Source organism: Poeciliopsis prolifica, unplaced genomic scaffold (assembly GCF_027474105.1).
Source record: "Poeciliopsis prolifica strain line A6 unplaced genomic scaffold, Auburn_PproV2 SCAFFOLD015, whole genome shotgun sequence".
NCBI classification, from domain to species: Eukaryota; Metazoa; Chordata; class Actinopteri; order Cyprinodontiformes; family Poeciliidae; genus Poeciliopsis; species Poeciliopsis prolifica.
Genome location: NW_026562390.1, coordinates 6606972 through 6889796, shown reverse-complemented (window position 1 = coordinate 6889796; position 282825 = coordinate 6606972). Strand labels below are relative to the sequence as shown.

At 37.4% G+C, this 282825-nt stretch overlaps 9 protein-coding genes and 1 long non-coding RNA gene across 25 annotated transcripts; 6 read left to right on the top strand and 4 right to left on the bottom strand.

Moving 5' to 3' along the window:
• Positions 1–9185: 9185 nt before the first annotated feature.
• On the bottom strand, positions 9186–17616 carry LOC129366505 (programmed cell death 1 ligand 1-like). Of its 3 annotated transcripts, none has more exons than XM_055040407.1 (9): positions 17491–17616; positions 16001–16070; positions 15562–15818; positions 15025–15121; positions 14270–14536; positions 13339–13449; positions 11169–11234; positions 10888–10938; positions 9186–9769 (listed from the first exon to the last, which is right to left on the bottom strand). In XM_055040407.1, the coding sequence occupies exons 1-9, from the start codon at positions 17491–17493 to the stop codon at positions 9723–9725; spliced, it is 969 nt and encodes a 322-aa protein (XP_054896382.1). In that variant the 5' UTR covers positions 17494–17616; the 3' UTR covers positions 9186–9722. The 3 variants fall into 3 exon arrangements, with proteins under 3 accessions (XP_054896382.1, XP_054896381.1, XP_054896383.1); XM_055040406.1 differs by lacking the exon at positions 17491–17616 and adding an exon at positions 17136–17183; XM_055040408.1 differs by lacking the exon at positions 17491–17616 and adding an exon at positions 17136–17183 and having other exon boundaries at positions 13339–13392.
• Positions 17617–20195: 2579 nt separating this feature from the next.
• plgrkt (plasminogen receptor, C-terminal lysine transmembrane protein) lies at positions 20196–31076 on the top strand. The gene is made up of 5 exons (XM_055040355.1): positions 20196–20305; positions 20691–20779; positions 29193–29323; positions 29438–29547; positions 30339–31076. The coding sequence occupies exons 2-5, from the start codon at positions 20699–20701 to the stop codon at positions 30464–30466; spliced, it is 450 nt and encodes a 149-aa protein (XP_054896330.1). The 5' UTR covers positions 20196–20305; positions 20691–20698; the 3' UTR covers positions 30467–31076.
• Positions 31077–31327: 251 nt separating this feature from the next.
• On the top strand, positions 31328–32485 carry rln1 (relaxin 1). The gene is made up of 2 exons (XM_055040208.1): positions 31328–31784; positions 32037–32485. The coding sequence occupies exons 1-2, from the start codon at positions 31589–31591 to the stop codon at positions 32372–32374; spliced, it is 534 nt and encodes a 177-aa protein (XP_054896183.1). The 5' UTR covers positions 31328–31588; the 3' UTR covers positions 32375–32485.
• Positions 32486–32601: 116 nt separating this feature from the next.
• On the bottom strand, positions 32602–60143 carry jak2a (Janus kinase 2a). The gene is made up of 24 exons (XM_055040207.1): positions 59830–60143; positions 51108–51360; positions 46140–46263; positions 45903–46023; positions 45136–45281; positions 44287–44581; positions 44064–44183; positions 43366–43523; positions 43147–43258; positions 42263–42449; positions 41476–41597; positions 40165–40299; positions 39996–40083; positions 38519–38646; positions 38269–38407; positions 37923–38074; positions 37530–37680; positions 37198–37331; positions 36749–36938; positions 36417–36541; positions 36156–36328; positions 35462–35579; positions 35178–35291; positions 32602–35103 (listed from the first exon to the last, which is right to left on the bottom strand). The coding sequence occupies exons 2-24, from the start codon at positions 51340–51342 to the stop codon at positions 34996–34998; spliced, it is 3375 nt and encodes a 1124-aa protein (XP_054896182.1). The 5' UTR covers positions 51343–51360; positions 59830–60143; the 3' UTR covers positions 32602–34995.
• A 4124-nt stretch (positions 60144–64267) lies between these two features.
• Positions 64268–66449, top strand: LOC129366549 (zinc finger and BTB domain-containing protein 26-like). The gene is made up of 2 exons (XM_055040495.1): positions 64268–64578; positions 65119–66449. Exons 1-2 carry the CDS (start codon positions 64270–64272, stop codon positions 66157–66159), a joined length of 1350 nt encoding a protein of 449 aa, XP_054896470.1. The 5' UTR covers positions 64268–64269; the 3' UTR covers positions 66160–66449.
• A 3784-nt stretch (positions 66450–70233) lies between these two features.
• rc3h2 (ring finger and CCCH-type domains 2) lies at positions 70234–93982 on the top strand. Of its 5 annotated transcripts, none has more exons than XM_055040298.1 (20): positions 70234–70802; positions 77087–77416; positions 77512–77629; positions 78368–78601; positions 79146–79321; positions 80238–80438; positions 80735–80867; positions 81433–81551; positions 82614–82726; positions 82822–83046; positions 83145–83347; positions 83444–83739; positions 85253–85399; positions 86196–86333; positions 87345–87515; positions 87625–87868; positions 88080–88164; positions 88268–88478; positions 89121–89284; positions 89418–93982. In XM_055040298.1, the coding sequence occupies exons 2-20, from the start codon at positions 77186–77188 to the stop codon at positions 89557–89559; spliced, it is 3351 nt and encodes a 1116-aa protein (XP_054896273.1). In that variant the 5' UTR covers positions 70234–70802; positions 77087–77185; the 3' UTR covers positions 89560–93982. The 5 variants fall into 5 exon arrangements, with proteins under 5 accessions (XP_054896273.1, XP_054896270.1, XP_054896274.1 ...); XM_055040295.1 differs by having other exon boundaries at positions 83441–83739; XM_055040299.1 differs by having other exon boundaries at positions 83441–83739; positions 89212–89284; positions 89418–89505.
• Positions 93983–95500: 1518 nt separating this feature from the next.
• LOC129366452 (rab GTPase-activating protein 1) lies at positions 95501–158706 on the top strand. 3 transcript variants are annotated; one of them, XM_055040302.1, is made up of 27 exons: positions 95501–95604; positions 103737–103969; positions 105620–105649; positions 106384–106639; positions 107592–107802; positions 107920–108094; positions 112453–112613; positions 113901–114011; positions 115278–115344; positions 115453–115555; positions 115735–115904; positions 117003–117171; positions 117882–117975; positions 119735–119885; positions 135145–135258; positions 137190–137264; positions 138294–138419; positions 138597–138740; positions 139447–139488; positions 139745–139873; positions 143447–143539; positions 144153–144263; positions 144519–144623; positions 145471–145554; positions 150843–150914; positions 153268–153468; positions 155476–158706. In XM_055040302.1, exons 2-27 carry the CDS (start codon positions 103817–103819, stop codon positions 155596–155598), a joined length of 3270 nt encoding a protein of 1089 aa, XP_054896277.1. In that variant the 5' UTR covers positions 95501–95604; positions 103737–103816; the 3' UTR covers positions 155599–158706. The 3 variants fall into 3 exon arrangements, with proteins under 3 accessions (XP_054896277.1, XP_054896276.1, XP_054896278.1); XM_055040301.1 differs by having other exon boundaries at positions 107589–107802; XM_055040303.1 differs by lacking the exon at positions 105620–105649 and having other exon boundaries at positions 107589–107802.
• On the top strand, positions 124257–129757 carry LOC129366454 (probable G-protein coupled receptor 21). The gene has a single exon (XM_055040314.1). It carries the CDS (start codon positions 125131–125133, stop codon positions 126358–126360), a length of 1230 nt encoding a protein of 409 aa, XP_054896289.1. The 5' UTR covers positions 124257–125130; the 3' UTR covers positions 126361–129757.
• Positions 144569–164473, bottom strand: LOC129366455 (uncharacterized). Its single transcript, XR_008606621.1, has 3 exons — positions 164248–164473; positions 160444–160590; positions 144569–144675 (listed from the first exon to the last, which is right to left on the bottom strand). It is a non-coding gene; the product is annotated as an uncharacterized LOC129366455 (long non-coding RNA).
• Positions 164474–165838: 1365 nt separating this feature from the next.
• Positions 165839–247436, bottom strand: strbp (spermatid perinuclear RNA binding protein). 8 transcript variants are annotated; one of them, XM_055040306.1, is made up of 19 exons: positions 247337–247436; positions 223838–223937; positions 206164–206334; positions 196466–196731; positions 195574–195745; positions 193458–193740; positions 188230–188339; positions 187458–187553; positions 186142–186253; positions 184644–184741; positions 183092–183197; positions 181457–181540; positions 180762–180970; positions 179449–179601; positions 179031–179165; positions 178402–178542; positions 177700–177829; positions 177226–177279; positions 165839–172050 (listed from the first exon to the last, which is right to left on the bottom strand). In XM_055040306.1, the coding sequence occupies exons 3-19, from the start codon at positions 206164–206166 to the stop codon at positions 171956–171958; spliced, it is 2247 nt and encodes a 748-aa protein (XP_054896281.1). In that variant the 5' UTR covers positions 206167–206334; positions 223838–223937; positions 247337–247436; the 3' UTR covers positions 165839–171955. The 8 variants fall into 8 exon arrangements, with proteins under 8 accessions (XP_054896281.1, XP_054896279.1, XP_054896285.1 ...); XM_055040304.1 differs by lacking the exon at positions 247337–247436 and adding an exon at positions 244790–244960; XM_055040310.1 differs by lacking the exon at positions 247337–247436 and adding an exon at positions 244790–244960 and having other exon boundaries at positions 195574–195742.
• Positions 247437–282825: the final 35389 nt, after the last annotated feature.

Below are 282825 nucleotides of genomic sequence, written 5' to 3'. Positions count from 1 at the left end.
GCAAAATAATGCAGTGAATGCAACGCAACACCATCAGCACCTGTTTCTGGTTCACACTGACGACATTAGGTTAATGCTGGCATTATGAAAAACATTTTTCACTGAGCTTGTCTTTTGAGAAGATTCTCACTTCGTCTTTTAGGCTGTCAGTGTTTAGTGGCTTAATAACCACTGATACAGTGGTAATTCTCTGGTTCTTTTTATTTAATTTCCATTCATTAAATGGGGGCACAAAATTATGAGACTATGAAAACCAAAATAAGAGAAAAGACTGAAAAATAATTATAATTGTGTTATACAATAGTAGGATTGATGATTAGTTAATCTTTAAAATAGCAGTGTGCATGCTATTAATTTAAAATAACAAAAATGCAGTTAAACATCATAAACTGAAAACAGAATAACAGATTATTGCAAATAAATAAAAATTAAAACTCATACCAAAACTACCAAAATTACGATATAGAATCAATATATTGTAATTTTGGTAGTCGTAGATTAGATATAGAATCAACACCTCGCAATTTTATAATTAGGTTATGTAATATATAAAATTTTAAACATATATATATTTTAATTAGTTATTAAATATATATAAATGTCAGTGTGTTACCACCAACAAGTTGCTCTCAAAATGCTGTTTGATAAAACCAGATGAAGTCTGATGCATTTCTCTGGTTCTGCATAAGGAGCAAAACCTCATGACTGCAATAGGAATGATTCCTTGGACGAAATTAAAGCCTGTTTAAAACTTTTGCACACATCGCAATGTCTTTCCAAGTAGATTCAGAGCCATTCATCATTTTTGACTTCCCTTTTGGAATATTCCCACTTTGAAGTTGCATTTTTCATCCAGTCCAAGAGAATCTTGGCATCCACCAGTCAGATGTTCGTTTTACTGTACAGGATTCACCGACGAAGAGGAAGACATGCTGCCGTCGTGCTTTTGTCTCGGTCATGTCGCTCCAGCAGCAGATAGAGGACGGTTGGACAACGACGGCGTTGACCACTTCAGGACAGACAGGGTGGGTTTGACTCCACATACTTACCTCTCATCCCCCCCTCCTCCTCCTTCCTCTCTCTCGCCTCTCATCACCTCTGGAGAGTGAAGGAGCATCGCAGCGCGAGAAGCCACCCTGAAGATCTCATCAAGGATCCAATCAGCGCTTGAAAATGAAATGCACTCTCCTCTCTGGTTGTGATGATGGGTAAAAAGACATATTGAGAGGGCCTGTTTGGAAGTAAAATCTCTGCATATGCAAATAGGGCCTAAAAATTGAAATGAATTTAGGAGTGTCTCTGATCATGTGAGGGCCACAGAGGGGAGAAAAATCTGCGCAGATTAGCCTATTAATATTTATAGATGTTTTTTACATATACATGTGCACATAGATATATCTGACATCAGGTTTGGTTGTGTCTGCTAATCCAGGTGGGTGCTCTCGGTTCCTCTAACGGGGAAATGAATGAGTATTTTAGGAGGAAGCTGGATATCCTAATAATCAGGTAAGCAAATAGCAGGCAATGAGAGAGTTTCCTTCCGTCAGTCATTCCCAGAATTGCTCCTGTCTGGTCTGTGAGTCATTTTAATTGAATGGAGCGTGTGCTATGCTCCCCCACAGCATTTAGAGAGACCACACTGGACCCCAGGAAGGTCTCCACACCCACTAGGACGCTCCCCAACCTCCACAGGGACCCAGCAGACAGTCCACCCTGGTTCTCAAATGGGAACAAAGCGTTCCCCAGTCCAAAGTGGTTAAACTGTCATTCCGAATTGTCTGGACATTGTGATTACCGGCATGGGAGGAATTATATATTTAGCTTTATGTCCATCGCCATTTCCTCCCCCCGCCCTGATCTGAAGTGACTGGCCCAGTAGTGCTTTCGATATTACTATCTCTGAGGGGTTTAAACCTTCTCCCAGGAGACAGGAGTAATCAAGGACTGCCAGCAGGAGAGCAGCAGCAGCAGGAGGAGGAGGAGGAGGAGAGGTGTGGGGCGGCTGCTGATGGGACGGCGAACAAAATGACAATGGACCTGATTTTACAGATATAATTGTTTCCCTGACGCTAACAGAAAGGAAAATTGTCTAAAATGAGTAACTGGGATCAAGAAAGTTTTTTTTTTTTTTTTAACAGAATTGTTTTTGGAAAATCGAGAAGAAAATATGTTTTTGATAGAGAAATGTTCTTAATTTTATTTTTCCTACTTCTTGATATTAGGAGTAAAACTTTTTGACTGAGTTCCTCCAGCATGTCAATATTTCTTACTTTTCAAGAATGGCAAAAAACACAATTGTGTTGCCATAACCTGAGTGCTGTTTAGTAAACTTTTTACCCGTTTTTAAAAAATGTTTTAATTTAAGCAAACCAAATTAGGGTTTTGTCATTTATTTGAATGTTTTATGATCATTTCTTATTTTTGCTCTTTTATCTGCCTTTATATTTCTAAAAACAATGTAAACATTTTAGAAACAATTTATGTTTGAATGTTTTCTTTTTTACAAATTCTAATTTCTTGTAGTTCTTTTTGTTTGTTTATTTTTTATGTGTTAATATGTAATTAATTTGTTGGTTGAAATTCTTTGGTACATTTAAACATACTTTATTTATATTTATAAAAATGCATATATGTACTTCATATATATGTTATATCTTGCAGATTTATTTAGTTTCATTTATTTACAAAATACTGTCTTGGTATTTTATTTGTTGAGCATAATTCATTAATTTAAATTAGATGACAGATGGACAGATAGACAAATAAAATGAACATGTACAGCTATAAATAGTTCAGCATTGATATTCTTCATTAGGTTCTGGGTCACATGAGTACTGATCAGTGAATACTTTGATTTTTTTTTTTTTTGTTCTATCATTTATCTGTACTCCCCCCCTTTGTAAACCTCTTCACCTCAGCCTCTCATCCATCCTAATAGGAATCATTTATCCTCAGTAAAGTCACTGTGTGGTTATAAACAAAAGTGACCGTCAGAAAAGCAGATGAACTCAGCCAATGAACAGGACAGGAAGCCTCTTAATCTGCAACCCAATCCAGCCGTAGTTTAGTGAAACCTGGCTCAGCTTCGCCGGTCGAGGCTTGCGAGGAAGGAAGTGAAGGGCTCAGGAAGCAGCGCTCAGAGCTTTCACCAGTCATATCCATCACAGCACACAGTGATGGAAGCATGTGTGTGCATGTGTGTATGTGTCCCTGTTTCACCAGTCGTATCCATCACAGGACTCTGTCTCCAGGCCCGGGCGGGGGGCAGGGGGGGGCTTGGAGGGTCATTAGAGGGGCTGGGCTGCAGGCTGCAGTGCTGCACTTTAACTAAACATCTTTTCCATAAAATAAATGCTTCCAGGTTAGAGCAGGTCTTGGAGAAGCCTGGTCGCCTCGCTTTTGCTGCCACTCATCTGATCCCAATTACCAGACACTTGGGGTCAATGCCAGCCAAGAGTTTATGGCTATAAACTGGAGCCGTTGGACTCCAAAATGAACCCTACCACCGAAATGTTGCATCTTTAGGGGCTGCTTGTCACTCAGCTGTGATACATCATTTAATGTAGCCGCTATATTTACAATAGCTTTGTCTGTAGGTAAAGTGTTTAGTTCAGTGGTTAAAACTGTTGGGATATCAGACCAGAGACTTCCTCCGTTTTTATTTACCTTCATTCAAATCTTTTCAGCAAGTACAGAGAATAAATATTTTTGATTTCATAAAATATGCTTACAATATTTTGCAAAAGAATTCATTCCTTTTTTTAAATAATTTTCTGACTGTCTGAAAAGTGACGTGTGCATTTGTATTCAGCCCCCTCTTAGTGTGATGCCCCTAAATAATGTGATGCTGTTGGTCCTGTGCCACCAACAGCCTTCAGACGTCACCTAATTAGTAAATGCATTTTAAAAAAACACCTGCTTGTAAACTGCCAGTATAAATGCAGCTGCTCTGTGACTCTCAGAGGTTTGTTAGAGAACACAAGTGAACAAACAGCATCTCTAAGATCGAGGAGCACAGCTGACAGACCAGGGAGAACGTTGCAAAGAGGTTTAAAGCATGGTTGGTAGAAAAAAAATAAAAGTCTTTCAAAGCTTGGAGCATCACTGTGTTAAATCATCTTTAAAAAGGAACCAGTATGGCACACGTACCAACAGCTGCTCTGTGACTCTCAGAGCAGCTGTTGAATTAAGAATTAAATTCTTAATTCTCTGTTAATCAGAGAAGCAGCCATGAGGTCCATCAGAAGTTTGTAACTTCTGGTTAAAAAAGAAACTCTTGCCCAAAATGCAAAAATATTGTGTGGGGTGGAACATTAACTGCACACCATCCTGAATACATAATCCCACATGAGAAACATGAGATGTGATATACATACACATAGTATAAAATGCTGTTATATATTGAATATTGTGGTTTTACCTTGTCAGCTGTTATAACAGGTCAAAGTCTTGTTATTGAATATGTATTGTACATATTCCACTTTTCCAATTTAGTTTTTTTTTTAATTTTATGTATATTTTTGTTTCTGCAACCCTTCTCTCAGGTAACGATACTTCAAGCTTGATGTTGCACTGAGCAGTCTGCGAACACCAGCGACGGACACCATAGGATTTGTAACAATGAAAAAAATGATGCTAAAATGTGATTTGTGTAAATTATTTAAACTACCATGTTTGTGTGTAGTTGCATCAAATGCATGTAACCTGATCTCTGAGGAGAGGAAGAGTCGATCATGGTGATGTATATGTGCTTGTGTACGTGTGTTTGTGTGGACTGAGTGTGCATTTACATCCATACATTATTGAGTAATTGCTTCCCGATGCTCTCCTCTTTTCCCTCGAATATTAATTACCGATTGATGAAACTTTGTTGGTCAGAGGGGTTTGACGTTGAAAGAGGAAATGGGGGTGGGGGGGTAAAGGTGGGGATCAAGCTGTTGGAATGGAGGGGAAACTTATTCAGTGTGTTGTGTGTGTGTGTGTGTGTGTGTGTGTGTGTGTGTGTGTGTGTGTGTGTGTGGTGTGTGTGTGTGTGTGTGTGTGTGTGTGTGTGTGTTGTGTGTGTGTGTGGTTTGTGGCTGTGTTGGGAGGCAGGATGGGGTTGATGGGTGACGGAGTAAAGCATTAACAGGGTTTAGTTTCAGGGAAAATCATCTTTCTTGGTTTAAATGATCAAATTTTAAAAGTGGCACCATAACAACTGACATTTATCCCCTTTTGAAGGAAAAATACGCTTAAGAAAGACTTTTTTGAGGAGATTTCTAGCTTAAGTTCAGCTGTAATACTCAGTATACAGTTTCTGGAGTTTTTTCAGTGGCCCCTTATTGCACACTTTAAGCTGAACCACAAAATGATAATCCAACACACCAACAACAGCTAAAGTGAAAATGTACTCAGATGCTTTCGTTTCTTTATATTGTTGTATTTATTTATTTATTTATTTTTCTTCTGCATAACTATTTAATTTTAGGGAAGCAAACAGACTTAAATGAAACTATATGGTTTTATTATCACAGAACGCAAAAAACCCAGAGCTGAATGGAAAAGAAGATGGCACCATCTAGTGGACGTCTGAAGTAAGGTAAGAAAAATAAATAAAAAAAAAAAATAAATAAATAATAATAATATATATAATGGGATTGCATAAACAAAAAGCTGTACATCAAAAGTTCAGAAAACCAGTAAAATGGTTGCCTTTTCACATTGACATTCAATTTTTTTAATTTATAATTTCTTGATTGTAAATATTTTCAAGATATCTTGAATACTCCTTTAAAAGAGCAAAAAATTCTACTGAAAGAAATTTGATCAGGTTATGATTAAAACAAGTTCATATTTATAATAGAAGACAGGTATATATATATATATGTATCTCTCTGCAAGCTTTAGTGCTGCGTTTGTATTGTCTAATGTGCATTCACATCAAGTGATAAGGTAATTTTTCCTCCTTTTTGTAATCAGAGGCCAGACAGTAACGAACAGTCATGAAATTATAGATTTTTATATTCTTTAGTGATGGCATCATTTCTCCATACTGAAACACTGGGGAACTCAAAAAGTGGATAAACACTTCTCAAATGATCAGGAGCATTGGTTGCAATCGAAACTCGCATTCAGTAGATCTGAGGTTTTTATGATGGGAAACAAAGTTTAAAAAATAGAGGAAGCCTTTCTTGCACAATCCAGAATTTTTAAGATTGCACAAAACTTTTGGTGCTTTACATTATTAAGATTTTCTTGACTGTGACAAAAATGAAACTATGCTATGATAGAATATGCAATATCACTGTAAACTACATGAGCCGTGTTGCTAGTAAAATGCTTGGGCACATAAGGAAAAATAATATTTTATATCATCTGCTGATTTTGTAAGTCTGTCATTTTATAGCAGGTTCATTTTAAAGCCGTGAGACTGAATGTTGACCAAAACTGTAGAAAAACAAACGGATCACAAATGTGTTTAGGGGGCCTGTGTCTCACTGTGTGCCAAACTTTCAGCGCAGTCATGATAGCATTGCACTTGTTTGATTCTATAGATTATGTCTAGTTCTATCTGCCTTTTGTTAGTGATCTCATTGTGATGTATACATGCAGATTTCCTCAAAAATACCAGTACTTGAAAGGGCCTAAAGTACCAACTGTAATGGGAGTTTCCAAATGATGCATTGCTTCCTGAACCCAGATTTCTTAATAAGAATGACACATATAGCAAATCCCACAGAGGTCTATCAATGAATTATGTTTTTTGTTTGTTTTTTTTTTACAAGGTTGCTGAGACAAAGTACAGCATATCGCTGTAAATTACCGCAGTTCCCATATTGGCTTCTGAAGTTTATGATTTGATAACAATCTGGTGATTCCTTTGTGAACGTCAGAGGAAATCGTGTTTCCACTTCACATGGAGCTGAGTAACAAGTCTTTCGAGGGAAGAAATCCGATTTAAAAAATTTAAAAAAAAGCCGGGGACACATAGTGAGGGGCATTACTTGTATTGCATGTGGTTGGATAAGGTATTCACCTATATATCCAGGCAGACAGAATAAAATCCAAACAGGGCACAAGGAGGAAGTGTTTTCCAACTGACGGGCTAAAAAGACAAACACAACAATAAAACTGACAGATTGTACAACCTATTGTCTTTCAAGCAACTGATCCAGTTTCTTTTTTGCCATAGACATGTTGACTTTCCAAATAGTGACATAAATAATTCTGTCGCAAAGGGGGTAAAGTTATGGGAAGAAACTTCCCTCTTGATGAGGAACAGGTTTGTCAAACCGCCAACCTCATCAACTGTCATTTTTCTCACAGAGGGGAAAATGACACAAAACTCTTGGGTTTTTGTTGAATTTGTATTCAGTATGAACTCAGAGAGCTCACAGCAACACATAACCCCCCTAATGTCTATCCAGTTTACTCAGGTTTGTCCAGATGAACTGCAACCCAGTTTCAGTCTGATCCAAGGGTAAATAAGATCATCTGACCTTAAACACTCGTAATTTCTAGTGTTCCAGGAACAGGAAATGTGTTTAAGTTGTGGTTTTAGCAATAAAGCCTAACGACAAATGTATAAAAAAGACCAAAGGTTGTGAATTTTTTTTTTGCAGATTCAGTATTTGCTGCCATGCATGAAGAATTTGTCACAATTTCCAAAACTCTGGAAGTTGAAGTGGAAGCTTTAAACTTTACAATGAGCTTTTACATATGGAACAAAAGACAAAACTTTAATAACCATTGCATTCTTTCATATTAGGTTTGACATCCAATCATGTTTGTCATTAACTTTCACTGCTCCTGCAGCTGTGCATTTTTATCTGATGCTTTAATAATTTCTTATGAAAATCCAAAAACATGTGCAAATTTATGTCACTGTTACATGTCAACCACAGGAAGTTCAAGTTCGCTATCTATGGTTGGTATTTCACTTCTCCATTTATGCTTCATGAAGAAAACAGCATGATATTTGCTGGTCACACCAGTTTAAGGTGTGTCCACACTTTAAAATACTAAAACTTAGATTCACCCATTTAGTGAATCTAAGAGTTAATGAAAGAAGCAATGCCCTCACTAGCATTTTTTAAAATACTCCACAACTCTAGTTTTAATATAAACTAGAGTAAATTTAATACATTTTATTAGGATTTTATGTAATGTGGGGGGGAAGTGGTTATGCAAAAGTTTTACTCATAAAAACTTGAAGCGTCTCCACAAAAGAGTGGCAAGAAGAAAACAACTGTAGAAAGAAGGCCAACTTTTTGGCCTAAATGCAAAATGGTAAATGAGATGGGAGAATAACATGACACATGTCCCTGAACACATCATTGCAATGGTGAAACATGGTGATGGCAGTATCATGCAGAGGGGATACTTGTCTTTAGCAGGGAAAGGAAAGATGTAGATGATGACAGGTCAATCCTAAAAGAACAGGCTGCAAAAGACCTGAGGCTTTAGTGGAAGACATAAGAGCTTGAGCTAAAAAAAAAAAAAACGGTCAAAACTTTCAGCTTTAATATGTGCAAAGCTGGTAGCAATGTAGCACAAAACACTTGCAGCTGCAGTCGTACTTAAAGGAGACTGCAGACTTTAGTAGATGAATACAATACATAATTTTCAGGTTTGAGCCAGTAAATCACCTAAAGTCCCAATAAAACATTGAACTATGTGATTGAAATGTGACAAAATATGTAACAGCAGAAGAGGAACGAACTTTTTTACAGCAATGAAAACCAGACGTTTCTTGGCCAATACCCTGAATGTAATCATATTTTCCTGAAAAGTTAATGGACTTTTTTCTGAGATGATGAATAAGATCTATTTTAAACTAAATATTACTGTAACAAGTCATGCCTCTTGCCAGTAAAGTCATGGCACTTCCTCATCTTCAGTTAATATTAGAGAAGCTGTTGCTGCTTCGCTTGCAATCCAGCAACTGATCTAAATCAAGAGCTTTCTTTTTCTCATGCTCAAAGAACCGAAACCTACACAAAGTCTCAAAGTATGCTTGAGTTATCAATTTTTCTTGAAAATGAAAGCGTCTGAGACCAATATTGCATGTCTTCATTATTGCACAAAGCAACAGAGCTCAAATTTCCCCTGGAAGCATTTCGAGAAATGTTAAGAAGCCGTCTCTTGAAATAAATCAACGTGTGAAATGTAATCTCTTTAATTAAGTAGACAACAAAGACCAGTTATAAAAAATACAAAAATCTTTATTTATTGCACATACATTTTAAAATGTGTTTGAGCTTTAAAAAACTATACATAGTATCATTTCATAAAAAAAGTAACATGTTTTTCGTTCATCAACTCTGTGTCCTCAGTACTTTGCAGGTCATACTTGACATGTCAGTGCACTGCTTGTCTTCAGATCTTGCTCAAGAACAGGACAGTCACATACAAAGATCCTCTTTCACTTAGATCCTCTTTCACTTAGAAACCTCCTCAAAGTCTCATGAAAAAGTGGCTCCCTTCTTTATCCAGTCGCAGCATAGTTTTGTTGGACTGGGTCAGAACAGTCCTAACCTTCTCCGCTGATATCTTTTTACCAAGAAAGAGCCGCATTCTTGCTTCCTGGAACAAGTCCCCTTCCAGGTGCTGCAGTTGACATACATAAGAAGATCCAAAAAAGCCGGCATCAAGGAAATTAGAAGCAGCATTAGTCCAAGATGAGAGCAGGACGGTTGTTTTCCCACTTCCAGAAAGTCTCTCCCTCAGGTAACAAGACTTCACTGGCATGCAGAGTAGATCCTGGAGTCGGACTGACATCCCTTCCCTGAAAATAAAAAGAAGTTCTATAACTCTGAACTATGTAACATTGCCAGCTGAAGGCATCAAACTCTTAGTTTCATAACACTAATATAAATACTGCCAGTTTTTAAAAAAAATGTCCTAACAGTGAGCCATGTGGGACACCTCAGATTTCTCAAAAGCAACACATGTTGCAAGGGAAAACATATGTTGTTTCTGTGGTTACATGCTTTGAAGTTCTGGGACTGTGTGAGTAAAATATAAATAAAATCTATTTCTGGACAGTTTAATTTACTAATAAATGGGGGTTTTAATTGGGTGTGGGTCATTTCATTCGTTCTCCATGTGGGTCAAGTAGCTAACATGGGGATCAGAAAAAGAAATGAATGGATAAAAGAGGTAATACAACTTTTTTTATGTACATTAATATTAAATTAGGTTGAAATTTGAGCATCTGCATAATTTGCAAAAATACCTAACAGAAAAAATATTGGTTTGAGTTAACAAGTATGAAATTGTTTGTCTATGGGTAAGAAATTAGTGCAGTTGCGTAGCTACAATGTCTGTGTTGAAAGAATCAGTTGACCTTGGAATCACTTTAGTTTCACGCAGTCGAGTTGTTGGACTTTCGGTAAATGAGATTAAAAAGGAAGAGGAGTGTGCTATTTTTTCAGAGGGATTGGAAAACTGTCTCTGACTCACTTGTTTTGCAGCCTGTAAGGCAGAGAAACTACCACAGAGGAGTCTCGTTTTTTTTTTGTAGTGAGATAGAATTCAGAGAAACGAACTTTCAGATGCGATCTCTGATTTTCCTCTGTGGGACGTGCAGCAAAAACAAACTCGTTGAAAGAGAATGTCAAGAGAAACAATGTTCTTCTTTTACTTGCTTCTTGAACATATAATTTTATATTATTGTGTCTAAAATGGGTGAATTTGCCTAGTAACTTACTTATGTAGTTTCTTTTATTTTATGCATTTAGTGCAGTATTTCAACTTCATTCCTTTTTTTAGATAGTTTTCTATTCTAAAGGCTTTTACTGGAACCTAAAAGCAGTGATGATAGTAGAGGACCATATCACTGTGGACAACAAGAGACAGATATCAAACAATACAACAGTATCGTAACTCGGAGTCACGTCTTACCTTCAGTAATAACTATTTCCTCAACTTCGTTTCCTTTGTCTTTCTGTAGGCCTGAGGGGAAATGAACATTATCAGGAAAACAGGGGATTTATTTAACCGCTCAGCTAATCAGTTCCAGAATTAATAATTACCAACTAATTTAATCATTACTAGTGTAAACATATGAGGCCTAATATATTAATGACTTGACTTCAATGGACTTTTTTGTAGCTGTTAAATGGTGCTTTCAAAGATAGTAAAGTTGTTGTTCGGTGCAGAACAAAGAAGCTGTTCAGGCTTACAGGCAGCTGCAGACATGGACTCCTCATCACCAGCCAGGCAGTTATGGGTCCTGGGAGTTCTGGTACCTATAAAACAAGGGGACCTTTGAGTTAATGTGTTGATATACAATGTTAATGATAATGTTAGATAAATAGTGGATGGTGTGTCTGCCTCTAAAAGCATAACACAGCACATTTACATATGAAATTAAATTAATGAAATTAATGCTTTACAGAACGCTTTCAATTAATTTCTCTTACAAAAAATTTGGGATTTGAAGTTTAGGAAAAAAATTCAGCACTTTCCAAACCAATTTATGCTAACCTTAGAAAAGATGATTAATTGAACTTTTGTTGCATTATAATAATCTCACAATGAAAACTTAGGAAAAAATCCAAACATTAAGTAACTAATAAAATTATTGGTTTCCACACTTATTCTGAATATTAACAATTTAATTAAATGTAGCTGAATAATTTTTTACTGTAACCATTTCCTTTGTAATGTGGATCAGAGTATTTAGGAACTATAACATGACCTCCTTTTACTTTGAGGTACAAATATGTGACAAAGGGGCCAATTTCTCTTAGCTACTAAGCAAAGAGGGAAACACAAGTACTTGTACTTATGTTGAGCAAAAATTAAGAAATGGCTGCAAGAAAAAAGCCTTTGTGTCTTCAAAAAATAATTATTTTTTCATTTTGAATTTTATTTCTTCCAACTCAAAGGAAAAAAAGTAAAAGTTTGGATTCTTCTACTATTTCTGTTTGTGCGTGTATTCAACTGTAAATTTTTTTTATTATTTTAAGAATTTTTACACTTTTATAGTGACGGCAACAAATGTGGAAGATGGTGAATGATGATGTTAAGGCGTTAGTTAGTACAAGAGCATTATGACTTCATTTTTCTTTCCGTCTCTTATTTACATAGTTAACTCTCAGTCTTTGTGTGAAAACAATATTCTTGTAAGCATCCCTCAGAATGCTGACATTTCCTGAATACAGTCACCCAGATATTTCTATATCCGTGACTCAAATAGGATTTCTTGTCAAATTAGCCCGTTCATTTATCTGAGTGTATGCGTAATAAGTTTACAAGTGAACAGGGTGTTGGTTTGGATCAAAAGGCGAACAAGCGCAGGGCCAAAAAAGCACCTACGCATCCACAAATAGCTGTGAATTTCCCTTTTAGCAAAACCAAGCTGGGTGATTCCAGGCACATTGATGAAGTCCTTCAACTTCAACAAAAAAAAGCAAAGTCATGCTCACGTGACTAGCATAAACAGAAAATGTCACATGCTGATGAAATTCCACTAAATTAAAATGACAAAAGGTTCGGAACTAAAATCGTCAAAGATTTTGAGAAAGACTTTCTCTTTCAAATGGAAATTGCATTGTCATTGCCATACTTTTAAAACAAACAAAAACAAAAATGTGATTTATATTTCTAAGTGAAATAATGTTTTATTGTTGTTGATTTTACCACAAAGCCTTCTTTTTTGAAATCTCTTTAGCAGCAGAACTAAAGTCAGATGACAGGAACAGGAAGAACATAAAAAAAATGCTGTGAACTGCACCGACAGTAACGTCAGAGTAATGTCAGACTGTTTGAGCTTTTAGGTCAGACACTAAAAACACGATAGAGACACTCCAGAATTTTCTAGCAATGCAGCAAGGTACAAAGCCAAATGAAGAATCAAAGTGAAAGTCAGACTCCAGTGATGCTTCCCTTTCCCACTCGTCTGTTATGCATCACTTCTAGACCTATGTTTCTATCACTTTTTGTTTTACTTTCTTTGACAACTTATCTATGTTTGTAAAGTCATTTAAAATTTCCAAATGTGGAAAATTCTTAGCTATTTTTTCAGATTTGGCTTGTTGCACACGCTGACGCTTCCTTTAAAAAGAGTAGATGTTACTCAACAGGACAATATTCAGATTTTCTCAAATACTTCATTCAGTAAGTGTATAGTAATCTGAAACTTAAAAGTGGTCAGACTCAGTGTCAACAAATGCCTTTCCTAAAAGACTTGGGTTGGTATCAAGGACTAAAAACCTTAACTGGGACATCCCGGACTTTATCTTTCATTACAAATTTAAAACAATTTTTGGACAGTGTAACGTTGCCAAAAATCCTAATACATGACATGAAGTTTTGGTTCTTTGTTTAGTAGAATAAGCATGCAGTTACCTTTTTGGCGTCTGTAAATGATCACTCCAAGAACAATGGCAGTCAGTATTAATCCTACACACAAAACAACGATGAGGATGTCATTTTCTCCTTGATGGAGTGGTATATCATCTGTATTAAGAGAGAAAATATAGAGAAACCTCTTTAATATTGTACATAAAATTAATCTCAGACAAACATTTTGTGTATGTCCACAGATGTCTTTTTTTTTAACCACTTTGGAAAGAACCAAATTTACCAAAGACAAATTGCAGCAGACTTCCCTATAATGGGCAAAAGCAAAACTAATAGTCGCTGTGAAGGAGAAATAGTTTTTGCCTTATGCTACAGTATTTGTGCTGAGCATCAAAATATCTTTCCAAATTACTTTTGCTGTTTTTGTTGGTGGTTTTCATCGTTTCCTAAAGAATACTGGATCCTCTCTACTTTAAGCTGATTAAGTTCTGTCTCTTAAAGACTAAAATTAACCTCCGATCTTTCAGAATATACTTTCCAGTGAAACTACAAAGTAGACCACACAGCCAAAGAAAAAACTAAAAAACAAATCTTTACCATGCAAAGAGTTTTTTTTCTCAGCAGCCCTACATGTTAAATTGTTTCAAAACACCTACAGTTGCAGTTAAAAGAAGGCGTAATTCTTGCATCTCTTTGCCACTGTAGGCAGGTGAAAAGATAACTTTGCTTTCATATCGACTTGAGGGAGCCTGAAAGTTCATTTAAGACGTGAATAAAGTATGAACAAAACAGGAAGCTGAAATAGCAGCTTCTCAGGAGGATATCCTGAGAAAATATCATTTCTTGCTGCCAGAGTCAGTAAATTTTCTACGACATTTAAACTTTGAATTGATTCCTTTGTCATTTAGTACCTTTCTGAAACAAGCTCTTTGAGCACTATATCAAAGAAAAACCTCCACTAATGTTAAGAATTTACCTGGAATGTGAAATGTTGCAGACGAATGGTCTTTTGTAAAGTTACATGTGTAGTTTGTTTTCTCTGAAGAGCTGACTTCAATCTGACTGATGACTTTGATGAGACCGCCTGGCGTTGTCGTCGCTGTGGTGTTGGAACTGTAACTCTGCAGACGCCCATCCTGCCACACAACAGGAGACTGAGGGTATCCCTCAGACTGGCAGGTTAACACCACTTTATCCCCCTCTGCTGTCCTCTCGATCTGCTTTGAGACCGAATGATATGGTGCTGGAAAAGAATAAAAAATCAAGATTAGCAACATTTTATTAGATAAATAATGAAAATAGGAATTCAAATGCTGTGTTTTGGTTCAGAGATAATGTTTTGGCTTAAATTAAAGTCCATTTATGTTTTGGAGGCACTTGATCTAAGTGGATGTCAAACTTTGCACATTTTTGTTTGTTAAAATAAAAGTCTCTGCATGCCTACTTTTGCACTTTTTTTGTCTCAAAAGATCAAACAAAATCCCAATAAAGTCTAAGAATGCTTTAGGTGTATGAAATCCTCTGCAAGAAACTGCATCTGAAAAGGTCTCAAGATTTTTCTCTATCAAACTGAACAGTGATGGGTTTAGTTTCATTTTCAAAATGAGTTTTACTTTTAACTGCCCAGAAATGACCATGTGCAACAGTCATTGAGCAAGACCATTCCTGAAACAAAAGTTCTGGGAAAATGAGCAAAAAATGCACACTGTAACGGATCCAGAGTGATCTCACCTCCAACTGACAAAGCTATAGTTTTATAATCGGTCCCTTCTGCCGTTTGAACCAAACACTGATACGTCCCAGAGTCAGTGATCCTGAGATCTGATATCTGTGAAGTGAGATGGAAGGACAAAAAAAGATTATGCACCATAAGACAAACTACTTCAAATGAACTTGAATCATAACTGCATTTCTACTTCTGTCTCTAAGCATTTAATGAAATACAACAAAACAAGATCACAAAATTGTGTGGCATATTTTTAATGCACATATTGCCCTAACAAGATTAATAAAGGACAAACTTCAATGTCAGTTATTCTTGGCAGCATAAAATATGTTGGCAAGTTCAAACATGTCTCATGAAGAAGTTACACAAATGTCTCATCAGTCATCTGACAATTGTTATGTAAACTCTGGTTAACGAAAACTGATTCGGTACCAGAAACATTTTATTTTTATTTTTATACAGAGAAAAGCTTCCTGTGGCCAGAAACACCAGTGTGTTTGTATTGTTCATATGAAGTAAATACATAAAAAGAAAAGAAATACCTGTATCTTTGCCCAGCTATTTTTCAGTTCATCAGTGAGAATCTTCACACGACCCTTGAACTTTGAAGATGCAGAGCTCTCAAAGTTGTCCACTAGCCGTATCACTTCCTGATCTGGACTGCCGTCCAAGCGGTGCCAGATAACCTTGAGGTCATTTTGAGGATTTGCTGGCTTGGAAGAAAACCTGCAGCCCATCACAACATTTCCTCCATACTCGGAACTATATGAAGTGTGCTCTGCCTCCACTGTAAACAAGGCTGCAAGACAATAATGTGTAGTAGATGTTTTAGGATAAACTTGCACAAATTACAAAGCATACACACATTAAACCTCAGGCTCATTTAAGCAACAAACTTGCTTTGCAGATTTAAGTTAGCTTGCATGTCAAATTGAAAAAGAAAGCTTTCCTCATGTTTCAAAGTATATAGTTACAACCCACCTGCAAGAGATGGCTGCAGGGACACTTGCAGAACGACAAGAGCTACAACAATGACCAAGTCCATTGAAATCTGAAAAGGAATAAAAGTGTAAACAAAATATTTAAAACTTTTGGTCACAGATGATCACAAGTCACTTTGCAGACCCAAGTCAGCTAAAAATGTTGCAGTGCATGACACCGAGATGATCAACAACACATGATGCTAAGTCATACTTTTTTTTTTTATCACCGACCTAAGTATGACTAAGTTCTTACTGTTACAAATAAACCTCGTGTCTGGCTATTTCTTTTAGATAACATCAGGAAACCACAAAAAATGCAAAAGTGTGTGTTCAGCTGTGTTCATCATATTTCTTTGGCAGAATGAGTCATAACTAAGAACTCCATGGCAAAATCAAAATATTTTCACACAGTGAGCTGTCATGTCTTTTTTTTTGCCATGAATCTGTTTTACGAAATATTTTACAAAATAGTAATAATGAAAATGATGTTTTTAGTGCTTACCCCCTATGACTTCCACAAATGACTTAACAACATATGCTGAAATTGGCTTTGGGTCTCAGCTAACTTTCTGACTTACCAAATAAGGACCAGACTATCAGACAGTTAACGCAGATTTTTTTTTAAAAGCACAGCTGGTAAAAGTTGGAACCTGCATTACATTAGCAAGTAGTATCATTGCTTTTTATTATTATTATTTTATTGAAAACTCAAAATGCTGTAAGAGTAAAATCAAGTTGCGATGTAAATTTAAATTCTCTACTTGTCCAGACTTATCAAGACAGCATGAAAACTTAAATAAATTATGATGGAGTGATTTACAAACACATGCCATGCTTGCAGTTTCCATTAAAAGAGATTTGAAAAGAAAAAAAAAGTGTTTGTAGTACTAACAAAACAAATAACTTTTTTTTAACATGGGGCAAAACATTCATATTAAATTAACCCTGCAGTTAACCTATTAAAATAGAAGGTTTCAAAAGAAACTTTCTAAAATATAGCTTTAAACATTCCCCTGGCATTAGTTCAGCATGACTAGATGAATAATAAAAATAGGTACCTGCAACTATTAACTATTAATCATGACTAAGTAAAGCAAAAATTTGAAAGCTACAAACTAAAAGTGCTGTCCTACCTGCAGATTGATACACTCAGCCATTTGTGTTTTCATGTGCTGCTTCCTTCTTCTTTCACGTCTAAATGATACTGTCTTTTATTCGAGCGCTTTTATTAAGAGAAGGATCTTCCCCTGACGTAACGAACCCGAACCACGTGGTTACTAAACTCAGTCACAAGAATAAAGCTGAGGATCATCAGCGACTTCACAGAAACTATCATCATTATTTACTATGTGTTCTCTGTGTTTTGTTGTTGTTGTTTTTTTAAAGGTAAAACCAAGTAAACGCTGTAAAGAAGTATTTAAACTTGTTTCTTTTTTAAAACATACAGACATAAAGACCAAATGAGACCTTTTACTGCGGAGGACCTACCATAGACAACGAGTAGAGGAAGCTCAGTTTGCAGCTTGAACTGGCAGCAGTCACTAAATCAGTTAAAATGCGACGTCTGTAGTTTAGAACAGCAGCGTAAAATAAAATAAAAAGCGTCCAGGAGCCGCGAAGGCGTGAAGAAATGAATCCCAGATGACTCGGTGTGCGTTTTATACTCTGTCTGTTTTTTCCCCATGTTGTCGTGTGATGTCTCGGGATTGTCCAGGTTAAGTCAGTCACTATTACTGTAAAAGGCACAGCGCGTTTTTTTTTTTTTTTTTTTGTTTTTGTTTTGTTCTGATTTAACAAGACCTTCATCATAATTTCTCACCAACATGAGCGACCAGGAACTTCTTTAATACACTAAAGTAACAATAAAAATTCAGTAAGGTAGAAGAACAAAAACATTATTATTATACTAATGACTACTCACTCAAAACTGAAACTATTCGATTTGCCTTATGACTAGGTGAATATACTACAGTAACTCCGGGAACATTAACAGGGTGACTTTACAAGGTCCTGCTTGAAGAATATTACTTACTCATAGAAAATACCACATGGGTGGATGGTGCACTTATAGTTTTTCTCACCATGACTCTGTTTTTATGCCATTTATGTTTTTAAATAGCTGACTTGTCTTTCTTATACGTAAGGCTCAGCCAGCTGATTGGCAGTGAGCAGCAGGATGTGGAGGAGGGACAGTATGAAAAGTAAGTTGCCATCTTGCTGCCAGTGACTGACTCATGTTTATTTAAAAAGTTGAATCAACGTATATCTACTGTCTCCATCAAATCTTCCACTGCACAGCTGTATTTTGTTCCCTGAAAGTAACTGATTGCAGAAACATTGAATAAGAAAACATCAGAACTGCTAAAATAGGTAAATGGCCAAAGCGACCAATAAATGAATTAAACAAACAAAATCTCTGGTTTAAAGAGATAAGGGGAAAACATGTTGCTTACTTTTCGAATAAACATTTTGTTGATTTATATCTTTCTTTTGTTTCTTTTTTGTATCTTGTGTCATATAGCTAACAATTTGTGGTTTTTCAAGCACTGCATGCAAATGCCGTTCTAAAAGTACAATCCAGAACAACAATGTTTCCAACACAATACAGATACATTCACAAGATGTAATCTCTGAAAAAAACGGAAACTTAAATATCCCTGAGTTTCCATCCCCAGCCTTGCTGCCAGCCAAGTGGAATTCCCACCTGTCCTGTAAGAAAGATATGTAATAATTTAACTATTTATCTCTGGCACATATCACAATGATATGTTTACACTGGGAAACTTTTGTGGGTTTGCCAGTGATTTTCTTTTCTTTCCAGTCTGATAGTAAGTCTGTGTCTGATTTGATCAGTTCTAATGTTATCTCAGTTTAAAATCCTTTACCGTTTTTCAATGTATCTCCTAGAAAGCTGTTGTTGCTAATGCTACCTCTCCTGTGACTCAAGGCAAAATGATAGCTGTCATAATGCCAAAGGTTGTGTGGAAACAGCTTCTCCTCTGCTAAATGCAGATGTTAGTGTGAGAGTCCTGGTAAGTTTTTTTTGTTAATGTTTTTCCTTTTTTCTTTTTCTTTTTCTTTTTCTTTTTCTTTTTACAGTCCCAATAAAAGGTAAGTCAATCTTAATGTTTCTGGGTTATCCTCCAAAAAAATAGGTCAGTCTGAAGAAAATATTTGAATTAAAATTTAATGCACTGGTGAAACACAACATATATTTCTGTGCCTTTGTGTATTAAACAAAAGGCTTCTGGGCAAAGATTTGTGGGAAGATGTTCCCACAGGATGTAAATGGGAAGGTAACAGCTTAACTTAACAGAATACCAAGGTGGAAAGACATCATCAGTTTATTTAGAGAAATATCTGTTTCTATCCATCAATCTAGGAAGGCTTATATCTAGGAAGGCTTATTTTTTTGATAAGCAATCAAAAAAATAATCATTCTACAGAGAAAAACGTCATTCAGAAGGAGCTTATTGCTCAAGTTTGTGTGCACAAATAAGACATTTGAAGTGCTCACAGCACAGAATAAATATATTCACAAGTAAAGAAAAAAAGCAAGACAGCAGGACTTCCTAATGGTTTTACCTCAAGAGCCAAATGAGCAGCTATGAGTGAAATAAAAAAGATAAGTGCTTTAGTCCATGTCATCTCTCTGTCTCACCTTAACATGGTGAAGGTTAAAGTTCATAAAAGGACAGAGAAAACAAGAAATTTGGCTTTGCTTTGTCTATAAGAGTTGACAGAGAAACAAAATATTCTGCTTAAGTTGGATGAATCTCTAGGACATACAAGCTAAATCTTTTTTTAATAAATGTTGAAATTATGGAAGTATCTGTGTGTTTTCACTCTTGATGTCGGTAGAGAACAAATTGATTTTTAACTTTAAAATATAATTATTATAATGATTAAAACTTCTGGGTTTTTTTTTCTATAATCTTTAAAACCTTGTGTTTCAACAGAGGGAGCCATTTCTTTGTCTTCTCTCTGCAGCAGTGTAAAGACACTGCTGCACACAAAATAATAACAGCAGCTGGCAGACAGATTCAATCCACCTTTAACTCCAATTTCTGTAGAAACTAAGAAATAGTTTTTGTTTTTTATAAAAACCGACATCTCTAAATTAAGAACCAACGAATACAAACAATAATATGTAACTTATTTTGAAGGTCTGCCCGGAAGTATGGCATCAATTATCTTCCGTTTCAAGGACTGCAGCTCACATTGCCTTTGTTTTCATAAACATCCTTGAACGTTTCTTTTTGTAATATAGTTCCTCTTACGTTTACATTTGATAGCATTATAGGTATGTAAGACTTTTATTTATAGTTAGCCAAAACTTAAAAGTAATGGGTTAAAAGGAAGTCGTTTAAGCAGGAACAGAATAAGCTATTTAATTAGGTTAGCCTTATTAGCTCCTCTCACTTGTTTTACCGAGTTAACTTAAACAAACATGCATGAAACTGTCTCAAGCTTTTTAGCGATGCAGGATGCAGATTATTCGGTTTTAAATATAAGCGAATGTGCTTCTATTTGCTTATTTGGTTAACTATAACATGTTAACCCCATGCTAAACAGGGATTTATTTGCTCTGTAGCCTTGCGAGGTCACTATAATATGAAAAAAAACAACAATGCTTTTGTTTCATTTGCAGAATAAATTTTTGAATTTCTCTATGTTTTACTTCTCAGTTTCAAACATGGGCTTTCTCATGTCTAAATCCATGGATGCAAACTTGCAAAAGCAGCAGGAGTTCATGCTTCACAATTCACGGTTGCAGGTAAGTCAAGGTGACTCCAACACCATTAAAAGCTGATACTGTGTTTTAAATGCTTGTTACATTTTTAATCGGGTGCATCAGTTCATTGATTAAAATCATTTAGGACTGCTTCAGGTTGGTGGTCAGGAGTTAAACTGATTAGCTGTAAAATACTCCCATTGCATTTTAAATTTTTAATAGAGTAAGTGTTTTTCAATATTGAGAAACAACAAAGTGAATCTTATAAATGAGCCACATGTGCAGCGTTTGACTAAAAAGACAGATGAGAAGCCTGAGTTCCAGCAGAATTGCTACTGAACGGTACACAGAAAAGTGCATCTTAAGTTGACATGAATGGCAGATTTTCAACTGTACCATTTTCATGAGCAGGGCCTTGTTCTTTTCAATTGTGCTTTTTGTGAATTAACTTTTTTGTTTTAAAGGTTTTCATTTACAGCTGTGTTCTTTGGTTTTAATCATTCTGTTATTGCACTATTGTTTCTAAAATAAGAAACATAAGTGAAGGAGTTTATTCGTTGCTCTAGATTTTATTTAGGTATTGCAGACTGAAAGGAGATGAATGCAAATGCCTTCCAGGATAGGATGGATTCCTGGATTCATTAAATAATGTACTCAAAACATGACAGCATGGATTCTTGGGTAGACGTTACATCCATACATCAGAATGAAACACTAGCTTGTCATGTCCGTCGGGCGTTTCTGTTTTGCTTATGACACAAATCCACCGTCTCAAAACTTTCCTCGTATTTTCACCTGGAGAAAACAGGATTTTATTGCTCTCATTAGTTTTTTTTGTTGTTCCATGTTTTTTTCAGTTCAAACAAAATATTATTCCCCTCCCCACCCGTGTTCTCCATTAGAGATAATTTAGCTTGATTCATTCATGCCTGCAAGCCGCCGAGCAGCAGGTGGGATTCGTGAGTGTCATAATGTCAACGAAATTATAAAATTTGGACCCAAAAGGGTCTCTCTGTGGTGTGCACCTGAAATCTTCTCAGTTTTTTCAGCTTTAAACGAGGAAGATGATGACTAATACAATGCAATACAGTGATGCCAAAGGTTTGGCAATTGAATTTCACAGCACCCTCATCTGAGTCCTGAAGATGATTCATTGAGGGATATTAGATGCATATTTATGCATTACTGAAGTGGCTCTGCATTGTTTCATAGCCTCAACTGTTTAGCTGCTTTCAGTTTTTATAGTTCACACTCAGAATCACCTTGTATGCAGTTTAATTAGACACTTTAAGTAACATTAAAAAAAAATGAATAAATAAAAATGTGGAGTAGATGAAACATGTCAGTAAAAATGTCCCTGGTCACTGAGGGTGAGAGCTCTTACTGGTCTATTATATGAAATTATTTAACTACTTTATTTTTTTGCATTTGAAATTTAATTTGCCTAATTGAATAAGCCAGAGTGACCCTTGTCATTTTAAAATGTCTACACAAAGCTACGTTGTTGCCTCCCCCTGCATTAAGATGTCAGAAATGTCTTTCTGTCACGGCTAATTGATCCCTGTCGTGCTGTTGCCTTAAGTCAAAGCTACGCAGTCATTGTGTTTGAATAATGGCCTCCAGAGGTCCACCATAACATTTACTGGATATTGGTCTGATTTTTCTGACGCATGCCTTCAAAGCTAATGCAAGCCATGAAATGACGTAGGCATCGTCTTTTTTCTGAAAAATGTTTGGCTGCTAGTTCTTCTCTACCATATTTTGTGTTAATGTGAGCGTGGAGGTGATCCAAGGTTTTGCCTTGCATTCTACATTTACTAATTTGAAAATGGAAAAAAAAAAAAGCCTTGAAGTGGTGTAAAGAATACTGGATATTAGATCTCAGCTTGATTCATTTTGAAAAGCTGCCCATGTTTTTCTCCACTTTTTTTTATTTCAAAATGATGCATCTTTTCAGAGAGATGCCAGAACATCAGCCTTGCAACTTTTTAATTTTACTATTATATAAAAATTCCCTTCTCACCCACCGCGGGTGGTTCTTATCCTCTGAGCTCGGGTCCTCTACCAGAGGCCTGGGAGTTTGAGGGTTCTGCGCAGTATCTTGGCTGTGCCAAGGACTGCACATTTCTGGACTGAGATGTCTGATGTTGTTCCTGGGATCTGTTGTAGCCACTGCTCCAGTTTGGGGGTTACTGCCCCGAGGGCCCCGATGACCACAGGCACCACTGTGGTCTTCACCTTCCAGGCCCTCTCCAGTTCCTCCCTGAGGCCCTGGTATTTCTCCAGTTTCTCGTGCTCCTTTTTCCTGATGTTGCAATCACTTGGTATTGCTACATCTACCACAACGGCTTTCCTCTGATGTTTATCCACTACGACAATGTCTGGTTGGTTCGCCATTACCATTTTGTCTGTCTGGATCTGGAAGTCCCACAGGATCTTAGCTCTGGCGTTCTCCACCACCTTTGGGGGTGTTTCCCACTTTGATCTCGGGTTTCCAGTCCATATTCTGCACAGATGTTTCTGTACACTATGCCTGCCACTTGGTTATGTCGCTCCATGTACGCTTTCCCTGCCAGTATCTTGCACCCTGCTGTGATGTGCTGGACTGTCTCAGGGGCCTCCTTGCACAACCTACACCTTGGGTCTTGTAGTCTTCACACCCTCATGAAACAGTTTCATGAGGGTGAAACTGTTTTGTATTATTCTTAATAATTTTGCCAAAGAGGAAGAATGCGTCAGCATTGGGTTGTGACAGCATGTAATGCCAGTAGAGAAGTTACAAATAGAGCATTTGGGAACTGAGTTGCACAATTGCAGAGAGTAAACATCTGCTCACATCTTAATGAGAATCCTCCCTGAAATTCTCTCCAGGAATTTTATTGAGTTGGTTCTGTATTCTTTGAGCACATGATAGGCTGTGACAGGGGGTGGCATGATGGTGCACTGGTCAAGTGTAAAAGGTTGTTAGTTGGAATCTCCTTGAGGGTGAAGTTTTGTGTATTTTCTTTGTGTTTATCGTTCAAAATTAAAAGTGTTTTTGGGTGTGATCTTCATGATTAGGTATGTGATTATCATATCCACTCCTACAATTCTTGTCTTGTGCATTTGCAGTTGACAGGTTCGGTTAGATCAAGATCATTTCTGGTTCAGTTTGCATGACTAACTTTAAATGTCCTAATATGAGTGTTAGTTCAAACCAGAATAACTCCAATATGTGTTGGTATATTTTGTTGCCATATATACAAATAAATCTCAATTCTCCTAACATGTTTTCTTACACGTCCACTTTAGTCCTTAATTATTCATACCACTCACAGAATTAGGTTTGAACTAATAAATTCATTTCACCAGCATGCTCCTTATAACTGGAAGCAATATTAATATTTTAAAGTGGTTCAGCCAGAGTCCTAAAGTGAATCTGTGGAGGAAGCTAATGATTAGGGTGATGGCAAGGAGGTCTTGTTGTGCTCTTAGTTGTTATAAAGTGAATAAAAGATTTTTCCATTGATTGTTGTCAATGAAAAATTAAGTTTTAGACTTGTTTATTTTCAGATAAAGATTAAATAAGTGGTAAGTAAAGGGTACTCATTTTACAATGTTTTATTATTAATTATCCTTTCTAAGACATTCAACTCCTGTTAAAGTTCAGAGGTGATCAAAACTTGATCAATAGATACAACCTGTTGATTGTATCTCTTGATATAATCAATAGATACTCATTATATCTATTGTCACATAACCATATGTTCTTGCAGTACACTATAAATATGATTATGGAATATTATTCATTGGGAAGTGTGTCATCAGGGGCGTATGTATTTATGTAAATCTTTCTTCTATTTTGTATTATTTGGAGAGAAAAAGCCTTAAAAGAAACTAATCTCCGATCTAGGAGATATACTGATTAAAACTTTGTATTGAAACTTAGTTATTCCAGGTTACTATATAAGGTTACTGAGTTTATCAGTGTGGCATGAAAAGCATTCATGCCACACTTGTGCTACTTGTCTTGAGTGTGTGTTTGACTTATATGCTTCTGCTTCCCCTTTCAACAGCTGCTACAGTGAAGTGTGAATGTCTTGGCTGATTTGTGATGATTTCTGCACATTTTTCTTCTCGAGCTTTTCCCCGAATTTGATTCAGGCTGAAGCCCTTATAAATGTCACTGAGTTCCTGGTTTGGATTTAGCTTCATTTTCTTCTCACTTTGTCACCTTCAGACTTGGTTCATGTCTCATTTCTTCTTTGCACTTTTTCGTCCCTGCTGTTTCCTGCCACTGTCTCGGCTTGTCCGGCCTTTCTCAAAACCGCCTTGTCATGCTCTGTGAAAAACTCAGTTTTCAGCGCAACTAAGTTGTCATCAAGTCACACCGCTCCATATTTACTGGCACTGTCGGTAAAGAGTTCAGAAGGAAACCCAACTTTTGTTGCATCATGATTCGTTGAAAGTTTTAGGAAACTCCAACGTTTATCTTGAGAAAATCCTTTGAGTGTTATAAGATAACGATTTGGCTGTACTCCTGCTGTGAACAAGCCGCTTCAGATCGGTTCTGACATGACTTTTATGTTTGCCTCTCTTCAGCTCACCCCTCAGGTTTCTTATTGAACTTAGGTCATGGGAGAATGCTTTAAACTTTGTATCTAAAGAAGCAATCAAGATCTAATAATGAGCTAAGTTTGGGGTTTTTTTGTGAAGCAACCACTTATTTAAAATGCTCTAATATATATATATATATATGTATATATATATATACATATATATATATAAACGGTCATTAAGCCACGGAGTTGAACAATGTTCCAAGTCTATTTCGATGGGAACAGGCCCACAGCATCACAGTTCCTCCTCTATACGTGCTTAGGACGCTTTTCCACATTGTCATCTGATGTTTTACAGAAGCAGTTTTTTTTTCCTGCACAGCCTTTTATTTTATGTAAATCACTTTGAACTGATTTGCTTCTGAAATGTGCTGTCGAGATAAACTTGACTTTAACTGGAGTTAGCCATTAATACACACAAAGTCGAAGTTGGGGCATCTTGACGAAAAAGTTCTACCTGGATCTCATCCCAGGTAGAACTCCTTATTGACTTTTACCAAGCAGTTACTTGAGCAGTGACTGAATTTGTTTACCTAAATTAGTCTTTGGAGTCTGTTTCAGATTCAACAAAAAAAAATCAGTAAGAACCTTTCTCTCTACAGTTAAGTGTACTGTATATACCTGGGTCATTTCATGGTTTTAGTTCTCATCAATGTGCACCATCATCACTTTCTAGAACCATCAACTTGTATTAGTTTCTGCCAAAGCGGGTTTCTGCTTTGAAACATTACTTCGGTAATGAGAGAAGCTCTCTTGGGTCTAACAGTGTAAGTTCCCACTTCCTGAAATGAGTCATCGGTGAGGTCAGCACGTGTCGCTGGTGCTGTCAGTGGATTCCAAGGGTTGGTTTCGGATTTAATACAGGTGTGAAACTTTCTGCTGAAACTCCTAAGACTGAAAACAAAGTTAAAACCTCCGGTCATTCCCAGATCACAGTCATGGTAGTGAGCCGTTCACTCTGAATGGCCATGTTTCCCTCTAGGGATCTCTTGCAGTAAGTGTAACTGTGACTAATGCTTTTATTCGATGTAAGCTGTTTAGCTCATTCAACGTTTGAAACATTGGCAAAGTATACTTTTTGTAACTCCAGTCTGGAGAAGTATGGACAATGACAATATGGGTGTATAAAGCTATTTATATTTCCAGATTTTGTTCATTTCCCACAGACTTGATGTTTCCTAAGATTTGTCCTCCTTTGTGTCTTTCCTGTCATCCTTGTAAAAGGTCTTGTTAGCCTTCCTTTATTTATTCTGTTCTTTGTTTCTTCCATCCTCAATTTCATCCTCATGTTATTCCTGACGGTAACTTCTTTATTTCCTCGTTTGTGTCCTGCTGTCTTTACTCCCCTGTGCCATCGCTTCTTTTCTGTTTTTGTTTTGTTTTGTCCTCCCTTTGGCTTTTTTCATTGTCGTCCTTCCTGTCAAATTTCCGCTCTTTGTGTGTCCTCCTTCCCTCTGTGTTGTCTTTCCTTTTATCACATTGTCTTCTGCCTCCCTTCTTTGTGTCCTCCTAACTATTCTTCCTTCTATCCATTATCTATTTACTCCAAAACTCCGAATTTGAACACTTTCCATTGTAGTAATGTCTGCCATAAATACATGGAAACTTGGAAAGTGAAATTCTTATATGGATATTTTGATTATATTGATTATATTATATTTTTCAGCTAAGAAAAACGTAGAATTTCTCTTCGCTGAAGTCTTTGCATAATATTAGACTGACTCCATGACGTTTCTGTTGCTCTGCAACATTGAGAGCGTATTAAAGTATTACTTTTGAAAAAGAATGCCTAAACAAATGTTGTCTTTCTTCCTGCATGTTGTAATAAAAAGATTGAACCACTCACACTGAGTCCTGGTGATGCATCCCTATGTTTATTGCCTTTACAAACTCTCAAGACTTCCTGAAGCTCCTTGCGTAGGTATTTTGCAACGTTTGACCATTGCTGGTTAAAGTGATATAAAACTCAAAGCGGCCGATCATACTCTTAGCATTCAGTCCAACTGTATATTTAAGGAAAATACAATTAATTCAGTTTAAGAGTTGATTGCGCTTTGTAAGTGCAAGTAGTTTAGACTGTAATTTTACCCTCAGGTGATGCTTTGGCCTCATGATTACAAGTTGACTTTGCTGAGTAGTTTCTCTGTTTGCCAAAGCTAACTAGCATTAGTTCACGTAAGTCTGTAATTAACCCACCTGGTCTCCTTCATGTCTTTACCAGCAGGCACTTTTTTTTGTTATTTTTTGTTTTCTCATATGAAAAAAGTCGGAGTTCAGGTACAAAAGGAGCTAGAACACCTGACGAAATATGGTTAATGTTGGAGAATATAAACCAACATGTAGGCCATATAAACCAACAGAAATAAGGCCACATTATACAAAGGATCTGTATTTTTGGTTTGATACCCTTTGAAAATTTTTAACATTTCATGTGAGAACCAACAAACTTCCCTGGATGCAGTGGACCGATACAAAGTGCTGCATTATTGTTAAACGGAAGGAAAGTCGTAGTTTTCATGGCCTGTACAAATGGAAGATCTGATAAGTGTGGTGTGCATTTTAATCAACATTAAAATTAGAATATTGGACTGCAGATTGTTTGAATGTAGCACAAAATCCATGTATTAAAGTCTTTTGAAGATAAATTAGCTAAATTAAGACTATTTAGATAGAAATTCAAACATTCAGTTTATGCAAAGTGTTTACAATAAGATTGTTGATATAAGGAATTAGAGTTAAAGGGGTGGAATATTAATGGACACCAAAAAAGAAGAAATTCAAAGTGTATGGATGTTTTTGCAAGACTCTGAATGTGTTGAATTCACTAAGCACCATAGTTTGAGCGAAGTGACCGATGTGGCTGATGACGGGTTGCCAGGCTATTTATCATGCTGAGGAAGCCACTGAGTGGCCTTGCCTGGCGTTTGACAAGTTAAAGACATTTCATGCTGGGAGTGAATCAAAGTGTAGCCAACTCCCTCATAAAGTCTTATTAAATTGCTTCTGACTCATTCGAACAAACGCCCCTGTTTTGCTCAGTTTCCTAAGAATTCAATTTATTTCATTTGCTCCATCTCTTCCCCCCTGCACCCTCCTTATTTTCTTCACCCAAAATTAGATGCAGTTCCTTATGGCTTGAAAATCTCTTTGTGTTAATTGTGCAATTTTATTTCTTGCGCCTAACATTGACACAATGCACCTGTCAGTGTAAATTTATCCAATCAACAGTTTGCGGAAAATGGTCCAATTTACTATTTTCGCATACATTGTGAGCTCGGCTGAATGCTAGCTTTGAATAATCATCAGGTCAGAGTCGCTTTCCTGGTGGCTGAACAAAAACTCATCTTTGACACTTTCACTTTTGGAAAATAAAAGGCTTTTTAACCGAGAATGTCACTCAGTCGGGTTCTGCAGGATGCATGTATTTGTCTAAATGGACGCAGGATGGTGTGTGTGTGTCGAACAGGAAACTAAAAACAAAGCTTTGACCCTCCTGAGGTTAATCAGCATGGATGGAGCATTCCTGACCCTGGACTGACTGACTGACTGGTTCCACCTTAATTTAACCCCAGCAGCGTCTGACATGGCAGACTCACTGCCTCCTTCTGTAGTTTCAAGTTTAGAATGTGGGAAATATGTAAGAATATAGAGAAACTCGTCCTGTACCCCTTTTACATGATACTTCTGGCTTGGGCAATGAACTAATTTGATCAAGTAATATATATTTTTTTTTGTTTTTGAAGATTTCATTTTTGGAAAATCTGGATTTATTTTTTTAATAATGGGTTTGTGTAGTTGTGTAGATGTCGTCCTCTTTCCTCATGTGCGTCTGTTTATGCTTGTGTGTTTCTGCATAGATGGAGCGTCAGATCCTGATGCAGAACCAGATGAGAGAGAGACAGATGGCCATGCAGATTGCCTGGTCCAGAGAGTTTCTCAAATACTTTGGCTCCTTCTTTGCAGTGGCCACATTGGGACTAACAGTAGGGTGAGAGGTGGAACACTGTTTACACTCTGAAAGGAAGTTATTGGGTGATGGCGAATATAAAATGCGTCGCCAGAAATGTGAACACATTTGGTCTTTCTGTCTGTTCATCCTCAGAGCCATTAAAAGAAAAAAAGCCGGCATGCTGGCTCCGATTGTTCCTCTCGGTTTCATATTTGCCTATCAGATGGACAGCGCCTACGGGACACTCATTTATCGGATGAGAGGTGAGGCTATTCGGATGTAGATGTAGAAACATGTTCTTTGGGGTTTTTCTGTTGAGATATGTCATTTTGATTTTGAGTTTTAAAATCATTCAGGCTCTTATTTGTCAATGGTGGAAGGATGGTACGAGAACTTTAAGTGTTTTTTTTAGAGAGGGTAGTCGTAATGTCATTTGATTAAAACATACCTGGAGTGTTGCTTTGATTCGTTCATAGATGTTTAGTAAATCCTCGAGTCAACCGTTCAGGGTGCCTAAACTCTTGCTTTCACAAAGTTCCTGTCTGCTGAGCTCAACATACCAACTACTTTTCAGTCCAGCTGTCCTAAGAATGGTTGTAAACTGCATAATGGAGAAACATTGTGATGATGTAGAGAGGGTGGAATGTCAGTAAGAGTAAAAGCTTCTTACACAGACAGAAGCTAATTTTCGAGGCATGGAATTGCGGAGTAAAATTTCTTTTAAGTCATGTTTGATATATACACCATTTTTATGAAAACTAAAAATGACAGTTACTTGATTATGCTATAAAATGTCACTGTGCCTGGAAAATTAATGAAACTGCCACTTCAAAATTCATAATTAAAAGGTCCAAGCTGATCATTCCTTCATATGAATTTACTTAAATGTCTGATGAAGATTTGATTGCAGTCCAGCTCAAACATACTGAGGCAGAACTACTGGTTCACAAAATGTTTCTGGGTTAAAGAAGGAAAAGTGACTGTCGTATGTTTGGGTAGAAGACGACGTCCGTATGCCACATTCCATTTATGTTTGGTTTCGTTGGACCTTTAGGTGAGGCTGAGAATATCATGGCGTCTGAGCACGATCGTTTGGACCTGCCTCTGGGGACGCCAACGTACGAGAGCATAGAGAAGGCCCGCCGGACCAAAACCGGCCTCATCTCTTTTTTGGAGAAGTGATTCATCAGTTGTGACACGAGTCAAGATCCAAACCGTCCGACCGGTGCGTTCACCTGTGCTATTTCTGTTTTATCATAGAGAACAGCTGTCAGGTCCAATTTGGGTACCTTGAATGTGTTGGAGTCTGCGGTTTGCACCCAGTCTACATCATGAACCTTGAAATAAATCTGTAGCTGTTTTGATTTTGTATAGCGGTCTCGTTGTTGAAAGCTGATTGGCTGATCAAGATTACTGATTTAGATGAGTTAAATGTATACATTTACTGTGCTGTTGTGGTATAAAATACAAATTATAGTAATAAACAGACACCGTCAATGACGCATTATTTGCTCCTGACAAATTACCATAGGTGATGATTTCCGACCACTAGGTGGCAGAATGTACATCATTACGTATTTATTGGTACATCTCATTAGTCTAGTAATCGTTTTTTTGTCTGCTGTTATCATAGTATTTAATGCCATATTTTTATTCAGTTTCTGATTCACTAGTCAATAATTGGGGTCATCGTACCAAAGCTTTTTATTTGTACATTTATATTTTCTTGCATAATTTGCATCTGACATATTGAAAGTATTTGTAAAGAGAATAAAAAAAAATCTTTCAATAACATTGTCTAAGATATTCATTTTATTTATCTTTGTTTCATCATCTGTATTCTAATTTTTTTTAAAAATTTTATGTACGTGCATAGACGGTCTGTGCAATTATATTACTGCAACAAAGGAATAACTCAAAGTACGTCAGTGCCATCAATCCAAGTGACGTGTGTGTGTGTGTGTGTGTGTGTGTGTGTGTGTGTGTGTGTGTGTGTGTGTGTGTGTGTGTGTGTGTGTGTGTGTGTGTGTGTGTGTGTGTTGCGAGGAGGGCGGGCGGGCAGCAGAAACACACAAGTCTAGGATTGAACTACTGACTACAGTATATAAGGTTGTGGCCACTGGCTCAGAGAGAACCAGAGGAGCGAGACGCAGGAAAAAGACGGGAGCATTTGCTGCTGTTTCAATGGGCTTTAATTGAACTCTGCAGGTGAAAAAGTCAGGAGCAGAATCCTCAACTCTGACAAAAAAAAACAACAAAAAAACGTTTCAGCTTCCCAGTTTAGAGTTTCAGCCTTTAGTAAAGATGCTGTGGAGGGTGACCGTTGCCTTGGCCGTGATGTTCGTCGGAGGCGCATGCAACAGCGTGGAAGCCGATGTGATGAGCAGACTGATCGTGCCCAGGGACTATAGGGTGAAACTGTGCGGGAGAGAGTTCATCAGAGCTGTCATTTTCACCTGCGGGGGCTCTCGGTGGAAACGGTCCACAGAGGGGGAATCGGGTGAGTCAAACTGTTTACTCTGTTATTGAGCTCTCGATCTCACAGTGAGATTTTATTAATGTAGGAAAATTAAAATCTGCATTTGTCTGTGAAACAGTTGAGATTTCAACAAAATTGGAAACAAAATGTGAAAAAAAAAAAAAAAGTTGGAAGAAAGCTTATTATGAAATAGTTTTGAAAGTCATTTCTTCTTAAATCATCTCCGGAGAAGAGCATTTAATAAATTTAAGACAATTTTTTTTCTTCCTCCAGAGCCGTCCCACTGGACTTACCTGGAATATGTTGCACCCGAAGCCGACCGGAGGACCTGGCAGCATGAGACAAATCTCAGAGACGATAACTCTCCTCTCCCCTTTGACGCCTCCAACTCGCTCGCTGACCTCTTGACCCTCACAAACGAGAGACCACAATCGTCTCCAGGCTTCCCAGGCTTGCCGAGGGAGTCCACAGCTTTAGGTGAGCAGGAGGAGAATGAAGACCCCGCTAACCGACTTGTAGCGACCAAGAAGAAGAGAAACTTTTCTCTGGGCGTGGCGGGGTTGTGCTGTACCCACGGCTGCACCAAGTACGATATCGGACGGTTGTGCTGAGACAGAAAGGAGAAAAGGCTGGTGTGATAATAAAGATTAGGCACTGTACAATAATTTGGTTTGAGCAAAAAGAAGGGAAACATTTGGTTTATGTTTGTTTAATAGCAGCCATTAACTGTAACTTCTTGAACTTATTTTAATAAAAGTCATGTTCTCTATGTCGACTGTTGCCTTCCTTGAAACATGAATAAATTTTAAGTACTGTGTTAATGAGTCATCCTGCAGTGTCATGCTGAAACGACAGTGACTTTTTATTGACATATTGAAGTATCACTTTTATTTGTATCTTGGACAACAAAAAGGTAAAGATCTGCATTTTATTTGCCATCGAAAACAAACATCCAGACTTCAGAAAAAAATACCATCTCCTAACTTTATGATCCAAATCAATGAATCTTTGTGAATTAAATGAGTAAACACGTTTTTTTGTCTTTACACCAAACATTTGTGATCGTTTACATTCACAGTCAAAACTCAATCCAACTCCAAAATAAATGTGGAAAACAGTCGAGCAGTATAAATGTTTCTTTTCAGAAAAATCTTTGGTCATGAAATAAACTCACACTTTACAAATTAACATATTTGACCATAAACAACACAAATTCATCATTAGTAAAAGTTGCACAACTGAAACAAAGATGCCCTTTTTCACAGCTTTAAACAAAGTAAGCATAATCCACCACAAAATATTGAATTTGTTCTTTTCAGTTCCAATTTTACAATTGATGAATTTTTGCAGTTTGTGATATAACATTTTTAACAAAGTAAAGGCACTGAATTAAATAAAAACAATATGAACAAGGATCTGTCGTTTATGGCAGAAAAAGTTGAACATTAGAAAGTATTTCACAAACTGCATATTTTCTTTAAAGCCTTCAGTCATAAATATCCATTATTCTTAGTCTAAAGGAGACCTATTATGTTTTCTTGAACAAGTTAAGGTACGACTGCAACTGAATAATTGGGAGGTTCATGAAATGGCTCGTTTCCCTGAAACCAAAAAATATGAACTTATTTCCAAAAAAATAGTCTTTTCTGGCTGTTTTTTGCTTTAAATCATTTGAACTGTTTAAAAGCAGCTGAGACTCATACTGAAGTACAAAAGCATGTAAAAAGTGAACTTTGCATAATAGGTCCCCTTTAAGTATTCCCTAAATAGTGACATGAATTAAAAAAAAAAATACAAAGCAGCCCTTCTTACCACTCATTTATGGTCGGTAATGTAATGCAAACTGACCAGAAATCACAAAACTCTTTAAATAAACTGATAGCTGGCACAAAATATAGGCATCCACTTATTTTGAAGCTTTCCCATAGGCTGATAATGAAGCCTTGTATCATTCAGAATGTGTGATGCATTTAAAAAAAGCAATAAAAAGAAGTAAATTAAAATAAAGACCTCCAGAGGCATTACAGTGTAACTTGATGATCGCTCACACAATGCAGGCTCCGCAAAGCATTTAGTTTAACATCTCTGGTTGTTAAACTAAATTTTAGAACTCACTTCATTGCTAATTCAATCCGCCTGTGAATCATTTAAACTGTATTAATGCAGCTGTTGGTGAAGCGTTCACACGTTTGTTAAACTTCTCAGGGTGTAAAAACTTTTGCAAGTCGCATTATCTATGTAACAGAGAAGGTCCAAACAAATCTCTGGGTCTCCGTTGAACCTTTTCCACCAAACTGTTCCCAGAGCTTCACCAAGACAAAATCTCAGCCGGGCTCGGAATCCCATGCTAATCCAGGTCGCAGTCGGACCAAAGGAAAGAACTTCTTTTAATAAGGGCCACGTTTAAAACTCCAGAATTTAGTTTCAGGTTTTATTAAAAATGTAAAATCTGTGCTTCAACAATAGCAATTTGTCAGATTGGCATAAGGACATCAGGGGATGACCGTCTCTTTTCGCAGTTTATTTTGAAATGATCTATCTCAGAGTTTAAGTAAGCCGGTTTGTGGCTGTGGTCAGGGCTGATTATTCTCCTTTCTGAATCAGTTCTTCAACACAAGTGGTGTTAATAAATCTTTCTTTAAAAGCTGTGTTAGATCATGTATCCAAAAGCCCAGTTTTTTAGAAGTGTTAATAAATCAAGTTGGTTACCAGTATCCATGTATTACTGTGTGCAGTAATACATGGATAAATCCTATTTGTTTGGTTGAATTGACTCCATTCTCAGAGTATGGGGGGGTCCAAACAATAATTAAATATGTTTAGAATGATGCAATGACAGTGGTGGAAAAGCAAGGCAGAACCACTGAAAGCGTGACTCTAGCACCACCTCTGGTGAAGAACTGGAACCTCTTGGTTTCGTCGTGATTTCAAGCGCAGCCACATGGCTGAAAGTCTGTTCGGAATGCAGTTTGGATTGTAAATACAAAAAACAAACAAACAAACAAAAACAAAAAAAAACGTAGAATTGTATTAGAAAACAACAGAGAAAATCTTCTAATTAGCTGTAGTGTACTCGGTATTTCAGTCTTTTCTTCATGAAGCGGTCGAGCTGCCACGAGTGTGAATACAGCCACCACCTAAACTCCATTGGTAACTCTAGTCGTTGTGTGACGACTGACTAGCGCACGTCAACACCAGCAGGTCAACAGTTCAGGAATTCGCTGCGTTCATCTCATCCGTCCTTGCTCTCTCGCACAGTCTCCACCCGCTGGATTAGGACTTTGAATGTGGGCCGCAGTTTCGGGTCACTGCTCCAGCACTCCGTCATGATCTTGTGAATCTGAAGGAGCAAAAGGAAGAAGTTGAAGCCACATTGTGGTGACAATAAACACCAAACTTGCTGTTGCTGCAGACCTCCTTCAGGCAGTTTTCAGGAGCAGGGAGTCTGTATCCTTGTTTCAGCAGGTCGATCAAATGGTAGACGATCATCTGGCCCTGCTTTTCATTTCCCATTTTCTCCATGAAAACCTACAACACAGAGGAGTTTGCTCTCAATAATTGTCCCCCCCCCCAAAAAAGAGTCCTGATCACATAAGTGAGGCAGTAAAACTGATGGTTGTTTTCAAACTCAACTGAATGAAGATATTTAATTTAAGTGTGAAGTGGGTAGTTAAAGTAAGAACAAAGAGGCGCCGTACCGCTGGGGGACTGCAGTTCTTGTCACTGTAGGTAAAGAGCTCATATAGAACGACGCCGAAGCTCCAAACGTCAGAAGCTACGGAGAACTTGCTCTCTGTCAGCGACTCAGGAGCATACCTGCAACAAACAACAAGACATTATTACAATTATTATAATAATCCAATGATCGGATAAAAAAATTCTACAGATTTTTTAATGTATACATTGAGATGTAAATAAAAAAAAATTATCCACTTTGCTCTTTACCGTTTAAAAATAAGGGAATATAATTATTCACATCAATTTTCAGGCAGAAGATTAAATCCTTAAGCATTTAGAAACCACATAATGTAGTCCTGTGGATGGATGAAGCATGAATACAAAAGATGAAATTATCACACCAGAAAAAAAGATCCTGTCTTCCCGTGTCACACATAGGGGGCTTATTACATTTTACTTTTCCAGAGTCATCGTCAAAATCTCAGAAAACTTCAACTCTTCATACAGAATGGAGTATCTTTCTATTGAAATTATATTTGATGCATGTGAGACAAACAGCACTCTGAACAAATCTATTTTTGATCTGCCTCACCGTTTAAAAACCACAACAACTTCATTAATCTGTTTGCATCTTCTTGACAGCCAGTCGCTCTTTCTCCATCGTCTTTTGACAAAAACATAAACCTAAACAAAAGCAGCAGTTACAATCCTCACCAGAAGATGGGGCTCTCCCCAGGCTCCCTGACAGTGTAGTACTCCTTGTCCTGCGGCAGCACTTTGGTTAGGCCAAAATCGCCGATCTTCACCCTCATGTCGCTCTCCACCAGAATGTTCCTGGTGGCCAGGTCTCTGTGAATGTACCGTTTACCACCAAGATAGTCCATGCCCTGGAACAAGTTCGTGCTTTAATCAGCATCAGGTTCACGCTCATCAGAATGTACTTCAGTTTATCTGAAAGTTTTTTAATTGTCTTACCTTGCATATCTGCGATGCGTAGTGCAGCAGTTTCATGGAATCGATGTGGTCCTTGTGTTTGATGAGATAATCTCTCAAGCTGCCAAAGGGGAGGTACTCCATGATGAGACGAAGGTTTCTTCTACCTACAGGAAGGAGATGGTTGAATACTAATGGGATTTCTATGTTTTTTAATGGTAGAAAATCAATTGAAAACAAAGGTAGTGTGAACATGTCATTGATAAAAACTTGCTGTCACACAAGAAACAAAATAGCAGCACTGTAGAGAGGAAGCAGTAAGTTTGAAAAAAAAAAAAACATTTTCAGGTAGATGATGAGGCATTTTTCCACACCTGCACTGTAGCACACGCCTTTGTATTTGACAATGTTCTCATGGTGAAGCGATTTGAGGATTTCAATTTCCCGCTCAAAGTCCCGAAGGTGCTCAGCTGTACTGTGCTGCAGCTTCTTCACAGCCACCACCTCCCCGGTGCTGTCCTGCAGCGGGTCGTACCGGCACATCTCAACGCTGCCAAAGTTGCCCTGCGGCATTCAGGTAGAATGAGAACACATAGATGAATGTAAATGGCTACATAAAGTAACATATATGGTATATGTGCAACAGATACCGAAATATTTCTCTTCCTCTGGTTTATAGATTTGTGCTAGTGGCTTAAATTAAAACATTATTTCTCCAAAATTGTATAAAGATGGACACTTTACACAAACAATTAGCAAATGGACTACAAGTGCTTGTACTCATGACAGCTGTTTCTGTGCATTCATAGAGAGTTTGCCTTACTTTGCCCAGCTGCTTGAGGAAGATCAAGTGTCTCTCCTCAAACTGCGCTGGCTCCTGGCTCACTGAGGCCCACGGGAAGCCAAACCCTCGGGTTCTGTTGGGAACCATGTCGCTCTCCACCAGCAATTCATAATCTGCAAAATCATGTTTCAAAAATGTCCTTTTCATTACCTGTGGCAAAAGATGTGGCGAGGTGGTGCATCACAGATAAATGTTTAACTGTAGTCAGTGGACAAACATGTTGGATGTTACAGCTGTACTAATACAGCTGTAACAAGATAAACTCTAATTATAGACTCAAACATGTTTTCTACTTCTACTTGTTGTCCCACCTGGAGTAAAAAGACTGTTGAGGTCTCTGATGATTATCCTGAAGGAGGGTCGGTATAAAGGCTCATAGTCCATGCAGCTGTTTATCAGGTTGGCCAACTCAGTCCACTTTGGAGCTGGCAACTGGTGTCTGTCCTCATAGAACAAGTTCTTCTGCAGATGCATACAGTAAGGTTGAGAAGTTTCACATGAAAAAATGATCTGAAGTAGGTAACGCAGACATGAAGTTTACAGAATTCATTGGGTACGTGTTTTATATGAGACTGGAGAAGTGTTTGCATTTTTGTTCAAATGCAGCAGAAATGTATTAAAATCAAATTTAACCATCACTGAATTCATTCTTAATACTAAAACAAAGTCAATATTTAGCAAGCATATATTTGTAGCTTTGGAACCTTTGAGGAGTCCAGGGTGTTGAGTGGTTTTTCTCCCCCGCTGCAGATCTCCCAAAGCGTCGTCCCGAAGCCCCATTTGTCTGTTGCTAAGCTCAGATTCTGGGGGTTTTCGATGCACTCAGGTGGCACCCAGGGGATACGCTCCACCAGAACTAGGAAGCAGATGTGTAAAAAAAAAAAAGAGAGAGAGAGACAAAACAGGAGTTATGGGAATAGAAAGTGGAGGTGATCAGTGTCTGTACAGGTTGCATAAGATCACACCAAACAGATCTGGTGCTTTTTATTTTCACATGGCCTCACACAGGAATGACGTATGGGCCTTCAGGCGTTACGTGAAGTTTCTCACCTTCTCTGGGCAGAACGGTGATGCTGATACCAGGATCACTGAGCTTGATGAAAGGGAGGCTGCCCGTCTTCCGGTCCTCCTCTCTGATTAGCAGGATGTTTTTGGCACAAACATTCCCATGAACTATGCTTTTATCCTCCTGTAGAAAATAAATTGGAACCAGACTTCTGAATCGCTGAAGGCCTCAAAAATTAAAATGACAAACAGTTAATTCAGAACAAGAAAGACTGGATTTCTTGTAAAGTCTTACCAGGTAATGCATAGCCCAGGCTAACTGTTTAGCCACTTCTAGCTTCCAGGTGATGTTGACACAGTTTTTCTTCTTTTTCAGATAAATATCCAGAGAGCCAAACTTTCCATATTCCTGCACCATCATGTCTGAAATAAAGACAAAAAGCAAGAAAATATATTACTCTGGTCCCTACAATTTAAGTGAAGTAGAACAGCTCCACCAATAATTTGACAGTTTTTGTTGGAGAAATTGATATTATTAACCAAATATTTGTTATTCTCATTCATCTTTATAATGTATCTTTTCTTTTATGCTTTTATTGTTTAATCTCATTATAGAATTAAGAATGTTTCTGTATTGTTGATTTACTCAGAAGGCCTCACTGACAGAAAGCAGAGACAACAGTCTTCCTGCAGGGTTATCTCTTGGTGAAGAAATAGAGCTCTGCTTCGTTGAGTTGCTGGATTGCAACTCAACGAAGATTCACTACATATTCTGTTAAACTTTGTGCCTGGAACGAGATTATCTAGTGCAGGATAATTTGTGTGTTAGTTAGTGAATAACATTTAGCGCTGTAGCTATGTGATGAGTTGTTTTCCCCTCCCTTTAGAGCGACAGCGTCCTTGTGATTAGGGATCCTGAAAACAATAAAAAGAGAGGAGCAGGCAAATGTGTTTTCAGAGCGGTAGGAGAAAGCACATCTCTATCTGTTCTCCTCGCGAGTAAGAAAGAATCTAACTCTCTTGTCTTTCCTGTGTTTGTTTAATCTGTGTTTAATAGGTGTTAAACCTGACAGTTTTATTTTTGATGTCTTTAATGCTTTATCTAAGTTTCTGACATCTTTCCAAAAGATTTCAGGAATTTAGGCTCAATTCTTCAAAAACAAAATTACACCAAAATTCAATAAGCATCTCTTGCTCTGTGATGTGTTCAGCTTCTGTCACCTTTTGCAACTTTCACAGGTGATTGAGAGTGTAAAAGACAAAAAATAGTGCAGAAAGGCTACAAATATTGTCTCCAGACCTGTAAAAACGAGACTATCAAAACTGGAGGAAGAATCAAATTGAACTACATTTCTTTTAGCATCAGGAACTAATAAAATGCATTTTCTGTGGTTTGCGGGTCTGGAGCATTCAGGTGTGTGTTAACTTCATGCCAATGAACTCTTCTACATAAATGGAGGCCATCTGTTTAACAACCACATCTTGACCTAAATTGAGTCAAGACGACGATTCCAAACAGAGCAGCCAAGTCAGAGCAGAACAGCTGAATAAGGAAATGTTCAGACCTCAGTCTGATGGGAAAGCCGCCTTTGGACCATAAACATCAATGAATATGAAGAGTTGTTGTTGAGAATTGTGGGTCCAAAACAATGGCAGAGGGTTCCAGAATGTAAAACAGACCAACTCATTGTGAATATATAAAAAAAAAAAAAACACCAATCTGCCATAAATGTGTGAAAGCATGCGTTTTAGTTTTGGTGTATGTTACTTACTTTCGTCGCCGCAAACACACACACCATAAATGAGGAGTAAGTGCTTGTGGGACAGCTGGCTCATCATGCTGGCGGCCTCAAAGAAGGACTGAGGAAGAAAACAAGGACATAATTATTCCAATCTAAACCCTTGAAATGATCATTACTTAACTTATTCAACATGACCGACCTCTGAAAAACTACGATGAGCCTTGTCTAGAATCTTGACCGCCATGTCCATCTGGTGAACCTCCCCGTAATCGCCCAGTTCCTTCCTCACACCACGAAAGAGCTTTGTAAACGTTCCTTGGCCCAGACTTTCATTCTGAAACAGTTTAATTGCCATTAAGCCACTCTCAAAAAGTATGACATTCCTTATTTGACTCAGACAACCAAATAACTGTCTCCAAATGAAGAAGCCTCAAACAAACTCCAAATTATTTTAAAAAATGTTTTCAATATATTTGAGGAAAGGAAAATTTAAAGTTTTTTCTGTTTCTGATCTATGTCAGAGTACTGTGTTTTGGCAAAAAAAAAAAAAACTTAATTGAGAAATTAAAAAATACGGTAAGCTAAAGGTCACAAGAAAAGAAACTCCAACATGTCCTGCAGGACTGCAGCTGATGCATCAAATACTGTTTATAATCAAAAGTTATTGCACACTTAGGTCTGCATTCTTTCCGTTTATTTTGTTTCTACATTTGGCATTATTATATTATTATACATGTACAGTTCACGTCCAGATTTAAACTGAGATATTTTCATAACATACTGAAAATATCAAAAAGAAAAAGCTGTAACAAAGAGTAAAACCCAGAATGCAGAGGGCCTTGTCCAATGATTTCCATAGCTGGAAAAGATGCGTAAAAATCTTTAAAATAGATTGTTTCTATGGAAATCCCACACACACAAGTTACACACATGTGTACTGGCTGCATAAATTTGGGTTCTCATCCGCCCTTTGTTTTTTAATTATTACTCTTTCAGTACATATGGACACATTTCGAAGAGTAGTTATTCTCTTTTGCCATTTCCTACAAAGTTTCTGAAAATAAAATCATTTTCTAGATTTTTACATTTGTTTAAAATAGAGATGTGTACAAAATGTTCCTGATACTGCACAGTACTTTCTGTAAATCTTTATCTTTAAATAACAGATTATGATCAATAAAACCTCATTCTACAAATTGAAAAAAAATAAAATAAAATTGGTCAACCTTTGTATTTAAATTGAACCCAAGTGAAAGTAGTTTTGAGGCAAAACGCTGTTCATAAGTAGTGTTTTTAATCAGTAAATAGATCAACCAATGGAAAGTTCATAAATTGGAAAAAGGAAATAAAAAAGTTTCTGAATTTTATGTAATTTTTAAATAAGAAATAAAAATTAAACCTTTTTAATAGTCATTCAACAAAAAGTTGATTTTCCCGTAATTGTACGTCACAAGAACAGAGGAGTAGATATGGCCGTTACTGATAATGGTGACATTAAACATCAACTTACAAAGATAAGGTCTTCTTTGCGGATTTTGTGGAAAACCATCTGGCTGATGTGTTTGTGAAGTGATGGAGACGGAGGGACGTCTGTACTTTGGTTATTTCTGCAAACCAGCAGGTTGGATTTGTCTGTGGAAGCATAAAGATAAAGAGGACTTGGAAAAAAATCTAAGACTTTGACATTTGATGCCCATAATTTCAGCAAGACCACAACCCTTAGGACATTTATTTTAAATAGAAACAAGTTTCATAAAGGATGGAAAATTATTTCAAAGACTGAATGACTTTGAAATAAGACATTCAGTCTTATTTCTTAATGATTTACGGAAATCAGTAAGAATTTTGTGAAATGTCCAGGCATCTAAAGTAGTATTGGTCCACTGCAATATTCCAACTTTAAATTATTCAAGTGTTTCCACTCACTGTCAATGAAAAAAATATATGTAACTGAGAGAAATAAAGGCTTAAAAACATCAGTCTATAACATCAGTGTTTAATTTATATATTCTGTTTCACTTGGTGAATTGACTTACTGAAATAAATTGACTTTTCAATAATGTTACAATTGATGTATATGAATATGACCCCAATTTAGCGCTGACTGTCTTGGGCTGTATTGTTTTCAGTATTTCTTCTTGGATAATGGTTTCATGTTCTTTTATGTGTGGGAAAACAAAGATACCAAAAGTACAATCGAGTAAACTGTTAAGACTAAAGTACAGAGATCACAAATAAAAAAGAAAACAACAATACTTTCAGCATTGTTATGTTATTACTTTAATTTGAATTCTGACCTTTCTGGCTGGGTGGACAGCACCTGATGAGCTGGAAAGTGTACCCATCAGTGCGGAGCGCCTCCTTTTGGTAGCAATGCATGAGTTCTTTCAGAGAACCAAAGCTTCTTTTGGCACCGCTCAGGATGAACTCTCCAGACTCCGTCTTCACAATCTGACAGTGCTTATAATCCACCATGGTTTCATACTGAAAAATAAAAACCAGTTTCCCTTCATGTTTAATTATTATTCTTAGTAAATAAAATTTATAATTACTAAAAGCAGTGGTACTGAAGGCATAAATAAAAATGAAAGAGCAAACTATTGCAAAGGTATACAATTGCTCCCTCTAGTGGTTTAACATGTATAAAAACCTGCATTTTTCCATTATCTGATTTATAGCAGAAAATCAAAAACTGAATTACAAACAGCAAGAAAAGAGGTAAGGAAGAATGGAAGACACAAATGAAGGAAGAATACAAAAAAGAAAGTACAACAACAAGGAAATGGTGAAGGGAAGAAGAGAGGCAGAAAAAACAGGGAATAAAGAAAATAACTGAAGACAACACAAGGAAAGTTGGATTTTCTCAAGGAAATAAGAGCACAGAGAAGGATGGACACCAGGAAGAATGACACAATGAAGGACAAGGAAAGTGAGCAAAGAAAAGAATAAATGTGTGGAGGAAAAGACAGTTGAAATAAATGAACGAAAAACATTGGATCAGGAAGATTTTCCAGGTATGCTTCCAAATTCTGCAGTAATCCTGCATAGAATTTCATACTTAACTTAAGCATTTAGTGCAGTTACAAACAAAAGGTTGTCCTCCTTTAATAATAGCTGTTACATAATCCTGGAACCTACTGGTTCAAATGAAACACAGGGGAACAAATTCAAAACAACTTACCCCAACAACAAAGGACATGAAGAATTTGTCATACTCTCGGGGGCTGCAGCGTAGGATGTAGAGGCCTTGATAGTTACCCAAACGACGCAGCTTACTAATTGTAAACTCCATCCTGTGATCAAAGAGGCAAAATGTGCCCTTTGCGTTAAAAGGTTTGTGGTTGTGAGGGCATGACGACACCCTTTATGTGCTGGTTTAGTAAACAACAGAGGAACTCACGATACAGGGCCATGGCAGTAACTCTGAATGCACTCGAGAAGTCTTGGTGGGGCAACTTCTTTACACAAGTAGTGATGGGCGTCGGCGACTAGTCGGTAATATCCATCAACCAAAGAAACAAAAGACAGGGCCTCAGAGAGCAACTGGAACTCCAGCTCCTTTGAGGTGCAAAATAAGCAATTCAATGGAACAGTCATTCTGCACTAGATGAATTGAAATTGATGTTAATTTTGTGCTACATAAATTAATATTTTTGGTTTTTCAAATAAAACTGTGAATACATGTAATTACAAAACTTTAGCTTTACTGGTAAATCGTTTTTTGCATCCTTGAAAATGTCATTTAAAAGTTCATCCTTCTTACATATTAGAAGTAAAGTTTATGCCATGTGAGTAATTTTGCACAGTATTGCATGAGTTGCAAAGAATATGACATTTGGAAGCTAATATCTCATCTCAGGCTCCTTCTCAACTGTTTTGATTACATCTGTCAATAATTTTGCAAATATTTTTCTTAGGGAGCAGATTGCTCTAATTAAAGCCTTAATCTTGCTGCCCTTGTCAGAGAAAAGACATGACTTGCATTCAAAGTTACATGTCATGCATGTGCAGTAAATTAGCTCTAGCTAAGATTCCTTGCATCTGAAAGGTATTACAGTTATTAGTAACAGCTGTGCGGAAGGGGAAAAAGCACTGTACCAAGATCTGATTGTCCTGTCTGGTGAGGGAAACAATGCGACTTTCTGCTGAGCCTTCCTTGCTGCCCTGTTTGATGCTGATGTCGATCACCTCTGGGAAATCACAATATATCTCCAGCTCCTAGTCACACGAAAGGTAAGCACAGGATTTTTTTTTTTTACTTGTCCGCTATGACTTGACACATCAACATCCTCCGTTTTTTTTATTAAAGCATCGACTTTACCTCCTCTGCTCCCTCCTCTCCTTTTCCTTTAGACCAAAGGATGCCCTTGTTGCCCATCACCACGATGGTAACCTCTCGTGAGGACAGGTCAGTCACATGGAAGCGCTCAGAGTACATAGAGGGCAGCAGCATCTCCAGGTTCATTAGGTATTTGAGCTTCAGGTTGCATACAGTGGCTTTGCACTCACTGAACTGCTGGATGAACCGTCGGAAACGGTAGCGGATCCTCTTCCGGGTCAACAGGTTGTACTCTTGGATGCGTTTCCTCATGCATCTGGGGAGGAAGGACTTGTAGCTAAAGCAGGGTGGAGGTCAGAAACGTTTTAGATGGAGATTAAGGTGAAAAAAAAATTAAAGACATTTCATTCAGTGAACAAGTGAACACTTAGCATTCTGACCTCTTTAGAAGAAAAGAAAGTAATGGAAAAACAAATACCATTTTAAACTTTATTTTAGAAAAAAACAGCACATTTCTTACATATTTGTTAAAACTGTCACCATGTTGTGACCGACAATCTATGGAAAGACTCCTCCAAGTTCTACTGTTGCCATCTGCAGAAATACACCGGAGTACCCAGAGAGAACCCACGCATCCACAGAGAAAGCTAACTATCTCCACACAGAAAGGTGCTACCAACTGCGCCACTGTGCAGCCCCACAGCTAAATTTATAAATTAATTAACAGTTTCCAAATTTGTCGGCACTGCAGCTCTACGTTTCATCAACATTTTTCATTTTCACTCAGCAAAAGAATATGTCAGAATGGGTCAATGACTGACTTTAGTGTGAAGCATTCCTCTGAATAGTACAAGCCATTTTTAACATATTAAATGAGGAAGCATCCGATACCTGGTATCATTGTAGATATCCACCGGTGACAGATCGCTCTCTTTAGCGAGCCTCATCATGTCGAGAACAGCCATACCCAGGCACTCCTCCTGAGCTTCATGGCTGACCGGAATATGAACCCAGCCATTTAAAAAGTCACTGCGCCACTGCAACAAGTGAAGGATTTCAAAAGTATTAATGTTAAAAATAAATGAAGCAGTGAAAGGAGCAGGTCAAACATATTACGTTAGCAGTTCACTATGTATCAGGAGATAAAATACCTTGAACCTTTAATCAACTATTGTGCATGTATACATACAACAAAAACTTTGGAGCTGCTCGTGGAGACAATGTGACCCCAGAGATAAACAGTCAAACCAAAGCGGTGTGGTGTGTGTGCGTGCAAGGTTTGCACAAGTGTGAGGACAAAAAAAGCAGAAATTATTTTGAAACTCAGGCATATACACAAAACCACAGGCCTGTATGCAGAGACTCATGCAAACACAAGGAATCCTAAAACGAGTCTTGTTCCTCATTTGCGCTTCTTGAAAACTCTTACTACTTCACTTCCTGTTTTCATAGCTAAACAAAACAAAGGGCTGACACAGAGGACATGCAGACTGCCAGTCAAAGAGAAGGAAATAAGAAGCTATCTCCACCCAGCAGCTCTTCTTATCATCTCATAAAGGGTAAATGAGAGAAAAAAAAGAAGTGTTGGAGCTTCAGTAGAGAATATTAGCCCTTAACCCACATTTTCTGCTTTGAATGCATAAGACACTAAGACAAACCTGAGCAAACAGGTAGGCCATGACACTGTCATCCATTACTGGGCTTTCCATCTCTTTGGACAAGCCATAACGATGGGCGTAGAAGGAGTTACTGCTGTTATACCAGCCTGGAAAATAGTATCTAGACAAAAAGCATATAAAAAAAGACAAGAAAAATCAGCAAAATTAGAAAAAAATGTTCACCACTGAAGCAAGTTTTTTTTTTAAGTAAAGAAAAAAAAACCAAAAGTTTCCTACCTGATTCTGAAGTGCAGGTTTTCACTACCTGAGTTGTGCAGTTTGAAGATGTGATTAGGAGGAAAATATATTCGGTCATTTTCCCTCATCAGGCAAAACAAGCTGCAGTACACTGGGCTAATTCCTGAAAGAGAAAACAAATATCTTTAGAATAAACATTTTTAGTTTAGCTCCAATATAAATGCCATAATGAAAACTAAAATGTGTACTTATAGGAAAGTATGAAATTCACCCACCTTTTTGGTACTTAATAACAAAATAAGGCACCTTTTTCAGCTCTCCATATTGGAACACTCAACCAAATAAAAGAAAAATCTTAATTATTATATATGGAGACCCAAATGCAATAGCTCAGGTGCTTAACAGGAAAAACATTTTGCTAAAATTTCAGATTTTAAATTTTACTTTGTGACTTTGTGGTTTACTGCAATCAACCCTTTTTGTCTCAGATCTACAGAAACACCACTGAACACTGTGAGAATTCCCCAGAGAAACACCAACCACCTCGCAAATGTAACCTCAGCAGATGGGGTGAGCATTTCTTTATTCACCCAAGGATTTGTAGTATATTTTAACAGACTTAGCATTGTCTGATGAAAAATTCCTCTGTTTTCTGTCGGTTGCAAAAATCTTTAGTTTTACAATAAACGCTAAAGATTCAACAACGACAACAATCAGCGTGAACTGAATGTGTTTCATCCTGTGATTGAATCCTAAAAGTGACAAACTACTAAGAATTAAGTCCAATTGTCTTTGCATTATTGTGTCTTATGCTCCCACCGTTTTTCAGTCTGCACCAGAACAAAGTTAGCAGTTTTACCAATCTTGCCAACTGGAACTGGCAGTCTGAAAATGTCATTGTACCACAGGAAGCAGTCAAGTGTGAGGCAAGTGCAAGAGAAGTCCTGCTTAAAAGGAAGTACGCCGAACCACAACAGGGGAAGTAATGTCAAAGTTTGAACAAGTCAAGTCCCATGTTCATTAAGATATGAAATGTCTGCATATAAAAAAACAAGTGAATTGGGTGTGTTTAATATAAAATGAAGGAAAAGTAGTAAACAGTTAGCAAAAACTTATAAATATCTTTAAGATTTAGAGTACATTTATATCTGACGTCTTTCACTTTGACACCTCTAAATCAAACACAGAGTAAAGACTTTGCTCCAGACATCCAAGCAAACTTAGCATGCAGTTTAAAGCAGTGATGGTTTGCAAAAAAATGCCCTAACCTTCAGACAACTCACAGAACACTGTTCAATCATCTGGAAATGGAAAACGCATCTTCATAACTGCAGATACAGCATGGCAAAACTTTCAGTTCTTAGATGTAAATCTGGGAGAGACGGAAGATTAGAAGCTTATATTTGCATTATATGGTGGTTCTGCGCAGAGGGGCGAAACACAAGTGCCCACAACTCTGCTTAGTTTTTTATGTGTAAGAAAATGTGTAAATCACACCTCCCTAGTCTTCCCCTTCACAAAAAAGCTCTATATTCTATTGGTCTATCATATGCAATCCCAGAAAATGCATTGAGGTTTTGTGGTTGTAATGTGAGAAAATGTGCAAAAGTTGAAAGGGTATGAATTCTTTTGCAAGTCAAATTGAATGTATTGTGTGATTTTTAGAAGTTATGTGATATGATGTTTTGCAATAAAATGTTTTGCAATGTAGCATACATTTTTCAGACATCACTACGTAGGAATGCAGTGAGATAAATCAATTAATTGCATGATAACGTAAAACAAGCTCAATATTTTCCATTTGCATTATTTACTGTTTTTCTCTTCGCTTTAAAAAAACTAGCCCTTTTTTGAAGGACAATTTTGTTTACAGAGATTTTAACTTATTTTATGTGCTGTTTGGTTTATTTATTTGGATAGTTAAAATGTCTTCCAGTTCCAGAGTTAGTGTTCATTAGAATTTAAAGTATAATGATCTTTGCAAATGTGTTCTTGCCTTATTAACCTACATGATGGTGCCATTGTATGCTACAAGCCATCACCATGTTATTGTCACATGTTGTTACTGTTTTGTTACAGGCCTATTCAGAACCACCAGGAAGCAAAGATGTTTGTCTGTAGTTATGCCCAACCACTGAAAACAATGTCACATGTGTGATACAAATGTGGTTCAACCATGAAAGAGACAAAAAGACAGAGAGACAGCAGGAAAGACAGATGTGGAAATAAATAACAGACTGAGCTGGAGAGGAATTCAAGATTAGAGGATAAACATGAGGAACAGCAAGAGGCATAACTTGTTTAACATGTCAAAGAAAATGGTGCAAGAGATTGTGGAAGAAGAAACACGGACAAGAAGCAGGTCAAAAAAGAAACACTTCCACATACGAGTTATCTAAAAAAATACAAAACATAATTTTTGTTTTCTATGAAAAACAAATTAGCTTTTTTCATTAAATTACAAAGAGAAAATTGTCTTAATGCTTAAAGCACCATCAGGATTTTTCAGCAATACAAGATGCAGTTGGCTGCAGGGAAATGTTAATAAAGAACTTCTACTTTCTACCAACCCAAGAGTAAAACAGAATAGCATTAAAGCAGAGCAAAAGAGTTGTATTTGTATGTGTCTTTAACGGACCAACCGCTGAAACAGCAGCATCTTCATAACTGACTCCCATAGATTTGCATGCAATACCTCCCTTGTTTCTAACTGTCTAGCAAACTTCGTCTGTACATGATTGTGAGAAAAAGTTGCAAAAAAAATACCTTTTTATTAGTGTAGTAAAACAAAGAGACTTGTCATTGTGATACATTTTCTTTTAAGAACCAGAAATACCCTGAAATCAGACCAAAAGCTCCACCTGTTTTGGTTTTATACCATAATTTTACTGCAGAAATTATACATTAGTATCCAGTATCTGTCCATTACCACAAGGGTGCAGCGCATGTGTGTCATTCTTTATTTATGTAGTCTTTAGTTACTGGCATTTATGCTCAAATTTGTGCTCACTTTTAGCCAACACTAAAAGTGAAAATGCCAGTCATATTTATAGACTGGATGACAGACTTAAATGCTTCTGAACTGTACAAACAGAGGCTCAGATGTTAACGACCATGTTAATATATGAAGGTTGTTATTCAGATTTCTTTATTAAATGTATGGTACTTTAGTCCACCCTTATAGCAATATCAAGTAACCATTACCTTCAGTTGTTACAACTGTGATATCAAATTTAACTTAAAAGAAATTAGACTTCAAAATTTGATGCCTTGAAATTGGGCTTTTGTCTCTTTAAGACGATAATAATTCTGACACTTCACCTTCAGTATCTCATCACAACAATGTTTCTCATTATGCCTTTTACAACACTTCTTAGGCGCATTGGACTGAGAAGTAGGTCATATGATAAGCTCAGCCGATGCACAGTTCCACCAGGTGTTCACTAATTGCTGCTGCTATTCTGAAGGAACAGAGATGGAAAGGCACGAGGGAAAAGTTCTCTGTTAGGTAGAAGCTCGGCTGCTTCAGAATGTTTCCAAAGTTTTCTTTTGGATTTTGATACTTGCTTTTCTTATCCAATTAAGCATCCTCTTAATTGGATGCTTAATTGCACATACTACAAAGAGACAGTTAATATCAGTGGAAGACAAGTGTAACAAGTAAAACTATAAGTAGCAGATGAAGAGGCAAGAATAAAGAAATTCAGCAAGGAGCTGGCACAAAACCTAAGAAATGCATCATCCTACAGCTCTTTAGGAGTCATCTTCAATGAGCTTGTTTCTCATTAGCTGAAAACTCATTTTTATTAGCCAGCTTGCTCACAACGTAAACAAGCAATGGAGCAACAGAAAATGAATGCAGAATTTAAATTTCTCCTTGGAGTTCATACCTAATGGCTTCATCGCAAGAAGCTGCCCAATAATAGGAGCAGGCAAGCAGCCAGCTTTCCAACATGTTTCACCACTTTTTAGTTCGCAGCACAGTTCGTTTGCATTCCCACCACCAAACCATACCAAAGTTAACGTTCAAGAAAACAGACACTCAGGCTTTCAGGTGAACCAGAGTTTGCAAGTTTGATCTGCCCCAAAGTTTGGATGTCTCACAGCTCCCCAAACAAAGTGGATTTTTCAAGGAAACAAACTCTTGTTCGTTGAAAGAGCAACATACAGCTCTGGTGTGAGAAAGCCCAAAGGACTCAATTTAAAACTGGTTTATCTCCAAATTGTTATGTGTCGAAACAAAATAGATTCATAGTTCAGATCTGGGTGGCTGACACCACATAAAAACACCCATAAATGTGAAATTATTGGCTGTTAGTTGTAAAAAAGAACAGTCAGGGTTCAAGGAAGCACTTTGAACAAAAGTCTGGATGATTAATACCTCCAACTAATTTAATCATTACAACACATTCTAGCTCAAGCTCAGTGTTTAACATATTGTCAATGCTCGCTTGTGTTAGGGCTGAAAAACATGTCATTATATAAGCGTTTCCTATTTGCAATCTCAATAATTGTCTATACTGATATTTATTGATTCGTTGTTTGTTTTAAATAACAGAAACCCTGGTGGAATGACCATACTTGTTTTTTCCCCAATTTTCTCTACACATATTTGTTTATTGCTTAAAACAAAACACTTTCCAATAAGATCAAAATGTTATGCTGTATTTAGATTAGGTGTGGTTCCTCAGCAAGGCACACAAACACCGTCAAAAGCAGAACCAAACGATGTTACAGGACCAATAAGATGTGATGTTAAAAATGAAAACACAATGTAAACACTTAAAAAGTTGTCAATGCAGAACTAGAAACATGTAAACAGAGCACAGCAACTTCCTATAAACCCAAGACAATTGTTCGAGGGTGAAACGGATTGGAATTTTTTTTGCAAAAACCATTAAAAGATTTGCTAAGTAAATCAGACCTAAATTAGCTAAACAACAAATAGATATCAAAATTACAATAGCATAGGCTAAATCTGAGAACTGAAATGCTAATGTAACTCACCACAAGCTTTGGCAGCAGTGATGCACAGTTCCTCTGCGACATACTCTCCCGATGGAAATGTGAGGGTGTCGTCTGAGCAGCTGCCCCTTCCTTCAGTCTTTCCCAGGTGGTAAAGGTGAAGAGTTAAAGTAACTGCCTTTACTTCCTGCTTGGGGTCAGGGTCAGTGGATAAGCCATCAAGTGTTGTCGGGTTGGAAGAAAGAGGGTCCATGTCTGTCAGCAGAATAAAGGCCATGTGCTCCTTACTGAAAAACTGCAACAAAAGGAGAAATAAGTCAAAAATAAGTGAGTGAACGCAGCAGTTTCTGAAGATGTATCTATTCATGCAGTCGAGTCAGCTTCTGGCTCACTGCTGTTCAATTTAGTTAAAAATATTACAGAACTCCTTTGCAGCAAAATCACAATCTCAATTTTATCCTGATTTCTCAAAAATAAAAATGTAGATCTTAAAAATAATACATCATAGCAAATAATCCAAAGAACATATTGAACATAAGTGACTGAGCTTTAGCTATTTTCCAGGGACAAAATGGGGAAAATCTGCTGTGTAAAGCTGATAGACAAAATCCAGAAAGAATTGCTGGACTACAGCAATTGGTGGTTCTATGATATTATCTGAATGACATTAATGCCTCACTTTTTGTATTTTTAATATGCAAAACAGTTTTGAAAACCATATGTTGTTTTTCTTCAATTACACTCTACAATAAGTTGGTTTATCAGATCTATTCCTATGAAATAGGTCCAAGTTTACGGCTGTAATATGACAAAATGTTAAAGAGTCTGAAAGCTTCGTAAGGGACAGTAGTGCTAAATATTTGTAAATCCTCTATTTTACGTGACACTGACATTGCATGGTTGGAAGCTCAAAACAAGTCTAAACAAGAGAAACAATAAAATACAAAAACAAGAGAAGAATTAAAAAAGGACAGTTCACTCATTTTTCTTGCTGTTTACACACCCAAAACGTTTATCACCAAGCCTGCAGGCAGGGAGTCAGATGTGTGTTATCAGTCATGCTTGTTTGGGTTATGGATATCAGTTCAGCCACATTTTACTGCTTATCACCACTCTGGTCCACTGGCAGCTACAAGTGCCTCCTATTCAACTGACATGAACTCGGAAATTCAATCAAAAACATCTTGAGCTTCCTTCAAAGTTGCATCACTGTTCCTTGGAGAGCCACGATAACTTTGACAAAATTTCAATCTGTATCCCTTAATTCTGATGGAGTACTGCAATGCAAATTATGTGCATCAGTGCTGAATTAAGTAAAAGCTAGATGATGACACAACATCATTTGACTATTTTATTAGGTTTTCAGCAGTATTCCATTGTTAGTATGGTTAGAAGTACATAGGCAATAAATTCTACCAAACAGGAAAACATTTAAAATAAAATAAAAAAAATTAACAATATGTTCTGAACAAATGACTCAACAGCGGTTTCAAAATGGGTCAGGTTAAAACAAGACAGAAAACAAAAGCGCAGTATAGCCACTGACAGAGGAACACAGCTCCAGCTTTAGCAGCGCTGGGTTAATGCATGGTCCCCAAAATGGGTCATGCAGGCAAACGTCATGACAAAGTTGCTCATTTCAAATTAAATTTGAAGATTTTTTTTCAAAAACAAGTGTTGAAAGTGAAAAAAAATGAATAAGACCACTACAAACAGAAAAAACTATACATTTCTTACTAGCTCTAATCTACCTAAAATTTCATTGTGCAGGAACATCATCATGATGTAGAAATTGAAATACTTTACAGTGCTCTGCACACTCAGTCAGGCAGATTTTGTAAGGTATAAAACTTTTCAGCTCACATTCCTCCAATAAACATTATTTAATATGCAGAAAAAGACTTATACGTTTTGTGTGCTGCTGAGCACTCCAAAGATTTCAAAGGAGTCTTTTTTTTTTTTACTTTAAAATTTGTGGAAACCCATTGGGCAAAATGCCAGCAATGAATCAGTTGACCTAATTGATTTATGATTTAATTCCTAAATGACCTAAATGATTTAATTTTATGATGTAATTTGCAAAGACTGCATAAAAAAACACATGCTAGATAGAGGTTTGGCAAAGTAGAAAACAGGAGCACCTCAGAAAAATGAGGCATGGTCCTGACAGGGAAGTACCTTTGTGCTTTTCTGAGAAAAACTCGCAAGGTTCTGGGGTCCTTAAGGGAAAAGCTGGCAAAGGCAATTCACACTGACTCACAGCTGAAAAGGCCCGAAAAATTCTCAAGTGACAAAGAAAACTCCAACAGCAACAGTTGTCAACAGCAGCAACCCAAGCAAACTATGTAAAATAATGACAGGGATTCAAATAATCCGTTTTCATCTTCTCATTAAACCTCCAGTCAGTTTAAAACATCAACACCTTTGAACTCAGCCTATGTCTCTTCAAAAGGGAAATCCCCTTCAAAGACTAATACAAAAACAGAAGGAGGAGTCAGCAGTAGGGGAGTCTGACGGTACTTTGTACACATCTGTATGCTACAGAGAAGCTGTGAAAACAACCTGTCTCAAAACTGCTCACAGTCCTCACCTCAAACCAGCTGTGCTATCAGCTGTGCTATCTAGCCAGAAGTCTTATTTGTTGTAGAAGATCAACGAGTACAAACTTCAAGATGTCAAATCATACCAAATGTAGCTCACCTTAAAACAAAATAAGCAATTTTGATTTGTATAGACCGGATGGCTGTTTTAGGATGAAATATTCAATCTAAAAGTGAAACTTATCCCACTATGTGGTGAGGAAATGGTTCTGGTTTTCATAAAAATATCTTAAAATATAGCAAAATGAAGCTATTGGCATGCAAGATCAATCTGGATGTCTGACCCTTAAAGTACCTAAATAAAACTTCCCATTTTCTCAGTCATGTTATTGTCGATGTCATAGCAAGTCACATTCTGGTCACTAACTGCAGACACATAACATAAACATACTCATCGCAGTGTGTTATCAGTTGAATCTTTCTACCGTTATGCCACCAAATGATAGATCACTTAAGATAAAGAAAACAGAAGTAGAATTTGGTCACTTGCAGAAATGTTGTCTAAAGTTCATATTGTCTTCTCCCTGTGTGGCTCACCTTCTTTGCTTATGCAACGTTGTATTTGTTTTGGAAAGTTTACAAGTTCCCAAGCATTTCTGGTGTGTAGTTAGCCTGCACATATTTTAAGTGGTTTGGTTGTAATTGACGCTGTGGATGAACACAATGACACACACTGTGACCAAAAGTAATTAAGCAGTCAGCGCTTAGTGGGACATTTTATCCAACATAAATTGAGGTAGAGTCAAATATTTGCAAAGGGCAGTATGAAGGACATTGTTGCTCATATAAACTTAGTTATTAATGCATCATAGACTCATTTATCCCAAATGCCTATGGGTTAATTGAGGAAAAAAATGAAAAACTCACACATTAAAACTGTGCTCATAATACAAAAGAAGTATGTAGAAGATGAAGTGATTTTCAAACAAGTGCTGCAGCAATCATTTGCCAAACATTCAGTCATGTCTGGTTGTAAATAACAGTCTTTATAACACTTATACTGAATCTGATCAACTGACACAAGCATGAACTGCAGCTGCAACTAAATCTGAATTTATCGTAGACTTTCTTATTTTTCATAAATAATATATGAATATATAAATAATGTATAAAAAATATAAAATTTCAATATTAAATGTTATATTGATTTGTTACTGAATTGACAACTGAATATCCGCCTTCTCTACAATTCAGGTTTTTCTTATGCCTCGAATGTCCATTTGGCAACAGCAAAGTGTTGGCCTCCTCCTGTCATATTTCAGAAGATTGGAGCAAACATAAATTATTACATTCTCACACAATTGTCTCTTTTTTGGTCATTTTTTTCTACTTTGTTAGTGTAGAAACTTTTTGTTGCCCTTCAGAGGCGAAAACAGGATATGGGTTACTTTTTTTTTTTTTCAAAAAATATGCTTGCGTAAAAGTCACAGGACATTTGCGGTGCTATATGCTTTGAAACTAAAATGAAGGCAAAGGATGTAGGTAATAAAAGACAAACGCTTCGTGACACACCAAACACGTTCATTCTAAGACTATTTTTTTCTGTCCGCATCTTATTCACAAGCCCCCACAACAGTCCTATTTATTATCTATGTCCATCTGCTGGTAGTCCACATTAAACACTCCAATAGGCCAAAAAGTGTAATATAATTTTAAAATGCTTTAGTTACACTTTATTACAATACAATCAAAACAGAGCTGCACAAAAAGTATTCAGATGTGAGGATGAAAATCACACTGCAGCTGTTAGGAATCCTTATAAACAACTAAAAGCTTGTTCTACTTGAAGTGTTAAGAATGAAAAGATTTGTAGAGATGCTGATTTTATTATAAACAAATTTTAAAATAAAATAATTATTTCTTTTCTTATTTATTTTCATATCTTGCCTTTTCCAGTACTGTATAAAAATTTTTTTTCAGCATATACACACCTTCAACAAAGGTGCTGGGGATATTTGCAACAAAAAAATTGGCATACCTCAACAACTTTGGCAAAACCTTTCACATTACATCATCAATGAAAAACGTACAGAACAAACCACAGAATGAAGCCATGAAAGTAAGACGGGTGTGCAGGAGTTTCCTTTTCCTGCACGTGTTCATACTTGTTTTCACACACTGCTTACTATGGTTTTATATCAAAGTAAAAGCATTGCTCTGTTAAAAGTTAAAACAAACGTTTTGGAAAATCAGCTTTTTGAAATACTTTGATCAAAAATCAATTAGGTTAATTCTGAAATTACTTGATATAGATTTTCCACTCACTCCTGGCGGTGTTGGACAAGCTGTTCTACATTACCAAACAGGAGTTTTAATCACCCAGGCTTATATGACAATAACTGAACATCTTTCAGGCAAAACTTTGTAATTTCTTCTTGTTCCATTTTAAACCTGCCAACCCCTTTTTTGTAATTACACCAGCTGACAGAGCAGTTCGCTGTTCTGACCTGAATAAAACTGAGACGTGATTTTAGATGTACCAAGAATGTACTTTCCCCTCAATCATGTTTGTCACCAATTGTTTTCTTCCAGTAAAACCCAAAATGCAAACTGAATCAAATGAATCAACCCTGCCTACATACAAGTGAAACACTACATCAGAAGAAGAAAAGCACATATGTGCTGAAGAAACAATAACTCTAGCGCAGTTTGATGTGGCGAATGTATACTTACTGTATCCTCCAAGAGATTCCTCTAACAGATTATAGAGTCAGAATAAGAGTCTATATTACTGTTATTTGTCGAGTCTGATTCAAATGTTGTTAACTTTACAGTTTTAACACAAAAAACCAGAATAAAGAGACATCCTGAGGACATCTGAACTGGAAACAATTTCTTCTGAAGAGAAATAGATGAGCCAACTTCTGAAATTGATCATCTATATAAACCATCACTCCAATCAAATAAGAATATTGTTTAACAACATGACTCAGGTTTTCACTTCAAATGCCTAGAATAGCAAATTATTTTATTAGAAAAGGAAAATCTTTTTTGAAAACCTCTTCAAGACTTTAGAAAAAAGCAAGATTCTTTGAAAATAAAATATTAAATCATAAGATGCATGTCTTTTGCACAAATTTAGTTCACATAGAAAAAGAGCATTTCTATAAGGTCTTCATCTGCAAATGGATAATTCCTACCCAGATGAAAACATGTGAATTCGCTGTGATCCTTCAGGGATACATTTCCCTCTTTTTGACATTTTTGCAATGGTTTCTTGAAGGTCTCCCAAGCCATTATACAGCTTGAATGAGAATATCTCCAGGCATGGGGTAATTAGTAGCAAAGGCTCAACATGAATGACCTCAGAAATCCCGAGAATGTAAACAGAACGGCATAAAACTGACAAATAACATGCTGAGACGAAAAATTTAAAAAAAAAAGCTGGTATGTTGGATATTTCTTGTCCAAAGAAAATTGAAGAAATATAATGATTAAAATTTCAATGACTTTCAGCATGAGTACAAGTAGAACTTTTAGGACAAACGCTAAGTGTGTACCATAAGGCAAATTATTTACGAGTCAGCCGATGGAAGACCCGAAAAGGAAAGATGATGAAATGGAGAAGTTTTCTGTTAAATGGAGATTAAATAGGTTTTGCCTGTGTTGCAACAAATTTTATAATGCTTTTAATAGCTAAAAACATTAAACAGACAAAAACAAAACTCCAGAGATCTCCTTCCTAATAAACCACCATATTCATCTAATTTACAGACTTTGCTAATCATTTAGCACAATAAGCTTTCATTGGCACCCAAACAACTCTATTAAGTCAGCCACTTTGATGCATTCATCATTTTTCATTTTGCAGTTTTGATCATTTCGAGGCATTTCATCCCGTTGCATCGTTGGTACAGACATCTGATTTCTTCAGAATGTTTTGTACTGACTATGCATCCACTCACACCTGCCAACATTCAGGACAATGACCTGAATGTTTTAGGTCATTGTCCATATGAAACGCCATAACATATCAATCTGTTTGACTGCATTTAACTCCATTTGACCACCTCAGAACTCGATCAACTGTTTCTGTACTATAACCATTACCACCAAACATTAGGTTCTCAGCGCCACTGACAGCCATAAACACCCAAGCCATATTTTACAAATGGTTGTAGTATGCTTTTTATCAGGAGCTGCTCTTTGCCTTCTTCCTACTTTTTTCGTGCCATCATTTTGGTGGAGGTTGAGCTTGGTTTTATCCGTCAAAAGATTGTTCTTCCAGAGATGGGCTAACTTTTTTAGATGTTTTCGGCAAAATGCAATCAAGCTTATTTTATTCTTGAGGCTGACAAGTGACTGGCACCGTGATCTGAACCCTCTTTGTGCCTTCATGCAGTCTTCTTTCTATAGCAGACTTGGATATTGGTATGCATTCCTCCTGAAGAGTGTTACTCATCTGGTTGGCTGTTGTGATGGAGGTTTCTGGAAATGACTCTGCAATCATCCATGTTGTAACATTCCAAGTCATTCAGTGTTTTCTTACTTTACCAGGATGTAGCAGACGTTTAATTTTTCCACTTCTAATGTTGCAGCAATCTCTCAAATATGTTTTTTTTTGTTGTTTTTGCAGCTTAGCCAACAGTTTGTTTCACCTGCATGTAGAGCTCTTTTATCAGCATGTTGTCTGTTTACAGCAAAATCTTCCAAATGCAAATACTACACCTCAAATCAACTCCAGGCCTTTAATCAGCTTAATTGATAATGGCGCGACAAAGGAACTATCCACACCTACTCATTGAAAAGCCTTTGAGTCAATTGTTCAATTACATTTGGAGCTTCAAAAAGGCAATAGCACATGTAAAGGAGCTGAAACTCTTAAAACTTTCATCCAATTTTGAATGAGAATACCAGGAGAGTCTGAGCATTAACCACAGGTCCATTACATAAGTATGATTGAAATGTTTAGTTAAACAGAAATCTGGTAAACCTGTCAGTGTCCAAATATATAAACCTTACAATTTATAACACATATAACAAAAACCAACATAAGAACCAATGAGACATCACACAGGAGGAAGAGGTTATGAAGTCAACCGCTGAAATCCAAAAAGCAAGTGAAACAACATGGACAGGTGATTTTAAAGGTCATAAAATATGTATGACTAATGCATAGTGGAGATGATCTCATATAAAAATACATATGATCTAATTCCACATCAAAACTTAAAATAAGTGCATTTTTCTGATTTAGTTTTCTTCTACCAATTTAACACATCTCATTTGGGACTTTCCAACAACATATACAGGGCATAAAATGAGATAAGTGATGAATGCACATTAAACTTGATTTAAATTGGAAAATGAACAAATATAACGATAGAAAACAACTGAGCTGTTTGCTGCAGAGAGTTTATAAGCTGCTAATCAAACAGACTCATTTCCTTGCTTTCAGACTTATGATGTCAGAACATATTACCACAACAGTTTTTGACCAGACAGTTATATGCATTAAATATTATACCAAATGTTTAGTAGCAAAGCATCAGTTGTGCATGTCAACACAACTGATGTCAATGCGTACATATTGCTCTGTCAGTTTTTCAACTTGAAAGTACAATATTTGACAGTAAAAAACATGAACTTTGTATTACTTGACTGTTCCAACCATTAAAAAAAAAACAGATAAACGTTCAACAAATTTCCTGCACGTTTCATGACAATATCTCAAAAAAATGCATCAGCATTTTTTAGTAATTTTAGTAATTTGGGAGGTTACAACATTTCTCAGCTTTCAATGTAAATTCAGGGACATAACTAATAATTAGTTCGGTTTATAAAACGCTGTAGCTGTCCAGATCGATCAGTCAATCGTTTGTTTTGACATGCTTGTTTAGACATTTTGCAAACGTGCAACTTGTGCAAATTATAACGCAACTTCATGAACTCAGTTATATCTGAGTAAGTATTATGGATTAGTTTTCACCCTGAAGGATGATCATATCACGATCGTGGGACCTTGAACAATACGGTCCACCAGAAAATTAAAGTGTTTTGCAGTTCCCTGTTCAGTTGTTGAGGCGTATCTGATATTTTTGCCAACATTTTCACCCGCAAAATGGACAGTCAAGTCACAGGAACAACAACAAAACGGCGTTTACATGAGAAGCCAATAAGAAAAAACCGTGAAGAAGGACGCATCACAACGAGCAAACTCTCACCCAGCTTGCTGCAATGTGTTGCTGCTCCGAGTTTCCCCAACTGAACTCAGGTCGGCGTGAAGTCCAGCTCTCGGCTCCCCATTAGCTAGCTATGCTACAGCGCCCAGTCCTCGGCAGCCGCTCCGTTCATTCGTCCCCCGGCAGCCATTCTGTCGCTGCCCGCATCTCTTCCCCCACCTTGTTCGCTCGGCGGAAGGTGTTTTTTATTACGACTTGCTGCGTTCTTTGAAGTAAGAAACAACCTCTGACTGACAGTCACTCCTTTCTACTGACTCCTTCCGTCAGCGGGGAAGCCGACTGCGCTGTGACGAGGACGGTTTGGGCGGAGCAGCGCGAGAGGTCAAGCTCGCTGTTTTCAGTCAACTGTTTTTATCCTCGGACAACAAAACAACTTCTTATTTCATCATAACAAGCGCTTTTTCTAATCCTCAGGTGGACGGGGTTGCTGATAACTGCACTCATATGTCAGGAAGAAAAAGAGGTGGAGTGCATTTACTGTTTTAACTTTATTTTATAAGTATAATACAGTTTACTGTACGTTCACCTGACCTTCAAATGGCGCAGCAGAGAGGAAATGACACTCAAAAATGTCACAGCAAGAAGTCCCTCTTGCTTGTAAACATGTCTGCGTGTGGCGCATTTTTTGCTTAGAACATTATTATATTCATAAAAATAAAAAGTATTAAGGCTACTTGTAAAATTACAATGTAATCAAAACCATTACCCGAGTAAGTGTAATTAATTTCTTAATTGCACTTAAGAAAATAATAACACAAGCATACATTTCCAAAGCTCACTTTTTTCCAGCATTAAACTGTTGAATTCAGTTTGATGATATGACTGTGTTTGAACAACCACTGATGTCAAGATAAATTGTGTGTTTTCTAGTAGTGCTACAAATGCCACTCAGGCAGATAGTAAATAACATTAACAAGTTTGTGTGTTTACAGGAAATCTCCATGGTATTCTGTGGATGTGGTTCATGTTAAATTAAAATGATCGGTTAAGTAACTAGATATGGGTAGAGTAGCTGCTATTTAGCATTGCTTAAGAAAATATTGCACGAACAAAATTATCACAAAATGAAAGAAAAAATTATACATAGTTTTCACAAGTTTGCACCAACACAAATCTGAAAAGTGTGGTGAGTATTTTCTCCACCTCTTCAGTCAGCACTTTTTGGAATCCCTTTTCCTCCCATCTCGAGACTGATTTTTTTTTTCAAATTTTTATTGCAGAATCCTTGATGCTCTGGCGGACTTGACATTTTTAAGAGAAGTTTTGCCATGGTCTCTATTTTATTATGGTCTGGGATTTAAATGTGTCCAAGATGAGGAACACACAATTTTAGGAAGATATGAATTTATGATGATATTCTTGGATACAACCTCTGCAGCCATTTAAAATGTTGGTAACCTTTTAGTTTCCAGGGCGGAACCTCAAAGCACATCAGTCTCATCTTAGTAATAAGTAGGCTGGGCCAACTTCCTGTTTCCTGCTTTACAAAAAAAAGCAATGGAAAATATTTTCAATACCTAACTCACGGATAGGTCCTCTACCCTCTTCTAGCCTTGGCTAAGCTGCCCATGTGGACAGGCAAAATACCAATGTGTTTCACTTGAAATATAACTTAGCAAATACAGCTGCCATTGAGTCCTTTACAAACACCCTATTGTAAACATTTTTATACAGTTAAGGTATTTTTGATGAATCATAATCGTCATCATTGACGATTATGATTCCATATGTTGTGCAGTTGTTGTCCTCCTGGAAGGTGAACCTCCACCCCACTTTCAGGTGCTTTGCAGCTTGCAGCATTTTTTCTTCAGTTGCCCTGCATCATTTATTTCCATCCATCTTCCCATAAACTTTGCTCAGCTTCCTTGTCCCTGCACTGAGTGATGTTGACAACAACTCGATTCTGTTATGGGGAAGATGTTCTTCGGATGATATACTGTGTGAGTTTTCCCTGCACAACATTTTGTAACTTCTTCTTCATGCTCATATTCAGTTGCACTGGGTTTTGTTTTGAGGGAAGAAGTTGCTAGTTTTGGCTCAGTGGAACTATTTTGGATAATTGAGAACTGAGATGTATCGAAGAGACTTTAGAGAAGATTGAAATTTATAATTTACCTGACTTAAAACATTCTGTATCTGAACTGGCTTTCCCAGTGTTGCCTTGGAAGGGCTGCATATTTCCAATATCCTTGAAGATATGTAAACATAATGCTCCTTCCCACCTCACCCCCTCCTGTTATCCATGTAGCTGTGGAGCTGAGCACTCCCAAGGACATCCTGCCTTGATAACAACATCTCCATCAGACTTCTGCTGATTCAGTGTTTGGACATTGGCTTCTTCTACTTGCTTGCATTTTTTTATAAATGAAGCACTCATATCTTATGCTTGATTTTTAAATGCCTAATGAGTCCATAACAGGATGTTTTGTAAGAATATTCCCAATCCTATGAATAATCAAGAAACTTCAGAGTAAGAAATTCTGCTTCTTACTTTGTCTGAAAGGATTCATCAGTGGCAATTTACAAAAACATTTAGATAATAAATAAAAAAGTTATTGGAGTTCAGGTGTGTCCAAAAATTATTCCTAGTCTATTCAGTGAAGTTTGTATTTGTGACCATGACCCAAAAATGATGGCCACAAATGGTCCGGATGTACAACATTTGGTGGCTGAATCCTCTGCTTCTGTTCATATAACACATATAGAAGACCCACATCCTCTAATTTCAACCATATTGTGACAGAAAGCTGAAGTACATTTTGACATTTAGCAGAGATACTTTGCACCGACTTTGGTAAAGAATTCATATAAATTAAAATAAATTGACAAAAGATCAGGTTATTTTACAGCATTGTAAAATAATGATGTGCTGATCTCGTTTCTAACAGGCCAAAAAGAGACGTGAGTGCAAGAAGAAGGAACAGAGAACAATTTTTTTAACCAAGTTGATGGGGCAACACCTGAAGTTTTGTAAGGGAGATTTTTTTCAGAATTCACCAAACCGACAACTGACAAGCGGGTATAATTACAAAGATTCAGTGAACTTGCAAAAACATAAAAAGGAAGGCTTTCTGAAAACTAATTGAGAGAAACGGAAACTTAGACCTGTTGTGTGACTAAGGAAACTAATACTAAAGCCACCACAAATAAACAAGGGGACATCTCCAACCAGATAAGACAGAAAGTAAAAATGACCAGAGAGGAGAATCAGTTATCAAAAGGAAAAAAACAAAGAAAAGTTGTGTTACTTGTTTCTGATGAGAACATCCAAAACCAAAGCATATGCAGATCTGAAATTTTTCTTTAAAGCTAACTGCTTTAAAAAAAAAAAAAAAAAAAAGCAGTTAGCTTCAAAAATGTGGCCTCTGACTTCACACTGCCTGGTGTGGGGAGTCTGTCTGCACAAAATGAACTCTCCAAGGGAAGAACAGGTTCCATGACATCTCACTCATTCTTTGGAACCCAAGCAGCTCTGTCTGTCCACAGCCACAGGGTGAAACTAAAGTCCTCTGGGATCAGTTCCTGCTCCATGAAACCATAATAGACAGGAGTGTGGCTCCAATTTCAACTCAACTTTTTGAGTTGCAGTCTGAAGAGAATGAGTGTGTGTGATAAACCTATTGCTGAGCAACACCACCGCCATGCGGTTCATTTTGGGTATTGCATTCCATCTCCTGCTGGTCCAGAAGAGTCGGCGGTGGCCTATTCAAAGCACTGAAAGAGTTAAGGATTTCAGAGTCGATCAGAATCTCTGAGTCTGCAGTACAGAGCAGATGGATCGCAGAGTCAGGCAGACTCCTCATAGATGGGAGATTGTTTTTTTCCTCCTGCATGCGGGAACTATTATCAACAATTTCCAGTGATTATTTTCTTAAGTGCATAAAATCTGAAAAAAGTAATTTAGTTCCTTTTTCTACCAATAAAGTTGAAGAAGCGTCGTTTTGTTTACTATACCTGGATTACCCTGCAGAACAAGGTGGGGCTGCTTCTTTAAATCCATGTGCCTGATGATTGTTTTTGCCTTTTTCTTTAATAACTGAAATTACATTACACAAACTTGAAATAGCTTTTAGCTACTTCTTTTGTAAAAGTATTTTTTGTGCAATAATCCAATAGTTGTGGGGAAGAAAGCAACATGCAGGAAGATTTTTTTTCTTCGACTAGGACTGTAAAGAATAGATGGGAAAAACCTGACAGAGGACTTGACGACATAGAAAATTCCAACAAATTGTTTAAAGTTTAGTTGTAATCCAGCAAATGTGACAAACTGGCAGAAATCCATTTGCAGGTTCCTGTAGAAAACAATGCTTGTATCTACAGATATAGATACAATTGAAAGAGAACATTTTGACTCACAACAGAAAGTCTTTAAAAAGTAAAATTGTGATCCAACTAATTCACTCTAGATAAAAGAAGATAATCATGTCAAGCCACTGTGACACTCTGTACTTCAGTCTGCCTGGCCATGGAAACTCTGTCCTGCACAAGATGAATGCTCTAAGAGAAGACCGTCGGTTCTGTGACATCACGCTCATCTTCGGAAGTCCAAACACCACTGCGGACCAGTCTGTCCACTTCCACGGCCACAGGGTGGTGCTTGCAGCATCCTCTGATTTCTTCCGTGATCAGTTCCTGCTCCATGAAGACCAGGCAGAGATGAGCGTGGCTGCAGTTTCCAGCGCAAGAGTGGCGAAGACGCTGCTGCTGTCCTGCTACACTGGACTTCTTGAGGTGCAGTACCCCGTAAGCAGAGATGCAGTCATGACAAAAAAAAAAGACTCATTTTAGAAATTCACTTTATCAGTCTGCGGTTTTGAGGTAGCCTATAAGAACTTCGGCAAACTCCCTTTCAAACAACATTGTGTCACTGCTTGTTCGTCCACTTGATCATTGAACAGTGTGTTTGATTCAGTTACTGCAAGTTGCACAGCGAAAAAGTCCTCCAGCCCAAACAATACTCCCTCCACCGCCATGCTTAAGAGTCAATGTGAGTTGTTCATCCTGATATGATAAAGATATTTTATATTCTAGGTCTTGTAACAGTGTTTTAAATGTCTTCAACACACCGTCCCCAAGGCTTTTTTTTCAACAAGAACAACAAAATTATTGTTTATTGACCTTACCATCTGCTTGGTGAAACACAGAGGCTTCCTTTTATTGTTAAAGGATTTTCTTTAAAGGCTTTTCTTCAACAAACAGGTAATCTCACCAGAATTGATAATGGTATGCAATTAATGTTTGTTTTTTCTTTTTTTTTTTGTTTCTATTCAGGTACCTTTGGCAGAACTGGTCAGTTTCCTGAGCACAGCCAGCATCCTCCAGATGAGCGAGGTGGTAGAGAAATGCAGTCAAGCTGTGTTGCAGTTCCTTAAACCCATCATGTTTTCCAATAAACCTCCAAGCTGCTCCAAGGAAACTGAAAACCAGCAGCCAGAGAGACGCTGGCTATGTTCCAGTTTTGAAAATCGGAGGGAAAAGGATGTGGCCCAGGCCAGCACCAGCATCCAGGAAGATAAAACAAAGGAAGGAGTGGTTCTTAGTCAGGCAGTGGATGGGGTCAGCCAAGAATCTAAGGTGGATAATGAAAAGACTAATGTGACTACAGAAGACATGAAGTTTGTGAAACCCATATTGGAGTCATCAGAGGATCAGAAATTTGACCTTGACACCTTGAAGTCAGAGCAAGGTGTGGAAAACCCCACAGCAGCTCTCCAGGATGAAGATTTTCAAGACCTCACTTCATTCCCAGCTTTAGAGATTACAAGTGCTGCAGGTCATGTAAAGTTGGTGGACATCTCCCAAAAACAACAGGAACAAGTAGGACATGAAGAAAAACAAGATAAAAACATTTATGCACATGAGGCTCAACTGGAACATGATGGAGACCCGACAGATTCCAAAGTATCTAACCTCTCCGAGGCGCAGTCGACAAAGACTGGCGAAGATGTACTTCTAGAGGCTTCACACAGCGTCCCAGTTGAGAGACCATACCTGTGCAGGAAGTGTGACAAAATATTCCAGCGCCTTGAGAACTACGCGGGCCACCTGAAGGAACACAGGCAGTATTCTTGTTTGGTCTGTGGGGAGGGATTTTCCCAGAAGAGCAAACTGACCCGGCACATACGCGTTCATCCTGATGTCAAGCCCTTCAGGTGTCCACTGTGCCATGAAACGTTCATCCAAAAGGGCTGGCTGCAAGAACACCTCAACCTGCACACGGGCAACAAGCATAGTCTGAACCCAACAAACAAGTCAGATTTTAAAAATGGCCCGACAGATGTGCTGGAGAAGAGTGGAGGAGGAGCAAATTAGGATTAAAATGTAATCATTACTGTTTGTTCTGGCTGCTTGTACCTTTTTTTTTGTATCTTTTTTGGAAATCTGGTCCCGACTTAAATTGTATAAAAACATGCACATGCAAAAAGACATTTTTCTTTTTGAGGGACTGAAAAAAAATGTGTAAAATGTTATATAAGATTCCAAAGACGAAAAGAGCGTGTGCCTCATATCTCAGAGGTTTTTCATGCTCAATGTCTATGGACAAGGTTATTTTAATTTAGTTGTGAATTCTTTGGTGTTTGAAATTCGCAGGATTAACTATTATTGGCTCTGTGCTTGATGTCAAAATATTTTATTCAATCAATATGCACATTTCTAAATTATGCTCTTAAAATTAAATAATACATTGCACACTATTTATTTGTGCATGTTCTACAAATAAAGTTTGATGAGCTCTTTATTGCGTCTTCTGTCATCTTTTTTTTTATTTAAATGAAAGTTTTTCACTGTTTAGTCATTGCAAAACGCAGCAAATGTACAAACTGTGTGCGTGTGTGTGTAATAAATGGAAAAAAGCGCTTTTGCTTAGTGACGGAGGAAAGATACTCAAATCAGAAGAATTGATGAGAAGCGGGAAAGGGATTAGCGGCGCGAAAGGAGTCGCGGGAAAAACAGTGAGATGGCGAAATTGGCGGAAAGTTTTGATATCGGAGCGATCCGTGACACCCAATTCGAAATTTGTTTCCAGTTTAGTGGTTTTTGTTTTGCACAAAAGGACTGATGTGCAAAACATTCAGCAGGCTGTGGCGCTGTGTTTTTGTTTTTGTTTTAGCTGCAAGAGGAAGCGGGAAAACCCGCAAGCGGGAGTCTTGAGACAGACAGACAGACAGACAGACAGAGGGCCTTTCGGATAGATAATTAGTTTTTGAAAACATGAGTAAAGTGCGGTCCTGGAAGACTCAGAGGCCGGTGTCCGGAGATCCAAGCGGCGTCAAGGCGGCGCTGCGCGGCGTTGATCAACACTCCCTAGCAGCTAGCTTCTAGCTAACCAGCTAGCATGTTTCACCCACTGCGAACACCGGGAGTCCAGGTACAAACCCTTTCTTCTCCCCAAAAAACTGTTAGCAGTTAAGACAATCACCACCAGCAACAACGGAAGTATAAAATAAGTTATTAGGGAAGAAATGCACAAGTGGGAGATATGTAGGCTAAGGGCCTCGGTTTCCCTCCTTCTTTTGAATAAATGTCATTGTAAAAAAACACACATACTTTTTTCCAGAAGATATAAATATTTTTGTTCTGTTTCCAAATAAAAAAAATTAAAAAAAGAAGTACTTCCTCACAGTTCAGGTTGTGCCAAAAAAAAAGTCTACAATATTACTTTTATTAAGAAATATTGATCCATAAACAGTGTTTAGATTATTGTTGGACGGGTAAAAATAATCGTAAAAATACCAATTCAGTTATTTTTACAGTTTAAACGTTAAGAAACATTTTGAGGTTCATGAGTGCTCTAAAGTTACTAATCTTGGCCCACGGTTCCAGCAGCTGAACAAAATAAAAGAGGATTCTTTACCAAACCATGAAACATTTTGCTCTTTGCATTTGCATCTTCACTACAGGCATTGTTTCACTTTTTGACCCCTCTGATATTGTGCAGACTATGCTCGGCATGACGACAAGGTTAAACGGCTGAAAGGGTTTCTATGCTCTCTAACCCTTTTTCTTCCTTTCACATGTCTTGTTTAATTTCCCGGTTATCCTACTGACCCAGAAATGTCCTTGTCACTTATCTCGCTTAATGCAGTAGCCAGTGGGCAACTAACGGCTCTCTAAATGTGCACCCAGCCGGGACAGAAAGTAAGTCAGAGTTACAACCGCATGGATTAAAAACTGATGTTTGACCGAGTTATTTAAAATTGGGAAAAAATATTTGAGTTTGTGGAGATACAAAGCTGGTAGACACATCCATCTAATCACCCGCTGTTGTGACTACAGCACAAGCTGAAAAAACATTGAATCCGGAGGTGCGCTTTGTGTAAAAGCACAACACACAGTTTTCATAGATTTTAATTTTTTATTTTTGTTAAAATGCTTGAATGATAAGTCACTTTCTTCCTCTTTCACAATTATACACAATTATAGTATTGATTTGTCGCATAAAGTTTATATAAAACACACTGGTATTTGTGATTTTAGTATGCCAAAAATGTGAAAAAAGTTCAAAGGGTGCAGGATAGAAAGGAATTTTAAAATAATTTACTTAAACCTCCCTTTGTTAATTCAATCTTTTTGGGACAATGGCGCCCCCTGGCCAGACAGACAGTCTTTCATACTTCAAAAATAAAATAAACATTATTTTGTTTATTTTATGCATATGTAATGATTAATTAATTTTCCAGCCACCCTTTTCAAAACTTTCCAGAGGCAACCCACACTGCATTTTGAGCGATTTGCTGGATGCTAGGGGTAGAAGTCACATTGTTTTACCCCTTAAATTGTAGAGCCTTTTAAAATAAGTTAAAAAGAATACAGTAAAGATACTGAACTGAAAATAAAAGAAAAAAAATGCAGGAAAAGCCTTGAGAAGGAACAACAGAGATTGTTTTGATAAACTTCAACAAAATGTATTGCTTAAAAGCCAAATATAAAGAAATACGCTGGAAAGATTAAGCATAAAAGTTTTTCGGGCTTCCTTTTTGTGTGAAGTTTCCATGTTCTCCCCTTAGGGCTTTCGACAGCCACTCCAGTTTCCTCCTATGGACTACAAATATGCATATTAGAGGACCTGGAGGTTTTACAACAACCTTAGATTTCAATGTTGTGACCTCGTGTGGATCTGAAATGGCTGCTAACTGGGTATAGCCTGCCTCTGACCTCATAAACAATGGGATACGATGATCCTCCACAAAATCCTGAGGAAGACAAAACAAGTTTGAAGAATGAATGGGGATGAAGGAGATTTATAATCTACAACGTAACTATATCCTGGTAATAGGATTAAAGCTTTTGATGAGGTAGTCAGTGGCAGCTGCACAGCCCATGGTTCTACTCCCAGCTACATTACGGCTACAGTCTTAGGTTACTAAACGTCTTTATTCAATACAATGCAAGTCTATGCCTCGAGAAGAGGAAATGACAACAGACGTCACCTTAAAGCATTTTACATTTTACATGAATAACATACATATTCAGGTAAAAAAAACATATAGCCAACCAGATTCAGATCTAATTCAAATTAGATTATGGTACAATCAAGCCCAGTGGATGACATCAGATTTGAATCTTGTGGTCCACACCAGTTTCTGGGGCAATTGAAGTACACCTGGGAGTACTGCTATTGTCCTAGGGCAAAAAAATCCTGGATTAAAATTCAAGCGTATTTCTGCATAGAGTTTGCATGTTTGCATTTTTTTCCCCCCTGCTTTTACGAATGCATAAAAAATTACAAAGGACAAAAAAGATTTTCAAAAACCGGCTTTTATTTGAATAATTTCTTCTGTGAGTTGACCTGCATTCAAAGTCCAAATAATTAGAAGCTATAAAACAACAAGATGGTAGGTCCTGTGTGGTCGAGTGTCAGAAATCTGAGGAGTGCATTAGTGGAAAAATCACATTTGTCCTAAAATTAAATCTTTAAAAACAACAACAACAAAAAAATGTTAAATCGATTTATTGCTTGTGCCTAATTCAAAGCTTCATAAGTAAGCATCTTGTCATGTATCTGAAGTGAATGTGAAGCCAGGGATGAACTACGAGTGGCGTGATGTGAGAAAACTCTGATGAAAAACTGAGAAATATCCCTTGAATTCAGGAAATGTTCAGTATTTAGTAACCCAGAAGCTTGTGGCGCCCCCTGTCATCCTGCCGCCCTGCAAAGTGAGCCATATGGTCCCATATGACAATGCCAGTGAATTCAGATCTAAATGCAGCATGACTTTTCTTCCGCCTTTCTACTTCCCTCTGCAGCTCTGCACAAAAAGCACACGGCGTTGATGTGTTAAACTTCCTCCTTGAAGGCTCTCGCACACACTTGTCAGCGCATCCTCCCAACCCCCTCCCTCCCTCCGCTGCTCTGCCTCTCGGTATGTTCCTTTAAAAACCAGCGAGCCCACGCCTCGAAAAGCGGCTTGTTCCGGCTTGCCCCTGTACATATCTTTTATCCTTGCTCGCCACATGAAAATAGTGCCCCCCACCCCTCGATAGCTGCGCACCACCATTTATCTGCGCTCGGCCCACGAACAACAACCTCATCCATTAGCTCGGAGTGTGCATGATGCGTAGCCGCGCAGCAGCAGCAGCAGCGGCGGCGGCGGCTCCGTGCCAGTGCAGCCCGATGCTGCTGGCGGTGGAGAGTCTGAAGCGCAGCTCTGGCACCATCACCGCAGGCGGAGCGATACCATCATCTCCTCTGAGCGTTGTTTTGTGAAGCACAGGGTGTGAGGCTCAGAGTACCTGAGCTTCCGTCACGCGCGGTGGGAAAGACGTGCAGAGGAGCGCAACTGGACCAGATAGCGCTCCTACTTGTAGCAAATGCGCTGATAATGCGTTACCAGATTATTCTAGCGCCAGGAAGCATCTATCTTCTGCTGCTTTTTTGCGACCGATGAAGATTTTTTTTGTTGTTGTTGTGGGTGACCAGGAAATGTTTACTCTGATGTTTTGGTGTGCTTGAGGTAAGTGACTGACTGAGCGGAGCGCTACTTTCTCTTGTTGCTCAGATAGAGATGATACTTTTGTACTTCGGTTGCTTTTCAAACAGATCTAAGGCATAACACCTGCACTGCTTTTTCTTATCTGGTGCTGGTAGTTTTTTGTTGTTGTTCTATGGAGAATGAAGGAGTTTAAAATGTGAAAGCAACGTAAAACTAAAGCAGAGCTTGTGAAATGGAGGTGGAGATGGGGGTGCATAGCTCATCTCCACAAACGGCGAAATGCTCTGAATAACAACACTGTTGCTCTGAGCAGTTTTAAAATGCAAACCTAGTGTGAGATGTAGCAGTCTCGTCATAAAGTTAAATTTTGCTGCAGCTTGCCCTGTTGCAGGTTACTGTATAACCAGCTGATTTTCAGATGCATGCAAGCAACTTTGCATTTTGGTGTTCTCACCAGTCCTTTCTGATGTTGCATGTATAAGAATTGTTCATCACAGTTATAACAGTACACATTCAATTGTACTGCACTCCAAACAAGCAAGCACACAAAAAATTTTTGCTCTTTATTGACACCAGTAAATTTGTCAAAGTGGTTGATTATCTGTGCCTCAAGAGAATGTTTCAAACAATTGGTATTAAAGTTCAGCTTTTCGCATTATTGTGTACCTCCTGCTGCTTCCTGAATTACTTACAAGATCAACTTTGATGGCAGCTTGGGGGAAACTTGTTTCAGAGCTAACTGATTTTTTTTTTATAGCTCTGTGGTGTGGAGTGGGTGTGAGGTTTCAGTCTTGTGTTATGGTGCTACTTTTTACCATAATTCTGATTGTAGCTCATGGTGTTGAGGCGGTTGAGTGGGACGATGGAGGAAATCGTAAAGCCTTTTCGAAATACTACCTTTTGAAAATGATAAAAGTCTTGACTGATGACAAATATTTAGATTTTTTTTTTTTTAACCAAACAGACGCTTTCCAAAGAAATGGTTTCAAAATTGAAACTTTCAAATTGAAAGTGATTTTCATTTGACTGTATAGAGACACCACATCCCAAAACTCCAGTTCTCAGGGGCTGGCATTCTGCAAATTTTAGGCTTGTCCCTTCTCTAAGACACCTGAATGTAATGGCCACATTGTCTCCTCACCATGCAGTTTATGGTCAGATGAATGCTGGCATCATCTGCGGGTTGGAACGAGGACCTTCTTGCAATGAGAAAACAGTGCCAAAGTACAACAAAATCATTTCTCCTTTTGTTTTTCCTGAAACACTTCCCAAAACTGGGCTCCCAAATGTTGAAAAATGTCTCATGAGAATCAGTTTTTGTGGGAAACAGCGTTAGTCCAGTTTTGCAATTACATATGGGCTACATGGGCATAACAACAGTCCTCTCTTTCAAGCGCATGTAACATTTGGTGGCATAGTTTTATTTCTCTTTCTCTGTGTCCTTCTATTTGTTTTATAACAAATGCTTTGGAAAACAATTTATGAGACTTTATTTAGAGACTAACAGTTTCTGCAACTGCAGATGGAAACTTTAAGAATTGTGCTCGTCAGTCTTGATGGGTTGGTCTTTTACTCAATTTTAAGCCACAAATGAAATAACAATAAGAAGTCGTTCCTTGATTTCCATAAAGTGTATGTTGTTTGACGTAAAACAATTTGAATGTTCTTTTTCCAACAAAGATCTACTCAGTATTCTTTCCCTCGCGCAATTCCTCTGCTGTTCCAGGGTTGCTGCAGAGGTAACTGTGTCATCTCACTTCACTGAGTTCACAGAAATGCCAAAATGGAGTCAAAATTAAAATTTCATGACACAGACAACTGTCTGCCTGTAACCCAGAGTCAGTAGACAAGCGGGCAGTTCAGTCACCACAAAAAAAAATTTTGTCACTCTATTTTTCTGCCAAGCAAATATATGAGTAATACCAACAGCTTCTTATCCAAAGGAATATGAGTAAATGTTCCTGATTAGGAGTCACCATTTTAGCTTGAGCTTAACATATTTGAGGAAATGAGTGAAAATGAGAACTATCCTGACCTGTACGCTTTCAGGTGGTGGGAAAACATTCCAGTCTGGGATTCCAGTTTCAGGCTGAGTTGCTTCAGTGTTGAGGCTTTCACTGTGCATCTCCCTATTCAGACCAATTAAAGAAAAGATTCTTTTCATTTGACAGCATGATACTGCCACCACCATGTGACAAAGTGCTCAGACTGGTGTACAGCATTTGTTGCTTTCTGAATCAACTCTTTACTAATTGTGTTATTTCTAGAGAAATTGCTAGCAGCGGATTTTACTTTTAGCAATGTCAAAGTAATTGGGCTATAAACCCTGTATAATTGTATAATAAACCGCTCAACTTTGCCATTTGTGTGTCAATCACATTAAATTGCATTAAAATTTGCAGCCGTTATGTGACAAAATGTAAAAAAGAAAATCAGCATGTTGAATATTTTTGTATTTCTTCAGTTCAAGTGACAAAAAGTGATCTACTAAAACTCACTTCTGTCGCCATCTGAGATTTGCCAGAGGAAACCCCAGATTCCTCTCAGGAAGGTTGGAGGGGGATGAAGTGAAGACTCAGCTATCCTGAGCCAAATGATCACCGGCCAACTCTTGGCTGTAAAGACACAATATAGCCGGAGCCCACTCAGCAGTGTGGGTGTATTAGAATGCACCTGCAATTGCTTTCCTTTGAACAATTTCAGTAACATAATCAGCCAATTTGCTGTATTACAATGCAAATGTCACGTCCTCAAGCCAACTGGCCTGAACTGCAACACTCAGGTCGATTTCCTGGTTTTTAAATAATCTCTGTGTAAAGAGGATCTTGATCAGGAAGTTGTGGCTTGCTGCTGGTAAAATGCACACACCCACTTTTCGCGTCACAAGATTGAACGTTCTCACGAGGTTTATTCTGACATTTCCTACTTTCTAAGACATCGATAAAATAATGGGGCGCTTTAGAAAAACATGCGATTTTGTGCTTCACTTATAATGAATATGTGAGTCAGAGATACAGAGAAATAGATAGTGGTCCAGATTTGCGTGTGGTGCCCTGAAGAGGCAGCACAAGGGAGGAAGAATAGGTGGGTGCCAATGTGAATACCCACTCCTCCTCCTCTTCCAGGGTGCACCACTCCCTCAGTCTGCCAGAACACGCGCAGAAAGTTTCACAGTGAATCTCCCCACCCACAGCAATGCTCCTCAAAAGACCCCCTCTCTATCCTCCCGAGCTAGTTCTGTCACATGAGGGGTGAGCTCACGAGGGGTTCAGCACCTTGTGGGCTTCGGTGTTATATTTGGGCTCCTCACGGAAGGGAAATATGACGCGCGAGGACAGAGCGGAGCTGTCCACGCGGGCCACGGAGCTAGCGCTCGCGTGTCGAGGTGCCAAGTGTTCTGGAGGTGCGTATATGGTGCCACCGTTAAATATAAAAAAAAATAAAATAAAATAAATCTTTGCAAACTATTATGAAGCTATTAGCTTAAATGCGAAGTGCATCTATACACGTTTGGTTGCGTTTTGGACACGGGTTGCGTGAAGTGGGATAGTGCACAAGCTCAACTTCGCAATTTCCTCGATTTTCATTTCTCGTCTTTTAACGAAATGTTTGGAAAGCTTTTTATTATCGACATGCATTCCACACGGAAATCCCACCTCAGCCCTGGAACGATAAAAACCGGTTTTGTCAGTCGTTCAGGTGCGCTCCGCCTCCTCCTTCAACTTTCATTCTCTCCGTTCACGCGCGCTTCTTATTTTACTGGGCCGACATCGCTGAAAACAGTTCGAGGTGGTTGTTTTTGGCTTTCTTTGTCGTCTGCTCCACGAGGAGCAATAGCTGCGTGGGTTTGGTGAGCAGTTTGAACAGATGTTATGGACTATGAAAGCAACAGGTGCGGTTCACGGTCTGCGCGCGTGGTCCAGAAAGAGCAACTGTTCATGATGGCGCCTAAAAACTGCTGAGCTGTTTTTATGAATGTTTTTATTTTTGGGATGAAGCTGTGTGGAGGAGGTCAGTATCCACTTACATTAAGTGTTGTTATGAAATGACTAAATGCTTAATTTATATATATATATATATATATATATATATATATTATATATATATATATATATATATATATATAATATATATATATATATATATATATATGAATGAAATCAATTCTTTTAAAAGTACACTCATTAGCCCAGTGTTTCTCATGTTCGACACTTACAGCTCCTTGGACATTAATTTTTCATTATTAGATTATTATTTCTACATGCTAGACAACTTTGATGACACAAATGGCTTTAAAGTTGCTCATGTTGAATATTTTGCAGTGATTTTATTTTATTTTTTATATTTTTTCTATAGTAAGAGAACGTTTTATCTCATTGATTCCAATCTTAGCCGTTTCTTTTAATGTACACAATAATAAATGAAAATCTATGTCCACTGACCCATGTACAATATGCTGCGCTAAAGAACATATTGCCATATCAGCTTCTTAGACTTTTTTACAATAATCAATATTTTATTACGATATTACTGTGTAAATATTACTATTACTTATAGAAAATGCATTTCAAGACACATTTAATTCAGTTTGTATAATTGCTGTATGGTTTTGTCAAGTACGATTCACATTAAGTATGCAACGACTTGACAAGCAGTCCTGCTAATACTGATTTGCCAGATTATAAAAAATCTATTTTGACCATAAAAGTCAATACCAACAGCATCAGTCAGATAAAGTACATCTTGCTCCACAAAAGTTGTTTTATGAAGAAAAATCAAATGCGAAAGTGAAACAAATGCGTTTCCGCAAGAACATAGAAAATCACTAAACAGAATATGCCATAGGGGAAATGGAACAAGTCATTTCTTTAACAGAATGTCACTATATTCTGCAGATTGAAATAAAGATTTTACTTGGAAAATGCAGCAAATTCATAGCTTAAATCCTCACTCACTCAGAAAAAGTCATCATGTTGCACTTTCCAATGTTAAATGATACAGAGGTTTCAATTAATGTGTTCTTATTTCTTTAAATAAATAAATAGCACAATCGAATACAATTGCATTTCATATTTTCATTTTTTGTGTCCTGACGACATAGATAGAGTAGTGTTTTCTGTCAAATGTGAGGAGATCATAAAGCTGTCTCAGCTCTTGATGCAACACAAGCAGGAAGAGGCGCCTAAGAAATCAGTGCAAGTCCTTCACCTGTCCTTGAACCTGCATCCAAAATTATCCATAGTAACCAATTGTTGTTATGAGTGACAGGAGGAAGTTATTTGTAGGCACTGTTGTACAGCATGTAAGCTGGAAGCCGTGTCACTTTCAAGTTCTCTCCACTCTGTGCTTCCTCATCTGGCTGCTCTCTGATCTTCCTTATATCAAATAAAAAAGAAATAATTCAAATATCTTCTTAGTTTTAGAATGATGTAGAAATAAAAATCTCCAGGCTGCACTTCTTTAAATTCTCCTTTTGGAAAAATCTCATTTAATTTGACCTGCAAGAGTCTTATTTATTTATTTTTTTCTATTTTCTTACACGTGATGGTTTTGTTTTTATGATGTATCTAACGTTGGACTTGTTTAGTCTTGTTTTCCTTAGATGACCAAGGACAGTGTTATCCTTAGAACTGTCACTTGTTCTACACACATACACACACATGCACATGCACTATGGCTTTGAATAGAACATAGGAAGTGTTTGGAAACCATTGACATAAACCGATGGCCCAGCATCTAAAATTTCCCTGAAACAGGATCCTGATAAACGTTCAGTCCTGCTCATCTTCCTGCATTTTTCTGTCATCTGTTTGGTGTGGTATTCTGATTCAGTTTGCATCCAACACTCACAAGACAGGAGAAGATGGTGTATTTATAAAATGCAAAGTGGATGATCATGCGTCACCAATCCCACACTTCTAATCACTACACTATACTGTACTCAATCTCAGGCATTTATTTTTGGGTTCTCTTGCAGGTAATTGCTTCCTCTGGATTCAAGATGAAAATGTTAATGCATTTTAAAGTCTGTCAATAAAGAAAGCAGCTGTGTCCTTTATGCTTGTTGTGTTTCAATAACTTGCCGTTTTAAGCATAATTTACATGTGGATGGTGTGTTCAGAATGTCATTTAGTGCATTATTTGTTGGAAAATGGGTAACTTGCTGTGTGAGCATGCAACAAAAAATTGAAAATAACTCAACATTAATGCATCACAATTATTGCACTTAAAATCGATATCTTGACATAATCTGGAAAAGTGACCAAATGAAATCTTAACTTAAACTTCTCTGCTGCATTCCCCAGTGTTTTCGTTGGCACTGGCAAAAGCGTGCTGTGGCCAGGGCTCGTGACATGCATTCCCCCTGAGCTTGGTGACGCCTCCCTCAGCAGCACGGTGGCAGGATGCCGGTGCAGGCGGCCCAGTGGACAGAGTTTCTGTCCTGTCCCATCTGCTACAATGAGTTTGACAGCAGCGGCCACCAGCCCATCAGCTTGGGCTGCTCCCACACGGTGTGCAAAACGTGCCTGCACAAACTGCACCGCAAGGCCTGCCCCTTCGATCAGACGCCCATCAGCACGGACATTGACCTACTGCCGGTCAACTGCGCCCTGCTGCAGCTGGTTGGAGCACAGGTGAGGTTGTCCAAAAGAGCTTTGGTCTACATGAGTGATTTTCAGATGCTTGGCCTTTCAAGTTAAGAATGTTATGGACTTCTTGTATCTTAAAGGTCCCAGATGTTCATCCCGTGAGTCTGAGCAGTGCAGCGGATGTTGAGCATTATGACCTCTGCCGACTGTGTGTAGAAGAGCTGGCTCTCTACCTGAAACCTATCAGTGGTGCCAAAGGTACTGAATGTTTTCATGCCTATCTAACATCTGTAGAATCGTCTTGAAAAGAAACAGCTGCATTTTAGATCACAATGTATGTTGATATACTTAGAAATATTAGAGTAAAGAGTGCTGAATATAAATACATGCCACAAGTTTCAGATTCCTATTTGTAAAGAATTTTGAAATTGACAAGAAAGACTTCAGTCAATTTCTCAATTTTGTTAAAAAGCTGAGAAGGATGGTAAAATGGGTTAACGAGCCCACCTTTCCACATTTTTGCTTATGCTAATATATAGGGAGCGATGTATTTTTGGGTTAAAAAGAAACAGTAATTGGACTATCTCAAATAGCCATAAAATATATCCATGGAACTTCAGTGTTGCAGAGAAATGATAGCACACTTGAACATTTGCCATAGAGAATTAAAATCTCTTCATATTCAGCCTGCGGAGGCTGCTTGTAAAAGTTGGCATTCATACTTTCACACATCTCATGATGCTAGAAGCTTCTGTACTGTTTTGGTGCTTTGGGAACATTCAGCTTTATTTGAAAACACATCATGAAAAGTGAGACACACCAGTGGCTTCATGTTATTATTTGGATGCTTGAGACTTGATGATGTTATGGCTCTTAAGAGCCTGAGAAACAAAGTGCATATTAATTTAGAGTAGCTCAGTGAAAGTAAAAAGCATTTTGACTGAGACAACCTGTAGCAGAAGCGCACTCAACAGTTTTTTTGCATGCAATCTGCAGGTGTGGCGAACCTGAGTCCGAGCGTGCTCAGTAGACCTATGCAGAGAAAGCTGGTTACACTGGTGAACTGCCAGCTGGTAGAAGAGGAGGGTCGTGTGCGGGCAGTCCGGGCAGCCCGCTCACTGGGTGAACGGACTGTAACCGAACTCATCCTGCAGCACCAGAACCCGCAGCAGCTCTCTGCTAACCTCTGGGCAGCGGTGAGGGCACGAGGCTGCCAGTTTTTGGGTCCTGGTGAGTGTGTGTTTTCCAGTTACATTTTATTGCCACGAGAAAATCAATTTGAAGTGGGTTTTCTCAAAACAACATATTGTGAGCTGGTAAAGTCCCAACATGCTACACATGGTTTTTAGAAGTGAAGTTAAAATACTAATGTCTAATCTGTCATTCACTTGGGTCTGACACACGGAAACATTTGTTGCTACTGCAGTGTTCTCATATGAAAGTATGTGTTTTGCTGATAAGTCTAAATTACTTGTTGTACATCACCTCATTCAACTGTCAGCTGGTATTGGTACCTGGTGTCCTGTGATGATTACTCATAGGGCAGATTCTGACTGAGAACAAGTTTCTCATCATGATAACATAATGAGTTGAAAAGTCTGAGGACACCTGGTTGTGTTTTGAATGTCTTTTTGTCTCTCTTCACTCATGTAGAAATGTCAAGTATTTATTGTTGTCACACGTTTATGTAATTTTTGCAGCTTCAGCTGTGAGTCAGTGTGTCTGTCCTGAGCATATCTCTCTTCGTCTCTCTCTCTAATTCTCTTCTCATCAGCAATGCAAGAAGATGCACTGAAGCTGGTTTTACTAGCTTTGGAGGATGGTTCTGCTCTGTCTAGGAAGGTGCTGGTTTTGTTTGTGGTCCAGAAGCTTGAGGCCCGGTTCCCCCAGGCATCCAAAACCAGCATAGGCCATGTGGTGCAGCTGCTTTACAGGGCCTCCTGCTTCAAGGTACGGAAAAAGAAAAAAGTAAAAATTACAGTGAAAGATACAGAAAAAATATTAAATATGTGAACACAAACAATAAGCTACACTGTTGAGATGTCTATTTCAATAAAAAAAAAAAAAAACAAGGCCAAGGAATGGAAGATGCTCTTTTGTAATTCTTCCCCTTAGGATTTAGCTTTTCGGAGCTGTTTCCAATTTCAACACAATGTGTTGCCATATGAGAATACAAAAAAACCATTGACTAAAATAGTCTTTCAAAATTTAGGTGAATACCCAGTTTTTTAAATTTAATTTCTTCCTACTAAATCACATGAAATACTACTACTACAAAGCATTCATTTGCAATCAGGATATACGTTTCTGTAGATAAACCTTTGGTGTGTGTATTTCTAGAACTGTTATCTGATGACCGACGTGTTTGGCAGGGCAGAAATGCCAGCTACCTGTTCATGACATAACCTCAGACTATATTCGCGCCTCGTCTGGCAGGGCGGAGACAGACAGATGGTAATGAGATACAGAGGCAGAGAGATACACGCACCTAATTGCTGGGAAAAAAATGACAGGGGTGCAACTGGATCGCAGAAGCGATCCAATTGTGTTTTGGTTTTTGTTAAATGATGCCTGGCGGGGGAGTGTTCTGGTGTCTTATGATGATTACTCATAGGGCAGATTCTGAGAAGGGGAGAGTCCCTTCGTGTGATCAGAATTTGAGTTTGTGAGTCTGAGGACACCATAAACAAACACATGTGATTTCTCTGACATTTACTCAAAATGCCTTGGATTGCTTCTGAATTTTCAACTTGATATATATAACCACTTCAGTTCCCCTTTTTCCAGCTGTGTGTGCAAAGCCTGACAAAAATAATAATCTGTGGTTTTCTTTTTCCCTCACAACATTCTGTGTTCTTAACATCAGGTGACTAAGCGGGATGAGGATTCCTCCCTAATGCAGCTGAAGGAGGAGTTTCGAACGTATGAGGCGCTAAGGAGAGAACATGATGCTCAGATTGTCCACATTGCCATGGAGGCAGGCCTTCGAATTTCTCCTGAGCAGTGGTCCTCTCTCTTATATGGAGACCTAGTCCACAAATCACACATGCAGTCCATAATTGACAAGGTAATATTATTGTTGATATCTCTAACGAGCCTGAAGATGATTGACATATTTATTTGCACATTAGCACAGATGTGTAAAACCTTTTCAATAAATTCATCTTTATAACCTTATATTGGTAAAAATGAATCAGTTTCACTTAAACTTTATGTGAAATTATGCCACTGAAATAAGATATTTCGTGAAAGACTTTCCTGATGAAGGCAGTGTGGTCATACTTGATGTAGACTGTCTGCAACACACACATTTGACCCCTCTTTTAAAGACATTCTTTCTTGGATTTATCCTTTGTGCTGCAGTTGCAGTCTCCAGAATCGTTTGCAAAGAGCGTTCAGGAACTGACGATTGTTCTACAGAGGACGGGAGACCCAGCCAATCTCACAAGCCTTCGACCACACCTAGAGCTACTGGCCAACATAGACCACAACCCAGGTACTTTCCCTTTTTCAGATGTTTGCAACTTATTTTCTCTTCAAAAAATGAAATTTCTTTCTGTGATTCTCTACAGTTTAGTTAATATCTATAAAATAAAAAAAAATGCAGTTTGTCTGTTTAAGCTTGATATATAAATTTAGTCAGCATTTATATTTGAATACTAAATTAGTAAGATAGCTGCTTGGGAAAACCTCAGAAATTTGATTATTACTTTAATTATGAATGTAGATCCCCGGCCTGGCTAATAAAAAGGGCAAGATTTGTAATCTGCAGTTTACATCTTAACCACACATTCAACAAAGGCTGACCTTTGACACTTTCTATAAAAAGAAAAGACCTTGCTGACATTTGGAGCAGATGTGCAAGACAAGACTTCTAGCTTTAAACTCAAACATCTCTAACAAGCCTGAAGTAGATTGATCATTTTATCTTGTATTGTGCCTTCTCAATATGTAGTTCAATATTTATTAATATTAATATTTACATATTTATTTTTGTACTTTACAAACATTCTCTTAGAGTCCTTATCTTCCAAACCAATCAAACATTAATCTGTCTTCAGATGCCCCTCCACCGTCCTGGGCAGAGCTGGAACACGTGATGCTGGCTGTAAAGCTGGTGGTTCATGGACTGGTGGAGTTCATACAAAACTTCAGCAAAAAGAGCCATGAAACCCCTCAGGTATGCTGATACACCAGATTGATGCCATTGTGCTTTTAATGTCTCCCTGCTGCTGACTGGACCACACTTTGTTCCTCCTAGTTAAAGGAAATGAAACAATTTCTGGTAACAAACAGCACAGCTGTTAATTATTATTGTGCGAAAACAGCACAGTAATTATAAACAGTTTGGAAACGGCACAGTTATGACTCAGATGTTACTGTATTCTTTATAAATATATGCACCATGCCTTAACTAAGGATGCTGGTCAGGTACAATCTTTAAAGTATGGAAATATGTGGAATTTGCTTTTATGATTCTTCCTGGTCTGAATAAGTAATGAAAATAACAAAATGTCTAAATAGCACAATTCTCTTTACATTAACATTTGATTGGTATTCTTTATGTCTAAATTTTCAAATTTAAACTTGATTTTTTGTTTTATCAAGCAGTTTTATTGTTTTAATTTTTCAGATTACAACAGAAATAGTTTTTCTCCCTGAGATTTGAGCTTTTCTTCACATTTTTCTTTAAGCTAATGGTTTGGATGTACCCACATTTTTTCAAAAAGGGCAGAAAGGAGCTTAGATGTGAAAAAAGAATAATAATTTTACAAGGCTGTTGTTTTTGAGTTACTGAAAGAGTGAAGCCATCAATAAACATTCAGTAATTAAACATTCAGTAATTAAAATTTTTAGGGGCAGTTGGCTGTTTTTGTTGGCAGATATAGCTGCTAAGATCAGATCTTTAGGCAGAAATATGTGTGTTTTTAAAACTGGGTCTAGTTTTGATGTCAATGAGACTTTTATTTTTACATTTTTTTTTTTACAAACACAATGAAGGTATAAAAATTGTACAATCTGCTTTAAGGAATCTGTTGAGGATACTTTGTGTTACAAGCTTATAAATGAAGTTGATTTAGCTAATCCGAAATGGATTTGTACTCAAATGTTTAGAAAATCTTCAAATAAGTCTTCAAAAGTGTGAAATTCCAAAAAGGCAAATGTGCAGAAACCATATATGTTCATCAGTATTAATTTGTGGTAAGATGTAGTTTTTGTTTTGTTGTTTTGCATGCTGCAGCCCCAGGTCAACAGCAAATATAAGACCAGCATGTGCAGAGATCTTCGTCAGCAGGGAGGCTGCCCCAGAGGAACCAGCTGTACATTTGCGCACACGCAAGATGAGCTGGAGAAGTGAGATCTATCAAAGGCTGCAATGTCACTTTCACTGCATTATATATTTTTATGTACAAAAAAAACCAATAACGTTGTCCTCCTTCTCTGCACAGATTCAGATTGAGGAACAAGAAGAGCAGCAGCGTGGTTCGGCCATTTTCTTTAGCCAGCAAAGGCCTCAAAGATTCAGAAGAAAACATGGAGGAAGCTTCCAGCCTGACAAACCCGCTGCTGATCTCTCGAGGGTCAGGCGGTGTGGAAGAACTGAAAAGAGCTTTGACGAATGGAGCCAGTGGGGCTAACGGGCCTAACAGAACCAAATCAGGGTCCACCGAGCTGTACGAATATTACTCTACTTGATGAATGAACATGCAAGTTGATGTGGAGATAATCTCATATTAATTTTTTATGTTCTTGTGTTCTTTTCGATCATTAGGAAGCCCATGTCCCCTCCCAGGACTCCAGTCAGCCACTCTTCAGCTTCCTCTCCTTTAAGTTCTGCAGGTGGTGCTGATGTCAGCGCTCCTCTTCCTCGACATGGTCAGTTCATTATCTCCTCTCCTCACCCTTCTCAGGCATCAGAGCTATACTACCAGGAACCTCACCCTGGTTATGACACGGGGCACTTTCAGCCGAACTGTGAGTCATTCTTCAAATAAATAAATTAATTAATTAATATGTATTTCTACTACTGCTTTTAAAGAGATTAACCATTTCATGCCTTCTTTTCAGCAGGTTCTTACTATCCATCTGCACTTCACCCTCCTCACAAATCCTGCATGGCTCGCTTCCTGCGTTCCTCCAATGTCCAGGAATCCTCGCTGCCGCCTTCATCTAGTGTTTCCTCTTACCCCAACGACCCCCAGGCTCCTCACCCAGCCTCTTCCCCTTCCTCTGGGTTTCCCCCGAGAGACCAGATGGGAGCCCCCACCTTCCATCCCCATCCAGGACAGGGTCAATACAGACATTTGGCTCCTGTGCATGGTGTTTATGCTCCTCTTTATGACAGCAGGAGAGTATGGAGGCCTCAGGTGAGACTTAATGTCTACTGTAAATAGAAAACTCAATGACGTACAAAATGCAGTACCCATTTTGCACATCATTCTAAATGAGTGCTGTGTGTTCTGCTCTGCGTGAGTTATTATCTGACTACTAAAGAATTACATTATATACTGTTTCCTGCTTGAGGTTTTCTTGTTGTCATCCCTAAATAAAGTGCGGCAGCTACTTTTTGACAGTGTGACAAATACATTTAGCATTTTAGCTACAGCTTAAAGAACCCAAAAGTCCATCAGCAACCATTATGAACAATGTGGAGGTGTGTTTAACTCTGATCAGCTGGAAAGCCTTTTCAATTGGAATCAGTGGCATGTAATCCTGAAATATAAAATATTCTTGAGGGTTTGTGGGTGGATTGTGTTTTGCAGATCCTTCTGAGTTTGATTAGAAATATTAAGATTAATTTATTTGCATCGACATGTAGATGGGTACTGTGCATGCAAGATATAAAAGCATCAGTAAAGCTCCTGTAAAAAAAATAAAAATCAGTTTTGGAAATTATTACTTGAAGCATCAGTTTTTCACATCCCAAGATACTGAAATGAATATTTACTAAATTATAAACAAACAAGTAAAAAATAAATATTTGGAAGGTAATTTGATTCTTTTCTGTTCATGATGTAGGAAATCATTTTGGACCAAACTTCAGTGTTTTTATTTACTGCCAGATTTTGCTAAGATGAAATATATCGGTAGGCAAACAATGACATAATACTCAACTGTGTAGTATAATTTCTTCACTTTGTCTCAGTACATGAATCAAACAAGTCTACATTTATTTAGTCTAAAAATCCATGACTTGTGAAAGAAGGGTGTCCTGTCTGATTTTCCCATCTATGTGTCTAAAATGAGTCGGATAGTGACATGGGTATCCTATTGATCAAAGTCCAAAGATGCATAACTTTGATGGATACCGTAGTAATTAGTCTCTGTTAGGTTGTAACCTTTGGAATAAGGTCAGTCAAGCTTTAAACTACCTTAGGAACATTGCACTGAGGAGTGTTCAGGTAGTACATTATGAATGAACTGCCAGTATGCCATGCAGCACCTCGACATGAAGGCAGGAAAAGAGAATCAACAACCATGTTCTCACCATGCGCTCTAATGCCCCATTACGTGCAAGTGGCACCAATCTGTTCTTTTAATGCAGTTCTAGTCTGGTTGGAAGGGGTGTTAAAAACATCAAAAGAATTTCTGTTAATATTGTCTTTGCTTTGCAAAGTTTTCTGTTGTGTGTTCATAAAACGTGTCTTCTCTTGACTGTAAGAGCTTTAGATTAGAAGTGAAAGAATTGAACAGAACATAAAACATTCTTGTGAAAAAGAACTGGTTCAAAGAAAATTTTTGAAGGAACTTCAGAAAACATTGAGAAACATTAATATTGACAACCTTAAGTGACGAGGTAGAGTCCTGCTCCTTGGAAACTTTTGTGTAGTAATGTTCAACTTGATTATTGTGTAACTTGTTTAATGATTGCCTTTGTAGCTGTACCACAGAGAGGACGCCAGGAGTAACTCACTGCCTCCAGAGGTTCTTCACTCCTCTGTCTACCAGCCTCCACTCAGGGAGCGATTCAACTCTCTAGACAGTAACTATTGCTCTGGAGCGGAGCACCGTGCTGGGCTGCACAGGGTATGTTAAATAATTCACATGATGTCCGGTATAAATCCTCATTTCAGTCTGGTCTCAGAAATGTGTGCTCACTTATCAGAGTCCACTGTTACTTCTGCTCCACATAGATCCATTGTTGATTCACGGGTGATGCTGTAACCCCAGGGCTTAATTTTCTTATTCTTCATTAATGTGTAACTCTGTAACTGGTAATTTCTATGAAGCTTCTTTCAATCAGAAATGATAAAAAATCAGACCCACACATTGCTGCAGTTGGTGGTCGACAAGACGGTGCTGTAGGGTTCACTAGTGAAGCTACATTTCTGTGTCAGGAGGAAGAGAAGTGAGTGGGTGAAGCAGAAACATATCTGGGTGAGAAGTGGGAGGACCACAGAGTGGGCTGGAGCCACATGCTGCAGAAATGTGACTGAAAGGGAAAGGTAGAGATGAGTTGATAAACGGGTGTAAGAAAACTGAAAACCCAAAAGAGAAATTTGCAATAAATCTGTTTACTGTCATATATATATGCAATAATACCAAGACACAAAACAATCCTTAAAATTGGTTCCGACAAATTTATATTAACAAGAGAATAAAAGTGATGCATTAAAAACATAAATCACCTAAAATGTTACTTTAATCTAAGCTGAAACTGTATTAAATATAGATCTAAAAATGCAAAGAGCTTGCTTTGCATCACTTTGCTGTCAACATGTTGAAATATGAGTTTCATTACAAATATATATATGCAAATATATATTCTCGGTTCTCGCTCTTCTCTTCATTATGTTTCCTGTCTGATCTGCTGCTGCTTCAGGACTATGGACGGGTTCCTCTGGGACATGAGGATCTATTTAGACAGAAGCAGGAACACTGGACTCACATCCACCACCATCACAATCCCAACAGGCACTCCCAGTCTTCCCCCATATTCACCCCTGATCTTGGAGCAGAGGTAGGAATCAGATGCCTATGATATAAAAAGGGATTTTTTATATCATAGGCATGAGTATTACTATGACCATTTTAATGCACAATGTATGAAAAAGATGACCAGTCTTTTGATCAAATATTTATACATTTTGCTACTTCAAATGTGATTGTATTTAACTTCTGCGTTGTGAAACGTGCACTTGCTGCTCCCCCCAATGCTACTTAAGAGGGAGGTGGTTGCCTAGCAACTGTGCAGGCAGATATCATAGCAATGCACGGTCCTGGTGTATGTGTGGGTGTGTGTGCGTTTCTGAGAGAGCAGAGACTTCTCTGAGCAGTGACTCAGGCATTCAGATGAATAAAGCTTTGTTTAACAGCTTTTGGGATGGATTTTTTGTGAACACACACTGTAAAATGGGACAGTTACCAAACCAGTGACAGCTTTTCAAATGTCAATTCAAATTAGACAAATTGAGTTACCTCTGGTTGTCTTACAAAGAAAAAGTTTATTAAATTTTGACCCATAGTCACCTCAATGCAACCTTAATGTGCTTTTCAGTTGTTTTCACTTGTTAAGTTTGATATTAAAGTTTCAAACATTATTTAAAAGTAGGCTTCAGATATTTTACAGCAAAGCATTGTTATAGTTCAGCAGATGAGCATTTTCAGCAAGGTGTACAAGTTTTAGTATTCCTAAAGCAGGACTGTTTGTGTTTGTGCAATTACTCCCCCCTCTGGAAGCAGGAGTAATTGCACAAATGTTTTAAAATAAAACAGAAACTTCCACAATTCCAAGCAAATTCTCACAGATTAGAAGCATTCATACCTCTTTATTAATCACCACAGACTACAATAAATTTTGCGATGAGTTATAGCAATTTATAGCTAGCAGGCTAATTCAAAGTGGAGCATAATTGTGAAACAGGAATGTGACAGTTCACGATTTAAATTTTTTTATTACAAATAAAAAAGTCTGAAAATTGTTGCTTGATATTTGCATATTATGTGATTTTGTTTCTCAATTTTTCTATAGCATGTAGAAAGCAGTGGAGGTCAGTGTATGGCATGTAGGTTCAGGGGCGAGGACAGTTTGGCCCGTTACTCTCTGTGGTCCTGTGGTTCTGCCGGGCCCAACCTTAGCCCCTTTGAGCCTGAACCTCTCAAACACGCCCCAGCTCACTCCCATTCCCGCTCGGAGCATCTGGTGAGATTTACTTCACAATGTAGAAAGCTGGTCCTGATTTAATGCTTCCAGATAAAATCTAGACTTGAATGCTAACATTTTCAATTGTGCTCCTGTGTTTGTTGTTCAGGAACTAGACTGTATTGAAGGGGGCCAAGGTGTTGTTAGCGGCACAGGAAAACGATTGCTGCACTCGTTGGATCACTACCCACGTTTGAAAGAGGAAGATCCAATCATTCCCTTCAGTGAGGCGCCCATCATCTCAAAGTGGGGTGCCATTTCTAGGGCATCACGCACAGGCTATCATACCACTGACCCCGTCCAAGCTACGGCCTGCCAAGGCAGCGCCAGCACCACAGCAATAAACTTCAAAGGTGACGAGAAACATGAGAGTTGTCGAAAGGAAACAAAGACATTCCTAATTTAGTCACTTCTTAAATGACTTGGTTTTAATATAATCTTCCTGAATGAAACCAGCCAGTTGTTCTTTAGGACAGTTTATGTACTGTTAACTACAGCTATTACACATACAGTCTTCATCATGATATTTATCATGGTATTACTTTTCTCATAATTTTCTGACAGATTACAACTACCACTTTGATCACGGCGACTATAGGTGGAACTCCAGAGGATCAGACTCCTCTAGCCACTCCAGTTTCCTCGAGAGGTATAGAATTACAACACTTTGTCAGCTACGCTTGCAAAGAAAACAAAATGTTAGATTTGTTTCATTCAAGAAAATTTATAATGTTTGCATTTGTTTGCAATAGTGAGCATCTTTGTGCATCGGAGCTGAATGACCATCGATCTTCAATAAGCAGTGGAGAGAAAATTGTGTTGGACCACCTGCAAGCCCACCAGACAACCTTCCAACAGGATCAAAACCGAACAGAAAGTGAATCTGACCCGGATCGAGACATTGAGCTTGAACTGCGAGTGCTTGACATGGAGGATTCAGGGCACCATGAGATCAAGTCTCAGGTGAGTCTGGGTGCTTAGTCTCCTGTTAGCTAAACTGGGTTCATTTACAGTGACTCATAAGGAGCCATGTTAACTCTGAAGGAGCTGCAAAGATCCACGGCTCAGGTGGGAGAATTATTAGTCATGCATTCCACAAATTTGACCTTTGTGAAAGAGTGGCAATAAGAAAGCCTCTGAAGAAAGCTGAATACTGACAAATCTGGAAAGAAAACTTCCTAAAGCCTGCAAAAGACTTAAGCCTGGGATGTAGGTTAACCTTGCAGATGGAAAATAACTCTAAACATACAGCCAGTGATACAATCAAAATGGTAGAATTAAAGTGCACCTTTGTCAGTACAAATACATGACATTACTGTAAAATTTTCTTTCCAAAAAATGTTAAACATGTAGCCATTTTCTTCCATTTTAGCATTATCTTTTACTTTGTGTTTATCTATCACATAAAATACAAACAATTTGTTATCCGATTTGTGGCTGGGTTGTATGATCCAATGATGAAGAAGGTGGATACGTTTTCAAGGCATTGTCTATTAAGCTTCACATTGACTTGATGAATGTATGTTATTAATTTTTAAATGAAGAGATGAAAATTAAAATCTAAATCTGAGTAGGTTCATTATTCTTATGATCTTTCCCTGTTAGGAGTGTTTAGATCTGTCCAGCCCCGAGTCTCAGGATGCTTCCCACCTCCTCCCACCTCCCTGCTCATCTCCTCTGTGCTCCTCCCCTGTAGAAGAGCACATCCAGTCAGAAAGTGTACTGACAGAGAAAATCGATCCACTCCATCTAAAAAAGATGGCCTTTAGGTAAAATCTCAACAGAAGTACCGTTAAGGCACATGCTATAAAACTAAGCAAAAATCTACAGTTGTTTTAAACCTGTCATCTTCCCTTGCCTCCTTTTCTTCAATTCTGCTTTTTTGAATTTGGGAATTTCTAGGAAATCTCTGTCTCCAGTAGGGCTGGGATCAGGAAGCCTGGGCATCAGGAAGCTGGTGTTACGAACCGGACCTCCACAACATCGCGACTCCTCCACCAGGACTCATCCTGAGACGCCTGGGAAGGAGATGCTGCTCAATTGAAGCTAAAAAAAACACACAATCTGTCCTGCACTGATCGAGAGCTGAGTCACTTCTTCTCAAACAAGAATCTTTTACAACAGGGAATTCTCCTTTTGTTTTTTTCAATTTGAATAGGTGAAGGTGTTTTTTGACATCTAACCAATCACCTAACAGAACCTTTGACATGCGGTGATTTACGTGACTGAAGCCAATAATCTTCCATAGCTTCACTCGTGGACTTGGGGGACTAAATTTGTTATGCTCCAGTAAATTCTACATTTATTTACAGTGTATCCAATAATATGTCATGTTTTCACCACATTTCTAAATGTGTGGTTGCTTCTTAGCGTGTGCCTTTGAAGAATTACTTCCCGTAAAAGAAGGCATCAATGAGAATTTATGATCTGTACAGCTTCTAGTAGGATAATTTATTCTCTTTTAAATCTCAAAACGTTGGTCAGTTATTTTCTGCCTTTTTTCAGTATTTCCTAGTATTTTGTGTTTGCTGTCTCTCTGGACAGCTTCATGTGGCCACAGCTTTGTGCCATTTGGCAAAGTGGACTTTTTACATTTTTCTGTGTCTCTTTGTTCCATAGTATGCCTTATTTCAAAGAAAGGGATAGAAAACATAACAAGATGTGCTGTGAGACAGACTGCTTCAGGAGATACTGTCTATCCGCAGTTATAACCCTCAAAGGACTCTTTCAACAAAGCTATTAATAAACTGTTGTTGAGCACATAGAAAACACTTTATTTCAACATACAATCCCTGGAGAAAGGGTTTTCTTGCAAAGATGTTTGTTTATTTGAAGGATTCTTTTTATTTTTGCACGTGTAGTTTTTGTCCTCGGTAATTTGATCCCATCAGATCATAGCCTAACTAGTGCATTATGAATTTATAATTTCTGACAAGTGAAACAGAAATTCTAAATATTATATTAAAAACTAATTCACAAAAAACAATCGGGCTGAACTGATCAGGTTTTCAGATTGAGGGTATTTCTAAAAAATTGAGAAAGTACTCAGCTAATTTAGCCAATATTTAAAGTACAAAGAGAAAATCTCAAATCCACTGATAACATGACTTTTAATGAGTCATAAGACATTTATACAGACCTCTGACTGTCACAGGACACGGTACCTGTTACAAACCCGGTTTGTATATATTCATTGATGGTTGTATATTACATAATTTAATTTAAGTCATGCATAGCTTTCTTTTTGTAGAAATTCTTTACAATTACCTTTTTCCAATGCCAGCATTCTTGCACTTATAAACAAGGACATTGATTTGCTTTTGAAGCAGAAACGATCATTTACGTAAACATAAATCAGTAAAAGGCACAAAGAAACTGTGCAGAGAAACAGTAGTGCAAACAGTGGCCTCTCTTTCCTTGGTTTTATGAAATCAACCTCCCTATTGAGTTGTTGATTTTGCTCATGAAATTATAAAATGTATAAAAAAAATGCTAATTTTGTAACCCAGTCCATTTTATCTGCTGTCTGTACAATAGTCACAATTTGTGCTGGATGTTTTAAAAGCTGAAGTCAACAAAAGAAAGAGGAACACCACCTGTTGTTACTTCACGCTAAATCAACTGTTTAACTTCTCCAAAACATTTGGATAATTCTTGTTTTAGTGACGCTAACTTCTGTGAAGTTGTACGTTGAGGTATTTTTGTATCTGGATCTTTGTTTTTCATGTTTGCTCTCTTGTCGATTGCTGGCTTTGAGGTCGGTTCGCTATGACCTGCTGTACTGGAGTTAACAGTTGACTTCCATCCACCGAGATCCCCTCAAGTCTGTTTAAATTATTTCTGAAGGGAATTAAGTGAAATTATATTAGAAATGTTTTAGGCTTAGATGGTAATTTCCTCTAAAGTTCTCTCTTTTACAGTGTGGGCCAGATGTTTAAGTCATTAATCACAGATTTATTTTGGACTTTTATTGATGCATTTCAAGAGTTTCCACTTTGGACTTTGGAACTAATAATTTCAACTAATTATAAAAACAAGTTCAAAATGAGATCTTCAGGATGCGAGAGATTCATAAATCTTACATCATTTAAATTGATCTGGTATGATAAATTATGCATGTCTCACACATGCAACTGTCAGGCAGTTTGAGGTAAACTTATCTAAATGTTTGGCCACTCTTTTCATCAGAAACTGTATTTAGAATTCAGAAACTGCAATTTTATTTTTAACCACAGTTAATTTTCCTGGTTGAAATCAGACCTAGTCCAGAACCTTAATGTTAGCTTGTTTTAGTCATTCTGAAAAAAATTTTACTCCATGTTTCAAAGCACTTAACTGTGACACAAAATGTTAACAGATTAAAAGAATATTGTTTTTTATGTAGTTTTAAAATGGGAGGGTCAGGATAATATTTCGGTTCTTTACAAGGGTTTAACCTAAACTCGATTGACAGTTGGTAGATTATACTTTTGAGCCTAATCAGTGATAGAAAACATCTAAATTGAATAATATCTGATAGGAACAGTGGTCGAATAACCAGCTTCAACTTGTTCAACTTACTAGAGCACTCTTATTAGTGGGCTTAAGTTTAACCCTGATTGCTCTTGAGGAAATCCTAAATAAATGCAAACTTCTGCTCCCAAATTTGCTTTTAAAATTCAATGAAGTTGAAGAAATGCTGTATTAAAAGACCAAAATTAATGAGATTTTTTGCTTTACGTTCTGACCAACAATGTAGGTGTAGCTGCACTGTGTTTAAAATATAAAATGAAGACCTGGAGACTCTGGTTGTTTCCACCCCTGTCACTCTACCTGACGATTTAACTTTTAAGCCTTGTACGGTTATTTCCTGGACGTAAAAGATGAGGGCTGGCGCAGACTGACATTTTAAACAAGCTTGGCTAGCTGTGGTCTCTCTGCTTCTGTTTACAACTTCTCCTTTGAAGTCATGTAAAGTTAAGTGCCATGTCCTTTATAGTACAATTAGTCCCTGCAGTCCTCTTGACGGCTTATTAAAACTCCTTACTCAGAAGCTGTGATATTCTCAGAGGTTACTGACTTCTGAGAAATGCTCCTCTTGAAGTTGTGTTTTGATCCACTGGAGGAGATTCAGTCCTTCATTTATTAATCACTCAGGGAGTCCTTCAGTTGGCCTTTTCTATACTTGTCTCCGAATGATCCTTTCACCCAAAGCTGATTGTGGTGATGAAGAGTCAATGATGTTATTCCCAACATTTACTGGTGTTTTCTTTTTATCCTCTCAGTATCAATATTAGCTCTGCTTTGAATATCAATGAAAAAAGGGCTGGGCACATATGGGACTGTTTGCAAAGGAGTTATTGTGAGTATTGAGTCAAAGTGTTTGTCTATGAAGTTTCCATGGAGCCCTGCTGGCTAATTGCACTGGACAAATCTGCAGCGCACCCCCCAGTCAGCCCACCCTGCATCCCGTGACATGCATGCGACACGGACGGCCCCTCTTGTGATTGCAGAGGAGTACCAATGATTCTGTAGTTGTGATACAACACACCCAGCGCTGTAAGAGTTCTGCACATGCCCACTGTGTGGCCACGTCAAGTGCTGAAGTTTGTTTGCAGCGTCTTATTTGCTTGCTCTGAAAATTGAATATTGTTTATCAGCGACTTTCTTAATATTGTTGATATTAAAACCACATTTGGTTGTTGTGTTATTTTTTTCCTTCTCAATATTTTTGAAGTTTGCTCATTTTTGTTAAATTTATGAGTTTTCTGTAACTTTTTTTTTAAATCAGACAATAAAGTGTCTGAATATTTTCAATTATATGGGGGAAAAAAAATCTTGTTCGTTGATTGTGAAACATAATGAACTGATGTTTGAAGTATTCATGTCTGTATTAGACATTTTATTTGCAAATCTATTGTTCGATTGAAATGTAAATGAATTTTTTAAGAGATGGTACACATCTGTCATTGTTTACAGTCTGGCACCATCATTAGATGGAGTTGTAGTATTAACACTCATTTCTACAGCCTGTGATAATCAGATTTATTGAAATGTTCCAAATTCTTGGGGCAGTTGTGCAATGTCTCAGAGCAGAGAAGGTCTGATGCTTCTGAGACAAAATCTCTTAAAACGTCCCAAAAATGAATAATACTGTTACGTATTCCATTTATTTCCTCGGAAATATCGCATTGTGAAAGGTTTCCCTTTTACTTACTGTATTTGTAATGCAGATCTGGAGTAAAGTCTAACCCTATGGTGGTGATGATGATTTATGTGCTATTAATAATTGATAAAGCAGTCTGTGTATTGTTTTACTGACTGACTGATTATTTTCTGTGTTTTTCTGGCTTGTTCAGCGGCATTGCACTGACCTAGAGACTGGCTGAGCAGGAAACCACTCCTGTATTGCACTGAGTGTTATAATGAGGAACATTAGAGTATATGGAACTGCATGCTTTAATAAACTGAGAGCTGTGAAACCCTTCTGTGTGTTTGTAAGACGGTGTGTTATTTTCATCTCTTGACAGTTTAGCAGTTATCAGTGGATTTTCTTAAGTGTATGTTTGGATGATTCTTTTTACTATAGCACATGAACATTTCTTGGTAGGATTTAAAAAGGTGAATTATAGGTTTTTAAATCTCACTGTATTATTCAAGCTAAGCTTAATACAAAAAATTAAAACCAGAAACTTCTGGTTTCATACAGAAGAGGAAAAAAGACAGATACAATTCTGACAGTGCAAAAGAAGAATACTCAGAAGAACACTGCCAGAAGTACACAGAAGATTCTGAAGGAAGACTGTGGACCGGAACTGTGCATGTAAATCACCTGACACGGATCTGGCAAAACACACATAACAGGAAAAGTGAAGTAACAATGCATTTAATCAAGACTTCATTTTAATTGTAAAATTTTTAACTGACTCAAACCTAGATGCAACAAGCGTTTGGATTTGACATTTCAGTTGATGGGCACTTGAATGAAAGTATTTTATTTTTGATATCTTGCCACTTCCAGGTCATAGACGAAATTCTAAAAATAGGGTTTCTTTTAAAACTGCATGCTAAAAATAGTTTTCTTGACCTGAGTTTGATTTTTATTTATTTTTTCAGTTAAAATGTTCAAGAATGTTGTACTGCTACTTCATCCATGTGTCACTAAACAACAGTCTCCTTACCGGCTGGACAGGAATGGCCAGCATGACCAAAGCTCAAGGTGAAACGTAGGTGTGTCCACACTAGAGTGCGCTGTGATTTGGTGACAGGGCAAAAGCAGACTCTTTCACTTTGACAGCAGAACTGTGATGTTAATATATTATTTACTTCACAATCAAATTGCAGCTGATTAAATTTTTTTCACGCTATTTATTTCATTTTTTGCGATTCTTTGATAATACTGCAGGTTCAACAAGGTGATTTACTTGTGAGGAGAAATTACAATTCACCAAAAGGATTCACTTTTGGTGAATTGTCTCTTTCAAAAAAATGTAACTGTGAAAAAGGGCTGCACAGGTAGCACTGTTGCCTTGCAGCAAGAAGGTCATGGGTTCGATTCCCAGCCAGGGGTCTTTCTGCACGGAGTTTGCATTTTCTCCCTGTACATGTGTGAGATCTGACTGGGTACTCTGGCTTCCTCGCACAATAGATTTACACTGTTAGGTAAATCAGCCTCTAAATTCTCCCAAGTGTGTTTGTCTTGTGTGTTTCTGACTGGTGACCTGTCCAGGGTGTAAGATAGGCACCAGCAATCCTGAGCATCATCTTTATAAGAAACTGTTAAATTCAACATTTACTTTAATTTGGGATTATTTTTTCTGGTAAACAAAATTTTCCTGCTGAAGACTTGAGGTGAGGGGTAACATTCTTTCATGTGACCAAGAAGCATCTAATCTCAGGTCATCGAGGCCACCGCCTCACCTCACTTGGCTCAGCAGCACTCTGGGTACGGGATTGAGGAGCGCCAGTATGCGCATGCGCAGTGTAGGTGTCAGCGGGTTGGTTGGGCTTGTGTTTACAGCTCTCCTGGATGCTGCTCGCTGCCGATGTTCTCGAGAAAGTGCAATGCCCTGTCAAACGCCATTGGAATAAACAATCCGTGGACTTAAAGGTAAGCGGGTTTGCTTTTGCACATGCTTAATATTTTCAAAGCCGGAAGTGACTGTCACATTTGTTTTGAGGATAAGCGCCTGTTTGTTGGTGCGAACTGCCTGGGTTAGCACTGCTAACAGGCGTTAGCTCAGCAGCCATAATAAAGTAATGGCCTGTGAGGCTGTGGCCAACGCCAGCAAGTCAGCTGGGTTAATTCAGGAAATACTTGCGAACGCTTGAACGTAGCAGTTTACATTACTTACGTTGCGGTGACGGGATAGCGTGCCCAAATGGTAAACGTGTAATGAAACATTTGAGTTACGTGAAGTCGATTTTTGCTGTTGCTATCTTAGCTAACGTTAAGCAGATTGGTGATGGCTAACAAACTGAAGCGATAAGTTAACATCAGAGGAGGCGAGGCTCACCCAACATTATCAAACAGAAACTGTTTGGTTTTTGTTCAGATGACTGTTTCATCTGAACAAAAGGGTTTCAGGTTAAAGACTCTATGTTGTTTTCTTCGTTGTATTAATTATCTTCTCAATATATCTGCTGGATATTGCACGGAGGATTTAAAAAAATCAAATCAAATAAAAATAAACCAGTTATTTTATGGTCTTTACTTAGATTCTTATTGCATTTTTACAGTTACTTGAGATAGTCATATGTTTTATGTGACTGCTAATAATACCTTGAATGAAACTTCTCTGATTTTAATATTGACTGAGCAGAAGAGTGAATCGTTTTCATACTGTCCTACAACATAGTCTAATAAAAACACTCTAAAATTTTGTGTTGCCAGAAAATTTGAATTTACGATAAAAAAAAACATATGTAGAAATGTTATGTTACACAATCGTGGGGAAGAATTGTGACTTGACTGTTGTCCATCCCAAGCAAATGATTATTGCAAAGGAAGATTTAAATGTACCTTATCCAGTCTTATTATTGGAAAGTTGAATGGAAGGAAAATCCACTTTAAATAAAGATTTTCTTATTTATAATTGTTAAATTAACACTCCTTTTTTATTGTGATAAAAAAGGAGTGTTAATCAACCTTTCTGATGGGGATTAAGTAGTTATTTGTTATCAAGAGCAGAGATAATATCATATCATGAGGAGAGCAGTTGGTGTTGCACAGCTCTGGAGTTGAATAGGAATTTGTTTCTATTTCAATGAATTGGCTAATTATTGCAAAAATAATTATCACTAAATAATTAGAGATCCTATTTTGACATGTCTTTGGTATCTCACCATTTGTACAGCTCACATTAATGCCAGCAGAGCTTTTGTGTGTTCCCCTTAAAGTCAGCTAATTATGTTCACTGTTAGATTCCTAAGGTTTTCCAATATGTCTTGATACTTGTTTTACTGATAGATCATCTTGGACTCTTTAACATGCTAAAACAGAACAAGTTTGCTGCAATAGCTTCAGCTTTCTGTCTGCTGACATCTAACTCACTTATATTCGTAGCCTGAATGAACTGCTGAATTGCCTCTGTAGAGAAACAGAAACATCTGACAATTTTTATGTTTCCTCTGATGTTGTATCAAACACCTCGCAGATGTTGACAATAGTTGAGTCTTTTTTTGCCGGAATTACAACTTTCACACCTATGTGTGTTGTCATCATTGTGACCTGGTGTTGCTTAGGTATGCTGCGTTCACTCATCAGAAAGACTCAATATTAGTTGCTGATTCGTGAGCAACAAGCTGATTTTGTTTTCAGTATCTATGATGGTGTTAATTTTCACAGAACACATTCATTTATTTTTAGTTACAATTAAGAGATTTTAGTTTTTAAGGCTTTTAAGAAAAAGTGCATTGCATTTATTTTAGGATAGTCTACTTCCTGGTCTCTCTTTAAGTTTACAGTGTTTCTAAAAGTCACTTTTAATGTTAGTTTTGTAAATTTCTCTCATTAGCATCAACACGACAAAATATCACATCAGCTTGGATTTGTAAAAAGAAATGTCCATCATCCATTAAAAATTGTATTTAAGGAAAACTGCGGCGACAATTCTTGTCAAGACAACTATCACTACACATGACTAGAGATCAGAAAATGACACTGAAAGGCTTACTTCATATATGCTGATATCTGCCTCAAATTTGAAACTTGTCTGAAAAGAGGCATTTGTTGAATTGACTTTGTATGTATATTTTGAATTGTTACATTTGATCTTATTCACATGTAGCAAGTTACAGTTTGTTATTTAATAACAGTTAATTATTCAAAATTGATATTTTAATAAATTTTTTTTATTGCCCTTTACTTTTGTAGAACTTGTATACAATTTCTGCACATGCAACCGTTCTAAACCCTCATCTTTATGACATTGTTTACATCAGAGCAAACTCAGTGAGAGGTGTGAAAGGAGTTACTCTGCATATTTCTCTCTTGTAATACTTAAACCAGCTGTTGCTGTCAGGAATCCTGAACAGTTGTGTGATTGTATAACATAGTCATAAGAAAAAAAAAATCTTAGTCAGCTTTTTGTAGTCTAAATCCTTCAAGTCAGATGTTATACATTTTTACAGCTGATGATGCGTTCACAAAACCACTGAAATAGCAAATCACCAATTTGTTTTTTTTGTAAATATTACTGCCATCAACAATCAGTGTTTCACAGAGACCTAGAACACACTCCCTCACTTAATACATAATTACTGCTCTTCTCTGTTGCAAGAGTTTTAATTGCAAAGTACTCTGTCACAATTGAAAAACAAAGCTGTGTACTTAGCTGTGTCTGTACCAGCCTAACATCCGTTGGACCCGCTCCAGCTCCACAGCATCTTGGAAGCCAGCCATGATGGCAGTCCTTGTTCTTGTCTGCAGCCACAGTGCTCTTGGCGTCACCTGGTTCCAGTTCTGAATGCAAAGGCCATTAAGCTTGTAGCAGATTTCCCCGCAGAGAATAATAGTCGCTGCTGTTGCAGGCTGCAGTAAAGACGTTCCGAGTTGCCCTGAGGGATGTAATTCCAGAATGTGATGCTTCTAACCTGCAGCTACAAAAGTGAGGGAAGCAAAGTTTATGGCTGTATCACGCTTTATACTGATTAAAACATAAACAAAAACACATGTTGCAACATTCTTTCCCAACTCTTGCAACACCTTGGTGATCTGCCTTAATAAAATCTCATTTAAAAACAGATTGTGCAACTTCTTCAAATAATTCCATGAAATGGCAGAGAATTAAGAAATGCTTACATATTAGATAAACTGTTGACCATTTATTTTGCTTATTTGTATTTTTAATAGAGACAGTGTCATTTACAGTAGGTTAGTGGATTAGATGAAAACAAGTGTGTTGGATAGAAACAAATAAGTTGTGGCATGAAAAGAGGCTGATGAGAAAATAACTGTAGTTGGGATCACAGGATAAGTTCTGGCAGTCTTGTAACCTGCAAGTCAAACTGAAAATTAACTTTGCTTAGTTAGATTTTAAACTTTCTGCCTGAATTGTTTTTGTGAAATTACACATCAGACTCTTGACCTCATAAAATGTTTGCAGAACTCTGTGTAGAGCTTAACAGTCGTATTTATACCAGGAAACTCGCTGAGCCTGGTGGTTGGGGCACTAAGTCAGTCATTTATTCTGCAGCCTGCCGTGTTTTTGAGTTCAAATTTTTCATTTTGAACTGATAGCTTTAAAAATTTTGAAAATATCACTTGTTAAGAATCTGAATGCTTGAATGCCTACTATAAAGTCTTAAAAAATGAAAACATAAAAAGACCTGAAATAAATAAGTTACTTTTAGCCTGGTGAGGGTCCAAGTAAAGGCTGGTGGCCCGCCAGACTCATTACACACTGCGGGAAACCCTGTATTCATTTATTTTATTATATTAATTTGAGATGTGGCAATAACTGTGATGTATTTACTATTATCTTTTAGTACACAGTTGTATGATTTCTATCTTTTTCATAGCTCAACTATAAAGTTTCTAAATTAGAAAATGGTAATCCTACTAAAAATAGATGCAACATTTTTTGTTTAGCACTTTGAATAATTTAAGCCCTGCATTATGATAACTTTTTACATTTTTGTCTTCATTCCATGATTTGATTTTCTGAGCGTCTTGGATGGCTTCCTCCCATCTCTCGGTTTTAACACTTGACACTTGTGTCCTTCACAAAGGTCTTTATTGATTTTCTTGTCCAGGAATGGTTCAGGCCTTCTTTCGCTGCTCTGAAAATTGCAGCTCATTTTTAGTTTTTAAGGGATTATTTGGATTTCTTCTGTTTGGTAAAATCAGATGTGCATCAATTAGGCTTTTTCTAAAGGACACTGATTTCTTCGAGAAGTCTAACTTGTCAATTCCAGTTTTTACTTCTTCTGTAAAACCTTTGAGTAATAGATTCTACAAAGGTTCTCCAGGTTCTTCAATAGTGGTAATGATTTAAATCCAATAGAAAATAGAAGTTTACCCTGATAAATTTGTGATGGCATATGTCTGATCTTGAAATACATCTATGTGCATGTGGTTTGTTGATGCATATATTTACCAAAAATGATATCCAGTGGTTATTTTTGATGCACTTAAGGAATATGAAAAATGAGATTTTTCAGTAATGGACTAGCTAATTAGTGGTCAGAAATGATTAGTGGAAAATTCATATTTAATTCTTTGATTAGTTGAGCTGTACATCCTTACTTATAATTAAAACACACCCTGCCATTCAAATTTCTAGAATAAAACAAATGTTGTATCATGTTATGAATTTACCATTACTATCATCTGTTTTCACAAATCTGCCCAAAGGTACATCAAAGACATCGATTTAGAATTTCAATTCAAAAAAGCATTTCTTAATATTTTCAACAAGGTTTGCTTATCAGTTGTTACCCATCATGATGAATATAATTGCTTGAACATTTACAGCAAAGTGTCAAGTTTTCAGAGCTCTGCTCTTTCTAAAGAAGCTGTGACACATCACTGCTAATGAAGCGTTTGTAAAAAAGTAACAACATGTCTGATGCTTGGTCTTTCACAGTGAAGGGGTTTGTTGAAGTCTGGGAATCTGTTCAGCACTACAGGAGGAGCATTTTTCCCTTTTGGCTCTGAAGTGAGATAGGTATTGTATCCTCAGGATGTCTGGAATCTAAACTCAAATTTATTAGTGGTTGAGATTCACCTTACATTCCTTTGCTTCCTATTGCGTCTCTGGTAGAGACTTGACAACAGTTTGAAAAGGACAACTCTAAATGCTCTGTGTTGCGCTGTGTGGTGCTCCCTCTCCTGAGGTGCACATAGGACCCATCTGGCAGCCCAGAACAGACTGTTCAGCTGGGGAGGGCGAGTGAGCAAAGCAAAACAAAATGCAAACATGCACAGCTGATTTCCTGTTTCCAGTCCAAATCTTTACACTGACTTTGACATTAATCATGCAATTTACAGAGATATGTTGTTTCTGTTTGACTACCACTATATATAGAAATGCCCTTTTTGTTAGTCTTTATTGGTAAAAATGATATTTTCATATCAAGCCATTGCAGATCACTTGCAGGCTGCAGAATCATTTGTATGCTAGTAAAATTGGATGAAACTGATTCTAATTTAATAATTTGGGTTGCAGTCCTAAAAAAATGCAGACCTGACTGCTCTAAAGCACTGTTACTATACATCTATGAACATATGTAGACTCTCACTGATAACAAAACAGTTTAGAAGAGGTTTTCATTTTTGTTGCAGATTTTTTTTATTATTGAAGCACAATAATTTAGTTTAAGACAAATAACCTCAGATGCTTGATTGAAAAGTAAAAAAAAAAACAAGTGTCTTAGTGCATTATAAAATGTTCTAATTTTAATTTCAAATGTTTTTGAAATAGAAATATATTCAGTTTCATTATAATTCAGCATTTTTAATTGACATTAACAAATAATACTCAGAGATGTGCTGGATGACACAGCTTGCAACTAAATTGTAGGCCTTTTTTATGTATATCAGTTCAGTCATAAAAAAAAGTCAATGTCTCTTTAGAGGAATAGTTGTTTTGTCCCTGCAAGGCAGTGCCCTGCCTTGCAGCAAGGCACTGCTAAAGAACAGCACGGCTTGGCAGAGATTTGTTGCTGAGGCCAAGGAGGAAGTCAGGGTGACAAGGCGGCCATTGTAAGTGTCAGAGCTGCCAGTTAAATAGACAGTGTTAGATTTTGTATACAGATGTGTTCCTATGTGTGTGAGCACTCGTTAATGGTCATGACAGCTGTTTTTGTTTTCTTTTCCCATCATGTGGTTTCTAGTCTTTTCTTGCTTTCTGATACGTAAATGAACTTGAGGTGAGCGACATGGACTTTTCAGTTTCATCACAGTATTTTGTGGTACTATTGTGAGAATGATGAAAATTACGATAACTATTTATTACTGCTTTTTTCTGTAACTTTAGGTATGGCTGTGACTGCATGACAGCAATCACAGCTCCACAAACACTGCTCTCAAAAAACATTTGGAATGTGCTTCTTTAGGACACCAGCCACATAAAGATGTGATTCATATCACTAGGCTGCACACAGTAACTGCATTTAAATCATATTTTCAAATGTATTTATATTTATTTATGTTCTCATTGAACAAACAGCAGAGAAAATGGTAAAACAATCCCTACAGTACAGAGTTTTGGAAAATTTCAAGCATTGTTTATTGTAATTTATTGTGACAACAATCAATCAAAACTCTTATCATAATCTAATATCCCAGTTCCCATCTATTGTAGCAGAACAGCAAACCAGGAAATTAGGGGAGATTTCAGTTAAATACAATCAGACTAAGTCCTCATTTCTCTGACTTGTAGAAAAATATTTTAGAAAACATCTCTGTGTTTCCTGTTAAGTAATTTTATAATGATGTATTGCATTCTTCTTTTGAGTAGAAATAATTCTTATTTTGGAAGTTCCGACTTGATTCTGACACAAACTCTGTAAAGGGACTTAAACTTTAGGGTGATGGCATCGAGGCCTTCGAGCCTCAAAAACTTGAATCTCATCATCAAAGGTAAATTGTTAAATAAAATAGCAGTGGACACATGCAAAAACTGGTAAGCCCTTATCAGTAGGGCTTAAATGCTGTAAAGCAAATACAGATAACCAGCCTAAGGCGGGTGATTAGCAGTAGCACAGGAGAGAAATGGGATGTGTAGGAACAATGGTCATAAACAGTGAAAGGATCCAGCACAAGTGTGTTTGTGTGAGACTGTAGTAACAGTAACAAGTTTCTCAGTTGGGTCATATCGTGTATTGCATTATGAATCGTGGTGTTTCTGCAATAGAAGGACAGTAAAAGTTAACTCTCAGGAGCCTCTGAACAGCACTCGTTGCTATTTGTACTGATGTAAAGTCATAGCTGTAAGTTTGCCGTTGACAACGTTTTTGGCAGCACATCACCGTAAAAAGCAAACAAGAAAACAAATGAACAAAGTTTTAGAGGTTTTTTTTTCCAAGAACGTTACAGTCACATCTGTAGTGATAGAAAATGTTAACTGGTGTGATCTTTTCTCCTTTTTTGTTCTGCTGTTGGAAGTGGTTTTAGTAGAAAGGGAGTTTCATACATAAAGTAAGGGATATCCAGAGAAAATGGAAGGAGATGAGAAAAGGAAGGGGAGAACCAGGAAGTAGTCACTTCCAGAACTTTCTTTTAAACCTTTCTTCCTGTTCCATGCATTGGCACCTTCTCCTGGCCTTCATATTCTTGTATTTAACAAGTGTGACTGCCAGTGAACAGAACCTTTATTTTAAGGGGAAATACTGACAGTGATTAAATATTTATAGCAGAGTGGCTTTTTATTTAGTTCCGTACTTACATGTGGATCAGCCCAACTTTTACTTTGCAGCAAACAATTAAGCATTCATCTTACTTGTTCTACTAAAATACACATTACTAAGGAGAAGAAAAAAAAAACCCCGTTGTGCTTACTACATTTTTATTTTCAATTGTTTACCACTAACATTTAAACTGAACTTCACTTTTAATTTATGTTTTATTGGTTTTGTTTTTCCTTCAGCTGCTCCAAAAAACATTTAAAAATAAATCAGATTCTTCCTCATTCTTAGAGTTTGGGTCAAGTTTCTGCTTGACCAAAAGAGGCTTTCATTTCCTTCATGACTGCTATCACCATGAATGTTTTTTTTTTATTTTATTTTTTGCTTTTCCAGGTGATTTTGCTCATCTCTCTACACCTCCTCCTCCTGTCTTCCATTCATGAGCAGCAGGGTCGAAATTAAAAGTGGCAGCCATGGATGACAAGGGCTCTGTGGGGAAGATTAGTGTATCTTCAGACTCAGTGTCCACTCTCAACAGTGAGGACTTTGTCCTCGTGTCCCGACTGGGGGATGAGACACCTTCATCCACGAATAATGGCAGTGATGACGAAAAGACGGGACTGAAGGTAAGGATGGGTGGTGTGGAAGGGCTAAGGGCCAGTACCATATATTTTTTGAAGGGGTGGACTTACAGAAAGTTGGAAACATACAGTGCTTTGTGAAAGTATTCATACCCCAAAAACCTTTTCACATTTTCTTGAATTACAACCACAATCCTCAATGCAGTGATTTTATGTGACAGACCAGAAATAAGTAGTGCATAATTGTAAATTTCACATTTCTAAAATAATTTAAAAAAAAACTGTATTTGTAAAGTTTACAATGTACAGTTCAAACATAAATGTCACCATTTGATGGGCTGTACCACATTGTGATATAAGCTAATTTACATCTGCAGTCCCTGGACACATCACAAAATTTAATATACAAGACAATAATAAAATAAAACAGAAAATCTAACGCTACAAATTGCTTTCTAATCACACAAACACACACCTATAGACTTAATCACTAGCACACACACACACGTGCGCACACACACAGTAATACAGTAAATAATTCAAAATACATGTCACATTTTCAGATTTTGTACTATTACTTTGATTGAAATTTACAGCACTGCACTAGTTTGTGTTGAAGGTTTTTGTCATAACATGACAAAACAATCAAGGAGTATGAATACATGAAACGCACTTTGCAGTGTCATCAAAATTTGTCCTACAGGGTAAATAGCAACATGTCAGCGTTCTCTAACGCGAGAGCAAAGCTGATTTACATGAAGTTTTATAAATCTATTTGCAGATTGAGGAGTCACCATTTGTAAGGATTAATTGATTCATCACTCGTCTGTAAATCTTTTCATCTTTTCTCATGTATAGTTTAGATTGCATTCATATGACTAACCATTTCTTGTGTTGCTTTTTTATTCTCATTCTACACTTTTCTCATAAATTTAGATCTGAGTAATTTACTTTCACATTTTCTTAACACACTCCTAAACCTTGTTATCTCTAGTTAATTATATAAATTAGAAGCTTGCAGTTTGTTTGCATTCTAAAACCTTTAGAGAATGAAAGGTGAGTCTTTGGAAAATGACCGCCATCTTCTGTCAGTCAGCTGACTGTAATAAAATTATGCTTTAATGAACTGTGTTGTGGTGAACAAAGCTTTGCCTTGTTATAGTTTAGTTAATTGCTATTTATCACTTATTCTGGATGATCATGGATTTTGAGACTGGTTATGGGTTCAGTTTTGCATTTTTACTTTTGATTTTGGACGAAGTGGTTTGCTTGTCTTCCCTAGGTTTCCTTCACCCCTACTTCCTTTGTTGTATCAGTAGATGGCGCCAGATTAGCATGGAGTTGCCTACCTATTTGCAGACCATTGGTATTTCTGCTGCTTCATAATGCTTGTGGATATGACACTTTCCCTTTTAGCTGATTTGATCAGCAGTCAGGGAAGCTTTCCTGAGACCTTCTTAGCGTCCTCAGCTCGCTGTCAGATATATGAAAAGCAGCGCCTGACCGGCACCTGTTCACTTTCCTCACCGTGTAGAAAGAAATCACTCCATCCATTGAGCCCCACTCATTCTGACATCATGTTTTTTTTTTTTTTTCCTTTTTTTGGCGACATATTTTCTTGCACATTGGCCGCCCAGCCAGCCCATCTAGTCAGGAGAAGAGCCAGTGTGTCTAAACTTGTTGTTTGTTATGCAGGTGATTTCAGAGGAAGGGGTCAGCTTTAAGGTCAGTCCTCTTCTCCTGCTTATTTTCTTTTCCTTCTCTGAGAGCAATGTCTTTTGCTTTCTTTTGCTTTATCTCTGTGATGTGATTTAGTGGTGATCCTGTCTGTGATTATTCCAGCTTCCTGTATTTGTTTCACTTATTATTGTGGGGTGACTTTGTAATATTTGGCTGTTAATGATGGGTTACACTGATAGTATTACGCTACCTGCCCAAGCTCGCAGCTATACCTGTAAATAAGTGATGTAATGAACTATTTGTGTAGCATCTATTCAGCTGGAAATAGACATTTGAGTGAAACAGTATTTAGACAATGGATTAGATATTGTCTTAATTGAGTTTGTCTTTCAATAAAAGTGTAATAAGCCACTGACCTCAGTCAGTACAAAAAGCCTCCGATGCAGTTTGTCTTATTTCACTCTGCCCTCCATGTGGAGGTGTTATACACCCTATACTGACCTGCTACTAATCACTAATATTAAATGAAAACTGATGAGATTATATCTTTAAAACCATCACCAAGCACAACTTGATTTTTTAAAAGAAGGTTACAATCACTCAAACTGAATTGTAAAATCAGGTGTAAGCTGTTGGTAAGCGGTTGGGATGCGCTTGCTGCTGGCTTCCATCTCTCACGGCGATTGCTGCGCAGGTCTTTTTATTTTTCATGTTCTTATATTAACTTGCAATATTTTTCGCCCCTATATTTCTGTCTTATTTTGATATGCGTGCATCAGATTGTGGGGAATGGGAGTGAGCAGCAGCTCCAGAGGGAGTTGGAGGACGTCCTCATGGACCCGTCAGTGGCAGACGCTGAGCTCGGATTGGAAGGGATGAGCAGCCTTGGCCCAAGAGACCATGGGGTTCTTCCTAACGTGACGTCCCCTGTACCGGCAGGCACTGACCCATTAAGTTCACCTCCACCCAAGCTGGAGATGGTGCTCCCTGTTCAAACGGCCCAGGAGAGTGAGCTGAATGAGAGGTCTTACAGAGGTGGGGAAGAATGGCATTGTTTCAGTCTTAAACAAGTAAAGTAGGGCTGCAATGAAAGACCATTTTACTAACTGATTAATTGATTCATAGGATAAAAATGAACACATTACCCATGCAAACTTAGAGATACATTAAAAATAGAACATTTATATTAAAAATAGAACATTTATATAAATAGAACATTTATATTATATTATGTTATTGTTCCATCATTAACTTCAGACATTAATTTCACAATTTTAACCAAATTGATTTATTTATTTATTTTTATTTTTTTTATTCAAGAACTCCAGGGTTGAATTCTTGAATCCTTTGGTTGATTAAACCAAACAAACACATGAAGTCAAACATTTTTCCAAATTAGATTTAAACTTGTTTTTCTTTCAGAACATAATTTTTTCATAATTGAATTTGAAATATACATTCAATAGAGGCAAACTTTAAAACCCAGCAATGCAAATTGTTCCTTCAATAAATTCTACATTTCTCTTACTCAAATACAAAAGCAAAGCCAGACTATATTTTCAGCTGAGTCCAGTAAAAGGCTTACCAGTAGTCCTAATTAAGTCATTTTCCCATGAATTTGATCAGTTTGCCTTTGAAATGCTGCTTTGGAGACTGTGTCTGCCTTCCTTAGCTCTGTTGCAAAACCAACCAAATGGTTGTTGGATTCCTTATATTACCATATTACCTGAGTTCAGGGTGCTGCTGATTGTACCAGATTTTTTTCTCCTTCTGAGAAGTGCTGCAGAGTGGCACACATGTTTATTCACCTACATGTGCATCCACGAGTGGATCTGCACAACTCTAGTTAACGATTACATGATTACTCAATAAGTTGACAATTATTTCAATAACTGCTTCAGAATGATTAATCTGTTTATTTGTTTCAGCCTTAAAGTAAACGTTGCCTCTCCATTCCTTGCGTTTTTACTCCTGTGCTCTGCAGCAGATGAATCGTCATCAGAGGGAAGCCCTTGCAGTCCAATTCCAGATGAGGACAGCGTTGTGTTCAGCCAGCTAACATATCTGGGGTGTGCCTCCGTCAACGCCCCCCGAAGTGAAGTGGAGGCCCTACGAATGATGAGCATTCTCCGAGGGCAGTGCCAACTCCCTCTGGATGTCACACTTTCAGTGCCAGGCGTGTCTGAAGGCACTGTCAGGTTGGTACAACAAAAAGGTTGACCAAGCACTTATTAAAACAAAATATATTATACACATGGGACATAAGAAACTGAAGATAACACTTAAAAAAAAAATTATATTTCTTGTTTTAACAGATTGTTGGACCCCCACAACAACACAGAAATTGCCAATTACCCCATTTATAAGATCCTGTTCTGTGTCCGAGGACATGATGGCACACCAGAGAGCGACTGCTTCGCCTTCACCGAGAGCCACCACAACGCAGAGATCTTCAGGATTCACGTGTTCCGCTGCCAAATCCGAGAGGCGGTAAGAATTTTATTTATACTTTATGAAACATACAAACTGTATCTCAGACTTTGCTGCCAAGGTAAGGTAAGTTTATTTGATTTTATGTGGCACCGATGACAACAAATGTCATCGGAGAGCACTTCAAAAAATAAAATGTTCCAGCTGCTGTCCAGTGTAACAGATTCAGTTGGTGTACTCGTTGGGAGGAGACGAATGAGACAGAAAAAAATAACTTAAGCGAGATTTTCATTTGGAAAAGACAAAATAGGTCTTGTTAATGGCTTCACCAAGGAAAGAAACATTATTTAAAAAGGCAGGTCTAATTTGCTCCAGGAAAGAATCATGGCTTCACACGAACATGGCTTCTTTCGAATGAACAGCAAATAGTGCACCCCATATGGGCACCTTCTTCCAAACGCAGCAATACAGTTAATACATAAAAATCTTCACGAACACTTAGCCAAACATAGAATCACAGAACTAGAAACAACTTTCAAAAAATAATGCATAGATTGTAATTAAAATTGCACATGGCAGAAAAGTACATGTTGTACATGCAACAGAATTAAAATCTAATTGATCAGTGAAATATTTATCCCATCATGGCATTCAGATATGCATTGTGTTTGCAGTTTTGCAAGCCAGATTTTTCAAAATTGCGTTTTGCAAAATCGAAGGAATTGACATTGCAGGTATGTAAAAGGCTCCACAGATTTGAGAAGAGGGAACATACTTACTGAAAAATTGGGTTAATGTACAGCTGCTGTGTTCAGTGACCTGATTCCTCCCACATGAAAGCACTCAGTATAACTAAGAGCCTTCAGACAGACACTGCTTTAATAGTCCCATTTCATCCCATTGTCCAGAGCCTCAGACACCAACCAAGAATAGATATGCTCACACCATAGCACTTAAAGAGTACTAGCCCAGTCAAATTCACACTTACACATTCAAACAAGGATATTTCTCTGTAACATTTTTTTTTATAAGTAACTTGAATTCTCTGTGGCCCAGTTCTCCCATTTTCTTCACGTTTTCAGTTTTAATTTTACCACACCTTCATTTTTCATTCCTCTCACCCAAGTACTGAGCTACACACTCTTCTGTTTAAAGCATTTTCTGTGCTCAGAAAAACAAATGTGTATTTTCTCACTCTGCACGCATGAAGCATGCTACTCCCTTGTTCTTACACCACCTCCTTTGTGGACTCAGGCCCCTTAGCTTGTTTCCAATAATTGCTGGTTTCCTGATGGAGAGCCCCACTGTGTCTCACACCCAGCAATTTCTCTTTCTCAGCTCGCAGTTGCTGGTTGTCAGCATAAATGTATTTATTAGGCTTTGCAAAACACATCTGTTCAGTTTCACAAGTTTGTTTTAGAAAAATAGTGTAATTTAAACTTATTCTTCTATTTAAATTTCCCTAGGTATATATTTTGAGATTGCTTCCTCCAATTAATGGAATGCTAAAACGTTCACAGTTCAATGGTAATTTGTCAGATATTTCCTGTTTGGATTGTAGACTTTAAAATGTTTAAAATTTCTTAAAATTAGCAAGTTTTTTAGTATTGAAAATAAAAATCTTTCTATTTTTTTTAAACAGCTCTTCACCAGGTCAAACTGCAAAGGTTTGCAAAGAGCAAGACTTTTGCATAGTCTTGAATTTTAACATTTCCTACTGAATGTTGTATCCATTCATGTATTTATGGTTTCATTCATCCATCTAATTTTTCTGTCCTACCTTCACCCATCAGTCTCTTCCTCCTTCGGTCTATCTGTCAGTCCCTCCATCCATTTGCACCTGTCTTTTAATCCATTTGTCTACCCATCGGTCATTTCTTTTTCCATCAATCCTGCACTTCTTCCATTCATCCACTTTCTAGTTTTGCCGCTTTAATGTGCTTTAAATTCCTATCACTACGTTACTTTTTTCTTCAAAATGCCTTTTGAGTGTTTGAAAACTCAGGAAAGTAAATATGGAAAAATTTATAATGTCGACATCTAAAATGTGTCAATACCTTGACTGATCTGAAATGTCTTCTGTTGTTTTTTTTCCTTTCCAAAACGATTCTGGTGTAAAACTTATGGAAACAACATAGAGGCAAACCCTTTCTGTATTAGCTCTTTCTTTAAATCTCACATCAGTTTTTGTTCGGTTTGGCTTCCTAAATTAGAAAATGTAAAAAAAAGAGAGAAGAGAAGAAACTTTATTTAGTGGAATCAAGTTCCTTTTTTTTATTTTTATTTTTTTCAGTTGGGGGGATAAATGAGAATTGGTAAATGTCACGCTGGGATATGTCAGACTACATACATTTGCAATGAGTGTGCTGGAAAAGCTCCTTCTCGCTGTAGAAGAAGAAATCCATCTGAAAACAATAAAATCTGGAAACAGTTACTTGAACATTAAGCTGAGCAGGGAACAACACTTCTATTGTGTTAAATGTTATTCTTTCTATCAACACAAGGGAAAGACCACCTCCATTTAGCTTTCTTAACCCCCCTCCAATGCTCACTTCCATTCTCATTTGGTGCCTTATGAAATAGCCCCTCTGCAGTCCCCTAATGTTCTTCCTCTTTACCAGGGACAAAACAAACACTGCCTTATTCTCAGGTCTAAATAAACAAAAAAGGTCTTGTTATTCATTGATGACAGCAGTTTCCCCACATCATCTCCCTGTACTCACAAGCTTTGTTGTTTACCACTTTTAGAAATGATCAAAAAGTGCTTTAGAGTGAGCCTCAAGCTGGGATAGAGGGGTCTTCCTTAACACAGACACATCTGTCTGTAATAATCTGAAGTCAAAGGACTCACTGGGGGAAAGGCACATTTAGAGAATGTGACTAAATTATCACTTCCTTCTTGGCAGGCTCTACCTGTACCCAGTTTTGATTTTGGAGATTTACCAGAACCCATTCTGCTGCTTCTCGTAATCCAGACTTGTCTGTTTAGTGTTAAGGGGCCATACTCCACTGGCTAATTCTTCTCCAAAAAATTCTGTTAAACGACCAACCTCCTCAACTTCCCCTCCAAAAACAATTGACAAGATGAGGGAAACATACCAACATCTGCCGATACCAATGTTAGTTTCAATATATTGTGCATCCGCTTCTGCTTGTTACTTATCCTTTCAACTAGGGCTGCAAACTATGTTAAACTCCTATGACAATGAAAATAAAACATTTTGGAAAGAGTGAAGCTATGTTATTTTTATACATAACATAGCCTGATTTGGTGCTTTTAACCCTCCTGCAATCGTAAGAGACAGGGTCATTTGGACCCCACAAGTGCATGGTCTGGCGGGGACCCTCTGACCCCACGTGTGCTTTTACAGGTTTTTATTTTGAATGGTTTCAGGAATTGATGGTCTGACAGAGCAATCCTTCTGCAGCACCCCTGCTTCACCACTGTCTGATTATGACTTTTGCCTTCTTCCCCCTGAACATCACGCTACGATCACAGGAGGGTTAAATAATAAAGCATGTACTTAACAGCCCAGTGACTTAAAAGAAATAAAAAAGCTAAGCTCTTGGCATGTTTTCACATTAACTACTAAAACAAGCCTTCATTCTCTTAATTTCAAAGAAATTTGTTCAATTAAATTTTCAATTTAATAAATTAGTTTTGGTTGAAGTCATTCAGAGCCACTGGATAAGCTAAATCAACACACGCACTCCCCTGAGCTAGACAAACACATGCAACACATTACTCCATTCATAAGCATAGTTACTTTTCCATGGAAAGTAGATGGTCTTATGACAACTTACGTAAGCTCAGTTCTTCTTTTGTTTAGCCCCCTGGTGTAGCTTCAAAGCTGTATATGCATAGGTCATTGTGAAAAGCTCAAGCACTCTCATCCACTTTGTTTATAATATTCTTGCAGTTGCCAACTCCAGTCACGCTTTATTTTGAACTGTGTAATTTTTTAAAGAATTACACAGCATATTTTACTGTTAAATTATACTTCTAAGCAGTGAAACAGGGCTGCATGATTTCGGAAAAACATGGAATGATGGAGGGGAATGTTTGACGCAAAGTTAATTGTCATAGATGCCGACTTGTGCGTAAAATATGGCGCCGCACATTTTGTGTGCACGCATGCTTTATGCATGAGGCCTCAGATACGAAGTTCTCTAACGAGCTATGATGAAAATTAAAAGATGTTTTTTTTTCTTTTTCAAAACCTACAGAAGAAAAACTGAGTTGTAGTTTCTTAATGACTTTGCCAGCACCCCTAATAGATATTATAAATAAATCTTATTGATACAGAGACTTTGAATAAATTGTATGTCAGAAATGTATTATATTAGATTGTATTCCGTTTCCCTCAAGTATTAATTTTGTTAGTGGCTGACTGCATGTTGTTCGCCTCTGCTTCCAGGTGAGCCGGATACTGTACAGCTTTGCCACAGCCTTCCGGAGGTCAGCTAAGAAGGCACTGCTGTCATCTCAGCAGAATGCCCCACTCACCCCTGACAGCGACTTGTTCACCTTCACTGTTAGTCTGGAAATCAGGGAAGATGATGGCAAGGGTACTTTCAGGTAAATTCACATTCAAGATTCTTGATTCGTACTTGCATAGAGTGTAATTTAGAGATGCACCGTTTAATCAGTTGAAGCTCATAATCATATTTTTTTTTATTCTTTTGATTGACTGCTCAAATAATGGACAAAAATCTATTTTCTACCTTTTAAAACTAAGCAATCCCGGCATGTTCAGGCCTTGAAGGAGTCATGTACACTGATTTACTTTTTAGAAACTAGATAAAAATAAAGAGACATGTTTTGATGCTATAAATGGAAAAAATCTTGCAATTCCTTCACTTTGTGTTGGATTCAAAACATAGAAGAATAGCTGTTGAGAGAAACGAGAAACATACACACAGGCTCTTCCTAGTGATGCAGATAAGAAAGCAAAACAGAAAGTTCCTGCCTTTTCTACATCTACATTCATCACATCTTTGACCTATTTTTAATTTTATTTTTGTTTTTCTGTAATATTGAGTCACATCCGTGTGTTCGCGAGAAAGCTTGTTCTACATGATTGAATCACAGAAAACAAACAAAAAAAATACAGAATTATTTTTAGACTCTACATTTTCTCCTCATTAGCTTTGAGTTCATTATTATTAGTGTCCTTCAAACAGGAAGTTTGAATGTAGGGTAATTTTTCTGTATTATGAGTTTTTTCCTGGTGTAAATTATTTAATGTGGTGTACAATGCTGTGTGGAAACTGCAAAACGTCTCTGCAGCACCTGTTAGTGTTGCTAACAGGCTTTTCAGTCTTAAAAAGGTTGAGATTTTCTTATAAAGTTAAAATGGGACGCAGTTTGAAAACTTCTGGTCAATAGATTTCTATGAGGCTGTGTTAAAAACGAGGTGTGTTTTGGTTATTGGACTACATCCTGGAATTCACAACATTATTGAAATACTTGTCATATATTTCAAAGTGATTGATATAGTTTGAACTTGGCTGACTCAACTTTAGATTTTCCTTGGTATTTCCGCCGAAATTTATGTCAGTGGGCCTTGGAGAATGTTGATTATGGTTTCTGTCAAAAAAACATGGTGCTGACCCAGAGCCACAGACTGTGCAGGACAATGAGCAGAGGCTGTTCAAATGTGGCTTATGGTGTAATTTGATTTTGATTTAATGTCTCTATTCTAAACTTGACCCCTTTTTATAAACGTGTAAGTTCCGTCAACCTGTCCAGTTTTTCAGTTTCACATTTAACATCCAATTTGTTTCTTTAGACATAATATTTAAGAAAAATTTATTTATATCATACTTTTATAAGCATAAATTTTCTTTTTTTATTCATTTTCAGTGCTGTTGCAAAAGACAAGGACAAACAGAGCTTCAAGCTTCGTGCTGGACTGGACAAGAAGATTGTAATTTACATTCAGCAGACTTCCAACAAGGAGCTAGCAATTGAGAGGTAAAACATTCCACCAAACATCCACAGTTAGATGCACATGTAGAAGCTATATGCAGTGTCTTGCTAAAGTGTCCATAAGCCTTTATTCCCCACATTGTTTGGTGTTTCTGCAATGTATCTGCATTTTTTCATAATTTGTGCAGAATTATCAAGTACAGAAAAACTGATGCACGGCTTTCAAAATGTTTCTTTTTAATTAGCATGATGCTACCACCACCATGTTTCACTGTCTTCAGGATCGCGGACCTTATTTTCTGTTTATCACATAAAATCCGAACAAAATACGCTGACATAAACGTTTATAACTAACAAAGTGTAAAAAAATGTTGGAAGGTGTACATGTGTAGCAATCATTGTAATGTAACATGAAACGTTACGATTCCCCTTACTCCACGTTTGAGGCCTTCACATTTTCCCATAATGTTTGACTGAGAAAAGTAAATAAGGAATGGCAGGATTACAGAGACTCTCTGGAGCATTGTGACTCAGTGGGGACAGCTATTGTTTTTAAATAGTTCCTTAACTGCAGCTGCTATACTTTCTTTGCTTGGAGTTAGTAAAAATAAGAAGTACTGAGCTGCACAACACCCCTGGGAAAGTTACATCAAAATTTAATCTCATGATCGACTAAATGTTAAACTGATAGTTATCATTTCCCTTTTTATGAATGCTACCGTGTCAGCAAGATTCAGGTAAATCTTTTAAGCCAGGTCATAGGAGTGTCCAAATTAAGGAAGTTCTTCAAAAGTGTAGTAAAGTCAAAAGGAATAGTTTACCAACTGCTTGAACCTGAACCAGACATTAATAAGAAAGCAGTCTCTAAGTTGTAGTTGATTAATTCAGAACATCTTCATGTCTCTGCATTGGGGTTAAAGAAGCCCAGGGCAGCTGTGGTTTAGCCCACTCTTACTCACAGCCTCTCATTTTTCAAGCTTTAATAAATCTGTTAAATTTCAGCATTCCCAGCAGATTTTCATTTTCTGCTTGAGTTGTTATTGTTTCATAATGTCAGAGAAAGTGAGGACTGAAAGAATGTGTTTAGTCTTCAACGTGGTCTGGACTGTGTTAGACCATCCGTTCAGGAAAATATTTCTCCTCATTTATGTAATGTATCAAAACTTTCACTTTATATAGAAAGAGTTATTGTTTTATGCCTGGTTTCCCCTCGGCTTTGTTTCTTTTTTCAATTTTTTTCCCCTTATGTAATCCTAATCATGTTACACTTCTCTATCTCCCATCCGCACATGCGTGTTTATTATTCTCCAGGTGTTTTGGACTCCTGCTCAGCCCGGGGAGAAATGTGAAGAACAGCGACATGCACCTGCTGGACTTGGTGGGTGACTATTTTTATTTATTTATTTATTTATATTTTGCTTGTGTATTGTATGTGTTGTGTTTCCATGTGTATTTGCCAACGTGCTCCAACTTGTGTGCCCAACAGGAGTCAATGGGAAAGAGCTCAGATGGGAAGTCTTACATCATCACAGGAAGCTGGAACCCCAACACGCCTCAGTTTCAGGCTGTGAATGAGGAAACACCCAAAGGTAAGAGCCAAAAATGCACTCTCAAGGTTTAGATAAGACTGAATTGTTCTCAAACTTAAAACAAGGTTTACTCAGTTGATATTTCAGTCATATGTCTACTCCAGTTTGTGAAATATGCGAATAGACAACTTCTTGCCAGTTGGAGTCTGTCTTATTTCATCTTTTTAACTTTTTTTCAGATAAATTCATGTACATGACGACCGCAGTAGATCTGGTAATTACAGAGGTGGAGGAACCGGTCCGTTTTCTGCTGGAGACGAGGGTGCGAGTGTGTTCCCCAAACGACAGGCTGTTCTGGCCCTTTAGCAAGCGTAGCTACACTGAGACCTTCTACCTTAAACTACGACAGGTTTGTCTCTACAACCAGACACTGGCTCTGACAACATTGTTCTTGAAAAGTGGGTTTCAAATTGTCACACATCTATTGTTTGACTTTTTTTTTTTTACAGATCATTTTTTATGAACATTAGTGGATGGTTGCTACTTTTCATTTAAGTTGTTCTGACCAAACTGAGCTGAACTGACTTAACTGACTTATTTGAGTAAAAATTACTGATAGGATTATTAACAAAAATCTATTGCGTGATGTTATTTGATGTTATTTAAAACAGAAAACAAAGGAAAGTATTGTTTTGTATTTTATTTTGTATTTTAATTTTCACAAGTTCACAACATACTTCACTGACTCAGACTTATGCAGTCATTTTTAATAGGGTAGTATTGAATTTTTCAAATGATGATAAGTAAGCTTGATATAGCTTCAGTTGATAGAAATACTGATTACTTGATTCCAGTATGGTGTTTATAGAGGAAGCAAGACCATTGAATTTAAAGAAAGGACAAAAAAATACAGCTTTAAATCTTTATTTTTTTTCTTCATTACATTAATTTCTCTACATTTTTAGAATCAATGCTCTTAATTTTCAGCATATTCCTGACAGGAAGATCAATTATGGTGCACCACTTTTTAACCTCCGTTTGTTGTGTTCACAAAATAGAGTTTGCACAACATGAGAAGATGGAAGTGCTCTTTGGTCCCTTTCTGACTAGCTGTTAGCTGCAGACGCCAGAACTAGTTTATTGTTATTCATGGCAAAAAAAAAAAAGACACCATGTAAGTTGTCTACTGCGGATGAGATAACAGCTGCTGTTGCCAGAAACACACTTCAATAATTATGACATATTGGTTTTAAATATGAGCTTCTGGAAAATTGTGTGGAGCACAAGTTATCTTGTTAGATACTGTAATTAGACTGTTAACATTTCTTGTATAATTTAATATCAGCGCAAGTCCAGCGGTTGTATGAAGGAGGTTTGCTAGTGAACAACATACTTCACTGACTCTGTATTCCCTGAGACACGTTACAAAGTTGTGAAACAGAAACAAGCCCCCTTACTGTAACTCATTATGCTTTCCCACAGTTTATCAGACCTCTTCTCTTTTCAGATGGAGCGAAAAGAACGAAAGAGTCCTTCGTCTGACACACTTTATGAGGTGGTGAGTTTGGAAAGTGAAACGGAGAGAGAGAAGAGGAAAACCACAGCTAGTCCAAGCATCCTCCCGTCTGGACCCGGGACCATGGCTCCTTCACCGCCGGAGGATGATGAAGAGGAAGGTGATCAACCATCTTTCTGCTCCAGCCAACTCAAAACAAGAAGGAGCTATAAATTAGTTCACACATGAACACTGGAGACTGTCCAGACCCCAGAATAAAAAATAGTGGTCCTGTTGAGCCTCTTGAAATTAATAAAACTTACATCACACAACTTAAATGGGTTATTTAAGCATTTGTTATCTGATTTATACAGAACTTGATTTAAGAATGAAAATCTGTTCCTGTGGGGAAGCACCAAATTTAGCCATGTAGTCTAGTGGAGTTTTCTTACAGAACTGTTTGTCCTGTTTCATCCTGGGTACATAACCAGCAGACATGTTTTAGTCAGGAATTTTTGATTGACTGTAAGTGTTGGCAAAGGTTGAAAAATTACATAATTTGTTGTAGATGGATTCATTTTTTTTACCTGTTGGGACAGCTGTGACTTTATGGTGCTTTTCTTTTCCATCAGTTGCTTTTTACATTAACTGCAGCAATAATACAAGACACAATGTTTCTTTATTGATCCTCACGGGGAAAATTCACTCATTACATCAGATTCTTTTTATTGTAGATTTCTGTTTATTTTGTAAAAATAAAACACCTTTTTCGGGGTGTTTATCTCACCATTTCGTTTATGTTCCTCTCATTTGACATGCACTAATGAAGCAAGAGTGTGCTAAATGGCTAACCAAGGATTTTGCTTCCTGTTTACTTTGCTTTGTGTCCAGATAACGACGAGCCGTTACTCAGTGGGTCTGGTGACGTTTCAAAGGAGTGTGCAGAGAAGATCCTTGAAACCTGGGGAGACTTGTTGTCCAAATGGTGCGGATTTGTTCCCCTACTAATTTTGTTCTTTGACTCTGTATGTTGGTGCATTGAATACATGCAGATTGGGTTGCATCTATTCTAAAGGTCATCACTTGCTTATTACAGCTTATTAGGATGGTTTCCCTCGCCACTTACCATAATTTTAACAAGAAACTTGTGATCAACTCTGTACAAAACAGCAGTTTAACTCAATGTAACTCAATAAAAACATATGCATTTCATTTCATACTGACAGTTCTCATTTTGAAGAAAAGAAGTTACATTTCTTATTTGTTATGAATGTAGATGTATGTCTTTTAAGGGCAGCAAAAGGAAACATGGTGCTCTGTAGGTTTTTGGTTATTGTTTCTTCTCGAATACAAGAAAAGGAATCATAAGATATCGCTCTAACCCTTTTGGTGTCATCATTTTTGTGAGTAAATAAAGGGACTTTGTTCCTGCAATGTGAGGTCAAAGCACTCCAGAAAATCACAAAAAGACCTTTAGAGTTGTTGTTCCCTGAGGACCAAACCTGGCAGTGATTGCATCACATGCATGGCCACGCTCAAATAGAAATCACCTTCGCTGTGTCTGCAGAAAATACCATGGAGTTATGCAACATGACGCTTGGAACAAATAAGCACATAAAAACTAAATAGATCAATATAAATAATAAAAGATGGGTAAAAGTAAGAACATTATTAGAGAGAGAGTATTTGCTTCTATGCTTATTTCTGTTTTTGCTTTGCCAAGCTTAATTGTTTCAGATCATCAAACAAGCTATAAGCATAAGCTGAAAACATGCAAAATGACTTTTTAAATGGTGATTCCATCTATTGATGGAATAAACTATCCATATCAACCTGGCTTAATGAAAACAGGTGTTTACCCCTTAAAACAAATAACTTCTTGTGCTGCTGTTGGTGGCAACAGGGTGGCGAGTATTTTATTTTGTTGTGGAGGAATTTTAGCACACTCTTCTTCCTTTTTTCGTCTGCCAGATGGGGTTTGAGAATGAATGGAGTGTTAAAGGTTGGAGCACATGTCACTCAAATTGGTACAGGATAATGGGAAGTTACATTTTTTTGTAGACTAGGCTTATTTGGACAGTTATTTTCCCTTAATAATCAGGAATGTTTTTTTTATCTGAAACAGTGTGGCAAAAAACCCAGTGAGGTGAATTAATGCTTTTGTCACAGCACTATTTCTCTGAATAAATATATCAGCCGTTTATTCTGACAGGATAGACTTAAAAAAGTGGCTTCAAAGTGCAGAGAAAGCTTAAATGTGTTATAAAAGCAAAAAACATAACATTAAATTTTATGTTTGATGATTTTTTGCTTTTTACTCTACTGCTGTTGCCAAAAACATCCTGTGGTGAAATGCAGTACGGTTATCCCGACAGGGTAGATAAATTACAGACATGTTAAATATTCAGAACTAGATTAATTGTATTTTTATTGTAAAATTTAAAAAGTTTTTATCTAGGATTGATTTCTTCCTCTTGTGGAATGTGGGAGCTGCAGCATGTAAATCATTTTTTATTCCTCTTGCGTTAAATAAGGAGCCCTCATTCTTTAATCTTGGTCTCATAAACTATCAGTGAAAATACAACTCAACTCTTGATGACTATGGAAAACATTTTTTTGAGCCCAACAGCAGCAAAAAATGTAATTTTGCCAAACTGTGCGAAAATGACGACACGGGTAGGAAACGCATAGGGTGTGGTGATTAAAAGTGAAATTGTACTTCTGTTTGCCTCCGTCTCATCCAGGCACCTGAACCTATCTGTGCGTCCAAAGCAGCTGCCAGCTTTGGTCCGGAGCGGCATCCCTGAGGCACTCCGTGGGGAGGTGTGGCAGCTTCTGGCAGGCTGCCACAACAACGACCACCTGGTAGAGGAATACCGAACTCTCATCACAAAGGTAAGACCACACAGAAGAATTTCTAATGTGTGGGACAAATCTATATTTGTGGTGCCTTTTTATGTAGAGACAGTTTTAAAACGCATACTCCTTAGCATAAGTTCAAATTTGGGATCGTCATTACATTCTAGAAGGCTAAATTTTACTGCGGTTTTGCGTTAAGACATTGCTCTACATGTACAGAACCTATTGAGGATTGAAATGACAAAAAGTACATGTTGAAATATATACCGTTGACTGTCTTTCCACCAGGGTTGACCCTAATGGTGGTTCTTAACTGGTTTTGAAAAATAACTTTGCTTTTATAGCACCTGATAGCCAAGATGGAGCCACATGAGTCAGAGGTTTGTCCTTTGACTTCCAGCACATTTTTTTGTTTAACTAAGGCAGGTTTGTTTTTTTTGCTGTTTTTCTCCTTTAGAACATTACTGTGGTTCTCCGTAGTAACTTTCCAAATTTATTTGTGCTTCTTTAGGAGTGCACCTTGGGGGATCACCTTTAGCCATGTTTCATAAGGTTTTTGTCTCACATGTGGTTTTAAACTTGTGAAGGTCACAGCCGGTTCTCTCTAGATAAGGCTATCAGATAACGGTATTATTCAAACGCTACACCTTTGTTCCTAAATAGAAAATGGCTTTTTTATTGTTCAGTGAAAATTCAAATGATACTTTTTTGTACTTTAAACAGAACAAAAGTTACACTTATTTATTTTGAAGAAAGAAATGTAGTAAGTACATTAATGAATATACATTTGAAAATAAAATTATCATGGCACACAGTTGACCTCTGCACAACGTCACTGACAGCCATAGAGGCACTTCTACAGTTCTGGTTTTAAATTTGATTTAACTTTACTTTTAGATGATGGTAGATATATTTATCAGTTTGAATGTTTCTTATTTTGTTATTATTATTTTTTAGTTGAATCATGAATTAGATTTTTCCCCTGTTCTATTAAATCAAGGACACACATTAAGAGATAAATTATGTGTTTTGCCTGCAAGTGTCAAGAATAAGGTTAAAACCTTAAAAGTCATTGTTTTGTGGTAATTGTTCTTATGTAAAAGCAATCTCCCTAGCAGCAAACTGGCTCCCACGAGGTAAAATGTTGGCCTTTCTGCTTTCTCATTTTCTTTACCTCAATTGTTCTGAAGATCTTTTCTCATCACCATCTATATATAAAGCCTCATGATCTCATGTTCTTGATATCTGTTCATTCTTAGATGAATACTGATCAGTAGGGAAAGTTGTGTTGGAATTTTATTCAGCAAAAAGTACAGAAATGTTATTATCCCCTCGGCATGAATGTATGAATGGAATCTCAACTTTATTTTTGACATCAATAACAGTAAATATCCACTCTCCAGAAGGCTGGACAGCAATTCACTGCAGAAGCTCTTAAGAATTCAAGATACTTACATCAGCCAGGAGACACTAGCTTTGCTAGCTTCATTCCAGTTAATTTCTCAACTTCATTTGTGGAGGATCCTATGTTGACATTTGAATTCATCTCCATGTATGACTACATGCCACATCTTTTATTAATGCACATTAGGTCTGTGCAATAATTAATTGCACAGTTGTTTGATGGTTAAATCTTGGCTGCCTGAGTCACAGTTGCCTTATTTGCTTAATAGTGAGCAGGTTACCTGGACAAGAGCGTTGTGCTCATTAAACTAACTTTAGCAGTAATGAAAAACCACTCACTGTTAGATTAAGTCCTTGCAGATTATTTATTATTTATGCAAAAATTGGATTTGTTCTTTACAGCGCTGTATGGTTGGTTAGAGTAACTGTGCGTCTTTCACCTGTGTCAGCTCCTAGACATGTTACATCAGATAGCATAGTTCACACAGTTACCAGGGCCGACTTATACTTGACTTGGTGACAAAAGGACACGTCATCATATTTAATTTTCCCCTCTGCTTCACGACTCTTTGCTTATCACTGATATTTTTGTCCCAAACTTCTGCATGTCCTCCTCTTCCTTAATAGGCTGCTTGTTTTGACTCTCATCCTTATCCCCCCCCATTCCTTCCCTTCTTCCAGCCCTTTAGTCCTACTGTCATCTATTTTTAGCTCCTCGTGTAGTGCACTGAGGAGGTGCGTGAAAGCAGGGGGAGAGTGTCTGGATTGTTGGGGAGAAAGGTGCAGGCGTGGGGGTGTGCATGTGTGTGTGTTCAAGACTGTGTGGGTGTGTCTGAGCCTCCATCACGCTGCCCGAAATTTTCTTGCACGAGGCAAATTCTGCAGTCTTCAGAAAGTCATCGAGGATGGAACACAGAGTGCTGTGCTAAATCTGACAGTAATTACTACCCGCTGAATTTTCTAATTTTGGATTTTGAGTAATTCTGTGTAATCTGCCCATCATGTGAGCTAGAATAGTGTGAGCAATTATGCTCACAAATGTTCATTAGACTCTAGGCAAAGCTGCAGATTTGCTCTTGTGATTAAAAAAACCTGCTGTAGGTTGAGAAAGGTGGGAGGAAATAATTAGATTATGCTCTGTTGGTGGGGTTTATTTTCGACAGGAGCAGGATCTTCCATAAAATCAGAGACAAATTGTTACATTCCAGTAATAATTTTAAGTTTGCCAACCTCAATCTTACTTTTTCTCCAGTGACTATTTTTCTGAGCACATGTACAAGTAAATGAATTTGTTACAGATTGGAACACACTGATTTTACATTGGTCATGTCAGATTATTTGGGTGGTTAATACAAAAAGAAAAAGTCTCTTAAATAAGTTAAATCTGAATGCAATTTATAATAAATTAAAAATATATATATACAAACAAGGGTTAGACAAATATGGCCTGACATATAAAAGAGAATAATTTCTTAAATACTTAATTTTTTTGTTTAAGCTGTTCACTAAACAAGCTGTATAACATATGTGTCTTAAGGGAAAAAATACTATTGGTGGAAGTCAGAATTAGTAGGTCCAACCTCAAAGAAAAAGTAGATTATTATTGGCCAGAAAATGCTGATCGGTACATCTTTCTATTTTACTCCCACTATTTTTGTTTCTTTTGTGTTCCATGTTTTAAAAAGTCACCTTGTTGGTTTCAGATTTAAGCAAATTTATAGAATTACCGGACTGGAATGTTGAAGCTAATAGAATTTCTTTCTTGCTTCTGTAAATCCACGAAAATATCACTTTTTCTAAGTGTCGCTTTAGTGGCTTCAGTCTTGCTACAGATGCAGATGTTTTTATACTTCTATTTATGTGACTGTGCACCATTTTGTTGATTTTTTTTCCTAAATTTTTTATTGCAAACAACTTTGTGTTCTAAGGGCTATCATTATTTGTGCAACATTATGACTGCATCTTTTGAGCTATAATGAATTCACAATGAATGCTTATAATTTCTTATTGTTTGAGCATATCATTACCACATGATGTTGCACTTGCAATCATGAGTTCTCAGCAGAATGCCTGAAGCATTTGGCCCGTTGTTGTAGAACACTATCCCAGCCACAGTATTCGACTTGAGAGGATGTTGTTGTTTTTGAGTCTGCAAAACAGCCTCTAATGCTTAAAATAGCATTCTCTAATTTTCTTTTTGGATAAGTATAAAAATGCCAAACTTTAGCTTTTTTATTTTTTTACTTTAACTATGCATATACATCATTAAACTACTACTACCATTTTATTGTTGAATATTGTGATGATAATATCAATTGCAATTACTCTCCATATTCTTTACTGTATTTCCTTTTTTGGTTCAGGTATTTAAATTACATTGAAAAGCTATCCAACTGATTATCTACAGTATATTACTAACAAGCAGTCTTGGAGTATGTATTGAATTACAACTGTCATTGCAACAACATTATGTGCAATATTGTAATCGCAGAAGACACTTTGTAGGCCATATTTTGTATTACAACCGTGCTCTTTATTTACCATGCAGATAATTTAGCCCACATTTGAAGTATATCATAATTATCCAAATCTAAAAGCTGTGCTAGAGTTATTGGAGCATTGGGAATTTGGGGAAAAACTTGAAAGCCAATTAACTTTACTTTTTGATTTAAAAATTTAAGCTACGCTTTTAGTGTACTAGTTCATTCTAGCAACTGGCCTCGGTGCATATGAATAAGACTTTATTGAATACTGATATTTTAAAAGTTTGTCCTTGATGAGATAAATTAAAAAATATCAGCAGCATTCACACAGAAACAATTCCTGTTATTTCTCCCTTCACCCTAAATGATGATTTTCCAAGTTCAAAACTGCACTGATTGTTACTAATTTTGGTGGCGTGAAACTGATTCAATCTCGACGTGATTATTAGATAAATTTGCACATTTAAAAAAAAAAAAAAAAGTAAATGTGAGAGGTTGGGGGAAGGAAACAGTCTTGTGTTTTTGTGGCTGATGATTGGTTGGAGGCACTGAGACTGGGAGGGGCTTCAGTGCTGCTGTTTCTGTAGACAGAGGCAGAAGGAGGGAGACAGAGTGTGAGAGAGACGACAGAGCAGGACAAATGAACACAGAGGGGTTCTCCCAGCATCGGTATGCCTGCCTTTCACATTTCAACTCCAGACGAAGTTGCTTCTCTTGAGGCGGGAAATAAACCTATGGGTGTGTTTTACTCCACCTCTGTGAGGACTGTTTTTTGACTTCTATAATACTACACTCTGCTGACTTTGAACCAGCGTACAGTGACCTGCTGGGATCTTACAGTGAAGGACCAAAGAGAAGCTGACACTCCAATAAATGCAGATGGAAGCCTGGTGAAAGAAGAAGTGAAGAAGAGCCAGAAAAGTGGGAAAGTGGTTTGAAGGACAGCATAAGAATCAGATTATGCTTAATCATTCCCTCAATATGCAGTTCTTTAAACAATGACTTTTCTCTGGAGGATTTAACAGTGACCTGATGGACTACAAATTGGTAGGAGCTACAGCTTGAGATTTCTGGATTTGCATCTGACATTGAGGATCTCAACATTCATAAGAGTCACATTCTTCCTCTGTGCCTTTACCTGGGAACCTTCCGACAAAGGTTTTTACCTTACTTGTACTGTAACCGCACCAGCTCTGAGGACAACACCAGGGAACTTTTTGACACCTTTATCTGCCCTTTCAACCCTTCCTGTGTTTGAAATGGAGCATGGGGGTCTTTGTTTGGACTGAAATCAAACTGCTGATAAATACAGCCGGGCTACTAGGGTTAATAGTAGCTTTTTGGATTTATTGTACCCTGTAAGAACCCCCTTATGTGTTTTACTGCCTGAGATCATGAATTCCTCTCTGGATTCCCTGAACCAAAGCTCGCTGGACTCAAATTTATCCACTCCCTTTTGCTTACTTGAAATTGCCTATTCCCAAATTTTTAGCACATGCCTCCTTGAGGTATCTGTCATCCTCCTCCTCACTATCCTTATTATCTGTGGCAACCTGGTGGTGATATTTGTGTTTCACTGTGCTCCTTTGCTCAGCCAGCACACCACCAGTGCTTTTATCCAGACTATGGCTTATGCAGATCTGTTAGTGGGAGTCAGCTGCCTCTTCCCCTCCCTGTCTCTGCTTCACCATCTGCAGGGATTGGATCCCAAACTGACCTGCCAGGTGTTTGGGTACATGGTTTCAGTTTTGAAATCCGTTTCAATGGTGTCCCTCGCATGCGTGAGTGTAGACCGCTATATCGCCATCACACGGCCTCTGACTTATTCATCTCTGGTCACTCCTTGTCGAGTGCGCTGCTGCATCGCTCTAATATGGTTCTACTCTGCTTTGGTGTTCCTTCCATCTTTTCTTGGGTGGGGGAAGCCTGGCTATCATGGAGACGTGGTCGAGTGGTGTGCAGTCGAGTGGAGGACTAGTCCGGCTTTCACGACCTTCATCGTTGCTCTGCTCTACGCTCCAGCTGCTCTCACAATTTGCTTTACATACGCCAACATCTTTAAGATCTGCAGACAGCACACTCGGGAGATCAGCGAGCGCCATGCTCGCTACAGACCACAACAACAGCAAGGTCCCAGACTGACTGGTGGAGCGGTCATGAAAGATTGCACCATGGTAGAGCAAGAGCAGCTTCCTCAATTGTCCCAATCGCAGAAGACCCAGCACCACCAGCCTCAGTATCAGCAGTCTACTTACCCTGACAAGCGATACGCTATGGTATTGTTTCGCATAACCAGTGTGTTCTACATCCTTTGGTTGCCCTACATCCTGTACTTCCTGTTGGAGAGCGGAGGAATATACCACCACCCTGCAGTCTCGTTTCTTACGACATGGTTGGCTATCAGCAACAGCTTCTGCAACTGTCTCATTTACAGCCTTTCCAACTCAGCATTTAGAAAGGGCCTGAAACGCCTCTGCTCCTTCTGCCTGCGGCGTGGTGGCGATGGCTTCGGAGTTGGGAAAACCAAAAAGGCGTTTGTTGGCTCGGTTGAAAAGGGATGCACAAAGCAGTGGTATGGAAATGACAATGGAGACATGAGAGTTGGCACAACATGTCATGTGTAGTTCAGATGGAGAGGAAAACACAGAGCTAAAATGAAGTTTCGGCTCTTCACATCTTTTAAAATCTGCAGATGGAAGAAGGTGTCGTCGTGATTGTGCTTTTTCTGACTCTCCCTTGACAAGCCAGCAAAGGTAGAGAATAAGAATGAAAAGCATTGTAATTTGAAAAGAAAAAAAGTCCATATTAGCCTTTCAAGGTGTTTCGTTTGATGATGTGAACACAAGTTCATATGGACAGGAGGCTGACAGATGGGAGGGTTCTGGTATGAACAAGAAGAAGGTCTCTATGTCCTCAGTGGGAGTAAATTCTTTAAACATTGGACATAATGTTTATCTGCTGATGCTGTTTTTGGAACTGAATACTTGATTTTGTCCAAACAACCAAATGATGCTAGAAGCAGAAAGTTCTCATGAAAAGTTTTACGAGCTTTGTTTGGAGCAACGTGATATTCGACAATTTGTCGCGTTTCACTTAAAAAGGAAAAAAAAAAAAGAAAAGATGTCAGTCCAGTCAGGTCAAGGATCTGATGTGATTAAATGAGACTGTCTGTAAAGAGCAAGCGTAGTCAAACTGATCTTTAAATAAATGTAATTTATTGATGCTGTTAAAATGTCTGTTGAAAATGTGGGTTTGCACTGTGCACCTGTTATTTGCGAAAAGGACTTTGTAGTAAGACTGCACAACTGCCAAAAAATCAAATGTAGGGTTCAGTAACATTCATGCTGAAAGAGTCACAATCAAAATATAAGTCATTAATAAAATAAAACCATTCTTTGATAAATTATTTGACATTTCAATTGACGATACTGTCAAAATCTCTCAATAGTATTCCAATATTTGTGTAATTCTTTTGGGTTTTATGCTAATCAGTGAAAATGATTTAACAAACATTTTCACTGTTTGCTAAAATCAAACAGTGAAAATGTTCTAAAACGAAATAATAAAATGCTTTAATTAATCAATTACTGAAAAAAATATGATGTAAATATTTCATTATTTATTTATTTATTCAATTTTTAACCTTTAAAAACATAAAGGGTTAGGGCTAGGGGTTAGGCCTAACCCTAACCCTATAGGGTTAACCCTAACCCTATATCTACTGGTAGTTACATGTACCTTATTTGATTTGGAAGAGAGCAAACGTCTCAAGAAAATATGGACCTATATGATTGTGAAAGTATGCAAAACCACTCGTAGATTGGTGTGAGACTTGAAGATTTGTGTGCATGTTAGTACTGTCTTTTATGTACATTAGTATAAACAAATTGTAGGAAAAAAAAAACATTTAAAGGAGCTTAATTGTTCATTTCCACTTGTCAAGGTATGTGGTTTGAGCTTTCAAGACTTGTTCGTCAAAGTAAACATTCCTTAGTTTTATATCTCTTCTGCAGTAATGTGCCAAAGAAGGTCCAATTTTGTCTCTAAGTGTGATATTTGCAATATGAGTGATTTTACCAAAAATATTTTCCACTGTCTACTGCACTGTGTCGCATCGGTGATGCCTTGTGTGCATGTCTAAGACTGTTTCTGAGCATATTGTGATATAAAGTTGCCTTTGTTTAAAAACTAGAAACAATACGTCAACTGTTGGGGAAAAGTGGTTTTCTTTAACAGCAAGTGAGGGCTAAAATAAAAGGCATGTGACTGTTTTTAAATGATTCAGCTCCAGAGGCAAGCTTTAGTTTTACTCCTTTGGTAGCTAAAGAAGTTAAAGTGTTTGTGTTGCTTCAGGTATTCAAAGCAGTTGTCTTTTTTTTTTGTTTGCTTCAACTTCAGGAAAAAAAAACATGTAGATGAACCCTTCAAACTGTTTATTTTCTGTCTTGAACTTGTATTTCTGTGTGATTGAAGCACAATGGAGACAAAAATGTGTGCAGATAGGCACTGGCTCGACCATTGGCTGGACTCTGACTGTTCAATGTTTTTTGGTCTCATTTATTGTTGTACCTGTTAGATGTCTGAAATAATTAGTGGTTTTATTTGTAAAACATTCCAAAACTAGTACACCTATACCAGTTTGTATCATCTTCTGTGCTACTATCTTAATATTTTCCTGTTTACAGAAAATATCAAATTGAATGTTTATCAGAGAACATTTGTATAGTTGATTTCTTTTTAATTACCAAGCTCAGTTTGTTCTCAGAAGTAAAAAATGTTGTGCGGCCTACATAAACAACCAGTTTTGTCTTATGTTTTTTTCCTATTGAAGTGTAGGTTTTGTGGTGTTTCTGCTCCAAACGTAGTCATTTTGACCATTTTAGTTTGGAAAGATTCAGTACAATAGCCGCTTATTTTACTGCCCCTTTAAAACAATAGATGTTTGAAGACAATCCATGATGCCTAAAAGTGCTCCCCGTTGGTCACATACACTCATTCCCTTCTTCCTGTGGGGAAAACAATCAACCTACATGTTCTCACGGGAATGACATTGGTGGCTGGGAGGAAATTTCCATGCCCTCAAAAATTAAGCATGTTTCGAGCTTGGAGAGCTCATGATGCAAAAAAAGTAGTAAAAATAATAACCATATGACTGATAACCATATAATCAAACCAATTCAAACAAGATTGACTTGCATAAACAGCGTCTCTGTTGTATTTCCAGAAACTTAAGGTAATTTTCTTTTTATTTGTAACTAAAAATGCTTGAGGTGGTTGCATCTTATCCAGCAGAATCGCACTTGCTGCATTTTTTTTTTTTTTTTTTTTACCTCTTCTGGCGTATTCCAGAGTTGGCAAACCATTTTAAGTGGATCAGCAGTACTTGGACTGAGACGACCTAGAATTTTTATCTGTCATGGAAATGAGTCCAAACAAAGTAGCTTGGGTCAAAAACTCCATGAAATATTAAAGTTTAAAGCTGCAGATTTTTTTTTTCCTCTTTGTGTATTTCTGTAGAACTAAACCATTGTTGTCTAATAAGCCACACAATAATCTCAAATTCAAACTTATAAAAAGATAAACGGCTAAAATATACGAATACTATTTCTCAACAGACAACAACAGACTGCCAATTTAACATTGAAGAGAGGAGATTCATCTTGTTGGTTTTTATATTTTTTTTCTTATAGTAAATTCTGTATACAATGATACCATGTGAGTTTGAGACTTCAAAATCTCCTTGTTCACCACAGACAAAACATGGCATATTTCAAACATAAGGGGTGTTCAGTTTATTATTACATTGTTGGAAAGATATCTGCTTTTATTTAGACTGTGAATGTTGGGTTAACATGTTTATTTATGCTGTTGATGAATGTGAGTGAGACTTCTGATTACATGACGCCCTGTATGCGATATGGTTTTGTAAATAATAGATGTTGTTTGTCTGTGCTAAACAAATAAATATGATTTTATCAAAGTGTTCTCAAATTATTTTGAAAAGATTAGGTCAAATGTTTGGATGCAACCTATTTTTAAATGCAGACAAGTGTCAGAATAAGTAAATAAGCAAAACATCTTGTCATCTTTTCCATCTTGAGATAAAAGCAAATAGTTGCCAGCTTATCTCGTTGGGAGCTGAGTAATTCGTGACATTTGTTCTGTTAATATTTTTTGCTGAATTTTCTAGATGATAAGTAGTAAGTAGAAAGTTCCCACCAACTGCAGGGAAAGAAAAGAAAAAAAAATACAGAAGCATATATGGTTTTACTTTCTCTTCTTTTAGATTTATTTTGTCGGGGCAGCGGGGCAGCTTCCTCCAAATACCACAAAATGAAGGGCATAAATCATTAAAATTTCATCATTTTACTAGTGCTGAGCTATAGCCATATGCTGATAACAGATTATTGTGTAAAGGATAAGTAATCAACCCTTATGGCAATAAAAGTGATGCAGGACTATTACAAACTTCTCTTTAATTCAAAGGTTTTCTCATTAAGAAGTAAAAACCTTGCACTCAGGGTTATTTGGGGTTTGGATCCTCAGCTTGTAGCAAGCCTGATAAATGTCACACCGTGCCATTTTGATGTCTCAGCAGGGTTCTTTAGGAGCAGAGAAAGGAAAACAAAATGACATGTCGGTTTTTGTGTCGAGTCAGAGAAAATCGAGGACATAAACAAAGAAGTTCTTGCTGCTCAGCGTTCTCATAGAAGCTCAACTCTGTGATTTTTATTTTCCTTCTTTTTGACACGCAATTAAATGCAAAGGCTACAGCTTTCCTATTTATGGCTGACTTCTGTTGAAGAGGTTGTAATTTTGCTAGAACACCATGTTTTGTTCCAGCACTTCACTTGCTTGGAAGTTTTCTTGTTTCCCTTTTTGTCAGTCTCTTTTCTTTCACAGCATCTGAGCCATGGTGTTGATTAGCTTTTATTGGTGTACTTCCTTGCTATCAAACCAGCTGCTTATTCTGTATTACATCTGTCACTCTTCTAACTATTTTTATCCATCGTAAATGTACTCAGAAAAGAAAAGGACAATGTTCTAAAAGCTCTCTAAGAAATGATTAATCCATCCTGGTTATTTTCTTGGTACATTTTAGTCCCTGTTTTATTGTTTAATATCATGTTCAAAGAACTTTCAAACATTTAAAAAGATGAATGCAACTTAATGCATACATAAATGGACATACATTTGGATATATAGACATCGGCAACTTTATTACCAACACTCGTTCTCATGGGACCGAATGGGAAAATTAGCTGTGGCCCAATGAGTTTCAACTTCATTGGCAACATTCAGATGCTTGTTGGTATAAAAAATATGAAAACATGGATTTATTTTATTTGTTGGTGGCGCAATGGTGTGGTGGATATTTTCCTGATGGACTTTAATGGATTCGCTGCATTGAAATGGTGCTGAATTGGTACTAAGTGAACCACGTTCAGCCCTTTATGCTCAAAGTGTAATTTATTTCAAATGGCTACTTCCTGCAGAAAATAATGTCCATTTCACAAAGCTCATCTTCTTAAGCATGACTCTTCACTGGACTCCAACATCCTTTCAATCTATTAGCGCTCCTGTGGGATGTGAGATTGTCCTACTGTCACAACAATATTAGAAAAATATTTAGAACGGATGTAATTTCAATATTATGAGCACAATCCCAACATTTTTCTCACTCTTCTTTTTCTTCTCCATTGTCATAATATAATTATCACTGATGAGCTTTTTCAGCTTAGTCACTGAGATCGTTTTGAGAACAAAACTGCTGAAAGACAATCAAAGCAGCCGCACATAGACTTTTGGCTAGCAGAGTTTGACTGCTTATTTCACTTTAGAAATATGCTGACATTCTTAAGAGATAAAGACATCTCAAACTGCTTTGTCAAAATAAAAACAATGTTAGTTCAAAATACACACTGAGGTAAAGTTACGTGTTGCTACCTAATACACATATGACAGTATTGGTATTTTTGTGATTGTTGTGTGCAAATGAATCCCAGTTATAAATTCTCCTTTACAGTCAACCTACTTTTACTAGTATTACTGGAAGCAGTAATATTTCTCATATAATTGTCACTCTTTCTAACACACTAATAATGTCTTCTCTTTTAAGGCTTTATGCTGTTAAGTTCAGAATGCTTTACACTTAGATAAGGTCGTTAACGAAGAAAACAAAATTTAAGTGTACCTAATGAAGCAACTGGTGGAGATATATGTTGCATATACTCACAGGAAAATGTGTGTTGGATTTTTTTTTAAAAAGGCAATCGGTTAAAACCATCTCTAGCTTAGGTTTTTATTGAAATTCTCACTTTATGTACTTGTTTGTAATCTAAATTTGTAATTAGGACATTAACATTTGAATTCTTAAATTTACAATTTAGTCAAAGCTTTATATTTCTACTTGATTATAAACAGGCAAATTCTATTAATCTTTTTTACGCACTGCTCAATGGGATCTAATTGCCCACTGGACAAATTACATATTTTACGTCCAGAAAATTCTGCATCTACAGGAAGTGACTGGATTTTTTTTTTTCTGGGTGTGTGGTAGGTTTTCGGGGTTGAGTTCATTAAACTTTAGTGCTTTTTCATCTACTCAGCAACTCCTTAGTACTGTCATTCCAAAAGATCTGACTCCCTCTCTCTCATTTAATTATAGCAGTGTGTTAGAATACAGGCTGGAAGTTCTGACCAGGCACCACAAAATGTCTTGAAATCAAATTGCCAATTTTAAAATTGTTCGTCATGTCCTTGTCAAAGCTATAAACTCAGCATCTTATTTACCCTATTTATAGAATTAAAAATAAAACATTGAACAAGTTATCCATATATGCTGATACTGTTGGCAATGTTCTGTAGATGCAAAGCAGAATTCTTCAGCCTTAACAACAAATCTTTTTCTGTATTCACCATGTGGGATTTTCTAAACACTTATTTTCTTTCCTGGACTCCAGTTTCTGCTTCAATAAATAACAGAAAGAAACTAGAATCAGTGATGATTACTAAGTGCTTGAGGATTAGGTTTGCTGTAATATGATCCAAAATATAATCCTAATTACCTTTTTACTGAATGCACACCTATTTCTGTGCTGCTTCTAGCTTCTGCACAGTAGCATGACACTCTGGATATGTTTGCTCTTCGCCTCTCACGCAACAGTCATTAGAAGTTGCTCTCCAATAGAACAGACAGACGGACAGAGGGGAAGCTAATTGACCATTAAGTCAGAGGTCTTTGTTCATTCTCTCAGCACTTCAGTTAAGTATGGCTAAGTGGCTGCTTGTCTAAACATGGATTGTTATCTTTTACTAGGAAACTGCAGTCAAGTTTAATATGCCCCTCACACTGGACCATTTATTTAAATTCGTCTGAAAAAAGAGATATTAGGATCTTTTAAGATTCCTTTGCCAATCAGGTTTGTAGTACCAAGTCCTAAGATTTTTCTTTTTTCTTTTATCTTTATAAACATTCCCAGAGGGAACTTGCCAGAAGCAGGTTTTTCCCTGGTGAAATAACCTTCAGCAGAGGAACGATCCAGACGGTCTGACCCTCTCTTCAGTGTTTGATTTTTTTTCCCCTCCTGTTGGAGCGTCACACTTTGACCTGTTCAGCAGGTTTCATTTTCTGTGCAGGGTATTAATAAACCTGACTCAGTGATTTTCACCTTAGCAGTGCTTGGTAATTATTTTCCCACAACAGTACTTAGGCGGGTAAGATGACTTCACTGATGAGAAAAAGATAAGTTTCTGAATTTTCCAACCTAATCATCAGTCAAAACTGGTTAAACCGAAAATTGTGCCGTCGCCAGTAGCTTTTTCTCAAAGCTGGCCATTAAATTAACCTCTAAATAATAAAACTACATTGCATAAACTACTAACTACATGTACATTTTAAATCTCATTTCAAATGATGCACTTTAGACATTATTTCCTAATGAAGTTGTCTAACATTACTTATTCAAAGTTAATTTTATCCTCATGTGTTGGTAATCAATAACAAAATGAGGCATCATTAATCTTTGAAAAGCAAGTCCAGTTCTTAAGCAGTGCTTACTGATTTCAGTGTGGTTGTTACTCTGTGCTGGTCTTTCATCACTTCAAATAGATATGAGGCACAGGTTTCCCCAGGCTTGTGTTCAAACTGGCTCCAGATGAAATCTATCGTTTTGTTTGTGTATCGTGGTGTTGAAAAATCCTGCCAACAACAGTTTCCTCTTTTCATTTTTTTTTTTTTTTTTTAAGCGATCAAGGTTATTTCAGGGTAGAAGGAGATGGTCCTGGGTACTTTGTTTCAAAATATTGTATTAACTATTTTATTTTATAGTCCCAAAATGAGCACTTTAGTATCCTTTTACTTTTATTGCACTTGATTATAACTTTATTGGTGGTATTCTACTAAAGCTGCTCAATATCTGCCAGATTATTTGCTTTAAATTTTCATTTGGTGTGTTGCAGAAAAATAAAACTGCAAATCTCATTGTTCTGCTTTCTTTTTTATTTTTATTTTTTATAAATAATTAGTTCATAATGTTTTATAAGGGGGTGTCATATGCATTTAGCTCAAAATGTACTGCTCTCCACTCATTTGAAACCTGATTTCAGTTCCTCCATAATGCCTAAATTAGATCTCACTTCTTTAAAAACAAAAGCACCAAAACACAGTTTATTCCTAATGAATCATGCTGCCAAACTGAAAGGAAGAGCTATCAAGTTATATTCACATCTTACCACATCAGCTATTATTGCAACTGAGATTGTCAACGTTGCAAGTTTGGCCTTTAAAAACAAACCAGTTCAGTATCATTCAGGAAATTATACTTCAATCTGTTAGTTATCAGAAGGCCTTTTAATCATTGTGAAACAAGTCATTGTATCAGAAAATTTGCTTGAAGTGGAGTCATAGTGACATGAAGTAAGTTAGCTTTGTGGTTTGTCGTTGACAACGTGCCATTTTAGTAACGCTTTATAAAAGTGTTACCCCCAGTCACTGTTAAGTTGTGAGAACTTCCGAGTCTTTTCCGTCTCGCATCCGGTGGATTGTGTCACCACTTCGAAACAATAAAATTACTTTTGATGCAATAAAGCTGAATAAAATTAGAAGAGCGATGAGCAGACTTGCAAAGAAACATGGAGTGGTGGACGGTCTGTACGGTGGAAGAGAACACTCTGTGCTGCCAGTTTTTCCTCCTACCCCACGTTTCTTAACAATGCGTGGGGCCCCTGCACGTTGAAGATCACTTACAACAGCTGTGTCCGGGAAGATGTTTTTACCAATGTAGCTGATAATAAATAATAATCTTTGTAATCATCTCCTCTTTTTTTTGTTGTCTTTGCTACATTCTTTCCAACTCCCTTTTGCATTGTAACATTTCTCTTTTTGTCTGTCTCTCTCTCTCTGCTAGGAATCTCCCCAGGACAGTGCAATCACCAGAGATATTAACAGGACATTCCCCGCTCATGACTATTTCAAAGACACTGGAGGAGACGGGCAAGACTCACTCTACAAGATCTGCAAGGTGGGGCTCCAGTACGCACAGACACACACAGAGGTTGTTAATGCAGCACAAACCATGCTCCGTCATAAAACTGGCTTCATGTAGTGAACAAAGCTGCTGCAGCAGCTGCATGCCAAATGAGGTGTAAACTGTTTATTAATACATCTGCAAAAAACACATCGGAAGCTCGCGCTTCTCCTTTTTGACTCGTACTAACTGCAGTTGCACTAAAATCTGATGTGTCAATCTCTTCCTGATTCTGGGAGTTATCTAAGGAAGATGCTGATGCAATCAGACATATTTTGCACTTTTCAGGTAAAAATGAGATCTTTTTATTCTATATTTGAAACAAAATCCAGACATATGAGTGAGTTTCTTTTTGAACTTAGAGAATGCACATGAATGCCATACCATAAACATGCATTTGCAGTTTTGACAAATATGCATTAAAAGCCATAACATATTTATAATCTCACACTGAAATGTTAAATATACTTTTAACCATTGTAGCTTGATTTCATTTTGGAAGTTGGCAAAACAATGTATGTTCAGACATTTAATTTAGTTCAATTCAAAAACTCCTTATTTATCTCAAAGGGAAATCAGATGTAGTAAGTCATATAATCCAAATATCGCCAATATTTTTTATATGTCTGGACTAAAGATATGGTAATGATGAGGATAAAAAACAATAGTAACAAAATGTATTTGTGAGATTGTATTCTAAACATTATAATAATTGGTTCCTCCTACAGATGACCTCTTTAAAATAAATTGACAATAAAATATGTAGAATCCATATTCAAATTGACAAAATGCTTAATAAAGAGAGTAAATCATAAAAAAATGACCAAACCATAACATTTTCTTAAAGTGAAAATTGTACTTATAGCTAAAATGGGAAGGAAAACATTACAAACAGGTTTGCAGATCAGTAGTGAGAATTGTTAATGCCCTGTATTAATTACTTCTGTTTGATTCAGACTGGGCGGTGCATCGAGTTCATGAAGTCTGGGAAATCTAAATGAGCTTCTCTTTCAACACATGAAACAAGAATCAAAGTACAGTTTGTCTATGTGGAGGAGCACATGAACATCTTGCAACTTGACTGTGTCGCTGCATTTTACTGAGATGTTCTTATCAGTTAACACTATCATCAATTAGGCCTTTATTACAAAAATGTGCTTTGTGGTGAAGACATGCAGTTTGTTCAATTAAGCATGACAAGAAAGGGAGCAAATACTATTTCACAGCATCACAGCAGCGCTGTCCTGTAATACTACTCGAGTACTGACTGCAGCCTTTTTACACTTTTCAGTTTAATGTCATTCATTATGCATAGCTCTAGTGAGGGCATTCATCTACTCTCAGACAAGCAGCTCCTGAGGTGCATTTGAATAATTCACAGGTTTCTGCCTTTGCTGTGTTTGGATTGATTCACATTTTACATTTTTGACTTGTACTCATTATATGTGTTTCTAGTTCAGTAGGCCATATTACTATTTCTCCTAAGCATCTTCTGTGAGTCTATTCAACTGCATCCAGACATTATGATTCATCCCTCTGTTATTACTTCACTTCACTGTGATTAAATAACAAGGTTGAGTTTTATATTTTGAATGTTAATTAGCATCATTTGTTATTGTAAGTATTTGATCTTACTGATATTGTAGCCTAGCAGGGCCTTTGAAATCAAATTTGTTGTGTTTAAGTTAAAGTGCGTCTGTAATGAACAATTCTGACATGCTTAGAATAACTTGCAGTATATAATTTGAAGTTACAATTCTTCTTCACATTCTTGTTTCCCCAAAGTCAGATATGATACAAATAGACGTGTGTAAATGATTTACTTTATTATTATTATTTTTTTCACTTTCAACTTGTGAAGATGTTTTTATTCCACTTTGAAAAGCCTTTACTAACTATACATCTTTGTCTTGCATGATATCCAGGCTTATTCTGTTTATGATCAGGAGATTGGCTACTGCCAGGGACAATCCTTCCTGGCTGCAGTGCTGCTGCTGCACGTGAGTTGACACAGCAGCACAATCCGTAGAAACACCAGACATTGTCAAGCAATATTTTATATATATAATATTCTGGAATATTAAAAATACTTTTGACACTACATAAGTTAGATCTAATTTTTAACAATATTTTTATTTGTACAGACATATTCAGAATTTTCTGCCTACTCATTGTGGTTTGCAGCCTATTTTTAGTGGAATGGAGAAACAGGACAGCACTGCCCCCTTGTGGCAGTATTTTGCAGGATTGGATTAAAAGTTATAAAGAAAAACAAATGTCCAGACTTTAGTCCTTTTTTAATAAAAGTTGTATTTGTCCATTCATTTATCACATACTTGCAGTTTGTAAATTTCATTTTATTATTTTTCTGGTCTTAAAAAGTGTAGAAAATGAATATATATATATATATTTTAAATTTAATAGACTTTTTACTTTATTCCCTATCCTATTACGTAAATGTCCTTTCCTACCTTCCATCTGTTCCTATTCCTTCCATCTTTGTGTCCAACCCCTGTCTATCCATACTTGTTTACCTCCTACACTAATTCTTTGTTTCCTTATTTTCTTCCTTGTGTCGTCTTCCTGTCCCCTTTTATGTCCTACCTTCTTGTGTATTTCCTTTGTGTCCTCCTTCCTTCCATCGGTACTACTGTGTCCTTCCTTCTTTCCCTTACTTGTATCCTACCTACCTTCTGCCCTTGTTTTCTTTGTTCCTTCTTGTTTTTTGTTTCTGTACGTTCCATATAAAATCCTGACCACTGTACAAAAATACACCATAAATACAGTCAGTAATTTTTATTTTAAGATGAAGATCCATCTTTGAGAAGCATGCATAGTGGAGTTTGGAAAAGATTAATTTAATTTTTTAACTCGAAAATATGTTGGAACCTTGGTCTGTAGTTTTTGGAGGTCCAATATTTAAAGGCTGTCTACTGCAGAAGCCATTAATTCAGAGTGAAATGTTTTATTTGTACTTTGAAAATTCAAAGGTATTAGACATTTATAACTGGATCTTGTGTTTTCTTCAGATGCCAGAGGAGCAAGCGTTCAGTGTTCTGGTGAAGATCATGTTTGATTACGGGCTCAGGGACCTGTTCAAACAGAACTTTGAAGATCTGCACTGCAAGTTCTTCCAGCTTGAAAGACTCATGCAGGTTTGTGCTTCACATTTGCTTATCTCGGGCTGTGTTTCTCACAATCTTGTGACTGTTTTTGATGGCATTTACTCCCCTGAGCTGCTTTTTTTTTTATTATTGCTGTCATCTCCATCCTCTGTTTAATGATGTTCAGTTCATCTGTTCTGTCTGTCTGTTTTCTTTGGTCTTCATCAGGAGTACATACCAGATCTCTACAACCATTTCCTCAATGTGGGTCTGGAGGCTCATATGTATGCTTCCCAGTGGTTCCTAACTCTCTTCACAGCCAAGTTTCCTCTTTACATGGTCTTCCATATAATCGACCTGCTACTGTGTGAGGTGGGTGTCAAAAAAAAACTGCATAGTGATAACAGTTCAGAGATGCTAGGAGAAACTGCGTTGGTCTTGCAGGATTACTTTTACTAGAAACAAAAAAACTGCAGCCATAAGCCAGATTTTATTGATATATTTAACAGCAATGACACTTTCTCATTTATAGTCGGCACAAAAAGTCTTAAAAACCTGCAGGGATCGGCTAGACACACACGCAAAAATTGGATCTTTTTTCCAATCAGTGAATGGACAATAAGCTTTACAGTGTGTTGCTGTCACACTGACAGCAACACTTTTTGGTGTGACAATTTGCTGCTTTAATTATCAGTAAGCTGCTTTTACATTACACAGTTAAGCTCAAAATCATTCACACCATTTCAAGATTTGACGATGATGTGATGCTTCAGTAGGCTTATGATCAAAATGAAAATAAATCAAATCTTAGATGAATGCAGAAAATCTGCTTCTGAGCACACTCCACTTAAAAAAAATATATATAATTGTGGTTGTCCGAACACAGCAGCTCCATTGAAGTTCCAATAAAGGGAAAATTTTAACATTTCCAAAAATCCTATACCAAAACAGTTGTTCCCAACAAATTCTTAAGTTAAAGAAAACATTTTGTTCTTGTTCTGCACTTTTAATCAATTAATAATTTCATAAACTCTTGTAGACCAACTAAACCTTGATTTTTTAATTTTTTATTTTCCAGGGTATTAGTGTGATCTTCAATGTAGCCCTGGCTCTTCTGAAGGTAAGAATTGACAAACAAAAATTCCATCAATAGTAATGTATGCAAGCATAAACAAAAAAATTACAACAGAGTAGCCAAGTTTTAGGGAAAAGTCATTATTTTGTGTTGTGGTGGATTGAGTGAACATACTTTTGGTTAAAGATTTGCCTCCAAAGTTTAATTTCATCTACTTCTCAGAGCACAAAAAGTGTAGTAGCAGTTTTCAATTTGGTATTTCAAGTCTCTGTTTCATTAAACATCACGTCTTTTTTCTCAGACTTCAAAAGACGATCTATTGCAGACAGACTTTGAGGGCGCTCTCAAATTCTTTCGTGTCCCCGTCCCAAAAAGGTACCGCTCTGAAGAAAATGCTAAGAAACTGATGGAGCTGGCTTGTAGCATGAAGGTGAGTTTTAATGACCAAAGTGGCTTAAGGTGCAGAACAAGTATAGATAATTCAAAGTGCTATCTGTACTCTTATTTATTTATTTATTTATTTATTTTTTAACCTTCATATATGTTTAAAATGTTTAGTTTCATTGTACAAAACCTGTGAAATTCAGCAATGCTGCTCAAATACCACAAGGGGACACTGTTGAGCTTTGTCATGACTAACATAAAAGCAAAAAACACACCAAACACACGTCCCTCCCTTAAACACTCACACCTGTTTCCTGACCTGATTTGAACAGTCTGGCCCAGTTTAGAGGATCTGACTTTGAAGGTAACTTTGGACATGAACATTTCTTTCCACAAACTCTGTAAGGAAGCCAACTTCAAGAAAGATTTTAACTTTCTGCTCTTGAGATGGGCAGGTGGGCAGCAGAGGAACCACGTTCCAATGCTCTTCCAGCAGAGGAAGTAAATCATACTTAACCAAAGCAGCTGTGCAGCTCTGAAGATGCTCCAGTGTCTGTTATGAAGGCATCGATTCTGAAAATAAATCAAAATGAGCTCAAGAAGACTCTCATATGGGAAGAAACGCTTGATAAAATCAAATATTTACAAACTCCATTGCTTCCAAATTAGATGTTATTGGTTTGGTAAATGTAAATTGTCATTTTTATTAAACACACTGATGTAGTTCTTTGCACAGTGTGTGAAGTTGTTGGATACATTCACCTTTGTCCTCAATTGTGGTTTGGTAATCTGAGAACTGTCACTACAGTGGGACAAAATGGATAGATTATTGTTTACCTTACTGAATGTTTATGCCTTCTGCATGAATCACGGCGGAAGGCATGACTCTGACATCTGTTTTTATCATTAAATAGATCATAATTGTTCACCATGTTTCAAATTTTTCTTCAATTTTATTCTTCCATCCATCCACCCACCCCTCCCTCTCTCCCTTCTTCCTGCTTATCTGGGGTCAGGTTGCAGGGGTAGCAGCCATTCTTCCAAATGCCTGATTGGACAAGAACTACATAAAAATATTTTAACTAACCAAAGGTGCTTTCAACCTTTTAAGAAATCTAATTTTTGGAAGATTTAAGACCTCTTTATAGAGATGTAGGTTTTGAAAACAGGCTTAATAAATGATAGCTTCATACCATTGCAAGCCTTAAGTCAATTTGAGAGCTGGGGAGTATTACTATTAAAATACAAAATAGAATTGTTTTGAATTTAATAAAAAAGGTCAATATATTTGTGAATAAATCATTAATATGTGGTGGTTTGTTGACCATGGTAATATTTGGTAAGTGCTAAACTGTAATTTCTTGCAGAAAATGACTTTTTGATTCCTTCCTCACTTTCAGTTTTAAACTGAAAATTAAGATTTTAGTAATTCTGCTTGAACAAAACAGTATCGAAGAACCTTATCCTTGACAAATAAGTCATCCACATGATTAGCGTGCGGGTCAGAAAATGTGGACATTTGTGGAGGGATTGGATTTAAATAGGAATGAGTTACTCTCTTGTTATATTTTCCGGTAATGAACTGCAACATTGTTTACTCCGCAAAAACAATTTTGTGTAGGAGCAATGTTAAAATAATTATGTTAATGCTTTAAGTAGGACGTGGAGATGCAGGAATTCCCCTGGAAATCAAACTGAAAGTCAACAACAAAAATGAACCTCAGCTAGTCTATATGCAAATGTAATTTAATTTGTTCACCAAAATATACAAAGGTTTGTTATTTTTATAAATTAGATTGAGAACTGGGTTGAACAATGATAGCTCTTTATTTCAGTCAGAACATGGTCACTTACATATTTTCCAGGGCAAATGCATTTATAAAGCATAACTAGTGAAACAAAAAGAAGAGTGAACTGAGTTTCATTTCCATTTTTATTGTCTCTTGGGATTCCTGCCAAGAGACATGTTCCTCATGTCTGGTGGCCTTTACATCTGTAAATCTGCAGAATGCAAATTGCCCAGAAGATATAAATATTTATACCTCTCTAGATATGTAGATTAGTTCTGATCAGTATAAAAAAATATATATTATTTTATGTGTTTTAAGCAGGAACAACAGGCAGTTGTCAAGTCTGATTTTGGATAAGTCACTGAATATCACTGGAAACAGAAAAGACTTCAACCCCCTCAAAAAAAATATTAAATTAGATTATATCTGCTTCAAGCTACACTGTGTATGTAATGCAATGTTGTTTTTAGTAAGATATTTGATAAAGTGACAAAACACAAAACCCTGATCAGATTTTCTGCTTTAATTTTGGACAAAACTATTGTAACACATGTTTTATCAACCAAAATGAAACAATACCGCCTTAGGTATGAACTTTTTCACCCTCTTTCTGCAGCATGCTGTTCCTTTGTTTCCGCAGTCTTTCTGTTGATTCAGCTTTTGCTTGTCTTCTGAGAGCTCATTATCAGCACACACTGCTGTTTAACAGTAACCTCAGGTGCTATTGGAGCACTTTCCTATAAATAACATTCCACATTTTCAGTCTTACTTCATTTGTTTCAAAGTTTAAGCTCCAGTTAACTTTTCCTTGACATCATGAGCCAAGACTTGCTGCATCTAACTTGTGCTGAATATTTACATGTGCATAGCTTTTTGTGTTTTTAGTTTCTGTTAAGTTCAGGGAGACTGCATCTGTTGGCAAGTTTATGAAAATAATTATCGGTACTCAAAATTAACAGGGATCTTTGTTTCATCGTCATTGTAACTAAACTAGGACTGTAACGAGTCGTTGAATGATTCAAGGATTTTGATTCTTAAAATTTCTCGAGGCAAATTATCTGCCTCAAGGCTTCATTAAATTATGTTTTAGTATTTATCACGCTGTTTTCTCAATGCTCTGTCCTCAAACACTTCTGTAGGAAACATCCACTACATTCATAAAGTTTATTAATAATAAAAAAGCTTGACACACTAAAATATCTATTTTTTAAAAATGTTTTTACATACTTCAAACTTGAGATTGAAAGTGAATTGTATTATAAAATGCAGTGTTTACTAATTTCTGAACTTAAGGTTGGTTTTTAATTTTTAAAAGTGGAAAATTAGTGGGAAATTAAATATATTAAAGGAGGCATGTAGCACAAACATAAAATAAGATGCAAGGTGAAATACGTAAATAGAAAAAACGTTCATTATATCCCAGAACATTTGAGTTCTTGCTTTTAAATACCTACAGAAACTGAAAGTTTCTTTGACTTCTGTTTTTCCTCTCTGAAGGATAGAAGTGCTGCTAGTTCAACATGACAGCCGTTTATGACTTATTCGCTAATATGATTGAGTTTTTGAGTTTCCAGACACCCGATTGTCGACTTACAATTAAAAAATTCCCTGCTTTAAGCCACCAGTAAGTCTCGTATTACCCAGCATTTCAGCTGCTTTTCATTTCAAAAGTAACTCAAAACTCCTTCCTTAAATCTACAGTTTTTTATAGTTAAGCACAGTGACTTCCTCCTCATTCCCGTCAAGTTAGCCGGATGAGTTAATATTCTTCAATGTGTTCAGTTGCTAAGCGTTTGTTTTTCCTTTCTCTTTTTTGCTTAAAAATATAGATAAGTCAGAAGAAGCTGAAGAAATTTGAGAAGGAGTACCACACCATACGGGAGCAGCAGGAGCAACAAGAAGCCCCCATTGAGAGATATGAGGTAGAAATACACACAGAAGGCATGATCCATTTATCCAGGAATAAACCGTCAGTGTCGTCTCCTTTAATATCAAAACATTTGACCTACAAAATAAAAATTGTTGTGTAAAGCAGACACAAAGCCGTGGTAAGTCTGGCCTACGATCCCAAAAATAATTAAATGAGGGAGGAAGAATCAGCTAAAGTACAAAACATAAAGGTTTTACTGTGTTTAGGTTTTGAGTTTTCCCTCTCAGTTGCCTCTTCTTGCTAGCTTTATGTCATCTTTCATTTTTCAGTCGGTTGTTAATGATATACAAACAAGTTATGTTTTAACAGTGCAGTGTCCTCTTTCACTATGTTTTAACCTCAGTAAACTTTATGGTTCTCTAAAAAAAAACTGACCCAGGAACAGTATATTACACTTTCATATGACATGCTTTATGATTAACTTGTTTCCCCTGTTCTGCTGTCTCTTGACTTTTTCTTCCTCTTTTTCTAATGCCTCTTTCTTTCTCTGTCTGTTCTCTTCTGTTTCACTTTTCTACTCCTTGGTGTTTTTGTCATTTATCTTTTTTTCCTCATATTCACTTCTTTTTTTCTTCTCTTGTCTTTCCCTCTCTTCCTGTGTCCAGCGGGAGAATCGGCGTTTGCAAGAGGCCAACATGCGTTTGGAGCAGGAGAACGACGACTTGGCACATGAACTAGTGAGCAGCAAAATAGCTCTTCGGAAAGATCTGGACAATGTAAGCCAACAGAAAAATGTGTGTGATGGGATGTGTTCCATTTAGCAGAGGTAATAAATTTGTGACAGAGACACAGCACAAGTTTTGCTGTTATTTTTTTTTGTCTTAAAACCTGCACAGATTCACGCTCAGGGTTTTTGTTGACCTACCTTTAAAATGGAGCATGTAAAACGGAAAGTAGGACAAGCCAAACTTTCAACTCTTTTCAACCTTGTGGTCTCTTTTTGTTTCGTATTGTGTTTATGTTCGTGTCAGGCTGAAGAAAAGGCAGATGCCCTGAATAAAGAGCTACTGCTCACCAAACAGAAGCTGATTGAGTCTGAAGATGAGAAGAGACGGCTGGAGGAAGAGTCGGCACAGGTGAGAGCAAAACTGCAAGGCTTTTCTTCCTTGAGCTTTTGTCTGAGAAAACCTGTGAAAACAAAAACAACTAAATCTTCTGGCATTATCTCCTAATGTCAAAATGAGAAGGTGAATGGTGGGAAATGTTATTTATGAATAAATTATTGAGAGAGTCAAGCCTCTGCGGGTTGTGATCAGCACTATAAATAACATCAATTGATTTTTAAAGCAAACAGTTTATCCCTGTCAGGTTCAGTGATTCTGAGGTTGTTCACCTCAGTTATACAAATCATTACAGTTTCCTTGCAAATGAAAACTATATTTTATATTAGTCAGTCCATTTTTCCATGTCAGCATTTATGTATATTATTTTTCTAATTCCTGCAGAATGTATTCAATCATTTGCCTCATTCATTATTAAAAAAGAAAGACTTTACCCAAGATCTGAAATTATTGTTCATTCTCTGTGTGACACCTTCACGGTTTTCTTTAAAAATTGTCAATTCAACATAGATGCTACTATAGGGGATCACTTCATATGAAAACTGTCACTGTTTGATGTATATTTTCTCTTGCTCAGTGAGGAATGGTCCGACCTGCAGCCCTCTGTGCCTGTCCTCCAAATGTCTTGTGCCTTGTTGAGTCTGCAGGTGTAACACTCAATGATTTATGTATCAGAGTGAAGGTTGTGTTTAGGGCACAGTGTTGTCACCATCCTACACTATGTCAGTACTTTTCTGCATTTTATTTACAATTTTTGGCAGTCGTATGTTCTCCGTGGCCTCTGAATCGGTTTGTCTTGTATATTTTTGCCTTCTATAGCCACCTAATTATGTCTGTGTTTGTGTTTTTTTTCTGTATTCAGCTGAAAGAAATGTGCCGAAGGGAGCTTGATAAATCGGAGTCAGAGATAAAGAAGAACGGTTCTATTATTGGAGAATATAAACAGGTAAAAGCTATTACCCTTAAGTATTTTTTGAATACAAATGAAGGTCACAGTATTTGTAGAAAAGCCCCTTTTTTTTACATCATTACTAGAGTGTGTCTCTTGTCACAGGGGACTTGAAGAGTCATTAGGGAAGTGAAACTAACCCGTCGCCCTGCTTCCTTGAAATGTACTTTGAATACTTGGTGTTCATAAAATAATTTTTGATTTATGTCAGAATTCCTACCAGTTCTGTTTAGTTTGCTTTAATCAAACTTTAGTTTGATTTCTGGAAATGTGGTTCGTTTGGAGAGGTGTTGATGCTCAACTGAACTCTGATGCGAATCAAAAATGGAAACTCTGGTCCACCTGCAAACCGAGGTCTCGGCTGGGTTGAAGTGGAATCTGGCCCAGTTGTGTATTGGGAATGCAAGCAGAGCCAAACAGCAGGAAGCGAACTGTACCATACTAAGAGATTCTGGGTAAATACAACAAAAAGAAACGTGTCAGCTCAAGTGATCACTCTTAGGAGAAATGATATGTGGCCTTTTTGCCAAAGACAAAAGAAAAACCCTAAATCTGCCAAAATCTAATTCTATTATGTTTCTGTTTAGATTTTGTGAAGAAAGTTGTGCTCACTGTCTTCTTCAGAAGTTTTCATGTTGTTTCCTTCAGTAGTTCTTGGTGCAGCGCCACTACAGGCAAGGAGGGGGAACAAGCTTTTGAAAGGCTTTGGTTCATTTGATCAGTGCTGTGAGAAAGCAAACTGCACTAGCTGAAAATGGAACAAATGTTACAATGTTGGTCCCTCAAAGTGAGTCTACCAGACTGTCAGGTGTGAAAACAGCCTTAGCTAAAGTCATTTAAACATAGTGACAGATGTTTGTCAATGTATAAATGTCTTTTTATAATGGAAACCTGTACAAACATATATAGCTTCAGTGTTGTGCTCAACATTTTTAAGATAAACTGCGAATGTGTTAAAAATCTTCATAAGGTACTCAGTAGGACATCCTAAAAAGAAAGCGATTCTGGGAAGTCATATTTTTGCAATAATCTAAAAAAAGTACAGCTCTTAAAAATGGTTTGCTTTTTTAACTATATTTACTCAACAAACATCCTGAAATATAATTTAGCCCAACCAGAAGTATAATCAACATCTTGGTTTATTTGCTGAAGAATTCCCATAGATGTAATAATCCAATGTGGCCTCAGGGGGCAGTATTGCTTTCACCATCAGTTTTCAAAGGCATTATTGTGCACTGGTATGTTAAATTTCACTGCCCTTTACAACATGTAGCTCTTAGCTCTTACAAGGCAATTCCTAATGCATACTCTTCTTTTGACTTGAGTTTTCCAGCAGCTCATTGATTTAAAAATAATTTTATTGTTCTGAAAGTTATACGTCTGCTTAACTTCTGGTTCAAATAAGAATCTTGCTTCTGTTGTCTTCAGGCACCATATCACAAATTTAACAGAATTCATAGTTGAATTATTCTCAGCAAACTGTCCTACAATATGATTTAATATATGGTGTCGCTTTGTCAACATGCCAAGGAGCCAGAAAAACACATGCATTTAAATATCAAACGGCTTCAAGCTGAACTCAACTAAAGATTGACAGCGACCCAAGAGGAATAACTCATAATGTTTACCAGCACAAAATGAAATATCTAGAGAGCAGAAGCTGCCAGCATTTGGCAGTTTTCATATAGCAATAAGTCTGTGTATGACTGCTTGGCTCTTTTTCACCTCAGTTAAATCTCAGAAGCACAACAGTAATGAGAAGAAAAGATTTTCAACACAAAGCTCCACTTGTTTCTTGTTGCCATGTTTTTGTATTAAAACCAGGCCAGCGAGTCATAATTATTACGATTTTCTTTCATACTCCATTCAAGTGGCGTTAACAAAAACATCCTGGCTACATTTATAATAGTTTTTGTTAGTTTAAAGCATAATTTATTAGCTTTAGTGCTCTTGTAACTTTTGGGGTACATTTTCTTTTTCCTTCAGTATAATTCAATTTTTTTAAATAGGTTGTTGTTGGCTTGACTGTAAATGTATGCAAACCCATAATCTTTTTCACTTTTGTCATTTTACAACCACTGACTTCAGTTCTTTATCAGAATTTTAGGTCATAGACAAACAAAGTAGGGCAGAATTGAGAAGGGGAAGAAAAAATATGCAGTTGGAAAAATATTTACAAATTTAAATCTAAAATTGTGACCTTCATTTGTACTAATTACCTTTTATTCTTACGTATCAGTAAATTAAGTGTACTATTAATGTGATTTAGTCTCAGAATAGCTAGAGGTGCTCTGTATAGGCACCATAATTTTAGTTAGAAAACATTGTTGAAGCAAAAGACCAAAGAACACACCAGATATACCACAAATAATATTGTGAAAAGGTTTGGCAAAAAAAAAAGGGGGCTTATATTTATGTTCAGCCTCCCTGAAAATATATATTATAGAATCACATTTTGCTGCAAGCCAATAAAAACAGACAAGAGCGCCTTCTTCTATAAGTTACCAAAGTTAGACATCTAGACTGGACTTAAACTCTCAGTAACAGACCTATAAATATTTTAAAACATGATACTTTGTAACGTCAGCCAAGTTGTGTTCATCTATCACACTTGTGAAGCAAAAACACACCTATATTTTTGGACATAATCAGTCCTCAGCTGTACCCAGATGTAAGCATATTTTAAGTCTCATCTGCCTGAATTTCTCTTCAGATCCGTCATTTAATGTTCAAATATAAACTTGTCCAAATCTAGTGCTATTGCCATCAGCACATGGATCTTATGCAACCGTCTATCTTTCTGGCCTACCTTGTGAAGGCACACAAAAATAGAAGAAAGACTAATTCAGAATCAGACCTTATTTTCACCTGAGTCTAAAAATAATGGCGGCAATCTCAGATTGACAACAGAGAGCAGTCATAGAAGAGACGGCGCTTGTGTGTTTGGAGTATGTGAAAGCAGGCTCAGATAGGAAGTGTGTGCGGCTCAGAGCTGTGCTGAGCCGAGCTAACTGTGAAAATGGGGCCTTGTCAAAAATAGTCTGCTTTATGACAGGAAGGAAAAGGGGTTGAGAGATGGAGGAGAGAGAAAATGAAGAGTGTGCTGAAGGAGAGAGAGCAGAAGGAAGACAGCGAGCTTCAGTCTGTTGGGATTGACAAGTTGAGGAATTTCCTAAAATAACCTGCATTGTTTTCCAACCCAGTTAACTCAAATTATTCTTCAAATAGTACTTTCCTTGTTCACTGCCTGTAGTTGCCAGGTTTTTTTTTTTTTTTGTTGTTTTTTTTTTAGGATTGGAGCCAAAACAGCTTTGTGTGCTAATTGGCCCTCCAGCACAAGAGGACAGAAAAATGTATCGTATTGGTGGAGCTAAAAACAGCTTCAAGTGGTTCATTGTAGGCTCTTATATGGGAGAGGAGTCAGGCAATCCAGGTACTGCTGTGTGTGCCCAGGATTCTGTTATCATTACATTTAATTTCATTCTCATCATTTTGAAATGAGGCCACAGCCTGGTAGTTACAACCTTCATGTATAACATTAAACATAAGATAAGTAATGTTTGTACACAGTTTTTAAAAGTCTAGAAGTGTTAGCAGTTCTTGACAGATAGAGAAAAAATAAAACAATGAGAGAAAACCATGCTTAAAATTAAAATATTTGTATTTCCAGAATATATTTCTTTCATTTTCTAAAAACTTAATCTATTTGTGCGTCAATTCATCCATTCACCTGTGCATTCTTCCATCCATTCTTTCACCTTGCCTTTCATTTTGTCCCTCCATCCTTCTGACCTTCTTACCTATGGAAAAGCATTACATTTTGACAGAAAAAAGTTCATACTGTAATTCAACCCAATTCTAGCTAAACACTGTGTTCTCTTAGTATCTGTACTATAAAGCTGTACAAGCTTCATAATGAAAAGGAGCTTCAAGCTCCTTCATGTATGAGATCAATTATATGGAAGAGACGAGGTAAAAGGTAAACAAAGTTCTGGATAAAGGATAAGTTTAGCTGCACATGTAAGATGAGCAAAACAAATCTAATGTTGGTGTGACACAGCTGTGGAACAAAATATATCCATCACATGATAAAAATAAAGCATACTGCCCTGTTCATCCAGAATTTAAATGAGCGAAATAATCCTGGACAGCTTGGTCGCAGATGGTACAGCCACGACAGTCCGTGCCTTTAGATTGACAAGGACCCCGTTCTACACCGGCTTTACATCCTGCCAGAACACTTTGTTCTCCTCAACATGTCCCTCTCTGCCCATCCACTAATTACAGAAAACATCTAAAGCACCAAAAAACAGCTTTGTACAAAGGAAAGCCCGATGCAAGCCTGAGCTCCTCATCCAGGGATGAAAACCCCCCCCAAAAAATGGCCCAGATTTGAGCTGAAGGGAGAATAACCGTTCAAATAATGAGAAAAGATTAGAAACTCCAGAAAGCTGGAGTATGGAGAGACTAATATAAAGTGTCAGAAGTAAAGCACAACCTGCTAACTCACAGGTCAACATCTTGCAGACCAGACCTGCTGTTAAACCAGAATCTGTTGACCCAACAAAGTGACCTAAAGCTCAAAGGAGAGACTTCACAGGCTATATTGGTAAGAGACAAACAGAGATAAAAAAAGAGAGAGAAACACCAGATGGTACTCAAAATAATAATCTGGAAGTCATCATCTGGAAATTTTGTTTAGTAACAAATCGGCTCACAAGAAACATAAAACTCACTTCACTGTAACTTGAATCTAGTTTGCTACTTCTTAGCCTAAGTGTGTTTTATGCTTACTCATTCATTCTAATCTTTAGATGAACATTATGTGTTATAAAGGAATTCATTTGGTTCTTTAGGTCTGGGTAACTAACTCTTGAGGACAGTGTCTCTATCAGCTGTTTTTTCCACTATATTTTGTGACCCAGTGACTGTTGTTGTAACCAGGCAAAGAAACGATTTGTGAAGCATGCAGATGATATAGTTGTTTTAAACTTTTTGGCACAGGAATTTTGAAAGCACAATACTCCCTCCAGTATCAGTGGGAAAGGATAGCATGCTGAAGTAGTTCTTGATAATCCTCTGTTGTTGCTACAACAAAAAGGTCCACCATCATAATACATCGCCTTAGTTTGGATAGACCTTTCAGCTCTGTGCCTTGTTTTGCAGGAAGCAGTGGTCCACTAAAGATAAGACATGAGAAATTCAGCTAACTTATTCAGACAGCAGAAATAGCTTGACCAGAGCAAACACTGTCGGTTTAACTGAGCTGTTTGTGTTTCCTATAGATCTGCTCTCAGCTCAGCGAACGACTGGAGAAACAACAGACGGCCTCTCGAGGAGAACTGGAGAAAATCAGAGTGAGTTACATACATAAACAACATCATTGAGCACATTCTTGCTCAGTCCTCTTCTGCATTAAGAGTTTTAATTAAATATACATAAGTGGTCTTAAGCAGCTGTTCTTAAGACCACTGTTGGATTTTGATGCCTCCCCCGCCCCCGCTGATATTCTGCGTGGTTTTTCAACCAGGGCTTTTCCACAGGAATGTTTGTTAAGCAACATAATTCTGACTAGTGTGTCTAGATGTAACAAAAATATCTAAAGCATACATTTTGCTAATAGTTGTTAGTTTCACGTCGTAAACAAAACAAAATAAAATTATTAAGGTGAGGGTTCAACACTGTCCAGAAAATTGTTGACTTAGGTTTTTTTGTTTGGTTGTTTTTTTCTTCTTTCTTTTTCTTTTTTTCCCAAAAAGTATGAAAAATATTTGTATTTCCAGATTGTATCTCCTACCCAGTTGTCTTGGATTGGATCTTTCTTTCTTTGCTTTTCTCTTCTTTCTTTCCCTCCTCTTTTATGTCCTTCCATTTTAGTGCATCGTTTGTGCCTCCTTTTTCTTTTCCCATTGTTTCTTAATTTTTTTCTTTCTCATTACTCATGTCTTCCATCCCTCTTTCTTTCCTTTCTTTGTGTTCCTCCTTCCTAACTTATTAACTTTCTCCTTTCATTTCTTAAATCTGTCGTACCTTTCTTCCTTGCATATGTCCTGCCTCTGTTCCTTTCTTCTTTCCCTGTTTTTTTTTATTGCCTTTATGTTCTACTTGAGTGCTTCATTCCTTTCTTTATCATTTATTGCCTTCCTTTCTTTCCTTGTTTGTTTCTACTCTGTGCTCTTCCTCTCTTGTAAGAAAAACTTGTGATTCCCAAGAGCTATTTGCCTAAAACTGAGCACAAAGTAGATCATCAGCTAAAAGGATGACTCATCCCTCACCTCCTTTTGCAGGTCTTTTCTGTTTTTTTTTTTTTTAGATATAACACCCAGATAACATTCATCTACTTTAGATCAGCTATAATTCTTTTTTATATCCATTGCTTCTTTATTGAAGCAGTTGAAATCTGTTTTCTTTTAGTTTTTAAGAACACACTACAGACTGTGCAAAGATCTGCCAACTTTCGGGCTAATTCCTCTCCCTTTTTACGCCTGTCACTTTTTCATTGATGGAACAAAAGAAATGTGGACAAATGATGTCTTTGAAACTGACTACTAGTCTCTAAGTGCCTAAACATTCAATTTGAAGTTGCATCTGTGCCAGGTTGTCTATTTGTGGATTTATGACAAAAACGCAAGTTTGGCTAACTGCTTATTGAATGGCGGTAGAAGACTGTAGGTTCATTGAGCTCAGTGCACAATCCACCTTAGAGATCCAGAAGCCTTAAAGTATTTACACAGTCAGATGTTTGCCTCAGAAAATATTTTTGAATTCAGGAGCAGGGCTGCTGGAGTTTATTTGGCTCCTTCACCCCTGAAAGAGTGACAGTGTCAAGCTCCTTCCTCTGAGTAAACCCAAAGAAGCTGAAAGGGACACAAGCGTTTTTCTCTTTCACTCTTGACTTGGCAGGTATGTGGAGATGTGTGCTGCCATCGCTTTGTGTTCCCTGGCAGTGAAATCAAAGCTTTTTCGGAAAGAATGTGGAATTTGGCCAAGCAGCCTTAGCCAGACACCTGACTTACTTACACTTACACACACACACACACACACCCACACACACACACACACACACACACACACACACACACGCACACACAACACACGCAGACACACACACACGCACGCACGCAGACACACACACACACACGCACGCACACACGCACACACACGCACGCACGCACACACACGCACACACAGCTCTCTGACTTTAGCTCAAACTGTAGCTGTGAGGACGGCCATATTGGCAGAAAGCTCTGTGAAGGCTATCCCCAAGGACAAAATGGGTTTTTTTCATCCTTTAATTTTGTTTTTTTTACTTTAAAAAATGTGTGGAACATCTAAATTGCGGTTTTAAGCGATTTAGTTAAATTAATAACATTTAAATGTACATTAATGAGAATTTGTAATAAGACTAACAAAGCTTGCCACTGATACTTGAGGAGCAATTCCAGCCTAACGCTCTGCAGCTTCATTATGGCTTATCTATAATTACTCTGCATTTTAATCATATCAAACCAAGTTTAAAGCTGCAATGTCGTAGTGAAATTCTCATTTCTGAAGGACTCACTTCGCTAAGAGATGCAAATGTTGTGGCACACACTTATGTTGAGCTCTGCATTTGAATGTAAACACAGAAATTGAAAATAGCTGGAGTTATTTCCACCCTCTTGCCCAGTTTTATTTTATTTCTCTCTGATCTCTAAAATCCCCCCACAGTCCAAGGTTGAAGGCTGTGAGAAGTGCAGCAGTCTTTTCAACAAAGAGGGTCGTGTGCGAGCTGCGGCGACCACGGCGCCCGCCGACGGGACGGAGGAGACCGACGAGGAGAAAGAGGGTCTGAAGAACCAGCTGAGGGAGATGGAGCTGGAGCTGGCCCAGACCAAGCTGCAGTTGGTGGAGGCCGAGTGCAAAATCCAGGTACGGCAACACTCACAGCGTGGGCCCAAGTATGACTGGCTGCACACATGTGGTCACAGAGCAATAAAAAAGACTTACTGGTGGTATTTGTGTCATTTTCTTACACCATCTCCAAACAAGTTGGAGGAGTTTGGTAGCACCAGCTTAAATTATATCTGCAGCTCCGAATCCCACCAGCACAACTCTTCTAATTGCCATTGAAGAAAGCATTTAAACAGATGTGTCATAGTTTGGACGGTAGCTGTCTTTCTGGGAGCAAGACACGTTTTGACAGCTTTTAATAAGATGTTCAAGATGATCCTATTAGGAGGTTACAGCTGGCTTTGACGTGTGGATGGTGTTTAATTACCTCTTATATCAGGGTTGTTACTGCATATTCATTTCCTTATATCTGAGCTACCTGCCTTTATCTGCCTCTGTGTGTCAACTGCGTAGCAATCAATTAAAAGGCGATGATCCCGTTCTGTGTGCCTTTATCAGCCTGGTGCAGAGGGGATTATTAAATCAAGGAGAGTTTTATATTAAACTGATATGATTGAAGGAAGAAGAAAATGTGGATTTGATTTAAGGAAATGAAGACAATCATGTGATCAGCAGCATCTGAAGGAGCTTTAGAGGCTGCAAAATGGTTATAGCGTGAAGCTTTGTACATGAATCAGCGTTAAATGATTATTTGATGCGTTCTTGATTTTAGGGCACAAACGGTTTAACTTTTACTCAATCAGTTTGAAACTGGGTTTTAAAAGATGTTAGGTCTGAGGAAAAATACTGGAAGACTAGAAGCGCATCACTTTAAAAGGGAAGATTTTCAGTATTTGTTGGGATCTTATGTGGAAGATCGACATGAGGAGGAATAAAAATGATACACGGTTTTCTTTTCTTTTTTTTACAAATAAAAGTTGTGGCTGGAAGTTGTATTGTCTCTATCACCCTGATGCCTCTAAATAAAACTAAATCCTGCAGGACAGCAGCTCTAAACCTAAAACCAGGCCTGAACGATAAGTGTATCATGATTTAAGCTTTTCATATCAGTCAGTATTTATAATTATTGATATTTTTTATTTTTTTTATACCTGCTTAACTAACGGCTTGACCTTTCCATTTTTATCCACTGTTTTCACTCATGCTGTCATTTATTTTTAAGCAGCTCTGGCAAAACCTTTGACTGTTTATGCACAAGTTACTAGGTAATTTTTGCTAGGTAACCAAAGAGTGGTTGATGCCATCCACCTTGTTAATTATATATAGAGCAGCTGAACTCTTTACTTCACTGGGATGCCCCAGAATGCTGTGCTGTTCTGGATCAGAGTTCAGTCAATATTCTTGGTATGGCATATTCTAGATGTATGATCTATTGATATTGATCACATGTCAGTCGTGACATATTATTATTGATTTACTGTTCAGCATCAATAAAGCCACGGTTTCTGTCATTTGGAATGCATTTCATCTGAATTTGGAAGTCGAGATTTTCAAGTTCTCAGTCGGAAAAGATTTCTTACAAACTCTTAACTGGAAAATGTGGCATGGCTGTGTTGCATAAACAGAAATGATAGCTGCACGATTTAGCCATCTGTGATTTTTATGTCATAGCGGGTTAGTTCCAAATACTTTACATCCCACTTATCATTTCAAAGCAAATGCAAATCCAGGGCTATTACATCTGGTCTCTATAACTGCAATCATTTTTTTTATGTGGTTTGACAAAAAATCTCCTATAAACTTCAATCTGTTCATAATTCTGCTGCCAACATCCTTTGTTGAACCTTCCAAGACAAGCTTTAAAAATGTAGTCTTAATATAAATGGCAATATTAAGGAATTATTTACTCAAAACAAGTTCCTATTTCTTGCTTAAAAGTTACTTATAAGTTAGTTTTGTTTTATTTCAAGGATACTAAGATGTTTCCTAGACCAAAAAATACTTTCTTAGAGTTTGTATTTTCACAGTGCTGTTTTAGCAAAGAAGCACTTTGTAGCGTTATGTATATTTTTCCTTTCTGAACAGGACCTGGAACACCACTTGGGTCTGGCTCTCAACGAGGTTCAGGCGGCCAAAAAGACCTGGTTCAACCGAACGCTCAGCTCCATCAAGACGGTCACTGGCACCCAGGGCAAAGAGACCACTTAACCTAAAGACCCGCCATCCGTCCGTTTTAACAAGACCACGTCTGGAGCTCGGTGTGACTCAGACTCCTCCTCCCCCAAAAACGTAACGCACACAGCCATAACGTTAACATTAACCGTTACAGAGCAGAGGATCTCCTCTGTGACTGACTGTGTTACTTGTTTCCTCATATCAAAGATGTTCTTATTATTTTCTGAAGTAACTCTCCCAATAGAAACCTTTTAACATCCATGCAAGCAGTGCAGCGATAACCGACAGAGACCACGCGCTTCCATCAGTCACAGGAGCAGAGATCCTTCATTACTGCTGAAACGGAAAAACTCCACAGTGGGGGAAGCACAGACATCAGAACTGTATCTTTGCTCTCCCTTTCTTCTAAACTACTGGCACAAAACAAGTCTCTGTATATTTTCTTTTTTTAAATTTTGGTTTGTTTAAGGTACGAGTGCTTATAGACGCCTTTCCAGGACTAAGCTTTTTCAAATTTTTGTTGAACAGTTCTTTCTTTTGGCATATGTGCTAATGGAGCGTCTGACTGTAATGTGTATTTGTTTATGACTGTGAGACTGGGGAGAAAAAAAAGATTTGAAAGCATGAATAATTAGGTGTGTGTGTGTGAACTGTTTGAGTGTTTGTGGAAGGATTACGGAAAGAAAAGCACTAAAGTTCTGAGTATGTGCATGCATGTCAGGTTGTCTCGTGTCTTTTAATGTTCAAATGTGTACAGAAAAACTGGTGAAGAGAAGTTTGCTGACAAGGCCTTGATCTAAAGGTTGATAACAGGTGGTTATAAATATGTAATTTATGGAAACTAAAATGTGTTGTGAGAAGCGACTGCAGCTTGAATCTCCTTGAATTAAAATACACACTTGTTTTTGTTTGGTTTGGATCTTCCACTATGAAGAAACCCTGAAAAAAAAAGCTCTAAATCAAACAAGTAATACCTTTTATTACTCAAATGGTCTGCTGAGTTTGAGTAATTAAAATTCCAATAGTCAGAATGGACAAATTTATAATTCCCACGGCCTTTAAACTCACCATCAATTCCATTTCATTCTGTCCATCATAGAGTGATCAGATTTTTTTGTGTTGGCTGCGATGGCCCTGTTAAATACTTTACATAGAAGTTAACAGAATGTTACATTTGCTGATTCATTTTGAACAGATTTTGGGTTTTTAATGATGCATTAGAACCAAGTTTAGTTTTTTTGGTGGAGTAATAACTTTAAAACAAGAAGTGGGTGCACAATTTTGAAATATGGAGTTTGTCTAATTAACATAGGATCAAAATTATACATGCATGTTTAAATGCATGTATATACACACCCCCAATAATAGCGTTAATGTCCCAACATGTTTTTATAGAAAACCAATACAATTTTTGGCATCATTCTGAGCATTTTGCAACTCTTCTTGGCAAAGTTGATATAGTTTCTTTAAATCGGTGGGTTTTTCTGTCACCTGGCGCTCCGTTCTAAAATTAGTTTTTGTGTTTGGTATAATTGTTCCAAACTACTGTTTGGAAGTAGTCCAAAATTTCCAGTTCACAAGTTGTAGAAGAGATTTAGCATCAATGCTGCCATTACCGTATTTGACATTTAATGGAGAGTCTTCAGGTTTAAAAGAAAACTCTCCCTGTAACTTTGGTTAAATAGCTCAATCTTTGTCTTGCTTCAAAGAACCTTTTTTCCTAAGCTCTACTGAGCCAAGAAGATCGATCAAACTAACAAACAATCCATAATTATTCTGAGGTGGTTGTCTCTCTAAAAGATAAAGGACATTTAGAAAATTAAATTCAAACTTTTGCACCCAATTCTTGATGTTCAAAATGTTGTTTGTAGTATAATCATTCTACTTGGGAAAATATAACAAAAAAAAAACATGTTGAAATAGATTCATAAGGGTCAATCCATGTCTGTAAACTTCTGATCGGCTCCATAAATGCATGTAATTCATAGAGTTAAGATTTAAACCCACCAGTTGACCCAATTGTCTATTGAAATTAACAAATATGTTGCAGATGTGTCATTTATTTAAGATGTATATGATTCAGGTGTGATGGGTATGGATAGAGAAAGCATTTCAAGTAGCCAAACATGGCAAAGCAGCAGAAATACTGATTGAATAAAACTCAAGCAAGTAATTTGGCATCTTTAACATGCAAGAAAATTTTTTTCTGGTTCAAAGCGTCATATCAGGATGAGCCCACAAACAGCTACAACCTATTCTTCCTAGATTTCAACAGGAAGAATATTTAAAAAATCATTTTTATTAGCTTCAGTGGAGCAAAATTCTTCAAAAATATGCTCAAATAAATTTGGGACTCACGGTGAATGTTACAAGTTGCTAAAAATATTGAAGCTCTGGAGACGTTACTCTGACCACAGACTGCTGTGAATGTGAGAGACCTGTCAGCAAGCAGAGGTGTCGCCGCAGTGTGAGGGGAATCGCACCACCAGGTGCAGGGCAGCAGAGCCGTGTCAGGAGAGGCCAGAGTTCAGGTCAAAAAGCTCTATATTTGTCCACAGGGCATAAGGGGCTGGGAGAAGCCTCTGTGTGTGATTTAATACTTCGCTGACGGAGGAGCAGAGGCTCAATGATAATCCGGTTTCAAATCCTGCTGAGACTGAACGTTTTTCTTCACCTGAATGGAACGAACCATTTCTGTAACCTGCGTCTTAACTTGAAAAGTGAAGTCTGTTCAGCTGGAATCCGGTTGTGATATTAGGAGTAGAAGAAGAAAAGATGTAGAGGAGCATTCACCTTAAGGCACTGGGCTGTAAATAAACGTTAAAAGCATCACTATTGAATTTTTTTCTTTATGGTTTTTCTACTCTAACTATAACTAATGTTGCCTACCTGTACTCACCTACCTGCTGCTGTGATACAGTTGAATCTACAAAGGTTTTATTGTATTTCTGTATGTTTTTTGTTCTTTTTTTGTAATTTTGCCCTTTTTGCTCCAAGCTTCTCAGTCGCACTGCTGTTTGGATAACTACATGCCAAAACATAGCTCCGTCAACCAACATTATCAGCGTGTGGAAATTGTAATAGAATAGACTGCATTGTGTATACTCCATGAATTTAAATATAAAGATATGAACACAAGGATACGTGACTCATTCTTTACACACACACATATTTCTTTATGGACACAAGGTTGAGAGAAAAAGGTCCAGCTAACCAAAATGAGCCTGTAATGAAAGGACATTTAGAAAATTAAATTCAAACTTTTGCACCCAATTCTTGATGTTCAAAATGTTGTTTGTAGTATAATCATTCTACTTGGGAAAAAAAAAACAAAAAAAAAACATGTTGAAATAGATTCATAAGGGTCAATCCATGTCTGTAAACTTCTGACCGGCTCCATAAATGCATGTAATTCATAGAGTTAAGATTTAAACCTACCAGTTGACCCAATTGTCTATTGAAATTAACAAATATGTTGCAGATGTGTCATTTATTTAAGATGTATATGATTCAGGTGTGATGGGTATGGATAGAGAAAGCATTTCAAGTAGCCAAACATGGCAAAGCAGCAGAAATACTGATTGAATAAAACTCAAGCAAGTAATTTGGCATCTTTAACATGCAAGAACATTTTTTTCTGGCTCAAAGCATCATATCAGGATGAGCCTACAAACAGCTACAACCTATACTTCCTAGATTTCAACAGGAAGAATATTTAAAAAATCATTTTTATTAGCTTCAGTGGAGCAAAATTCTTCAAAAACATTCTCAAATAAATTTGGGACTCATGGTGAATGTTACAGGTTGGGTTATTTGATGGGTTATTTTACTTTAAATAAATATGTTTGAAGCATAGCACTTATGATTTTAACTGTGTTATCACCCAAGGATGCAAGCAATGTCCAAAGTTTAAAACCATCAAACATTTTTGGTTTCCCTCATGCATGAATATAAGTGGATGATGAAATCCCACAACCATGGAAACAGAAGTCCTAATTGCTACTTTTCTAACTTCCTGTAGTAGCCATTGGCGTCGAAACTGTGCTGCAACGTTAATGCGAGCGCATGGTCACTGTAATTGGATACAGGATGTACCGATTTGGTTTTAGGTTTGATGTTTATCATTTCTGTTCTCTACATAACCCACCGGAGTTCGTTTTGCTCGGAAAAAAACTCGTCTTTTTGCTTTTGTGAAGTCATTAATTTGGGTGAACTACAACAAGCAGGCAGATTTGAATCTTGTTTCTGTTCTTTTTTTTTTAAACCCTACATACACTTAAGTGTCATCACATGTCAAAATGTACTCTTTTTTTATATATAAACCCCTTGCTGATTGGTGATTAGCTAAACCTATTTTCCCTAAAAGGATCTAAGCATTACCTGAGTTACTTTTAATGAGATGAGAATACTGCGATGCTATTTAGCATTAAAATGTTTTATGTATAATATGAGTTCAGGTAGCATCAGTGAAAGACAGTCATCCTGTTCCTCACCAATAGGAGACACTGAAGGAAAAAAGAAAAGAGCCCAGTTCTGGTCTCATAATGGGAATTCTCAGTCACCTCTCTGAAATACTCCAGAAATCTAAATGTGAAAATAAATCTAATTATGTCTTGTGAAAACAGCCCCGATCTGTCAGACACTAGACCTGGATGTAAATCTTGTTCTCAATTTGGCTCTTGTTCTCCTGCTCATCTCCCCCCTGAGAGAACGTGCCTCATAGCATATGGCTGTGTTGTTATCCGTGTCAGGGTGAGCTATTTTCTGCTTGGTTCCTAGTAGATTTAAAGAAAAAAAAAAAAACGTGCCGGTTGTGGTGGGATTCTTACACACAGCAGGAGTTTTAAACATGGAATACGAGGCCCATAAAAATCTCACCTCCAGTGATGACGGCTGTTGGGACTCTGGCTCTTCGTCTGCCACCACCAGCAGGAGCCGAAGGTAATGAGCGTCAGCATTAGGCAACTTGTCACACTCTCCCCCTCCTCTCTCTGCCCCGGTGCGTTTCGGAGCTATAAATACGACCTGAAGGCAGCAACAACACACAATGCAAAGGTGAAATATTGGAGGAGAAGGTCGTGTGATGCTGCTTGGGTCAGTCAGCAGGGATGTCTGTTTGGATGAGGGGAAAATATGAAACTCTACAGGACTTAGTAGAAAACAAAAGGAAAAACACAAAATCTTACCAAGGTCTACTTTTTAGTGCAAATATTTTAACACACTTGGAAAAAAAAAATTGAACTTGTAAGAAACATTTCAGCGATTTATTTTAAGTAAATAATTCTTCATTGTTGATTAGTGCCCCCGACCCATTTTTGTCACTTATAAGACGTTTTCCCATGTTTCAAATGAACCAGCACTTTTTCATCAACTTTAATAAAATATTGACATAAAGCCACCTACTACATCTTTCTGAAAAGTTCTTAATTGAACTCCTCCACTTTTTTCCGCATACTTTTTGCCGCTTAACTACTTCTGCATACATTTCATCGTTGACCATGTTCTGCTCGTTCAGGACATCACAGCTGTGTCTTTTGGAATTGACATTTTCGACAAATTTCACAGGAAATGCAAATTTCTCATAAATTAGTCTTTCTTCAAGTGTAGTCAGGAATTTGTACTAGAAACTACACCAAAAATACTTTGCATTTGGCAAGATTTGTGTTTTTGCAGGGTTATACATGTTTAAGACCTTTTCTTCATATTGTTTTTACTTATTTCCTGCCAAATTTATTCTCATTTCTCACAATTTGTCTTCTTGTGACCTGAGCTTGTGGTAACATTTAATCTCTGGCGTCTGCCTGCAACCCACCGTCTTCACCACAACATTAATATAGATGGACAGTCATATTCAATAAACAAGTATCCCAATGAGACTCAGATTAGAAGTATCTTTTGATGAAAAAAAATCTTTCAGCAGGCATTAAGCATGCTTTTCAATAAGCCCACATTTCTGCATTAAACAGTTTTTTAAAAAATTGGTTCGATATTCTGTTTTCTTTAGCTGTAGTCTACAAAATTATCATAAAGGTTTGAAATTTAACCTGAATGAAATGTTTCACTTAGTGAATCAATTTACTGAAATAAGTAAACTAAACTTAGAGAACATTTTAGTATTATTCCAATTTATTAAATATGGATAAGGCAATGGGACTGCAAGATGTGAAAACCTGCTCTTTTAGTGGTTTTGATGTAATCATGTGGGATTTTTCTTTTTCATTAGCAACTGGTAAACAAGCTTTTCTGTTTGTTTTGGAAAAGAGCCAGAACATTGTGTGGCCAAGTTTTCTGGGAACGCCAAAGGAAGGAAGGAAATATCCGCGACATGCAGCAGTGCTTGTCGCCTATCCAGATGCAAAGCAAGGATCCATCTGCTTTCTGTAATTATTCTGATTTGGGGCAAGGAAAACTCAAACATATCCAGACAAATGTGCTGGGAACACACTTACAGGTATCAGATGATTGAGTTAATATCAAGTCAGAAAGGATGGAGCTGCTTTAGCTGCAGTGGTTCACAGATGATTCTGCTGGACTGAAATTTGTTTTATAGTTAAATCTTTCAGTCCTATTTTTTCATCATAAAAACAATATAATGATTTCCTATTACTTAGGAAATCAAAAATGTTTTCTACCGAACATCTACAGAACAGCCATCTTCTCTCACTGAATCTGAATGGTAATGAATGACTATAGCAGTTTCTGTGATTTGTAGATTCTTGATGGCAGCTCTGGGAGATGAGAGTGTTGAAAACATTTTGACTTTATGCTCAGTAAACCTGACAAAAATTTAGTGTTAACGATTCAAAAATTAATGATTCTAATGTTGATAACTCTTAGCAGTTTAATGAAAGGCCTTCACCGGTTGTCACTATTTCACTATTTCACGATAATGCCGTGTTCAACCTAATGCTTTGTTTGTCCAAATTCTCATCGCTGATGTGACACGTGTAAGTTAAGACCTCAGACTTTCGTCTTGTTATTGCCAACTTCTTTCTCAGTTTTCATATATGTGACTTTCTGGATATTTCCATGAAATGTCGGAAAAACTACTCATTCCATCTTATTGGTGAAATGTTTCTAAACTCACTGGCATTATATTGTCTAGAAATGATCTACAGGAAGAGATACACCTCATAAAAAATGTCCTCAGTCTTCTGACAAACAAATTTAAGTGAAAGCAGAAAGCATGTGCAACATAATGTGTCAATCTACAACACACTAAGGAAGTCAGAAGTATATTTACTTATTTATTTATGTATGGTGATGATGGTTACCTGCTCCAACACACCTGATTTCACTTGATAATCCTGTAAAAAGCCTGTGTTTTTTAAAATAAGGCGACTTTAGATAAATAGAAAGAGAATCTGTTTCTATTCTGGCAAGCAAATTCCCAGTGCTTGCCCTCCGTTGACACTTGTTGATATTGCCAACTAATCTGTAAATATAAATTTACAAGAGGAAAGTTTTTAAAGTGATCAAGGTAGACAGAAAAGTGTCAAATAAATTGAGTCAATTTAAAAATGAAAAAAAAAATTAAAAATCTGAGATGTTGGAATGAGAAAAAAAAAAGTATTTCTTTGTAGTACAAGAAGATAAAATGTTTTATAAAAGGTTTCGGAAAGTTGTCTAGTTACAAGCTGATATTCCATAGATATGAGTGTGTTAGACATGGTTTAATCTTCTTTATTTCTTCAGCTCTGACGTCTGTAATGTTCAAAGGATTACAGTGTTCAGCCTCATTAGACTCGCCTCTCCTCTCTCATTTCCAAGTATGAACCAAACAGAGCATTCTGTTCAGGAAACAGACACAGTTACGTTGCAATTTCACAGCCGTTTGCTGCGGCCAATTACTTTCTCACAATCACTGCAAATAACAACCGAGCCTGTGTGTGTTTGTCTAGGAGAAATAATACATCCTTGAATTAACCTTTGATTGGTTTTGACAAGATTCTGACCCTTCAAATCTCTGCCATCCCCGGAAACAAAGTGCAGATTGGAGACAGATGTTATTCACACTTTAAACCCTGAAGCTTGTACATTTAATGTGAATCTAAATGTTGAGCAGCAAATAGAAAGAAGGCTGAGCTTTTAAGACTGGATTTAGTGGGAATGAGCTCATATACAACTAACAGGTTTCATACAGGGAATTGAAATCCATAAAAATGTGTGAATTTTCAAGGATTGGAAAGTGCTTGATATTCAAACTGCACAGTTTTGTCAAAGTGCGATGTAACGTTTGTTACAGTTGAAACCAGATGTCTTCACTCACCTAGTAAAATAAAAACAAACTTCCACAATTTTTTCACTGTCTGCAGTCAAAGCAGACGAGACTTCTCTTGCTTTAGGGAAACTAAAATTGCCAATATTGTTATTTGCTAAATGCAATAAAACTAAGCAAGTTTTTAGAGATTATTTTTATTGTGTTCAAGCATTTAATTTTATCAGGAAGGTCATTTATTGATCTGTATAATTGAAATGAAGTCTAGCTTGTATTTCATATGTTAAAGTTATAGAAATTGGAGGATTTGTTAAATTTAGTTTTATTCTTGGTCCAATCAGATAATGGACATCGCAATACAAAACATTTTGCTACATTTTAATTGACCTTTTTCCTGCTGTAAAATGTAGAATACTACCACAAAAAGGTAACAAAATTGGTGCTGGAAAAGTTTGCAAACGTACCTTGAAAATGTTTGAAAAGTGCTTGAATTTTACTTGCCTTTACCAGCGCGCACACAGAAAAGAAAACAAGGAGCATCAAAACAATTTTCGGAAACTTGGTTTGGAAAGAGAGACATCAGCAGGTGTAGCATTAGGAAATTAGGTGCAGGTGTGAAGGAACATCCATTGTATATCCTATTTAACTTATGGAGTTTAAATGTGACAATAAAAACCTTCAGTTATACAACCAATAGATAAATGATCCTTTCTGGAGTTGAAACAAATTCCCCGTGCTTGCTCGCTGCTATATTTTTGGATATTAGTTCATCTTTATCCGTTCGTGAGCCTTGTTAAAAGATGTAAACAAGATCTGATGTCCGGTGTTGGGGCTGGGGCGAGTTGTGTCTTTGCGATATGATTTAAGACCTTCCCAGGGTTTCTTGTCTCTGGCTGAAACTCAATCCAGGCCATCTCTAAAAAAGTTGTCAGCAGTCCACGGTCATTTATAGCCCTGCAGCCTGGGACGCTGCAGAGAGGAGCAGATGCCTCCAGTATACGGTGTCTGATTAGCTTCCCACATTAGTGTGCATAACTGGAAGATTAGTGAATGTAACCTGAGCATGAAGAAGCTACAGTCAGGTTGTGAGAAAAATCTATTGTCTGCTTTAGAATGTATTTTTTTGGAATGATCATATTTCTCCAAGCCCTTCCAGAAGTCGGAGTTCTGCTCATTTTTTATCCACAGCTTGAATCACACATTTTGCAGCTCCTAAGAGACAAGCAGACAATAAGAAGCAACACTTGAGGCATGACTTGACACCTTTAAATAGATAATCCTCCCACAAGTTTGCCCCATTTGACCCAATCTCCCGCGCTGAGCAGGGTTTCGTTTGACAGGCTACGTGTCATCATCTGGTGAGCTCAGGTTTCCTCCCATCCATCTTGTTTCCTTCTCCTCAGACAAAATCCTGTACCTCCATCCTCTCTGTTGTTGCGCCTCTAAAAAAGCCCGACACGCACATGTGCGCGCACATGGTAGGATGACTGGCAGCTGTGGCTGTGTGCTGATGGTGTTGAATGCTGGAGATGTCACCGGATACTCACCGGAGACTCTCCCATCAGCGGCTCCGTGCTGAGGAAGACTGACAGCTCCAATCACTAAACCACCGTTTGCTGAAGCTCTTACAGAGTCGTGCCAATTATTGCCCATATCCTTAACTCATAATGACACAGTAAGGGTCAGGTGTCATTGTCAGGGTGTCGCATTAGTAATGAGGGTGAATATCTTTGGGTCCATAATAAAAGTATATTAATACACGACACATAAACAAACAACATTAGCCTCTGTTTTACACTTTGGAACGGCCCTCTGCTAATTCTCCAGTTCAAAATAATGTGTCTTTCTAAATGTCTGACAAGATACCAAACCAGTGAGGATCACAACAAGTTTTTCTTTTTGATAAATACCAAGACATTCATTGTTCTGGAGATCTGTTTCGTTATTTTCTTCAAATTCATTGAAAGATTACTTTGACAGACAATCTGACACAGTTCAGCCATCTTGCTGCTTAGGAAGTCGATGTCTTGAAAAAAATTTGCATTAGACAAGAGATTCAGTACTTCCCAAGTTTATTTTCAGTTTGTCAAGCATATTTTTTGTCAGCAACAGTGACAAACGAACCTGATTCTTCATCATCAGCGGCTTCTGTTCACCACAACCTCAACACATGTCACAACTTTGATGAATTAATAGATTCTGTGAACAGATCACTTCGTTAAATTATAGGCAGCATCGTAAAACAGTCTTTTTTAAAACCCCTTTTTGTAAAAAAACAAAACAAAATAAAAATTATATTTACACAGAAAAAAAAAACAACAACCCTTGAACACTACATTTGTCAAAACGGCATTAATGGAAACAACCAAATCAAATCTGGAAAGAAATATGAATCTTAACAGGGTAGATGCGCCCAAAGTAACCCTCACACACAGGCAGCTCAAAAGATATATAGATGTTTATATATATTCATATATATATATATATATGTGTGTGTGTGTGTGTGTATTCAACCATATATATTCTGTATATATGCTTCTTTACAAAAAGCAAGTTTACTCTTCCTATGAGTAAATACATTCTACATGACAATCACTACAGCAACAGTGTACATTCCCAAAAGAAATGTTTTGATCACTTTTATCAGGAGGAGCTTCAACAATCAGCGGACCAGAAAGTATGCAACGACATGCTCATTGGGACTGCAGTATTGTGTGCATATGTGTGAAACAGCCACGCCGTCATCCTCTGACACAGATGCACCTACACACACTCAGGGTTCAACCATGAGTTCAGCAGTCAGCTTGCTTTGCTACATTCATCGAAACATGAGACAGGAGAGGCAGACAGATCTTCACAATGCATTCTGTTTTAATGCAGCAAACCGCTTGCTTTCAGAGGTTAAGTATGGGAGATTTTTCTTACAAAAAGGTTTAAGATTCTCCGTCGGGTCTACTGCACAATATTCAGGCCTTTTCAAACGAGGCGCACACACACCTCCAAACTGTGCATATGACTCCTAGGAGACATGCAGATTGGTCAGAATTACGCAACAAAGCCTTTGGAAGTCTTTGGTGTCTGGATTAAACCTGTCCTCGAGGAAAAAAAAAAGAACAGTTTTACCAAAGATTAGAAATAAATGAGCTCCAAGCAGAAGGTAAAAGAAAAGTCCCTCCTGAAAACTAAACTACTGAACATTTCACAGCATCTAAAACCTTTTGTGTGTGTTGTTAGGAAGCCAGAACTCCTCCCTCTCCCCTCCCAGCAGAGACCTATTATGTACAGTGCTACAGACAGCCCCTCATAAAGCACCATGATAATAAATGGAGCAGGTGGGGGATGTGTTTTCTCAGCTGAACATGGCTCAAATCCTCAAGAACAAACAAGGTTCAATCACGTGTGACTCACACTGCACACGCACATATGTAATCAACAAAGCAGAGGGGATATCACATCATGTATGTGTGCTTGGTTTTTAAAAGCTGACATATTTACATTTGATTGCAAGTGTGCTTGGGTGTGTTTGCCTGTTGCATACGTCTGTGTGTGTGTGTGTGTGTGTGTGTGTGTCTGTCAGGTGGCCCTGAGTACAATGCGCAGGTGTATTGCTCATGTGCAATTTGTGCTTTCTTAAAATATCTGTTGAAACGCGAATAAATGTTTGGAAAACCTTCACTTCAGCTGACGAAACAGGACCAGCACTTCACACATAACACTGTCTTACATGAAGAGTCCGAATCTGTGTCAAAGAATGGAGATTAGTCATTTTCTGTTGGTTGCATGATTACACACGCCTGCCAAGAAAAATATCAGTAGTACATATGGATCATTGAAAATATTATTTTTCTACATGATTGCGATGGATATTTGCTTTTTTTATTTATTTATTTTTGTTTGGGAAACCACTAAGACATCACAATATATAATATCAGAATATTCAATCAACCTGGAAAATAGACTCATTCATTATTAAATTGATATTGATAATGCAAAACAGGGCTCAAGTCTTTGAAAAACTGCTTTTTCTTTTGCCTCAAGTTTGAAACGATCTCAGCATTGAAAGTGGTCTTGCTCAACATATTTTGAAGTTCTTTCAAAGTTTCCCTTTGGACTGTAGCTGCTGTTTCGCTCATTTTCTGTCCACAACAGCTCACTTTGCAACCTTTACTTGTACTCCTGTTTGTGCAACCTATTAGGAAGGTAAATACAAACAAATTAACTGTAACTTGAAGCCAATGAGCACCAACAGCTAATGAGATTCATTAATCATGAGTCCCATGAAGCATCACTAGGCTGTTTTTCAAAAGAAAAGGATGAAGTGTTGACTGACTTGTTCTACTGGCATCTATAGTTAGAAATAACAAATCAAACTCGACCATGCTATAGTTCCAAGTTAGAAAATTATTAAACAAGCTGGTGGCCAAACAAACTAATGACATTTTGTGTTTTCACTGTAGTTGGGGTAGAAAATTTACATTCTGACTTGTGGGGACCTTGCTCTTACCCATATTGACTCAAAACTTTGATATAGAAAATTCCTAATAAGAATGAAACTGCAGCCTTCAAATAATGCACTGCTAAAAAAAAGAGGATTTATTTTGTCTTTTTGCAAATTGACACCACAACAAATTACTCCAAATCCTCTCATTTAAAATGGTCAGGAAAATGATTATGATTGAAAAAACGTATGAAAGATTTGAAAACGTCTGCGTAGAGTTTAAAGTTGGGTCTTGGCTAAACTATGTGTTGACAGAACACAGTATGCTTTAAGTTTAGGATCTATTTATTCCATGACCAAGTTTGTCTTTGTTGTGCACAAAGCAGCCAAAGTCCAAATAAAGAACTTCATCATGTCTGATGAGACATTGCTTCAAGACAAAACAAAGCTTAAAAATGTCTCTCTCCATGGAGGCAAAATGTAATGAATGATGGATGACTCAAGACTTTTGCCCAGGCCTGCAGACTGTAACCCAGTTTTACTGTTCCACATATTTCACCATTACTCCGCTCTTAACAAGCGACACACATTGGGACCTCTGCCTTCTGCAGCGTATTAACGCCTCTTTGACTGTGAATGGGCCTTGTTCTGGACCTGCCCCCTCTGGACCACCCGTGCCACTTTCAGGTCGGCCATGTTTGTCTGAGCTCTCGCTCCGCTGCCTGTCCTCTGCGCACGGCGGCCGTACAGCCGGGCGCAGCGAGAGGACGGGGTCAGCAGTCAGGGTGACTCCTCCTACGTGTCTGTTCGCTCTGAGGGGAAATGAAAAGGTTGCTCACTGAGGTATGACTGTCTGCCTTATTAATGAGGGCCATCTGGGGAGAGAGTGCAGAGGCAGAGAGAGGAGGCAGAAAAACTCAGCTGACAGGGAAGGTCTGTTCTAACACAACCCAGTGTTACAGCATGCATGTAAAGTCGCCACAGGAGCAAAGCAGAACTACAGGGTCTCAATCAGAGGTGATTATCTCAAATATTTTCTATATAATTAATCAATATCACGAGTCAGCGGATCATGCTTTCCCTTCAGGAGTCGGGATCTGCGTGATTATGCACGTTACAAAAATCCAGCTTTAACAATAAGGACTTGACTTGTTGTTTTGAAAAATTAACTTTCAAAGCTTATCGACTTTTTCTCAGATGTCATTCCTGATTAATTTAAGCTCCACAAATCAAAGCGGTGCCCAGTTCAGAGTGAGTAACAGGAGAATCAAAGCCATCTGAAGCACATTCCCTTCGATTTTTCCCTTTGCTGACTGACACCTGGTTTCTTTTAAAGGATGGAAAGGAGAAACAATGCGGGTGAAGAGCTCTGCGAAAGCTGTGAACGCCACCACCTTCCCAAGAGGAGCCGACCACAGACTTGCTGATTCTGGTTTAGCATAAAATAACAACCAAAATAACGTCTTTTTTATTGAACTTTGTGTTCTGCAGGATCTATAAATGCATGTCCATTCAAATCCCCTCAGACACTAGATTACTCATAAAACACAACTGAATATGCAGGGACTGAATCGCGACCTTTACTTCAATAAAAAAAACAAAATAAAACAAGGATCTGAAACTGACAGCTTTGGTGTCAAATTAGGGTTCTGTGAAATAGTTATTAGTAGTCAATATATTACTTGAGGAAGAAAGCAGACAAAAAGTTGCTGGATATGGGGAATTCTCACTGGAAAGTCAAGTTAACAACAGATTTAAAGAATATTGTTTATGATTGGTTCCACCAATCATAAACAACTCAAACCTTTCCCATCACTTGCCTTTTACATTCAGCAGGTAAGAGGCAAAATATCCCATACATAAGTCAACAGTTCGCAAAAAAGCCAGAACAGAGAGCAACAAGTCATTCAAACATGCACACATGCACCTAAGTTAGAGTTGCCAATGAACCAAACTATCCACTGATAGTTTTGGACTATCAGTGGAGGCTGGAAAAACAGGCAAACTTCCCAAAGTGACGTCCTGACCAAGATTCAACTAAAGTCAAAGTGCCTACCCATTGTGACACATGCGTGTAACCTATGCTGAAAAACATGTAGAGCATATCGTACCTGTTTAAATCATGCCAAAGTAATGCAGAGGAAACGTCCTAAAGTTGGTCTTAATAAAAAAACCGCTCCCTGTTTCCACCATTAGTTTCTGCTGCCTAGACACATACTGACTACTGATAACTCCACAGAACCCCACCTCAGAAAAATCTGCAAATTAGACCAAATTCACAAAAAGTTTTAACAGTTTCTTCACTGATTTTTCTTCTTGATAGTAAAAACCAAACACTGTTTCAACGCCCACATGTTAACGTAAGGCAACGCAAGTTTAGAAGAGATTGAATTGGACTTGAATCTTTAATCAAAGCTTCAGCAAAACGTTACGGCACTCAAAAACGGCCAAGTGCTGCCTGCGGTTCTCATTGAATAGTTCCTCTGTTCTATATCTGTAATTAGCTCTGCCAGTAGCTTGTGCTGTATGTGCAGTTAAGCTTTTTCTGCATTGCCGCCAGCCAACAGGGAAGAGCTGCAAAGATGATAACTTAGGAGTGTGTGAGAAGCCAGCTGTGCTTTTGGACCCTGTAAGGCGAATGAGACGGAGCTCACGATTGTTCTGTTGGTTGATGGTTGCGTGTCCGTGAATGGCAGCGGGGGAAGAGAGCGGACATTAGAGCAAACACATACATTAAACGCACATTCAAAGAGTGCTCATAACAACGGTGTTCCCTGCCAGCAGTGAGACTATAAAATGTGCTTTCTGACAGGCAAAAGGTGTGTGTGTGTGTGTGTTTTATTTTTTTTTTCCGAGTTGTGTGTACAGCAGGGCACGCCTCTTGTCCGGGGGCTGTGTAAACACACCACAGGTGGCAGAGAGCGTGCTCAGAAAGCCTCAGATAGACATCAAAGACAGAGAAAAGGAGTAAGGAAAGTAGGAAGCATTAATATTCTACTAGCACGGGTTAATAAGAATACCAAAGATAATGCATTTTCTAGAACTAGCTTCAATTGCTCAGTGTATATAAAACTGGAAGAAAAGCTATGCTGTGATGTTACAGTTACATTTCACTTTATAATTCTAAAATATTTTATAACAATTATTTGACTTTATAGAGTATTTACATAAGTACATCATTATATATTAATGTTATTTTCATCAACACGTCGTTATAGAAATACACCATAGGTATATGTGTATATAGTCATGTTATAGTCACACATACACACACGTACACTGAATATACAATCAGAATCAGCTATTGCAATGCTGTTGAGTAAAACCTCCGTGGGACATTCACATCTTCTCAAGTAGCTTAGAGACGAGTTCAGGTGTATTGCTGTACGAAAAGACCAAAGTTCAAGCCTACTCTTGCACGTTTCTCGTAAAATCCGAGTATTGCTTTGCGTAAATTTTGCTCTCCTCTGAGGAGGATAATCTGGGCGGCGAGAGAAAAGAAAAGCAGCGGCTCTCTTGTGAGCAGGTAGGGCCGTTTTCTCTGACCGAACCGAAGACTGCTCCGAGTCTGCGAGCCAATCGTTCCGTCGGACTGGACGGAGTAAAAGGCGACCTCGTTCAGACCGACAGGCAAACAAAACAGGTGGACGAGTGTGCAGCCAGGTGTCCAGTGGGCAGAGACAGAAAAAAGAAAAAAAAGAGTGTGATGAGTGGCGCCCAACAGCTTCCTGCCTTTAGAAGTCAGAGAAGAGATCCTGCGGACCGAGGTGAATGATAAAAGGAGCGATGGTACGCGGCTGGTAGAAAGGATTGTCAATGAACAGACCACCTGCAGTGATGAAGAGCAGAGACAGAGAGGAGATGTGCTGATTAGAGCAAGACTTCCCATAATGACTGTTCATTCAGCCATTTTATTTAGCAGAAAAATGACGAATATTTACTCTTCATAACACTCTGTACTCTATTTTGTAAAACCAATGAACTACATTTACAATGATAATACACCAAAAAATAAGAAAAAGTTGAAATTTTTGTTCTTGACTTTAGTAAATGCACATTAAAAACTCTACACCCAAAAAAACTTGAAAATTCGGTGGAAGAGTGAAACCATTTTGTTTGACACCCACTTCATATATATCTATGCTACTTTCTTATCTCATCATGTTTGTCTGTATATTTTACAATATGCTTTTGTGGATCCAACTGTAAAAAAATAAAATAAACCATATTTCTGTCTTGCCACATACACACTGTATTCCAAATTATTATGCAAGTGATATTTTATCAGATTTTCTTAATTGGTCAGTATAAGTTTCAAGTCATGAACTATTACAGTAGAAATCAAATTTTACTAATCAAAGCTTCCTATGAGAACTGTATTTTTTTCAAAAATAAAAAACTCAAAATGCACTGTTCCAAATTGTTATGCACAGCAGATTTTCTAAACATTTTATGAATTATAAAGAACTGCAAACTGATATTTCAATCAAAAACATCTTAACAGGCTGAGTTACATGTCAACATCGGATCACTTCTTTGGTATCATCTGCATAATTCTTGCATCCATTGAGCTGCTGTTTTGATATGAACTGCATTCCACCCTCAGATCTTCTGCTTGAGGAAACTCCAGAGGTTCTTTGAGGTCAGCTTGAGATGGTTCATTGTCATGCATGAAGATGATTTTGCTACTGAAGGTACGGCTCTTCTTTTTGAACCATGAAAGAAAGTGATCAGTCAGAAAGTCCATGTACTTTGCTGAGGTCATTTTCACACCTTCGGGGACCAATGATTCTCCCCGACCAATGATTCTCTGCCCATGATTTCGGCCCAAAGCATGACTCCACCACCTCCTTGCTGACATCACAGCTGTGTGGGGATGTGGTGGCATCCCGATCCACTACTGCGGCCATCTGGACCATCCAGAGTTGCACAGCAGTCATCGGTGAACAAATCTGTTTGAAAATTAATCATGTACAACTGGACCCACTGCCACCGTGGGTCCAGTTGTACATGGAAAAGACATGAACAAATTCTTCTGTTCTCTGAACTTCAACCTCTAAATACTAAAAAACAAGAAACAGAAGTAAAAATATCTTCAACCATGTCGATAGAAAGGACAATTCAAATGAAAGCAACTATTTATAACCTCATGGAGCTCAACCAACCGTTGGACAAAACACTGAATCTTCATCCGCCGGCCATGCTTCAGCTGTTAGTCGTGGAGTCGGCATCGTTGTGTGTGTGGGGTGTGTTATCCCCCGCTGGCTGGATGAACCAGACGTGGTGAAGAGCCAACATAACAGTGTCTTGACTGGCGCTGACTTATGGCTGCGATTTAAATTTACTTTTAAAGTTAGGTGGTCTTACAGTGAGATCACTTCTCGTTAAAGATGTCCTGATATCAGTCCAGTGATAAACATTTACAGAAAGGAGACACCAATGATCACAAACATTGTGAAGCGTGGCTCTTTTTCCTGCATTTGGTTTTATGATTTACGTTAAGTTCAGATGTTTTCATGTGGAAAAAAAAAAACGTCAAAGCTTTATAAACATATTTATGACTCTGTGCAGAAAATTCAACATAAACAATGCAAATGACTTAAACAGAGATGAGATTGAGCAGATGAGGGCAAGGCAGAAGATCTTCCAAGAACACTGCGAATTCATCGATTGTCTTCAGACCTTTTTCTCCCAAGATCTATGAGCTGCAGGTCAAAAGGATGTATTGAGCAGAGCTGATTTACATGAAAAGATCAGCATCACATCTGAGTAAAAGAAGGAGACCAGGATTCATAGGTGCTCATACAAATGCTTTGAGGTGCATAACTTGCAAAAAAAAAGGTGAATCCTCTCCTATTTTGAAGTGAAACTGCTGTAAGAAACATGAATCAAAAGCCTTCAGATCAGATACAGAACAGGAACTGTTCAGCTTAATTTGAGCTTAACTTTATTACATTTTCAGCATCTTAGGTACACTCTTATACATCCTTCACACAGCTCACATTCTTACTTCCTTTATACACAGAAAATGTGACTTAATTTGTTGTGGAAGGATTTCATCTCCTTAGCAAAGAATTAACAAAATAATAAAAAGCTCATACAGGTATTTATATATAATTTAGACTCAAAGACTGAGGTAACAATTCACAGTACAAATCCTTCAAGTTTTTTTTTTTAAACATTTAAGAACCTGCAGAATTTAAGTTTAAAAAGTTTTTAAACAGTTAGAAAACAAAACAAACAAAAAACTCTTATACAAATCTTCAGCTCATTTTTATCCAAATCCCATAATAAAGGGAGTAAAAAAAAAAAAAAAAAAAAAAAAAGCAAATACAAAAAGCCAAACAGACTGAGATTCCCTTCTAAAAAAAATGAAATAAAAAGCTTGCTGCATTTGGTATGTGTGTCTCCTGTACTAAAAAAAGTGGTAGTGAGGGACGGGGTAGGCGGGCACTTTCATGACAGGCAACAGAAGCATTCTCTTGGGCAAACCTAGAGGGGAGACATGAGAAGAGCATAGCTCTGCATGAGTGCTGGGCAACAAAACAAACAAACAAACAAACAAACAAACAAAAAACAAAAAAACCCCAAAAGTCTCCATGCTCACTGTAGCACACACTATGCTGTGAGTATGTTCAACAAACACCTGGCAGCTCGCAGGCAGTCCTCCCAGATGGAAGGGGTGTTAGGGTGTGAAAGCAAGCAGGAATGTTTGTGCACAAGGTGACAGAGCTCATTAGTGGTTAAACGAGCCAAGAACGAAGAAGAGGGGAGAGAAGTGGAAGAAAGAGAACATAATAGACTCTTAGATATATGTGGAAAAAGATATTTTGTTAAACCATTTAATTTTACGGCTTCTATTGTTGAGATCTGAAACATGGTGACTTACAAAAAAAAAAAAAAAAAAAAACAAAGCTGAGGAATTTAGCCTCATTTAATGTAGTGCAGAGTTTTGATTCCTATTCCCCACTTGTTGCTGCACACTGTCACTCAGCTGTGTTTAGAAGTATAAGAGTTGAACGGGACAGGTGTCATGGTTTCTACTGTATAGAGCACAAAAGACAATATTAAACTCCAAAAGGATATTTAATGTTCAACTGTTATGACATTGAGCCTAATCTGGTACTTAATCTGACAGTGATGCAGATTTAAATTTCATATTTAAAGATTTAAATCCACCAGATTTGTAAGTTTTCAACTGCCAATACCAATGTTTATTAGATAATTGTTAAAAAAAAACTATTATCTAAGTAGATCAAAGTGCAGCATCCTAATTTTTTTCCTGGCCTTCTAGTCACTAATAGTTCATATTAAGAACAGAGGTGAATTTAAACCATCTGTGAAAGAGGAATTACTGTCAAACAGGGTTTTACAAAAGTTTTTAAAACAAACATTAAATGTTTGCTTAGTTCACCTTTCACGACTACAGATCTCAACAACATTGCAATGAACAAATACTTTTGTAAAAAGAAAAATGATAGAAAAAGATTTAAAAAAGAGCAAAAGACTGACGTGAAGGAGAGCTGAAGAGTTTGCACTGTCATGTAGTGAAAACCAGCATCACAATCTGTGTTCAGAGTTAGTTTGATCTAAAACCTCCGAAGCCGCAAAGCAAAGGCTGAAAACAGTGAAGACAAAAGAAGAGTTTTTCATTCTACTTTGGGATGAAAATGTTTGTGACTAACGTTCGTTATTGATTTCTTAAATTATGTCTGTAAGACTTTTTGTTGGTCAATTTCTTTACTTGGTGAAAAAAATAATAATAAAGAGGAGTGTAAGACAAAAACATAAACACACCAACCAGTAATGTGGAAAAAACAAACAAACAAAACAAAAAACCGCATTATACCCAAATAGAAACATTTCATCACACAGTTCCTTCTGTTTATACTAGTAGATCCTAAACATATAAACTTTATTTGTTTACATGACTTTACAAGTTCTAATGGCTTCCTGGAGCTTTACACAGTTTCGGTAGTTGTAGTCCATGAAATGCACACAGAATTCAGAAAAGATGATCCAGTATTATATTTGTATTTATTCCCATTTATTATCCTTACATTTAATGTTTTTTTGTTGACAAAAGTAAAACACTGAATATCATTTAGGCAGCATGTGCCACACAAGTGCGCCAATAAATACAGACTCAGCTGTCGCAATAACCTGCACAAACTGCAAATTCCAGGGAAATGATACTCTTGCCACACGAGCCCTCACTCCACCTCGTACAAACACAAAAAAACTGAGCATTGCTTCATGTTCAGGGCTGCTGGATTCTCAAGGGATTGTACTAAATGCCTGCCGGAGGCCTCAGACCAGCTTCTCTTAGCACATAGAGCCCTTTGACATGCACGGCTGTAAAAAGTCCAGAGAGGCCTCTGAACGCTACACGAGTGTACACAACCTGAACAAGGCTGGGTCTGTTAAGGTAAATACGACCGTGTGAATCGGGGGCACAGATGGAGAGGACTAATGATGGTGAAGGTCAATGTATAAATTTGAGAAGATCTAAGTGACCAGCAGTCAGCGGGGGGGAGACATGAAGCAACAGCAAACTTTCTGTGATCTGCTAATCTTAGTAAGAAAGAGGAGAATGGTGCAGACTGTGCATCCAGTTATTGTGTTAGATGTGGCAGGCGTACAAAACTGCTGTCTGCTATTTTCTGTTTTCATTAAAGAAACATGAGTGCAAAGGAGAGTAAATAAAGTTTTAGACAATAGAAGTGTGGAGCAGGAGAGTCATTAACAGCACAAACAGATCCATGGCAGGAAATGCAAAGAAATTAAGCTCTGCATATTAATGAAGGTAAGCTTAAAAACCCACATCCGTTTACAGTAGAACTACATTTAAGAAATGGAAATAATCTGATGCAAGAAGAGTTAAAGTGTTGGCAGATGCAGCATCCAGTGCTGCATCATTATTCTACCCAGATGTGGTTAGGCAGGGATGGAGGTTGCACATGGGGGAAGAGAGAGCAGAAAAGAGGCAAGATGAAGCACATACCGTATGCAGGAGCAGCTGCTGCAGCCGGGCTGTAGCCGTACGGTGTGCTGAAGCCTGTTGAGGAGAGGTTACAGGGTCTAATTCAATCCTGTGCTGGTTTGAGTCCAAGCTAAGCCTCCTACCAGGTTCAGTTATGAACTCTACAGACGTGGCCAAAAGTTGCAGGACTGGCAGATGTTTTTTTTTTTTCTTTTTACAAAGTTTACTGCTGCAGAGTTAGATCTGTTTGTTCAAATGGTATACTCAATTCTAATTATTTTTTTAGAGGCTTTCATTGAAAAATTCATTGAAGTATTTATAAGGTAAGAGTTACTTTATTGTACCTGAAAGAAATTCATGGAGGTGCAGGTGTAAACAACAACAAAGTGACATGAATATATGAAATTGGAAATTATTATTCAATGACATCTAACTGAGGCAGAAAAATTCTGAAACTCTGAAGCAACATCTTGAACTGGTTTGCGTCTCCCTTACCCGGTGTGACGTATCCAGGTGCAGCAGCACTGACGAAGGCTCCTCTCGCCAGCGCCGCTCTTCCTCTTCCTCTTGCTACCTGTGCTGCTACTGCCGAGGCCGCCGCCGCTGCCGCCAGCGCTCCTTTAGTCTAAACATCAAAATGCTCGAGTGTGAGTGTGACACCAGAAACCCTTGAGCTTCTGTTGATATTCAGTGCCTTGAAAAGCATCAAAACCCATTGATCCTTTTTGCAGTTGCCTCGTTATAGGCTACCTTCATTATTGTGATTTTATATGACGCATCAACAAAATATAGTGAATAATTTTGGAAAAGAATGGATACATAGATCGCAACATTTTTTAACAAATAAGACAATTTGACAATCATGCACCATTTGTGTTTGTCTATCAGATGAAATCCCAAAAAAATACTTTGAAATTTTCAAAAGGGCACTTTATGAAATAAAGCAGCATACAGGTTTAAAGAGATGTGAAAACAAGCCGGTATTGATTGGCTTAACTTGTGAAAACAAATCAAACCATTTTATTGATTCCAGCTGGCTGAACAGCATGGACAAATTGTCTTGTCTTGTTTACATCTCACCATTTCTGACTTTCAAAGCTTACACAGAAAGAATGGCCTGGCTGTTTTGTTGTTGAATCTCAGATTGAACAGGTTGCCCTCAGTGTCTGGCATGCAGTGAAATGCGTGTCTCATTACCGGAGGCAGGATCTTTTTCTTTTTGTTTGCAGCTGCGTTGGGACCAGAGAAGAGTTTTTCCAGGGCTGCCAAAGCAGCGCTGGCCTTTGCTACCTTTTTGTTGGGGCCAGCCCCACGAAACTTCTGCCCATCGACCTCCACCTAAAAACACACACACCGAGAAAATCCTCAGAATCTCAGGTGAAGAAATGCTGAACGATTACTTTCACATAAAAGAAGTGCTGCATACTAGTCATTTTATAGTCTTACTTTGTGGAAATCGTTCTTTTTTTTTGTTACATCCATTAAAAATGGCTAAATAAATGTGACTAAACTGTACGTCTGTTTATTTGTCACCAGTGACTCAGGCGGTAAGATTCGCTGAGTGGACAGCTTGTTTAGTGATGCCCCGCTGTCAAGTAGACCTGCTAATCAATCAGCAGAGCGATGGAGCAGCCAGGCGCGTTGGAAAACAACCCACCCTGCAGAGATCAGGCCCGCCTCAGGAACCACACCGACTGATTGGGTGTGCTGGCTGATCAGGCTGCATCTGATTGTGTGTTTCTGCCCCTTTGTGAGTCTTCCTTCACCGTGGGAGTACACGCATGACAAAAGCACTTCCGCAGATGTTTTCGTCCACACGTTCTCACCTCCATCACAAAGCGTTTGTCGTGGCTGCCTCCACTCTCAGAGATCAGCTCGTATTTGAGGCCTCGTCGCTTCTCGTTCAGCTCCATTACAGGATTCTTCCCGCTTGCTGTCAGGATGGGACCCTGAGTTCGCACCTTGGTGACGAAAAGGATAAATTAATAGGAGCTGACTTTACGGCTTTGTTCGAAAACACCACCGAAAGTAAACCTGGGAGACGGAGTGTAACATGCAAAGGAAGTCGCTAAGAAGTGAGGGGAGCATGACAGAGAAAAACCTAACAACAGTACAGAAACCGCAATACTTTTTTTTTTCTTCCTGCATTTGCAACGCTGTATTTCAGTCAATGCTTTTCACTTTTTAATCTCAGAAAAAAATTGCATTTGAACTGGGTGGACAGTTCATTTTCAAAATCCTTACCTCCAGCGTGTTGGAACCATCTGAGGAGTGTGTTGGGTTATTGCTAGAGTGTGAGGATGTCTCACTCTTCCCCTCGCTGTCAGACTTCTCATCTGAGCTCATGGGGTCCAGATCCGAGTCGAAACCTGTCGGGTAGCCCATCGCCTGGAGAACCTTGGGTGCGAAAAAACAAAAATGAAGACAATGGGAAAAAAAATCTGTGTCAAATTTATTTTATCAAGACTTAAAGAGCCATAGAGCACAGAAAGGAAATAAGATTTGTATGATACCAATTGTGCAATAGAGTGAAAAACACTCCAGTGTTACAATAGAAACAATGCAAAAGCTGTATGGAGTCATATAGCCTTCCTGCTTTTAACGCCCAAAAGAACAACAAATTATAGAAGAGAGAAAAGATAGAAGAAGGACAAAAAGAGTTTCTGCTTGCAGTTGGTGATTGTGTCAAAGCTGCTGAGCCAGTCACTTTTGTCTGGGTGGCAGTGAGATGGAATAAGAGATGGAAAAGACAAAGCCTGAAAAAGAAAAGCAGTGAGCGAGAGGGAGAATAGAAAAAGGTGAAAAGACGGAGAGAAAGAGCCTTTTGGGAAGTGAGTGGATGGCGGATTATCCCTGCTCTGTGGACTTGAGAGCCTTTTTGTTCACAAGCACTTTCGGATTACAAGGATTTGCCCACACCCATTATTTCTCACACAAACATTAACACTAACATCTCTGTTAATAAATAAAGGTCTTACAGCTGCTAATGCCATTTACACACATTTTTATTCAATTGTTAAAGGTTTGATATGTATAAGTTTCATACCATCCTAAATTTTCTACGTTTAAGAATAAAAATTATTCTCCTTTCCGATCAGCCTTCCTAAAAATTATTACAGCTAAAACTGAAAACGAGACGGCATCTTTTTCTAAACAGTCTAAAAAATCAATCAGGCAGTCGTGCATTTTGACCTCTTTCTGTGAAAAGAGCTGGTAGACATGTTCAAGCAAAACCAGGTATTGGGTATCTTGAGATTCCCAGACTATGATGACCTGCGCTTTTGACGCAATCGACAAAACCATACAACTGTGTAAAGGTTTCGATTAATCTCCATCAATGAGTTTCTGTCTAGTTCAGGACTGATCAGACAAAAATATGTCAGATTTTGAACAAATGCAGTAGAGATTTATTAAAAAGAGTTATTTTCACCCTCCTTGAGTGATCCATATCAAAACCAGGTAATGATTAGTTTACATTTCCATCAGTGGGTATCTGTCAGGAAGCTCAGCTGCCCATTGTCCTCTCTTCACATCGTGTCCTGCGTTTTCCACCTCACCTTGACAGCAACGTGGAGCTTGGCTGTCTTCTTGGAGGAGCCGGACGCTTCGTAGACGGTTCCGTCCACATCCACAGACATGGTGAAGACCGGGGCGTGGACTGGCCCCGACTGGGACAGCAGGCGGTACTGCAGCCCGGGCCGGATCTGGTTCAAGCGCATCAGGGCGTTCATTGGCTGGTTGGAGTCTATGGCTTTACTGTCGAGGACTGCGGCAATTACAGATGGAAGATTTCCACATTAAAAAGGAGATTTAATAATGGTTTGTCAAGCTGCAGCAATTAGACCAACTTAAAATGTTCAGATAATGTACTGATCAATCATATTCTTTAATGCATTTCACTCTAGCCAGCAGTTTGTACCATTATTACAGATGACTTCATTTTTCTACTCCTCATTAGATCACTGTATCCTCTCACTGTTGCAAGAAAGAGTGAAGGATGATTGGGAGTCAAGCTAAAATGTTAGCAATCAATAGTATTGATTTGCCTCCAGGGAGGGAGACGAGAACAGAAAAGTGGAAGGAAATAAAGACGTTTCATAGAGAAGTGAGACTTTCCTGTGAAACAAAACGGTTCTTAATTTGAAATTTTATTGTGCATTAAAGGTTTGTAAAATACATCTCTCTGATTGCAAAGATTCCTAAATATAATTGACGAAAACGATTGATCATAATACAGAGTTCACTGCCTCACCTTTTCTAAGGTTCCTCTTCATCTTCTTAATGAGGTCCTTGTCATCCATCGTTCCATCTTCATACGGCCTCTTTAGCCCTAAACCTAAAAGGTGGAAGACACAGAAGCAGCGCAAGCTAAAAATCGATCTCTAACATTTGTTTTGAGACTATCTATACGAAGGTACAAAGGCGTGACAGCGAGACAGGGAGGCAATGTCAGGAAAAAATAAACAGCGAGCCAAGAACGAGATGGATAAACGCGCAGATAAGATAAACAGAACTGACAGGCGGCCCAGAAAACAGTCAAACAATGAGGAAGACATGCAATACGAGCCCTTCTGCCACTTGCACCTTAATCTGTAAATGCCTCTGGAATTTTCCATGTCAGCGACATGAGATATCAAAAGCCCCAAAGTCGATTTTTCATTAGAATCGTTTTGGAAATGGGCCAGTTCAATATCTTCTGAGATTTCTGTGAGTTTTCCTCTGATAAGAGAAGGAGCAGAAGAAATATTCCTGCACAGCTACTGCAATTTCAGCATACAAATATTTACAAATTATTACAAAACATCAGATTTTTTTTAATTAGGGGTTTTCTTAGTAGACCAGTAAAGTAGGAGGTAAGTATGAAGTGAAAGGCATTGCGTTGCATCACCAATCATAGGAACATGTACCAGACTGAATTTTCAGCTCATTCCCTTTAGCTGAACAGCTCCAGCTCAGTCCAATTCATTCATGTTTGTCTTATTTAGAGACAACATGTCTCATTGAGAGCTGAACAAATTGCTTTAAATTTAGCTCGTCTGACGTTTGGGATATTTTCTCTGCTCATTTATCCGCTCATCTGCATGTGATGCGAATGCGCTGTTAAGACGCTTCTCTTTCACTAACGGCAATTTGGTAGCATAACTTATTTTACCACGCTGCAATAAACAGTGTGAGTACACTAACGACATGTGACAGCATGTTAGCTAATGCTAAAGCAGCAAGATAAATGTCAGTCACTTAGGCAACCATTAAGAGTTTAATGGCAACCATTGAAGTGAAAGGGACTTAATACAAATTCAGGAAATACTTATTTTTATTCTGAAAGGAAATGAAAAACTATTTCCTCTTTTCTTTTCTCTAGTCAAGGATGAAATGCTTTGTGCTGATTTATTAATATATTGAAGCTTGGCGCACTGAATTAGCAAAAAAAAAAAAAAAAAAAGATTTGAATACTTTTCCAAGGTATTGGGAAGCAATTTCATCAACTCAGGTCAGAAGAAGGTGGAGGTAACACAACAGAAAGTTCAGTAGTTTTATGTTGCTTCATTTATCAGCTTTACTGATGCTGTACCAGTGGTTGTGTTTACAAACCCATCCAGTACGAGTAAAAGATTTCTATGTAAGGGGAAAACATTTGACATTTCATGGGCTGACCCAATATACTGGATCACGGTGCAGTAAGACTTCTAAATAATAAAAATGTCAAACCAATAAACGCTGAAAGACACACTAAGAAAGGGAGATGAAAAAAATAATATATCTATGTGCTCTGGCAAAAACCTTAAAGACAGAATATGTGGATGAAAGCCAGAGTCACATGGGGTGACAGAAAGGAGAAAAGGAGAGGAGGCAGGTCGGTAGGCAGGCATGGGAGATGGGTACACACCTTCTTTATCAGACCAAGGATATTTCTGTGATGGTTTATTTGAGGGAAGAGGCTCCATCTCTAACACCTTGTAGATCTGTCCGAATGCCATGAGTCTGAGAGCATGCTGTCGAATGCAAAGCACAGCAGACATAAGGGGTGGGTGGGAGGAGCTGTGAAAATGGATCAGATCTAATTAAAACACATTTCACAGGAAAACATAGTTTAGGGTTCTCAAACTGCACAATTAGGCAAGTAGTCCAGCGGTTTATTGTGTGTCCTGATTATTTATTACAACATTTCTGCTCCAAGTGCTTCTTTCTGTCAGAAAATGAGGTATAAAACCCAAATAAAGGAAACTTTGGGAAAATATACTAAGCTAAATTGCTGAACATCCATCTTACATAACCAATCAATCAATCAATCAATCAATCAATCAATCAATCAATCAATCAATCAATCAATCAATCAATCAATCAATCAATCAATCAATCTTCTGGCCGTTCCTTTAGACATCTGCCCATCCATCCTTCCCTTTCAGTCACTTTGTTCACAATAACTGCTTTTATAAAGACAAGATATTTGATTGTTATAATTACAAAATAAAAATAGGCTTTTCCAATAATTTTTTGAAGAGTATAAATGTTATTTTTTTTTTAGTTAAAATATAAATGAAGCTTCAAAAAATGATGCAACTTTTCCATTATTTTATTGCCCCTTCAGAGATGAATGGGTTGGTTGAAAAAAAGAGGTATGAATCATTTTGAGTTTTCCTCTTTTTTGTGTGCCAGGAAAATAGTTCTCTGCCACTGATTCTGATTTTATTTAGACATCCAACACCATAAATATAAGAGCCGGAAATGACTCGGTCACTAAGTTGATAGTCATGAATAACTATCCTTTTTAAAAATTCTTGAAATCGGCAGACGTGCATCCCGCAAATAAATATTCATTGTTTTAACGTATGTAGCAAAAGATGATCAAACTGCAGGCAGCAGATCAGATTAATTAAATCCATCAAGAAGGTAGGACGTGTCAGATATTCATGAAGCCTGGCGTGGCTCATTGACAGAACAGCTCCCTTACTCCTCCTATCTGCTCTTGTATCTGCCTCCACACAATTATCCCCATTGACATTCCAGCCTCGTTCTGGCTGCCTTCAAAGGAAATGGACTGCAGGATTCACTAAGCCATGCGGCTCAGAGGCTGCCCTACTCAGTCGAGCGTGTGTGTGTGTGAAGAAAGCCGTGCCCCCCCCCCCACACACACACACACACACACACACACACACACACACACACACAGCCACTGTCCTCGGGGTGTCGGAGATGGATTTATGGCTTGCAATGCCAACAGTTTCCCACACCAATCTTTAAGATGCAGCACCACACAGGCCCAGTTTTATTTGTGTGTGCGTGTGTGTGCATCCACAGCGTAAACTTAGGGTGATACTGAGGTCTGCCTGTCTGGTAATTGTCGCGTTGCTTTCTTATTCCCAGAGTATAAGAACTTAGGGCCAGTATGGCTAAAGGATAACAATGCTGTCAGCAAGCTGTGGTTTGTGTGAGCGTACCTGCGCGCCGTAGGTGATGGCCTCGGCCTCCTGGTCTGTCATGTCGGCAAGAGTGTCTGTAGGCTCTTTCTCACATGGGTCATGTAAACCTGGACCACCTAAAGAAAAAGGAAAAAGATACACATGTCTAGATTAAAAAGAAACAGTCTTTTTAATCATTTTATAGTGTACCACAACCTGCTTTGATTTACATTTTGATCAACTTTTTTTTACTTCTACTGCAAACTTTAACCAGGACTCTTTCAAGTTATTCTACTTTTCAGAATTAGTTTTTTAGTTCCTTTTTCACTTCTTTTTTTCCCAACAAATATGAGATATGACTGTCTGGTTTGGAAGTGTGATAAAGAGCTATCAGTGATTTTTAGGGGGTAAATTTAGATCCGTTAAAATCTTTACCTTTATTTGCAAATTTAAAAAAGGAAATTACAATCCTTTTCTTGTTTTCTAAACTAAGTGCAGGTAAGAAATATTGTGTCCAGTGTCTAGAGGCCATAAGGGTGATACAATCTCCTCATTTGATTTTTGAGTGAATTTTAGTTTATCTGGTTGGACAAACACTCTGGTTGTAATGTGAAAAACTGAATATAAATGTTATCCCTTATTCTAAAAAAGCCTTTTATTTTTCTCAAGATTCTCTACAGAATTGAATAAATAAAGTCCAAGAACTCAAACCTTTTTTTCTATGCTCTGTTTTCATTTTTTGCAGACTTATTGAGTCTTGGAAAATGAAAGTCAATTTCCTTACTTCCAGACTTTACCCCGCATAACATATCCGTCACCAAAAAAGAAGAAAATAAGATTGTAATGGATAAAAATAAGAAATATTTCAATTATGCTGCTATGGGATTTGCAAGTACATCCCAGAAAAGCCTGTAAAAGTCATTCAAGATGTACCAGAAAACATCAGAGATTGGATCAGAATTGAGCTTGGCTGATTCTTAACTAACAAAAAATGAAGGAAAAGAAAAGATGCTGCCAACCTGACAAACATGAACGGCAGAGCCAATAAAGAGCAAATAGTAAATTGCACATTTCTCTTTACTGACTGACAATAAAATTTGTTATATTTTATTGTTTGATACTTTGTTACAAACTAAGCTTCTCACAGAATGAATCAGAAAACACAGCTGAAATCAGGTAGATGTAGTTCTTGCAGCAGATGTTTTAACACCTTAATTTACCTTTCAAGGTCCATAAATTTTGTCAAATTTAAATAAAAACAAGCTTAAGTTTATGAAAGGCAACTCCTACAAGGACAAATAACATCTTGAAAAGCTGTGCCTAATTAGAATGCTCTCCTCACGACAACCTTCTCAGACAGCTGTGCTCTGCAAGGTCGCTGGCAATGTTTCGACCTTTGCGGCTTTGAAACGAGCCAAAGTATCTGCTCATCTATCCAAACTGAGGACATCCATTTGCTCTGTTCAGCAGCAATGCCAGGTATTAGCAAGTGGAGAAGCAGGCTCACGGGTTGACTCTCAAAACTTTGGTTTCATACCTGGGAGCAGTATGCCTGACGCCAGACACTCCATGACTCGACGCAGTGCTTCTCCTGCTCCAAGAGGTCTGTTGCAAGTGGCGATGGCCTTCTCGCATATGAGCTCTAACGGCTGCAAGGACGAATGCATGCAAATGAAAATGTGTCAAAGAACAAAGAAAACCGGAAGACGTCCAGGGTGAGATAAATCAATCTTCTACAAAACGTGCCAAAATGTTCCAGCCGATTTAGATTTTTTTTTTTTTTTTTGCTCTGACTTTAGATATAAACAAGCCAATTTTCCACCTCTCCTTTTGGATAGGGCTTGTTCTGTTGCCCATCAAAAAAAAAAAAAAAAAAAAAAAATTCCATATTTATTTCAAAACAAGGTTTTCTGGCCTTTATCTGCAGTAGATCAATCAGAAAACAAGTCGAAACAGGAGGAGGAGGAACGATATGCAGAAAAATACAAATATTTACTTGGGACTTTTTGCTCCGACAAAATTAAACTGAACATCAAACAAATATTTTTCTATATGTTTCTTTACTGGAAAATAAAAATACACTTTAATGTATATTTTACATATTTACCAGACTGAAAGTGAAACTGTTAATTTCTCAGCATCATTTAATTAAATATCTAAGGTTTCTATCATGTAGGGAAATTAAAGAGCTACTTGTTTTATCAAGGCTGTAAGAATAAAGAAAAAATACAACTGGCAAAATATACAATGCTAAAAATAAAAATACACATTACAAACGGTAATAAATATGTAATAATTTTGAATTCTTGACCTAAGTTATCATTGCAACTTGTAATTTTTTTACTCATGTCCTTGGCTTGCAATAGGGATATTCCTTTTTTATTTATTTATTTATTTTATGGCTAAAAAAATGTCATCACAGTCCTTGTCAACACATTTTTTGATTTGCAGATAAAATTAAATACAATCCCATCCATCATGGGTTAATAGATTGACATTAAAGACAAGGCACAGAAATTCACAGAAAAAAACATCATATCAATCTTTATCTTTTGGAAAAGTTGGACAAGTTTGACAAATAGCCAATAAAAATACAATGTTCCTGAGTCTTAGTGAAAGATGGAACAATTAGTTTAGTTACATTTTTTAAAAGTAATTTGATTTCTCAAGTTAACAAAGGATGAAGTTATCCAACTAAAACTAAATTTCATCTAAGTTAAACCTGTGACATATTTAAAATGTTGAGTATGAATGTTTAAGAACAATAAAAAAATCCCTCTGTTCAACAAAGCAGAGCACCGCCTCCTCAATTCATGCAATTAACGCTCTGAGATGAAGAGTAAAAAGACTCACCCATCCTTTGAGAGGTTCCCAAATGGGGTGTCTATTGCACATGTCTCTTAGTATCCTGAGAACGATAACACAGGACTTAAGTCCGTTCACTCGAGCCTGAGAATTTGTAGGAAGAAGAGGGAAAAATGGAGGAAGGCATGACAGCGGGGAAAAAATAAAATAAAATCAGAGTGGGGAAAAGAGGGAACAAATTTTGCATGAGGGCAGAGATAATTTTGCAGACAAACATCGCAGGATACAAATAATTGTAACTGCTTGTGCAATTCTGCATATACTGAGCTAAAATTTGTTTCTGTTTTAACGACGGTTTGATCCGTGTCATTATGCCAACTTTTCCGCTTTTAGAGTCAGTAAGGTGAGTTGGAGGATAGATGGGGAACGGTATGGGAGAAAAATATAAAAGGAAGCTCTGACATACTGTACAAATCAGGCAGGTTCACACAATAGCCAAAAAGAAACAAAAACAAGTATAAAGTATTGCTTTTGTAGCCTTACGATTTTTCTGTACGAACACCCTTTTTCAGCTAACGTGTGCCAGGAAGTATTTGACAATATATACAAGACAAACAGACTTTAACTTAAATGTAAATCTTGATTTGTTATGACAAAGATTTAAATTTGTGCTAATAAAGTGTAGATGCCTCCTTCTATTAAACTGAGTGACAATAGCAAGCACATAAAAGTGAGCAGGCAGTAAGTATGTCCTCTCTGGGTGAATCGTCAGGCTACAATAAGCATCGGGCACGAAGACAGGAAGTGAGTGGGTGCCGACCTGAAACCATTTGGCGTGTCGCAGCGCTGCCAGGGCCAACAGACATCTGTGTCTATCCAGCACCTCCCCCTCCTCCTCAGCCTCCACTGTGTGCGCAGCAGCACCCAACACTGCCACGAAACAACAACAACCCGATATAGAGAACGTAAAACACACACACATCATGGCTGAGTGTGTGTGTTTGAAGGTTGCATGTGTGTGAATGTACCCAGACATGCTTGAAAGAGTGCATGAAAGTGCATACACACACACGTGCATGGACATTTTTTTTTTTTTTTTTTTGTACAAACAGGGTGCCTTTCATGCCATAAAGTTGAACTCTCCTTGTAGAAAGAGCTCCTTCTGTGGACAGTTCTTGGATCTGTGTGAAAGACCTTCAAGGGACCAACTCAGGATTTTTGAAGTGAGATTATAGTCAGTGAATATTTTACCTGAAGTGATTAACTATCATGGGATCTTTCAGTATAAATCCAGAAAGGACGATGCCGGCTGAAACTAACGGCTGGTCTGAGCTGGGCAGCTCTGGACGCTTATGTTGAAGTTTTGTAAATCAGAAGTTCTATCAGTTTAGCTTTTTCTTCAGGCAGCTACTTAAGTTAGTCTGAAACCAAAATCTGTAACTTTTGTGTTTGGAATTATGGTTACTTTTAGATCAATTAGACATTGATCTAATGGATTAAGAACACCCTGAAAGCCATGGTGGAGTTTGTTTTTTTGTTTGCCAAATGTCCGCTGTGATCACCGGAGGGCTTTTACAATAACATGTTGACCATTTTTTTTAACTTGCAAATAATTTAGACGTAAATTTTGCTTTGCTCCCTAAGTTGTTAGAAATATCTAGTTATTATTTTGTCTATAATTTGCTAGAAATAACATATTTTTTTGAAACAAGTTGGAAGCGCGTTCGAAATGAATCCACGTGTTGCCACTCACAGCTTTTTTGGGAATATTTTTGTTTTGGAGATTAGAACGCAAAGTGACCAATTACCATCTAATAAATGTCCAAACACAAAGACTTAAAGCTATGCACAAATACTATTTCATAAATCTCTATTTTTACTTTTGTTTTATTGTAGGAGAAGCCCTCTACTGGAGGATCTACTACCAACAATTTTACCATTAAAACCCATACAAACCCAATCTTGGTCTTGCTCAGAGTAGCCGTTAGCTTCTAGCTGTTTAGCTCACTAACCAGAACAACATTCTTCATAATGCTGCGAAAGGTAAGGTAAGATTATTTACTACTTCAATTCTTTTCACAGAGAAAGATCCAGAACTATCCCTTTAAAGGGCATTTCTTTAAAATAATTTAGAGAACTGTTCTGCCTTTTTAAATTTAGTTCAATCAAATGATGTGGATGTTTGAGCATAAAAATGTTCATTATTTTATGCTCATAATGTTTTTAATAAATGATAAAAAAGGAGCTCAATCATTGTCACAGAAAAAGAAGCAACTTTGCGGGAGGGAGAGCTCCCTACAGACATACACCAAAACAAATACCCAAAGAGATTTGATTTACCCTGTAGTCGGCACTGTAGAGGTTTAGTCGCCTCATTGTGCCCAGCAAAGTAAATCAATGTCTCCTTCATGTATTTACAAGGAATTTTGATCCGGTCTGCATCAGGCAGGAGTCAAAATAAGAGCTTGTGTTTGTTTTTATTGTTACATTACTTCAGGTGCACTTGATTTTGCAGCTTTGGACAAAAGAAAAATGTGGCCAAACAGAGACCCCTCCAGCCAAACAGAAAATCAAGCGCTCCTAAAGTAGAGCTGAAAACAAAAAAAAAAAAGAAAAAAAAAGAGAGAAATAAATCTAAGGTTGTTTGAACTGATTTGAGACGAGCACAATACAGGAGGGATCAAGGCAGGGTTTGGTCGGAGCAGCGTCGCCGGTAGAAGGCAAGCATTCTTCTGTACCATAATACTTTTATATGGGTGCGTTTGATTCATGCTACCTTGCACACCGGGCTTGAGCTTCTACAGAATTTTGCAACATATTTGTGAAGGCACACTGAATCAAACACAGCTGTGTATGAGTGATTGAGGTTACATGGATGGCTTATTGTGGAAGTAAAAAAAAAAAAAGAAAAAAATCCTCATTGAGAAGGGTCTGTAAATATTTCCCCAGCTCTTAAAGAATATTTTTTTACCCCTCACTGGACTGGAACATTCAAATAGATCCAATGCAAAGCAGCATCAGAACATCTTTGACATTTTCCCTGAAATGCAGTTTAGCTCTTCTTCTGTTTAAAGCAGACAGTATGCATCTTGAGGTCTGTCAGATTGGTCCCAGCTGCAAGTGGGACCCTTCTGCCACGGCTGGTGGATCATTATAATCTTTCTGCTGAAGCTTGTCCTCCCACAGTTCCTGCAAACTCTCTGTTGGCTGCGACCTCTTTCATCATTATCACCCACAGTGTTTCTGAAGTCCTCAGTCTCATTAAAAAACAATAATAAAATTCTTCCCTTCCCTGTTGCGTCCCAGCTAATTTTCTGTCCCTCCTACCTCTGTGATCGTGCTGAGCGACTGACCACCAAGACTGCACAAAAAGATGTAAGTGTGCACACAGCAGTTATTTTCAACCAAATATTAATGAACAACGCAGCTATAAGAGGTGCACGTCAATAAATTTGACTGCTGAAATATTAATTTCTTCCAGTAGTTCCATTCAAAAAAGGTAAACGGATATAAATGCGTTTCCAAAAGTGTTTATTTTCGTTAATTGTGATGCTTAAGATTGACAATAAATGAAAAACCGATAAAGCAAAGTTTTTAGAGCATAAATTCCAGCCCACTGTGAGCATAAACTCTTGATCGGGAATTTTTTTGCATGAATTATTGCATCAATGTGGCATGGGACTCAGGCAATCAGCCGGTGGCCTTTAGGTCGCCCGCATTGTTGGATCTGATGTCTGTTCTTCCTCTTGACAACACTTCAGAGATTCACTGTGGGGTTTGGATCAGGCTAATTTGCTGGCCAATCAAGCACAGTGATATCATGATCAATGAGCCAGGTGTTGCTACTTCTAGAGGTGGGCAGGTGTTACGTTCTGCTGGAAAATTAAATCAGCAACTTCAATGGCTTGTCAGCAGACGAGAGCATGGAGTGGTCTACGATCTTCTGGCAGAGGGATGTACGAACGTAGTAGACCAACAGCAGCAGATGACATGAAACTCACAATCATCACAGACTGTGGAAACGTCATACTGGATGTCAAGCAACAAAGATTCTCTGACTTGATTTTCAAATAAAATGCTAAATGTTTTTTCATCTGAAAATAAAAGACTAAATAAAAGACACTAAACCCCAGCCATGTTCTTTTTCTCCTTAGCTCATGTAAGAGGCTTCTGATGATACCGCTGGTTTCTTCCACTTAATTTTCCCTCGTTATGCTTGCATACAGAACTTTGAACAGCTAGTTTCTTCAGCAATGATCTCTTATGGCTTACTCTCTTGTTGAAGTCAGCAGGTGATGATGTAGTTGTATTATTTGCTCATTTGTTTAGTTGAATGTAATGTGATTTTCAGAAATTTTGATTTCAGGGTTTATACCAGCTATAAACTATCATAATCAGAAGCAACGTAATCTCTGTGAAATGTATACATATCACTTTTTGAATCCCACAACGAAAAACATGAACATTTTTACTACCTGAGATGCACCTTCATTACTTTAAATTTATAAAAGTGCATCAGCTTGATATATTACATTATGGATATATTATTATTTCTATACATCATGAAAACAGCATGAAAATAACATCTACACTTGACGGTTATAGTTTCACTTATGTTCCATGTGATCATCATCCCTGAATATGTCTTTTTTATATATAGCTTTAACCATGAACACAACTTAATAATGGGAGAAAATATTAGGACCAGTCATCTTAAAATATGCTCTTTATAAATCTAAGAGATTAGATCCAGTAAGACGGGCATGTTTATTTATCAGCTGCAAAATATGACGTGTGTTTGTGTGTGTGTGGGGGAAATGTGAGCTGTTCTCTCCATCTTGTTGAGACCTGGGAATGATGTACAACTAACCTTCGCGCTATCTCTCATCCCTCTGTGAGAGCCGAATGTCTTGTTGGACAGCAGCCACGCGATGGATGGGCGAGCTTGATGCTGCTGCTTCTGGGTTATTGATTTCACTCGCCTGCTGGCCTTGCTTTCCCCAGCTAACCAAGACTAATTATAACCAGCCTCTGCTAGCCATGAAAACAAGTCGTTGGAGAACCAAACACAAGATGAGTCCTCAGAGAGATAACTCAAGACATGCCTTCTGAACTTCAATTCAACCTTAATCTGTTTGTAATATATATTTTTTTAAAGTTTGGTGTTTCTCCCTCAGGACTCCGCTGCCGACTTATTTCTTTTTCCACGCTTGAAGTTTTGCTTTAAAACTCAGTCGAGAGCGACATGCATGAACGTACTGCATGTACACCAGGCAGTACGGTCAGACTTGCTTGGAAAAGCAAGTCAAAGGTCAGCACACAAGACAACTGTGTGCTGACACTAAACAGACAGAGCGCTGGGGTAACGTTTTCTCATGACAGAGGACAGTTGGAGAGGTCTGAAACTAGAACTTGCAACATCTCAGTGTTTTCTGAAGTTGTGGGCAAATTAATATGATTAATATGCTGACATTTACTTTGCAAACCTATTGACCTTGCAAAATAACAAGGTCAATGAGAAAGTGGTAAGCTTATGTAAACAACTCCCCAAACACTTATGGATGTTTTTTTTAATCTAAAGTGTGCTTGTCCTATTATAACAGTTTAGATTGACAGTTTTATATTTTGCTGTTTTGACTGGGACCATGCAATTTGTGGTTTCTCACATTTTTGATCACATTTTTTGCGTCATGTTCTTGAGTGCAACACTATTGTTTAAATTACTCAAAACAATAATAATCTATTTTTTATTTTAATAAATCAATAATTTAAAACCTCTGTGTTCAGATTTAAGTAATCACTACAAAAATGTGTTTACAATGATGATTTTTATGAACACTTTTGCAGTTTTACATGCTCACCTCACTCCTGCCTGTTCCTGTCTTGTCTTGTGTCATCATCAGTTAATGAGTTCAAAACTCTTGTTTAAGAACAAAAACAATCAGGTTCCACAAGACGCATATTTAACACAGAAAAAAATTGTCTGAGTACGGAAGACGGTCCTAGCAAATAATAAAAATGAATACCTTCCCAATTCAGGGTTCGTACCTTCACCATTTTCCTGTTCCTGCTCCTCCTCTACAACCTCTGCCTCTGCTTCCACCAGCTCCGCCACCTCTTCTCCATCCTCCCCATTCTCCAGCTCCTCTTCCTCCCCTTGCCCTTCCTCCTCTTCTTCTTCCTCTTCCTCCTCCTCGAGGTCTTCATCTTCCCTCATGGCGGGTGAGGTGAGAGTGATCTTCAGCTTAAGCTTTGGATCTGTTGTAGTTTGTACCAGGATGGCGGCTTCAGGCAAAGAGCTTGAGACCTCGTACTTCTCCTCCGTCAGCTTCTGCGGTGGGTTAGCAGACAAAAACAAATGGTTGGGGGCCAAGGGCACAAGGTGAATAGAAGCTGACGCAAAATGTATCCGACTCGGCTAAAGCTTACAGATGATGCTTGTGATAAAATAAACAAAACGAAAAGTACAACAGGAAAGAAACACAGACTTTCCAACTTTGTCACAGATTTGTAACTGCAAACATCAGTGCATCTCATTTGCCCACCGTTGGCCAGACCAGCACAAAGCAGTGCATTATCTGGAAGGCTTTTTAACCTTGCAGAGGAAAAGCATCGACAATGAACGATGCTATCACAGCACCATGTTTCATCAACGTATAGTGAAATGCAGTGTTAGTTTTCCTACATAGTTTTCCTACATGCTTGTTTTGCTAAAAAGTTGATTGGTCTCCATGAGACTGTTTGTTTATATTTTGTGGGGAAAAAAACCTGCTAAGATTAAATCACAGCAGGTGAACTTTGGAAAGAAACTGTGCTAGATTTTATTTAGAGAATAAATAAAGGGTGAACCACGTATCACTTTCCTTCTGTTTCACAGCTATGCGGTACCACTATGTGTTGATCTATGAGAGTGGTAACCAGCAGGTTTAGTCCTCAAGGATTAATGTTCTGCATGCTTCTTTAAGATTTCAATAATCCAACTCAGCTGATTTGAACACTTGAATAAGGTCTGGTACTGAACCAGAAAAATTTCCGAAACATAAAGGACTTGAGGGCTAACTTTCATATACTACTATTCCATTTAAGAAAATTACAATAGAGTAGACTGACATTCGTGATTGTGACGTCACATACTTATAATATTTTAAATATCAGGTGGAAAATCACCAAAAACATCAGTAATACCAAAGGGATTAGGTTCATGTTTACATCATGGAGTTAAAGCAAACTTTCAGTTTTCATCGTAAATCTTTCTGTGAGTAAAACAAGTGTTTCTTTCTGAGTGGATCTGTCAAAGTGAGCAATGACTCACAAGTGGCCGTTTGGCTCTGAGGTTTAAATCAAAATCTCAGATATGAGACTTTTTGCGAATTTCCACACACCCACAGGAGAGAAAAATGACTTGTTCCACTCAGGAGATAATAGTGAACTTAGTAGGCAAAGTTTATTTATACATAGCCCTGTTGAAAACGAAGAGTTTTTCCATATGTCTTATAGACAAATGCTAATGAATGACACCATATACTTGCAAACAGGACCTTTGCTGATTGTTAAGTTTAATCATACAATAATAATTAAGTTAAAGCACTATTTGCATTGTGTATAATTTGTGAGTTTTTTAAACTATACTTCCTATTCCATTTTTAAAAGAAGACATTCTTTGAAAAGGCAGAAAGCATTTTTAAAAAATAAGAGCTTTGCTGTGCTTGTTTGTTGTGGCCCTGTGTGAGTTAATCCCTGGATAATTGTCAGGAGCTTCACTTCAGAGCCATGACTTGTTAATGAGGAAATGTGACACATGGACATGACACCTCTCAACTTCACACTTGACGATATTGCTGCGTCGTGCCTACTTATGCTCACACCAACACCCACAGAGCTTTTCTGCTCGCAGCACAGCGAACGCTGGCAAACAGAGACAGAAAAGTACAAAAAATAATACAATTCTGGAAGCCTGTTCAGTTTGCTTGAATTCTTCCAGTAAGAAATGCCTTACAAAATCCTTTACTGTCTTTCATTCACATTCGAAAGGAGAATTAAATTAAATTCTAACGTGTGCATGTCAAAAGAAAATTTTGGACCAGCTGTGGGAAAGAAAATACCAGCGACAGCAGTACTGGCACGCTCGCTTGTGTGTATGAAAGGGTCAGAGTGCGTCTCTAACCTGAATCTGTGTGGGTAAATTGTGACAGACAGTGTCCAGCAGTGTCTGTGTGGGTTTGTCTCTGCACATCAGCACCAGCTCCAGGTCCATGTCGCCTTTGATCAGGAGTCCTTTGGCCACCAGACCAACCCTCATCACTCCACAGAGCATGCCACCACCGCCAGACTCTCTGCTTTACAAACAAACGTAAAAACAATCATCTACTGCAAATTGAAACACAACATAATCTTCAATTAGAGTAACGTAAACAGGTCTTTCTTTCATAAAAATCAAAGCTTTGCCTCAGGTTGTAAAAGTCCATAATACTAAATATATATTCTGCAGAAAGTCATTATTTTTTGCTGTCTGACAATTAAAAACCATACTCTTTGTAAACAGCTTTGTTCAAACAATGTGTCAAACCTTGTTTGCTTGACATAATAATCAGCTTACAGACAGCCTGATTAAATTATTAAAATACAGTGCTGGAGTTAATACAATAAAATCAGATCAGACAGAGCAATTCAGCAATGTAATGAGAACTAGCGAACCATTTCTAAAGAAACGATTCATGAAGATATTCAACCATGAAGACTCTGCCTGACAAGACACTGAAAAGCTGTAGAGTTATTTCCCTTTGCTGAAAAACAGAGTCCAGGAGCATTTAAAGAAAGTTTCTTAAAATATAACTATATGGGGGCCACTGATGATGTTGCAGGTGGCACACCAAAATCAAAAGACATGAAAGAATATTAATGATTTTGCAATACAGGTATATCATAATAGGGAACATCTAGAGATGAAAATGTTAGTCAGCATCTTTTTTTTTTTAAATTACTGACAAAAACAGTTTCTGTGGTTAAAAAAACTAATAATAAATCTTAGTTGTACAATAGGTGTATTTTTGGTTCACCTGCATCCCTCATTGGATTCCTCGGCTTCTTCTCTGGGCTCCTCACCAGGATCGTCCTCCTCTGTGCTGTCTGCTGGTTGGCTGTCGAAGTCGTTGTTAGGGGCGTCGCCGCTGCTCTGATCCATCCAGTCGGCGACCTGTTTGAGCGCGCACTCGACGGTGGACACCAGCGTCTGAACGGCTTCCAGCTCCTGCGAGGAGGGGTAGATGGTGGAGTGCTTCGCCATGACATGGCGGTCATCGTTGCTGAAGGAACGGAAGGACCTCTGAGAATGAAGACAAACAACTTCCTTAGTCATTCAGATAGGAAAGAAATAGAAAGAAAACTAGATAAAATGGAAACCTGTTTGAGGACATTTTTTTTCTTTCATTACAAAGAAAACAGCTAACTTTTTTCAATGCAGTATTAGAAATACATTAATGTGAATTCAATATATTTTTTAAAATAAACATTTTATTTCCTAAAATGCTTTAATATAGCATTTGTTTAGTGATTTTGAACCACGTAAAGTTAAAACTACAAACCAGATGAGTTTCAGGTAAATCATATTGACAGACAAAGGTGTTTTCATATTTCGTAAAGTTTTACCTTACATACTGCTCTGAATATGTTGCTTTTTCAGAAATTGGTCTTTTTTTGAGTCTGTATACTGTAGTGAACGATTAATCGATTACTAAATTAATTGCCGATTATTTCAATAATCAATTCATCACGATTAATCCAATTACTCCAATTAATTGTTTCAACCTTACGGTTAAGGATGAAAACTGCAGGAGCATTTCTTGTTGCTGACACAGCATACAGTGTATCTTTTCTATGAATAGGAAACCTGTGAGAGCTCACCAACCCAGAGACATAAGCACAAACAGCCATTAGAAATCAATCCTACCCCATACTCACACCCTGTCCGTTCTTTCCTAATTCAATCAGACATTTTGGCCTTGGGAATTCATGTCAGCTCCTCAATCTTTCTGATTTGCTCCTTCCTACTCTTCAGGAAGTATATGAAAGGAACGCACTGAAGGAGGAACCAGGTGCGAAACATCAAATGAGGGTTTCTCAGGGGAGAGTTAATGACAGAAAAAAGAGGGAGCTTGCCATGGGAGCAGAGGAGGAGGAGAACGGATAACACCAGGAACGGGAAATGGGAACAGTGCAGAGTCTTTATAAATGGATCGGAACAAAAATGGTTGTGAAGTAGGAGGCACAAAGATGAAAGTTAAAGTAAAGAGATCAATAAAGTAGAGCGGCAGGTGCAACAGTGTATTTAGTTTTATGCATATTGCAGTAAATAGCATCCAGACAGAACTCTGGATCTACATGTGGGTTTACATAAACACACTGTGGTAAACGTTGGCCTGTTTTCATCCCTTCTGCCTTCAAAGCTTCGCGCCATACAGAAAATATATTTAATAAAAACACTGGTGATGAGTCCATTGATTGATACAATGCAGACACAGTTATGACAAATTTCGATGTCAAATGTTTTTATGTTAACCAAAAAGTTCATTTCTTCCAGTAAATAAGATAATAAAAGATAATAAAATAATGTAAAACGAGACCCAATTTAAAAACAAAAAGTTTTCAGTCACATTTTATTATAAATGTCATGTCAGATATTATTCAAACCTTTCTCAATAATTAACTTTTTTTTTTTAATTGGCTTTAGAGCAAGCAAATTATTCTTATAGTTGCCGTTTTCACTGGTAGTTGAAAGATTTATCTTTATCTCTCCAAGTCTATGAGGCTGGATGACCTCTTCGCCTTAATCTTTCCAGAAAGGGACTGATAATATGCAACTGAATAATAGTAACTATTAAATAATTGAAAGAAAACCCATTTAGTTAAGGGTTGCAATTCCAGCACATTTTATATGCACTATAAAAAACCATTTCAGGCAACAAATGTGCTTCATTTAACCTGACAAAAGCAGATTTTTATATCTGCTCATTAGAAAAAGACAATATTCAGTGGATACAAAACTACTCTCGTTGATAAAGGAACACATACGATAACACAGCTTGTCTGCGGTAAGAATTTTAAAAAGAAAAACAAACATATTCCAAAAATAATAACTACAATGCAATACAAAAGTCTCCACCGCAGGAGTATCACCAGAATCAGTCTGGTAATCGTTCACAACTTTTATCTTTCACAAGAGCATTTTTGTGCTTTCAGAAACTCATACCGGTAAAATCAATATACATTTTCAGGTGAACTCAAATTTTATTTGTTTGGTTTTCATTGAATACACAACAAAACACGCAAGGAGTTGCAAAATTTTTAATCTGCACACAAATAAGTATTGTTCTTTCTGTTTTGATTCTCTTTGTCTATTTGTTTTTGTCGTCTACAATAGAAATAAAATCCGAATTTTCAGAGATGAATTTTCCTTTTAAATAGTAGACAAAGCCAATATTCCTGCTAAGTGTGCGGTGCACAGTTAAGTGTGAGGATGGCGCTCCTACCAAGCTGCAGAGTAGACCTGCTTATCTCAAAGCCCCACATTTCCCTTTATTCTCTCCAACACACACATGAACTCAAAAGAGACCAACACATCAGTGCTCACAAGCAACACACACACACAAAGAGGAGAGATGACCTTTTCAAAGTGGTGGAGCCTGAGGGCTATTATCAATCTACTTAAAATCCAAGGACCACCTCTGCGCGCTTTCACACACTAAATGGTGAATTCTCGAAGATGAACATAAAGCTTTCTTTATAAATCCTAAAACTAAAGCGTCACCCTGAGATCTACATTCCTAAATGGCGGCAGCTCCTCTGGACTTAATAATCACGTCTACATGCCCACAACATAAGGACATGCACACACAGAAAAACCACACACACTCCACACTGATCCTAATTGAAATGGTGACACTCTCTTTCACTGAAGTGACTGAGATAAAGCCATTAAACAGCGTGGAGAACAAGCGCAGCACAATAATTGCAGCCTCACAGCCTGTGTGGTTCAGGATGTAGAGTGTTGTTGGAAACATTTGAGAGAGTTCGCATAAAGGCTCAATTCAGATTCTTCGAAACTATGCAGCCTTTAATGGGAGAGACACGAGGTGAATTGAGACACCATTAAGATATCCTGTTGTTAAAATGTATGACATGAGTTTTAAGTAGTGTCCTATTTAATCATCTTGGTGGGGCAACAATTTTTTTTATGAAGAAATAAGTTAAGAAATATCAAAACGGTTCTCATTTATGAATTTATTTTACAATGACATTTCTCAGGAGTAACTCATCAATCTGAGCGCTCTTCCAACATTTTCCTACCACACTGGGTTTATCCTATTCTTGTGTGTCTTGTCAAAGCTGTGTTTAACAGAGCGGTCGTAGCAGATTTTATGAGCTGTGGCTAATGGGAGCTTCTGCAACCATAAACCAAACTGAGAGGAGGGAGGGTGCCAGCAAATCTATGTATGTAAAGCTGCGTTCCTTGACTGCGGGGGGCCGTTGTTGGCCAGCTGTTGTGATGACCACGTAAATCAACACAGTTAAGTGGAACTCGCTGACAAGAATCGACCCTGCGAGCCAGCGTCTGTAGAGATAACACTGCTGACATTGGGACGAGGAAGCGTCGATGTGATGGGCCTTGAAACATAGACTCAGAGGTTATTCTAAGCACACTTAAAGACAGAAGTTACCTGTACAGCATATTCTCTTTCAAACGGGTGAATGGAAGGAAACAAATCAAGCATGAAAGATAAATCAGAGGTTATAATTCAGTCTGCCTGTGACAACCTCAAGAGTCAGAATGAAATTGCACTCAATTGAGCACATCAACTTGAAGCTGAACAGAGGACGTAACAATTGACAGTTGCATCACTTCAAAAATAATTTTCTTCTACAAGCAGCTCCGTTTGAACCCTCAAAAACCCCAAACGGTCATTTTTGATGATTTAAAATAAAATTAGATGTAGATTTACATGGGTGAGCATCATTTACTTTGGGGTGAATAATCAAAATTAAATGCACTAAAATTCAAACACTCCCACCCAAATCTATGTTTTTGACTTGTTCTTGTCTCCTTAACTTTAAGCCCTACAGTTTTTTTAGATGTTGAGCTTGAAGCTGGTCTTCTTTACCTCCTGGAAGACCCGTCGATATATTTAAGTAAATTGTGGTAGGCCGGTCACTCCGTTTTATGTTTTCTCCATTTGTAGATAATGATTTACTGGACACGTTCATCTTTAAAAATTGATACTTTAACTGTTCCTTGACTGACAGATTTCGATTACTGTTTGTTGTTTGTTTATGAATTTATTTAACGCAAGCTGTAATGTGTTTGTTTAAATATGTTTGCTTACAACATGTTAGGAAAGTTTTTTTAGTGGATTTTCTGATTCTAAATGTCAGGCTTGAATGTAGCCCAGTGTGGCTAATCATATTTAAACAGAAAAATGTGATTAATTTATGATTTTAGAAGAGAAGCAATGTATCGACCCCGAGCCCACTCTTTAATATGAAATTATTATTTAAAAACTGCATATTATAATGTATTTGTTAATAGGAAATACCTAAGGAAAAAAAAATCTACAAAGAGGGGAATATTTTTCCACACACTGTACACCTTCACATGTCACTGGTGCTTTTAGACCACACTCTTGCCAATTACACTCCATTTCATGCTCCACTGGAACCTACCAGCTGGCAGCACCATGTTACATAACCACATTACACAGCATTTACAACTTACAGTGTGCGATAATGTGCAAACACTCTAATGTAAGAAAATACATAGAATATCACGGCAAAAAAATCAGAGAAGGATTCAATATATACAAACCCTACAGGACCATTACAGGGGGATATAGATATAAAAAAACATGATGTGATCAGTCACAGCCATCACTTCTGTCCATAAGCTCCACATCTGTCCTTAACGCCCTGCAGTAAAAGCACATCAGTTCAAGGTGCTGTGGCCAGTCACACATCCTGTCAGGAGCAGCTACCTCACAACTAAATGGAAGAGGATCTATGAATTTCCGTCTCCTCCAAACTCCTCCTGTCTGCAGCCATCTGCTACAAATTACATGACCTGATGCCAAGGACGAGGCTTACAAGAGCAATATCAGCTGTGACAGAAAGTATAGTCCTCATTCATGTGGTCGTGTGAGCGGCCCTGAACACCTTAAACTTTTTAATCAGAACCTATGAACATTTTTGTGCATGTGTGTGTCTGTGTTGAGGAAGTGGAAATGATAAAAGCCTCTTAAATGTGTTAAAGAAATAGAAGAAGACGAAGACAGAAAGGTGTCAAAACTACAGAGGTAGATAAATAACTTTTATTATTTTTGGGAAACTGAAGTAAAAAAAAAAGGTTTGTTCAAAAGTTGACAGCACAAGCCTTCACAGTGAAACTAATAAACAGAATAAACAGTCATCACCTATAAATACCATGCAAAAAAAAAAAAAACATTTCAGAAGTGCTGTTTGGGGAAGATGTCACACCTATTTAGAACAAAAGGCAACCATGTGAAAGAAAAAGAAACTTCAAAAAATCTCAAAATAGTCCTTGAGAGACAGAGCAAGCCAGAAAAAAAAAAACAGCAACTCAGTGCCTTCTCTGCAATATCCAGCAGCCTCAGGGGATTGCATTAAAAATTCATCCTGTGATTTATCTGCACTCTGCTTGGCAGGGCGGCCTCGCCACACTCCACCATCCTGCTTTATTGTGTGCCCTCGCACTAGCTGTCTCTCAAATTACCAGACATGCAGAAAGTCACATACGTGCAGAACGTCACATACGCAAGATAGCCGGGTACACATGCATCAAAATATATAAACAAAATCCCACGCATAGATTCAGCGAAATATCAGAAATACCATTAGCATCAAGTCTATCAGCTGCCCTGAAAGCATGGGGGGGAAATGAGCTACAGCAAAGCCATACACTGGAACAGTTATGCTCCATGCCATCAATATTCCCAGACTGTATTTTTATTTTAGACTGTATTTCTATGATGTTCATAGAAATTCTATTAGACTCAGTCAAGCCCATAAACCGGCCTCCAAAACATCAACTCACTGCCTAATTTCTACTAAAAGATTGGGATGTTTGCGTGTTTGTGTGCTTCTGTACTTTGCTCCTGGTAAAGCAGAAACATGGTTTATAGGCGCTCTATCACACTTTATGACCTAGTTGCTAAAACCAGCTAAAACAACCTACATTTTCCCCAATCATGTACAGAGTGAAATATTAACTTCATTTAAATAACTTGATTTAAATATACTGACTTAAATAAAATAAACATAGTTAACTTCCCAAGGAAGTTAACACACACTATTATTTATAATTATTTATAATGTCACTATTATAAATAATAGTGACACAGAAAAGCACAAATACACTACAGTAACAAATATTTTAGCTTAGGATTTATAGATCTAACCCCCCAAAATATAAAGATTCAAATCATTCCATACTTACTTAAAGGTGAAATGTTACAAAACTTACTCTATGCAGATTAATCTGTAATCTGCATTACAGATTATTGAAGTAAACTGCTGAAAGCAGCATACTAGCAGTCAATGCTGGTAAATACTTACTTGGAAAAGGGACAATAATAATAAAATAACACAATAAAAATATGACAATTCCATGGTATTGCAGTTTTAACACTGCAATCCATTATATGGTCTATTTGGCTTTAATACAGCAGAAAGGAAGCATTAGTTCAGCTTCAGCTAAAAAAACATAACATATTTTTAGTTACATCACAGCTAACAACTAAATATTATTATTACAATTTTGTTTAGAGTTGCGGAATAAATCAAATCTCATCCTCTACTCAGATGAAATAGTGTATTTTGAGTGCAATACATGCAAATTCTGCATGTCAAAATTAATTTTGGCAACATGATGATGGAAAAGTTCAACTGCTTTGAAACTGCTTTACTGACATTTAATTTATCTTTGGGAGAAACCAAGCATTTCAAACTTGAACTGGATATTAATTTAACATCATACTCAATAAGTCATTTCTGTACAATTCACAACAATTCATTATGTGTTTGATGTGCTTTTGCTCAGCTGCATTGAGACATGAAGCTTTGGTTTAAAGAAATGTCTGGAGAAACCCTAGGTGGTTTAATAAATGGTTTTTCCTCAACTCAGTGCAGCAGTGAGATCTCTGTGATCTACTTTCGGTACACTAAGCATTCATTTTATGTTTCTTTTTTAAGGCTGGCTTTTTTCCTCTAAAACTGGTGCTGAATAAAAAAGTGAATTGAAAAGACCATCTAGTTTAACTTGGTGTCTTCTCTTCCTTTCAACAGAAAAAATAAAGTTGGTGCTTTGGTGGCACAGGAACCAAACCTATGATCATCTGCTGCAGGGCAACTGGGCTAACAACTGCAGTAATCTGGTGCCAAGGTGTCTCACTTGAAATTCAAAATCACATTTTTCTAAGGAAAAGGGACAGCCTCTCTCGAGTCTCACCCAGAAATCTAGACTGACACCAATAATGTGACCACATGGTCAAACAATCAGACAGAGAGAGCAGTGTACACTTACAAACAAAATGTAGGCAAGTGTAGTTATTGAACGTCTATAGAAACATCAATGAAAACAGTTGTTTGCTCCGTTGTTTAGCTTGCATTTTGACGCCACTGCCAAGGTCAGCAATTGCTGCATTGCCCTAAGTCAGGAGTAATCACAGTACTGAGTTTGCAGCATGGGGCATGCACTGGTCTCATTAGCCTTGGTTATTTATGAGCTCAGCTATGTTTTCCCTTTGTGCAATGTCCAACCTCAGCACCACCAGTAACATCTTGTTTTCTTTTCAAAATGCATTTTTCTCCTCTTCTCCCTGTTTTTCTTCATTCCTCTGCCTGTCAAACAAACGACTCTTCCTCTTATTCACTTTCTGTACCAATTTCTACTCCTCTCTTTTCTTGTTCTAGTTTTTAATAATTCATCTTCTGCTCAGCCCCCCCCATGGGAAAGGAACTTCCACTGTCACAAGCCAAGACCATTAATCAAGCCTCCGATCCCGCACACGTTTTACCTCAACCTTTCTGCTCCTATCGCTCCTTCTCCACTCCTCCCCTCCACTTTGCACATCCCCTTTTGCTTTCAACATTCCTTTTTACCGTCATTTTCATATTATTCTGTCATTTGTGTTTTATGGTCTTATTTTCCTCCTCTTGCTATTTTCTCTTTCCTCAGCTCTCTTTGATCCTCTGAGCTGTCCTCCTCACCCAGTGCTCAAGTTTCTTTGAACAGTAACTCTGTGCTCCTGTAACGGGCATCTTACACTTTTTGTAACATAATTAAAAATTTTGTTGTTACATTTCTTTGCTCTTTCTCAACCTGCAAAATATGCAGAGAAAAGAGCTATTATTAAACAATAATATTTACTCACTAAATGTCACGAGCATATTAGCAAGACAGAGCACATTAATTAAATCTAGAAATATTAATTATGCAGTGATACTAATGTGAAAAAGAAAATCCAAAAGGTCACGAGAAAACGGCTTGGCTCTATGAAACAGCCACACATAGAGAATCTTCAACACTACTTGCACCCCATGCTAATGAGATATTACTAAATAAATGCATTGCCAATGCATTAAAATACAATCTTGTTTAATTGCATTAGAATAATTTTCCTTTAGTATGGAAAAAAAAAGCAGAATATTTATGTTTGCTGCATTTTTTTACCAGAAAAAGAGAGAACTTTAGACCACTAAGGATTGATCCAGTTCTTTTTCAGACAGGAACTTCTGAAGTTTTATCCGGCAAAAACAAAATTTGTAACTGAAATCCTGGTTGCGCCTTTGTAAGGCGACTCTCAAAGCAGTTCCTGGAGTCATTGTTTTTTGGGGGAACAGCTTTATGTAGATTTTTCAACTTGGGGAAACGTTTTGACAACTTTTTTATCAGCAGTCCTCTCCATTACTGTGCTACTGGTAGTTATTTTTTTCTTTTTCTTTTTTTGACATGTTCATGTAATTGATTTAATCAGAAATGGCTGGTTTTGCTGAATCTTAGCTACATATTTTCTGGTAGCATTTCACAAAGTTGGAGCACAGAGTAAGAGGGATCTTTGACAAAACTACTTTGCACAATTTCCCGGGTCCATTTTTATGCATTGGATTTAGGTCAGGGTACAGAGGCCTCTATGGAGGAATGTTAGTTTTGTATTAGGTTAACCATTTCGGAGTTGATTAGACCATATGTTTGAGCTCATTATGGCGCCAGAGATGATACTGCTACAACTGTTCCCAAATTAAAGGTCGGATCTTCTGCATTTATAATGTAATACTGTGCTACTGCTGTTAACAACATTTATAAGAATTGCTATTATTTTGAAGGATGCTGTAAATAGTTTTATTTTCTGCTTTTTTTTAACCTTCATCTCATCTATTTTGTTGCATTTCTTCACTTTCTAAATGCTCATAACTCATTCTTTTTTCTTGTTGTGGAGCCTCTCAACAACTACACTATTCTCACTGATGTATGAGCTCTCCTCCCCTATCTGCCCTGAACAAGCCTTTATCACACATCTATTTCTCAGCCAGGACTTACACTATCCGTTAGCGATGTGTATAACAACTTATCAGATCGAACTCATGGCCTCTATTCGAGAGAAGTGATTACTTCATTTTTTTTCACTGTGGATATTCCCCCCCCCCCCGCGCGCAGAGATCCCCAGCACCTACAAAACAATCAGTGCATTACCATGCCTGCAGGAGGAGTGGTCACTTGTTTCCTTCCTGCTGACGCCCAGTTCTGGTTGGCGGGCGTGTGGTGGGGCGCAGAAGCAAGGTTACTCGTCAGGATGTTGATGGCGAGCCGTTTCTGCTCCTCATGTGCTCGTCTCTCACTCTGGCCACTCTAGAACAATGGTTCCTAAAGAATGAACAGCAGAAAGAGAGAACAAGAAAGATTGGATCAATACTACAACAACTTACTAAACAGTACATTGCGAGGTCATTTAATGTGCATCATATAAACAACAGTTATTCAAATTCCTTGAAGTTGTTCACATTTTAACACCACAGACTGAATGGAAAAGGACACGTTGCTTTCCAAGATGTTTTGCCAGCAAAAATCTATAAATTGCAGATATCTTTGTCAGTGCTTTGTGGAAGCACCTTCGATTACATTTGCAATTAAATCTTTATCAAGTTTGCATCTTCAAATACTGTTTTGCTTCCTCCGTTTACAAAAAATCTCAATCTCAGCCAGATTGGATAAAAAGCTGGATTAATTTCTGGACTTTAAGCAGCTTTTCCATTTTTGCTGTGAAAAATTATCCTCAAAGCATGATGCTGCCATCTTGCTGCCTTATGTTGTCCCAAAATGTTTCATAGGCTAAACATTGTGTCTGTGTATTCACTTGATCTCCTGAATACACAGACATCGCTTGACTAATAGGGTGACCTCTGAGGGCAACTCATTTCACAGGATTTTACTTAGGGCTATCAGAGTAAAAGCAGGTTAAAAATAAATGCATGTAACACACTTTTTATTATTAAAAAAAAGTTTTTTTTCTAACTTCATAAATAATCTGTACCTTGTGTTAATCTAGTTTATTCAAATTCCAATAACCCACATTGAACTTTGTGGCTCTTGTGAGAAATGTGAGAAAAATATGGACAAATTCAACATGTAAACTTTTCCAAGGTGTGTAAAAGTACAATGAATACATGAAATAGAGCAGGAACTGACAGATTAACAGATAAGTTTGCAAGCAGATAGATGTAGACACACATAGGGCAAATGCATGCAAAGAGCCTCACAGGCCCTTATTCATAATTCATGGGCTGGCAATGTTCTGATGGAGGGGGATGTTAAACAAACATGTACTTGTTTTCATTCACTGGCTTACACTCTTCAGTGTAACCCTCCCTATAAATCTATAATACAGCTGGAACATGAACAGAAATGTAATTTATTAATCTGTTTCACGTTTGTTGAAACCACTTTATGTTTGTGGTCACTGATTTTGTTTTTATGTCCAGTTAGAGGTACAGCAACAAAACAATAAAAAAAACAATTAATGAGCTTTTATTTTGGAAATTTAACAGATGGCATTCACTGAGTCTAATTTTATTTTGTTTTAAATAATATTGATCTCACAAAAAAAAAATCTTGTTTTTTTCATATCGTTTGTGTCATATCAAGTTCAAAGAATAACTTATATGAACGAAAAAAAGGTATATAATGGTGAAAGCAGGCGAAAAAGACCACTGAGTTGAGTTTGTTCACAAAGAAATGATCTTTTTAATTTCATTGATTTCCATCATAAACAATGAATTACATGATATTACAAGGAAATATTTATTTCATTTAATTAAACATTCATATAATTGTCTTTCCAACAAGAGCTCCACTTGATGATTAAACTTTGTGATACAAAAAGCCTGAGATGAAAGGAAAAAGCAATTAAAATGGTGAGCAGCTTCGCCAAAGCAGAGGAGCACTGAGGAGAACTGTAAATGATCACGGACCGCTGCGACCAGGACAAAAAGAACAGGAAAAGCAAGAGGAGCGCTAAACAATCAGACAAGTACAAAGTGGGGGACAGAGTGGAATCGGATAAGCAACAACACAGATATTGAGCTAACCCCTCAGGCAAACAGACTCGAGCAGAAGCTGCTCCTCATTTTCTCCACAGCTCTCCGCCTTTAAGCTGTTGGCCTTGAGCCGGCCACAATGACAATTACCTCCTCAACACACCTGGCAGTGGCAGAGCCCGTGTCCCAGCACTCGCCTTGTGCCAGTTACCTCGGAGCCAGCGCTTAGTGCTGGAGGAGGGTAAGCTCTCCTCCAACATGACTTGGCCACTTTAAGACTGCATGCACATGATTATAGTTCGAGCACACAAACACAAACGCTCTGCCAAGAGGCATAATAGCAGTGTGAAAGCCCTCCATTTGATTTTCATTATCAGAACAATTCAGTGATAAACAACAATTTCATCTCGCAGTCTGACAGTGCGTTCCTGCTCCTTTTTCTGAAATTAGAATCATGTGTACAAGAAGGATAAATACCACACATTTTTGATTGCAAAAAAAAATATATATATATATATATTACACAATATGGGGACCAAATGTTTATTAAATCAAACCCTGAATGAAGCTCTCTCATGAATAAGCAGCATGTGGTCTACAGACTGCAGATCATCTTCATCACCCCCTTGGGAAATTATCAAGACCAGCTTCTCAAATCAATGGTTTCATGCTGGCTGTGCAAACTTTACAAACTTGTTTGTTAATATATCTTGTGGCGATTTTGCCTACCCTGGACTAAAGCTGATCAATAATTATATTTTTTACACACAATACCACAGTGCTCCCTTTTCCTATTTTGCTTTCGTTCCCACCGTGCTGGCTGGTCATTAAAGTGTGATTGTGAGCTATTCTCCTGAGAAGTGGAGGAGAAACGAGGGGAACAATCTGGCTGAAAACCTGCCTCATTAACACCACAGTTAGTTTGTGGAAATTAGCATGAACACACACATCCGGGCATGCACGAAGAAACCAAAACCACACATTAACTCCAAGACATCCCCCAATTATCACATCGATTTCCACAAGAGCTTCACGAAGGAAGAAAACCGCACACCTGTGCTGTGCCCTTCCTTACCTGGTTGGGCACAAGAAAGGGAAAATTTTGAAATGGGAAATAAAGGGAGTGAGAATGACAGAAAGAGCTGGGGAATTTGCTGAAGAAGCTGTGGGAAGCAATTTACACCTTTCTTATCTGATAACCGTCAGATAAGACGAACAGCGGTGGAGACAGAGTGGCAGAAGGCAGACGAAGCAAAGATACTGTGCTAATTAGAGTTAGCAGAGCTCACTTTCATAATCTATTCCCTTTTAAAGTTATGGTTCATGCCATGTAATGCAACCAAAGGATGTTTTTTTTTTTTGCTGCAAACAAAAAATTTGGCTTTAAGTTATTGTCATCTTCAAAGCACACGGTACGATTGTAAATGTAGATCTATACTGTTACTGCATATATTTCTATTTTTGTGATTGTTGCCATGTATTGTTCTTCTTAAGTAATTTTGGGTGCATTTCAGTGAAACGGATATAAAGAAAGGTTTAACATTGCAGAGACATGAGTACATAAATATTAATGGAGGTGAAGGAAAGTTGTTTGTCTTAGAAGTTATTTTTTATTGTGAATTTCTCTCATGCATATATTTGTAAGTACTTTACATATTATGTAGCTTCAAAAAAGGAATAAACTATTTTTCACCTTTGCAGACTGGCTATTCTCTCAAGCTGCCACTTTTAAAACAGGAGATAACAGAATGAAAATGTTTTAAAGCAGAGATGTTAGAAATTTCTTGGAAATCTCACAGATAAAGTAAAAGCATATTTCTTCAGGGAATGCACACATGGTTATTTGTACAGGTAATTATAAAGATGGCAATAATTACTGATTGTGCCAACTGTGCTAAACGAAGAAGCTAAAAACAGCTAAAAATGCCTAAACTCAAATATTTTTTCTTCATTTTGATATTAAGGTAAGACCTAGTTTAACTGCAGAGCTGTTAGAAACCTGCTGCTCTCTTTCACATATACACACATTGTGATGTAGTGTCTGAGTCCAGTATGAATAATGACCGATTAATAGTGACTTAATGGCTGCTTAGGGCTCATGTATATTGGAAAAATGGCTGTCCTAACAATAATAGCAAGTCACAGCTTTTCTTTAAAATTTTGAGAAGTGGTAAATGCATGTTATTTATTTTAAATGGAATAGAGTTAAAGCTGTACATTCAAAATGACTTTTTAGGGTTTAATCTACGTTCTGTAACAGAAATCAGACCAAATAAAGTCTCTAGTTGATGCAAATTTAGTCGTTAAAGTCTCTAATATTCCTTAAAAAGCAAAATATGCATTTTCCAATCATTTTGTTTCATTTTATTGATAAGCTGGGAAACAGTCCAGGCTGTATTTTGACCCCTGAAGATTGGCACCAGTTCCCTGCAACTCTCCAAGTTGGCATAAACAATGCATGGATCGATGAATTGTTGAGTATCTCTAACTGAGACATCAGTGATTTTGATAAAATACATTTTTATTTGAGATTGTTTTACTTCTTAAGTGGATAAATGTGTCAGCTCCTGTAAATGCCCAGGGTGGTTTAAGTACCCTGGGTAGTATATTAAGATATTTTATTGCTTTCATGTGTGCTTGCCTTCCAGGGTTATCTGTGAAAACATCTGCAAAAGTCTGAAGGAATTAAAAATGCCACATAGACACTAGAACACACAAGTCTCTTCATTCTTGTTAGCGAGCTAGATCAGCAGAATGGATGCAGAATCACGTCTCAGTTAAAGAGACTGCCTCTGTTGTGACGAAGCGTGGCCTGCTTTAACAGGTGCAAGCCGACAGACGTCTGTTTGCTCAATTCATCGGCGGAGAGTGGCCGAGACAAATGAAGAGAAAAGTGGTCAAAACACAGACAGCCGCTTGCAGGAAGATACATGGTGAGAGCCGGGGAGGCAAAACCCAACATGATCAAGACTCATTAAGGACAGTTGGAGAAAACCTCCTGCATTTTAAAACATAAATAACCACAGGAGCTTCCTCTGCTGATCTCAATTGTTTAAAATCAATCTGCTAATTTAGACGATAACGGAAAGAGGCTGAAGAAACTCTTCAATTTAGTTTCCTTCTATGTCAGCGTTTAATCCTGTTTCCCATCCATCGATCAAATCAAAAATAAATTGCTTTTTAAGTGCCTTACTTCTAGAATTTATTCATAATTCTATACCAGGAGAAACCTGTCAATACTCATAATCATGAAGGTAAATGGTAGAGTTTTTCTAGTGATGTGTCAGGAGTGAAGAAGTAAAGACAATGTCACGTTTTGACTAAGCTAAACTAATTAAAATTAAAAGTTTTACTTTTGAATGCACAGCTATTTGTTTTATTCAACCAAATGTTCAGCATCCAAATTTCCAAACTGATTAGTACCACAACAAGTAAGTTAAGCCTTAGGCTAAAGGGAGATTCCCTTCTTATAATGACTTTTTTCCTTTCTACAGCAAACACGATTTCTTGTCTGATAAAAACGCCCATTATCCCGAAATAAAGTATATTATTACACTTCCTTCCTTTGCTGATAAGAAAAGACCAGAAGAAAAAACTTGGTGTGAAACAACATCATAGAAATGTAGCTGAACCTTTACACAGACTTGACCTTTATAAATTGAATTTAAACACAAGAACAGCAAAAACCTCACGGGTGTTTGCGCTTGTACTTTTGTCACATGTGCTGTGCATAACAGACATGATATTTAGGGAGCAACATGCTGTGGACATTATCTGCATTATGTCTCATTAATGCAGGACTATGCAGCAGGCTCAGCATGGCCTGGAATGATATCAGGACAAAGGACATATGGGATATCACTGGTATGTCCTGGACTCACAGCAAAGACATTTCCTGTCATTTCTAAGCTTAATTTCACTGGAAAACAGAGGAAGTGTGCATTCATTAAATAGAATTTACACCAATTTGTAGCATCTCTCACCATTACCGTCTCCCTACAACCAAATATTAAACGCAATTACTACGCAGGCCAACTGCCAACTGCAGCATTCAATCACTGCCAGGAATTAGAGTAATAAAATCCAACACAACAATTTCCAGTAATGTTTCTCAAAGCACCGCTGGAATAGAAAACTTAGCTGAGTTTCATTCCAACAGCTTTAGTAAAAATTGCTTGATGATGTGAACAACATTTGTACTGTTGTAGAATGGATTTCAATGATCTGCTTACACATTTGATTGGAGCGGAGTGATATGTTCATGTGATGTTGGCACTTTCCTTCCATCCTCACTTATTTGTCCACTCAACATTTACTTTCAAATATAAAAATAACCAAGTTTGCTTATTTCTTGGTATTTTACGCTGAAAGATGTGGCAAGGCTTTAATCCAATATGTAAACAAAAAATATCTATATTCAAACACAAGTGACTAATTCTATTGAATTCACTTTGTTTTGTTCATTTTAGCTTGAGGGATGAAACTTGAAGGAAACTGGGTGTTTTATCAGGAGTAAAATGGTCGAACTGGTTTAGTAAAGGACAAACAATTTTTTCCAAATACATTTTACTGCTGGCTCAGACTTATCAGTCGAGCTGTGTTTCTCATCCATATGAATCATCTAAGATTCTGAGATACTGGTGCCTTGAACTCTACTTTTTGTATATAATCGACATAGAAAGTATTCCTCGACTGGTGCTTCTGGTTGCTCACACAGAGCTAGGTTCTGCTGCAGGTTTCTTCTTGTTATAAAACAAGTTTTGCTCTCCTTTGTTACCACATGCAAGCACAGCATGAGAGATTGCTACAAAGTGAACGACTTGATGCAATAAACTTCTAATAGTCTCAAACTGCTCATTCATGAGCATCAACCCAAATATCAGTGGGAATGTATGAACATATGTCCGATAAATGCGAAAATGTCTGATTCCAAACTGCACACTCAAATTTGTTTGTTATATCACTGCAGTTATTTGTGTTCATACTGAAAACAAATCGTTAAAAGCCTAAAATTAATATTCCTTTCATGCATGTAAGCATTTGACAAGAACTGTATGTTTCTTTGTTTTTTAAGCTTGATTTTACTGAAACTGTATATTGACCAGATCCAGGTGCAGTACCAGGAGAGGTCAGAGAACAGAGTATTGATGAGAAGGCAGGGAAAACGCTGAAGTTGCTTCTGGGACGGAAAATAGATAACACTTACAGGGCAGTGTAACACCCCATGATCAATTATTTAAATAGACGGAGCACTTTGAATCAATCAATCTATCTATCTATCTATCTATCTATCTATCTATCTATCTATCTATCTATCTATCTATCTATCTATCTATCTATCTATCTATCTATCTATCTATCTATCTATCTATCTATCTATCTATCTATCTATCTATCTATCTATCTATCTATCTATCTATCTATCTATCTATCTATCTATCTATATATCTATCTATCTATCTATCTATCTATCTATCTATCTATCTATCTATCTATCTATCTATCTATATATCTATCTATCTATCTATCTATCTATCTATCTATCTATCTATCTATCTATCTATCTATCTATCTATCTATCTATCTATCTATCTATCTATCTATCTCTATCTATCTATCTATCTATCTATCTATCTATCTATCTATCTATCTATCTATCTATCTATCTATCTATCTATCTATCTATCTATCTATCTATCTATTATCTATCTATCTATCTATCTATCTATCTATCTATCTATCTATCTATCTATCTATCTATCTATCTATCTATCTATCTATCTATCTATCTATCTATCTATCTATCTATCTATCTATCTATCTATCTATCTATCTATCTATCTATCTATCTATCTATCTATCTATCTATCTATCTATCTATCTATCTATCTATCTATCTATCTATCTATCTATCTATCTATCTATCTATCTATCTATCTATCTATCTATCTATCTATCTATCTATCTATCTATCTATCTATCTATATATCTATCTATCTATCTATCTATCTATCTATCTATCTATCTATCTATCTATCTATCTATCTATCTATCATCTATCTATCTATCTATCTATCTATCTATCTATCTATCTATCTATCTATCTATCTATCTATCTATCTATCTATCTATCTATCTATCTATCTATCTATCTATCTATCTATCTATCTATCTATCTATCTATCTATCTATCTATCTATCTATCTATCTATCTATCTATCTATCTATCTATCTATCTATCTATCTATCTATCTATCTATCTATCTATCTATCTATCTATCTATCTATCTATCTATCTATCTATCTATCTATCTATCTATCTATCTATCTATCTATCTATCTATCTATCTATCTATCTATCTATCTATCTATCTATCTATCTATCTATCTATCTATCTATATCTATCTATCTATCTATCTATCTATCTATCTATCTATCTATCTATCTATCTATCTATCTATCTCTATCTATCTATCTATCTATCTATCTATCTATCTATCTATCTATCTATCTATCTATCTATCTATCTATCTATCTATCTATCTATCTATCTATCTATCTATCTATCTATCTATCTATCTATCTATCTATCTATCTATCTATCTATCTATCTATCTATCTATCTATCTGTCTGTCTATCTATCTGGCAGTATTTAGTCCTCCATCCACATCATATTACTCATTTCAGCAGTGTGAGTACTGTCCTGCGTCAGTGTGGGGAATAAATAGACTATCACTATGCCAAAGCTGAAGCATGCTACAACTGTGTGTGCGCTGGTAGGATCCTGCTGTGCTGATTTCAGCAGGAACAGATGGTCCTGTCAGGACTGCGCAGTAGCTCTACAACCTATAGTGCATACATTGTGTGTGTGTTTGTTCACTGTGAAGACCGTCTCCTTTGTTCTTCAGCAAGCATACATTCCCTCACACTTCCATTTTCCACCAGTTGTAAAGACCGTGCTGCATTCATGCAGAGACACGCCAACAGTGGCTGCTGCAGTGTAAGTGACATCTTAGTGGTCTTTGGCCTGCTTGTCTCCTCCGATGACACTTAGCAGCCTAATCCTCCTTGAAAGGCTCTGCCCTGCTCAACTCTTGTTTGCAAACACAAAAAAGCTGTCACACCCCAACCCATTTCAGGTTGGTGCGCTTGTATATGCATGTCTACTCAGGCTGTACTGAATTTCTGCTTGTACAGTGAAATTTGCAATCAGTTAATGGTACTGGAAAAAGTACTGTCTATTAATTTGAAAATGAGTGGCAAATCAACAAGCTAAGCTGGAAACGAGCTTCAAAGATTATGTAAGATCAATAACCAAAATATATCAGAAAAAGATGAAACAGGATTATTCAAGCCAAATTTAGGTCAAAGGTTGATCTCAATAATGACATGTTAGCTGTATGTTATTTGTTGGGTACATGTTGTGAGAGCTAGGGTTGTCCAGATGTGGTCTAATTCCCTAATGGGCTCCAATACACAAAAGCATGTCAGTGAGCACGCATGCACAAAGCTGTTTCACAACTTGGTGGTAAGTATGATCCTGCCCCAGCCTCCCTTATTTAATTAAGAAAACCAGTGACATAGCAGGTTGTGGAATTTAAAGATCGACAATATTTTTAAAAAATACAGTCCAAAAACTATAGATCTACTATCATTTCTGTGTGGACAAAAATAATGTCTGTATCCATACTTCAAGTCAAAATCTCCCTTTTCAGACTCAAATATCCAGTCTGTTCTTTCCTTTTTAGCAAATAAAAAACGCAAATGGAAAATATTTCTACAATAATCCAGTTTTAAATGAACAATGACCCTGAAAAACCCACACACTGTATGTAGGATGGATAAACAGACAGATGAGTAAACTGACGGATGCTTTAGATAATATTATGAAATCAAGATATTCAAATATTTTTGCACAGGGCATATTCTTTACTGATGCTTATTTTACATATCCAAAGTACTTCAAGAATACTACCAAAAGTAGACAGCTGTTATAAAAAGACAACATTACAGAAAAATTAATTCCAAAACAGGATTTCAAAAACAGTTTCAAGGAAGCCAATTTAAAATAGTGAATATGTGATCATAGATGAGTCATAAAGATGCATGTAGACTGCCAGAATAACTGTAAACAACAGTGGCTGAGAGAAAGACCAGAGTTTCTGAGCGATTTCTTTTCTTGAGTAAAATATGTAGCGTAGAATCAGGTTCTGCATTTTAATATTTTCTATTTTTCTCATTGCCTGACTCTTTCTGCTAATATTAATAAAATATCATGGATTATGCTTCATGTGCACGTATGGTGTGGCCAACTGGTTGGAGCAGACCTTTCATCAGTCTGTCTTCTTGGCGATCATTCCTGGAACCTGCAATGGATGCTGTGGTTGTTTTGCAGCTTCTGGTCGGTTTTATATTTGTACTTGAAAATCATGTCTCGCTGTTCCCACCTGTCCCTACTTCTGATATTGAACCACTTCAATTTAAGATATTATTTTTTGTTGCTAAATTATCGGGACACCTCTGCAGCGTCCTAAACATATTATGGCACTCAGGGTTATTTCTGCACTTCTACTTAGCAGTATAAGTGCAGAAGAAAGAATTGGAGTTAAAAACACTGAAGAACATCAAACTTCTTGGATTGCCTGTAGTTAAATGAGTGGAGTTTTGCTAACTATCACATTTCTACGTGGTACGCTTAAAATGTGGAATTTAGTTTGCTGGACAGGCTGAGCTGCATTTTAATGGAAAATACCTCAGCAAACTAAAAATCAGAGACATTTTTAATAAAGTTTGAATCATGTTTTAAAATGCCCGGTTCAGGTATGGCTTTTTTGAAATTTCTGTGAAACTGCTGACAAGTCCTGAGTCTCTTTTCACCGGTGAAAAACCAACAGAAAATAAAAAAAAAATCTCTGGAGAGGCACTGAATCTCTAAGATCAGAAAATAAATCCTGGCAGCTATCAGTTTGAAGAAATATGCATATTGTGAAAACAAACCAAGTTTTTTTTGCACCTGTTTAAGTTAAAACCCTGCGTTGCAAACATAATATATCTATACAAGTAAAAGCATAAAGAACCATCTGTTCTTTCCTCTATAAAAAGATAAAATATAAATGTTTGTACAGAAAACTCAGGCTGATTGTGTTCTTGAAGCTGCTCCACATGGTGTTCCATAACATCCTGCAATTTAACCTGGTATGGTTTAACGTTAGCTGATCTGAGCCTCCATTCATTTCAGGTCAGTTTGAGCAATGTGCTCGATTATGGCAGTGTCATTACATACTTCCTTCCTGTCTCTCTCTGGCTTAGTGGAGAAGACGAAGGACATGAGAGAAAAAGGAAGGAAAAGGGGGGAGGAGAAAAAACGATGGAATTTAATGTGGATAGAGGAGGTGCAAGGGAGTTTAAAAACAAAGATGGGAATATTGTCAGCATGAACTGAAAACATGAGATGGAAACATTTTCCACTTTTCAGTATGTAGAAAAACCCGACAGATATGGATATGTATTTGTTAAGAATGCTGAAGCATAAGGGCAAAAAATAATAGGAACATGTATGAAACACAAAGAGGAAACAGAATAAATTTGACGAAGGGACAAAATACTCCACAGCAGAAGCTGAAGCAGTTTAAGGAAGAAACAAACTGCAAGATTCAAAACAACAATTTTGAAATTAACATTAAAACAAATTTTAATGAGCCATGGGAAAATGAACACCAATTAAAATTGCTAAATGATAAATTCTCAAAGTTATATACACATACGACTTTAATTTTCCTTAATCCATTAAAGCCCAAATTTTGCTTTAAGGTCTCTTAAATAAATCTAATAGTTAATTTCTCATAGTTCCAAGCTTTTAAAGTTTTTTTTTTTTTTGTTGGAAAGTAAAGACTATCAACAAGAATAAACTAGCAATCTAATACGCATTTGTTTGATTATGCATTTAAAAGTTAAAGTAAATCAAGACTGGAAACAATAAAAATGTGTTTTATAGCAACAGCAGTTAAATAATATCGAATTGCTTAGAAATAAACAGGTCTCTGTTGGAGAGAAATAGTTATCATACCTCTGGGGAAAAATCAATGACCACCCAGAGCACATCACCTGGACTTCATCATTTATCACTGTAACAGTGCAATCACTCTGCAAACCTTCTATTCAAATCGATTGGAAAATGTTGTATGACTGGGTTCCTCCATTCTTGGTGGTCGTAGGTACATCAGTTACAGAGATGTAACAATTTGAAATAACCATGAAGTTCAGAATAAATACTTCCGATTTTTTACATTTTTTTTTTACAGCTTGCATCTTGTCGACATGCAAATATTAAATCCGGAGTTTTCTTTCAGAAATGTATGCTCTGAGAAATGAACACAAGCATGAACTGCTATCCAGTGAACAATTATTCTAGTAAAAGATATAATAAATGCATAAGGTTCTCTAAAGAAGCAGCTGGAATTTTAATTTCTGTTTTTTAAGAACATTTCAATATAGCCGACTTTAATCAAATCATTTTCCAGGATTACCTTTTCACATGATGTATATTGTAGCAAATATGTAATTTTCTGCTAAGCCAGGATGTTCATGAAGAGTTTCTGATATGACCATCACACCTTGGACACATTATGCATCGCAAAGAGACAATGTGGAAAGTGTCACACAAATGTGACACTTTTCACATTAGTGTGAACATGCAAATGTCACAGCACTGAACAAATAACGTTTCTAAATTAGTTGCTTATGCCGAATATCTTTCTGCATTTATGAAGCTTCATTTCCCACATTGTGGCAAAAACATAAACTAGTGTATACAGTGTCTTCAAACAGCAAATACTCTTCTTTCCTGGAAAATTTTGTTCATAAATTTTTACAAATTTAACACAAAAAGCCAAAAATCCAACCAACATTTGTCACTTGAACAAAAAAGACATTTTGTTGAGCTTGAAAACGTGAGTCTCATTTAAAGTGTTGGAAGAGTAAAATGCATATTAATATTTTAAAGGCTGATTGTTTCACTCATTTGGAGGGTCATGAAACGTAACACTGCTTTAAAACTTCATTTGAACTACAAGTGACACGTCCGTTAAGCAGCTGACAGCAGCGTCACCAGTTCAGTGTTTCATTCTATATTTATGGAAGCCAATAAAATCAAAATAGCAACAAATAAATGCTATGGATTACATTTTATGTGTTGCAGCAGTAAAATAATAACACTATGAAAGCAATTACACTATGTCAGAGTTAAAAACGGTGACATCACTAAACGTTATCATACCATGTCAACTTTCAAGTGGCCCATTCCTAGACAGCACTTCTCACACATGTGCAAATATCAGCAATGTAAAGACAAACAAAAAAACAACAACATGCAAGTTAAAAACTTCATATTTTCTGCTTTCTAATTTGAGCATGGAGGGAAGCACCAGATTGTAACAATGCCTGACAGAAAGGATGGAAAGTGAGTGTGAAAAAGATTTGTCCTCAACTTTTTCCTTTGGGAATGGTCACCATGGTTACTGGATCCTTTTTCAGCTGAATGTGGGACAAACATAAGGAAGCAAGAGAGAAAGAGAGAGAGAGGAAAAAACAGAGATAAAGAGATGAGATGGAGACAATGAGATAATGTAATAAAAGTGTGTAAAAAAACTTATATGGCTAACACAGCTAATTAAAAACTTTGACTAAGAGAGGGCTCAATGTACATGCATAAGAAAAAAAAACAGCAGCATTTAGGATGCGACTACAAAAGTGCATCTGCCATTTATAGCACTGCAGAGAAGATACCCGATCCCCAGCTGAAAACACATAAGGTGGTAGGATAAACCAAACACACACTCTAATGGAAACAGAGGCCAACAGGGAACAAACAGCGTCAAGAGACTATCATGGCTCATCTTACAACCAGACAATCAGACTCCATCTATATTTCAAAAGCCACGGAAAACTGTCACAATGGGCTTTCTAGATCCAAGATTAGTGGAGGGCACCGCTAATGAAGAGTGGGACACACCAGGATCACATTTCCATGCTGGTGGCCCAACTACAGTCAATCACCAGAAGGCAATTTAGTGACAAGCCTCACTGACACCAAATGACAAGCCTTGGACAAGAGTAATTGAACTTGTGTATTAAACTCAATATGTGTCTTAATTATTTGGGTGAATAAACTCATACTGATCAGGTTTCATCATACGTAGAGGAGATCTGAGGCCACAAATCTGTGAAGATTCACTTTAAGTCACTTTATCTTCCTTTCAGGTATCTGCTTGTCGAAACAGTATGTGGGCAGAACCTGTACTAAATATTGGAGACACCGATCTGAGTTTTTCTCTGCTGCAGCTTTGTCAATATTTTCGTTATTGCATGCAAAATGGCACAGGATGAATTATTCATTGAGAACAAAGGAAAATACTTGTAAGGGCTGGTGCTGCTTGACAGAACTGCCACGGCTTTAATGACAAAAACGCATAAGTACGGGTATATTCAGCATGTTGAGTGAGTGTCACAGAGCAAGGCGTTTAAGAAAGAAGAGAGAGTGATGTGCTCGGCTGCGCTCACCAGCAAAGTCACTGCTTCCTCAAGGACACTGCGGCTGAAGGGGCAAGAAAGAGTAAAGGAATGACACATAGGAAGAAAAGAAGGAAGATGAAGACAGGAAGATAAACAAACACTAGGTGAAAGAGCACCAAGCAAGATCCAAGAAGCAGAGAAAACTGGAAGCATGTGTGAGGTAGAGGCAACAGATGATAGAAATTTGAGGAAAGTCAGAGGAATGAAAAAAACGGGAGAATGGGTGATGCAGGAACAATTCATCTCCACAGAGAGTGTTTGGGCGTGAAATGGTATTTTTGCAAATCAGTTTCTGTAATTTAAAAAGTGAAACCATCACCCCAACAATGAGACCAAAATGTAAGATATGTGAAATAACCAGAAAATATTGTTTGGCTTTTTCAAACCAGTTTAAAGCAACACAAAGCTTTACTGGGATGAAGAGGTGGCCAAATTAAAGTCCACAGGAATGACAGATGGAAGTACATATATAATGCTTTTGTTATATAAGAGGGTGCCAATAACATGGCAATGAAATTTCAAAAAAAGAATAATAGGTGGCCATATTGCAGAGGATAAGGATGAGATAGTGCTATTTATAAGTAATGGTAGTTTGGCAACCAAATTTGAGGTGTTTTCTATATTTAAGTGCCATGTTTCATACATGTGCTAAAATAATAATAATCCACATCAGAATATTTGTAAGAACAACAACTCATATTACAATATTCATAGAGGTTCAGCCCAAAATAAATATATCATTGTTCCTTTTTGGCCTATAACAGCCGTTTAGGTGTTTTTAGGTAGTGACAGGAAACAAATGGAGGTAATCAAGCAAAAGAAATCGAGCAATACACCCAATGCCCCAGACCCTGTATTACTTCTATCACCCCAGCTATATCAAATGATAAATTATGACATATGATGGATCAAATTCCAGCAGCTCTCTAGTATTTAAGCCTGATACATTTTTCCCAGATTTATTGCTGAACCTGTGAATGACACCAAAACAAACGTAACTGAGCAAATTAACACAATCAAAACATCCAAAAATCTCCTCCCACATGAAGCAAAAGCAGCCACGGCTGAGTGAAGAGCTCTGTGGAGAAGAGCAGTCGAGCATATTGTTAGGCTCACCAGTGATGCACTAAAACCGCCGCACACACACAAGCAGACACCAAACACTGATAGCGGAGAAGGCCACTGGGGTGAGCTGCATAAAAACTACTTTACATACATAAGCAGGCAGTTTACCAAAGCAGTGAGTGAACTCTTTAACTGCGAGAACCACAAGCCCCGGCCAACTGTGATCAAAAATCTGTGCAAATTAATAAAGTACATTTAGCAAAAGACCTATAAAAGTGATAAGGCCACATATGAGCGAGGAAGGGTTTGTTTTGGTCTGTGAGATGTAAAACCAATGACCACAGTAAAGCAGGAAGGAAGAAACATGCGGCATCTGATGTTAAATACTGTAAATATAAACCACAGTTGATTATGTAGTCCTGAAAGGCCACCTCAGAGCTACGCCAAAGTGTGTAATTGACCTGGATCGCTACAGGATAAGGTGTCAGTGTCGTATTTTGCCTCACCACTGCGTGAAAACAGCATGCTGCAGTGCAACCTCAGCAGGGAAACAAAACAGTGTTAGACTGTTTAACAGGATTATAAAGACCAGTGTTTGCCAGTATATTACAAACATGAGCAAAATCCATCCATTCAGACTGACAAAAGTAACTGATTCTGCTAATAGAGCTTTAAGAGCCCAAACATTTTCACACAACCACTGAGTTTCATGCATTTAATTTGAATTGTGGGTGATAGGCCAACACCAGGTAGCGTATGACTCGACGGTGGACTGTTAAAAATAGCTTGATAAGTGAAAATGTGAAGTGTGGAGTGTATTTTTACTCTGTCCCTTCTTTACCCCCTTAATTTGATACCATTAAATACAATCCAGTGCAAGGAGTCACCTGATTAAAAAATGCAGTGCTGTTGTGTGGTCAACTGTAGGCAATAAAAGCTGCATGGAGCTGCAAATATGTACAGCTCAAGTGGAAAAATGCTGACAGGGCAGCCATTCAGCCTGTATGGAGGAGGAGTGGCAAGAAAATTAAAAGAAAGCCATAAGAAGTTTTCTCAAAAGTAATTTACAAGGCACAGCAAACAGTAAGAAGACAGCAATCTGGCCAAGTAAGACTGAAATTAAAGTTTTTGATCTACATGCAGCATGTAGTGGTGGCAGTATTCTGCTTGACAGGGACCAGGAGGGTAGTCAAAGTTACAGGAGTCAAACTCCAGCCCCTCAGGGCATCCTCAACTTTTAGATGTGCTTTTCTGTCAACCCACTTTAATTACATAATTAGGCCAAAAGCAGAACTTCTAACAACTTGAGTGCATGAGGAGACGATTACATTTTGTGATTCGGTTGTGTTGGCTCCATCTAAACGTTGCAGGACACCTGCCCTTGAGGACTGCAGTTCAACTCCCCCAGGTTAGAGCAAAATACGTTCCAAACCTGCACTACAATGGAGAAAAGCACTTACGCTTTACCCAGTCAAAGTCCAGACCTGGGCTTTGACTGGTTCACAGCTTGCTGTTCACAACCTGTGAACAGCAATTTCACTTTGACTGAGCTCGAGCTGTCCCTTTACTTCCACTTCACAATTATTTAATACGTTTAAGCTTTAATGGCAAACTCGATTCATCATTCAGGGAATATACAGATCAATATCTTAGGATCTCAAGTACAACCTTTCACTAATACACTTTAGACATACACTAACAAAAGGATTAACAAGAAATTGTGAAACCTGTTCTTAAATAAAAATATGTCAGAGCTTTCCTTTAGTTTATTAGAACTGTCCAATCATTAGCCGCCAAGTTGCTCGACAAAAAAAGAAAAATAAATGCTTCCTTGTTTTGTAATGTCATTTAAAGGAAAACTGGCAGTTAAACACGTTAAACATGTCGAACTGCAGATGAAAGTGATAATCTTTGCTCTTACAACACAAACCCACAGTGCTGGCTGAACCCACAAGATAAATGAAGCAACTTCCATGAACACAAGCAAAACCTCCATGTCGTTGTCTCAGCTTGGATGGGGTTCAACCTGCTTATAGGGATTCTTTTGTTTTCCATCTATTTGGGCTGCACCATAAATACACCGGCTACACCGGAGCATTTGAAATCTTCGTGCCAACTCCAAAGCAAGGTGCAATGTCAAATATAGCTTACATAAAAAGAAAGACAAGAAGAGGTTCTAGCATGCATTTAACTCACCTTCCTATGACTTTTTAATCGGGTCACTTGTTGTGTCTATCAGCCCGACAGTCAGAGTGAAGTCACTATGTGAAGACGGGCAGGGTTACCTTGTGTGATCCTGAAAACACACATGTTCAAATCCTCATTAATTTCGAATTAAATACATAAAAGTATAACTTAATTTAGATCAATAAAAATGAGAAGACTCAAGATGCAAGGAATGCATATGAGTGTCGGTGTGTGAGGGGTAAACAGTGACACAAATCTTCATAGATAGTCAGATTAACAAGTAAAACCTCCAAAAGGTACTTTAGTAACTGCATATTTAAACAGCATGATGGATCATATTACTTTTCTCTTTTTCCATCCAACTTCAGGACAAAAAGGAAGCACAAAACTACTGATATCATTGAAATGGAGTTTGGTGGAGAAGAATAGAGAATAATTAAAGAAGCTACGGCAGAATAGGAACTGGAGAAAACATGTTTTTTTTAATCAATAATCCCATTTTTTAAAAATATTGTTTAGATGATTCTCTGCCTTGAAAGACAAAATTAGTCCCTTACATTAACCCTCAACTAAAAACCATTAAAAAAAAAAAATAATTAAATCTATGATGTACAAAAGCTGTCTTTGTGCCAGTTAATTGGAAGTCCTCAGTAACAGGTAGGGGTGGGGCATGATGCAATACAGTATGAACGAGCACGTCTCGCACTTTTCGAAGGCATTTAGCATTTTTGTGAACGTTGCTAAGAAGGAAGAAAAATACAATGAATGTCTTTATTCCTCCAAGTCGTCCTTGACCTTGGGAAAAGTTGCTTATTTGGTTATCCACCTTCTAATGTTTGCATAATTTAGTGCTGACCCCTTCTAAACAAACCTATGGGTGGCACAAAATGTGCTTACTTTAATTGGTCATGAATTAATCATGTAATCAACTCAGCTGCATTACCATCACATAGATATGTACCGGAAGTAATTCTTTTGACATTTTTTGACATATTAGTATTGCCCCAAATTTTATGTCTTCATCCCAAATTTAAGTTTGAGTTATTCTTTATACCTATTTATTTTTGTAATACCTTAACCCTTATCTTTTTTCTAAAAAGGTTTTTACTGTGAAATAAAAAAATACTCCAACATTTTACCATATTTTGACGCTTGAACATTTTCACTAATTGATTTCAGGACACTGTTAGTTTGAAATGTCCAATCTTGATTGTTACAAAGTATTGGCACCGTTTTCTAGAACTCTGGTTTGTTATACTGATCGATTTTTGTAATTCAAGCCCACATTACACCTCAAATACTCAGTTAATACAAAAACATCTTGTAAAGTGGAAGGCATTTTATGAACTGTAGTACTGTCTTTCTGTCTTTATAAATTATTAGAACCAGTGAACACTGCTAGACAACTGAAAACATTGGGCTATCCATGTTGATTTAATAACAGGCTTTAATAACTCACATAATAAAATCCTATAGAATAATCAGTGCCTCACAACCACCATGTCCCATGTCATGTCTGCCTTCAACTGACAAAGAAGAACCTGGCAAACCAGATACAACGAACTAGAGGTTGGCACGCCTTACTGCAAATCTGAGAACAATCTCCCGGCCAGAAAAAAAAAAGAAAAAAAAGAAAGAGAAATCAAACTAACGCAAACTATTTGCAGTGAGATGTTTGCAAAACCGTCACACCTCGGATAAAAGGGTATTACTCAGATGGGTGTTGGTTGGTGAAATGGATGTGGCAGTCATACAAGATAAACTGGTTTCATGTCTGTTTAAGTGTTCACATGTGTACACATGCAAACAAAAAGTAAGTTGTATATTGAAGTCTTGGCAGAACCAGAGAAACGGTTCTGTAGGTGCAAAACTTATTTACTGCTTTAACTTTAAATACAATTTTCTTTAACAGAGAATGAGGCAAGAGTTTAACAAATGTAGGGGAAAAAAATTATCCACTAAAATTTTTCACAAATGAAATGGTTTCACAAATTATATGCTTCATTTAAAGAAAACAGTAAGTTGTGTGATTCAATGCAGGTCTAACTTCTATAATTACTGCAGTTTTCAAAAAGGATCTGGTTTAAAGAGATTAAAAATAAAAAAATTAAAAAGTTTCAAAGCTATTATGTGTTTTTCAAAACCCCAGACTGTGTTTTAATAACTTTATTTTCTAAAGAACTACCCAGTTCAGGTTTAATCAGTCTAACCATTTATTTTAAGTTGTTGCTTGTTTAGCTAGTGGCTATGTTTCGCATGATAAATGGCACAATTTGAGTGGTGAAAGATATTCAGTCGAAACATTTATTTTAATAAAAAATAAATAAATGTTTCCCCTCTTTGTTTCCATTTTCAGCAACTAATTTATAGTAACTTACAAACACACAACCAAAAACAGACATTTTTCTCCAAAAACTGTCTCTGAAAATAATTTGCTCAGAAGTTTCTTCTTTTACTTCTTGGCATGAACTTGAATATATTTACATAATTCTCACCTAGCTTTGCACACCTCAAACACACAATGAGATACCAACACCTCTTCGTTTCTAGCAAATACACCAGAAATTTTAAATAAATGATGTTCTTACTTTCTTCTCTCTGATATATTATAGTTTCATTATGTTTTGTTTTGAAAACAGGAAAAGTATTACACCATACACGTTTTACTTTTATTTTGAGAGCACCTCAGGAGGTGTAAAGAAAACCCATATTGCGGTATTTCAAGATGATTTTCAATGACAGACAGAGCCTCTGAAATGAAGAATATAACATCTTGTTTGTAATTTACCAATCTATCGCCTCGCTTTTGGAAACCATTAAAGATAACGAGAAGATTCTGGGCGTCACACTGAGATTCAACGGTGAAATGAAGCATAAAGACAGACATTGTTTTATGCTCCAGCAGGTGGTAGAGAAACACAACTCTGTAAATAAAACACAGCCACTAAGATATTTAGCTTGTTAGTCACAGATTGCCAGTGCCAGTAACTGCCATATGAGCAGAGAAGAGCGCTCCTAAAAAAAAGACACAACGCAAAATGAAAGAGAGAATGCTGGCGGTCAAAAAGTATCCACACCCCTTGAACTTTTTCCACATTTTTACATTACAACCACATACTTCTGAATATTTTACTGGGATTTTATGTCATTGATCAATATAAAATAGCAATGATTGTGACGGTAGTGGCTTTCCTTACATCTAACTAGAAATTTAGAAGGCAGTGCAAGCAACTACCTTAAAATCCCTTTTATCTGATTAGTAAACAGAGTGTGAAATTTAATCTAAAAATATTTAAGATGCCCTGACGTCCCACATTTTCTAATTGCTTTCATAAAAAATGTGATCCATTTAATTTACATCTATGTTTTCGGATAACAAACCTAAAACAAAAAGTATTTCTCAAGCCTTTCTGCTTCATGTAATCCTAATCCTAATATCATTTAATTTAAATTCACTGCAAAACACAGAAAACGATTTTCTGAATTGACTGCACATTTTACAGATCGTTGTGTGCTCCCCTGAGTGAAACATGTTTTGTTCACATGCATATGAATTACATTAAACAAATAAAAAGTGGGAAAGTCCAGTTGTGGATCCTTGTCCTTAATTCTACAACTTGTATGACAAGTTGGTCCAAAATAATGGAGCCAAGTCGAGATAAAATAGTAGGAAGGAAAAAAAGAAAGGCCAATAAGCAGGTGAATGGTCTGCATTTACTTTTTAACAAGCAACATAGTTGAGCTGTGTCAGATGACAGGCAAAGTAATGCTCTTGTATTGTGGTTTAAAAGACTTGAGATAAAGTTAGAAGAACAGTAACTGATAAGAAAGCGGAGATAAAGAAAGCCAGCCAGACTGTGCCAGGAAGGTTCTTCACTGAACCTGTTCTGCATTGTTGTGAAGCAGGAAGTTTATTTTTATTTCTCTTTCCTTTTAGCAGCTACAACAGCTTCAGCTCAAACAGACAAAAATGCAAAGATCATAATTGTTAGTCTTGAATGAACAAACTAATAGAATAACAGCAACAGACCTCATTGACTCACAAACATAGTAGCTATCATAAATCACTGTATTCACAGAAAAAGAAAATCACTGACTTCAGATCAATGGGTATAAAATTCAGTGAAGTTAAGGAAAAACATTTATAGCCTGTGACATAAAGTGAAAAAGATTTTATAGGTGTGATAAGATCTAGTCAAAACTACATCCCCTCTCAGGACTGAAAGGAACATTACAACCAGTTATGCGATTACGCGAGGCTATTATCTGGTCTATTTGATGTCACCTCCACTGAGCAGCCGCTTTGTATCTCCCCTGTGAGTGTTTCTTTTCATTCAATTAGCCAGAAAAGTGTTTGCAACCAATGGTTGGGATTCAGTCTTTTTCCAGACTCAGCTGCCACAGAGAGCAACTTTGCTGAATGAGTCCGACAATGAGCTCAAACAGAATATAAAGAAATCAGTAAGGAGGGGATTTAAGAAAAACTGTTGTTTTTGTCTTTCTCTCAGCCACACAACCAACGTGAATGGACACGAACACCACAATGACAAAGAATAACAGTCGCTCTGGGTTTCATACGGCAGCTTTTAACAGAAGATCTTTACAACTCAGTCTTACCCAATCACTTCCCCTCTTCTTGGGTTGTCATAATTACAGACTGCCTCCTTGTCTGCACTTTGGCAATAGTGAGACTTTACCACCGTGTGAAGGTGTGTGTATGCGTGCGTATGGGTGCGCTGTCTGATGAACCCACCAGAAAAGGGTCTTAACACTTTCCATCAGGCTTATAGCCACACTCCAAGTGAAGGTCTCAGACAGAAAGGTGTGAGAGCAAAGAGATGAGTTATGGAGAGCTTGGTGAAAATACGTGCGGCTTTATGCCACGTGTGATGAGATTAACTTCTTAAACAAGTCACGACAAGCTGCCTCCTATTTAAATATACAGCCACAATAAATCTAAATACTGAAAATGTATTTTATTTCAGTTGAAAACTAAAACTAATATACAGATTCATAAAATACAGAGTGATATTTTAAGTGTGTCCAAACATCTGAATGCTACCAGACTAATGATTTAAAAGCTGTGATATAGAAATGTAATGGTATAGCCTTAGCATTTATCCAGTCAAACGGCTAAGAAAAAGAATTGCTAATGAGACCGACTACTCACAGAGAGCTGCATCTGAGCATGCCAATGTAAAGATAAATGGATAAAAAAAAACATGGTGGAAAAATGTGAACAAACAGAAGTAATAAAAGAGGATTATGAAGCAAGCATTCAATGCATATAGCAAATCAGTGAGCTGGCATGCCTTCCTTCAAAATGTATTTCCTTAAATATAATACTAAATAATTGTATTATAACGAGAAATAATTTACACAATTGAATTTATTAAGCCATTATCACCAAAATTAAAAGAAAGTAACCATTACAATTGAATTATATTACTTTGTGTGTATTGAATCTATACAACATCATGAGATAATACTTATTCTTCTCACCACTTGAAGTCCACAAATAGTGTTAATCACTGGAAGGCATCAAATTAGGATGAAAGAAGACAAGCGCACATGACTCCGTGATTATTTTAATGGCTGCTCTCACTTTTTTCTTTAAAATATTCTACATTCATAAAGTGATTAGCAGATTACTATTCAACCCTGAATCAATTAAAAATTTATTCAATACAAAGATTATGGACAGTTGGAAGTACATCTGAAATTAGACCCACATAAAAACAAATCACAATAATAGTCAACACAATAAAATAAAGAACCTCTCAGATGTAATAACTGGCAGGTTCTAATAGTTTTAATGCATCATAAACATTAACATGTTTTGCTAAATGAATTGACTTAAGCCTGTTGCAATAAATCAATAACATAAGACATTAAAGCAAGCTTGATAATTTCCATTTGAATGACTGATTGTTTTTCTTGAGTCTCTCTTTCTCCCAAGGATTGGATATGAAAACATCTTCAGTTTTCTTATCCAGTTGGTGCTCTGGTCTCAACTAAACCTTTCTGAAGGCAACTAGACTTCGGTATCCATTTTATTAGTTATTTCAGTTGTCTTGTCTATTTAAAAGGTTACAGTTTTAAATGTTATATAACATTAAAGGTTATTGGTCTTTGACAGGGTGTACTTGCATTACGGTCATATCACTTGAAAATGGTCTCAAAATGATGTTACCATTTATTTTGACAGCATAAATAAACTTTGATGCCTTAAACATCACAGCAGCGACTCTGATGCTACGGCTCATGTTTGAAAAGAACATTATGATCATGGAAATAAAGCCTGTATTATCAATTACATATTCAATAAAAACACTGCATCCGGATGTTTTCCTATAATATGGCAGCCCTGTCTTAAATAAAAACAGAACAGCGTGAAGCTGTCATGAGTCCAAGGCTACAGTGAGAAAATAATAGTGTGGGTAAATATGAGTGAGAGAATCCCAGAGAGAGAGACTGTACTCAGCCTCACCAGCTCCTGCAGACCTGCAGGTCAGCAAAGTCAGGATGCAGCTGAATGTGCCCTTGGTGCAGGAGTGTCTTCAAAAGTGTGAACAACACCAGATGGCACCTTGCAGATGTGCGTCGCTGTGTGTGTTTGACATTCAGCTGATGGCAGGAATGATATAAACACTTGAAATTCAATATGACACAAAACCTTTCACCATCTGGACAAGCGTCGGAATAAAAACATATAAAACACAATCTTCCCTAATGTGGTTAATTCATTTTTACTCCTAACATAACTATATGTTTCTTTCTAGCTCTTCGTAGTGCTATCATCCATCATCATTAGGGGGTGGATAGATGACCTGTCTACACTCTGTCCCTGCACTCTCTGGAGAGGAGGACAAGAAAGATAAAGCACATTGTGAACTGTTAAAGTTTTTTAAGGGCATCCCTAAATAAAATGAAAAGAAGTAACTTAGTGTTACAGCAAGTACATCTCTTTTTCAAACCCTACATTTAAAGCTAATTTGTTTTAAACCTTAAATTAATGCCTTATTTCATTTTTGAAGGGTGATTTCATTTTAGTCAAACCTCATACGTCCCTGCAATGTTTACTTCAATTTCATGCTATAAAGCAAGAATTTACAGTAAATCAGCCACTGACTGGACCTCTGACAGAAATTATCCATATCTGAATTGTTGAGCAGTGGGTAGTATCTCCTCATAAAAATCATTTCATGTCTTCTGGGGTACATGTAATAACTTGTTTGTTTTTTTAAAATAAGTCACAGGCAGTGGTGTTCTCCATATGTTGGATGTTTTGGAAAAAAAAAAGATGTTAAATATTTATTTTTAACCTGCCACAGATTTGGCTTAAACTTTGGATGAAGGACTTTGAACTTGACTTAAAATGACTTTTTTTTTCCAGACATTTATTCCTGTTTCAGTATTAAACAATCCAGTCTATGTTCTACGTCAAACTCAGCGGGAAGCTGATTGATCTTTAAATTCCTGAAGGAGGAGGCAAAATCAAACAAAAAGAAGCTAAATATAGAATTGAGAAACATCCAAAAGGCTGATAAAACACAAAGGGATGGCAATCATTAGGATGAAGGAGGAGTGGAGTGAAGCATACGGATGTTGGGAGGACGATCAGAGGACAAACTATTGTCTCCTGGTAATGTGTAAAAATAACTCTGCTGCTGCTTTCTTGCTGTGTTGCGTGGTGGAGGAGCTATCTAGGTCAGAAAATTCCCACTGAAAGGGAGGTGAGAAGGAGAGGTATCGCATTGATTCAGCCTGCTGTATCAGTCTGAGACAGAAGTCAGTGCCTCCTCACTAAAAGCTGTTCAGGAGGAGAGGTGTCTCTTTCATGCTTCCATTTCACACATTTGCATAACAACTGAATCTAACTATTCATTCTACTAATAGGCTGTTCTTTCTCAGTCACCAACAATTTTGCACTCCTCCATTTACATCCTCCCATGTTGTTTAACACCCTCTGATTTTACCCTTGATGCTATTAAATTAAAAACTCCAAAACAACCACTGCAAAGTTAAAAAAGAAAAAAAGCTCAAAACTCAGTGTGTAATAACTTTAATAACTTTTTTCAATAATGTGAAAGTTAAAGTGACACATCCAACTTGAAGTTTGATGATACACTTATGGGGGATACTTTGAACTTATAAAATATTGTCTGAATTTATCAGCCTTCTAATGTAATTACAAATGTCCTGTGTCCCGGTCAAGATGCCCCGAAATACTGATTTAAGTCCAAAAATCAATGCCATTGTACATCCTGGAAGGTCCAATGGATTTAAAGAGCTGAAAATAAAACCACATTTCATCATTACATAGTTTGCACTCATATGTTGTTTCCGCACAGTTTATTTATGTATTGTATATATTTGACTTTTTGCACAGGAGTTGCAATGGAAATTTTGTTGAATTCTGTTCAATGACAATAAAGGCAATAAAGGCAATCTATCTATCTATCTATCTATCTATCTATCTATCTATCTATCTATCTATCTATCTATCTATCTATCTATCTATCTATCTATCTATCTATCTATCTATCTATCTATCTATCTATCTATCTATCTATCTATCTATATCTATCTATCTATCTATCTATCTATCTATCTATCTATCTATCTATCTATCTATCTATCTATCTATCTATCTATCTATCTATCTATCTATCTATCTATCTATGTTCTGGATATTGCAGCATCTGTTTTTCTCAACAGGGTTTTTTTTCTCTACATCAAAGCCTTTTCTTTCGAAATATATATCAACTTGACACATAGAGCCACAGTGTTAAATAAACACCATGTTCATGTCTTATTGCTGACAATGTTGTAATAGTAAACAAGTTACTGCAGTGCTAGAATAAGCATTTCAATGTGTTTTCATATGATGTATTGAAAATTGGTCTTGTAGCATTTCAGTGCCGTTTCACTTAATTTATCGTTAAGTTGATACAAATTAGATAATTAAACCTCCCTGTAATTATGAATTATTCTCATAAATACTATATAAGATACGACTGTATGCGTTGAAATACACCAAAACAACTTTGGATGCTGCAGCACAGAAGGTTAAATACCTTCATTTTCAGGCATTGCTCTCTTTGAACTACTTGGATGTAGATTCACCAAATATAAACGTGATAACATATAAAGTCCTTTTAAATATTTAATTACATTAGGGAATTCTTTTGAAGGATTACAGATAATTTGCTTACATGACAGCACAAAGAACACTGTTTGAGTTGCTTTATTAAACATTTAAAACTGTTAAATGTTTTAAATGTTTAACAGTTTTTAGCATTTAAAACTGTTTAAAACAGCTGAGTTTTACTTCAAACCAAATTACAGTTTTAAGCTTTCTTTTTCATATTTTCTAAAGTGAAAAAACAACAACAAATACTGCATGGTGAGCTGTGTGATTCAGATTTTTCACTTCTGCCCTAGCAACATCTGAAGGTGGACGAGGAACTCATGTGTTGTTCAGCACTTCAGAGGTTTAATTAAATCTTCAGAAATGAAGAATGCAATAAGTATGCTAAGCATTTCAGTGACTTAAACAGACTATTACACATTGATAAGAGCTAAACGTGTGTACGGAAGATACCTAAAACTAGAATTATTTAACAAATTTCGTTGTTGCAAAAGTAACAACGCCAAAAAAGGCCAGATGCAAAATTCTACTTTTGGGGAATCTTGCTTATATAATTAATACATTAGACTTGACAAAGCCAAATTGATTTAAAATGAGTTCAGTGCTTAAAATACTTAGGACCTCAAGACTTGAATGGATTAACCTGCTGTGCCTGTCCAAAATGGGCAGGGCTGATCTCAGCTGGCTCACTGGCGGCAACAGAAATAGCGTGAGCTGACCACAGCATAAGTGGGACGCAGCAGCACACCTCTAAGATTCTTTATACTTTAGCCTCTTGCTGAATTAGAGGTTGTAAAAACAAGCAGATTTATACAAATTAAGCAAGATATTTGTATGTCTACTTTTAAGAGAGACAGAAATAATCCAAATTGAGACATAATGTTGTAATGGTGCTGTACAGCCTTTTGAAATAGGCCACATAGACAAAGTTTGATCAGTTCAACTTAATACATAATATAACACTGTCCAAATCATGCTGTGGTTTTCAGTTGACAGCAAGATAAAAAGTGGGAGCAAACTGTAGCTACCAACTACATTTTGCAAACTTGAGCAAAAAGGGAAGTATTTCTTGCTTAATATTTTACAGAATGTAACTAACTATATTGCAACTTTATTTAATGCAATTGGCTAATTTTCAGATATTTTCCATTGTAAGATTATGAGCAAAAGAAAGATCTGCAACAATTGACAAAGTAGCTGATGCAGATTTCTGAACAAAACAAAGCTGGGCATTGTTCAAAACCAAGGAGCTGCAAAGTCGAAAGTCCAAAAGTATGAAGCAATAAAGTCAGTTTATGGCTGACTATGCAATAGTAAATCTAAAATTTTATTCTCTAGAGAAACTTTGGCCTTGGAGAAAAATCCTTTCATCGAATAACAGATATATAGTTTATAACAAACCCCTCAAATCTGATGTACACAGAGTAATGTTTAGAGCTGCGCATTACACAGACACATTTATATGAGTGATGTCTCGCACGGGGCAGAATTTGATGCATGGTTTGAAAGCTGTTTAGTTTGAGACAGCAGCTCTGAGTGCTGATGTGACAGCATAGTTTACAAAAAACTGCTTTACCCTGGGAGTAGAACTGATAGGAACCTGACTACCTAACACTGACTGACAGAAGCAGAGATGTTTATTTGTTAAACAGAGAAAATGTGTTGCATACATATTCAACAACAGCACACAGATCCAAGTGTTGGTACTAGATTAACAAAGTAAAACAAATATGTAGTTAAGCAATGATTTTGGTATAATGATATAATTTTTTTCTTGTATCCAATTTCTCTTCCTTTAAGGTTTCCTGCAGAGAAATGAATTATCCTCTATGAGCAAGTGCCAAAAGCAATGCAACAACAGATGACAACTCTGTTAAGATATCAAAAATCAATATTGAAACGTATCATTAGGTCACATGAACTATCCACAGCTGGAAAAGATTGTAGTTCGCTGTCTGTATTTTTCAGACAGAGATCAGCAATTAAAGCAGGAAGCATATTAATAAAACCCATGGTAATAACCCAGCTGCTGTCTACATCTTCCATAATCAATAAATGACCTTGTGTGAATTGGGATCCCTTCCAGATAAAACCTTTGTCATAAGACATGATGTGTTTTTCCTGTTTATTGTAAACCGAGAATTAATTTCCTGTTCTTTCCTCCTCGTTTCTGTGATACAAAATGCTGCAAGAATGTTAATACTGAATGTGTCATTCAAAAGTTATGTTGCTGAAATTGTGCACAAATACTTTTGACCTCAGTGATATTCAGGCCAGTGGACAGATTTATTCAATATATTGAAATACTTAGAGATGTGCTTTTAGTGTAATACAATAGTCATATTCAATAAATAGAATGTGAATCTCATATGTCTCACTTGTCAAGGAGGAGGCCCTTTATGCACCAAAGCTGAATGAGTTGAATGTCTTCAGCTGTTGTACAAGTACCACTAGTGGCTCTGGGATGCCTTCAGTGGCAGAAAAAGATTTTGGTTATCAACTCCGAGCCGACTAACTGTTATGTAGAGCAAATATGCAGAAAACACAAAAAGAAAAAGGGACTGTGAACACTACTGATTTTTATTTCAACCAGAACTTACTGAAGGAAGTGGTGTAATGGTGAATACGTCAAAAACTTCCAGCATAAACTGATGCAGACAAAAAAGTGCACTAAGAAAAAGAGGTGGTGGCTTTTTGTTTATCTCTGAAGTCAGAAAGTGGATCTGAGAGTGAGACCAAACCCAACGTAACCGCATTCATACTGAAACTTACCATTGACCTAAATTGAACCACATTGCTGATTTTAAGGATGGCGTTCAATGAACCAACTGCTGCTATTAGCCCAACATAAAGTCTACTTGTCCAACATCAGATAAGGAACCAAAACTAGTTTGCACAGAAACTTATTAGTAACTAAAACAAATATTTGTAGCCAAAGAAAGAGCAAACACCCAATAATCAAAAAATAAGTACATTGTTCTACATTTTGAAAGTTGAGTCCCAAGCTTCTGAGAAAGAGGAAACAGCAACTAGGCAGAAATACAACAGTTTACGGAAACTTCTGAACGGCTCATAAAGCTGCAGCTGACCAGTCACAGCAGAGTCTGATTTAAGAGGATGGGGGCCTCGAAAGCACAGTCACTTTTGGGGCCCTCGGGAGACAAAAATACTACAGGCTGTTATGAACACAAAATCTTCACGGTTTCTAGAGTTTTTCCAAAAATGATCTTTGAAAAAGAAAAGCGTGGGGACAGTTTGCATATTTAGAAATTCAAATTATTTGAAATCCATGAAAAACAACAACCACAAAAAAAAGAGGTATTATGATTTGCTTTTCTTCTTTCTGGCACAATTAGGCATAGGTAGCTTTATCCATTTAAGTGGTTGCACAAAGTTAGAAAATGTTTTAAAATACAATATAACTAAATTGAAATTTCATTTTTGTAAAGTGCTTTGAGATGACATTTGTTGTGAATTGGCACAATGAATAATCTGAATTGAAATTGAGTGTTCTCCCATCCCTGCATGCTGCTGCAGACTTTTCATCACTTGGCTGCTATTATTTTTGTTTCAGGTATCATCCTTTACATGATCAGCCCATTCTTTAGTTTTAGATTTCTTGTGATTCTGTTTGCACCTTAGTATTTCAATAGTCTGTATTTATTATGTTTAGAAAACACATCTTTGCTTGAGATTTGAGTCGTTTCCATATTTGCTCACTGTTTTCACGTTTGCTTATGGTCTTCTCCCTAATTAGTCTTATGGATTCCTCCGAGACTTTAGTTTTTGAATCTCCTTTTATCCCCAAATTATTTTTACCTGCCTGGCTTTACCTTTACCTGCTTTTGGGTTTTACTCCTTCACATGTTGTGACAAAAATCGCTTAATACTGTGAACCGGGTATATTCCCCCTAGGTTATAATACCAAGAAAGTTTCATGCCTGGTTCTATTTTGGAGTTTTTACATACAACTTTAATGGAATAAGATGCCTCACAGTAATATGGGCTTGCATTATGCTGAAGTCGAAACACATAATTTCATTGAAAACAGAAAACACCAACTCTTGGGCCCTCGAAACATTTCCCCCCAGTTACTGCCAATTGGGCCAGTGTCACCAACAGTGGTTATGGGACTGATATTTTACAAGCTAAACAACAGCTATGCAAATACTTGTATGCATGCCTCCTCAGCGATCAATGTATTTAACCACAACTGCGTAATAGAGCACACCCTTGACAACCAATTTCTAACACTTTGTCAAAAGTGTTAGAAATTTATTAAATCCACTTTATTTAGGCAGAAGTCACCTTGGTCCATTAGCATCAGACAAGTTCTACTCAACTTTGCAGCTCATTATGTATAAACTACTTTGTATTACGTTTTTGCAACCCTAAAAGACATTTAAAAAGTCTCTTGGGAACCTTTTTGTTTTTACCACTTTTGAGCTAAAGAACAGTTTGTATCTTTGACTCGATTAGGCTTTGCTTTTCATTCCACGTAGTGACTGGAAAACAGAAGGTGAGGGAGTCTTTTTCTGTCAGCCTGTTTTACCAACATCATGACAGGATGACTCTGGATTGCTGCAGGGAAGATAGCAAACCGTTCAGCCTTCTTAAAAAGCTGGGTCTCCAACCTTGGAGTGCCTTTGTGAAGGAGGATGCTGACCTGAAACCTACACTCTCTGTGTGCAACCCAGTGTAGGTAGACCAAGTGTAAAAGCAAGCCAGTATGTTATCCCGCCAGTATCACAGAGATTCATATTTGTTTGCAGAAAAACTCACCTAAGTGGAAACATGGCATCATGTTCCAGGTGCCTTATTTAGAAGAGTTGTTACCAAACTGATTATAAACTAAGTTTCTGATATGAGAAGTATACATTGGTATCCAGGAAGGAGAAAGATTCTTTGTCCCAGAGATTAATGTGTTTCAGTATGAAATGTGTATCGAAAAGCATAAGGTTTTAAAATGATACCAACTGAGACTAATAAGAATGGGTCACTATCCACACTGCAACAAGTCCTGTATCAACATCATTTGAAAGGGCGCTCAGCACATTAGAAATGATCACTTCAACAGCAACAGTAAAAGACAGATTGGAGTTCTAATATGCATTTCAATAAATTTTTGAGGACGTCTTGTAGTCTAATTAAAATTTTTTTTTTTACATTTAGCCACACAGACCGTTGTTGCATTTGATTTTTGTCTATATATATATACATTTGAAAGAAATGCTAAGGTGCAATGTCATTTGACAAACTATTGGCTGATATTTGCAAAGCAGTCAATCTAAAGAGGCTGTACCTTCTTTGATTAAAGATCAGAACGGCTGTGGATGTCGGTGTCTGCAGATGTATTAAGTATACACTGTGTTTATTAATATCTATTTAGGTATATTTAGTGATTAAAGTACTAACACAGATAGCTATAAGTGGTCTTAGTGAGAGTCTCAAGTATTTGTGGAGATAAGCTATTCATGACTAGTTGTGGTTCCTGACCCCCTCAAGTACTGGGGTCCACTGTAATGTACTTTTATCTAGGTTGCACACAATTACAAACGTTTGTGTAGAATAAGGCACACAGAAATTCAACATTGATGTAGCATTTAGTCTGTTCATTTAGCCTCTAGCACTGTCATATACCTGTTTTTAATATCACAATGCAAAAGAAAAAAAACAAACATCTATCCTCATCTTAAAAGCTTCTAGTAATGAAAAGCTGGATTTTCACACCTTATATCTTAGATGGACAGAAGAAAGATGCAGTGAGACAGCTCATTAATAAAAAGTAAGAACAACATATAGATTCTCGCTGACAATCACAGTCCTTTTCCTCCAGATTTCAAGCTACACACACATGCACACGGGCAGCCGACTGAAAGGTAGCTGTGCATGCACTAGTCACAGACTGATGATGAGTGTGCTGGAGTGAGAAGATGAAAAGATCTCAGAGGAAATATGGTGGCGTTTCACAGCAAATGCTGTCATCTGCTCTCCAGCACGTATAAGTGTGTCAAAGAGTTCGCTGCTCTGCTGCATCCTCTGCTATTCATACATGCTCTCCCAGCAAGCTCCCCACATACACCTGAATCCAGCTCAGTAGACATGAAGCAGACATCACATTCTCAGACCTATATGTTACAGAAATTTCTGTGCATCCATAAAGTTGCAAAGTGGCCACACACAGCAGGTCTTGCACCAGATAAACTTTGCAGGCTTTGCATGCATCTCTGAATAAATAGGAAGGATGAGCAATGAATCATTTTATGACATCAACAAAAAGCAGGTGTGATCTTACATGTTTGAAGTTTTAATCTTGATTCTGGTGTGTCAGTCAGCTTGCCAGAATCCCAGAAATACCCTTTTATTAGATGAACATAACCAATAATAGGGTGATCCATCTCTGCATAAAATGAAAGCAACGCTTAATCTGCTAACCCCAAGTCAGTGGATCATTATTGGGGGAAAATACAGCTTCCAGCCACACAAGCTCACTAAAACCACAAAAAGATTCACTTATTTATCAGCGGCAACAACTCATATAATTATTGATTTATTGTGGCAACAGTAAACACTATAAAGATGCTAGCAAAACCCTAATGTTAAAAGTAGAGTTGTGACTGATACCATTTTTTAAAACTAGAAATAGAAATTGGTCAGGAAAGGTGTAATTAGTACATCTAAGATATTAGCAGTATTTCTTCCATGACTATTGTTGCATATACAGATTGTTTTATTTATTTTATCTTCCACTGCTTTCCTCTTAGAGACAGTTGAACTAAGTACTAGAACTAAACTGGCAACTATCCCTTCCTACTCCCAACATGGTCTACCTGGTTTAAATTAATAGCTTGATCTTCCTGGAACTGTGAATGACGGTAAGCTACAGTTTCCCTGATCTAAGCTCTTTTTGATACAGTAAGCAGAGCTGCACGGGACATGAGATGAGGAGGGGACAGGGGAGAGTTACTTCGTGCATGTGAATGCGAGAATGCATGAAGTTGAACGTGTGCATGTTGGAGAGTGAGGGAGAAGGAGAGGAAACAAAATGGAAATAAACAACAGCTTGGATCTGTGTGGAAACGGGCTACTGTCATATGGTCTGTTGGGTTTGGGCCAAGAGAGCATATGACAGTGTTGGGTAGAATGTTGAGCAACATTGTCATTATGATGCAACATCAAATAAGAATTAAGTTTACTTCTTAAACAGTCAGTAGTTTGGAGACTGATATTTGACAAGCTATATTCTGACAATCTGCAGGAGTCCTCCCGATATCACATCACATGTCATCTTGAAAACCAGTGATAATGTAAGTTAACCAGCCACTAAGTACAGATGTAAGAAATCACTTACCATCACTTACTTAAACACCAATTAAAAATACTGACACGTAATATATGATTCATCAGAATATTATCTATACAGTATACATTTAAGTATTTTCTCAATAAGAACTCCTACACCGAAGAGTGTTCTTGTTATCGCTGTCTATGTATGACGAGACTACTGATTCAAAAATAATGAATTTTGGGACATGGAAATGGTATTAACCATTTGGTTACCAGTCAAGTTCTAAGTAAATCTAAAAAAAAAACAAACAAACATGCATTTGTGGTAAAATTCAAGTGAACTAATTTATTTTCTTTTCATTTTAATTTGTTCAGAAAAAAACAATCATAGACTTACAAATAAAAACTAGGCCAAGAATTAGCAATGTAACAAACAAGTAGCCTAATAGAGGCTCTGATCAGGGACTTGTTGGTCAAATAATATGAAACCTGACTGATTTGTAGTTCACTATTTGTAGATTCATTTATTCAGGATTTTTTCTCTATAATGTAGTTTGCAATTAATTTGTATAAAATTATCCTATTGATATTTTTTGCAGCAAACATATCAAATATTTAAAAGAAAATGCTTCCTGAGAAGATGACATGATGCTTGACGCACTATTGACAGAATGTACTTTAATGCACTTTTTAAGTTGAATAAAAATCAAGTAAAGCTAGAAAATTTTTGGTTTGGTGTATAGTTATTTTTTTTCTTCTTTCGGTTACCTAAGAGTCTGCAGCACATGACTTTTTTTTCTCTTTTATTTACCATACTCCTTAGATAAAAGAAACAGAAAAATCAGTACCAGACATTTTTTTTGGATTGCTGTATTCATATTGCTAAAAAATTGTCACAAAACTATTGATAAAACAATATCTGTGAGAGTGATACAATGTCCATTGATAATAAATACATTTTGTTCTGATTTGTTTTGAAAAATCGGACAAAGCATTTCTCCCATAAATGAAGTATGAACTAATTTTTCACAAGGTCAATTAAGCCTTCGGTTGCAAATCAAACTCCTGATAACAACCCTCATAAAAGATCATTTACTAAGCAAGCTTATCAGTCAATAAGCTTGTAACACTGCCTTAACATATTTTAAGGATATAGACCCTTAGCATGCCCACATAGCTAGCCATTTACCTTTTAATGCAGCAGATCATCTAGATACCACAAACCTGGCAAACCAGTTCTTTCATTTCAGGTTCAGTCTTCATGCTAAATATCTGAGCCTTACAAGGCCATCTCTCCTGTCCCTGCCTCTTTCTGTCCAAACTGTCTCACTTTGTTTCTCTCCCTGCCTTGGATCTCATGTCTCTGTCACTCCGACCTCTTCCTGGATTCCACACAGAGGTGAAAGGAAACAGGAATGGCTTTAGAGGCAGTTAGGAGCACAATCTCAATTTCTTCTCTTTTTGTAGCCCTCACACTCAACACACAAACACACACACGCAGTCAATATTCCTGTTTTGGTGGCTTTGTTCCTTTGCCAGTTGCAAAGATGTTTCCTCAAACATGATGAAAGCCATTCCTGTTCCTGCAGATGACATGCAGGGGAGAGTGGGTGTTTGCATGTGTATTTGCATGTGTGCAAGATCAACAACAGAGATAGATATGGTCAGCAGGATGGATCTGAATCAGCAGAGTGCAGATAGGTCCTTTATTACAGTGTAAGGAGGAGGAACATTCAAAACAGTGGCACTCTGTTGCCTGCTGCCCCTTTGCACAGTCACTCCTTCAGCACAGCACCAGTGGGACTCCCAACTCCCTGTTGTGCTTACAGAAACCTTGGCATCCAGCGTCCATGTCCCCCAATAAGGAAAGCTTTTGCTAAAGCTTTAGCCAATTGGATTAGAGCTACATTTCCCTAGCTGACATAATTCCAAATGTGCTGCTGTAAGCTCAAAACTGAGAGATGGTGGAAGACTCATGTTTCACCGATAGACACCAGAACTCACGTGCTGCTGGGCAGTGCAAGAAGGAAGAGACATCCTGTGTCTGTTACTGAAACTCTAAACAATTTGAATAGGGAATATAATATAATCATCAGCAGAGCCGCAGACAAAAAGCAGACATTGGAGGGTTTACATAAAGAAAGACCTGAATCAAGCAGACAAGGGAAAACAACAAGTCCCAAAAAAAAAAAAAAAAAGGGATGGTGATTCTATGTGATAAGATGACATTAGGGTAAAATTTGTACTCTGCTGTGTCTGGGTTTTCCATCCAGGGTCCATAATGGCTTTGTTTGTCCTTAATCTGGGTGCAGGCACAAGTAAGTTCCATTAGTGGAAATTAAACCCATGTCTAAATCCACAGAGGCGAGCAGTGCAAACTCTTGCCTGAATCACCTGATTTATACCAGGAATATCAAACACCAAAGGCTCAACATTTTACATGTAGAAGCCTGGAAAACATCCAGTAATATACACAGGGAATTTATTAAAGGCAGCAGTTCCTGTAACATGCTGGTAAAGATGTGTGCAAAAAAAAAAAGACATGAAAAAAATGAATCCTTTGTTGCAGTATTTTGGAAGAAAAAACTACGTTTTTTTCAAAAAACATCAGACAGGCACCAGGACTTAGGAAAAAAAATAATCCAGGAATACAAACAGAACATAAAATAAAAAGTCTCCATGTCCTCATACTTTTGGGCAATGAGGAAGAGTCAATGCAGGAAACTTTATCTCTAATAAGATCCTGGAGTTTGGATTCAAGATGCACCAAGGCTTTTGCTGGCCATTACAAATAACTGTTTATTTTTTTATTGGTCTGACCAAAATCTAATTTTTTTTTTTTTGGAGTGGAGTAAATAAAAAATGTGCAGTATATTCTTTGATAAAAATCCTGAGACTGCAAGAAAAAAAAATCTCTGTAAATGCTTCAAAGAATTGGTTCCTGATCTTTATGTTATCTTTATTATATTTAGTAAAAATGCAAACTACATGCTGTTGGTTGATTCATTTCCAGACTGAAAACAGAGAAGGGTCGTAGTTTTAATGCTTTACATGAAAAGGAATAGAGATTCAAATCTATATTTGACCTGCCCCTAGTAAAAAAAAAAAAAAGCTTAAAAAAGGAGATAAAAGAAGAATTTATCCAATTTCCATCCTTGATAGATGGTGCATCTTCAGTCTAGATCTTTTACACCAGGGTAAAGTCTGAATATGAACAGCCTCACTCCATGTCTTCTCTCAAAACACACTGACAAACTCCACTGTATGCAATACAAGAGAAGCATTATATAGCTGCAACAAGCAACAGTCTAACGCCCCATTTCTAACCCATAAATCAGCTCTATCCGGGCAAGGGAAGCAGGAGCTGGACTTGTTCAACAAACAAAGACGCCCCACATTACTATCCCGACTAGGGCAGGTATGTCTGCCTCTGTATGCGTTTGTTGGGTCATATCAAGCACATGGAACTGGGTGCTGCACACAAAAATAACCCAAAGGCAACAGGGCCATTAGTCAGGCTGGAAGATCACCAGGGACCAGGACCTGATAAACCAGCACAGACTGCTGGCGCACAGCAGATAGCAGCTCCATTAATTAGCCAGTGAATCAGAACAGCAGCAAACTGTTGCCAGCCACATACTGTAAACATCAAGTAGGAAAGATCTCATTACGCTAAAGCTTGGAGGTTAACTAGTAGAAAGGCTTGTTAGGACCCCCCCCCCCCAACCCCTCTCAATTGTTGGAGGAATAAAAGGAACTACAATTACATCTCAGGTGTAAGTATGCAAACAAGCTGGTTCAGCGAGAAGGAGCGGGTGCAGCTTAGCGTTTCATCATTTCATTTCTTCTTTTCAGGCACGCTAAAAACTCTGCGGGTATACTTCTGCTGCAGCTGCTGCGTGGGGGAAATGGTTTAACCTCAGAGCCTCAGGAAATTACTTTTAGTTCCCTAAAGCGACGACCTGACGAGATTAAAAAACAGAACAAAGGTGACTGATAACTTTGTGTGTGTGTGTGTGTGTGTGTGTGTGTGTGTGTGTGTGTGTGTGTGTGTGTGTGTGTGTGTGTGTGTGTGTGTGTGTGTGTGCCATCTCAGCTGGCAGGTGTTTCAAACATCTCAATTGAATATAAAGGCGAACAAAGAGCCGAGATATCTCGCAGTAGGATACAGTGCGGAAGTGGCCAAACACCTGCAACTGATACTTATGCTATTGCTTCAATCACAAACAAAAAAAAAAAAAAAAACGGTAACTGAAAATGCTGTTACGATATGAAGGTTTGGGGAAACTTCATATTTTCACTGATGGTTCCTCTTTTTTACATTGGCACAGACGAGCGAAAGCAAACGCACACAATACAATGAAAATAAGTAAATTGTTTTTAATGGTTTCCCGTACATTTAATAGACACGAGCCGGTGATCAACTAAATTGCACATTTCCAGCACTTACAGCTTTGTTTCCTCTCCGAGCGAGAGGCGCGTGCAGACAGAAAACGTCCGGAAAGAAAACAGCAACTTACTGAGTTTGTTGGGAGTCCAACACAGAACAAATCCAACTGAGTAATGGAAGAAGCGAGAGGAAAAAAAAAAAGAAAAAAAAAACTTAGCCCGACAAATATCAGAGCAGTCCAGTTCCGACGAGGACAAGTCCGACACTAACAGCGCCTTGACAACCGGAGCAGCGAAAGCGAGTCCCGGGAGTATGGCAAGACAAGTGGTTATATAATTTTCACCTAAAGGCTACGTCCGTCATTTATACCACCAGGGGGCGTCACTAGGCGACAGTGGAGGATCTATGTAGACCAAATTGTCCCGGGGAACCAAGGTGAGGCCAGTTTTATCGCCTAGAGATGTAAGTGAACCACTTGTGCCTCTGGAGCTGCAGGTTGCAGAATCCTGATCTAGCAGATTCAAACTGGGATCCTATTGCAATACAACTGGAGCTAAAAGTGCTACATTTTAATTTATAATTTATTATTGAAGTAAAACTTTACAAATAAATAAATGATAAATATTTCTGCATAGAGAGGACATTAAAAGTCTTAAAATTTCACATGTTAATTATTTTTTCTTTTTTTGGAGGAAAGAGAACACGCCGCATCAAAGCATCAAAAATGACACATTTTAAATAGAAACAAATATTAGACTCATTCGGAGGCAGCTGAGCATCCAGAGGAAAGGCAAAACATGTTTATTTAGCACCATGCATACACAGGCTAATTAAAAAAAATCATTTTCCGAAAATGCAAGGGAGTCCACTATCACCAGAGGTCAGACATTCACCTGTCTGGACAGGCTCCACAGGAATAGATTCAACCCTAAATCTTTGTGTTGGACAATTCTCATCCATTTATATGAAACATAAAATGACTGTGATGCCGTGTCATTTTCAAACTGGCGACTCCTTTAGCTTAGCCCTGCAGCCAGTGTGGCCAAAATAATGTTAACATCCCTTGACAAGATTTTTGTGTTGGTAAATTTATACCTGCTTTATGGGATGAGAAGGGAACATTGTTTTGTCTTTTTGTCTAAATAGTTCTTGCCACACTGCCATGATTTCCATAGTTGCTATTCACATGTAACTGATTGGTTACATGTGAAGCCAATCTCATTGGGTGACAAGCAACACATGGACCACTGCCAACACTAAACATTGGCAAAGAAAATGAGAACCATTGTGGAGATCTAGATATGTAAAATACAAGCTTTTCCATACTTCTATTAAGAAAAAAGGTTCAGAAAACATGTTTTGTTGTCTCTCCATACTATTCCAGAAAACTGTTTTGAATCTGCTTAGCTTTATAGTTATTATTAACGACAATAAAAACGAAATGTTTGCCATCTTAGCGTATGCAGACGAACTCTAAAGTACCAGTGACTGAAAATGTTGACGTCAAAAAGTTGAATTTGTGACAGGACGGTTGCTTCATTAAATCCTACAACCGCCTGCCATAGCGCTGCTTCGCCGATCTCTCCTGTCTTGCAGGAGACAACAGAAAGCAAAAGAGAGGGAGAATTTCCCTTGAGATGAATGGCGAGATTGCGCAGGCGCGAACGAGGTCGACTCATTCCGGTGGAGACGGGCTGAAAATGGCAAGTGCAAAAAAAAAAAAAAAAAAAAAGTGCTGCATTTACTTAATGGGGAAAGACCAGCGACGGATAACAAGGTGGCATGGCGCGATGACATCTTATTTCTGGACGATTTAAAATGTCGGACTATAGACAACACGAGATTCATTTAAAGTCATTTAAATGAGCTAAATTATGAGATCAATTTGACTCACAGTCATTTTAAATCAAATGAAAATAAATCATCTAAACTTACAGGGTGATCAAATGTTTTGCTGTCAAATACAGAAACTGCAGTGACATAAAGAATAAACACAGAGCCTCTGCTGAATGGCAATTAGTAAATTATCGATGCTAATGGGACCTCTTTGTAAGAGCAACACAATTAATCACAAACTGAGCAAATCACGATTGCAAAGCAAAAAAGTGTCCCCTCTTTATCAAGCAGAATCGTTACGCTCTCCCAGACAGTGTTATAAATAATTCAGCAATAAAAGCTTGCCTCTGCTCGCCTGCCTGGCTGCATGCAGCACAAAATAATCCCCTCCGGTGCTCGGCATCGATCTAAAGAGGGCGTCACCAATTAGAACAAACCTCGGGACCAAATGAAGTTCAGTCAACATTCCTGCTGTCGAGAATGCCCGCGACGGGTCAGCCCAGATCAGCCAGGGATTAGGAGGCTTCTGTCAACTATCAATAGCCATGTGCCTGCAAAGACACAAGGGGGAGGGAGGGGGTGCATGTGGAGCAGGAAGGGAAGGAATGGAATGGGATGGGGGGTAGTTCCAGTGCAGATCCAGCAGCCAGCCGATGATGCTGTTTGTCCTGTCCGCGGATCGGAGGAGAGAATCAGCCGTCTCCGAGCGGCAACACATTTAATCCCGCTCTGGACATTTCCTGTCCCAGATCCCGCCGCCGAGCGGCTCTTTGTAAACACAGCTTTCAGAGGACAAAGTGTAAAAACCCCGGGAGAGATGGAGAGGAAGAAAGCAATTTACCTGCGCACTGCTGCTCCCGATCAGCCCGCTGATATCACTTCCCCGCTCCGTGTTGCTTCCAGGGATGCCGCTCACTCCGAGATGCTGCTCGCCGCTCAATTGAGACGACGGGGTTTGTTCACGTGGCCGCGCTCGCTGCTTGTAATTGGCGGAGCGGCGCGAGCTGGAGGTGACTACCCCGCACCTGTGCGCCACAGCGATGCGGGGATGGGATGGCCACTTGGTGTGTGAATCTCTCAAACTTCCTGGACAAAACGGGTCAGACGTTTTTCGGCTAAATACCAATTGCAACACTGCAAATTTGAGTTTTTCCTCATGCATAAATTTAATAGTGGTTTTTCCATGGGGTGGGAGCCTTAATCTCCCTCTCCCAAAGAAATTCCAGTTTGAAACATATATATATATATATATATATATATATATATATATATATATATATATATATATATATATATATATATATAATATATATATATATATAATCTATTTTTCAGGAAGCTGAAAAATAGATCAATCTGTGGAGGGTTTTGATAAGGATTATATGGGCAACTGTCCAGGGTGGTGATAAAAAGGGGACAGACAAGCACCTTTCAAGGGTGGCATAGATAAACAAAAAGATAGATAGATAGATAGATAGATAGATAGATAGATAGATAGATAGATAGATAGATAGATAGATAGATAGATAGATAGATAGATAGATAGATAGATAGATAGATAGATAGATAGATAGATAGATAGATAGATAGATAGATAGATAGATAGATAGATAGATAGATAGATAGATAGATAGATAGATAGATAGATAGATAGATAGATAGATAGATAGATAGATAGATAGATAGATAGATAGATAGATAGATAGATAGATAGATAGATAGATAGATAGATAGATAGATAGATAGATAGATAGATAGATAGATAGATAGATAGATAGATAGATAGATAGATAGATAGATATAGATAGATAGATAGATAGATAGATAGATAGATAGATAGATAGATAGATAGATAGATAGATAGATAGATAGATAGATAGATAGATAGATAGATAGATAGATAGATAGATAGATAGATAGATAGATAGATAGATAGATAGATAGATAGATAGATAGATAGATAGATAGATAGATAGATAGATAGATAGATAGATAGATAGATAGATAGATAGATAGATAGATAGATAGATAGAGATAGATAGATAGATAGATAGATAGATAGATATAGATAGATAGATAGATAGATAGATAGATAGATAGATAGATAGATAGATAGATAGATAGATAGATAGATAGATAGATAGATAGATAGATAGATAGATAGATAGATAGATAGATAGATAGATAGATAGATAGATAGATAGATAGATAGATAGATAGATAGATACGTGCCAGTTTGGTTTGTTGATGTTCCAGATCACAAGCTATTATAAACACAAAAGTAAAACATGATCAAAATAATGATATTAGCTGAGTGTACGCTACATCTGTTCCACATCTGTTAGTAGCATGACTGACAGATTATCCCTGCCCTCTTTGAATGTCATTTCAATAGAGTGCAGCCATTATCAGATTTACAAACCCGGGCTTAAAGTCTACATCGACATGCAACAGCAACACAGAGTATATATATATTTAAATCTCAGGGCGTAGTGCAAAACTCTACTTACAAAAATGGGTAATGTATTGCAACATTCATGCACATTTAGGCTTGAGGGCTGCATACCTGCCTGGAGCAGCCCAGCGAATACAGACCATACCTCATCTCCAGTTTAGCATGCACACTCCAATATAGCATGTGCACACAGTTTTTCATTTACCTACAGAGGCTACGGCATAGAGCAGTCAATGGTGCAGGAGTATTTTTAGATTTCATGTGGGTTGCAGATGCTGCTGTACTCAACTAGCTCACCACGATCAGAAAGCCATAAAACCTTTTTTTTTTTTTCCTGGATCATTTAATGCTTTTTAATTCCCTTTCAAAATTCCTCATCTATGTTTGTCCTCATATTGAGCTATTTTTTTTTATTTAAAAAAAGTTTGTTGTGCATCAAACACTTTTCTAGCTGATTAAATTAAATCAAATATAAAACATGACTCTGGAGTGCCCTTATAAAAATGTGCTCTTCTTTGCGGTGAACCTTACCAGGAGTTTCAAGTTATTAGAGAGTTTCAAGGCCAAAATAACTGCTGATCAAAGAGTAAGCATTTTCCCAACTTCACAATTTTTAAGAAATATCTTAATGATCCCCTTCCAGGAAAATTTTATTCCAAATGAGGAGTAAAAAATGGTAGTTTTTGGAAGGAGTGCATCCTATTAATCTAATGTAAACCTGACCACGGCAGTGTGATTACTGGCCTGTCTGCTGTTTCAGATCAACTCGTTGTAATTGATGGAACCGTGACCTTTGCTCTCTGTCAGGTCACGGCCTTAAGCTGAAGCACAATTACCTTGAGCAGCAGAACAAAGATCCAAAGCACAGCAGCAGGTCCACCTCTAAATGGATCAGATTGAAAAAAATCAAGGTTTTGGAGTGGTCTAGTCAAAGGTCGGCCTTAAGCCCTATAAAGATGCTGTGGCATGACCTCAAACAGACAATTCACTCTCTACTGTGGCTAAATTAAAAGTCACGCAGAAAAGAGTGCAGCAAAAGCAAACACCTGAGAGCAAATTGTCGCCAATTGTGGTCAAAGAGTTTCGGTTTGGAAGTTATTTTTTTATTCACCCTAGGCTCAGTGGGTTTGGATAGCTTTTGTCTGTAAGTAAAGAAAATCATGATTTGAAAACTACATTTTGCATTTACTGAGGCTATCTGAGATTGTTTTTATTGAGATGAAATATTTAAGTAGGACAGAAAAAAAGAGATTCGGTGTGGGGAGCAGGGATTTTTTTGGATGTATTTTTATTTTAAATCCTTGTTTTTAATTGGTCCTTGCAGATTAGACGCTGAAATGGCCTCCTGGCTATTGGCATTGAGGCTCTGTGTTTTTTCCCTAACACGGTTTTGGCCTGAATTAAAAGCACACTGGGTTTTTTAGGGCACCATTTGGATTGAATGAAAGGAACCTGGCAGAAAACCTACGGAAAATATTCCTACTAGCATACATATAAATGTCAAACACATTTACAAAATTGAAGCCACAGAACTCAATCGCATACCACATTTTACATCATAACTGGTCTCTTCTTCACAAGGTTTCTTCTTATCCTGACCGAAGGATAACCCTTGGTTTTTAGGCGACAGGAGCCTGAAGGAGGTGGGGGGTGCTACTGTTTTTGAGAACAAAAGCTAAAGAGCAGAGAACAGACCAATGTTCCCTCCTTCTGTTTCCCTCTATTCTAACCTTTATCCATCATCTCTTCATCCCCCCACCATGCACCAACACAAACGCCTGCCATCTGACACCCCCCTCCAAGGAGTTGTTCAAGAGCTGCTTTCTAAAAAAAAAAAAAAAAAAAAAACACCCCCCACACACACACACACACACATATGAGCTGCTGATCTTAGTGAGGATCATGTGTCATGCTCTCCCCTCTAAAGTGGGGAATCAGGCCAAATGGCACAGAGAAACAGACGGGAGGGCAGACGAACAGACACCATTTCCCATCGCTAATCAGGCCGTCGTGCACATCAAAACAGAATGCAGGATGATGGAGAGGAACTTCCTGTTGGTGGACGGTGCAGCAGAGGACGCAGCGTGAGGGCATCAACCGTTGGTCACTAGGCACGATGCCACCTGGCTGTGCCACCGCAACCAGGACCCTGGGATTTGTGTGTGCGTGAGGAGCCTTGCTGGGTCGGTCCGAGCTCGGACGGGCAGCAGATGGCGGAGCCGCTGTGGGTCGAACATACGAGCAAGGTGGACTCGCACACATGGATGCACACCGACTGCTCTGCCTGTGGTTACACAGTCAGAGCTGCCAGGAAGAGTTCAACAAATGCTAATCTGACAATCACTCTCAACCAAGCGTTTGTAACTCTGAATAAATGTGGAGATTTATTCATATTAGTTTTGATTTTATGTTGTAGACTGACACACGTTAGTGTCCATGTAGCAAAAAGAGAATACTTTTATTACTTGTCTTCAGCCCCTCTTAATAAATACTTCATAGAATCACCTTTTGCTGCAGTTTCAACTGAAAGGCTTTTAAAATATATCTGCCAGCTTTTGACTAATACAGTAAAATTTTCACCCATTTTTCATTGCAAAACAGATCAGGTCCAATTAGACAGAATGCTTAATGTCTTAAGGACCAATGTTTGAATCTTCAGACTGATTCCCAATTAGATTTATTTCTGTCTGATTCTAACAAGCAAATTAACTTTAAACCAGCATTGTAGTCATACCTGTCAAGTCTCCCATTTTGTCCAGGAAACTACAGTATTTTACCCCTCTGATTTGCAGTGTTTGGTTTCTGGGTCTCATGTAGTTCTCTTATCAAAGAATTGTCTACCCAATAATTGTTGTGTCCCTTACATAGCTGATGGCCATAATTTATTATGGCTTTTTTTTTCTTTCCAAAACTCATTTTCTTCCTGCCATCTTTGCATCATGGCACAACTAATAGTCTATAGTCTTCTCACTGACAGCTGTGGATCATATTCATGTAATAAGTGACTTCTGAAAGCAATTTGTTGCACATGATTGTGTTTAAAGTTATCAGAGTAAAGGGGGTTGTGTACATTTCATACATGTCTATTTGTAAAACACATTGAACAAAACTGTGTACTCTTTTCCTTCCTGTTTTACGATCATCCAATATGATGTATCATTGAAAAAAACAACTAATTATAGACATTAAAGTTTGCAGCTACTTAAAGACTACATAAAATTAAATAAAACTAAATGTAATAGTGAATGTTCAACATGATCTCAATATAAACAAACTACTGAGCCCTCCAACCCATTCTTATATGGACTCAACCTGACTGATGCAGAGGCACATGTGTTGTAGCACTATGGCTGAGCAGCTGTCTCTAGAGTGGAGGACATCTCTTTCACTGGAGAGTGATGGACGGGCCTCTGCAGTGGACTATAGATTAGGAGAGAAATGTACACAGCCCACACTGTGTGCCTTTATTACTACAGTCAACAGAAAATTATGTTTTGGAGAAGCTCTGTGAACAACAATACGTTTTTCCTGTGGTCCTTTTTTCCATTGCGTGGAAGGTGAGGACAAAAGCTGTCAAATTAGTATCATGCCAAATGAGCAGATGATGACAGGATACCAACACAACACTGCTATTGTGTAAAGAAGATTGATTTCCGCTGAGATCATAAATGTGTTTACTGCTTGTTGGATGCAGATGAGAGCCTGAAAAGTTGCTTCACACATAAACACTTCCATCTATCCACAGTGTGAATGTGCTGGATTTGTGAGAATCTTGAGATGGACTTTGGTTTAAAAAATTAATTTAAACCATGATAGTAATACCCACAAATCTATGTACAGGTTGTTTCAGTGTTTCTTCCATCTTGTCTCCTGCAGATGTGGGTTTCTCAGATGAGACTCATTAATGCTCATCAACAGGAGCTGAAATACAGTTGACTCCCTAAAACAATCACCAGATCATTTTGCTCAGTGTTAATCTATTTGTGTTCTTTGCTTCCTGTAGTCCTGAATCTCACCTCTACTGACTCTTATGACAGAAACTGGATTCATCATTGATGTTGGAGGTCTGGACTCCAGTTTTTTGTATCCTGATTCCTAGCGTCAGTGTGGAGATCGCGTACCTCCTGGAAACTGCTCATTAGCCCCGTCTCCAGTGTCAGTAACCAGTTAATAACTGATTCAGTTCTAAACAAGCTAGGTGTGTCTTCATTGGCAGCAGTTCCTCACATCCTCATATAGGCAGCAACGTGGGCTGGCCATGAGCGGGCAGAAGCTGTAGTTGATTTTCCACCTCTACCCACGGGAGGCATCAAAATGTATTTGAAAAGTAGAATTGGAACGGTTTGTGCCGTAGATGTAGGATGGCTGCCCCATATTCAGAGGCTGTTAGTTATCAGCATTGCAGTTTGGGGTTAAATTCCCTACTAACTTTTTTTGCATGTCTTCCTCTCTTTCTATTCATTTCTTGTCTGAACGTCTGCAAATAATGGACACTAGTCTACTAAATATTTACATAAACTCTTTGATTAATTTCAGCAATTTTTTATTCTATTTTTATTTTTTTGCTTTAACGTAAATTGGTAAACATAATATTGTTTTTGTTTTAGTATTCCACTGTGGACATTTCTTTAGAAGAGCTTTTAAACTGACTTACTGTTTTCATTTAGCACTTACTCATTGACCTCTGACGAACATAACAATTGATTTGATTTATTTGTAAATCAACATTGTCACATTGTCATGTCATTGATTTGGTAAAATGACATTGTCACAAGCAGATGAAACTATAGACTGTCAATATGTTCAGCTGCATTCTCAATAATTAAAATAAATACTGTGAAGAAGTGTCAGACAACAGTAAGCGTGTAATGCTCAATGTTATTGTTGTATTGCATTTTTTGTTTTAGAAGCAATTAGATCATGTTTGAATGTTTGTGTTAATGATTCAATTAAATTTTACTCAAGGTTATCATACCAGGAGATTCTCATGCTGTGCCCATTCCTAGTTATGATGTAGAAAACATTTTCATTCATCTGAAAAAGTGTAAAATAAAAAAAAGATTCTTATTAGGCCAGCCATAAAATGATACAGCATCCATAGAAAGAGTGTGGAAGTGCACTAGGTGTGACTCTCTGTTATCAGTGACAGGTGAGGGTAAAATGAAACCAACCTGTTCGGACTCCCCAAAGCCTTCAGCTATTAAATAACAAAAGAGACATGAGCTTGGCTTGTTGTGTTCTTAATGACTTTAGACTGAACTGCGTTACTTTCTTGACCACTTTCTCAAATCATACCCTCACCTTAACATATCAGATGCTACATTCCCCAGAACAACATGCATTGTTATTTTAAATGTGTTTCCTAATGTAACAATGTGATTTCCACTCTTCTTAAGACGACAAATCCGCTAAAGGTAAATATTTAAAGAGGTTTCTGCAAGATGAGTAATACCTGAATGACAAGGACACAAAGAGCACGGGGCTTTGTGCAGCTCAATGCTGTCAGCCGTGTTCTGAGCTTCCGTCTCACTCCTGTGACAGAATGACATGAATACCCATCAAAAATGTTGATATGCTCTTTGTTTTCCATTATCCTCCTAGATCAAAACACACAGGGAAAAACAACAGTAAAAATCTCATTCTGCACACCTAATAAAGAAGGTAATACTTCTAGGGAAAAATTCACTTCCATAAGAAAACATACACTATTTTGCCATTCATGTAGCATAACAATTTGTTGTAAAACTGCTGTCTTTATCATAAGGTTGGTTAAAAAAAAAAAGCTCTAAAAGGGCAAAAATTTTGAAAGGACACAAAGAAAGTCTGCTTTGATATGCACACCTATAGACACTTAAACACAGAGGCTGGAGATATTTCAGAGGTCAAACTGTACAGCCGCAAGGAGAGCAGACTATTGTTTTGATGATGCAAAAGTGTGAAACCAGCCATCCCTGCTGTAATGACTGGTGTACCAGGCTTTTATTAACCAGCCTGAAGTGTCAGAGGCCTAATCTCCACCCTCAGGCGCTCATCACTAAACCAGATTGACTTTACTGATGTCACAGCTGTAGCGCCTGATTGTGGGTTCATGAGAGCTTAGATGGTATAAAAAGAAGGAACGGGACAGCGCACGCCATTTTTAAACTTCATCAGTGCCAGAAAAGGACAAGTGTTTTTATACCCTCTGTAGCTTTTATGCTCTATAGAAGTAGTGTGTGTTTTGTAAAGCCTAAATTAATGGAAAACATTTAAAATTTTAAAAGTCTTGAACCATCTGTGTTTGGTTTGTCTTATTTACTAAGAAAATAGTAAAAAAAAAAAAAAAGTCCTGGGGGAACTAAAACAGTTAAAAACTCGATGTATCCACAGGTTTACCAAGCCAGTCTGGAAATGTGTGAACTCATATAGAGAATGGAGTGAAAATGTTCTTAATGACTTGACGGTAAAGTCCTGAGGCCTGACAGCGTTATCTGGAACACACTTCAAAGTATGAGAGTGTGGAGAATCCAGAATGGACACAGTTTGTCTCTGAGAGGTGTTTTGGCCTGTCCATCAAATGTACAATGATTTTACCCCTCAAAATCAGCTATGGGTCTGACACGGTAAGAGGGGAGACAGAGTAGGACAGGCGCAGAGGTGGAGCACCAAACATTCGTTCTGATCACAGTATTGATTTCTATCTTGTCATTTTAAGCTCTGGCATAAGGACAAATATCCAAACTGTTTAGCTCATAGCCCATCTCTTCAATCCACTGATAGCATCCACCTGCTTATTCCCCTCTTCTTCCCCCACATCATCACTCTCCTTTCATCTTCTCCCATGCTTGCATCAATACATGCGATTCCTCTCCCTCCATCTCTTGGGATTTTCTCCCATGTAAGCTCCCATACATATTACTTCAAAGCTGGAAAAGATAGATATAGCTGATAGATTGGTAGGCAGACAGAAAGATGGATAAAGCTTCATTTTGTCCTGTGTATAATAAAATTGTATTCCAAGCCACATTGTCTTGCATTATTCAATCTCTTATTTCAGTTGATTCTCAGCTTACAATCAAATTTGGCATGATGCTTGATAAATTGTTTAAATGTGTATTTTAGAGTTGAGTATTGAGAACAACATCCTCTGGGATTCATGAAGTTCTCTATCACTAGCATCACTTCATGAGACATGCGCTTCCTCTCCTCCTTCCTCCTGTTCTGTTAAAAGTCATTAAATTTCTCTGTCTGCCCTCAACTCACTGTGAAAAACATTAGCATAAAAATTTTGCTCATCCAGCTCCCTAATGATTATGATTCAGCCTCTGAATTCTCATTGCATCATGGACAGTTGTGGGGCTAATCCACTTGTATTGCATTGCAGGCCTTTTATTTAAGAAACAATTTAACATTGGATTTAAAGGTGTTAACTGCAGTTCAGTTTTAGAGAGACAGCTGTCTCATCATTTTCAGACGATAATAAGCACAGACAAACAAATATATCTTTGTGCATACGAGCATAATCCACGAATCACATGGCATGTAATGGTACACACACACACACACACATCCCCTCCATGGGCTGCCACCTTATCGTGGTGGGGGGGTTTGCGTGTCCCAGTGATCCTAGGAGTTCTGCTGCCCAGTGCAGACGGGTTCTAGGTGAGGGACCAGACCAAGTGCAGCCCAAAGATCCCTTATGATGATACGACCGTCGGAAACAGGGTTGTTCTCTCCGTACATGAGGTCCCACCCTGGAGCCACCCTGGCCTGGGGCTGGGGCACGCTGAGGAGCCCCTGGTGGCCGGTGGTGGTATGACAATAAAAACCCTTGAATCCCTGAACTATATCAACAATATGTACACCAAGCAATACATACACTTAGCATTCCACAGATAAATGCTTTTAATCTGGTTAAGAATAATAATTGTGCTGTCAATAAATGAGGCCTAATCGATGTTCTTAGTGACCAGAGGAACAATAAGGCCTTAATCAGCCCAGATGTTCAAACTGATGAAACATGAGGATGGAGGCTCTCTATTAAAACATTCCTCACCATCTTCCATGTTCTTTCAGCAAACAGTTGAGACAGAGCTGGTTTTGGTTCCACCACTATTGACCTGCTGCTTTAGCCGCCTTAGAAAGTTTTCTTAAAAGTCTGTCAGTCTGCAGATCATGTGACCAAACCAGAAAACACACTGGAAATATAGATTACAGCATTCTTTGTTTTACCTGGCAGCCATCTTGGTAGGCGGTTGCTATGACAACAATAAACAAACCACAACAATACCAGAACATTACAACCATTGTTTACGTCTATTTATGATACATTTTCTTTCCCACTATCGTTTTATATCTGGCCCCAAATGGAAATGAGTCGGATGTTCCTGATATACGGGATAAAAACAATGAATCAGGAATTATTCTTGTTTTGAATGTAAACAAGAATAAAGAGTAGGATAATTGGTGGTGGAATGTCACTCCACCAGCAAAGGGAGATTCTGTGATGTCACACCCAATGCCGTCAGTGATGTCATCAACTGGAGAATTGTATGTGACACAATTCTGCAAATTGGTCATTGCTTGCAATACCCCTGACTTGTTCAGACGCTCGCAAGCTCTTTAAGGAAGTTTTCCAAACGACGATTTTGGCGAAAGCATTAGGAGAAAAAATGTCTCATCGTTCACCAAGATTCAACTTTGAACTGATTGGACCCCACGGGAGAAGGGGAGCCCAGCAGAACCAGCAAGGCGGGTTCCCTCCTGTGCAGCCCAATGCCTCCCACGGGGAGATCGGAAGGCTGAGCTCCCTCCAGGAGATGGAGAGAGCTGGAAGGTACGAAGACCACCAGCGACTGGCCCACCTGGAGGCAGAGCTGGAGCGAGAGAGAGAAGAGTAAGGGCCTCCAGGAAGAAATGGAGGCACTTCAGACTTCGTACAAGGAGCTGAGCTCCAAGTACGAAGCTGAAGTTGCTCTGGTGAGGCTGGAGGCCCAAACACAGAAGGATTATGAAGAGGGAATCAAAAAGCTGAAAGCAGAGAAGGAGGAGATCATTGAAAACCTGTCAAGAAACATCAACATCATGCGAAAGAGGGAGAAACAGATCCTAAATGAACTTGACCAGGTTTTCTATTCATTTGAGGAGCTGAAACGCAGATACGAGACAGACATAATCTATTTTCAGCAGCAGATTGAGTCGTTCTCGCAGAGGACGGAGCAAAAGGAAACCACTCTTTCTAAAAGAGAGAAGAAAGGAAAACATCTGCAGGAAAGAAACTTTTCTGCCCTGCAACAGCAAGTTGCAAAACTGCAGCAGCAGATTACAGAGGAGAGGAAAAGTCATCAAGAGAAGTCAGAGGAGGACCTGGCCATTCTCCATAACATCAAAGCCGAGAACGCCGTCCTCCTGGAAGAGACCAGACAAGAGATCAACATCCTGCAACAGAAGGTCAGCAGCTCCCAGGATGAGTTGCAGAAGGCTGACGGTAGGTACAAAGAGCTCCGCTGCAGATACGAGACGGACATCATCCATCTGCAGCAGCAGAATGAGTCGTACCGGCAGAGGATAAAGCAACAGACAATAGCCCTTTCTAACAGAGAGCAGCTACTCCAGGAAAGAACGTTTTGTGCCCTAAAACAGCAAGTTAGAAAACTGCAGCAGCAGATCAAACAGGAGAGAGATAGTCATCAACAGAAATCCGAGGAGGACGAGGCGATGCTCCACACCATCGAAGCCGAGAACGCCGTCCTCCTGGAAAAGACCAGACAAGAGGTTAAGATCCTGCAGGAGAAGGTCAGCAGCTCCCAGGATGAGTTGCAGAAGGCTGACGGTAGGTACAAAGAGCTCCACTGCAGATACAAGACAGACATCACTGATTTGATACAACTAACGGAGCAGTACCAACAGCAGGTGACTTGTCTGCAAAATGACTTGGAGAGAGCCAGCCTGGATCTGTCTGGCTCTTTCCAAGTCATTTCTGACCTGCTGAGACAACAGAAGGATGGTCCCCAAGAGAAGGAGGTAAGTTCTCTAATTCAACTCGACCTGGTCCAAGTTTCAGCCAGAGGATTCTTCGGAGGAGGCGCTTTCTGGAGGACCTTGTTCCACCGACCAAGAATCCACAGAGGAGATCCCTGGCGAATCTGGCATGGAAGAGTTGGACCATCCACATACTGACACCATGCAGGAGGGTGAGAAGAAAAAGTCAAAATTTTCAATTTGGAAAAAAATTCGTAACACTCTGAGACTGAAGAAGTAAAAAAACCCAAAAGAGTGAAGGCAATTAGAGAAGGAGCAAGACATGCAAGAGAGACTGAGGACTGGAATCAGACGCAGGAATGTTGTAGCGTCTGCGTTCGGGGCGCCATGCGACGCTCCGACAGCAGGACGTTTACAGCAGCTACGTTTTTTCCCCAAATTTGATCCCTTCCCCACCCAATTGAAAAAACGTGGGCAGCACGGTGGCGCAGCGGTTAGCGCTGCGTCTGCACAGAGTCCCTCTGTGTGGAGTTTGCATGGTCTCCCCGTGTTTGCGTGGGTTTTCCCCGGGCGCTCCGGTTCCCCCCACATCTCCTAAAACATGCAGGTCAGGTCAGTTGGTCGCTGCAAATCGCCCCCAAAAAGAAACTCCCAACACATTTTACTGTGTTTTATTGCTAACCTTGTCAAATTTAGGTTTTATTTAGGACGTGACTGAAAGGTTTTGTTTGTCAACCTGCGTTTGATTCCCAGTCCTGGGGAATCTGCTGCATGTCTTTCCCTTCTCTCTTCTCCCAATTTCCAAATAATTGGGAGGAGCCTAAAAACTTAATTAGAGCCTAAAAACTTAATTAGACCCTAAAAAACTGAAACATTGACTTGATCTCACAAATGGACCCTAAAAAATCAACTTTCTTTCTCTCTCTCCCACAAATTAACAGATTACTTAACACACACACACACACACCCTTACAAGCATAACCAAGCCTTCCCCAACCAATTGAAAAAAACGTGGGCAGCACGGTGGCGCAGCGGTTAGCGCTGCGTCTTCACAGAGACCCTCTGTGTGGAGTTTGCATGGTCTCCCCGTGTTTGCGTGGGTTTTCCCCAGGCGCTCCGGTTCCCCCCACATCTTCTAAAACATGCAGGTCAGGTCAGTTGGTCGCTGCAAATCGCCCCCAAAAAGAAACTTACTTAACACACAAACACACACACACACACACACGCACACACACACACCCCCTCCATGGGCTGCCACCTTATCGTGGTGGGGGGGTTTGCGTGTCCCAGTGATCCTAGGAGTTCTGCTGCCCAGTGCAGACGGGTTCTAGGTGAGGGACCAGACCAAGTGCAGCCCAAAGATCCCTTATGATGATACGACCGTTGGAAACAGGGGTTGTTCTCTCCGTACATGAGGTCCCACCCTGGAGCCACCCTGGCCTGGGACACGCTGAGGAGCCCCTGGTGGCCGGTGGTGGTATGACAATAAAAACCCTTGAATCCCTGAACTATATCAACAATATGTGCACCAAGCAATACATACACTTAGCATTCCACAGATAAATGCTTTTAATCTGGTTAAGAATAATAATTGTACTGTCAATAAATGAGGCCTAATCGATGTTCTTAGTGACCAGAGGAACAATAAGGCCTTAATCAGCCCAGAGGTTCAAACTGATGAAACATGAGGATGGAGGCTCTCTATTAAAACATTCCTCACCATCTTCCATGTTCTTTCAGCAAACAGTTGAGACAGAGCTGGTTTTGGTTCCACCACTATTGACCTGCTGCTTTAGCCGCCATTGAAAGTTTTCTTAAAAGTCTGTCTGTCTGCAGGTCATGTGACCAAACCAGAAAACACACTGGAAACATAGAGTACAGCATTCTTTGTTTGAACTGGCAGCCATCTTGGTAGGCGGCTGCTATGACAACAATAAACAAGCCACAACAATACCAGAACATTACAACCGTTGTTTACGTCTATTTATGATACATTTTCTTTCCCACTCTCGTTTTCTATCTGGCCCCAAATGGAAATGAGTCGGATGCTCCTGATATACGGGATAAAAACAATGAATCAGGAATTATTCTTGTTTTCAAGGTAAAGAATAAAGAGTAGGATAATTGGTGGTGGAATGATGTCACTTCCCACCCCCCCTCCGACATACAAACACATGTTTTAAAGTTAAGATTTTTTGTATATTTATTGTTTTGAGTCATATCACACGTCTCATAACAGCCAATGAAAGTGGAAATAAATCAAATAGACTGAGGAGGAAACAGATCATGCATCAACAACAAATCAAGATATTTTTCTCATCAGCTTTTAAGAACATAAAAAAAATCTTTGTGAGTTTATAAATAGAAGAAAACTGTAGAAACAATGTATATCTTTCAGAGGAATATTTCTTTGATCAGTTTGTGACACGTCTCAAACTGTTTCAAACTGTCTGTTGACAACGCTGCTTGTCGGCTTGCATTTCATGAATAATCAAGCTGTGAAAAATGTATGTTTTCAGAACAGTTTTCGAGAAAGTTGAAAAGCGAACCTCTGACATTTGAGCTGGTGAATGATTCCTAAATATAAAGCTTGACATGTGGTGCTATAGTCAACCCTAAAATGGCTCAGACCCCTCTGCAAATTACCTTTGTTGGGAAAAGATAGAAGCTGGCAGCTGCTTCAACTGATTAAATTAAATGTGAGTGTATGATGTGTCTTTTGCAAACAAATGAAAAATGCATGTTTTTCCAGAGACCCATTGCTGCAAAAAATACCCTCCAAAAACACAAAATCTTACCAAATAATATTGGTATCTTAGATCACTTTAAATGAGACAAAACTAACTCAAAAGTAGCATTTTAGGAATCTATAGGAGATTGTTTCAGGTCGATAATTTCTTAAAATTAATTAAACTGTTTGGTCCAAAGGCAGACTATTTCACTATTAACAACGATTTTCCCATCTTATAAATGAAATAATGTGCTAATAAATAATCAATATTAAGGAATTATTGACTTAAAACAAGCTCCTATATCTTTCTGAAAAGTTACTTGTAATTATTTTTGTCCTATTTTAAGTGTATTAATTCATTTATATTTGAAACAGAACATTTAATGCTTTTGTGTTGTTGCAGTGATGTACCAGACAGTTTGCTCAGTATAACAGACTGAAACTGTTCTTTGGTTGATTATCAGTGGCAGTGGAGAAGTTCACTTGTTCAATTTAATCTGTGGGGTATTCCTTATTTCTAAGTAATGTGTGAGATGCAATATTACATCATTGTCAGAGTTTGTTAGGGGTTCACTTACGGACCAATTAGAGTGTTCTAAGGTCCATGGTCTGATGAAATGTTGCAGCTTAACTGCTGCAGTACTCAAAGTTAATAAGCCCCGAGGGTGTTATTAATAGAGGAGGAAGATGATGAAAATTTGTCATTGATCTGAAAGCAAAGTTAAATTTACTTTTTACTTAGAACTCAAAGGATTTTTTTTTCATTTATTTTTTCTTCTCAGCATTTTTATTTCTATGTTGTCTGTGAGAATTTAACTACAACAGTTTCTCCCAAGAGAACAGCTCCAAGAGAGCTCAACTCAGTCCGTCCGTCCGTCCATCCATCCATCCATCCATCCATCCATCCATCCATCATCCATCCATCCATCCATCCATCCATCCATCCATCCATCCATCCATCCATCCATCCATCCATCCATCCATCCATCCATCCATCCATCCATCCATCCATCATCCATCCATCCATCCATCCATCCATCCCATTCCTCTAGACTTACTTGTGAAGCTGAAAAGAATGCAGCAAACATTATGTTTTGCTAGTGTAACAATATTATCTTGTTATAATATAATATCTACATTATCAACTGCATTAAAATAAGCCTTTAAAAAAATAAATAAATTAGAAAACAGTTTCTTGTGCCTTATTTTATTTTGTGATTATGTTATTTATTTGTATTCTTTTTTTAATTTTAGTTTTTAAAATTCCAAATTTTGCACATAGTTTTAGTCCGACTGATTTTTAAATCATAAATCCAATGTGTACTTTTTACCAACTCCCTTTTTCACACATACTTGAATCACGTCTTGGAAGGAAACTTTTATTTTTGCTTGAGTAAACATTTTGAAGCAGTGCTGGTCTTACATGAGTACAATTTTTTTTATACTCTCCTCACCATTGATCCTGCCGAATGAGGGATACTTTACAATCAAGGCGTAAAGCAGTGAAACACTGTTAAATCATATTTTAAATTTGCAAAAGAAAATTAGGAATTACTAAAAATTCAAAACAAAGTGAAGTGCAAGGTTGCTAAATTGGTATAACACCATGTGCAAAGGCTTTATTCCTTGACATGGTTGTTTTGGGTTTGATTGCCGGTCCCAGGCCGTTTTGTTGAATGTCTTTCCATCGTACTTTTTGTCCATTTAATGTTCAATAAAGGCCAGTAGTTCCAAAAAGTCTTTTAAAAAAGAGTGGTTCTGTGGCCTTACAGAGTTTACATGATTAATTTGCCTTCAAGATAGATGGTCTGTGAAGAAAAATGTTTTTTTTTGTTTGTGTGTGTTTGTGTGTGCGTGTGTGTGTGTGTGAGGGCAACTTCTCTTTGATCTGCAGACTGAAGCTACATTCACACCTGCTACGCTTTTCTTCCAGACTCTCAGAAATCTGCCACTGCCACATTTCATACTCCTTTCCCGCTCTTGTACATTTTACCCTTTCTTCTTCTTCATCTGTTTACTTTACTTTATTGTTCATTGTTCACATAAATTTATTTCTCCTGTGTCTGTGTGATTTTTGGGCACATATTTCTTTCCCACAGTGATGTTATTCATTCTTCTTTTCAAATCCTTCAAGGTTTTTGATCTCTCTCTCATTATGTCTCCCTTTTCCTCAGTCCAATGCTCTTCTGACTCTGTCTCTTTTCCAAATGATATGCTCCTTTTTTCTACTATAAAAAAGTGTTGCTTTTGGCATGGCCATTTTTTGTTGCATATCCTTCTTATTAAACAGGGCATAAAATCCCCAAGAAAACATCTTGCATCTGTTTAGTTAAAAGGAAACTGGAACAATTGATGGCATGTTGACTTCTTAAAGAAGAGTCATATTTTGGAAAATTCAAACCACTCTTTGTATCTTCAAATGAAGGATCAAAAGGACGATTAAAGTTTGGAAGCAGGGATAAAAGTAAGAAAATGGACTTAACTAGGAGACGTAAGAGTTTAAGTCAGCAACAGCTTTCACAATTTAAACAAAACTTTGATGGAATGAGTAGCAGATATTAAGTACTTATGTGAAGAAAGTGATGACAACTACAAAAGAATTTGATAAAATTATACCATGTAAACCCACATAAAAATGGATTTGTAGTGCAGTAAAACAATATTTTCCCCCTTTGAATTCTGTTTCTGCTCATTACTCATATTTTAACTAAACACTTTTCAGTTAATATATGTGTATATGTGGTAAATATTTGTGTATATATCTGGTGTAAAATAAGTGTGAAAAGATCATCAGTTTTAAAATGAGATACATTTCTGACAAAATTCTCACCAGATGTTAGTCTACACATGCAAATAATTCAATTCCAGTTATCTGTAATAAGAGTGAATGACAGAAAAAAAAAATGCACAGTCTGGGCACCAGCTGACATCCATCAGAAAAATGTATATCAACTGTGCAAGTCCTCACTGCTAGCATGAAGAAAGGAGTTTGTCACATAATATCTCATGATGGTCAAAACCAATGAGCTCTTTCAAGACCTTAGCAACAATATTGTTGCACGCATACTGATGATGTTGACTACAGATTCATTTCTGAACTACTGAAGGACCCAGTGAGCAGCGGAGCCATAATTCATGATTATTCATTTCAATACTAAAATGTAAAAGATGAAGAATTTCTTACATCAACTCTTTGTGCAACAGTGAAACCCACAAAAGCAGATACCAAGGACAAGCATTTATTTAATATGTCTGGTTCAAAAATGCTTGTACTTTTTCTTTAGGAAGGGCTTGACACTGGAATCATAAAGTAATATTTAAAAAAATATAGAAGATGTTACATATCACTGTTTTACAGCTTCTGCTTGAAGCCACAAGTAAATTCTTGCTCATTATATGCAAGTAATCAGTGATTGTTTGTATTGATCTATAGCCTGAAGGAATGGGGTAGCACAGGGGACAGCCTGCATCATAGACTGAAATCAATGCTTTCACACTAATTGGGTTGGGATCCACTGGTAGGGAGAGCTCTCCATGGAGAGATTTGTCAGGAATGAAGTCATTCATTCAGGAAGAAACCCCAAAAAAATATTTTGCAAATAAGAGTACAGAAACTTGTCAATTCAATCCGAAAAGGCCTTTAGATATTTTTGCACAAATAGATTTGCTGTGTATATGGAGAGTTCATAAAAAAAAAACTTGCTGGTATAAAGAGTTGCTTCGGAATTATTTACTCTACCAATTACTGGGAAGAAGCCTGAGGCACATTGTAAATTATATACCATTACCACTGTGAAATTAGCACACCTTAAAATTAGTTAGCTATTTAACTTTATCAACTCAATGTAGAACTTTTCCTGGAGAATGCACTGCAATTCTTCAGATTATATATACTATACTTATTGTTTCAAAAGGAATGCACTTCAAGATAAATTGGATTTTTAATAAATTCACTGAAGAACAAAATTTTTTTGCAATAACTGAACTAACACCAACACTAAAAAACACATCAGTCTCTTTATTTTCAGTGTTGGGAGCTTCAGTTAAAAAACAAAAAAAAACAAACAAAAAAACTGTAAATGTTTTTTACTTAAATGCATGGGAACATTTAATGATGATGAGGAATACACTGTGATTGGTTAGCAGAACCCAAACTTTTATTTGAAGTTACCTATTGATACAAACTGCATTATTTCTAATTTAACACAAAATGAGCAGTATTGCAGTAACAAGGAAACAAGAATGCACTGTGAGTGAATTTGTTTATTAGTGGTTGTGCAAAAAAAAGAAACAAGAGAATTGCTAGTTTAAGCATTGTTGGTTTGACCAGAAATGGCTGTGTAATGGGAGAATGTAGGACTTTCCTTCAAACCAATCTGCAGAAAAAGGAATGCATCTTAATCAGGGATGGTAGATCCCATTAGTAAGTGGTTTCCTGGGAGAACACTTTTAATTTCAGTGAATCAGTGATTGATGGCTGCTACAGAGTTTGAATGAAGAAATGATTAAACCATCTGAATCAGAGGTTTTGTATCAGGAGTGCACATCTAAATCATGCACGACACGGCCACAAGAAAAATTACTCACCTCCGTTACTTGATAATCTGAGAAAAAAATCTGAGCTCCTTTGCCTCTTCCCTGAGGTTTAACTCCTATCTGCATGAATACTTTGCTCCTGGTCAGAAATGACCAATCAGAGCCAGAAGGACAGTTTTAGCAATGTCCATCATGTTCTAATGGTGGAAAAACAACATATCGTCACAGGAAAACTGTGACAATATTGAAAATCAGTAAGACATACTGCAGTGTTTCTGTCTAAAATTGTTCTTTTGTCATTGTCTTAATGATTACAAGATTTGTAGCCTTAATATAGGACAATGTTGAAATATTTTTAATTTTTGTTTTCAAAAAGCAAAATAACTTGTAGCCTGCAACAGATTTGGTGTTTTTTCCAGCCTTAATAAGCTGTGTGGCAAAAACAATATGATCAGAAATAGTTTTGCCATTGGCAATGAAATATTGGGTGCTGCTATTACTTTAAATAGGTCAAAGTTTGACTTCGAACTGTTTCTTTTGTTCTGTTGGAAAAGCAATGCTCTAGTGTTCTTTGTACATAGAAAAAAAATCAAGGTACACTATTTCAATTGCAGTAAGGTCTTACTTTCTTATTGCTGCTATTTTTAGATGCCCGCATCAGAGCTATTTTATATTATCTTTGTTCTTAGAGTCTCAATGGACCAGAAAACTGCAGAAGTATTTTACCAAAAATCAATGTAAAGCAACTTATTCTGGGCCCTTGCAATTATCTTAAACTTGCAGCCAGTTGGGTCCCAGATTTATGGTTTTGCACATAACACTGATGTTAAATCACTTTATGGCTGAGACCCAGATCATATTTCTGAATTACTGTCTCTCCACCAACCACTTCATTGCTTTACGTTGGAAAAAAGCAGTCTGCAGCTTTTGCATTCAGGAACAGCATGTGGAATTACACCTAAGAAGTGTCTCTGTGGTTATCTTTTTGCAACTGCTGTCCTACTGAATATGCTAAACAATAGATCACTCCATTTATCATTATGAATGTCACATTATGTCACAAGAATTTCTCTTGTTCATGGTTTCAGAGCTCTATTTGGGTTTTCTGTATTGCATGAAAACAACAAAACACCCACGTGTTTCTCAAACGGTGACAAACTTGAGAGAAACGGGAGAGGCAGCTGGCCAGGTGGTTGGTATTAATCTTTTTTATAAATGATGATCCTTCTGGAAATGTGAGAGGATCCTCACTCACACATTTTGTTCTCCTTACAGACTCCTTCAGACTCAAGGCAATCCCCAAACACTCACCCTAACCTTCACCATGATAACTACATGTTCTTGATTTCTATATAAAGCCTAAAAACAAGATTCAGCCTTTGTAAAGTGAACTGTTTCAGTTATTTGGGTGAAATGTTAAGCATAAAATGTTATTTATGCAAGCATTTCATTTAAGTGTGCTTTAGAATGACAAATGTGGTAACTTGGAGAATCCCCCTTTTTCCCTGTAATTCAGTCACTTCGATCCAATATTGGAGTACATATAATGTTACATTGTTGACCAATGTTGTTTAGTTTGGAGCTAACAAGTGTTAGTTGTATGGAATCAAACCAGTTAATTCTATTCCAACCTAACAAAAGAATCATTCAGATGTAGTTGAATATAGTCAAACTTGATCCAAATTATTATTTCATCAGATCTCATTGCTATATCCATACCATGTTGCAAAATTCTACCTATTCAAGAAAACTTATTTTATTCAGTCATTGAGTTTTCAGCAATCCCTGATTGTGAGAGAACATGTGGTGACAGATGAAAAGAACTACTTCTTTTTCACTGACAGAAACATTTGGCAAAAGGGGCAATCTGCTGTGACTGCATGGCTGAAAGTTGAGAAGGAAAAAACAGCGAGTGTATATCCAGTGACACAGCCAAGCTTCCTCTCTTTTTCTTTCTTGTAGAAAGAAAAAGAGAAAAAGCAAAACAGCACTGGAACTAAAAGTTCTGTCATTGGTTTCATTTAAGACTCAGAAAATACTATTCAAGATGTACTAGGAATATGAAGGAGACAATTAAATACAGAATATCTGAGCTACAGAAAAACTTTCTAATGCAACAAGTTGGAAAGAGTACATACAGATAATGGCAGCAATGACTTGGTTAAAAGCTCCACCCACCAAAGAGACGCAGCCACACAAAAAGAGCTGAGTACTTGCTATGAGAAAGAAACACAGGAAGAATATGCATAGTTAATATCAACTAGGACCAAGAAACACATTCACAAAAAAAGTACTTTTTGGTTTACTATAGATGTATCCCTTATGATGTAAATGTCATTTTAAATGCTAATATATGAATAAAAGGTTTATTTAATCTTTTTTGCCACCCAAGTCCCTGATCAATAATCAATATTATTCTGTCAGTAAAATACATTGTATGTTCATTTATAATTTTAGGAAAGAGTGAGTTTTAGAAGTGACCTTGCATGTTGTTATTTTTGTTGACACAGTAAGTCCTTTTTTCTACTTGTCTTATTTAATAATTTCTTATGAAGGACAAGAATAGCCTAAAATAATTAGGTTTGATGTGATTTCCTTAAGATGAAATATTTGTTTTATCAGTTTCTTGAGATAAAGGCATGAATCATGAGATAGTAGATGATAGGAAAACAGACATTTCTTCGGTTTCTCCAAGTTTCATCATTCTGTGTCACTGCGACATTTCATGAGAATAATTCAGATCAATAATGTGACACTGTGAAGCAATATTTTTTAGCTTGAATCAGTTCATTGTTCAAATTTCAAAAGTTAAACCTTTCTGGTTTCTGTCATTTTGAATGAAAACGTTTGCTTTTGTCAAAAACTTGCTGTGATAACCCTTCATTAAAAGAATGTATATTTATTATTTTGAGGTAATTAAGTAGAATGACTTTCAAAGTATGCTAAGCTTGCTGAAAGACCAACATAAGATTTTTTTTTATTTTACCAAGTTTTTATCAAACACCCTATGCTCTCATATTTCCAAGAGTTTTTTTTTTTTTTTTTAATCAGCAGATAAATTATGATACAGTCTTGGTCTTGCAATAAAGAATGGCTAAGCAGAGCTCTCCTCATCATATGCAAGTCAGGTGTTCTTTATGTCTTCACCTTTCAGGATGATCAGGTGGTGCTTGCTTCACACTCCCTTCTCACTGCTGTCTGGCTCAAATCCCCGTCAAGCCTTTTTCAGACTCTGGACAACTACTGGCTATGTAATCATTTTTACGTATTGGTGTGGCTGCAGACACAGAATCTGCTAAGAAGTTAAAGTTATATCATCATTAAATGGAAAAATATTAATCCATTGTTCAGATTGTATGTAATAAATACATGTCAGCATGTAAAGACATTGTGATTATGATCATTCTTTAAACCTTAGCATTTGCTAAGTGCACAGATGCCAATATTTTCTGTCCATATTAACATTAAATTAGTAGACTTTGGACCAGTCTTTTGTACAATTTTTTAAAAATGGTTATATCTTTCTCTGTTCGTCTATTATGTAGCAATGTTGTGTATAAGAGAGGCAAGTCTTTCAGTGAATTACTATTTACGATCAGCCTAATTGTACAGAAATGTTCAGAGAGGGCAGAATAATCTCTGTTGGTTATTGTATCTCTGTCTCACCAATATTCTTCAGACAGTTACATCACTACTGCTGACATTTGTCATTAAATACTCCCTAAGTATTAGTGTTAGCATAATGACATAGTCATCATGCTAGTACCTGTCATATGTAGATGAGGATTTAAATATTTTATCTTGGGATCATATCAGGAAAACTTTTAAAAGCGTTTTATTGGTTGAAGTCTTCATATAAAATTAATTTTCAATGTCAGGACAGCAAAAATAATAACCTATTGTGTAAAGAGAAAAGAAGCATGAGCATTTGAAAAAACAAAAACAACCCTAAACACTTGTTTTAGTTTTCATTATGTCAAAAAGTTTTGTTATGTCAGCATAATGAGAAAAGCAAATGATTACTCTGATTAAAAATTAGCCTTGAGCCCTCATTTTTCTAAACTGTGATGTGAATCTTATTTGTTGTCATATGTATTATATATATATGGTATATATTTCAATATGGAAAATATATGGGTTTATGCAAGACAGTGTAGAAATGGTTTACTTACAATCCAAACTTTGGACTTAACTTGACAGAATCATATTAAAGCAGTTTTTTTCATGGTTAGTACAGCCATAACATTTAATTTCAGTTTTATAGTTGTAGTCTAGATGGAATATGTTTCTTCTCCTTATTTGTCATATTGTTTTCATTGTTTGTTGTTGCAGGCTGGCCTATCAGTCAGTTAAGACTCACTGGGATTTCTCTTGTAAGACTGTCGTGTCGCAGTGCAATAAACAGTAATAGATATAAAGGAGCGGGTTAGGAAGGCGCGGGTGCTCTATTACTCAATATTATAGACTGCGGGTTGTTTTGGCTGTTGGATAACACTTACTAATATTCGTCAAGAGAGCGAAAAGGAACTGAGAAGTTTGCAAAACTATGAGATGCAAGTTGCAATGAGAAAAAAGAAAGTGGCAGTGTATTCCCCCACAAAGATCTGAACTGCAGTCTTATTGGCAAATAGAGAGGTTACATGAAAAAGGAGCCATGGCTTTCACTTCATGCTGCAGCTAAAAAAAAAAAAACCCATGGATCTGCATGGCAATAATTCTAATCACAAGTCCTGCCTGAATATTTTGTTGATGTGAGGCAATCCGAGAACATAACATCACTGTCAGTGTCATTTTAGGCGCATGTTTATAAAACTAGAGGTTAGGATAAGCTGGCAGGTAAAAAAACAAAACAACAAAAAAAAAAAAACAAACAAGGAAAAAAAAAAAAAAAACATTCAGAAACAAAACTGTACTGCTGGAAAAAATATGGGTTTACCAGAACAAAGGGAGCAGTGAAGGAAAAAGGAAGTGTTGAGTGGAAGGGGAAACGGATGAAAGCAGAAGCAAACAAACACCTGAGGCCCTTCTTTCTCTTCTTTCTTCTTGAGATCTGCCCACAGAATCTTTGGCAGTACAATTTTACTGCAATCCACAACCATCAGTGATAAATATATATATTTGCCTACCAGGGTCAAATGTTAAAAAAAATATATATATAAAAAAATTACGATGCAGGTAAAACACATAAAACATAATTTTAATTAATCCATTTTAGTGTCTTTCCTTCAAAACATGGATGTAAGGTTAATGGGAGACAAATTGAAAACAGAAAATGAATTGATGGCAAATGGATTTAACTTTCAGTTTAACACAGCATTATATAATCTGACAATACTACAGAGCACAAATAAAAATATGCTTCAAATACAAAGTGGTATAAAATGGTACATTTGTTTTGAAGTCTCAAAATGAGCACACCTTATTTTCCAACACTGACATTTTTGGGTGTTTTTAGTTTTGCTATGTGACTCAATCAAACTGGAAATGACAGTATAACACTATTTCCTTTTTCATCCAATCCTTGTGAAAATGTTACATTGACCAATGCATTTGAAATTTTTATGAAAAGACTTGCTTAAAATCAAGTGTTACATAAATCTTTTTACTCAAGTGAATTATTCAGATACTTCCTCTAGGATGCTTTCTCATCACTGGGTTTATTCCAAAGCATGAAATTGGTTTTGAAATATTCAAATGTTCCAAATAAACAGCTGCTTGGGGTATTTCAGTGGATTGGCAGCTTGGACATTATTAGAGCAAAATATCATAGAAAATTATTTATTTTCTTGTGTTGTCTGTTTCTCTCTTTCTCTCTCAAGAAAGAAGATTAAAGGTCAGGTAATAGTGCACAGAAAACAGTGTTTTTCTGTCAGGCTCTGTGTCCAGCCACTGTGACTATTTTACTGCACATTGAGTGACTTGTGAAAAAATGGGTTTGGGTGTCATCTGGCTCAGCCGTCCACCACATGCTAATCCTGCTGTCCTCGACACAGTGTTCCTGGCTTTGACTCCGGGCCAAAAAGCAATGAGGAAAAGTTTACAATAATCTTTGTTATATTTGTCAAGAGTTACATATTCAAATGTATAAAGTACATATATGTAGGTCCAGACAAATATTTACAAAAACAATGGACCTCTATTTTCTCACTGTTGGTTGTTCTTAAACCACTTTGTACATAATTTGGCTATATGATATGTTTGGCCCATTTTTCACCAAGCTATAGCTTCAAGACTGATGTCTTAAAATGTCACTTTAATATTTCCATGTAATGGTCTTCACTTGTGATGTCATCTCTTCTATGAAATGCATCAGTCTGAGTCTGATGTGGTATTAGTTATATTTGACTCTACGGTCGGCCACTTAAACACACAATATATTCAGCAATTGTGTCAAAAATATCAATGGATGCAACTGGGTTAAATACTTTCAATGTGAAGTGTTTTTTTATTCTAAACTTATACACAAAATATATCAATGAAGAACTTATTATTCATTATCTACACCTACTAATGACCTGAGTTAGCATTACAATAATTAGAAAAATGTCTGTTTGAACCTGCAGCTCACAAAATAGTGAACATAAATCCATAATAACACTAAGGATAAGTAAAAGGACAAACGTAATGTAACTATATACCTCTAGGATTTTGTTGTGGCTGAGATTCTTTGCTACATCAGCACACAGGATTGTTTTTCCTCTACTATTCTGTCGCAGTTCATCACAAATTGTTGGCAGCCAGAAGGCAGTTTTCCCAGGTAAGCTACTATTAAATAAATACTGATTAGCATTCTTACTCTTATAAATATGAAATACATTATAAACACCAGAGTTAGAGGTCAAAATGTTAACTTCAGTCATTTCGGATGATGACCGGCCGTGAACCTGTAAGCTGCTCTTAAGGAGTCGAAAAGCAAAACACGCCTGCCAGCTTCTTTCTCTTTCTCCTTTGTGGGATTTCCAGGAGAGGATGTCACTGAATCTGGATCAAAGAACCATTGTAGCACTATGATCCTCTTTTAAATTGCTTTAAAATAAACTATGACTTCCTGTGAGTCATTACCAGCTAGCAGTCAAAAGGGAATGAATTAGATAGTGCACGTTATTGGAATTTGCTTTTAAGCTTAATGGACCTAAATAATTAAAGATATATGACAGTAAAATGACTCAAATGGGTTTATGAGCTTCTTTAATTTCAAATTTTTAAACTGCACTTCATATTAGTTCCTATCCACTAAGTCAATAATGTTCAGTGAAGTTCATGACTGGCGAGGCACTGAGTCCTCTGGAGTCAGATGTGCAAATATGATCCAAGACAGAAGCTTGTATTTCAACCAGAAGCTTAGTTTAAAGATTGTTTTATTGATGTTTTAATCAATTCCATACTATTCAACAACACGATAGCAACGGGGGGAAAAATTCATACCAAATTTGACTATTTAAAAGCTAAATGTTTTTAATGTGGCTGATCTGTATGAAGTCAACATGCCAATCTTTATCCACAAATATCTCTGCCACCGTGTTGTGAAAATTACCTCTCTGCTCCAGTCTGAAATGAAGTTTTTGTTTGTTTGTTTTTAATACAATTTTAACTTGATCAAAATTTTAACCATTTGATCACTTGCCTGTGCTGAGAAAACATCTTCATTTTTATTCATCTAACCTCCAGACTTTTAACGTAAAACACACATGCTCACATTGTTTTGAAATGTCTAAAACTACCAGTCAATTGTGATGATCTATGGCAGCTTGAGTGAAATAACATAAAGGATCTTACCATGAATTTTGCTTTTTACTAGATCTTGAAGGAGAATCATCATATGTACAGGTGAACTTGTGCTGTAAAGCAGGACATTGTTTGAAGTTCACCTCTAAAGGGCTGAAAAAAAAGAAAATGAAGTAAAATCAATAATAATAACAACAATAATAATAAATTACCACATAAAAATGGTGCTAAAAAATAGACACTATTCCATAAAAGTCCTAACCTGAAGTTGAAGCAGCAAATTGAGTTTTCAGGCAGGATTTAAAAGACTGTAGGGACTTTGCAGTACAAATATCAAATCACAGAGTCCCCTCCATTCTTCAATTTTGACCTGGACTGCACTAAAAGCACCAGATGCAACTAGAGACATGATCATATTTTCAAGTCAAGCACTGTGTTACCTGTTATGTATTGTGTTTTGCAACAGAATAACCTTGATTTTTCCAGACTCAAGGGTAAGAAAAGACTATTTTTTCTGTTAGCAGGCACATTTATAATGTGCAATCATTCATTTTAAAACAGGCAGAAGCTTTAATTACATGGTAATTTATGCCCAGGTTTTAATGATGATGTTCTGAACTGATTCTGAACTTTTTAAATCTTTGAGTCCTAATATTTTTTTGCCACGACATATTTTACGTATAAATGTGATATTTTGTCACTAAGTTTTGTTTCCCTGATTCTATTTGTTAAAAGTCTCCCATTTTAACAGCTACTAACCTAGAGCTGCCTTCCACTATGACACACGTGCCGATTTGACGGGCTCTTGCTGACGTGACATTGAACTCCAGAAGAAGGACACTTTTTCTTGCCGACAAGCTGAAGTCCTGTTGAGCTCGAACAAGAATGTGCTGTGTTGGGCCTGCCTGATTACCTGCTTTTGCACTATCGTTTGATGAAACTCTGATTTTTATTTATTTATTTTTATTTATTTCATTTATGGCAGGATGTTCCTACCATCCTGGAAAAAAAACGTGATTTTTATTCCTGTTTCTATTCGCATCTGTCCAAGCACTGCCTGCACCCACGACGCCTAAAACTGCGATCATTCTTCTGTGAAATTATCCCCAGGACTGACGAAAAGGACATCGTGCCAATATTTACCAGACTCAAAAGATGATGCAGAGCAAACTGAAACAAGCTGCCAGCGTTCCACTCCTGGACAAGACATTTCCAAGTCTTCTGTGCTTGATAATAATTCAATGTTCAATGAAAAAAAAAAAAAAAAGAGTTCGCATACAATTAATAGTTAGCTTGCTTCATTAATGGAGAAATAAAAGCGACTGGATTACTTTATATTGCAATAATAAATAGAAGTTACACCACAATATTCAATTCTATTTTACCTGGTAATATTGATCGCAATACAGACATAATCACTCTTTGAGCCATTACCACTGTATAAAAGAGCAAATACAATTTCCAATAATCCATAAATTCCTGTATAAAACTGAGCAGTAAAAGTTTATGCTGTTAAACTAAGAGAAAAAGGACTGCAGGATGTCTAAAACAATCTCCTGTCAACATGCTGCTGAAAGCGCTAACTTGAACTGGTGGAAATACCATTAAATTACTCAAGATGTTTGAGACTTTAATAACATTCACAAATAAGCAGACACGAACATTTTCCTAATGAGGAGTGTCAAATTAGTATGCAAATATGAACAGCAGACTACTTATTAAGCAAACAGAAATGACCTGTGTGTCTCAGACAATCATACAACATCCATTCTCAATTTTGTACCAGCAAAATTTTTGCAAAGCTTCTTTACATTTAAATACATCAAGACAACATTATTTGTTTTTAAAATCAAGCTTCAAAAAATGAAATAAGTATTTTTTAAAGTCCAACTAAAGAGAAGTTAAAAACAATTCAGTAGGATCTTATGATTTTGGCTTTGTCTTAATGTTATTTTTAAATCTGCATCAAACAGAGTCTGTATATCTGTCAGTATACTCGAACCCATCTAAACTGCTTCCTCTTATTGGATTTCAACCATAAATAATTGATGACTTTACACCTCCCCCATCTGCCTCAGCCGCTCTCTCGTTGTCACCCCCCTCTCCGTCAGCGTTGGAGAAGGACACTCAAGGTGGAACAATGTGATTTCACGTGCATTTTTTATGTATGCAAGTGTGTTGGTGTGTGTGCGGGCATAAACCGTGACCCAGAGTGCTGCGGTCAAAGTGCAGCGAGTATCCAGGTATGCCAGAAAACTGATGAAGAATGAAAAAGCAGAGAGAAAGCCATGAAAACAAAGTGCACTGTGAAGCGCAATAAAATAGGGAGTAGAAAACAAAAAAATATGCTGCAGCTTCATATTATAGCCAATAAATTATTTATTATTCGCAAAAAAAAGTGGGTGCAGAAAACCTGGCCTCTTGTGCACTTTTACAGAAATACGCAGGTTTCTTGGCTTCTTTACTTTTCTTTCAAATTAGAGACTTCACACTAACAAGATTCCCACTGTAGATTTGCTCACATCATATATGCAGATAGAAAAACATTAACAGAGAATTATGCAAATGTGCATTGCCGCCTTCTGACACATTTCATGAATTTCAAAACGGGGACAGAGCACATAATTTAACCCTCCCAGTGCTGCCTCATGGCACTGGAAAAAAAAACATTCAAAAATGCAAAGATGCACCAGAATGTGAAAGACATCCATAAATTGAATCTTGTCAAAATTAGCCACTATCAGAGAGAAGAAGGAATAAATAAAGTTCTTGTATATTTTTTTTTATGATACCTTCACTATGCAATGAGTCAAGAACTGTGGCCCACTTTCCTGGTTTGACATATTTCAAGCTAAAGGATGCATATTCTCCTGGGTGGAACAACAAAAATGTACAAAGTACTACATCAATCGTGAATTATCATATCAGTAGTTATAGTAACAACATTAAAAAAAAATTAACTTCTTTAAATGTTTCTTGCGTTTGCTTTTGTCTCATCAAAATGTTTTTAACATATATCAGACAATGATAGAGGGAGTTCAAAACACAACTTTCAGATGAGGATTACATTATGTCCATTTGTCAAGAAGTATTTTTGGACAGGTGAGTTCAATTTTACAGGCCTGATTAGTGCCACACATGTAGATTCAAGAAACGACCTGAAAGAACAAAAATGAAGTCGGCTTAAAGTGCCCACAAAGCAACACATCATAACTACATCTAAAAATAATTCAAAAGCAGATTTAAAACTTAATTACCAAAAACAACACAAAGGTGTGTCTCATGTCTCCCAAAAACACCTTCTGTCATGCATATAGACCAGGGGTGTTCAGTCCTGGTCCTCAAGGGCCGGTGTCCTGCAACCTTTAGATGTATCTCCACTTCAACACACCTGAGTCAAATAATGAGGTCATTAACTTGACTGCATTTAGGGGGTGATTCAGCTATTGGATTCAGGTGTGTTGGACCAGGGAGACCTCTAAGAGTTGGTCCTCGAGGACCAACTCTTAGACTTTGGGAAGATGTTGTGTAGACTGACAGGCAAATAAGTTGCACCATAGTGAAGCAAACCAAGGACAATAAAATAATTAACATTATAATTAACACATGAGTGTGTGTGTGTTTAAAAGAAACACACACACTCACATAAAAGATTAAATGACAAAAAAAAAAAAATACTCAAAAAGTTGGTGATGCTCTGATGCTGCTTTTTATTCCTTCAGGACCTGGCAGTAACAGGTGGTGTCACGTTTTTGACAAGACACCGCCTTTCAATCATTCCTTGTCAGCAACTGACCAATCAGAGGTCGCAGTTCAGTTTCTCTGTTGTTTACCGCAAACAACCTTAAAGATCTGATGTAGGACTCGTTGGAGAATTTTCTTGCCTGGCGTCTTTGCCTCAGTGTTGGTTTAAAAGGCAAAAGTGCCTAATAAACGTCTGGGGTAATGCATTGAGAACCACCACCTTCTTCTTTTGTGTTTTATTGGGAGATGGCAAACCAATGTAATGTGCATTTACCGCCACCTATCGGACTGGAGTGTGGACATCAATAATAGAGAGAATTAATCAGTACACACATCAATGTGTGCATATGTATGTTGGATATCTGTATGTCTATTTATTAATCTAATCTATTTAAAAGACCCACTGATAATTTCAAGTAAATAATTGAAAGGAATAAAAATCATTTATTGCTGCTATGCATACATTTGAACATATGTGCAGACCATTCACCTGCAATCGTTTGCAAATAAATCGGAAGAAAATTGAAGCCTCCTCTAATGAATCAGAAAAGCATAGACATTGAAAACTTATTATTAGCATAGCAGCCTCATCCAAGCTTGCTGTGGCGATGAGAGAAAAGGTGTTGACGATCTTTCGAGGCTCTCAGAGAGTGGGAGTGTTGTCCACCTGTAGCTGCTGTGCATCTGCTGAGCTCCATGCACCACAAAAACCTTTATGGCATAATTTACATCACTGTTAACTTTTATCACATTTTTTGTCCAATGCCTTAAAATTTTATCCATGCCTGAAATTCTCTTACTGCCTGCATTACTAATGTGCCGGAGGGGGAAGGAATCTGAGCAAGACATTGAAGTTTCTTATTGACTAGTTTCAAATATGGTCTCCTCTGATTGGCTCAAATTGTGCAGGGCTTATCCAGTTACTGCCCCATTAAACCAGAAAAAAAAAAACCAAAACCTGCCCATCCGGTACTGCAAACCGAAACGCATATGTTGAATGAAACCACAAATGGAGTGTAGAGTTATGAGAGTTTGCCTAATTCCTTGTTATACCTTACATCTGTGCAAATAAATGATCAATATTTCATGATACAGCGGGAAGCGACCTTGAGAGGTTTTCTTGTTCGGGTCGAGCTGTAAATTGTGGCCTTGCTACTGTCGCCCTGACTTTATCTTGTTTTTAGTGTTCAGTTCCGATTAGCTCTAATCATACATGCAAAGACAATAAAAACTCACTGCCTTCTTGTTGCTGTTCATCCTTATTTCTCCTCTACTCCAGAGTAATTCAGTCAGTGTAAATGCATGCTGGGGAACAAATATTTTTTGTCCTGTCAAAAGCTTAATAACGGAGAGCTTGAGACCTTTTTTTGGATTCTGTAAACAGCTTTGTCTGAGAAATGATTAAATGGGACACATGGGCATTTTCTGCAGGAGTCTCGCTAAGAAAATTAGCATGAAATCATGCATTATTAATATGAGTGGTATGGTATCAATTCTGTTTCTGTTTCTGTTAAATTCAGCCATTTTCTGCTAAAATAATCCCAGTTTAATTCAGTTCAAAAGTTTGTCATTGATCCCAAATAGAAATTAAATAAGCACGTAAAGATACTTAGTGCTTAATACCAAGTCAGATATTTCTCAAAAGGAAAAATAAAAGCATTTAAAATCAAATAATTTATTTGAACAAATTTAGATAAAATCTGAATTTATACGATCAATCTAGCTAAATATTAAGAAGTCTTCCATTCAAATAATCAATTGTTCTTCACTTTCATATAAAACTGTAATTTAAATTAGAAGACGACAGAAAAGGGCTGAAGCTAATCCTCGTTAATTGCTGTTACCACTAACAACAATTAACATCTTACAATTTCATAGTTAGAGATCATCTCAAACAACAGTGTTGGTAGTTTTGAAGGTTGTCTTTTAGTATTTATGCTCTTCAGCCACAGATGATGCTATTAATCTGTGATATGGCATGATTATGTTTATTGTGTGATATTGTATTTCAGTAAACATTGATTGGTAAATTAACTATTTGATTTGTGAACTTATAGAATATGAAGAGAAGAAGGAGCTTAGCATGGGTGAAGTCAGATGTCAAAGTACTGCAACTGCACATAGCCAAGAAGATCAGGAAAGTGAAACCCTCCATGCTGCTCAAGCGCCAGTAAGAGCTTAATCCCCTGCTGCTCTGGTAAACTTGGTCAGGAGCCAAGACGAGAAATACAGAACTGAAATGTTTTAATGTAAATGTACAAAGTCAATTTAACATGTAACTAACAAAAGTAAGTAAGGTGTTGTTTCAACATTTCTGACTTTACCTTTTAGTTAGTTAAGAACCTTATGTGTTTGTTCCATGAAAAGGCTTTACCAAGATTTGCTTGTCTTTTGTTTTAAATGTAATTTATCTGATTTGTGTATCCCAGGTATCACAGAGAACCTTTAATTCATGTACTTTGAGATATCCTGACAGTGTAAGATAAAAGCTCTTTCTCCTAAAAGTGTTAAAAGCTGTAACACCTTGGGACGGCGTTGCTGCATGTGCGGCGCCTGGTGCAGATGGACTCTCTTAATCTTGCCGGACCTCCAGACTGATTAAGGAGTTAGACACAGGACACACACACACGCACACACACACACACACACACACACACCCCCACACACCCACCCACACACACACACACACCCACACACACACACACACACACACACACACGCACGCATACACACTGGAATGGCCTCTTGACTTCTCTGTAAAAGCTAACAGCAGTAAACCAACGGCAGATTGTTGGGTAATTAAGCATATCAGATGTGTCAGTGCTTGCTCTCTTTTCATTTAGATGATAGTGACTAAGTGACTAAATAATTCTCTTTAGATTACCACTGTCACTCTGTAAGAACGTCTTTAAGCTACAGTTATTACTATTGTGGATGGAGGGAGATTTTGGTAAAGGACTGGAAAAACATTTAGCATGAACCAAAATTGTGTGAATTCTGGTCTTTACGTTTGAAATTGTTTTTTTTCTAAAATGTATGTGTTGCAGTAATCTGTAGCTATATATCCCTTGTTTCTTCTTGGCTTCATGCAAAATATTCAAAAATAATAAGTGTGCTTCAAGCCTGCATCTATCAACAGCTTAATACAGTTTAATATATAAAAAAAACATATTTGTATGAAACAAAACCAGACATAGAATAATTCTTTTTGATGGATCAAACAATGAACATATTTTTTTAATTCAATATAAACAGCTAAACTTGTAAGTTTCCAAATAATTGATGAGAATTATAAATTTCCAGTTGCAAAGCTACCTAGGATTTTATTAATTAGTTTATATTTATCTGATAATTTAACAACAGTAAACAAAAAAATAAAGCACAGATCTGCAATAAATGTTATAAATAAGATTCAGACTGGCTCTACTATTTGAGAGGCAGAATATTTTGAAGATATATTTAATGCATATGGCCAGCGCAGTGCATCACAGCTCCGTAGCACATTTAGTGTCAATTGTTCCAAAACAGTGGAATGATTTTTTTTTACTGTCTTTGGCGCCCCCTGCAGTCTCGAAAACTTAATTACATATTCAGACCAGTTTACATTAATTTTTCATACTTGGCTGAGTTTAAACCTCATCATTTTATGATCTTATTTTTCAAACATAAATAAAATATTGTTCATGCATCTTAAAATGGCTCATGCCCCATTAGAATCTTATCAGACATTAGTAAAATGTGGCGTGACATTTATTCTTACAATCGATAGTACCATTAATTTTTACAACTTGGGTTTATTAAGCTAAAAGTCTTTGTAGAAGTGTAGGTGCTTTGTCACCCCTTGCCAGCAGTCAATGTTTAAGGGGAACTATTTGTTAATTTACGGGAGACACAGAAAACCAGGGATGCACAAACTCGCCTACTTCACCAAATAACAAAACATGCATGTTGGATTGTGGGTTAAAGCACTAAGAACCATGCAGAGGGAGATTAAAAAGACTTCACACAAAGGCTTTATCTGGGATTTAAACCCAGGACTTTCTTGCTTCAAGGTAACAGCTGCATCACTATGCAGGCTGCCATAACAGATAACATTCAATTAAATTAAAGCCCTCACACACGTTCAGTTTGGCAACAAACTGTCAGAAATATGGACAATGTTCTGTGATATAGAAATAAAAACAAAAAGGGAAGATGAGTTGTGATCTCCTGATAATCTATAAGAAAAAAATAATCCAGCATAGTTCAATGTTTAAAAAAGGCCTATTTCACTCTGGGGTGAACTGCAGTATCCATGGTTTATCTTTTTTCTGGTATATTTAGACTATTCTGACACACAGCTTTCTTGTTCTTCAGACTGAAAAGAATTTGATCTGGAAAATTCATAAAATAAAACATTCTTAGAGATCAACCCGATTAAGGCTCTCTTCAAATAGAGTAAAGGATACAAAGGTTTTGTGTGTAATGAGGAAAACGTATGTGTGCATGTGTGTGTGTGTGTGTGTGTGTTTGTGTGTGTGTGTGTCTATGTGTGTGTTAGACTTTAACTTCACCTTGATGACAAACAAGGATTCAATAATTCAGCTCCTACATCCTGTTGTGTTGGGACAAATAGAGGCTGCATCGATACGATGGCTCAATCCGAAACACTGTAGTCATGACCTTTGACTTGATACCAGCTGAATGCATTTCACATTCAGTCTCACAAAGTAAAAGCTTCAGTATGTGTTGTGAAAAATAACTCTCTTTTGCACTCTTAGACAAAGACAGACTTGATTATCATTCAGCTTTAAAATGTACATATTGAGGGAAATTTTGTTGCAAGACTCCAATAACGACAAGGAAAATAATTAATTAAATGAATAAATAATAAAATGCATCAATATAAATGTCCAATAAAAAAATATTCATGGAAGTTTAATAGTCTTAACCCATGAGAGATGAGGCTTTTGGGGAATTTTGTGTTCCGCATTTGAGGCTGCTGAATCTTTAGTACAGATACAAACTATCTGTACTAAATGCTGAAGTTTTTTTGTTGTTTTTACATTTGAATCACTAGGGGAAAAATAGTTTTTCTTGATGAAAAGAGACAATTCCTTTCCACCAGCAACAAATTGAAATGCAAGAACGTCTGCTTGTACATTATTGTGACAGTGTTTGTGGCTGATCATCCTAAAGA

Bases quoted from the DNA above. Each gene is read 5' to 3' on its own strand.
- LOC129366505 (XM_055040406.1), bottom strand. From the start codon at position 17,171: ATGAAAACACAAATGGCTGAGTGTATCAATCTGCAG. The intron at 11,235-13,338 runs GTAACTGCATGC...CTTGTTTTATAG, and splicing joins CATTTACAGACGCCAAAAAG to GTACCAGAACTCCCAGGACC. The intron at 10,939-11,168 runs GTAAGCCTGAAC...ATTTCCCCTCAG, and splicing joins GTCCATGTCTGCAGCTGCCT to GCCTACAGAAAGACAAAGGA.
- plgrkt (XM_055040355.1), top strand. From the start codon at position 20,699: ATGGGCTTTCTCATGTCTAAATCCATGGATGCAAACTTGCAAAAGCAG. The intron at 20,780-29,192 runs GTAAGTCAAGGT...GTTTCTGCATAG, and splicing joins TTCACAATTCACGGTTGCAG to ATGGAGCGTCAGATCCTGAT. The intron at 29,324-29,437 runs GTGAGAGGTGGA...GTTCATCCTCAG, and splicing joins ACATTGGGACTAACAGTAGG to AGCCATTAAAAGAAAAAAAG.
- rln1 (XM_055040208.1), top strand. From the start codon at position 31,589: ATGCTGTGGAGGGTGACCGTTGCCTTGGCCGTGATGTTCGTCGGAGGC. The intron at 31,785-32,036 runs GTGAGTCAAACT...TTCTTCCTCCAG, and splicing joins GTCCACAGAGGGGGAATCGG to AGCCGTCCCACTGGACTTAC.
- jak2a (XM_055040207.1), bottom strand. From the start codon at position 51,342: ATGGCCTTTATTCTGCTGACAGACATGGACCCTCTTTCTTCCAACCCG. The intron at 40,300-41,475 runs GTAAGTTGATGT...AAACTGTTTCAG, and splicing joins GCAAAGAAGACCTTATCTTT to AATGAAAGTCTGGGCCAAGG. The intron at 36,329-36,416 runs GTAAGACAATTA...AACTTGTTCCAG, and splicing joins ACGCATCGCAGATATGCAAG to GGCATGGACTATCTTGGTGG.
- LOC129366549 (XM_055040495.1), top strand. From the start codon at position 64,270: ATGTCAAGCCACTGTGACACTCTGTACTTCAGTCTGCCTGGCCATGGA. The intron at 64,579-65,118 runs GTGCAGTACCCC...GTTTCTATTCAG, and splicing joins GCTACACTGGACTTCTTGAG to GTACCTTTGGCAGAACTGGT.
- rc3h2 (XM_055040295.1), top strand. From the start codon at position 77,186: ATGCCGGTGCAGGCGGCCCAGTGGACAGAGTTTCTGTCCTGTCCCATC. The intron at 80,439-80,734 runs GTAATATTATTG...TTTGTGCTGCAG, and splicing joins TGCAGTCCATAATTGACAAG to TTGCAGTCTCCAGAATCGTT. The intron at 81,552-82,613 runs GTATGCTGATAC...TGCATGCTGCAG, and splicing joins AGAGCCATGAAACCCCTCAG to CCCCAGGTCAACAGCAAATA.
- LOC129366452 (XM_055040301.1), top strand. From the start codon at position 103,817: ATGGATGACAAGGGCTCTGTGGGGAAGATTAGTGTATCTTCAGACTCA. The intron at 108,095-112,452 runs GTAAGAATTTTA...CTCTGCTTCCAG, and splicing joins GCTGCCAAATCCGAGAGGCG to GTGAGCCGGATACTGTACAG. The intron at 112,614-113,900 runs GTAAATTCACAT...ATTCATTTTCAG, and splicing joins GATGGCAAGGGTACTTTCAG to TGCTGTTGCAAAAGACAAGG.
- LOC129366454 (XM_055040314.1), top strand. From the start codon at position 125,131: ATGAATTCCTCTCTGGATTCCCTGAACCAAAGCTCGCTGGACTCAAAT.
- strbp (XM_055040306.1), bottom strand. The intron at 186,254-187,457 runs GTGAGTCTTTTT...TCGTCCTTGCAG, and splicing joins GGGAACCTCTCAAAGGATGG to CCGTTAGAGCTCATATGCGA. The intron at 179,166-179,448 runs GTAAGGATTTTG...TTCGTCACCAAG, and splicing joins ATGGTTCCAACACGCTGGAG to GTGCGAACTCAGGGTCCCAT.